The sequence below is a fragment of the Sturnira hondurensis genome, unplaced genomic scaffold (genome assembly GCF_014824575.4).
Source record: "Sturnira hondurensis isolate 20B ecotype Veracruz unplaced genomic scaffold, ASM1482457v3 Scaffold0008782, whole genome shotgun sequence".
Taxonomy (NCBI): domain Eukaryota; kingdom Metazoa; phylum Chordata; class Mammalia; order Chiroptera; family Phyllostomidae; genus Sturnira; species Sturnira hondurensis.
Window position 1 is genome coordinate 533,706 of NW_028081413.1, and position 235,443 is coordinate 769,148.

General features: G+C 44.5%; 4 protein-coding genes, 1 long non-coding RNA gene and 1 other non-coding gene across 8 annotated transcripts; 2 read left to right on the top strand and 4 right to left on the bottom strand.

Annotated features, from left to right (window-relative positions):
• The first annotated feature begins 3,106 nt into the window (after window positions 1-3,106).
• Window positions 3,107-134,791, top strand: INO80 (INO80 complex ATPase subunit). Its single transcript, XM_037056041.1, has 36 exons — window positions 3,107-3,392; window positions 28,380-28,565; window positions 29,055-29,224; window positions 29,776-29,843; window positions 33,766-33,951; window positions 38,782-38,902; window positions 39,974-40,185; window positions 45,677-45,730; window positions 46,524-46,727; window positions 48,866-49,061; window positions 49,944-50,011; window positions 51,450-51,659; window positions 52,137-52,217; window positions 53,006-53,101; window positions 58,522-58,581; window positions 59,039-59,181; window positions 60,795-60,879; window positions 62,113-62,230; window positions 63,208-63,293; window positions 70,241-70,408; window positions 70,619-70,752; window positions 71,773-71,840; window positions 72,792-72,885; window positions 73,648-73,819; window positions 88,593-88,733; window positions 93,398-93,623; window positions 98,116-98,243; window positions 110,546-110,640; window positions 116,734-116,806; window positions 126,547-126,705; window positions 127,345-127,447; window positions 128,270-128,358; window positions 129,779-129,934; window positions 130,180-130,339; window positions 131,022-131,237; window positions 133,236-134,791. Exons 2-36 carry the CDS (start codon window positions 28,423-28,425, stop codon window positions 133,451-133,453), a joined length of 4,701 nt encoding a protein of 1,566 aa, XP_036911936.1. The 5' UTR covers window positions 3,107-3,392; window positions 28,380-28,422; the 3' UTR covers window positions 133,454-134,791.
• A 26,346-nt stretch (window positions 134,792-161,137) lies between these two features.
• On the bottom strand, window positions 161,138-163,973 carry CHAC1 (ChaC glutathione specific gamma-glutamylcyclotransferase 1). Its single transcript, XM_037055999.1, has 4 exons — window positions 163,890-163,973; window positions 163,085-163,528; window positions 162,626-162,661; window positions 161,138-162,238 (listed from the first exon to the last, which is right to left on the bottom strand). The coding sequence occupies exons 1-4, from the start codon at window positions 163,971-163,973 to the stop codon at window positions 161,837-161,839; spliced, it is 966 nt and encodes a 321-aa protein (XP_036911894.1). The 3' UTR covers window positions 161,138-161,836.
• A 5,268-nt stretch (window positions 163,974-169,241) lies between these two features.
• On the bottom strand, window positions 169,242-169,344 carry LOC118993655 (U6 spliceosomal RNA). Its single transcript, XR_005067910.1, has one exon. It is a non-coding gene; the product is annotated as a U6 spliceosomal RNA (small nuclear RNA).
• Window positions 169,345-175,121: 5,777 nt separating this feature from the next.
• DLL4 (delta like canonical Notch ligand 4) lies at window positions 175,122-184,903 on the bottom strand. Its single transcript, XM_037056042.1, has 11 exons — window positions 184,436-184,903; window positions 184,069-184,338; window positions 183,500-183,557; window positions 182,443-182,709; window positions 181,689-181,749; window positions 181,476-181,606; window positions 179,583-179,752; window positions 179,195-179,414; window positions 177,350-178,052; window positions 176,705-176,813; window positions 175,122-176,172 (listed from the first exon to the last, which is right to left on the bottom strand). Exons 1-11 carry the CDS (start codon window positions 184,499-184,501, stop codon window positions 176,167-176,169), a joined length of 2,061 nt encoding a protein of 686 aa, XP_036911937.1. The 5' UTR covers window positions 184,502-184,903; the 3' UTR covers window positions 175,122-176,166.
• Window positions 184,904-207,128: 22,225 nt separating this feature from the next.
• Window positions 207,129-216,100, bottom strand: VPS18 (VPS18 core subunit of CORVET and HOPS complexes). Of its 3 annotated transcripts, XM_037056043.1 has the most exons (5): window positions 215,680-216,100; window positions 214,496-214,637; window positions 211,385-211,476; window positions 209,369-211,239; window positions 207,129-208,468 (listed from the first exon to the last, which is right to left on the bottom strand). In XM_037056043.1, the coding sequence occupies exons 1-5, from the start codon at window positions 215,768-215,770 to the stop codon at window positions 207,743-207,745; spliced, it is 2,922 nt and encodes a 973-aa protein (XP_036911938.1). In that variant the 5' UTR covers window positions 215,771-216,100; the 3' UTR covers window positions 207,129-207,742. The 3 variants fall into 3 exon arrangements, with proteins under 3 accessions (XP_036911938.1, XP_036911939.1, XP_036911940.1); XM_037056044.1 differs by lacking the exon at window positions 215,680-216,100 and having other exon boundaries at window positions 211,385-211,565; window positions 214,496-214,584; XM_037056045.1 differs by lacking the exon at window positions 215,680-216,100 and having other exon boundaries at window positions 211,385-211,502; window positions 214,496-214,579.
• Window positions 216,101-216,157: 57 nt separating this feature from the next.
• Window positions 216,158-226,541, top strand: LOC118993569 (uncharacterized). Its single transcript, XR_005067885.1, has 3 exons — window positions 216,158-216,407; window positions 216,753-216,872; window positions 226,350-226,541. It is a non-coding gene; the product is annotated as an uncharacterized LOC118993569 (long non-coding RNA).
• Window positions 226,542-235,443: the final 8,902 nt, after the last annotated feature.

The following is a 235,443-nucleotide window of genomic DNA, read 5'->3' on the forward strand; positions in this document are numbered from 1 at the left end:
CAGCCCTTCTTTGCCTGTAAGGTTTCTTTTGAGAAATCAGCTGATAATCTTATGGGAACTCCTTTAGAAGTAACTGTCTCCTTTTCTCTTACTGCTTTTTTTCTCCCCATATCTTTAATCTTGAGTAATGATTATGAGCACATTATGATGTGCCTTGGCATGTGCTTCCTTGGGTCCAACTTCTTTGGGACTCTCTGAGCTTCCTGAACTTTCTGGAAGTCTATTTCCTTTGCCAGATTGGGGAAGTTCTCCTTCATTATTTTTTCAAACAATTTTTCAATTTCTTGCTCATTCTCTTCTTTTTCTGACACTCCTATGATTTAGATGTTTGAATGTTTAAAGTTGTCCTCAAGGTTCCTAAGCATCTCCTCATTGTTTTAAATTCTTGTTTTTTTATTCTGTTCTGGTTGAATATTTATGTCTTCCTTCTGGTCCAAATTGTTTGAGTCCCAATTTCCATCCCATCACTGTTGGTTCACTGTACATTTTCCTTTATTTCACTTTGCATAACCTTCACTTCTTCCTCTCTTTTTTGACCATATTCAACCATTTCTGTGATCATCATGATTACCAGTGTTTTGAACTTTGCATCTGATAGATTGGCTATTGTGGCTTAGGTCTATTTTTGGAGCTTTGACCTATTCTTTCATTTGGGACAGATTTCTTTGTCTCTGCGTGCCTCTTACATTATAAGGGGTGGGGCCTGAGACATTCACCTGGGTGAGGCAACCCACTTTACTGCTGCATTTTGGCATTATATTTGGGGGAGATGTCCAAGAGGGAACAATGCCTCTTGCTTAGCTCTTTGCCAGCATTCAGTCACTTCCCCTGCTATCCACCAACAAATTGGGACTTTCTGCTGCTGATTCCCAGGTGGGTGCGCTTGTGTACATTCTAGGACTCTGTGGGTCTCTCCACTGAACTTTCCTGTATGGCTAGAAGCTTCTCCTACTGCTGCAATCCCTACAGGTTGTTACAGCCAGAAGTTTTTGGAGCTTTCTTTTCCCATACTGGAACCCTGGGTTGCATGGTCTACTTCCCTCCCTAGTTGTTCTTCCTGGTTTATCTGCACGCTAATGTGGGACCACCATCCACCGCCCTGCCCACTGGGTTTGTCAGCTGTTGCCTTGCTGTGCGTCCTCTCCACCTCCGCTATCCACTTCTTTCCCTCCTACCAGTCTGGATGAATGTTTCTTTAACTCCTTGGTTGTCACACTTCCATACAGTTCGATTTTCTGGCTGTTCTGGTTGTTTTGGTTTTTAAATTTGTTCTTGTCCTTCTTTTGGTTGTGTGAGGAGGCAAAGTGTGTCTACCTATGCCTGCATCTTGGCCAGAAGTACTAATCACTTGATTCAAAATGGGGAGATTATTCTGGATTATCTGGGTGGGGCTGATGTAATCACAGAATCCTTTAAAAAAAAAAACAAACAAGAATCCTTAAAAGGATAACAGTTGGTCAGACATGTGAGATAGACCTAAACTTGCTGACTTTGAAGATGGAGAAAAGCAGCTGGAAACCAAGGAATGCAAGTAGCCTCTGGAACCTAGAAAACAAACTGAATTCTATCCTAGAGCCTCGCCAACACCTGTTTAGAAGTGAGACACATGTCAATGTGTGAGATAATAAATTGTGTTTTAAGCCATTGTTTGTTAGCACTGCAATAGGAGATAAAAACAACCACCATTTGACTCTTAAAGGACTGCTCAACTTGGTTCTTGTCTAGCTTACTTTCTTTTTATCTTTTCCTTTTGGTCTGTGCTCCAGACAGACATCTCACTGTTAGTCATATTTTCCTACTTGGTTGTAGGTGTTCACTGGGCAGGGGCTGGTGGGGCTGAGGGGGTGGTACATGACACATTACTATTTCTAGTCTAATACAAAAATATTTGCCAGTCCCACATCAACCTTCTACCTTGTTCCCATTTCTTCCCCTCTTCCGCCCATTCCCATATAGGAAATCAGTCATTTTAATTTCTGGTTTATTCTTGTATTTCTTTTGCACAAATGAGCAGATATATTCGTGTTTCCTTATGCTGTCTTCTTACACAAAGGGTAGTATTTTGCCTTTAGGCAAAACTAAAAAAACTAAACTTTTTTGAAGTCCAGTGATTTAGCACAATAAATCTACTTATTGAGCGAATGTTGTTCTGCTTAAACACTAAGGGTCATGTGAAATGAATTAAAGCTTAGACCTGAGGGAACTGAAATAGCAAAGTTAGCTTTCAGGAAGTTCGAATCCTTATCTGCAGTTATGCTATACACACCGCAGATCGTATGACACATCCTGGTAATTTGAGTTCATTAACTTTAGTAAATATAAGTAGCATGGGGCTAAACTACGCAGTTGACACAGAGAGATCAATTATTCCCTTTTCAGAGGTTCATTGGGCGACAAGTTTGAGTTCCTAAGTCCCTGAATCCAAAAGCCCTCAGTTAAACATCTTGTCGAACTGTGTCACAGAATCGCCGACTTGGTCTCTGAGCCTAAAGGGGAGCCCAAAACTATCGTATGAGTGCTCTACACAGCAGGCACTTCCCCGATGATGTACAACTCTGCCCGAAAGCGGCCTGAAACAAAGCAAAGTATTGCACCCGAACATGTCCTTTTCCTCAAGATCTTCTCAGTGTTCGGTAACCCCTAACACACTAACCACAATCACACTCCTATGTCCAGCTTGCGGAAACCAACATTCCCAGGATCCTAGGCCGTTTCGATTGACGTTACTTCCGGGAAAAGTAACCTTTCTTCGGCGGTTGCTGGCCTGCAGAAGTCTCGCGACATTTACTCCCGCGAGATCTGCTTGCTCACTCCAGCAGTGACATCCTCCTCCTCCTCCCCGCCGCCTTTCGGCAATCTTCGCCAGGCCCAGCCCCGACCAATCTGCACTCTGATGGCATGGATCAGGGTTTCCCCCCCGAACCCCGGTCGACGCGGGGCGTCAGGCGGCAGCGGCGGGGTGCGAGCTGCTCGTGGCCGGCTGCAGCGGCACTGCAGGAGGCCACGGGCTGGCGAAGAGCAGTGAGCGTGGGGCGGGGCAGGGGTAGGCCAACTGAGTAGCGGCTCGATTGTTCTGGCCTGGCTATGGCGCCTCTCCTCCCCCCCGCCATGGCTCCCCGTGTCCCTGCTCCGCTCCTCTCAGTGAGTGAAAGTGGCCGCCGCCGCCGCCGGCCCAGCGCCCGCAGCCGCCTCAGCACCGCCGCCATCTTGGGGTCCCAGGAGCCGCCGAGGGAGCGGGCTAGGAGCGTCCACGCTCAACGCAGTCACCGTCCTACGGTCTCAAAGAGCGAACCGCGGCTCCACCGTCGGCGGGGCGACCCCCCCCTCCGGACCCCGCCCGCACCCCGCCCCCCCTCCGCCGCCGCCGCGGCGGCGGGGCCCGGCGGCCCGAGGTGAGGCGACTAGACGTGGGCCGGTGAACGGAGTAGGGGTCGGGTAGGCCCCGTTGAGCCCCTCTCTGCGGGCGACAACTGGGCCGCGTCTTAAAGGGGCCGTCGCCCCCGGCCCTTGGATTTGTTAGGGTTAGTGGGGAGGATGGGTGTGAACACTCTCTGCAGCATTGGGACCTCCGGGACCTGGGCCTTTTTCTTCACCTCTCACATCTCTGGATACCAAGGGTCACACGGTGACCTCAGCCAGCCAAGGAAGCCCGTGGGGCGACCACACGTGGGGAGTGTGTTAGACCAGGTGCACGTGGGACCTGGTGGGGCGGTGTCGGGCTAACACGTGTGTGGGTTTGGGGGTGGGGTGGGGCAAGGCGGGGGCTGCTTGGGCTCCACTAGGAACCCTGTGAGAGTTATACTTATCGTTTAAACCATTTGAGATCTAGGTGCTTGATAGTGTGTCAATTTATGGGGAGCAAGTTGGGATAGGGGTTTATGGTGCATGCTGCTTGTTGGTATTGGTTGGGGGCAGCTTAACACGTGCGCAGATTTAGGAGTGTGTAGGTTACATTCCTGGCCTTTTAGACTTTCGTAGGGCGTCTAGGCAAGTGTCATCCTATTTGACATTCCTTTTTGAGCTTGCTGATGAAAACTACTACTTCCGTGATCACTGAGGGTAGAAGCCCCCTACAGTTTGGGAGTGATAGAGCCTAAGAAGGCACTCACTGTTTTAGTTAACAGCCAACTGTGCGGAATTCTTTGATTTCATACACTCATACACGGTTTAGCTTCGTGTTCCTGTACTTGTTGGTCAGAGTGGAGAGGAAATAAGGGGGTTGACGTCGCTAACATCACTGGTAACTAGCTTACTTTTCCCAACCAGTGACTCTCCTGATTTCTTTTCCTAAGGAAGTTTTCATTGTCATTTACTAGGGCGGCTTTTAATTCATTTTTTAAAGTAACAGCTTTATTGATGTATAATTTGCATACCAAAATATCTCACCCTTTAAAAAAGTGTGCAATTCTGTGAGTTTTAGTATACCCGTAGAGTTGTACAGCTATGACCACTATCAAATACATCACACCAAAAAGAATCCCCTTTAGCAGTTACTCCCCACTCCTCCTCACCATAGCCACTAGCAACTAATCTATTTTCTGTCATTGTAGATTTGCTTATTTTGGATTTTTTTGTATAAATGGAATCACAGGTGTACTTTTGTGAATGGCTTCTTTCACTTAACATGTTTTTAAGGTTCATCTATGTTGTAGAATTTTGTTCCTTTTTATTGCCAAATAATATTCCATTCAGATTATGTTTTATGTTTGAAATTTACAAGCTTTTCATGTACAGTGACAATTCAAGATTATTATATATGGTAAAAGTTGGATGCCTTTTAGATTCTAAAATAAATTTATGTTTTTAAGGATTAAATTCCATTATTTTAGTTTACTGTTCATTTTTCCTACATTTCTGTTTCAAAAGAATCCAAACCAATTTTTAAAGATCTATGTGTTAGGAAATACCTGTTAACAGCACAAATGTGATTAGAAAAGTTTATGACTAATAAGAACATTTTGAGTATGTCAAGGTGGAAATGTGATTAAGCAATCATAAACTATGGTGTTACAGTTTCACTTAATGGAAGTTTGTCATTGTATAACTGAGGGAAGGTATAACAGCTTTTGACTGGTGTTACACATGTAGACATACAGTAAGGAAAGGAATACTAAACATCTCTCCTGCTGACAAGAATGGTAAAACTGGAGTAGGCGTTTAACATGTCAACATGCAAGTTCACACAAAACAAATGCTGGGGTGCTGTGAATTTTAGGGCAGAATAAAATAGAGTTCATAGAAAACTGAGTTTATGTAGGAAAGTAAGTGAAATTGATGATAAGCTTTAAAGTTGCATCTTAAGTAAAAGACTTTTGATATAATAGGCTGTATCACGCAGAGGATGAGAAGAGGATAGTCACTAATGCTTACTAATTTTGTGGGCACTAATCCCAATCAGGAGGGCTTGGTCTCACCTCCTGATACCATTACCTCGGGGGCAGGATTTCAACATGTGAATTTGTGTGTGTGGGGGGGACACACATTCACACCATGCATCTAAATTAAGTCTGAAATTCACTTAGAGAAACATTGAATTCACTTGCTAATGATGATACAGCAGGTTTACTTAGGATTGAAGTTAGTCACAAAGAAGCTTGATGTGTTTCATAACTACATAAGAGATTTCCATATATATTAGGTCAGAAGTAGGAAATCAGTAATAGTTATTATAGTTAACAACCTAAGTATAAAGAAATAACTGGGACTAAATGTTACCCATATTTTGAATGAACTAAAGGACGGTGAGTGAACTGTGTGACCTGCCTTTGTAAACTTTCGCTACCAGGGATTGACAGCCTGTGTGTTGGTCTCTAGAGCAAGCACGGTTCTTACATCTTTTTAAAAATGTGAACCGAACACCTTTGTAGGCTAAAAAAGCATGTGAACCTCTTCTCAGAATATAATTGACTTATTTATTTATTTGCTTAGAGCAAACCAAATTTATTACCTTATATTTATGGAGGACAGAAGTCTGAAATGAGTGTCTGGGCTGAAGTCAAGGTGTTGGCAGGACTGTGTTCCTTCTGAGGACTCTAGGATCTGTATCTTTGACTTTTCCAGTGGCCCACTTTCCTCATCTTCAGAGCCAGCCACATTGCATCTCTGACTTTCTTCCACATAGTCATTTTCCCCCCAGTCTCTTGTTGAGGACTTTTGTAGAAATGTTGGGCTCACCTTGGGTTGTTACAACAAAATACCATGGACCGGATGCCTTGCAGATGGCTGTTTTCTTGCTATGTCTTCACATGGTAGAGAGAATAATGACTTTTAAATGTTCATAGTCTAAATATTTAAATTTATGCTGTAAGAAATTTGCTTTTATTATTGAATTAAATAACAACTAGTGATGGTCCTGGTAATACTGCTGTGGTATGCTGCATACATTCAGAGTTGAAGGAAATGCTAATTTCAGTTATAGGTTAGTGAAAAAAATATAAATTTTTTCCATTCAAGTTCATGGATCCATAGTTTAAGGCTCACAATTTTAGAGCCTCTGACCTAAAGAGTCCTGCACACATAATGAAGTAATTTTATATGAGGCAAACCAGTGGTTTCCTTACTTAAAAAGAATAAGGCTGTTGACTCTTAAAATTTGTGTTCAGAACATGAACATGACTTTTTATAAGAAAATCAAATGAAAGTTTAAGGAGAAACCTGGTAGTATAATGGAAAGACATTGGTTTGGGAGATAAAAAGACTTGAGTTTGAATCTTGACTTACCGCTGGGTAAGTTATGGAACTTTTGTTTCAGTTTTCCTTATCTGTAAAATGGGGATAATAATTTTAACTTCTGAGATTAAATAACGTATTAACTATAGAACAGCATATTGATGAATGTTAGTTCATTTTCATCTTTGAAGAAATAAGTATCCCAAAGGCTGTGACATACATTTAGTTTTGATTTAGAAGAGGGTGAACTGTTACGTAATAGGAAGGAACATGTATGGCATGTAGGGGTTTTCTCAGGGTATTCAAAGTGGAGTTCACTTTTTGGTATTGCTACTAAAACTATTCTTATTTCTTTTAAAAGAACCAATAAAGTGCCTCTGAGTTTGCGTATGACAACTAGCTTTTCTGGGTAAGTAGCTAAGTAAGATAAACTGTGGGTAAATCTCATATCTTTCTACATGAACAGAAAAATGGCTAGTGACCATCAGTATTAGTAAAAAATAATTCTAGGCTAAGAAGTTAGTTTATCCCTGAGAATGCTGTCTTGATGTTACCAGAAAGGCCAACAAATTGTTAGTCATTCCCAAGAGAGTAATGGAAAATAAAATTTAAAAAGGGACTTCATTATCTTTGTATGAAACTATAATACATCTACTCTTAGACTATTAGATGGATTCTAATTATTGTACCTCAAAGAAGAGCAAGTTAAGCAGGAGGGAAGTTTCCAGAAAATGGCAGTATAAATGATGAAGCAATGGTGAGGCTTTTGTATGAAGGTAAAGAAATTAGATTCTACAATGGAATGATGAAGACTGAGATGAACTACGATTAAATTGTATTGAACTAGGAAAAACATGAATAATGATCCTGGAAAATTAGAAGTAGCTTGAAAGATGAATTGTAGGTTGAAAGGGCTTGAATAATGAGTGGTTTGTTTATGAAACTTACTAGCACAAAAGGTAGTTAAGGCTCAAGAACAGCCCAGGCAGAATTTAAGGATTAAAAAGCCAGAGACTTTTGTGATTTGGTCCTAGTTCATTTTATGTCAACAGACATTTAAGCATTCTTGTACCCAGTGATTTATGAAACTCCTTGTTCTGTTCATTCATTCACTAAATATTCTTTGAACACTAAATATTTTTGAATTAGTGAATGTTTTTTGATCTTCCCAATAACCATTTGTTGGACATGTGCCATACTCAGGGGATTGTTGTAGACTCTAAGGGTGTACAGTGAATTAATAAAGTTAATAGCTATATGTATGGCGAGGACAGAGGGGCTCAGCAAAGATAAACACAGAGTTATGCAGAGAATTATAAACCTAAATGTTTCTCTGAGGTGCTGATATGAATTACCAATACTTAAGGTCTTTTTTTTTTTTAACTACATAGAGACATTTTAAAAATTTATTTAAAGGCCCTAATCTGCCTTGTTAACAGAAGCATTCTTATCCAGTGGGAGTATAGATAGCTCAACCCCTTCTAGATCTTAGAGTTAGATGACCTGGGTTTGAATTTTGGCGCTCCATCTTAACTCTGTGGCCTCTGGAAAGCTATTTAAGCCTCAATTCCTTCATCTGTTAAATTATGATAATAGTGTCTACTCCTTAGAGAATAATTGTAGGAAGGCAAGGAGTATGTAGCAGTACTTGAGGAATATCTGGCACATAGTGCTCTCAACAAGTGTTAGCTATAATTATAGGAACCATTGTCTTTTGACAGTTTAATCAAGAGTTTAATCTAGAGTTTTTATTTATAGTTTAGAGATTTATAAAGTATGGAAATCAGAACCTTTTTTTATGAATAGAAAACATCTCAAAGGGCAGAGGAAAAAATCATCAATAAAGAAAATAGTTATGTATTAACTTTTGGGTTTATATAATGAATACCAGTAGATGTTAGTAGAAATATATCTTTTAAGATTTTGTTTATTTGTTTTTAGACAGAGGAGAAGGAAGGGAGGAAGCAAGGGAGAGAAACATTCAATATGTGGTTGCCTCTCGTGCACTCCCCTGCTGGGGACCTGGCCCACAACCCAGGCATCTGCCCTGACTGGGAATCGAACCAGTGACCCTTTGGTTTGCAGGCTAGTGCTCAACGCACCGAGTCACACCACTCAAAGCCAGAAATGTTTTTCTATTTAAGATTATAACTCAAAGAGGTGGTGTTTTGCAACATAGAACTTTTTAGTTAAGACTGAAATATTTCTGTCCAGGATATCATTCTAATGTTTTTAAGTTTGCCCTTTTATGAATCATTTCTTAGAATATAATAGTATGGCAGGGTTTGTGAAGGTTTTTCTGTAAAAGGTCAAATTAATAGATCTTAGACTTTGCTGGTCATGTCTCCTCTATTGCAGCTACTCAGTTCTGCGGTTGTAATGTGAAAGCAGCCATAGTTAATATGTAAATGAATGGGGTTGTGTTTCGGTAAAACTTTATTTATGGGCACTGAAATTGTAGTTTTATATGTTTCTTGTGTCATGAAGTAAGGTTTTTCCCCCAATTATTTAAAAGTGTAAAAACTGTTCTTACCTGTCAGGGTTTATAGAAATGGGCAGTGAGCTGAATTTGATGTGCAGGCTGTAGTATTCTGACTCCTATTCTAGAGTCTTGGCTCTACAACTCCCTGGCTAGGTGATTTTGTACAAGTTAATTTTAAGCCTCAATTCCATCAGAATGGGGGATGGTAATGGTATCTGTTTTATGTAGAAAGTTATTAGAAATAAATGAGATAATCTATCTGAAGTGCTTAGCACCATCCCTGACACAAAGTGTTTAGTAAATGCTATATAGTAGTATCATCTAATTGAACACCCCCCCCCCCCATTTTACCATGGGGCTGTTGGGACCCTGAGAGGATAAGATAGCTATTTCTAAAGTCTATGGCTTTTCAATAGCATTAACTCACAGCTGTTTACTTTAGCTTCTCTTTCCATCCAGCCATGCTGCTTTCATAGAGAATTTAATTTTGTTAAAATACCATACCATTTAATCCAGTTAAAATACTTGATAAAACTATTCTGTTGGATGCCGTAATGGTGGATATCTTATGCATTCATCAAAATCAACAGCGCTTTACAGCACAAAGAGTAAACTTTAAAGTATACAAATCAAGCAAAAATCACTCAGGAGGTCAGGAATCCCAGGAAGGAATGCAAACTGTATTACAGGTACATGAAACAGTCTTAACAGGGGAAGAATGTAGTGCTGACTTAAGTAACCTGGGAAATGAGTAGAATCTAAGACAAAGGAACTGCACATAAGCACTGTCTAATTGATGAAGTTGTGTTCCATAGTGGTACAAATTAATTCTGGTACTTACATATATGTATACTGGAATTGAACAATTAAGTAAATGGGTGGTGAGAGACAGGCTTCTCACTGTTAGAGGGGAATTTACAGATAAGCACGGGGAGGAGGCTAGAATGGTCCAGGTGGTTATGGATCAGAGTTGGGAGACATGAGTATGAACCCATGTTTAGCTTAGTAGAAGTATAGAATGGTACATATTGAAATATTTATAGATATTTGTACACACTAGAGTTTATATACAGATATTCCAGTGCTCTCATCAGCTGAAAAAATTAAACCAAGGAGCACAACTAGTACCCAGTTTTTAGTTTCTAATATCATTGTCCAATAAAAGGAACTGGAGCTCCTTGGAGAATTGGCTGATTCTAGGACTGGGGCAAGAAATATACAAGATGAACCTGGAGCATCTTACAGTGCCAAAAAGTAAGGAAGTGCTCCAAATACCACCGCCATCACAACCAGAACCCTGCATTAATGAGGATATGTCAGAGGAGCACAGGAGCCAACTGAAAGAGCTCCCAATGGCTGAAACTGGAACAGTTTGAGCAGCAGAATAAACAAAGAAGCACTGGATCACAACCCATAATATAAAATCAATATTTAGAGTTGATATTGACCTAAATAAGTGATTCAATAAATTAATATACTGCTTGGCACTCTCCATTAGCATGGTTTTGTACCTTAGGAGCCTCTAGTTTACTGGAGGTCCTTTAAAAATATTGGGGTGATTACAGTATTTTTTTGGAATATAAGGTGCACTTCTCTTCCCCCCAAATTTGGGAGGAATGGGGGTGTGTATTATAGTCTGTATGTAGCTTACCTGGCTTGCTGTGGTGGGGAGGTGGGTGCAGTGGGGTCACAGGAGGCAGGAGCAGGGTCTCTGCTACATTTTCCTCCCAAATTTGGGGGGGAGGGTGCGTCTTACTGTTTGGAAAATACAGGTAAGTACGTGGGACTTTAAAGCTCAACTTTCCAGATTCCAGTCCTGGCTCTGCCACTTCTGGCTCTGTGACCTTGGGTGGGTTACTTAAGCTTTCTACCTGTAAAACGGAGGAGCTACCTTGTTCACACTGACTCTGCAGACTGTATATTGAAGAGAATAATGTGTATTTGGTGTTAATGAAAATTTAATATATATTTGGTGTTAAAATAATCCCACACCTAAGTGAGTGAAATAGTCAATGATTGAAAAGCAGTATTCATTTAATGCACGATTCAACTCATGCTTATTTATAGATGGTTTGTCCCTAGGGTAAATTACCTGAACTATGATTTGGGGGGCTTCTCTTGAAGAACACAGTTCTACGTAACTTCTTTGTTACCACCAACACTAGTTAGTGCCTTCATTCTCAAAATGAAAACTGACTTTTAGTATATATAAAACTGGATTTTGGAATATTGGCTACTTATCGATGCCTCTTAACTTTTTATTCTTTTTTTTAATTTTAAGGATTTTATTTATTTTTTTGAAAGAGAGGAAGGGAGGGACAAAGACGAGAGAAACATCAGTGTTTGGTTGCCTCTTGCACACCCCCTAATGGGACCTACCCCACAACCCAGGCATGTGCCCTGACTGGGAATAGAACCAGCTACCCTTTGGTTCGCAGGCCAACACTCAGTCCACTGAGCCACACCAGCTGGAACAACTTTTTATTCTTAATAATAACCTCTCAGTATCACCCATGTAATAATGGAGTATTAACTATACATAACTGATAACTAAAATTCCCCAGCACTTTGTGTGGATCTTTATTTTTCACAGGTAACTATCAAGTAAGCTAATGCTATCTTACCTTTGCTGAGGAATGAACTGAATTGCCCAAGAATTTCTGGTCTGAGAATTTAGTCCTTTATCTCTCTCTTCTCAGGAGCGTTTTTTTCCTTAGCTATCTCATTCCCTGAAAAAGGTAAGTGTTTTCATGAAACTAGCAGTGAAAGTTGTTGAAGTCACTGGTTCTTTCATTAGAGGGATTTTTTAGTTTTGTTCTTAGATGTTTAATTTGATAAATTGTTACTAATTCAGATTGGGTGCTTTTCACCAGAAGATTTGTGAAATACATAGCGTAGGAACCTCTAACAGAGCCTAATTAAAAGAAAAAAATTAAAATATTTATTTATTTATTTATTTATTTATTTATTTATTTATCTTTAGAGGGAAAGGGAAGGAGAGAAGGAGAGAAATACCAATGTATGGTTGCCTCTAGTGAGTCCCCTCCAGGGAACTGGCCTGCAACCCAGGCATGTGCCCTGACTGGGAATCGAAAAAGAAATTTTTCTTAATTACCATGTGAAAAGTCTGCCAATGACCTCAGGAAACATTTTTTTCCTTTTGGGTATTTTGATTTAATAATATTTAGATTCCAAATGCCTAATAAATAGGAATTAAACTTGTTTGACCACATCCTCTCTGTAGTGTATGCAGAACTCTCTGGAGGCTGTTGTACTAGTAAGGCTGTTTTATTCTTATGTTTTTGTGTTCCCCATCTTAGTGAAGATATTCTTCTAGGAAGTTGGAATGATTCTTTCCTAGAAGAAAGCAAATGCATTGTAATTGATTTTTTTACCTTGATAACATATTTCTTCTGGTATAATAATTCCAATTTCATTAAGAATGAAAAGTAGGGAGGAGAAAATGCATAAGCATTTTTTTTATTCTCACAATGTACCTATGAGGTGAGCCAAAATATTTTCTCTTTGCCAATTTAGAAATTTGTGAAAGGGCCATCTTTTTAAAATCAATTCTTCATTCCATTTAAATACAAGTGTTATTTTTCCTCTGGAGCTTTATGCTTTGGGTAAACTCTAGGCTTGTTAATTTGCTAGGCTGTTTACACACTCTTGTGATCCCTTCAGTTGAATGGATTGTTTCTTGCCCCAACTTGAGGGCTCTGTCAGCCTCTGTTCCTTGAGGGCAAGGTCTTTTTCTCCCAGTGTCTAGTGTATGGTAGTCTCTCAGGAAATAGTCAGTGGTCTGAATGGGAAGTTTTGGTTTAACAAAAATATTTGAAAAGTGTGATTTACTTACCTTGTATTTGCCATATGTAGGATGACCAAAAATGTATTGTTCAAATGTGGATACTTTTGAAAGCAAAGGGAGAGTGACTGTTAGTAATTATGCTTAGGACAACAGGTATAAGCTTGAAGTGTCTTGGGCAAACCCATCTAGGAGCTATAGTCTCCCTGATTATGATGCTTCTTTATTTTTGTTATTTCGTAGGCAAGCCTGGTGGTGAAGAATTGGGACTTCACCCAATTCTTTGGGTAAAGAATATTAGTGGTAATATTCAATAGATCTGGGTTCTAAGTTTAGCTTGGGCAAATTATTGAACTGAACTAAAATGAGAATAAGATTTGAATTATTGTGAGGATTAAATGAGCTCGTATTATTAAAGCACCTACCTGGGACAGAAAAGCCCTTCACTCTAGTGTTGCTCTTATTCAGTGTCAGGCCCCTTGTCCTCTCTTCCCATCATGCCATAGCTAGAGTTTTTACTTTAAACTGAGGCTGGCTTTGACAGCTTTTATTATGGTTCAGATTAATTGAAATATTTCAGGGAGTGCAGAAATTTTTTTTAGCTCAGCTGTTGAGTTTGTTTTTTGTTGAAGTTGTGTAATTTATGGTGGGCAGAAATGAATGTCTTATCAAACCTAATTACTCTCACTCTTTCTCAAAATATTCATGAAAAACATTTTCTTCCAATTATTTTTTTCAGAATTGCTAAAAGATATTTTGATAGTTTGGATTTAGCAAAATAATGAAGTTGCTGGTAATCTTTATCTTTATTTCAACTAAAGGGAGTGATACAAATTTTATTGGTTATGAAAAAACTGATTAAAATGAGAATTTCATTAAGTTTCTTATCAGTATTTAACTATCATAATTATGTATTCTCTTTTGGTATTTGAATTATTTTTCCCTTGTATTTTTGATGTTTTGCTAATTTAATCCATTTTAATTATTTGTGATTTTCAGAGAAAGGAAACTAAAGAAAAGCAATTTTTGTTTACTTTGTGCGTTAGTACAAACATCTGCTTTGTGAACCAAAGGGGAGTATTCTGGTACTAAGACTTCCAGGTACTTCTGTTATTGCATATGATTCTTATTATATAGATAATAAGGTAATGCAGATAGACCTAAGAGTAAAGAATAATAGGAATGATACAGATCCAACTAAGAAATATGGGGATTATTTGCCCATTAGGTATACAATAAGTTGTTGGCTCCTTAAAATATTGGAGAGTTGCCCTGGCCGGGTTGCTTAATTGGTTGGAGTGTCGTCTGGTACAACACAAGGTTCCATGTTCCATCCCTGTCTGGAGACATATGAGAAACATCCAATCGATGTTTTTCATGTCACTGTTTTTCTCTCTCTGCCTTCCTCTCTAAAAAAGTAATAAACATATCCTTGGATGAGGGTAAAAGAATAAGATGGGGATCAAATTATCTGGATTCTTTTTTTAAAAATATATTTTATTGATTATGCCATTACAGTTGTCCCATTCCCCCCCTTCATTCCCCTCCACCCTGCACACCCCCTCGCCCCATTCCCCCCCTTTTAGTTCATGTCCATGTGTCACAGTTCTTTAGATTCTACATTTCCCATACTGTTCTTGCCCTCCCCCCTATCTATTTTCTACCTACTGTCTATTCTTCTTATTCTCTGTACCTTCTTCCCCCTTCTCCTCCTCCCACTCCCCTGTTGCTATCCCTCCATGTGATCTCCATTTCTGTGGTTCCGCTCCTGATCTAGCTGTCCACTTAGTTTGCTTTTGTTTTAGTTGTGGTAGTTAATAACTGTGAGTTTGCTGTCCTTTCACTGTTCATATTTTTTGATTTCATGACTTGGAATACTTCTTCCAGCCCCTTCTTGCCTGTAAGGTCTCTTTTGAGAAATCAGCTGACAGTCTGATGGGAACTCCTTTGTAGGTGACTATCCCCTTATCTCTTGCTGCTTCTAGGATTCTCTCCTTCATTTTAATCTTGGCTAATGTAATTATGATGTGCCTCAATGTGTTCCTCCTTGGGTCCAACTTCTTTGGGATTCTCTGAGCTTCCTGGACTTATTGGAAGTCTATTTCCTTTGCCAGACTGGGGAAGTTCTCCTTTATTATTTGTTCAAATAAGTTTTCCACTTGTTGCTCTTTCTCTTCTCCTTCTGGTACCCCTATAATTCAGATGTTGGAACGTTTAAAGATGTCCTGGAGGTTCCTAAGCCTCTCCTCATTTTTTTTGAATTCTTGTTTCTTCATTCTTTTTTGTTTGGTTGTTTCTTTCTTCCTTCTGGTCCACTCCATTGATTTGAGTCCCAGTTTTCTTTCTATCACCGTTGGTTTCCTGTGCATTTCCCTTCATTTCACCTAGTGTAGCCTTCATTTTTTCATCTAATTTGCAACCAAAATCAGTCAGTTCTGTGAGCATCCTGATCACTAGTATTTTGAACTGTGCATCTGATAGGTTGGCTATCTCTTGGTCTATTTAGAAGTATTGGCTCTGGGGCTTTGAGCTGTGTTCTTCTGCTTGAGCCATAATGTTTTGGTCTGTTCCTGCGTGTTATGTATGAGGGGCGGAGCCTTAGGTGTTCACCAGGGCAGGTCAACCTAGTAGCTGGGCTGTGACACTGTGTGTGTGGGTGGGGTCATAGAGGGAGCATGGTGCTTGCTCTGTGCTCTCTCAGATATTGGTCCCCTCTGCCGCCTCCCACAAGCAAATTGGGCCCTTCTGGTGCTGGGTGGGTGGGCTTGTGTACATTCTAGGACCCGGTGGGTCTCTCCAATGAACTCTCCTATGAGGCTGGGGGCCTCTCCCCACACCTCCACCCCTGAAAGTTTTTCCAGTTGGTCCTTTTAGGCTTTAATTCCTGTCGCTGGGGCCCTGGGTTGCGCAGTCTGTCTCACTGTTCGTTTTTTATGGTCAGCCAGCCTCCTTGCACCCTCACTGGGTCTGCCCATTGCTACCCCACGCCTGGGATCTGCCCGCCGCTGCCTCCTGCTCACCTGGGTCCGCCCAGCAGCCACCGCTTTTTCCTGCCTACTCCGCCCCTCTTACCGGTCTGCATGAATGGTTTGTTGTTGTTGGACTTCAGTACAGTTCAATTTTCTCTCTGTTTTGGTTGTGTTTTTGTTTCTAAATCTTTGTTGTCCTTAAATTTGGGTGTGGAGGCACAGTATTTCCACCTATGCCTTCATCTTGGCTGGACGAGATTATCTGGATTCTAATCCACATTTCCTATTATGTTTTGTGACCTTGGGGAAGTTACTTAATGTGTGAGTTTTTGCTTTCTTATTTATAAGTGGGATAATAATGGTAACCATCTCTAAACAGAAAATTATTGGGTGGGTTCTATGTGCTGGAGGTATTATAATATTGCTAGAATTTTGTGAGAACCTTTTATGAGATTTAAATTTGTAATGTTGCAAATATTTTTCTCAATTTATTATTTACTATTGTATTTGTTTTCTGTGGAGAAACACATTAACGTGTTTATTGAGATATAATTCTCAGCATATAAAATTCACCCATGTAAATTGTATATGGTTTTAGTATATTCATTGGTTTTAGCATACTGTATTCACAGAGTTGCAACAGTCATCTCAGTCTAAGTTTAGAACATTTTCATCAGCCCCAAAAGAAACCACACTACCCATTAGCAGTCGCTCATTCCTTTCCTCCCCCCAATGCAACCACTAATCTATTTTCTGTTTCTATGGAGTTGCCTTTTCTGCATGGTTCATAGAAATGGAGTTATACAATATGAAGTCTTTGCTGACTGGCTCATTTGCTTAGCATAATATTTTCATGGTTCATCCATGTTTTAACATCTATCGGTATTCCATCCCTTTCTATTACCAAATAATATTCATTATATGGGTATACCACATTTTATTTATCCATTCATCAGTTTATGGGCATTTGTGTTATTTTTACCTTTTGGCTATTGCGAATACTGCTATGAAGATTCATGTCTAAGTTTTTTTGTGGACATATGTTTTCAGTTCTCTTGGGTATACCCAGAAGTGAAATTGCTGGGTAATATGGTGACTCTGTGTTTAACCTTTTGAGAAACTGCCAAACATTTACAAAATGGTTGTACCATTTTACATTCCTATGAGAAATAGTATTAATATGAAGGTTCCATTTTTTTAAAGATTTTATTTATTTATCTTTAGAGGGGAAGGGAAGGAGAGAAGGAGAAAAGTGTCAATGTATGGTTGCCTCTCGTGAGTCCCCTGCTTGGGAACTGGCCTGAAACCCAGGCATGTGCCCTGACTGGGAATCGAACTGCAATTGTGTGGTTTGCAGGCCCACGCTCAATCCACTGAGCTACGCCAGCCAGGGCTGAAGGTTCCATTTTTGCCACATCCTTGTCAACACTTGTTAATACCAACTTTTTCACTGTAATAATCCTAATGGCTGCTAACAGTATCTTATTGTGGTTTTCATTTGTATATCCCTGATGGCTAATGATGTTTTTAAAGCATCTTTTCATTGGTATATCTTGTTTGGAGAAAAGTCTCTTCACATTCTTTGCCCATTTTAAAGTTGGCTGACTAGTCTTTATTATTGTTTTAAGAGTTTTCGAAACTGTATTCTGGTTATCAGTCCCATTTCAGATATATGATTTGCAAATAGTTTCTCCTATTTATGGGTATTCAATTTTTGATATTATTTATAGCACTAAAGTAAGTTTTGATGATGCCCAGTTCATCTGTTTTTTGTTCTTGTTGCTGTTGCTTTTGCTGTTGGTATATCTAAGAAACCATTATCTCATCCAGGGTCATGAAGATTTAACCCTGTGTTTTCTTCTAAGTGTTTTAACTCTTAAATTTAAGTCTGTAATCTCTTCTGAGTTAGTTTTTATATATAGTGTGAGGAAGAGGTTGAATTTCATTCTTTGGCGTATGACAATCTAGTTGTCACAGCATCATTTGTTTAAAAATCTGTTCTTTCCCCTCACTGAATTATGTTGACACCCTTGTTGGAAATCATTTGACTCTAAATGTGTTTATTTCTGGACTCTGAATTCTGTTTCATTCATTCATTATAATGTCTGCCCTTACATCAGTACCATACATTTTAAATGATCAGTATGAGCTCTCCAACTTTTTTTTTCCACTTTCAAGACTGTGTTGGTTATTCTAGGTCCCTTGCATTTCCATACGAATTTTAGGTCAGCTTGTCTATTTCTGCAAACAAATAAATATAAAGTTAGCTTGGACTTTGATATTGACTCATGAACCATAGGAGATTTTTTCATTTATTTAGTTACTTATTTTCTGTCAACAATGTCTCAATTTCAATATATATAAGTTTTTGATTAAATTTATACCTAAGTATTTTGTCTTTTTGATGCTATTATTAGTGGAATTGTTTTTTTAAGTATATTTTAATGATTATTCTGTTACAGTTGTCTCTTTTTTTTCTCTCCTTTATGCCCCTCCACCCAGCACCTGCCCTCCCTGTAGCATTCTCCTGTTCTTAGTTCTTGTCCATGAGTGGTACTTATAAGTTCTTTGGCTTCTCCATTTCCTATACTAGTGTTAACCTATTTTTGTGCCTCTTGTGCCTACCATTTATGCTTCTTATACCCTGTACCTTTTTCCCCCATTCTCTTCCCACTCCCTCCCCTCTGATAATCCTCCATGTGATCTCCATTTCTGTGATTCTGTTCCCGTTCTAGTTCTTTGTTTAATTTGTTTTTGTTTTTTAGGTTCATTTGTTGATAGTTGTGTGTTTGTTGCATTTTACTGTTCATAGTATTGTTCTTTTTATTTTGAAAGATTTTATTTTTAGACAGAGGGAAAGGGAGGGAGAAAGAGAAGGAGAGAAACATCAATGTGTGGTTGCCTTTCGCCTGCCCCCTACTGGGGACCTGGCCTGCAACCCAGGCATGGGCCCCAAACTGGTGACCCTTCGGTTCTCATAACTGCACTCAGTCCACTCAGGCACACCAGCCGGACTGATCTTCTTTTTCTTAGATAAGTCCCTTTAACATTTCATATAATAAGGGCTTGGTGATGATGAATAACATGACCTTATCTGGGAAGTACTTTATCTGCCCTTCCATTCTAAATGATAGCTTTGCTGGATAGAGTAATCTTGGCTGTAGGTCCTTGCCTTTCATGACTGTCAATATTTCTTTCCAACCCCTTTTTGCCTGTTAGGTTTCTTTTGAGAAGTCAGCTGATAGTCTTATTCGGATTCCTTTGTAGGTAACTCACCTTTTCTCTTGTTGCTTTTAAGATTCTCTTCTTATCTTTAATTTTGGGAAATGTAATTATGGCGTGCCTTGGAGTGCCTTGGTGTAATTATGATTTTTCTTGGATCCAACTTCTTTGGGACACTGAGCTCCCTGGACTTGCATGTCTATTCTTTCACCAGATTGGGGAAGCTCTCCTTCATTAGTTTTTCAAATAAACTTTCAATTTCTTGCTGTTCCTCTTGTGTCTCTGACACTCCTATGATTCAGATGTCGGAATATTTAAAGTTGACCTAGAGAGGTTCCTAAGCCTCTCCTCATTTTTTTGAATTCTGTTTTCTTTATTCTGTTCTGGTTGAATGTTTATTTCTTCCTTCTCTTCCACGTCTTTGATTTGAGTACTGGTTTCTTCCCCTTCACTGTCAGCTTCCTGTATATTTTGCTTTATTTCACTTTTCATAGCCTTCACTTTTTCCTCTATTTTGCGTCTGTACTCAGTCATTTCTGTGACTTCCTAATTACCAGTGTTTTCAATTCTGCATCTGATTGGCTCTCTCTTTGTCACTTAGTTCTTTGTCTGCAGTTTGTACCTGTTCTTTCATTTGAGCTCTGTTTCTTTGTCTTGGCACACTTGTTATGTTGTAAGTGGCAGAGCAACCCACTTGGCTTTATTGTGACGCTGTATGTGGTAGAGGGGTCAGAGAGGGAATAATACCTCTTGCTTGGCCCTTGCAACACTTTTAGTCACTTCCCACTAGTGGATTGTGCCCTTTCAGGTGCTTATTCCCTGGTGGGTGGGCTTGTATATGTTCTAGGATCTCCTGGGTACCTCCAGCGAACCCTCCTGTGAGACTAGGAGTTTCTTCCACTGTTGCAACCTGCACTGGTTTTTACAGCTAGAGGTTTAAGCCTCAGTTTCCCACGCTGGAACCCTGGGTTGTGTAGTCTGTGTCACTCTCCAGTAGTTCTTCTCCACCGTAGTGTGGTACTGCCTAGTCTGCCAGCCCTGGGCTTGCATGCAGTTCGATTTTCTGGCAGTTCTGGTTGTTTTTTGTTTTTAAATTAGTTGTTATTCTTTTGGTTGTGCGAGGAAGGAAAGTGTATCTATCTGCCTCAGTCTTGGCCGGAGTCTCTGGAATTGTTTTTTTTTTTTTTAATTTCATTTTCAGACTATTCATTGATAGTGTATAGAAACATAGTGTATAGAAACATATAGTATAAAAGGTGAAAGATTTATACGATCTGAAGAGAAACCAGAGTATAGAAACATAGTGTATAAAAACATAATTCATTGATAGTATACAGATCATCTTGTACTTCAAAGATTACTGAGCTTATTTCAATCATTTTAGCTCATTCCTTAGTATTATCTATAATACAAGATCACGTCACCTACACATAAAGTTTTACCTCTTTCTTCCAATCTGGAAGCGTTTTATTCCACCTCCTCCCCTCCCCCCTCTAGAACTTCGATGTAATTTTGCATAGAAGTTGTAAACATGGACCTTGATTGTTCCTGGCCGTAGGGGGGATGGCATTCTGTCTTTCACCGTGATGTTAGGCTGAGGGACTTTTCTTCTAGTCCTTGTTTATTGAGTCTTTTTATTTTGAAATGGTATTTTATCAAATCATTTTTTGTGTCTATTGAGATGATTAAGTGGGTTTTATCCTTTGTTTTATTAATGTGGTGTGGTATATCAATTGACTTGTAGATGTTATACCAGCCTTACATTTGTAGTATAAATTCTGCTTGGTATATAATCCTTTTACGTGTTGCTAGATTCAGTTGTTAATATATAGTTGAGGGTTTTTATATGCAAATTAGTCTATAGTTTTATTGTGATGTCTTTGCCTGGTTTTGGAATCAGGGTAATACCAGAGTAGTAGAATGATGTGGCAAGTGTTCTTTTCTCTTTAGCTATTTGGAAGAATTTGTGATGGATTCATATTAATTCTAATTTAAATGTTTAATAAAATTCTCCAGTGAAGCCATTTAGCCTGGGCTTTTCTTTGTGGGAAGTTGGAAGCATTAAATTTTATAGATCATAGTCATCAAACTTTTCATTTTTTGTTTTTTTGGTCATGCATACATAGAAGTCTAGCCTGAAGTTTCCTTATCAAAGCTGTAAACATTTGTAAACAATGTAGTCAGTCGGAGTTACAAATTCCTTATAAACATTTAACATTGGTAAAACATTTGTAAGTCATAATCTTTTCCTGAACTCTCATGACACTTTATATACTTCTTAAGTGATTTCTCATATACTTTTTTAAAAATTGGATTTATTGGGGGAGGGCATTGGTTTACAAAACTATACAGCTTTCAAGTGTCCAACCCAGTAAACATTATCTACGTACTTCATCGTGTACCCATCACCCCAAGCAAAACCTCTTTCTAGCCCCAAATTTCCTCCTTTTGACTACCTCCACCTACCCCCTGCCCCCTTTCCCTCTGGCTATCACCACATGTTATCTCTGCCTGTGTGTCTATGATTTTTGCTTAATCCCTTCATTCACCTCTTTCTTCCAACCCCCCTCCCCTCTGACAGCTGTCAGTCTGTTCCATGTATCCATGCCTTTTTCTCTTATGTTTGTCAGTGTATTTTGTTCATTAGCTTCTACATATAAGTGAGATCATATGGTATTTTGTCTTTCCCTGGCTGGTTTATTTCACTTAGTATAATCTCCAGGTCTGTCCATGCTGTTGCAAAAGGTAAGATTCTCCTTTTTTTAATGGCTGAGTAGTAGTTCATTGTGTAAATGTACCACAGCTTTTTTATATGCTCATCTTCTGATGGGCGCTTAGGCTGTTTCTAGATCCTGGCTATTTTAAATAATGCTGCGATGAACATAGGGGTACACTTATTCTTTTGAGTTAGTATTTGGGTTTCTTTGGACATATTCCCAGAAGTGCAATCACAGGGTCAGAAGGTACTTCCACTTTTAATTTTTTGAGGAAACTCCATACTGTTTTCCACAGTGGCTGCAACATTCTGCATTCCCACCAGCAGTGAACTAGGGTTTCTTTTTCTCTACATCATCTCAAACACTTGTTGTTTGTTGATTTATTGATGATAACCAATGTGACAGGTATGAGTTGATACCTCATTATGGTTTTAATTTGCATCTCTGATGATTAGTGACAGTGAGCATCTTTTCATGTCTGTTGGCCATCTGTATGTCCTCTTTGGAGAAGTGTCTGTTCAGGTCCTTTGCCCATTTTTTTTATTGGATTGTTTGTCTTTGTGTTGAATTCTGTAAGTTCTTCATATATTTTGGAAATTAACCTCTTATCAGAAGTATCATTGGCAAATATGTTCTCCCATGCAGTGGATTTCCTTTTCATTTTGTTGATGGTTTCTTTTGCATGCAAAAGCTTCTCAGTCTGATGTAGTCCTGTTTTTGTTGTTGTTGTTGTTGTTTTATTTGTTTCTCTTGCCCGAGGAGATACATGAGAAAAAATATTGCTACAAGAAATATCTGAAATTTTACTATGTTTTTCTTAAAGCAATTTAATGGTTTCACAAGTCACATTGAAGTTATTAATCCATTTTGAGTTTATTCCCATGTATGGTATAAATTGGTGGTCTAGTTTCATTTTTTTTGCATCTATCTGTCTAATTTTCCAACACCATTTATTGAAGATTCTGTCTAACCCCATTCATTGTATGTTCTTGCTTCTTTTGTCGAATATTAAGTGAGTGTAAAGGTGTAGGTTTATTTCTGTTCCCTGTATTCTGATCCATTGATCTGTATGTCCATTCTAGTGCCAATACCATGCTGTTTTGATTACTATGGCCTTCTAGTATAGTTTGATATCAGGAAGTGTGATATTTCTGAGACAGCGGTCTTCTGTAGTGCCATATAAATCTTTGGATTACTATATACTTGAGATATGCCATTGGTATTTTAATAAGAGTTGTGTTGAGTCTAGATTACTTTGGGTCGTATGCATATTTGAATAAATTTAACTTTTCCTAGCCATGAACACACTATATGCTTTCACTATTTGTAGCTTTCTCATTTTCTTTCTTTAGTATCTTAACATTTTCTGAGTAACAGGTATTCTACTTCCTTGGTCATATTTATTTCTAGGTACCTTAATTTCATTGCTTCTTGGTCTTTTGGCTAAGATCACGTGTAGTGCATAGGTACCTTGTTTATTTATTTATTTTGGTTGTAATAGTAAATTGGATTGTTTTCTTAATTTCTCTTTCTGACAGGTAATTATTGGTATATTAAAAATGTTATAAACTTCTGAATATTAATTTTATAATTTACTACTTTGCTGAATTCATTTATTAGGCCTAGTAGTTTTTTAGTGGTGTCTTTTAGGGTTTTTTTGTACAATATCACATCATATGTGAATAATGACAGTTTTATTTCCTCCTTTCCAACTTATATGCCTTTATATCTTCTTCTTGTCTGATTGGTGCGGCTAGTACTTCCAGTAGTAGGTTGAACAAGTGGTGAAAGCAGACATTCTCATCTTGTTACTGCTATTAAGGAAAAGGTTTTTAGTTTTTGCCCATTTAGTATTATGTTGGCTGTAGGTTTGTCATTATATGGCCTTTATTATGTGAGCTATAATCCTTGTATTCCCACTTTGCTGTGTTTTTTTTTGTCATAAATGGATGCTGAGCATTTATGGAAAGAACATTTACCAAGTGCATTTGATAAATGCTCTTCTGCATCTGTTTATATGATCATGGGAATGTTATCCTTCATTTTGTTTATGTGATGTATTGCATTTATCAATTTGTGAATTTTGTACCAATCTTGCATTCCAGGAATAAATCCCACTTGATTGTGGTATATGATCTTTTTAATGTACTGCTGAATCCACTTTGCTAATATTTTGTTGAGGATTTTAGCGTCTACCTCTATCAGGGATATTAGCCTATAGTTTTCTTCCTTTGTAGTGTCTTTATCTGGTTTTAGAATTAGAATAATGCTGGTCTTGTAAAAAGAGCTTAGAAGTCTTCCCTCCACTTGAATTTTTTAAATAGTTTGGAAAGGATATGTGTTCTTTGAATGTTTGGTAATATTCGCCTGTGAATTTTTATTTGCAGGGAGTTTCATTTTCACAAGTTGTGATTGGTCTTTTCAGGTTTTCTGATTCTTTCTGATTCAGTTTTGGAAGACTGTATATTTCTAGTAATGGATCCATTTTATCTGTGTTGTCCAATTTGTTGTCACATAGTTGTTCACGGTATTTTCTTAGAATCCTTTGTATTTCTGTGTTGTTAGTTAACTTCTCTTTCATTTCTGATTTTATTTATGTGGGTCTTCTCTCTCTCTTGATGAGTCTTATTAATGGTTCATTTATTTTGTATATCTTTTCAAAGAAACCAGCTCTTGGTTTCATTGACCTTCATAGTGTTTTGTTTTGTTTTGTTTTTATAGTCTCTATGTCATTTATTTCTGCTGTAATCTTTTATATTTCCTTCCTTCCACTTAGTCTGGGCTTTGTTGTTCTTTTTTTAGTTCTTTTAGGTATAGAGCTAAATTATTTATTTGAGGGTTTTTTGTTGTTGTTTGGTTGTTTGTTGTTGTTGTTTTCATTCTTGAGGTAGGCCTCTAATGCTATGAACTGTCTTCTCAGGATGGCTTTTGCTGTATACCATAGATTTGGGTTCTTGTGTGTTAATTTTTATTTCCAGGTATCTTTTGTTTCTTCCTTTATCTCATTGTTAACCCATTTATTGTTTAATAACATGTTATTTAGCCTCCATGTGTTTGAATGTTTTTCAGGTTTTTTTAAAATTGTAATTGATACCTAGTTTCATACCATTGTGGTCAGAGAAAGGTGCTTGATATGATTTTTTAAGACTTACGTGTCCTAACATATGGTCTCTCTTTGAAAATGTTCCATGTGCACTTTGTTTTATTTTTTCATTTTGATGTTTTATTGTTTATGCTATTATTGATATCCCATTTCCCCCTCTTCACCCCCTTCCTCCCAGACTGTTGTTCGTGTGTTCTTCATGTATGTTCTTTGACTAATCCCTTCACCTTCTTTCAGTCAGTCCGTACCTGTCCCCTCCCCTCTTATAGCTGTCAGTCTGTTTCTATGTTTACTTTAGAAGAATGTATATTCTACTGCTTTGGGATAAAATGTTCTGTAAATATCAATTAAATCCATTCAATCCAGTGTATTATTTAAGGTTGCTGTTGCCTTGTTGATTTTTTGGTCTGGAGGATCTATCCGTTGATGTCAGTGGGTCTTTAAAATCCCTACTATGACTACATTGCTGTTGATCTCTCCCTTAATGTCCACCAAGATTTTCTTTATATATTAAGGTGCTTCTGTGTTGGGCACATATATGTTTACAAGGATTATAATTTCTTGATGGATCAATCCTCTTAGTATTATGTAGTAATCTTCTTTGTCTTGTTTTATGGCCTTTGTTTTGAAGTCTTCTTTGTCTGATATAAGTATTGCTACCTTAGCTTTTTTCTCTTTCCATTTGTATGAAATATTTTTTTCATTACTTCCAGTCTGCATATATCTTTTGTTCTGAGGTGGGTCTCTTATAGAAAGTATATATATGGGTCATGTTTTCTGATCCATTCAGCTACCCTGTGTTTTTTTAATTAGAGCTTTTAATCCATTTACATTTAAGATTATTGTATTTGATAGGTTATTATAGTGTCATTTTATTTTTTATACCTATGGTCCTCTTTTTATTTCTTTTTTAACACCTTCTTCAAATAGGCCTTTTAACATTTCTTGCAATACTGGTTTGTTGGCAGTGAACACCTGTAGCTTTATTTTTTGTCTGGGAAGCTTTTTATTTTGTTTTTTAAAGATTTTATTTATTATTTTTAGAGAGAAGGGAAGGGAGAGAGAAATAGGAGGAGAGAAACACTGATGTGCTAGAGAACTATTGATCAGTTGCCTCCTATACATGACCTGACTGTAGGTTGAACCCACTGCCTTTTGGTGTGTGGGATGATGCTCTAGACAACTGAGCTACCCAATCAGAGCCAGAAATTAGTTGCCTTTTAATACACCAATAAAGAACTATTAGAGAAATTAAGCAAACAGTTCTATTTATAATTGTATCAAAAAATAAAATACATTTAATAAATTTAACCAGGGTGGTGAAAAACCAGTACTTAAAAATTATGACATTGAAGAAATAAATTGAAGAAGATACAAATACATGGAAGCATATGAGTATACTGTACTCATATATAGAAAGAATTAACATCCTTAAATGTCTATAATTACCCAAAGCAATATATAGTGTCAATGTAATACCTATCAAAATACCAATAGCATTTTTCACAGAACTGGAACACATAACCCTAAAGTTTAGGTAGGACAACAAATGACCCCCCAAAATAGTCACAGCAGTCTTGAGAAATAGCAGAGTTTGGAGGTGTCATATGACCTGATATCAAACCAAACTACAAGACTCTAGTAACTAAAACAGCATGGTACTGGCATTAAAAAAGACACACAAATGACTGTAACAAAATAGAGAGCCCAGAAATAAATCCATGCCTAAGTGATCAGTTAAAGTATGATAAAAGAGACAGTATACAGTGGAGTAAAGATAATTTCTTTAATAAATGGTGTTGGGAAAACTGAACAGATAAATGCAAAAAAAAAAAGTGAAACTAGAATACTCTCTTGTACCACATACAAGACTAAACTCAAAATGGATTAAAGACTTAAATGTAAGACCCAAAACCATAAAACTCCTAGGAAGAAACACAGGCAGTAAACTTGATCTCTTCAGTCAAGGGAAACAAAGGGTAAACAAATGGGACTACATCAAACTAAAAAGTTTTTGCATAGCAAAGTAAACTATCTACAAAACAAAACACAACCCACTGAATGGGAGCAGATGTTTGCTAATGATACATAAGAGGTTAATATCCCAAATATGTAAAGAACTCGTATAACATAACACCTCCCTCTAAAAACAATCTGATGTAAATGGGCACAGAGCCTGAATAGACATTCTTCATAGAGGACATACAGATAGCCGATAGACATGAAAAAGATGCTCAGTGTCACTAATCATCAGAGAAATGCAAATTAAAGCCACAGTGAGATGTCACCTTACACTTGTCAGAATGGTTGTCATCAATAAAGAACAAGTGATAAATGTTGGTGAGGATGTCGAGAAAAGGGAACCCTCATGCACAGTTGGTAAGATTACAAATTGGTGTAGCCATCGTGGAAAACTGTATGGAGGTTCTTCAAAAAATTAAAAATAGCAATACTGTATGACCCAGAAATCCTAATTCTGGGTATTTATCTGAAGAAATTGAAAACACTATGTCAAAAAGATATATGCATCCCTATGTCCATTGCAACATTCTTTACAGTAGCCAAGGTACGAAAGCAACCCAAGTGTCCATTGATAGGTGATTGGATATAGAAGAGGTGGTACATATATATAATGGAATATTATTTGACCATAAAAAGTTACGAAATCTTTGGTTCACAGGCCAGCACTCAGTCCACTGAGTCACACCAGCCAGGGCTAACTTCTTAAGTTTTTAAAGATAAGATAAGACAGAAAATGTTACATGAAAGATGGAAAATTGTTGTGCTGATTATTTCTCTAGTGAAGATATTCTGACTCTAACATTGTCACAACTTAAAATAATAAAGAGAATGAATGCTCAGGCTATACTTGTGTTTTTCATCCTCACTTTTATTCTTTTTGCTCCACTTTTCGGTGTTACTTCTATACTTTTGGCATGTTTTACAAGGGATTATAAAATACTCTGCCAATATATCTAATCTCTTGTAAACGGAATACCTCATACATATGTACAGATACAAAATGAAAAAATGGAGCAGCTGTTTTGAGGGTGATTCTGAGAACAGTGTGGTAAAGCTCTTCTGTGAGGTGTACAGCAAGGAGCTTGTATAAATTTGGGTTAATGTGAGTGACTGTTAATCGTAGGGCAAAAGAGAAATGGGTATAAATGTTAAGGCACTATTTCAAAGACAGGTATATGAATTTCCATTGAGACATATGACAGTTTTTCTGCATTTTGATGTTCTTATCCTTTTAACTTTTGTCTTTGCATTAGAAGGCAGTGCCTATCATGAGCTTTATTATAATCTTGCTACAAAGTAGGTCTGATTTCTTTTCACACTGATAACAAGCAGGCAAACTAAAGAGAGAATAATAGTATTTCATCTTTAACCACCTATCTCTATCCTGCAGCCGTGTAGTCGGAAACCTTTGTGCATGAAGACAGATTTGTTCTATGGCCTCAGAGTTGGGTGCCGGGGACGATGGCGGCTGCAGTGAGCTGGCAAAGCCCCTCTACCTTCAGTACCTGGAGAGGGCCCTCCGGTTGGACCATTTCTTGCGACAAACATCAGCCATCTTCAACAGGAATATTTCTAGGTATGCTAATCCACCTTCCCACTATGATGTTTAGCTGTATTTCTGATTTCCATTATCGCTGTAGATTGTAGAATTAAAATAATTTATGACTTTCAGCCTGTTTGATATTTTTTCTTTGAAATAAAACATACTGAACTTACTCAAAGGATCAGTTTCTTCTGTAAAGTGTTCAGTCTTTTTTTTTTTAACTTCACCCAAAGATATGCTTACTGATATTAGAAAGAGGGGAAGGAAGGGAGGGAGATAGGGAGAGGAGCATCAGTTTGAGAGAGAAATATTGGATGTTTGCCTCTTATACGCAGCCTGACTGGGGACTAAATCCTAGGGACTGTATGCACCTTGACTGGGAATCAAACTTATGGCCTTTCTGTTTATGGGACAGTATTCCAACCATTTGAAGCTAGGGCTAAAATGTTCAGTCTTAAGCATAAATTATAATATTTTGCTGGATCAGCTCTGATTATGGATTCACCATTCTTCAATTTATAGTGATGAAAGTGAAGATGGACTGGATGACAGTAATCCTTTATTGCCCCAGTCTGGGGATCCCTTAATACAAGTTAAGGAAGAACCTCCAAATTCTTTTCTTGGTGAATCTTCTGGAGCAAGCAATTCTGGAATGTTAAACACATACTCACTGAATGGAGTTCTGCAGTCAGGTCAGTGTGGTATTAGATCCCTCTTCAGACTATCAGTTCTATTGGGGTAGTTTTTTTCTTTCTTTTTCTTTCTTTCTTTCTTTTTTTTTTAAGGATTATTTATTTTTAATTTTTTTAAAGATTTTATTTATTTATCTTTAGGGGGGAAGGGAAGGAGAGAAGGAGAGAAATATCAATGTATGGTTGCCTCTTATGAGTCCCCTGCTGGGAACTGGCCTGCAACCCAGGCATGTGCCCTGACTGGGAATCAAACCGCAATTGTGTGGTTCGCAGGCCCGTGCTCAGTCCACTGAGCTACACCAGCCAGGGTCTTATTTTTTTTTAGAGAGAGGGGAGGAAGAAAGAAAGGGAGAAAAACATCAACATGTGAGAGATACATTGATCAGTTGCCTCTCACATACCTCCAACTGGGGACCTGGCCTACAACCCAGGCATGTGCTCTGACCAGGAATCAAACCAGCACCTATCAGTTCAACCTATGGGCCAATGCTCAGTCTACGGAGCCACACCACCAGGACTTATTCTTTCTTTTTTTTTTTTCCTTTACACAGAATCAAAATCTGACAAAGGAAATTTATATAACTTCTCTAAGTTGAAGAAAAGCAGGAAGTGGCTAAAGGTAAGAGAAGACAGAATGTTTAGAATTCGAATAACCTACTAACTACAAATAAAAGGGAAAGATATTGATGCATTCTGACACATTGGCAGGGATTTCTTTAGAGATGAGTTTTTACTCTGGGTGTGGTTTTTTGAAGAGATTATATAGAGAGGAATGTAGAAGACTCAGTGAAGTTCATTTTAGTAAACATTGTTGAGTACAAAAGCACTGTGGATAAAGGGAGTATAAGTATATATTAGATAAGATCCTTGCCCTCACTTGCTCACATTTTAATTCCGATATTTAATCTACTTTTCACTAGTCCTTGAGTAGTTTCTTCATTCACCAAATATTGATTGAGCATGTCCTATGAGCCAGATACTGTTGTACGTAGACAGGATTCATGCCCTGTGGAGTTTACATTCTAATGGAGAGAGCCAGTGAGTAAGCCTGTAATCAAATAAATAAATATGACTTTAAAGAAACATTTCATTTGATTTCTGAATGGTCAGAGAGAATTATGTGCAGGTTTCAGATGTGCGCATTTCAATCAGAATGAATAATTGGGAGGAGACTTCTGGTCAAGATCCAGGCATGGGTAAACAAGCTTCACTTCTTTGCATAACTATCGCAAAAATTACAACTAGACTGCAAAACAAATATCACCCAGAATCATCAGGAAATCGAGCTGTATGTGTGTCCGACAACCAAGGATTTAAAGAAGCCACATTCATCCAGATGAGTAGGAGGGGCAGAGACATAGAGGTGGAGAGGCATGGAGCCACAGACCCACATTCATGTGTAGTGGATAAAAATCGGGAGGGTTACTTTGGGAGTGAGGGGCCAACCCCAAACCATACAACCAGCAGCCCAGGGTTCTAGTACCAGGAAGATAAATCCCCATAACTACGGCTGTAAAAACCAGTGAGGGTTGCGGTGGCAGAACAGACTGCAGGATTATTAGGAGACTTGGAGGGCCTTCATGGATAGAGGAGCTACACAGACCCATCCCCTTTGGGATTCAGCACCAGGGTAACAGCTGGAAGGGTACAAATGGCATATAGGAAGAAAGTAAAGTGACTGGAAACAGGGCAACTACCAGGAAACGGCTTTCTCCTGGGCAAATCTCCAGAAGCCAAATAGTGGCATTGTCTCCTCTCCAAGACGTCTCCCCACAAAGAGCCATAAGGTGGTGAAACGGGTTGCCCCACCCTGACGATCACCTATGACTCCACCCCACAAAATTTACAAGTCTGCTTTTCTACAGTAGGCCATGTTACTAAGACAGGGAGTCAAAGCAACTCTACCTAATACACAAAAACACAGGCTGTCAAATTGAGGAGACAAATATGGCCGAAGTGAATGAACAGACGAAAACTCCAGTAAAAGAACTAAATGAAACAGAGATAACCAACCTATCAGATGCAGAGTTCAAAACACTAGTTATCAGGATGCTCAAATAACTCATTGAGGTTGGCATCACCATAGAAAAAGACCCAAGCAGAAGTGAAGGTTACATTTAGTGAAATGAAAGTCTACGGGGAACCAACAACAGTGGAGGAGATGAAACTGAGAAATCAACATTCTGGAACATATGGAAGAAAAAGGCATTTAATCAGAACAGCAAGAAAAAAATTAAAAATGAGGACAGAATAAAAAGCTCCTGGGACATCTCCATATGTACCAACATCCTAATCATAGGGATGCCAGAAGAAGAGGAAGAGCGAGAAATTGAAAACCTACTTGAAAAAATAATGAAAAGTAACTTACCTAATTTGGTGAAGGAAATAGACATACAAGTCTAGAAAGCACAGAGAATCCCAAACAAATTGGACCTAAAACCACACCAAGAAACATCATAATTAAAATGCCAAAGGTTACAAATATAGAGAATCTTACACGCATCCAGAGAAGAACAGAGAGTTACCTACACAGGAGTTACCATAAGACTGTCAGCTGATTTCTCAAAAGAAACTGCAGGCAAGAAGGGACTGGCAAGAAGTATTCAAAGTGATGAAAAGCAAGGACCTACAATCTATCCAGCAAGCTATCATTTAGAATGGAAGGGCAGGTAAAGTGTTTCCCAGACAAGGTAAAGCTAAAGGAGTTCATCATCACCAAGCCATTATTATATTAATGTTAGAGGGACTAAAAACAAACAAAAAAAACCTTGTAACATTAAAATGGCAACAAATTCACAACTATCAACAACTCAATCTAAAAAAACAAACTAGGCAAACAAGCAGAACAGAAACCAAATCATAGATATGGAGATCATTTGGAGGGTTGTCAGCTGAGAGGGGGAAGGTGGAGAATGGGGAAAAGGTGCAGGGATTAAGAAGCATAAATCCTTAGGTACAAAATAGGAGAATGTTAAGAATAGTATAGGAAATGTGAAGCCAGAGAACTTATATGCATGACCCATGGACATGAACTAAGGAGGGAGATTGCTAGAGGGAATGGGGGTACTAGGCAGAGGGGGGCAAGAAGGGGAAAGTTGGGACAACTGTAATAGTGTAATTAATAAAGTATATTTTAAAAATAACAAAATTAAAAAGGAATAGCTGCAAAGGTTCTGAGAAAGGAAGCAAGTCAGTATGTTTGGGGGAGAAAGAATGCTGCAATGGCTGGAAGGCAGGGAGCGAGGGGATGGCAGAAAAATCAGGTTACAGAGCCTGGTCACTGAGGGCCTTTGTGCAGTATGTCAGGGAATTTGTATTTTACTCTTTTTACAGTGGTAAGCCATTGGAGTCTTTATGAGCAAGAGTGGGACAATCGGGTTAACACTCTCACAAGCTTACTGTCATTGGCCAAACTGAGTTAAGGATAGCATTTCTTCTATTGAAAATAATTATTTCTCTATTTCGTAATTCTCTTGTGAAGAGTGGAAAGTAACTTAAAGGTATTCTTTTATTATTATATCTAGGCCCTTTAAAAAACTCATGTGTAAAGGGCCAGATTTGCTTCATATCCATGAGACTTCAAGCTTTTGGAAATGCAGAAATCTTTTTTTAGTCCACATTTTAAGAAATTACGATAAAATTCACATGCCATAAAATCTACCCTTTTAAAGTGTGTGATTTAAAGTGTGTGATTTAGTAATTTCTAGTGTATTAATCAAGTTTTGTGTATTCATCATCACTCTGTTTCCAAAACATTTTCATCACTCCAGAAGGAAACCTCTACTTATTAGCAGTCACTTCCCATTTTCTATATCCTCAGCCTCTGCCAACCACGGATCTGTTTTCTGTCTCTTTGGACTTGCCTATTCTGGACATTTCATATAAACAGAATCATGTAACATGTTGCCTTTTGTGTCTGGCTTCTTTCACTTAGCATAACATTTTCAAGGTTCCTTGATGATGTGCCACATATCAGTACTTTATTCCTTTTTACTGATGAATAATATTTCTTTATCTGTATAATACCATATTTTGTTTACATAGTCATCAGTGGATTTGGGAATTGTTTATTTGCCATCACAGTTTTGTTTTGTTTTGTTTTGTTTTGTTTTTGCTTTGGTATTCGATATTTAGTTAAACTATCTTATGTATAGTGTAAGTACTTAGTAATATCTAGTTTTGTTGATATTTATAGCATTTTCCATGTTTTAGTGCTCTTTACTTTGTTCCTCCTGGGTTTAATTGGTATCCTTTTGTTTTTCAGTTGAATTGGCAGAGACTAGTGTAAGGGAAACTGGAATGACTGTCCTTCATCTGTTTTTGTCATTGTTTCGGAATCTGGGAAAAAACACTTCTGTTGTCTTAGGGTGTTGAACACACAATACAATATATAGATGTTGCATTATAGAATTGTAAACCTGAGTCCTGTATAATTTTATTAATGAATGTCACCCCAATAAATTCCATTTTTAAAAATGCTTGCATGGTAAAAGGAATTGCTTCATAGCAGAAGTTCCATTTTCATTTCCTCCCTTTTTCAGAACATTCTGCTAAGTGATGAATCCAGTGAGGCAGATTCTCAAAGTGAAGACAATGAGGAAGAAGAGGAAGAAGAGGAGGAAGAAGAGGAAGAAGAGCTCAATCTCAGCAGAGAAGAACTTCATAATATGTTGCGGCTGCACAAATACAAGAAACTTCACCAGAATAAATACAGTAAAGACAAGGAGGTGAGAGTTTCAGGAAACATATCAGACCCTTCATGCTGGGTATTACCCTCCGGCTTGTAGTCATTGAAGATACATCATCTTGACCTTAAATTTAGATGGTGGTAGTAGTTGTTATAGTGACAGCTTTATTGAAATACATTTCACATACCAAAAAATTAAGTTTTCTAGACCTGGCTGGTGTCACTTAACGGTGTGGGCGTTGGACCACAGGCAGAAAGGTCACTGGTTTGATCTCCGGTCAGAGCGCTTGCCTGGGTTGTAGGCCAGTCCCTGGTTGTGGGTATACAATGAGCAACCCATTAGTGTTTCTCTCACACATTGAAGTTTCTTCTTCCCTACCCCTCCCTCTAAAAATAAATAAAATCTTTAATTGAAAAAAATTCAGCCTTCTAAGGTGTGCATTCACTGTATTCATAGAGTTATGTAACTATTATCACTATTTATTTATTTTTTAAAATATATTTTATTGATTATACCATTACAGTTGTTGTTCTATTCCCCCCTCATTCTCCTCCACCCTGCACACCCCCTCTCCACCATTCCCCCCCTTTAGTTTATAACCACGTGTCTCAAGTTCATTAGATTCTCTATTTCCCCTACTATTCTTGCCCTCCCCCTATCTATTTTCTACCTACTGTCTTTGCTATTTTCTGTACCTTCTCCCCCTTTCTCCTCCTCCCACTCCCCTGTTGCTAACCCTCCATGTGTTTTTCATTTCTATGGTTCCACTCCTGATCTAGCTGTCCTCTTGGTTTGCTTTTGTTTTAGGTGTGGTTGTTAATAACTGTGAGTTTGCTGTCCTTTCACTGTTCACATTTTTCACCTTCTTTTTCTTAGATAGGTCCCTTTAGCATTTCATATAATAAGGGCTTGGTGATGATGAACTCCTTGAACTTGACCTTATCTGAGAAGCACTTTATCTGTCTTTCCATTCTAAATGAAAGCTTTGCTGGATAGAGCAATCTTGGCTGTAGGCCTTTGAATTTCATGACTTGGAATACTTCCTTCCAGCTCCTTCTTGCCTGTAAGGTCTCTTTTGAGAAATCAGCTGACAGTCTGATGGGCACTCCTTTGTAGGTGACTGTCCCCTTATCTCTTGCTGCTTCTAGGATTCTCTCCTTCATTTTGATCTTGGCTAATGTAATGATGATGTGCCTTGGTGTGTTCCTTCTTGGGTCCAACTTCTTTGGGACTCTCTGAGCTTCCTGGATTTCCTGGAAGTCTATTGCCTTTGCCAGACTGGGAAAGTTCTCCTTTATTATTTGTTCAAATAAGTTTTCCACTCATGGCTGTTTCTTTCCCCCTTCTGGTACCCCTATAATTTGGATATTGGAACGTTTAAAGATGTCCTGGAGGTTCCTAAGCCTCTCCTCATTTTTTTGAATTTTTGTTTCTTCATTCTGTTCTGGTTGGATGTTTCGTTCTTCCTTCTGGTCCATTCCATTGATTTGAGGCCCAGTTTCCTTTCCATCACTATTGGTTTCCTGTGCATTTCCCTTCATTTCAATTAGTTTAGCCTTCATATGTTCCTCTAATTTGTGACTAAAATCAACCAGTTCTGTGAGCATCTTGATCACCAGTGTTTTCAACTGTGCATCTGAGAGGTTCGCTATTTCTTTTTCGCTTAGAGTTATTGGCTCTGGGACTTTGAGTTCTTCTTGCGCCGTATTTTGGACTGTTTGTGCCTGTTAGGTATGAGGAGCGGAGCCCTAGGTTTTGCCAGGGCAGGGCGACCCAGTCGCTGGGTTGTGACGCTGTAGGTGGGGGCGGGGTCAGAGGAAATCAATGGCGGTCCCCTCTGCCTCCTCCCGCCGCCGGGGCCTCGTGGTCCGTCTCACTGGTCACTCCCTTGCTGGTCTGTCTGCGCACAGGAATGTGCAACTGCACTCAGCCTGCCCCGCACCCTCACTAGGTTCGCCGCGGGGTCCTGCGGGGTCCTGCCGGGTCCGTCTCACTGCTCACACCTCTGCTGATTTATCTGTGTGCGAATGTGTGACCTCGCTCAGCCTGCCCCACACCCTCACTGGGTCTGCGATGCTACCCCGGCTGCCTGCGAGCCTGGGTCGCCTGGGTCAGGGTATCCTTCCTGCCTGACCCTGCTCTGCTGCTGGCTCTGCCCCTCTTACCTGTCCCTGTTGAATGGTTCGTTGTGGTCGGACCTCCATATAGTTCAGTTTTCTGTTCTTTGACTGTGTCTTTGTTTACTAAACCTTTGTTGTATTCAAACTTGGTTGTGGGAGAAGGCAGTGTTTCTACCTACTCCTCCATCTTGGCGGAAGTCTATTATCACTATTTAATTCAGATTATTTTGTTACTGCACAAAGAAAAACCACTCCCTTTAGTTGTTGACCCCTATTCTCTCCTTGTCTCTCAGTTCCAGACAGTCATTAGTCCATCTGTTTCTATAAATGTGTCTATTCTAGATATTTCATACAGATAGAAAAAATGTGTTCTTTGTATACATTTCTTTTCACTTAGCATGTTTTCAAGGTTCACTTATGTTAGAGCATCCAGGTGTCCGACCATGTAATATGAAAAATAGAGACATTTATTGAAGATACAAGGTACAAGAAACAGTGTACATGGGACAGTTATGCTTCAGTCCCCTTCAAAGTAGGCACCTTGGGACCTCACATAGTTCTCCCAGTCGTCATTAGCTTCCCCATTGTATTATCCTGACTCTCATAGACTGTCTGAAATTTCTTCCCTTTCAAATGTGATTTTAGTTTTAGGAAAAGCCAGAAGTCACAGGGCACCAAATCTGGGCTGTAGTGGGCTGAGTTACCTGGGTGATTTGATGTTTTGCAAAAAACTCTGCAGGAGATATTATGCGTTGAATGGGCTCATTGTCATGATGAAGTTGCCAGTCACCAGTTGCCCATAGCTGTGGCCTTCTGAATCATCTGAGTAGTTTCTGCAGAGGAATGTTCAAGCTTAACGAAAAATATGATGAATATTCATTCATTGTTTCACTCAATCATTTTCCATGCGGACAGCCACACAGTACCCATACTCACTCAAGGGTATCTACTGCCTCCACTGACTAGTACAGTGAAATCGTCATTGTTCACTCATGTGCATTGCAGTCCACTCTCCTTGGCCGCCAGGTTACATCAATATTGTGTAAATTGTTCTCATTATATTAACAGTGGCTGGACTTTTTCTGGATGGACCTCATATATCAATGCCTAGCTTCTTTTTATTTGCAAGTAACATTCCTTTGACTGGACATACTATATTTTATTTATACAGGCATGAGTTGATGAAATAATTGGATTGTTTTTACTTTTTTACTATTATGAATCATAGCTATGAATAGTGAGTTATTTTTACTTTTGGCCATTATGATTAATGCTGCCATGAAGATTTGAGTGTGGTCGTGTGTTTTTATTTCTCTTGGGTTACTGGGTCATATGGTAACTTTGTGCTTAATTACCCTTTTAAGGAACTGCCAGACTATTTTCCCAAGAGGCTACACCATTTTAAATCAGTGTGTTGTTTTTTTAAAATATATTTGTTCTTTGGAAGTATTCCTGTCTTGAAAAAACCTCCCTTTCTTCGCACTCTAACATTAGATTAATGATAGTTATTTGAGTGGTGTTACTAAAGCCGCCTGACTTTTGACAGAAGTGTAGTGCTTTGCACATGCGGGATAGCGTATTTGAAGATCTAAAAACTTTCCAGCAATTAGCTAAGCTCCAAAGTTCAAAAAGCTTTGAATAATTTGCTGAAGGATATTAGCCTTTAGAAATAATAAACAGTAAGATATCTGACTGTTTTAAGACAAAGGGTTCCTCCTTAAGGTACAGTGTTAAGGTACTTGGTGCTCAAAATGTCTTTCTTTTTAAAAATTGAAGTAAAACATAAAAAGGGGAAATTGTAAGTATTATTGACCTTAATTTGCAAGTATACAGCTTGATGAATACTTGACATTTGATAGAGGACCTTGTCATAGTTTTCTGTTTCACTCTTCTAATTTCATTCCTTTGGCAATTCATTTGGCCATAATCCAGGAAAAGAGATTTGAAACTGGACTACATGATTCTAATTTATATTCATATTTATCCATTAGTAATAAATCTGACAGGATATTGAGAGCTTTGGGGGTCAACTTAAATGAAATGTTTGAAAGGATAAGCTACTTCCCAGAAAGAAAAATTGATACTCATATGTTAGAATGCTAGCAACAGAGATACTATTCACAATATTGTCTCCCTTAGAGGGAGATGAAGAGAGAAAAGACTTGTAAGATTGAAGTATTGGGATGGCTGGTGTCTGTTCAAACCAAATATGAGATGGTAACCTAGAACAGCTGGATCAGAAACCTGGGAAAATCTGAGGACCTGTTGGTAACAGAAATATGATTTATATGTTGCTGAAGAATTCCAAGAGGAGATCTTAGTGCAAAGAACTGCATTTCTTAAATACAGCGTGGGGCAAAAGTCGGTTTACAGTCGTGAGTAGATGAAACAGTTTTATTCTTATATTGTTATTTATTAATTATTGTGTTACTTTCCATATGAACAAATGTAAACCTCCTTTTGCTCCATGCTGTGTGTAAGGACTAAGTAAATATTCTGGTGGAGATTCAGAAGCATGAAAGGTTTTCCTTTCTTAAATTATTTCCTGAACTTACCATGTACATAGCCAATGAATCCATTTTCATTTGAAGTTTAGGAAATAAATCTCTGTTGGTCTCTTTATGGGAAGAACACTGTATTTAGGAACTATGGTTTTCTCTGGCTCAGCTTTCTGTGGTAAAGATGATTTGAACTATGCTATAGGTCACAGATAGGCCTTTCTAAGGATCACTGTCTTTGCCTGCTTCAGTTGCAGCAGTATCAGTACTACAGTGCAGGCCTGCTCTCCACATATGACCCTTTCTATGAGCAACAACGTCACCTGCTTGGACCCAAAAAAAAGAAGTTTAAGGAAGAAAAGAAACTTAAAGGTGAGCACATTGATCTGCCTTCCACATTTACTCCTTACTTTCAGGATTTCATATGGCCTCCTGATGCATTTGGACCTTGAACATAATCCATGTAGTAGAAATATGCTTTATCTAAAAAAAAAAAAACCACTAGCCCCCCATCCCCATCTAATTACTTGTAAGTATTATTAACCTTATTTTGTATTTGCTTTATGATCTTTCCTAGAATTATGAAGACAGAAGAACTATGGATTCCTAGTTTATTCCAATTAGCTTATTCCTTTTTCTTCTATATACTCTCCAAATGTCTAACATGTTCTGGTTATGCACAGGGACATAAGAGGAGTAACCTGAAGAGTCTGCTATAAGTTATCATTGTTGCTGTATGTGGTGATTTAAAATAGATCACCTCCTGATGACCTTCTGTAGTATTTTTTGCATGTTTCCCAGGATATGTCATTTCTATCTTACTGAGCTCTAAGCAGCTGGAAATCAGGAAGGAAGTAGGAAGGGAAAGTTAAACTATCTGTGTCAGTTTTATTCCCCTAAAGGTATAAACTCTACTTAGAAAGACTCTTTTCAGCCATTTCCCCTTCTTTCTCCCACATCCTCATTGTTTATTTTTGTGTTTTCTCATTCTTCACATCCTCCCCTCTCAGTTAGGTTTCATGTATAGTTTTCTTTTTATAAGTCATTTATCGCATTTAATCAGTGCATTTTCTTTCTTTTTTTCTTTAGTTACCTTACATTGCCACCAAGTAGAAATGTTTCCTTAATTTTGACCATTACTTGAACCCATGATACTTCATAAACTTTTCTATTTTTGAGTTCAGAAGAAATTCCGTTTTTTTGCTTTTATTCTGTGTTTCTCTTTGGCATAAACAGAGTGAGTATCCAGTGTTCTTTTCCAAGGTAGTGAGATCTTTCTGTTGGAATATTCATGGGCCTGAGTAGATAAAGGGATAGACATTGCCAGCTTCAAGTGGAATGAGGAAAGAACCTTGAATTTTCTAAAAGTGATGAGGTTGTTTTGTTGCTGTCTCCTGTGAAAGGGAAGAAATGCAACCTCCTGAGAGTCTATTTCCTTTGCAGCCAAGTTGAAAAAAGTGAAGAAAAAAAGACGAAGGGATGAAGAACTTTCCTCTGAAGAATCCCCTCGTCGCCACCACCAGACCAAAGTCTTTGCCAAGTTCTCTCATGATGCACCTCCTCCTGGCATCAAGAAGAAGCACTTATCCATTGAGCAGCTTAATGCTCGTCGCAGGAAAGTATGGCTCAGCATTGTGAAAAAGGAACTACCAAAGGTGAGTGAGTGTCTTCAGTACAGGTGATGGCAAGAATGCTTTCTCTGCCTGCCCTTGTAAGAGGATCAGTGAAGAGTTAGATACCTTGATGCTTCAGAAAGGAAACTCATCTGTTATACTTGAGAGTGCTTCACTTAACTGGTTTTCTAGAATTTAATCAGAATTCACAACACAAATAATTATGTGATGCTCCTTGGCCAAAAAATACTGTGTTCCTTGAGGAAGGAACTCAGTTTTCTTAGCTATAGCAGTGGAGGTTGACAGCAAATATATAAGTGATAATGAAATTAAAATTGTTGAGATGTGTTTCTTACAGAATTTATAGACATTTGTATGTTACTGAATAATCATAGGCATTAGAAGAAAAGGTGAATGATTCAAGAAAACCGTCTTTAAGCATTATTTTTGCTATTTTAATAAGTAGTGCTACATAGGGGAGGAGGTGAGGGAGGGTATGAGAGGGAATGTTGGTGGAAGGACACTTGACTTGGGGTGGTGAACACATGGTACAGTGTACGGTGTTGTAGAATTGTGCACCTGAAACCTGTACAGTTTTGTTAACCAGTGTCACCCCAATAAATTCAGTGAAAAGGAAAATAAAATAAGTGGTGCTGGCACAACAGTATCTATTTGGAAAAAAATAAAATTAGATCTGTGTCTCACTCATATACTCCAAATGTATCTCAATGTAAAAAAACTAAACAGTCCAAGTACTAGAAGAAAATAATTGCATTCCTATTTATTCTTAGTGTAGGAAAAGAATTTCTAACTGTAACTCAGCATTCAGGAGCAATAAAAGCAAACATTGATAAATTTGACTACACAAAATAGATTTTTACATGACAACAAACAGCTGGCAAACTGGGAGAGATTATTTACATTTTATACTATGGTCTGAGGGCAGTTATCACTAAAAATAAATAGTTTGTAAAAATGGAGAGACAAAGGACCACAAATTCAGTAGACAGATGGGAAAATGACACAGACAATTTTAAAAAGATATTAAAATGTCCCTTAAACATAGTAAAAAGGATCAAAGTCTTATGTAATTGGAGTGATACAAATTAAAATAATGCCTAGACACCATTTGTCACCTATCACACAGGCAAAATTTTTTTTAAATATGTTGGCACATTCTGTTAAGGATGCTGTGGGGAAATAGGCACTCTTATATATTGCTGTTAGGAATGCAAATTAGAGAAAACTTTTGGAGGGAAAGTTGGCAGTACCTAACAATCTACATGTCCACTTTCTTTCAAACCAGCACTTCCACTTGTAGTAATAGACTGGAGCTAAATCTTTAAACAGATTAAAACACATGTAAGCGAGGTTATTCATTGCAGCATTATTTGTGATTGCAAAATAAAAGAAACAGCCTAAATGGCCATATATGGGACTTGAATTAAACAATGGTAGATCTACATAGTGGATTATTGTGCTGCTGTTAAAAGGAAAGAATAAGAATGACCTTTCTGGCCTGATATGAAGAATTTATGGGACATACTGTTAAGTGAAAAAAAAGCAAAACATGAACAAGTATTTAGAGTATTTACCTTTCATATAAGAAAAGGAAATACAGAAAATGCACAAATAACTGTTCATTTGTGCAAAATAAATTGAAGAAGTGAAGAAGGATAAATCAGAATTAAAGTGATAGATTCCTTATAGGGGCGAGGCAGGAAAAAGGTAAAAAAAGGGAAGGGATGGGAACAGGCTAGCAGGGATGAGAAAGGAGTCTTTGAGTATATCTTTTTGTAAAGTGCTGATTTTTAGAACCATAGTAATGTTTTATACATTCCTGACATATACCCCCAGAAATAAACTAAACGGTTAAACTAACCAGAATGTAAGTGGAGAGGATGTTGGTTGTATTTGTAAGTAAAAGGAATAAAAACAAACAAATGAACTTAATTGTATTAGAAATGAGTAACATATTAAGTTGCAGCTAGTGGAGAATAAAAAAGTCATCTAAGTAACTGAAGAGGACATATTTCGACTGAATATGTAAGGCTAAAGACCAGAAGAGCTGTACATAAATGCTATGATTGACAAAAAGTATTTCTCACAGTTAAATGAGTTAGCACTTCAAAACTACTTTATGTAATCATTTAATTGAACAAATAAATATATTGTATTTCTCGCTGTTGGAGAAAGAAGTTACAAGTAAAGAAAGGAAAGTGAAAAGCTAAAATTAAGCCTGTGAAGTTTGGTTGGAGTCAGAGGTACCAGTATATGGTTTTTCATGTACATATAGATAAATACAGAAATATAATTATGTGTATATGTATAAATTAGTATGTGTTTTTTTCCTAGCTCTGTTTCCTGAGAGCATTGGGGTATCATTGGGCCTAGGCACAATGATACCCCAATAACAATGAGTATACCTAGCGCCCAGACCTTGGTTTCTAAACACCTTTTATTCTCTGATAAAAGGAACTAGGGCTCCTAGTTCCTGGAGCAGTAGTTTAATACAGTGTGTGCTTTAAACATCTTCTGGTGCAAGAAAGTAAGGAAGTGCATGAAAAAAGATGGGGCCTTGTTGGGAGGTGGGAGGGGGTGTGGTATGCTGGGCTTGTCAAAAGAACTCGGAACCAACTGGAATAATGAATTGTTCATGGCCAAAGTTAGAATAATTTGAGAAACAATATATTATAATAATTCTGGATTTTAACCCATAGAATAAATAAATATTTATGAATTCATACTGTTATAAATAAATGAATAAACAAAAAAAGTAAGGTAGAAGGAACAGTTCTTCATTACAGTAGAACTTGAATTAGTAAGTATAGAAGGAAGAAAGGAAATAGATGAATGCAGTAATTAGAGAACAAAAGTTAGAAGAGAGCCCTGGCTGGCATAGCTCAGTGGATTGAGTGCGGGCCTGCGAACCAGAGTAATCATGGTTCGATTCCTAGTCAGGGCACATGCCTGGGTTGCAGGCCAGTTCCCAGTGGGGGACTCATGAGAGGCAACCATACATTGATATTTCTCTCCCTTTCTCCTTCCCTTCCCCTCTAAAGATAAATAAATAAAACCTTTAAAAAAAAGTTAGAAGAGAAACAATTGGCATAAACTCAAAGAATCTGCCTCACAATACATATTATAGTATAGTGCAAAGGGAAAGCTAGGACTGTAGTGGCGAAAACTGGCAGAATGCATTTCAACCAAATGATCAAAGTAAACATCACTAGTAATATGAATTTTGATATCTTGAACTCTTTGATGTGATACACTAAGAAGGACATTTCATTTCTGTGGAATTCTGCCAAAATATATGTCACTTTAATCATCAGAAAACCACAGATTTTGAGGTGTTCTAAAGAATAACTGGTACTTTTCAAAAGTGTCAAAGACATGAAAGAGAAAGAGTGAGGAAATGTTACATACAGGAAGAGACTGAGGACAAGAACAACTACATGCAACGTGGGATCCTGGAACAGTAAAGGATATTAGTGAAAAAGTTATTGACATTCAAATAAGACCTGTGATTTAGTTAATATTTTATGAGTGTTAAATTCTTATCTTAGTAGTTGTACTATGATTATATAAGATGCTAAAATTAGGGAAAGCAGAGGGGGGATGTAAGGAAACTGTTCTATTTTTTGGAAATTTTCTGTAAGTCTAAAATTAGTTTAAAACAAAAAGTTTTTAAAAATAGAAGTCTAGAAAATGCAGGGAACTGCCAGGTGTACTTTACTCATTTAGTAGTTGTCTCATTTGCTTTTTCTACATAAGTATACTTTTTCTCACTCATTTTGAAGGTTTGAGATTTTGTGCTAAACTCACTCCTAATAATTCAATAGTTCAATGATTTCCTAAGAAAAAGGACATCTTGTCACATGTAACCACAATGCAATTACAAAAATGATCTGATCCACAGATCATATTTAAATTTCATCATTGACTCAGTAATGTCCTTTACATTGCTTTTTCTCTTTACTGATTTAATCCAGGATCCAATCTAGAACTTAAAGTATTGCATTTTAGTTTTCAAGTCTCTGACCTCCTTTAATCTGAAACAATTTCCCATCCTTCATCTTTCATGGCATTGCTTTCTTTTTTAAGATTTTATTTTTTTATTTACTTTTTAGAGAGTGGGGAAGGGAGGTAGAAAGAGAGGAAGAGAAACATCAGTGTGCCAGAGATACATCAGTTGGTTGCCTCTTGACCACCCCCAACTGGGGAACCTGGACTGCAACCCAGGCATGTGCTCTGGCTGGGAATCGAACCTGTGACCTTCTGGTTCACAGGCAGGAGACACACCAGCTATGGCAATGTTATTTTTGAAGAAAATAGGTCATTTATTTTGCAGAATGTTTCTGAATTTGGATTTGTATGATGTTACCTCAGGATTAGATTTGAATTATGCATTTTCGGCAGGATTACAAGGGGAGGCATATGTCCTTTGTATATCACATCAGAGGGCACATGACACATCTGTCCTAATATTGGTGATGTTAGCTTTGATGCCTTGGTATGGTGGTTCTTCTCTATTGTACAATCCCTAGCTTTTTTCTCTAGAAATTTGTAAGTATGTCTGGGGGGAGAGTTTGTGTCTGAGAATTCTTGATGGGAAAAGTTATGAGGAAACATGCTTTGTACCTGGTGAAGAGACTTCAGGTGATGTCCTTCCTATGATAAGGAATTCAATGGAAATATTTGAGATTTTTTTCTTTAAATTGGTAATAGTTGCTTAAGAATTTGTAAGAGAATGTTTTTGTTAAAATTCCTTACAGTTTCCTTAAGCAGACAGTCTAGGTTGGGAAAATTATAGAAGTGGCTTCCATGACCTCTAACTTTGAATCCATTGTTTCTTCAGAATGAGGGGGGAAGCTGCTTAACAGTCAGAGAGCCACTCAGCTCAGCCTCTTCAGTCCCATGACAAAAGAGTTGCCGGGAAATTGGTTTTTTTAATTGAGATTTTTAGCTTAAGTAGAAGACACAATAAGCACCGGGCGGGGCGGGGGGGGGGCGGGGGTTGCTGAGTCATCTCATATTAGGTCTACCTTAGAGTTTTTGGTTGTAAAAGATGATGCTTAAGTGGTAGCAGAAATTGAGTAATGATGGCAGCAGGTTTGGCCTGGCTGGAGGTGGGGCTAGAATCACTTACCTGGGGGGCTAGTTTACCTTTCTTCTAACAATTTCTGTATGTGAGTGCCTTGCTCTCAGCATCTTTGCAGATCGGCCCAGGAAAGTCATGTATTTTAGGGTTAGAATATGATGTTATGTTTTCCTAGTCCACTTCAAACTTTAAATATAACTTAAATCCTTTCCAAAAGGTTACAGAGGACTCTGAGGCAGTGACAGCACTAGCTTCTTATTCTGAATGCTGCTTTGAGAAGTTTATGTGTAGTTTTTGAGGCAGAAATGGATCTTGAATATGTTTCACTTGATACTTTATTTTTGAACTCTCAAATTGAATAAAAGAGTTAGTTCATAATCTCTTCTCAAAAAGGAATCCTAAATGATACACTTTTTAAAAATATTTTAGGCCAACAAGCAGAAAGCTTCAGCTCGTAACCTGTTTCTCACCAATAGCCGAAAGGTAAAGTTACAGTTTTATATTTTCCATTTATGTTTTGCTGGAATATGTTCTTGTTCTTTGCAGCCATGCTTGCTGCTGTCTCTTGTGATCTATTGTTAATGAATCTAATAGTACCTAAGGTGATTTAGTTTCTAAATGTTCTCAATCTATCTTATAAATAAAATTGTTCTTCCTCTCATTTCTGGTATTTGCACCTTTTATGGTAAGATCATAGCCCATTCTCATTCTTTGAGAGGCAGACCACAGAAACTTCTGGGTTCAGGCCCTTCATCTAAGAAATGATGCCATTAATACTTTCCCTCAGAGGAGATTAACAGCTTCCTTTGAGAGTTGCGAGTTTCAGATGAGGTAATGTTCCTAGTTGTATTTCCCTGGTCTAGTCACTTATCTTCAGTTTCCTCTTCTATAAAGGGGATGATGATAATGATAATTTCATAGGGTTTTGTGAAGAATAAATTAGCTTAATACATGTTAACCTTAGAATGGTGCTTAGCATATAGTAAGCATTGATAGCTATTATTGTGTGTGATCACATTTTGTAACTTTCTAACACATCTCGGATCATTATACTTTTTTTTAATGTTCTAAGGCATTATGTCTACAGATTTCTCATCCCTGATATTACCTTGAGGTCTGAGACTGGACCATAGTGCTGTATGGGGATGTTAATCAGATTGGGAGAGAAAGAGATGTGGCCATAGGAGGACTGTGTGCACTGAACAGAATGAGGAATGCCCAGGGAATGCTGGTCCTGGTGTCAGGTCCTCCCTTGTGATAACATTGTTGTCTGCAGCTCGCCCACCAATGCATGAAGGAGGTGCGTCGAGCTGCCTTGCAGGCCCAGAAGAACTGTAAGGAGACCTTGCCTCGTGCCCGCCGCCTTACCAAGGAGATGCTTCTATACTGGAAGAAGTATGAGAAGGTAGAAAAGGAGCATCGTAAGCGTGCTGAGAAGGAAGCCTTAGAGCAACGGAAGTTGGATGAGGAAATGCGGGAGGTAGGACAATAGCATGAAATTTCGAAAACTCTAATTGCTGCAGCCATACCAAGAGATTGGTTTGAACTTCATAAATTATAAACCTAACAATGAAATTATGTAAAAATGTTTTAAGACATCACTTTGAGGATAGCGATTTTAGTCTAGTAAACCAATTTTGTCTTACTCTTTTTATAAGGTTCTCTCCCTGGCCTACACCTCTTTTCTTCTATGCTAATTTCTATTCTTTGCAGCCTATTTCTTTGTGTATTTCTAGAGGACGAAAAAAGAAAAGTGATTGAAAGTAAAACAGCTTAAAGCTTACCTTGGCTTCATTCCAGGTGCTGGCTTCAGTTTTGATTTGTTGGAAGATCAGGGCTCGTTGCCAAAATTACGGCCAGATAGGGACAGTGGACAACTAGCCCAGTTTTCTGAGACCCAACCCTGACCTATTTTGCTGTTTAAACCTGCAGCTCATACTCTAGCTAAGTCTGATGTCAGCTGATGTAAGTTGAATATATTGTTCAGGGAAGCAAGAGGAGAGAGTAAGAGGATAAAGTTATTGTATTCCCATTGGTAAACCAGTCGGGATGAGTGGAAGGAAGTTGAGTTCTAGAGAAAGAATTAATTTGAAGGATTGGATTTTTTTTTTCAGTATAGATTGTACCATTGCCAAAGCAGAGCTGTGGGGCCTCTCCTAAGCTTTGATCTTCTGTCCTTTATCATGCCTTTGAGAATAAATATGGAGTTTGTCCAGTTCTCCTAAGTCCCCTAGGTAATTCGTATTTTTGCATGCAAGATAAATGTATTATCGAGTTAGTAAACATTTGATGCTATCAGGAATATTTAGTGAGTTTAGAGACATTTAGGAGTCACAGATCTTGAAGTTTTGCAGCAGCTTGGCCTGTGGTCTGGGTTTGTGAGACATTCTCTTAATTATGTTGATAGCTAACTGGTGACAGTTTCATCTGTGGTTATGTTAACTTGTGTGTGCTTTTCTCTAAACTTTTCAGATGAAACTATTTTTGATGGGTCTTTATTGTTCCTTTAATTTACCTTGTTTTAGAAAGGTTTTCTTGAGTGTACTTTAGCTTTGGAACATGAACATTTGTGTCTGTTATGAAAAAAAACCTCAATGTTTTCTCAAACTCTCAGATTTTCTTGCAGATTTGAATCTGGCTCAAGTGCTGTAAACAGTCCCCACTCCCCCACCTCCACACCCCCCAAAAAGAATAGTTTTTTGTAACATACGCTGGGACTGGTGTCTTTTCTCGGTTTTGTTCCTTATATTATTGTTTTTCTTTTGGGGAAGTAAATCTAGCAATAAATCAAATACACTTCACTTTCATTAATTATAAAATAGTTAATGAAAGGTAGTGACTGTTTAATTTTATATTTATTGTGTGTACTATATTCCATATATTTTGGTCTTTAGGGTATTTGTGTACTCATTTTATTGTTTATTTTGATGAATGATTTTATTTATTAACACTGATTATTTTCCTTACCAGGTTACTTCAGAGGCACTTTATTTTATTTTTTTAACATTTAAATAAAGTATGTATTTGGTCTATTTTCATGTTTTGTAACTATCATGATCACAAATAAGCTGTAAATTGAGGGAGCATTTTCTTCCTTTGATTGGCTTCTTACCCTCAGATACCTTCATGCTGACTTATAATAGAATAATTTATAGCTCCTCATTACTTACTTTGAATTTTGATGCTAGATAAAGAAGAGCTTGACGTGTATACACTTTTTAAAATAATGAAGCTACACAAATGTATCTACCATCCAGGTTATGAAATAAAATATGTAGTTTAAATTTAGTTGGTGTCTCAGTACCACTATAGAAAAGTAATATAATAAAGAAATAAACATTTTGGACAGAAGCCTAATGAAGAAAATATTTCATATCATAAAAGAGAGCAAAACATAGGTTATTATTAGACTATACGTGAAAGTTATTATTTGCTTTTAGTACCACTGACTTGATTATTATAAAATGGTTTATTAGCAGTTTTTACCTTTCTGAGGGTAAAGAATTTATAAAGGAAGTATATGCAAACTATATATAGGTTTGGTGAATTCTGTTGACTACCTCTTGTATGTGATTAATGATGTGACTCTATTTTCACTTCAACTTTTTTCCTGTGTAGGCCAAGAGGCAACAACGAAAACTGAACTTCCTAATCACCCAGACAGAGTTGTATGCCCATTTTATGAGTCGCAAACGAGACATGGGTCATGATGGGATCCAGGAAGAAATCCTAAGGAAACTAGAAGACAGTTCTACCCAGAGACAGATCGACATTGGTGGAGGGGTGGTAGTTAACATCACACAGGAGGATTACGGTGAGTCATAAATTCAGGAGTTTCAGGAAGCAGGTACTGTCCATTTTTCATATCTAGTATGCATTAATTCTTGCCAACTTTTGTCTTGACGGATAGGTGATATTAATCAGTAAAGGGGAATTGTACTGGAGAAGGAAAATGTGCATGTTTCTATAAACAAGCATATACTTTTACTGAAGAATTTGAAAAGGAAAGGGTCAGGTTATATGATCTTATAAGTTTGGGAGTATTTTATATGTTTTTATTTGTTAGTAGAAATAGAGGTATTAAATCAGAAGAATTCAGAGAACATAATATGTCTCAGGAGAGAAAAATCATCTCTCCCGTAACAAGGTTGTTGGTGATACAAGTCAGGCATGAGTAGGAGACTGATCAGTTTTAGTATTTTTGTGACCACAAGAGAGGGAGGAATTGGGATAAAGTTTGAGAGAAATTTTACAGGGAGTAATGATCAAGGTCATGTTGCTAAGAATAAAAGAGTGGGGATGCTTCAAGGTATCTTGGGGTTACACATGTGTGTATTTATGTTGGAACAATTTCACCTGGGAGAAATATATCACAATTTTGAATCCTCATTGTCTTGCTTTCATGGCTTTGGCATTGCTTCATGCAAGAAACCCAGGATCAGGAAGCTGGAGCTCAGTCTCCTGGTGGTATTTGTGAGCTGGCTTTGATTATTGGAGTGCATGGCAGCCCTCTGACTCCATCGCCACTTCCAGGTCCTTACCTCTGTCAAGTAATTTGAGCCATTATGCTCTCATCCTCCATGAACCTAGGGATAAATAGAACTGGGGAGTCAGGGACACAAACATGTAGATGTGAATTGCATCTTTGAATGAGATCAATTAATGAGGTAGATAATCTGTACGTTTTCCTTTTCAGATAGTAACCATTTCAAAGCCCAAGCCCTGAAGAATGCTGAAAATGCTTACCATATTCATCAAGCTCGGGTGAGTCTTAAAAATGAAAAGATAAACTAATGTGCCTAGGAAATAATCTACAGCCTTTTACTTGAGTGGTCTTCCTTCGATTTTAATCATATTTTCAATTAGAAACATGGGTGGCCTCTGGCAGTGTCGATCAGTGGTTGGAGTGTTGTCCTATAACCAAAAGGTTGCAGGTTTAATTTCTGGTTGGAGCACATGCCTAGGTTGTGGATTCATCCTTGATCTGGGCGCAGATGCATAGACCCTTAGTCCTGGCATGGGGGGGCGGCTTACAAAGACTGGCGGGGGGGGGGGGGGCGGCTTGCAAAGGCAACCAATCGATGCTTTTCTTGCTCTCTCTCTCCTTCCCTCCCTCCCTCTTTCCACTCCCCCTCCTTAAAAGTAAATGAAAATACCCTCAGGTGAGGATTAAAAAAAAACATTGGCTACTGTGTTTGTGTGTAAGTGCCTGAGGAAAGGTGTGAAATGAGCATTCATTTCATTGGCTCATTTTCCCTGTGCTTTTTGGTTTTTTTTTTTCCTCTTGAGTAATCATGGGAAACACAGAAATGCATCTTGGTTATTTAAGGAAAAGACCACATTCTTGCTTCCTAAAGCTGTCTTGCTGTGAGAAAACTGCTAATCCTTGGCTGGGTGGCTCAGTTGGTTGGAGCATCATCCCATGCACCGAATAGTTGTGGGTTCAATCTGGGGTGTGTACAGGACTTAGCTGATCAATGTTTCTCTCTCACATTAGTGTTTCTCTCTGTTTCTTCCTCATGCTCTGAAATTAAGAAAACATGATTGGGTGATGATTTAAAAGATAAAGAAAAACAAGGAGAACTGCTAAGTCAGTACCTTCTTTCACTTCAGTAATAATGGGCGTCTTTCTGGTTGGAGAGTTGTCCATAACCAAGGGGTTGCTGGGTTCAATTCCCGGTTGGGCACATGCCTAAGTTCTGGATTCATGCTGGGTTCATTCCCAGTGTTATCATAGATACCAAAGGCAGCCAGTCGATGCTTCCCTTGCATCAATATTTCTCTCTCTCCCTTATGTCTCCAAAAAAAAGTAAATGCAAATGTCCTTGGGTGAGGATTTTTAAAAATTGCTTATTTATGATATAGTGATACATAATGAAACCAGAAAAAAATTGCAGTTAGATTGAATTAAGTAAAGACACTGCATAGGAACCAATATATAACTTTAATAGGATACAAGTCAAAGATAGACATAAACTCAACCTTATTTCCACCAATCTCAACCAGTCAAATTTTATATCAAAACTTGAATAAATTTGTTAATGAAGCAAGTAATCATATATAAGGCTTAGTGTCTGTCCATCAAAAGCATTTTTATATAATTGTTAAATAGATTGTAAAATATTATTAATATACTTTTAACATATATTATGCTTTATGTATAATAGGATATATTATTTTACATTATATTATTTTTTTCCAGACGAGGTCATTTGATGAAGATGCAAAAGAAAGTCGAGCAGCTGCCCTGCGGGCAGCAAACAAATCTGGCGGTGGATTTGGGGAGAGTTACAGCCTGGCAAATCCATCCATCCGGGCTGGTGAGGATATTCCACAGCCCACAATTTTTAACGGCAAATTAAAAGGTTATCAGCTGAAAGGCATGAATTGGTTGGCAAATCTCTATGAACAGGTAAATTTTAGAACTGTTATACACATTCTCTTTCATTTGTTACCTGTTGTCCTAAAGTCATTGGTTCAGTGTATTGTGAAATGAGCATAAGATAATGAATCATATTTCTTCCTTATTAAAAAGCTTTATCCTTTGACAAGAGTCAAAAAGATATCTCTATATTTTTAACCTGGAGATTTTATTGGGGAACATTTGTATCACATATATAGTTTGCCTTAAGTGGTCTTGGTAAGCCTGATTGTTCGCTTTTGTGCTTGGATTATATTAATAGTGAAACTGGCTTCATGATTCACAGTTGTAGCTGTAGAGTTGGCAAAAGGAATGATTATAGCAGTGGATAAAATGTTGAAGTTGGGTATCTGTAGTCTGTTTGAACAAGTTTAACATGTTTGTTAGTTCTTTTAGGCAGTGGGTTGAACCCTGTCTGGTGGAATGTGAGAGGTGTTAATTGTGTGTTTGTGGGTTTTTTTCCCCTAGGGTATTAATGGTATTCTTGCAGATGAAATGGGTCTTGGTAAAACGGTACAGAGCATTGCCCTTCTGGCCCATCTGGCTGAGGTGAGTAGATGCTGTCTTTCCACTTCTCTCTCTCTAGGTTTTAGCATAATTTTCTATTGAAAATCAGCCATTATCAATCACTGTGTTAGGCTCTATAGCATACCAAGACAGTGGGACTTGCTCCTTGCCTTTGGCACCTTTGCAGAGTGATTTAATGTAGTGAAACACTGAGTTTTCAAGACTAGGACAGTTTTGAGCATGTGTGGTTTGGAAACCTTCCCACCACCTCCTTTCCCCGGTTGAGGACTACCAGTGTGGTGACAAAGACAATGTGTGGTTAGATCAGAGGACCTGAGTTCGTTCACATGCCATTTTCACAGTTACTAGCAGTGTAAACGGGCAATTCATATAACTTCTTTGGCCTGACTTTAACTCCTGTGAGGTTGTTTCCACTTCTGCAAACTTCTGCAAAATTCCTTGTAGGGATTTTGTGAAAATTATAAATGAGAAAATATGTGTAAAAGCCTTCTGAAAAAAGCAAAAGCTCTATACCCACTAGATAACAGAGAAATTGTTATGATTATCTAGTATAGGGGAAAGCAATACATGCAAGTCAGTATGTTCTAAGTGCTTTGTGAGTGATATAAATTAAGACCTAGAAAAGGTGAAGGCCGGGTAGCAGTAATTGTTTGCTACTTTTTCCTCAAGGTGAGTATGAGCAACTTCCTTCCCACTGTTTCTCTTGTTGCAATGTACTTCCTATTCTTAAACTACTCTTGTTGATTATAATTTTGAATTTAATGCCTGCAGTTTTCCTTCAGTTGGCTAACCCAGTTTTTCTGTTTCAGAGAGAGAACATTTGGGGACCTTTCTTAATCATTTCACCTGCTTCCACACTTAATAATTGGCACCAGGAGTTTACCAGATTTGTTCCTAAATTCAAGGTAAAAATCCAACAAAAAGTTCTATTGCTCTTAAAAATAAATTTTGACTCTTGCTACCTTCCTTATTTAATTGCTCATAATAATTTTAAATTTTAGCTCACATTTTCTATAAAAGTTACAATGGGAGCAATAAGAGAGCACATTACATTTTTATGTGTCATAAGTGAGAAATCCAAAGTCCAGTTTGTGTGGTTTGCTACACTGGCCACGGGCATTGACACTCTTGGTCAAACTACCATAATAGAAAATATCTACCTTGCTGGTTTAACATAGATTTTTTGCAAATTATCATCAAGGCACATATCCTGTCATATGTAATATTGTTGTCGTTTCCCTCACCCTCAGTACATTAATAAATTATCCATTTTCTTAATCCTCCAAAGATAGATCTTTAGCCTTAATCTAGATTAGGACTAAAGTAGATAAGGTAATATCTAAGCTAGATCATGTGAAATTTGATTTTAACTAAGAGGAAAATAATTGAGATTGAGGTAAGAAGTGAACAGCAGGGAAGTGTGTGTTGCATGGTCAAGACTTAAATGGGTGTAATCATGGAGAGTTGTCAGAATATAAGAGGATGGGTAGGATTTAGTTATTTTGTTTGCAAATATAGTAGGGGAAGGGAGCTAATGTGTGTTTTGTCCTTAAGGGTTTAATGATAATGAAGTTGCATGGCGAGAAGGATTTTATGGAGATTATGTATCAAGAGATACTGACATGTCTCTGATTTTGGGTCTCTATAATAATCATAGGTTCCCTGCAATTTAAAGGGTACATAAGATAGGGTGGAGATGGGAAGCAGGTATTTTTCTTTCATATTCTTTGTAAGGAATCAGGACATATCAGGGATGTTCTACTTTGGGAAACCTTTATGGCTGTGCCCCCACCCTTGTGTTAAATTGTAAATTTAGAAACTTCACAAAACACATTAGGTGTATAGCTTTTAACTTGGCCGACTCATTTTTAACTAAGAAGATGAGATCAACTAAAGCAATTTGTTGAATATTTTTTATAGAGTTTAACATATAAAAAATATGGAGCTGTCCCCATCATTTTTTTCTGCTTCTGTTGGTGGGAGTAGTGGTGTTCAGTACGTGCTGAACAATCAGGAGGTTAGAAATTAAGTCTTGAAATTTTTATCAAACCACTTAATTCTTCAGTATTCCCTTCATTGACCTATGGATGGCAATGTAGTTCTGTTATAATGTCATTGTTACTGTTCCTTTGACTTTATACCTGTACCTGAAACTGAGCTTTCATTTGCATGTTGAACTTCTTTTTGATACTGTGGTTTACAGGTCAGTAAAATATGACTTTGGGCCAATTCCAGTTGCCACTTGTTTGTCCCAGTTTTTAAAAATTGTGATAAAATACACATATGTACCAGTTTAAAGTGTACAATGAAGTAGCATTAAGTACATTTACAATGTGGTGTAGTGATCTCTGATAATCTGGTTGCAGAATCTTTTCATCATCTGAAGCAGAAACCTCCCAGTTAAGCAGTTACTCCTTAATTCTCCTTTCCCTCCAGACCCTGGCTACCACAAATCTTCTTTCTGTCTTCATGGATTTACTTATTCTGGATATTTATAACTGGAATCATAAAATATAAGGACTTTTATGTCTGGCTTTTTCTTTTCACTTTGCATAATGTTTTCAAGGTTCATAAGTGTTACAGGATATATCAGTACTTCATTCCTTCTTATGACTGAATAATTTTTTATTATCTGGGTATACTGTATTTTGTTTATGCATATATTGATTGATAATTAAGTCGTTTTTACATTTTGGCTATTAATAGCACTGCTGTGAACATTCATGTGCAGGTTTTTGTGTGAACACCTCTTTGTTTTTCAGTTCTTTGGGATATATACTTAGGAGTGGAATTGCTGAGTCAGTCTATATTTAAGTTATTGAGGACTGTGCCACCTGTTTTTTTGCATGCTAATAATTATTTTTACACTTTTAAATTGATGATTGAAAATGCTTCACAACAAATGATGTATGACATTTAAATAATACATATTGGAAGACACTTATGTTCTTTTGTTTATGTATTATATATGACTGAATTCTCACTACAACAGCAGAGTTGAGTATTTGTGACAGAGACAGTATGGCCCACAAAGCAGAAATACTTATCTGGCTGTGTTCAGAAAAGTTCTGATGACCTCTTCTCTGTTGAGTCATTGTTTCTGTTGCTGTTACTCCTTCAGGTTGTCAGAAATGTGTTCACTTCCTACAGAACATAGGTGTAGACCCTGCTCAGGTTTATAATTAGATTACATTTGGCCCTGGCTGGTATGGCTCAGTGGATTGAGTGCTGATCTACAAACTGAAAGGAATGTTTTTTTTAGATTAACATATGTGATGATAACATCTGAAAGCTTATTTTATTTAGCAAGTATCTGAGTAACACTTGTTTTATGGTTCTAGTATGATCAGTGCTTCTTTCTCCCTTTTCCCATGAACTATGATTTATAAATTTTTAGTTAGCATACCATTTTTCTCCCTAAAATTGGCTATTGTATGTTTTCTATTTCATTTATTTATGCTCTTTTATTATTCTTGTCTACTTGTTTTGATAAACTTTCAAATTTTTTTAACATTTCGAGATGGCGCTTAGGTGGTTGATTTTCAGCTTTTCCTAATTTAAGGGTATTAATTGCTCTCTGAGTGTGACTGTAGTCAACCAAAGATTTGATGGGTCACATTTTCATCATCTTTTAATTCAAAATAATTTCTAGCTCCTACTGCAAGTTCATACAGATTAATGCATTATTTAAAAGTGTGGTTCTTAATTTTCAAACAAGGATGGTTTTCTAGGTAACTTTTTGTGGTTAATTTATAGCTTAAGTCCACTGTGATAGGGAAAAATACTTTTTATGTTTTTATTCTTTTGAAATTTGTTGAACATTGCTTTTATGGCCCAGTTTATATACATATCCTATGTGTGATTGAAAATAACATGTATTCTACTGTTGTTGAATGTGGTATTACATATATGTTGACTAAAGTCAGTTCTGTTAACTTGTCCAGCACTTCTCTATCTACTGATTTTTTCTGTCTGCCTGTCCTATTACTGACTGAAAGAGGTGTGTTAAAATTTTCCACAATTTTGGATATATCCATTTTTGCTTTATATATTTTGAGGCTTGTGATATATTTACAAATTTATAATTAGTTCATATTCCTAATGAATTGAACCTTTTATTATGAAATGTCCCTCATTAAGACTTTTTACCTTCACTGTGGCCACTGTGGCCAGTGTGGCTCAGTGGATTGAGTGCTGGCCTGTGAACCAAAGGGTTGCTGGTTTGATTCCCAGTGAGGGCACATGTCTGGGTTGCAGGCCAGGTCACCAGAAGGGGCTGCGTGAGAGGCAGCCAAACATCGATTCCCTCTCCTTCTCTCTCTCTTTCTCCTTCCCATCCCCTCTCCCTAAAAATAAATAAAGTCTTTTTATAAAAGACTTTTTACCTTAAACCTATATTCTCTGATATTAAATAGATTAACTTCCTTTGGTTAGTTTTTACATGGTATGCTTTTCTTTTACTTTTAACCATTCTCCATCTTTGCCTTTTATTTGGAGTATCTATACTTACTTTTCATGTAATTAGTGATAAATTTAATTTAAATCACCTGCCTTGCTTTTTGCACTCTAGTTGTTTTACATGTTCAACGTTCCTTTTTCTCTCCTTTTTTGGGTCTTTTTGCATTGATTAGATTTTATTACGTTTTTTTCCTTCCCCTCTTAGCTTGCTAATTATATATTCATTTTCTTCAGTAGATACCTAGGAGAATACATGTATCATTGACTTTTTAAAAAGTGACATTTTTCTATTTTAAACCCCGTACGACATTTTATTACCTATATATTTTAAATTTATTTAGATTTATTCATATTACATGTTATTGTCACACATCTTCACTACTTTCTGCATGTTTGTGCTTCCATCTGGCTGAGATTTCTGAAAACAACAAAAGATATCAAGCTAATAATCCAAGAAGCACTTGAACCCAATACAGATATGAAGAAAGCAAGGCACCCCTAGAAGCACCACAGAAGGAGTACCAAGTTTTCATTCCTTTGTTTTTCCATGCTTTAGTCTGGGTATTTTCACTTGACTTGTCATCTACTTCACTAATTTTCTCTTTAGCTATATCTTATCTGTTATAGCTAAGAATTCTTTTACAAGTCTTTTTCTGATATGTTTATATCTGAATTTCTTGTGGCTTTTTTGCTTTTCTGTTTCTCATGTTGGTTTTCAGTTAAGTGATCTGGTCTTTCCTTATGTTGCGGATTTTTTTTTTTAGTTATATGCAAGACATTGTGGGGGGGAAATTCTAGAGATGTTTTTGCATTGTAGATCATGTTTTCTTCTTCCAGAAAGAATTTCTGTGTTTTAGTCTTCGTTTTGGCTTCTTGCCACTAGTAATTTTTTTTCTGGGACACTAATAATCTAAAGTACCCATAATCTGGTCAGAAACTGAGATGATTTGAAGCTGAAATTCAGTACACTTAGTAAATGTATTTTTCTATCTGCATATCTGAGGGTTTCTCATCCAGGCATTCAGACAATCATGAATCAAAAAAATGCTTTGGGGGAAAAGTTATATTGTTGCTGATACACACTGTGTAGTTAGACCTATAGTCATGTCTGTACTGAGCATGTATAGACTTTTTTCTTTCCATTATTCCCTTAACAAAACAGTATAACAACTACTTATATAACATTTGTATTAGGTATTATAAATAATCCAGAGATGATCTCAGGTATACAGGAAGATGTATGTAGGTTATATGTGCCATTTTACATGAGGGACTTGAACTGAACATACATAGGTTTTGGTATCTTCAAGGGGTCCTAGAACCAATTTCCTACAAATAACTGAGTGATGAGTATGTCTTATTAAGGCAAGTCTGTATAGTTTACCTTTATATTACTCATGTATATCTATCCTTTGACTCTAACTTAAAGTCAGAGAGGTTGGTGTTTGTTAGAATCTGCCCTCCTTGAACTACAGTTTTTGTTCTGTGGGCTTATATCTTTTTAAAACAAACAAAAACCCTCTGCTCAGTTTCATAGTCTCTCAACTAGAATTTTTGGGAAGGGGGAACACATACGAGGTGCCAAGATTTCCTCTCTGGGCTTCTTTTCTGGATTTTGGCTCTCTAATTCTCCACTGCCTCAGAAGCTTATCTCTCTGATACCTTCAAACAGATGTTTTGTGTATGAGTTTTTAATTCAGTCAGCAGGAGGAGTGCTAGTTGAGCACCTAATCTGGCAGTGACCTTGGAGGAACTCCAATATTTATTTTGTTTTAGGTTCTTTGAAAATCATTCTAATTAATATATTTGTGATGATACTTTAAAAATTGTCAGTATGAAATAATCTCTATATTGGTCCTTTTTCCAGGTGCTACCATATTGGGGAAATCCTCATGATAGAAAAGTCATAAGGAGGTTCTGGAGTCAGGTAACTTTTGGCTTCCTGAGTACATATATACATGTGCACACACATGCATATGCAGTCATCATTTCTTCAGTTGACATGAGTGATTTCTCATGTATAAAATCTTATGTATTTCTGGGCATTAGGCAAGTACACTTTTTTTTTACAGTATTACAGTGTTTTTCCTGTTATAGACAATCATCTGGATTTGAAGTCCAGGATTAAATAAAAACTTTTTTCTTTATTAAGCTGAATACTAGTTTTTAACATGATTTGTGATTAAGGTGACTACTTTAGACAGTCATGTTTTAATTCACCATGCATCTCTCACGTGGGAAAAGCACACCTTGAGGGCTGTCATCATAAACTTCTTATAAAATATAGTCTATATAAAAAGACTTATAAAATACAGCCTATTCCTCCATATCACATTATGAATTGTTAGGTATATCTTTTCACTGTTTCCCTCTTCTATTTACAGAAGACACTTTACACTCAGGATGCCCCCTTCCATGTGGTTATCACCAGCTACCAGCTGGTGGTGCAGGATGTAAAGTATTTCCAGCGGGTCAAGTGGCAGTACATGGTATTGGACGAGGCTCAGGCACTCAAGAGTAGTTCCAGGTAACATGAGTAGTAGAAACCAAACCCTGTGGACTGAGATGTATAGTATGTAGTTGACACTTGTAGAACGTGGTGGTTAAGGCTGCTAACTACCCCCACCCCCCTGCTCTAGCTCCCTGCACTTGGAAGTCCATATATAACTTTTCCCTCTCCAAACACTTAAATACTAATAGTCTTCTGTTGACTGGAAGTCTTTCTGTTAACATAAACACTCAACACATATTTTGTATATATATTAATATTTTATAAATGTATAATATGTATATCAATACATAATCCATTGGAATATTTTGTATCTTGTAACGTATTTCTATCTGCATATCTGAGGGTTTCTCATCCAGGCATTCAGACAATCATGAATGATACATGCTGTATCCTTATAGTAAAGTAAGCTAGAGAAAAAGAAATGTTATTAAGAAAATCATAAGGAAAATACATTTACTATATTTATTGAAAAAAATCCACGTTACTGGACCCTGGAAGTTCAAACCCATGTTTTTCAACGGTTAGCTGTATCTGTGTGATATCATACATATGAAAATAAAGATCAGAGGGGTTTCAGAACATGGTATGTATTTGACTTCTAGTCAAATACATGTTCTTTCCATAAGGCATGTATCCAACCAGAAGCCAGAAATTCCCTTTTACATTTTTCATGGAACATAAATATTAGTGTTTAGAATACAAGGATTTTTCTCAGCTTCTATCTCCTTATTCAGTAATAGTAATTATGACATTTTAACAGATCTTTGTTCTTCAGGGAAAATTTCTACGGAGGAAGGGGCACCTGCCCTATCCTTGAGAGATTATTTCAGACAGGAGGTCTTAATAGGAAGTAGAATGTTACATTATGTGGATTGTAGGTTCTGTTTTATGCAAGTTGCCCTAGTCCCTGGATGGTTGTTAGAATTCCCGAAGAATCCTTTTGTTGAAAGTTACATGTTTAAAATACTCATAATACCTTTCAGGTCCCAAAATGAATAGTAAATGAGTGTTTGGAATAGTAAATGAGTGTTTGGTAGTATTAAACCTTGGGTTTGAAGCATTTGTACTAACTGTTGGTGAGTGTATAGGACTTTCTTAAAGGTCCGAGTTATCTGGCAGAATAGCATTTTCCGTGGAGCTTTCCATAATCTGAAGGGCATTACTTCATATTGCACTCTTTCAAAGTAGAATATGCCCATAACCATAGACTTTCTTTGCATTTTCTTTTCATATGCTTCTGCTTTCTTCATTGCTCCCTCCAGACTCACTGGAAATACAAATATTAATAATTTTAAAGTTCCCTATTACAGATAAGTGCTTTATCATGGAATGGTTTGTGTCAACATGAAGAGGACTTTATCAAAACCAGAAAAGATCCTACTCTTCCTGTTTGTGGGCTTTTTTTCCCCCTAAACCCTGATGCCATATTTTCAATATAGAATATTCAGGTTCTCTTGAATTTCCTGTCCTTAGCTTTGAATAATATTTTCTGGTTGTGTACATGATGGATACTTGATTCTGAGTGTTTGTTAATTTTTTTTGAAAGGATTTTTAGAACTATGGGGACTTGGTAGTATGGAGAAAGATTTACTGCTAACTTGGAATTTGTAATTCATCTTATTGGACAGTGTTCGTTGGAAGATTCTCTTGCAGTTCCAGTGTCGGAATCGGCTTTTGCTAACTGGGACCCCCATTCAGAACACCATGGCAGAGGTAAGCTCTAGTAGAGCTTTCATTTCTAGGTCTGCGTTAAATAGAGTGGTTTCAGCACAGAATGGAATTCTTTACACATGCCAACCTGGAGTGTTAATGCTCTGTAACATATTATTGTAACCCCCATGTAAAAGGCAGAATTTGAACATAGCTTATCCTAACTGGGATTTTTGGCATGGTTTCTATTTTTTCTTATTATCTGGCCAAAAGGAAATAAATTACTTTATCTCATTGTATTTATCTGATAAATTGTGACCACATTAGGAATATCACCCATCCAATGCAGAGATGTTTTTATGCTAGAATGAAAGGGCAGCACTCTTTAACACTGAGAAGCTAAAGTTTTTTTCTATAATGACTATCTACAACAGGGGTCAGAAAACTTTCTGTAAAGAGCCAGACAGTGAGTGAGTGAGTGAGTGAGTGAATGAATGAATTTTAAAAAGGGAGAGAACCAGATAGTAAATACTTGAGACTTTACAGGCCATACAGTCACTGTCACAACTATTTAATCTTGCCACTGTAATGTGAAAGCAGCCATAGGTGATACATAAATGAATGAGTTGGCTATGTTCCAGTAAAACTTTTTTTGTAAAAATAGATGGAAGCCCTTGCTGGTGTGGCTCAGTGGACTGAGTGCTGGCCTGAAAACCAAAGGGTCTCTGATTCAATTCCAGGTCCAGGGCACATGCCTGGGTTGCAGGCCAGGTCCCCGGTAGGGGGCACACAAGAGGCAACCACAAATCGATGTTTCTCTGAATTCCTCTCTTTTTCCCTCCCTTCCCCTTCGTAAAAATTAATAAATAAAATCTTTTAAAAAATAGACCATACTTGGCACCACAGATTATAATTTGCTGAGCCCCTGATCTAAGTTTATTATTAGCAAGTTATACTACCTCAGATTGTATGCAATTACGGAGCAGATTTTTTAATATATGTAAAATCTTTAAAACTATCCCACCACCAAACCTGAACTTGTACTTTCAGACTTTCAGTTTGGAATTAACTGAAAAATAACTACATTTTGCTGTAGCATCTTATATAATTCGGGTTGGTTGATGAGGCATGTGCTGATGCAGTTTCAACGTCTCTCATTAACTCACACATGCACATGCACCAAGACACAGATAAACACACAAACCTGCAACTTTCCCTCTCTCCAAACCTTCATCATAGCCTCAAAGACTGTCATTTTGTTGCCCTACAGCTCTTTCACTTTTCTTTTGTTTCCAGCTCTGGGCTCTGCTGCATTTCATTATGCCAACATTATTTGATTCACATGAGGAATTTAATGAATGGTTTTCCAAGGACATTGAGAGCCATGCCGAAAACAAATCCACCATTGATGAGAGTGAGTAATTTTATGAACTTTCTTCTATGTGTCAGTATAGGCAACCACATAATTGTATGTTTTTTTCTCTGTGAAGAATATTTCTTCTAGTATACTTAGAAGGGTTGGGATGGGGGCTGTTTTTTCCTCTTTTAAAAGAATTATGTGCTTTGTTTATATGTAAAGTAAAAAAAAAGACATTCAGGTTATGGTGCTGTATTGTTAGCTAATCAAGGCAGAACAGGCAGAGTCATAAAGTACCATATTTTGGCTTACAGAGTCCTCATAATTACACATTTTTCATATAGATCCTGAAAAATTTCTATCACATTTATTTTATTTGTGGAATGAACCCTAGCTGCTGTGGCTCAGTGGACTGAGTGCCAGCCTGCAAACCAATGGGTTGCCGGTTTGATTCCCAGTCAGGGCACATGCCTGGGTTGTGGGCAGGGTCCCCAGTTGGGGACAGGTGAAGGGCAACCACACATTGATGTTTCTCTCCCTCTCTTTAATAAAAAAAAAGAAAGAAAGAAAAGAAGTCCTTTGTTACCTCACATATTTCTCTTTAAAAAAAAAAGAAAAAACTTTGTAGGTAATTTCTTACACATACAAGTTATTATTTGCTGACACACTCTGAAAAAATGAATTTGGGGGAACACTAAGAAACACAGCTTGCATTAGACCTACCTGAGAAACCTCATATGGGTCAAAATGTTCCTTAAACACTCTAAAGGTGAATTCGAATAAAAATAAGGTGGTCCTTTGTTCTAAGTGAGAGAAAAATGCATTTGCCCTGCAGACTATAGGAAGATGATATGGAAAATTCAGACTTCTTGGTTTCCTGTTTGGGGGAAAAATATTGTTTGAGTCGTCTTTCAGAGAATCATTAAGCCAAAAGGTGTTAAAACAGCTTAATGAGAGATTTTTTTACTTTTCTTTTGTTTGTGTTAAATCAATATAATGCATTACTTATGGGGGGCGTCCTCCTGGCATTTCAGATCAACTCTCCCGCTTACACATGATTTTGAAGCCATTTATGCTGAGGAGAATCAAGAAAGATGTAGAAAATGAATTGTCTGACAAGGTAAGGAAAGAAAACCTCATGAGTGTATTTAGGTTTAACAGGCACCAAGTTAGAGTTCCAGAGTGAAGGGGTTCTTTGATAAATGTTTAGTTGAAAAATAATTAGTTTGATTGAGAGAAGACCTTTAAACCTGAGTGAATCAAAGATTTAATATGAGTCAAATAAGCATGACAAGTAATATGTTTTTGTTTTATATTCTTTATTATGGAGAATTTGAAACATTATATAAGTAGAAAGCATTGTATAATGAACCTTCTTATAACCACTATACAGTTTTAACAATGGTTTTAACTCATGGTTATCCCCACCGTTGTAGATTGTTCTGAAGCAAATCCAGATGTGTTTTATTTCACTTTAAAAGTTTTTTATATGTATCTCTAAAAGACTTGGTGTTTTTTAAAATGCATAACCCTACTGAAAATGGCAGTTATTTTATTATAGTATCACATATCCAGTCAGTTCTTAAATATTCCCAGTTGTCTTTGCCTGTCTGTCTATCTGTCTCTCTCTGTCTCAGAATTAGATTTTTGAAATCAGAATTCATGCAAGATCGACACATAGCATTTGGGTGACATGTCCATTAACTATCTTTTAATCCCTTCCTTCTGTTTTCCTTTGTGATTCTTTATTGAAGAAACTTATTTGTCCTGTAGAAATTTCCACATACTGGATTTTGCTATGAAATCATTGTGCTGTTGTCAAGCATGTTTCTCTCTCTCCTATTTTCTACAAACTGAGAGTTAGATTTAGAAATTTAATATGCTTTGGCTTATAATATTTTTTCTCGTACAAAGCTACCAATTTTGGTTTGTAGATCTTTTTTGGATCTTTACCAGACTTCTGTATTTTTCTTTTATCTCCTATGAATGCTCTCCATATTCTCCTTCTTTTTTTCTACCTGTTCCTAGTCTTTAGGAGTTTTTTCCCAAATTCCATACAGTCTACCTATTTCACACAGTTCTCTCTGCCTAAAAAGCAGCTTTCCAGGCCCCTGATAATACCAGGTAGTTCTTTGCTCTCACTGTCACAGGGATGGATCATTTCGAAATTGGTAACTCTCTTTGGAAGATTGTGGTGGGATGCACACCTTCCAAGAGAGAAGTGTGCCTTTGTTTTGTTTTGTTTTGTTTTTTAATTTTGGAGACTCTTCTGAAACTGGCTGATTTTAATTAAAGAGCACCGACATACAGATGTACCTGATAGAAGGAAAATGCTTTATTTTAAAAAATGGATCCTTGAGGCTTTTACATAACCAAGAGCTTAAAAAAATGGTAACCGTTGATGATTTCTGTTATTTGGTTAACGGTGAATAGGGAGGTGATCAGATGTAGTATGGTTCTTAACCACTATGTATAGTGCAAATTTTTTAAAACATCAGTAATGTTTCTGATCTGTGAAATAATATTAATATATTTATTTATTGAACTCTTATTGCCTGACATCCTCTGGTATGTAAACATGCAGTTTCCAGCTTCTGTTCAGATTTCCAATGCAGATAAACACACAAATAACTAAATGCTGCATGATAGAGACATAGTGATTAACTGTGTGAACTATAATGGGAACAGAGATGACATGACATAGATCTGAAATGATGAGTTGACATTTACTAGGAAAATAGAAAGGGGATGCAAGGCAAAAAGAGCCATGTAAACAAAGATAGAGCAACATTCAAATATTCAGTATGTTTGGCAACCATTATTCAGACCATAGTTGCTATTGCTAATGGTATATAAGAGAACATGGTAATGAGACTGAGACAGTTGGGTAGGTTAGATTATGAGCGGTCTTTTCTGCCTGTGGGAAAATTTTTAATATTTTACTATAGGCAATAATGTACATTGAAGGTTTTTTAGCAGTTAAATTGCCTTACAAGATTTTTATGGAAAGTTTCTTAGAATCAGGAGAGACTAGAGGCAGGAAGACACCAAAATAACAGCATCCTAGATTAATATGAGATTCTCCAGTAAGGCAGTGGGAATGGTCAGAAAAGGTAGTTCAACACAAGTACAGGACTTCTGGCCGAGATGGAGGCGTAGGTGGAAACACTGCTTCCTCCCAAAACCAAATTTAAGGACAACAAAGATTTAGAAATAAAAACACAACCAGAACACACTGAAAATTGAACAGTACGGAAGTCCAACAACAAACCATTCAAGAGGGACGGGAACCATTCAAGAGGGGCAGAGTCGGCAGCCTGTGGAGAAGGGTTCCAGCAGGAAAAGTGGTGGTTGGCAGACTCAGGTGTGGGCAGGAAACGAGCAAACCCAGTAAGGCACACAAGGTGGTTGGCTGACCTCAGTCACACATTCGTGCATGCAGATAAACTAGGCGAAAAAAGGAACAGTGAGACAGACTGCACATCCCAGGGCCCCAGTGCCAGGAAATAAGGCCTAAAAGCACCGATTGAAAAAATTTGTGGGGGTTGAGATGCTGGGAGAGGCTCCCAGCCTCATAGGAGAGTTCATTGGAGAGACCCACAGGGTCCTAGAACGTACACAAGCCCACCCACCCAGGAACCAGCACCAGAAGGGCCCAATTTTCTTGTGGGAAGTGGCAGAGGGGACGCCATTGTTCCCTGTCTAACCCTGCCCCCCCCCACATAGTGTCACAACCCAGCAACTGGGTTGCCCTGCCCTGATGAACGCCTAAGGCTCTGCCCCTCAGATATAACAGGTGTGACCAGACCGCGCCCCCCCCCCCAGAAATGGCTCAAATGGAAGAACAAATGAAAGCCCCCAGAGTCAATACATCTAAGCAACCAAGAGATAGCCAATCTATCAGATACACAATTCAAAAACCTGGTGATCGGGATGCTCTCAGAACTGGTTGATTTTGGCCACAAATTAAATGAACAAATGAAGGCTAAACTAATTGAAATGAAAGGAAATGCACAGGAAACCAATAGTGATGGAAACTGGGACTCAAATCAAGGGAGTGGACCAAAAGGAAGAAAAAAATGACCAAACAGAAAAGAATGAAGAAACAAGAATTCAAAAAAAAAAATGAGGAGAGGCTTAGGAACCTCCAGGACATCTTTAAATGCTCCAGCATCCGAATTATAGGGGTACCAGAAGGGGAAAAGAAAAACTCATGCCCTGGCTGGTGTAGCTCAGTGGTTGAGCGCGGGCCTGCGAACCACACGATCGCGGTTCATATTCCCAGTCAGGGCACATGCCTGGGTTGCAGGACAGTTCCCGGTTCCTGGCAGGGGACGCACGAGAGGCAACCATAAATTGATATTTATCTCTCTCTCTCTCCTTCCCTTCCCCTCTAAGATAAATAAATAAAATTTAAATTAAGAAAAAAAGAAAAAGTCATGAGTGGAAAACTTATTTGAACAAATAATAAAGAACTTTCCCATTCTGGCAAAGGAAATAGACTTCCAGGAAATCCAGGAAGCTCAGAGAGTCCCAAAGAAGTTGGACCCAAGAAGGAACACACCAAGGCACATCATCATTACATTAGCCAAGATCAAAATGAAGGAGAGAATCCTAGAAGCAGCAAGAGATAAGGGGACAGTCACCTACAAAGGAGTTCCCATCAGACTGTCAGCTGATTTCTCAAAAGAGACCTTACAGGCAAGAAGGCGCTGGAAAGAAGTATTCCAAGTCATGAAAGGCAAGGACCTCCATCCAAGATTGCTCTATCCAGCAAAGCTTTCATTTAGAATAGAAGGGCAGATAAAGTACTTCCCAGATAAGGTCACGTTAAAGGAGTTCATCACCAAGCCCTTATTATATGAAATGTTATAGGGACTTATCTATGAAAAAGAAGATAAAAAATATGAACAGTGGAAGGACAACAAACTCACAGTTATTAACAGTCACACGTAAAACAAAAGCAAACTAAGTGGACAGCTAGATCAGGAGCAGAACCATAGAAATGGAGATCACATGGAGGGTTAGCAACAGGGGAGGGTTAGCAAAAGAAGGCACAGAGAATAAGTAGCATAGACAGTAGGTAGAAAATAGGGGGGAGGGCAAGAATATTATGGGAAATATATAAAGAACTTGTGGCACATGGGCATAAACTAAAGGGGGGATGGTGGGGGAGGGAGTGTGCAGGGTGGAGGGGAATGAAGGGGGGGATAGGACAACTGTAATAGCATAATCAATAAAATGTATTTTTAAAAATTAAAAAAATAACAACCATACCTAAAAAAAAGCAAGCTAAGTGGACAGCTAGATCAGGAATGGAGCCACAGAAATGGAGATCACATGGAGGGTGAGCAACAGGGGAGAGGGCGGAGGAGGGGTGGGGAGAAGGTACAGAGAATAAGTAGCATAGAAGGTGGGGAGAAGATAGACGGGGAGGGGCAAGAGTAGTGTGGGAAATGTAGAAACTAAAGAACTTGTGGCACATGGACATGAACTAAAGGGAAATGCGGGGGGAGGCGAGTGAAGGGGGGAAATGGGACAACTGTAATGGCATAATCAATAAATATATTTTTTAAAAAGAAAATAAAAAAATAAGAAAAGATAGTTTGAAGTAAATTTCCGGGTTGAGTTCAGGGACTTAGGAAATGATAGCACATGGGATATGAGAGAGAAAAATCAGCTAAAGTTTCTCTTTGGGCAACTGAGTGGTAATGCTGTTAATCAATTTAGTAAATTGTGGAAAAGATCACTTTTTTCTTGATATGTCACTTAAAAACTGCTGCACATTCTCTGAGTAGTAGGTGATTGAAAGTACAGGTCTAGGGGAGTTAGGAATATACAGGGTCTGGTAGAAGTAATACCTGCTTACTTGTGTGGTTGGTAGTGTAATAATATGGGTGTAATAATTTATAGTTTTATTTTTTAAATGTATTTTATTGATTATACCATTACAGTTGTTGTTCTATTCCCCCCTCATTCTCCTCCACCCTGCACACCCCCTCCCCCACCATTCCCCCCCTTTAGTTTATGACCATGTGTCTCAAGTTCATTAGATTCTCTATTTCCCCTACTATTCTTGCCCTCGCCCCTATCTATTTTCTACCTACTGTCTATGCTATTTTCTGTACCTTCTCCCCCTTTCTCCTCCTCTCATTCCCCTGTTGCTAACCCTCCATGTGTTCTTCATTTCTGTGGTTCCACTCCTGATCTAGCTGTCCTCTTGGTTTGCTTTTGTTTTAGGTGTGGTTGTTAATAACTGTGAGTTTGTTGTCCTTCCACTGTTCATATTTTTCATCTTCTTTTTCTTAGGTAAGTCCCTATAACATTTCATATAATAAGGGCTTGGTGATGATGAACTCCTTGAATTTGATCTTATCTGAGAAGCACTTTATCTGTCCTTCCATTCTAAATGAAAACTTTGCTAGATAAAGCAATCTTGGATGTAAGTCTTTGGATTTCATGACTTGGAATACTTCTTTCCAGCCCCTTCTTGCCTGTAAGGTCTCTTTTGAGAAATCAGCTGACAGTCTGATGGGCACTCCTTTGTAGGTGACTGTCCCCTTATCTCTTGCTGCTTCTAGGATTCTCTCCTTCATTTTGATCTTGGCTAATGTAATGATGATGTGCCTTGGTGTGTTCCTTCTTGGGTCCAACTTCTTTGGGACTCTCTGAGCTTCCTGGATTTCCTGGAAGTCTATTTCCTTTGCCAGAATGGGAAAGTTCTTCTTTATTATTTGTTCAAATAAGTTTTCCACTCATGACTTTTTCTTTTCCCCTTCTGGTACCCCTATAATTCGGATGTTGGAACATTTAAAGATGTCCTGGAGGTTCCTAAGCCTCTCCTCATTTTTTTTTTGAATTCTTGTTTCTTCATTCTTTTCTGTTTGGTCATTTTTTTCTTCCTTTTGGTCCACTCCCTTGATTTGAGTCCCAGTTTCCTTTCCATCACTATTGGTTTCCTGTGCATTTCCCTTCATTTCAATTAGTTTAGCCTTCATATGTTCCTCTAATTTGTGACCATAACCAACCAGTTCTGTGAGCATCCTGATAAACAGTGTCTTGAACTGTGCATCTGAGAGGTTCGCTATTTCTTTTTCACTAAGAGTTATCGGCTCTGGGGCTTTGAGTTCTTTTTGAGCCATATTTTGGAATGTTCATGCCTGTTACGTGTGAGGAGTGGAGCCCTAGGTGTTCACCAGGGTTTGGTGACTCAGTCGCTGGGTTGTGATGCTGTAGGTGGGGGCGGGGTCAGAGGAAATCAATGGCGGTCCCCTCTGCCTCCTCTTGCCACTGGGGCCTCGCCATCTGTCTCACTGCTCACTCCTTTGCTGAGTTTATCTGTGCACGGGAATGTGCAACTGCCCTCAGCCTGCCCCGCACCCTCACTGGGTCCACGATGCTACCCTGGCTGCCTGCGCACCTGGGTTGCCTGGATCGCCTGGATCACCTGGGTTGAGGGATCCTTCCTGCCGGACCTTGCTCTGCTGCTTGCTTCCCCCCTCTTACCGGTCCCTGTTGAACGGTTCATTGTTGTCAGACTTCTCTATAGTTCAGTTTTCTGTTCTTTGGCTGCGTCTTTGTTTACTAAACCTTTGTTTTATTCAAACTTGGTTGTGGGAGAAGGCACAGTGTTTCCACCTACGCTTCCATCTTGGCGGAAGTCCAATTTATAGTTTTAATTTGAACATTTCACCTATAATGTCATAAGGTAGGCTTGAGTATGATGTTATGTTACAGAATTATAATTACATGCTTATGATTTTGTAATAAATAGGGGGCATTATTTGTACCAGACCCTGTATTTTTGTTGTAAATCACTGTGATGGGCAGTAGTTGGTGCTATTAGAAATGGAAAAGCTTGCCCAGGGGATACCATGTACATTTGTGACAAGGAAAAAGGGTAACTGTATCACAGATTTATAGAGATACTGGGTTTATATATACATACATATATATATTTTTTTCAATGACAATCTGGTTTTTGCATATGTTTTCAACTTTTAAGTTGATATACTGAGTTTCTTACAAACTGTTTTTCAAAATATAAATGTTCTCACTGATTTTTAGATTGAGATTCTAATGTATTGCCAACTTACCAGTCGACAAAAGCTGCTGTATCAGGCACTAAAGAATAAAATTTCCATTGAGGATTTATTGCAGTCTTCTATGGGCTCTACCCAGCAAGCACAGACCACCACCAGCAGCCTCATGAATCTGGTCATGCAGTTTAGGAAGGTAAGAGCTTGGGTCTGCTGCCCTGGAGTTCTCTTTATTAGTCCACTTCAAGAGAAAGGCCTCTAAACTTGATGCCAAGTAAATGTTGTTTAAAAGAGATGAAAATGGGGAAGTATTTATTCACAAAGGTGGGCATTCATAGTTTGTGATTTCCCCATCACTTTATAATGTCTGCACATAACAGTGTTGTCTCCTTTTCCTTTCTTGTAGGTGTGTAATCACCCAGAGTTATTTGAACGACAAGAAACTTGGTCTCCATTTCATATTTCCCTAAAGCCATACCAGATTTCAAAGTTTATCTACCATCATGGACAGATCAGGGTCTTCAACCATTCACGAGACAGGTGAGCACATATAATATTTGTTTACTCTGAGTGTTTTTGTAATTTGGGGGATTGTGGAGATGAATTTAGTGGAGAGTGAATTCCTCGTCAAAACATACTTAAACAAAGGGTGGACAACTATTTGTTGAGAATCTTATGGTAGGAGAGTCTGTGCGCTGTCAAGGGTTTCCCTAGATGACCTTCAAGGGTCTGGCCATTCTAGTTGCTTTTCCGAATGAAGAAGGTGCACCTGTGTGCAAATACGTACTTGTACCAAAAGAGATCAGCAAGTGTCTCTGCTCCATTATTGAAATTGCTTTGTGGTGGCTTATTTTACATATGGAATAGCACTTGTGGGAGAACTGATTGGATTTTGAAATAATCAAATTTACCCTCTAAGAATCAGCAGTGACAGATTGGGATAAAGGTGAGGTGGTTGTCAATGGTAATGTGCTAGAGACCACTTCCATTCGGAAAATAGGTGTGTAAGTCAATTCTGCATCTGTGAGTGAGGGTGGTACTGGCTTTTGGATTAATAACAAGCTCCCAAAAGGTTCTTAGGCACATCCACATTTGAGAACCATGGATTTAGAAAGCTGCTTCTGAGGAGAAACAGTATAAACAGTACTGTCCAAATAATTATTGATATGTAGCTTAATGAAACTGAAATTGAAAAATTTCATCAGTTCAATTTTAAGAATCCTATGTCTGATAGTTTCAGGCTAATACTTAACTAGATGGGCAGGAGGAAGCAGATGGGGTATAGTGCTTTTTGTTTATAGTGTGTGATGTCTTAGGGAGCTAGAATTACGAGTCTCTGAAATAAAATTAGACTGCATTAAACTAGTATTATCTTATACCTCTTAAGTACTATTACTTTCTGACTTTTTACACCATGATATTTGCCTGGTAATAACAAGCTTCTTTAAAGTATAAAGAATTTCAAACCTAAAAGACTATATTTAGTTTGGAACCTCCAGTCTAGTTAACTTCTCAGTATTTCTATTTGAGTTTGGATTTATTTTATTACTTACCTTACAGGTGGTTAAGGGTTCTTCTTTCTCCGTTTGCACCGGACTATATCCAACAGTCTCTCTTTCACAGAAAAGGTAGGTGTTTCTCTCTTTGGGAAGGAAAGTATGACAAGGATTTACCAGATTGCTTCTCTTTGTTTGCTAAGTGACTAACTTGGAATTACTAGCAGTTTGCCTGCATGCTAGGTTTTTATTTATAGAGTCTGGATAAGGTTTAAGTAACTGTGACTGGTGTGGCTCAGTGCGTTGGGTGTCATCCTGCAAAGCAAAAGGTCACTGGTTTGATTCCGAGCCAGGGCACATGCCTGGGTTGCAGCCCAGGTTCCCCAGTGTGGGGAGCACAAGAGGCAACCACACATTGATGTTTCTCTCCCCCTCTTTTTTCTCCCTTCCCCTTTGTCTAAAAATAAATAAAATCTTTTAAAAAATTAAATAAATTAAAAAATATTCTTTTATGTAAATTAGCCATCTTCATCTATAGATGCTATGGTTTGTGACTGTAATAGGAAGTAACAGAAATTTATTACATTGACCCTCCGTCTTTATTTTATACCTGATTCTTCGACTTACTGCTCTTAAAACTTGACAGAGACAGTGCAGGATTCTTATTAACATGGCTTAGTTTCTGCCCCCTTAGTCTAAGGAAAAGAAACTACTCAACTGAGAACATTGACCAAAGTATTAAGGCAAGGCTCAGAGTCACCTTTGTCTTTTTCTACCCCACCCCCGCCCCAGCATGATAAAAAGAGGAGGGAAGTTAACCGAGGATATAAAAACCCCAAATGTAACTCATGAGCCAACTTCACTCTGGCTCATCTATGCCATATCTCATAGATCTGCCTCTTCCACTTGTAACTGTAGTACAAAAATGTGGCTCTCTGACTTTCATCAAAGTAACTGTGGTTTGTGAACCTTTAAAAATGTTTTGATTATTAAGCCAGAATCCAGCAGTTCAGCAAGCTGGCTTTAGTTGAGTGTTATCTCTTAGCTTGTTACTGCCTTTGACTTTGCCCTTTGATATTCTAGGTGTTAATGAAGAAAGCTGTTTTTCTTTCCTTCGCTTTATTGACGTATCTCCAGCAGAAATGGCAAACCTCATGCTTCAGGGACTTCTGGCCAGGTGAGAAGTTTGCTCATTGTTTGATGAAAGAGCCATTAGAATTAAACAAGGTCAAAAGTTGAATATTGCGATGGTTAACTATTTAATGTTATGTTATCTTAGGGAGCCTCTCATCCTTTTTCTGTTGTTAAAAATAAACATTTTTCTTAGGGAATCATAATTTTCTCTTGATCATTTAATAATTGCATGATACCTCATAATATGCCATGAATAAAAATTATTTGGGCTCTTCTCCCAAATGCTACCAGGTCTTCAAGTCTTCTTAATTTCTAGTTAGTTTACTATATTTTATTTGCTTCTATAGGGCAAATGTTGGCTGATGATTACTTTAGTTAGAAGTGATTGCAGCATAGCCTGCCTCGAGTGTTCTGGGAAACTTAGTTCTGTGTTGTCTTTGGAATAATAGCTTTCATTTATTTTATTATCTTGTACTTATATAGAAAATAGTGGCCTCATTAGAAAAGGCTCTCTCACTAATAGGATGTTTTATGATAGAGTTTTTATGATAGAATTAAATATTTTTTAGTACTGAGATGGGCTTTATGGAGGATTTTAGTTTTCATAGTAGCAAACCAAGTCATGCCAAAGGTGGAATTTATAGAATAAAAGTATGAAATGGCTTTATCCCAAAGTAGGAAAGAACCATTTGCTCGGGGTTTACAAAAGAGACATGTTAACGAGAGACAAAGTTCCTCGCTGATGTAAACTACCTCAAACCTCCTTGGAGCACTGAATAAGCATGTGTGCTGTGATTTGTTTCAGATGGTTAGCTCTTTTCCTGTCTCTGAAAGCCTCCTACAGGCTCCATCAGCTGCGCTCCTGGGGAGAGCCAGAAGGAGAGAGCCAGCGGAGATATCTGAGAAACAAGGATTTCCTTCTGGGGGTGAATTTTCCACTCTCCTTTCCCAACCTTTGCAGCTGCCCTTTGTTAAAGGTAAGCATTTCTTTCAGTGTCAGTTATCCAAGTAGTACTCCATTCCCTTTTCTTTAAATCAGTAAGAGTAGTAACAAAGTAAATGATCTTCTGACAGAGCCAAAAAGTTCCCAGAGGAGTGGGAGCAGTGTATTGATTTATTATTTATTATATACATCTCAGTAGACATTTTGTGTGTTTGTATATGTGTGCTTGTGTGTGAATATGTATGTATGTATAGGGTATATATATTAAATGTATATTTTTGTATATAACTGTACTGTAACACATCTTATGTACAACCCTGAATTTACACATATGTAAAACACTTGTGTAACAACTACCTGCATTAAGGTATAGAACATTTTCAGTGACCAGAAGTCTTCCTCATGCTACTTCCCATTTAATACTTCTAATTCAGACAAACCAACAAATAAAGGTAATCACTCTCCTACTTCTGTTATCACAATTACTTTTGAACTTTATGTAAATAGAATTATCTAGTATGTACTCTAGTATGCATTTGGTTTCTTTTCCCTCAATATGTTTATATGCTTCATGTTGCATTATAGCATCCTTTTTTAATGCTATGAAGTGTTCCATTGTCTGAATATACCACAGTTTAGTTTATTAATCTGTTTTACTGTTGGTGGATATTTAGATTGCTTCCAGTTTGTGGCTATTATGAATAAAAGTGCTATGCACATTCTTGTACATGTCTTTTGATGAACATAAGCACTAATTACTTTGGGATTTATATTCGAAAGGAGTGGGATTGCTGTAATCAGGTTTATGTATGTTTAGATTTAGTAGCCACTGCCAAACATTTTTCAGAATGGTTTTATAGTTTACACTTCCATCAGCAATGTGAGAAATTTGCTATTGTGTTCATCATCCTTACCTATACCTGTTATTTCCGGTCTGTTTTTTTTTTAATTTGTGGTGTTATCTCATGATTTTAAATTAGATTGGCATGAAAAGTAATGATGTTGCATACTTTTCATGTAATTGTTGGTTATTGTAAAGTAGGTGAAGGAGAAAGTGACAGGAAATAAAGTGATTCATGTAGGTCCAGATCCTATGGGGCCTCAAGTTATTGCTGAGGATTTGGGTTTTATTCTGAATGAAATGGGTAGCACTGGAGAATTAAAAGATGTTTGTATGTTTATATTATGGTTTTCCAACTACATGAGAAGTTAGGGCATGTATCCTCTGGAACATTTAATGGGTCATTAGTCTCAACTGCTACCAAATGCAGGATGTTCTTTTGCTGGATCTGGTGTGTGCCCCTTGTGCACTGGAGAAACCTGTATGATTTCCTTCTCTGATGTGTTCTCATTTGATTTCTCAAACATTGCTCTGTGTACATTATTTGGACTCTGGAGTTAAGGACAATAATGCAAAAAAGAATTTGGTTCCAGCCTGTTTGGAATAATGTTAATGGTTGCAGAACGACTTCTTGCTAGTGAAATATTCATGTATCTGGTGAATGTTTAACCTTCTATAGACCAATTCCCTGACATTTGCTGGTATATATTACAATACACGATTTTATTAGTTTTATTTTTGGTACAGAAAGCACCATTTTCCCAAGGGTTTATTAAGCTCTTTTATGTAGATACCTGCATCTTATTTAACACTCAAAGATATGACTTATATTCTTATGTTTTATGAAAATTTAGTAGTGTGTGTAGGGCACCTGTTTGGTGAGGTCCTATATTAGTTAATGAATTTCCTGAGAGATTCAGATGTGGGCAATACGCTTTATGGGAAATTGGCAGTGAAATCTGAAGGTTTATCTAATTAGAGTTACATTCACTTTCATTTCCCACTTACACTTTATTTTGTGTTGTGGATAGACATTTGCTCTTATATTGGTTTAGAATATACACTGAGTTACTGAGCCAGTGGTTCATAGGTACCTGAAAGCTAATTATGTAAGAGTAGCAACACTGTTCTGCTTTTGGTCTCCAATATCCATATATTGAAAAACCAACCAGTGTATTTTGCAGTTTGTTGATGTATCTATCCTAAGGAATCTCTACTTTCAAATAAGCAGAATGATCTTTACATGGTAACTTTTAGCCTTAAAGGTTAGCCTAGGTTCTGAATAAAGGATTCTGTCGTTTGAAGCTCCCTAACAGTTAGTAAAAATACAATAAAGCCCATTGTATCTGTGGGTAGTGAAGTGTGATCATGATTCAAGTCAAGAATATTTTATATCAGCACTTGATATAAAATAAGTGTGTAGATGTACCACGTGTTACACATAAATAGAGAGAAATATCAGTGTGAAAGAGAAACATCACTCGGTTGCCTCTCCAACTAGGGACCTGGCCTGCAACCCAGGCGTGTGCCCTGACTAGGAATTGAACCAGTGGCCTTTTGGTTTGCAGGCCAGTGCCCAATCCACTGAGCTACACCAGCTAGGGCGTTTTTATTCTTTTTTAAACTGTTAGTGGGAACCTACTGAAAATGATTTCATTACCATCCCTATCATCCCTAGCACTTGATGACTATATAATACTAGAATAGCTAGAGGACTAGAAAAAGAGAGTCATCACGACCAAGATTCTGGATCATTCTTATAATAGTAGTAAAGAAAAGAAACCTATTTTGATATTTTTGACCTTATGGAAGAGTCTCACGTTCTGAATGTGAAAGATAAGACCAGAAGTTGCTCAGAGAACATTATTATATGTATTTCATTCCAGAGTTACCCTGATATATAGCTACTCATCAGGGTCCACCTCTGTCTTAGTATATTCTGGCATATATCTGTTACCTGGTATTCAAAGATAGTATAAATAAAAATAAGTAATTTTGAAAGAACCAGCTGACTCAAACTTGAACACAGTAGTTTATTATGGTAACTGTTCCCCAAGAATGACCTTGTTGGACTATGCCTATCACTATTATTATGTTTTTTTTCCACACTGGTTCCTTTGAGCTGAATTTTCTTACTCAAAAAAAACATTAATCTAGATAAAATTGGTTTTGTTTGTTTTGCGAAGAGGAGAAGGATATTTTGGACACCTGATTCTTTAGAACAGATTTCCAAAATTCATTAGTTAAGAGTATAAAAGTTGCCCTGCCTGGTGTGGCTCAGTGGATTGAGTGCAGGCCTATGAAGCAAAAGGTCTCTAGTTCTATTCCCAGTCAGGGCACATGCCTGGGTTTTGGGCCAGGTCCCCAGTTGGGGGTGCATGAGAGGCAACTACACACTAATGTTTCTCTCCCTCTTTTCTTGCCCTGTCTCTAAAAATAAACAAAGTTTTTAAAAAATACATTATAAAAGTTAAAATTTAAGATGCATATTTTAATGTGCATATACACATCAAAACCATACTATTAAATTTCATAGTCTATTCTGACCCTGCAAGATTTTAGTTTTTTTAAAAAACAAGATTGAAAAATTAGTCTTTTAAAAAATAATTCATCAAATATTGACAGTAGTGCTGAGACTTAAATGTAGTAATCTATTGTGCTGATGTTTACATTTATTGATTAGTTTGGGTTTTTTTGTTGTTTTTTTTTTTTTTAAGAATTAGTTTATTTCTTTAGAGAGAGTGAAAGGTAGGGAGAAAGAGAGGTAGAGAAACAATTATGTGAGAGAGAACTACCTACCAATAGCTTGCCTCTCGCATGCTCCCCAACCAGGGTCTAGGCCCACAGCCCAGGTGTGTCCCTTGATCAGGGATGAACTAGTGACCTTTTGTTTTGCTTTGTAGGACAATGCCAAACCCAACTGAGCCACATGGGATAGGGCATTGTCAATTGATTTTAAACAAAAGGTCTAAGGTTCTTTTTGTTTGCTGCTTTCTGTAGCATAAATTCATCATTTGTGTGCTTTGTGCCTTTCATTCCTGATGTGACTTGGTTGCTGTCATTGAGGTCTACAAAAATACTTCTGGCATTGTTAGTACAATTTACAAATCCTTTGAAAACCCCATTTGCTAAATAGGGGTCCAACAACTGTAACATTAGATAATTTTTTATTTTCACAGAGAACAGGCTTACAATTATGCTTACTACTTTCAGCAAATAGACTGAAAATATAACTTGGAAGGTATTTACTATAATTCATATGCTAAATTAGAAATTCGAAAAGATAAGAAAAGTCTTGAAAGATTAGAAAAGGACTAATGTATAAAAGTGGAATCCATCTTTAAAGCTTGAGAGGGTAGTGAGTAGTAAAGTTGGAAGTGAGAACCAGTACGCTAAGTTACTGGAGAGGTTTAAGAGTATTATTCTCCTAACAAAATTAGAAACCATTTGGATTCATGGTTCTAAGAAGCAACTAACTTGATTCTGAAAAGGTGAACATTTACTTTCCTTTAGTAAGTAACAGGTCAAGTAGGTTAGAGGGACAGGGAGAAGTAAGGTAAAATATATTAAAGTTTTTAAGCCTTTTCTCTAGTTGCATGGGCTGTCCTTCTAGAGATACTAACATGCATATGGGAAAGTTCACAAATCATAAGTGTACGTATAGCCTACTGACTTCACAAAATACTACCAGAACTCTACTTCAGAAGCCCCTTTGTGGCCCCTTCCATTCACTGTCTTCTCCAGTGTCTTCCACACAAGTTACTATGGGCAGATATTTGGGTTGTTTCCAGTTTTTGTTATTACAAAGAGTGCTGCTAACTTATCATACACACTAGCAGTGAAATTTTATATGCATTCTTGTGGAGCATATATCTCGTAGTCAAATTGCTGGGTAATAAGGTCTGCATATGGTAATATTTAATAGATAGTGCCAAACAATATTCTAAAGCAATTGCACCAATTTTTACTCTCATTAGCAGTGTATGAGAGATTCTGGTTGCTATACATCCTTGCCAGATGTGGTATTGTTGGTTCATTTTGCGGCTATTGATTATATTTCTCTTATGAGTGATGATATTCAATAACTTTTCTAATGCTTATTGGCTGTTTTGATAATCTCCTTTATGAAATGCTTAAGACCCTTGCTTACTTTCTGTAGGCTATCTGTATTTTTCTTTGTGATTTGTAGTTTTTTATGTACTGCTATATCTTCTACTCTTATAGCTTACTACTTTTTCGCTCAGTGGTGTCTTTTTTGAAGTTAGCATTTTTGTGTTCTGTTGAAGAAATCTTTGCCTATACCAAGGTCATGAAGATAATCCTTTATGTTTTTCTCCAAAATATTTTTTTAAAGATTTTATGTAATTATTTTTGAAGGGAAGGGAAAGGAGGAAGAAAGAGAAGAAGAGAAACATCAATGTGTGAGAAATATCGATCTGTTTTCTCTACCACACCCCAAACTGGGACCTGGTCTTCAACCCAGGTGTGTGCCCCAACTGGGAGTAAAACCCATTACCTTTCAGTGCACAGGCCTGCACTCAGTCCACAGAGCCACACCAGCCAGGGCCGACTTGGGCATTTTTGAATAGGTGTATTGCATTAAATGGAGAGTACTTTGAAGGTGACTGAAGTTTAAACACATGAGAATAAATATACGATTTTTTAATAAATAAATTCCATTTTTCTGGGGTCCTCTGTTGTATAAAAGAATAAATTTTTAGAAAAACCAATACAGTCTTGCTCCATATAGCCATTAAATCATCACCACTCTGTTGAATTTTAAATGTGAGAGAAAACTTGTCATCAACATTTGTGTTTTGCATCATTAAATGAAAAAAATAAAAATACTTCTGTATTCTTCCAAAAAAATGAATGTATCAGGGGACTCTGATTTGGATATGGCTGAGCAGTGATGGTGGAGGAATCACTTCCAAAACCTCGAGTTCAAGAAAATATTCAGAAGGAATGGTAAATTCTATGTCAAGTTTAAAGTGAACACTTTGGTGTGGGATTAGGATCTCTTCAATGCTAGGAGTGATTTATAGTGAGAAACATTCTGATTAGAAAGTGTTAAGCCCTGATGGGTGTGGCCCAGTTAGTTGGGCATCGTTCTCCCAAAGCAAAATGTCTCAGATTCCATTCCAGGTCAGGGTTCAAGGGTTGCGTGTTTGGTCCCTGGTGGGGTTGCTTATGAGAGGAAACCAATCAGTCTTTCTCTCCCTCTTTTTTTCTTCCTTCTCTCTCTAAAAGTAAATAAATAAAATCTTTAAAAATAGAAAATGTAGAGAGTGGGTAATGAAGTATAGCAATTAAAAGAAGAATAGGCAGGTATTTCAGGAGGGAAAGTTGAGCTTACGTCAGAGTTGAGTTTATTAAGAAAAAAGAGACTCAGATTGGAAATCTGAAAAGGAAGAAGGCAACAAAAAGGGAAATTGAACATAAAGGAGAGACGATTGATGGGGGTACAAAATTACTCAATTTACCTGGTGGAAAACTGGTGAATACTGGGAGGAGCTCTATAATTAACAGAAAGATTCTTCTCTAGCACAAAGAATGTTTATGGTGTCCAGAAAGACAAAAACTGAGCTTAATTAATGTGGAAAAAAGGCACTATTAACCAATTGTCTTTTTTTCCTTCGTTTCTCTCTCCCCCCCCCACACACACCCCCTTCACCCTGCCAAGTGAGAGTGCAAATTTAAGTGTTTGGGCATTATATACAGTCCCTCTTGTCTTTGTGGTCTGGTTAGTTTAGGCATCTTGCACTTACAAGGTTAAATTAATGTTTGCTGAATGACTTAGTAAGTGTTTGTATATTATACAATGTTATTTTTGCCTTCCATTTTGGAACTTGGCATGTATTCTCATTTCAAGGAATGTATTTCAGCCTAAAAGTAAAAGTATATTATTACTCAGTATTTAAAATAGAATCTTGTGAAGAGTTCTAACTTTTCCTTATGGGTTGGACAACATGAGTGGGATTGGTAACTTGTTTAATCATTTATTGATTTTTTTATTGGATATCAGTTATTTTCGTCCTGCATTTGAGCTGAGAACTAGAAGCATTTCTTGACACTGAGGAACACCAGCAGGAGTTAATGTATAGAAAGCCCAAGAGTAGTGGCAAAAAGGGGCAGTTGTAGATGGTAGCCCCTATAGTAGTCATCTACACCTACATAACAAATACCCTAAAACCTAGCAGTTTAAAACAATAAACATTTAATATCTCACAGTTTCTTCTGTTGGTCAGGGACTTGGGAGCAGGTCAGTTAAGTGGTTTGGCTCTTATGAAGTCAAGGTACCAGCTAGGGGTCCATAGTTACCCAGAGGATTAAGTAGAGCCATAGGATCTGCTTCCAAGGTAGCTCGCTTTCATGCCCAGCAAGTTGTTGGCTGGAAGTCTCAGTTCCTTGCTCTATGGACTTTTCCAGGAGGCTGCTTGAGTGTCCTCATGGCAGGGCAGCTGGCTTCCCTCAAAGTGAGTGATTGGAGAGAGAGCGAGCGAGCACGCAAACAAGTCCAAGAAGGGACCACAGTGCCTTATGAGCTAGTTTTGGGAGTTATTAAGTCTAGCTCACTCCCAAGGAGCAGGAAATTAGGCTCTACCTTTTGAGAGAGAGGCATGAAAATTATGGACATATCTCAGAAGGACCATAGATCTTTACTGCTGGGCTGATGCCTTGATACTAATTACTTCATTATAAAGTTTGTTTTGCTATGTCCTGAAATTTTGGCTTAGGATACAGCCAGGTTCTGGCTGTGACACCATAGAGGTTCTTAAACAGGAAAAGATGTTGGTATCTCTCCCAGCTCTCCAGGTCACCCATCTGTTTATAATTTTATTAGCCCCAGCAAATGTCAGCTGTATTTATATTAAAAACAGTGTAATACCTGGCTTTCATCTTCCACAGGATTTCATTGTTCATAAGGCCTAACTCCTTGTGAGCAAAACTTTTTCCTTGCAAACTCTGTTCCATTCTGTATCTTACATTATCATTTGATTTGCCAATTAAGTTCTGATTATGTAACTTCTGTTATTCATAAACATAATGCTGAAGAGATGCTATTTCTCCAGCTCTTTGTTTTGCTTTCTTTTGTGGTACTTAGAAAATGCAGTAGCCTTGTTTTAATATGCAAAGTAAACACAAATTACATTTCAGAGATTTGATGGAAAACCATACAAATTGAATCTAGGTTCCATGATTAAGATCAGTCTTAAAAGTAAAGTTTGGGGTTATTCTCAAGCATATGGACCTGAGAAAAGCAACAGGGGACATGCTGAAATCAGAAACAAGAGTCAAGAATCTTTCTCTTATACTATTCAAATAGTAATTTTGAGTAAAATTCCTTTGGACCTACCAGATTAGCTTTAAATTAATTTTTCTTCAGCTTTTTCTTAAGGCAGAAAATCCTTCATTCTGTTCTCTCCTATGCCTTTATTCGTTTTATAAACAGTAGTAGGTATTGTTTCAGTAGCTTGTCTCCTAAATACAGCTTCCTATCATCAGAACAAGGTAAAGGCTTTGTTCTTATACCTTTGAGGACAGATAATGAGTGTTGACTTAGGTGCATACTGTCATCTTGTTCTTGGTAAGCTGTCTCAGATCACTTATTACTTTAGATCACATTCAGCAATCTAACTCAATCCTAACGTCTCCTTGTTCTTACCCGGCAGTGAATAGTCAACTTGAGTTCTGTGCTGCAGAGTTGAGGGAAGTACCACTCTCACAATACTGGCTTTGGGATAATACATACCATAAACATCAAGGAATTAAGAACAAGGATAAAGACGCAGATCAGATAGCATTTCGGGGTGTTTTGGACAGAGTTTAGGGCCTTTTAAAAATCTCTTACTTGACATGAATGCTTGTCTGATATTATTTTTCTCTTTTGATATTGCGTTCCTCTTAATTTCATTGTGCTGTATCTACCCTGCCTAACTGGTGAGAATTTCAAGAAGGAATAGTTCAAAACTTTCATAAATTTATTCTTACACACCTCCTTCCCCACTGTGGACTTTGGCTAGGGCTCCTTTCTTGTATGGTTTTGCAGGAATGAAAGAATATAGGTCTCACACATATGAATCTTTTTTATTTTTAATCTTGTTTTTTGAAAAGTAAGGACAGAAACAAGAATTTGTAGGAAAATATACTATTTAGCAATCTTTTGGGAAGGAAGAACAGTTTTTATAATATAACCGGTTCAGTGTTATGTTAAGAATGATGATTGACAGAAATACAGTAACACCATTGATTCCATCTCCTGTGTCAGTCTCAATGAAACTATAGTTACGGTAAGGGTCTGCTTAGGCATCGTACATGTTGAAAGCTTATACACTCTACAACTGTAGTAAGCAAGTTATGTCATGAAATCGGGAGTATTTCAGATTTTGCGATTTAAAATATACAAAAGAACCTTAGGATAATTTTTTATTTTGAGAGGAGTAGTGTATGTATAAGTTTTATATATTTTTAATAATTGTATTTATATAGACTTTCCTATTTATTTATTTATTTTTAGAGAGGGGGCAAGGGAGGAAGAAAGAAAGGGAGAGAAACATCAATGTGTAAGAGATACATTCACCCAACTGGGGATCTGGCCTGTAACCCAGGCATATACCCTGACTCGAATCAAACCAGCAACCTTTCGGTTCTCAGGCTTGCACTCAATCACTGAACCACATCAGCCAGGGCTGTGTGTGCATAAGTCTTAAACACTATTCTTTGTTAAATGCTTAGAGAGTTTTGACTGACCATTGATGAACAATCCCGCCAACAGAAATTTTCAAAAAACATTTTTGCTAAATGTTAATTTGCAACTACAGTATCTATGTGTCGTCATTTCCTTAGATCACAAGAGCTGCCAATACACCTGTAGGAAGCTCTGGGAAACCACTCTGTTCAGGATTTTTTCTGTATTTAGTTTTCCCCCTTTTTATTTGGTCACTTAAAATATCTGTGAAAATAGAATCCATATAGTCTAGCAGTAGATCTATAAACAGTATGCCTTTAAGAACAAAAGCAAAAAAAAATCAGTTTCTAAGTAATGACCTAATGTTAGCATGAGTTTTGTTTTTGTTTTTGTTTTTTAATTTTAAACAAGACATGAAGAGCAAAGTGTGGACCCTTTTTAAATGGATAAGTCTGTAACTGAGGGAAACATCTGTGTGTTTTCTGTGGTACACTGTGGTAAGAAGTGTGCCGTTGTGTCTATCATTCGCCCTACTTATTTTCTTTATTTTTTTAAATTTTTTTATTGTATTTTTTTCTGCCCTACTTATTTTCACTGAAGACTTTTACATGGAGCCAAAAGACTCTACGAAAGCCTGACTTCACTGTTGTGTGCATATTATGGTGCTGGCAGCTAGATGCATATAGCTGCCAGTACCTACAATGTAACAAGACATTCAAGGGCATGAGGCAAGGACAATAGAATGGCAAAAGCTGTGACTACATTATAACCAGGTCACATCTCTTACAGTGTGACATTCTGTTTCTTTCTTTCTTTTTTTTCCCCCCTAATTTGTTTTAGGTCAAACTAAGTAACAAAATAGTGAACCTTCTTTTCTGCCCTATCCCCTCAAGCATCCTACACAGTGGTGTTGTTTAAGGTGTCCTTTGTATTCTTCTTTGTTACACATTGAATTATTCTGTGTTCAGTCATGTCTGGCAGTTCATGTCATTTATGTGAAGGAAATGTGGGTAGTGTGGTACCAAGGACTATTTGTACTGGGCTTGATGGAGCCAATGTTAAGAGGAAATTATCTAGAACAAAATAGATTGAATAAAATGTGCTAGAGTTTGTCATGGTTTCTCTAAAGAAAAATGTTCATATGTTGAATATTTTGAGCCAGTGAATTCTTTTTTTAGATCTGGAATCAGAAAGCTATAAATCACCTTGACTCAGTGACTTCCAATGAGACTGCCATCTTAACATAGATCATGTAAGATGAGTGAACATGTTCTAGTTTGGTAAAGATCATGTCTGGAAAATCAGGGCTTTTTCCACAAAGGTATCACCAGTGACATATTGTGTTAAAAGGACTTCCTACAGTGAAAGTTGTAACCCTTTCTTATTAATAACTATAATGTTGATGAGAAAATAATTGAAGGAAATATTTATTATTTTATTTTACCTTTATACGCTAGGAGTAAAGTTTTTTTTTAAAAAAGGCTTTTGCCCTGACTGGCTTGGCTCCATTGGTTGCCTGTGGTCCCACAAAATGAGGGTCCACCATTTTGATTCCCAGTCAGGGCACAGGCCTGGGTTGTGGGCCAGGTCCATGGTTGGGGACACGGGAGAGGCAGCCGATTGATGTTTCTCTCACATGTTGATGGGTGCGGCGCGTGCTGCCCCCCCCCCTTTTCTTTTTCTCTTTTTCCCTCCCTTCTCCTCTCTCTAAAAACAAATAAAGCCTTGACTGGTGTGGCTCAGTGGATTGAGTCCTGGTCTGCAAACCAAAGGGTTGCCGGTTCGATTCCCGGTCAGGACACATTGCCTGGGTTGCAGGCTGGGAGGCCAGTTGTAGGTGTGTGAGAGGCAACCGATAGATGTATTTCTCACACACTGATGTTTCTCTCCCTCTCTTTCTCCTTTCCTTTCTCTCTAAAAATAAATAAATAAAATCTTTAAAAATTAATAAAATAAAGTAAAAATAAATAAAATCTTAAGAAAGAAAGGAAGAAAGAATTTTTCTTTAAAAAAGGCTTCTGCTGGGTTTTGCCATTTGAGAATACCTAAAATGAGGGTATCTTGAAGAGACTTCTGACAGATTGTTTAGTTATTTTTCTTTAGAAGTTAGTAAAGAATGAACAGTTTTTAGGTCAGTTACTGCTGCTACCTCGGCCTGGGCACCAGTGTACGCCCCAACTCACAGCCCTGTACTACTTCTAGTACTGTCATGAGCAGTGGTTGCTGGACTTGTATCATCTCTCTTTCTACCCTCAGGAGGGTCAGGAGGAGCTGCTGCTGCTAATCAGAAATGCACTTTGGGAAAACAAAAAAAATGGCTACTTTTTTAACCTTTACTTGTGCACCATTACTAGAGTTTTTAAGGTTCCTTGCTGTTCAGTGTTAAGTATGGGAAGAGTTGGGTGACACCCTGTCTAACAGTCTGCTGCATCCTCATCCTCGCACCAGGCATCTGGATGGCAGTGCACATAAATACATAGAGAAAAGGATGGATTTCAATTTACTGGATTGGCCAAAAAGTTCATTTAGTTTCTTTCGTGCAGTGGTGCTAGTAGTGCTTACTTGTCTTTAATGTCATTCAAAACAATTGTTTTAGATTATATTGTGACAGCTGTAATATTAGCGTGCATTTTTTAAAAACTTATCAAAGTTGGTGAATTCTTGTGCAACCATTTTAATATTGAAGATGGAAGAAGATATGCAAGGTATTTGGCATATTATGCTTTATTTCAAGAAAGGTAAAAACACAACAAAAACTCAAAGATTTGTGTAGTTTATGGAGACAGTGCTGTGATTGATGGAATGTGTCAAAAGTGGTTTACAAAGTTTCCTAGTACTATTGACACTTTGGCCAAAGAATGTCTTTGCTATGGAAGATGTTTAGTTGCACCCCTGGGCTCTACCCAACTAGAAGCCAATGGCAGGAGATAGCTGACATACTCAAAATCTCCAAATCAAAGTTATTGGTGAAAATGAAAATGTGTCTTTTATTTTACAGAAAAAAACTAAACAGACTTTTTGGCCAATCCAATAGATACTAGCCAATATAAAGATGAGTACACAGATAATGTTGAAAAACTCTATCAGAAGCTTAAAGTTCTTTTGTGGGTTATAACAAGCATTTCAATATCTAGAGAAAAAGGTCAAGCACAGTAAAGCTACACGGACCCACCATTGTCATAAAGTGTCATAAAGATTTGCCTACAGTGTGTTTAGAGAACACTGAAGACAGCTCAGCTCTACTGGAAACAGTTAAAGCCTTTCATTTTGTTCATGAACATTATTTAGAAGATGCTGATTGTTTCATGCAAGCAGATTGTGATACACATGTCCTGTTAGACAGCTTGAGGTGGCTTCTCTCAAATTATGATCCTCAAGAACTCATTTCCTTTAGGAGAAGACATGTAGTGAATAAAGAAGCCTTGAGGATATTTGTTACTCTAAGTTTTGGGTACTACAATTATAATTATTATTCTCTTGAAGAGGATGCTGATTACTGTTCATCTTGCAATTTGTTTTCTTGACTTTGACTACATTGTGTATTATCCTCCTCTACATGATTATTTATCAAACTGCCTTTTTAAGAAATCAGTAAAACAGAAATAATCATGAATGAAGATCCAACAATAAAATGTCTAATGCTGAAGAAAGACCTGCACCTGTGATATTACTAGTCAGTGGGGGTGGTAGATGCCATTGAGTGAGCATGTGCACCATGTGGCCATCACATTCAAAATGACTGAGCGAGTAGAGCAATGAATCTGCATCAAATTTTGCATTAAGCATGAACATTCCTCCGAAGAACCTATTCAGATGATTCAGAAGGCCACAGCTATAGAAAACAAGTGATTGGCGGCTTAATTACCACACCACACCATCCATGCTGGGATTACGGAACACTGTAATCCCACTGGCAAATTCTTTGAATGTGAATATTCCATGCTTTAAATATTTCATATGAATGGCTGAAAACTGAAGTTTTGACATGAGCTGTGGAGTCTTTGAAAATGTATTTTTGATACAGTAATGTAAATGAAGAATTTTTTTTGAGTGGTGGTCAGGTGGAGGAACTAAAGAGATACTGTTCCCTCTTCATGACCACTTGTATTGACGTCACTGTATAAATGAAACAGCTAACCTTGCTAGAACTACACTGCACTATGTTAGTACACCGATGTGAGGCTAAACAAACTTGCCTTAAAGAATAACTTAGAAATATTGTTGGTAATTGCTTTTGACTGAAGACATGAATTTGCATCCATGAATATAACAAATAAACCAAACTTCCTCCCCACATACATACCATCAGGCTGTCTAGAAAGTATCCAGCCATGTAATATTAAAAATAGAGATATTTATTGAAGAAGATACAAGATACATTGTTCATAGGACAATGATACCTCAGACCCCTTCAAAGGAGCACCTTGGGACCTCACAGTTCTCCCAGTTGCTATCAGCTGCCCCATTGTATTTTCCTGAATCTCATCAATGGTCTGAAATCTCTTTCCTTTCAAATGTGATTTTAGTTTTGAGAAAGGCCAGAAGTCACAGGGCACCAAATCTGGGCTGCAGTGAGGGCTAGTCACCTGGGTGATTTGATGTTTCACAAAAATCTTCTGTAGGAGACATGATGCATGGATGGTGTGGTATTGTAATTAAGCTGCTAATCACTTGTTTTCTATAGCTGTGGCCTTCTGAATCATCTGAATAGGTTCTTGGGAGGAATGTTCATGCTTAATGCAAAATTTGATGCAGATTCATTGCTCTGCTCGCTCAGTCATTTTGAATGTGATGGCCACATGGTGCACATGCTCACTCAATGGCATCTACCACCCCCATTGACTAGTACAGTGAAGTCCTCATTGTTCAGGCACCCACATTCCAATCCAGTCTCCTTGGATGCCAGGTTACATCATTATCACACAGACTGTACTTGTTGTGTTAACAATGGCTGGACTTTTTTCTGGACAGACCTCATACATAGTGTTCTGTCTAATGAAGGTTTTGCTATCGCCATTTATAATTAATAGTATCACTTCCACAAAAAGGTAGGAATGATGCTTGGTTAGGGTACATTAATATAAAGCCACATTTTGAAATTAGTATGGATTTTGTCTACAGTATAAGTTGGATTCTAAATAGTGTTTATTAGAGTAATAATATTCACTAGGAAGAATGTCTTTAAATCAGATGTTTATTTAATATGTAATATTTCCCCTGTTTTGATTACATTAAACATAATTATCAATGGCACTAATCTGACTTTTTGTTTTATAGTTTCTGGTTTTCAGCAGCCACTGTAAAGCAGTGAGTGGCTACTCAGACCAGGTCATCCATCAGCGGAGATCAGCTACCTCCTCGCTTCGCTGCTGCCTGCTCACTGAGCTGCCATCTTTTTTGTGTGTGGCCAGTCCACGAGTAAGTGCCATGGGAGGGAATAAACAAAAATACATGGTATTTTAAAAATACTAATTTTCAAGAGATCCATTTCTTAACTGTTGTAAGTTACTTGGATCTTGAGAAACATACAAATCCTTAGTATTTAGAAAGAGCATGCACACACGGTTCTGGCTGACCCAGGACAGCATTCCTCACTGTGGACTGTTGGTTTGAGAATGATTGTGTGGTAGGTAGGAGTGTTTTTTTTTCTCTGACCTTGTCTTGTCTCTTCTTAGTTTCTCTCATTTGGTCAGGGGCTCTAATCTACCATGGCAGCAAGCCATCTGTCAGGTGGATTAACACCCAACAACAGGGTCACTGGACAGGGGACTCTTTGAAAAGGAGAGGGAATCATTTGTCACCTGCATTGAGGCTTTTGAGGGTTTTTCAGAGGAGGGAGCCGGATTGGCAGGGAGATTTGATCTGGACTTGTCACCTCAGTACAGTCCCCAAATAACAAAAGGAAATGTGACACTTTTTAGTCTGGTATTCTCTCACTTTCCTCAGCAGTTCTGCTTGGACTGTGGTTCACAAGTATGTTTCCCCTGAAAAGTGACTGTTGCGCATTCAGCAGTTGTAGTCTTATTTGTAGATGGCTGGGGGGAGGGGGGTGGGTGTAGTTACTATTAGAGTTTCAACTTCAGGCAGTTGTTGGGTTCTTCCTATACCCTGCTTATCAAAACAGGACACCCTGGTGATTGTTGACAGCATTACTGCAAAGGTTGCCCTTGGCATGCTGTGGTGGTTTACTTTGCTTACATCTCTTTCAAGTCCTTATTGATCAATGCCAGAAGAATCTCTGCCATCCTCAAAGAAATACATGATAGGAAGAGAGACATAGTAGAAAAGTGGGCAGACACTGTGGGTCGAGCAAAGTTCAAGTTTCTGTCTTTCCCATCTTGTTTCCTTTTTTTTGCTTTAAGGGGCAACTTTCAGGTAACTAGAAGACTCTTAAGAGGCTGATATTTCTTACCTTTCTGTATGTTTTTTTTGTTTATTTACATCATCTTGTATCCTCACTTTATTACGTTATCAAAGATCAGAATTGTGTGGCAGAGGGTCCAAAGGAAGATGATGAATGAAAATGAGATGATGGTATTGAGTCCCATTGACTCCAGCCTTCCTAGACTTCTTCCTGCTAGTCCTCTGTTACATGAATGTGATTCCCTTGCCACTGTCATCTTCATTTGATTTATATTGACTGTCCAGAATTTAGATTTCACATGTTTCCAATTCTTCCAAAGCATTCTTAGTCTTTGAAGCTGAAGCTGATGCAGAGAAATTTACTTTTTAAAGAAACATCTAAAGCCAAGTGCTTCCATGGAAAGTAGCGTTGAGGCTTCATAATTGTGTGGTTTGTTTCCTTCTCAGTCTCCTTACCGAGAGGCCTGATAAAAGGAAGTCTAGATTTTTAGAGCTAGACTTAGGTATTTTTACTTCTTATATTCCCAGTATTTATAGAGCCAGTGAAAGTGAACTACCTTGAACTGTAATGGCATTGATGAACATGACAATTTTGGTTTGTACCATCTCGAGCTCTAGAACCAACCACTCTAAAGAACAGCCCCACTCTCCAAACGTATTCGCACATGGGCACCCCAGCTGTACTTCAGAGTATTGTTTTCTGAGGAGCTAGAAGTCTAAACTGTCTTGTGCAGTGCTGCTGTTTCTGGCATAGTGGAGAAAGATGTGGTGACAGTCAGAAAGTAGGAGGAAGCTTTTATCATTTGACTGGAGTGCTGCTTTCCAGCTTCCTACTCGGCCTGTCCTCCGTTATTTACTTGTAGGGTTTCTTCACATAACGTGCCAAACCTGAAAATGGGAATAATTACACAATGGTTGTGAGGACAGGAAAAAGAGTTTTAAACATGTCAATATTTTATGTGCATGTACACAAATTCTTAAATCTTTCAGATCAGGCCTGCGGTACGAATAAGGCAACATTTCATGAAATACCTTAATTATATTGATTTCTCACTCGTCTGTCTTGATGGAAAGAAACTGATTTCCTTTGAGGCCTCAACCTTGGCCTTGAGTCGAGACAAACTAATTTTCCTGGCACATGCTGTGAAAACTTTAGGGTCAGTTCAGGAAGAACTGTGCCATTAAGGAAGAAATTATGGCAGCTCTTTTCTCATTAGCTGAGAAATAATTCAGCAGGGGTCATAAACTAAGACCCTGGAATCCATCTTAGAAAAAATGTAGCGCTTGGAGCGGTCACGCTTCCTAGAGCTAGAGCAGGAATGCACATGTCCTTAGGAAGGACGCTCTGAATGCTTGTGGAGGCAGCCTCTGAAGATACCATAGTTTAGAAAGTTAATGAAGCAAGAAACAGGTTAGCTTATGTGGCTGACGGGAGGGTGCATTTCAGTTTGTGGCGGGGGGGGGGGGGGTGGGGGGAATGGTGAGTCATGCTTCATCTCTCCCTGTTTCTGAGCAATCAGGAAGGCCACTTGGGTGGAGGCCGTCTAGGATAGAGCGGACTTGGAAAGCAGGATTTAAGTAGAAATGGACTTGTTTGCCCCCTTTAGGGCCCCATGAGTTTGCTGCTTACGTACTTACAACATGACTTTCTATGATTCTGCATATATCTTGATCCAGGGCTCCTGCCAAAGAAGCTTATCAAAACATTAAAAAATATTTCACTAAGAATTGTGCCTTGCAATCCTCCCAGTTTCAGTCCTGAACTTGGAAGGATATCAGCAAAATGCAAATTGGAAAATAGCTTAAAGTTTACAGCTGGAAAAAGTTGGTTTGTTTTTAAACTACTAAGACTTCCTAGAAATGAGTCCTAAGCAAGGGAAACATTCTCCTCTGCATCACTGTTTACCCTATTCCTTCAGGCTGTTTCTACCTTTAAATTTTTCATCTTGAGACTGTGGGACCCAAGGTATTTATTTATAATTCCAGTATAAGTTCTGCTGCTCTACAAAACAAAACAAAGGATTTATCTTTGTAAAATTGGCCAGAATTAGTCTCTCACAGATTATGCTCTATTCATCCAAGAGTGTGTGTGTTACTTGAGATATATAGAACTGGTAACACTTTGTAGTCCTGACTGCTGCTTCATTAACCATTTGTATGGAATTAGCAGTAGTCAATTGTGAGGTTCTGGGACTTACACCCTAGATCAGGGATCCCCAGCCCATGGCCTGTTAGGAACTGGACCGCAGAGCAGGAAGTAAGCGGCAGGCAAGCAAGTGAAACTTCATTTGCATTACCATCTGGGCTCCATCTCCTTTCTCCCCCCCCCACCACCACCACACCTGTCTGTGGAAAGAGTGTCTTCGCAAAACCAATCCCTGGTGCCAAAAAGGTTAGGGACCCCTGCCCCAGATGGTAGGTGTCTACTCTGATTCAGTAGCTGCTGGACCACTGCCAGAACAAACCAGAGCATATAGAGACCAAATTTTTATCCACCTGCTTTGTATTTCCGTGTTTATTTGCCTGTGCTCCACTTTCAGTGGGAAAAATTAATAACTGGGAAACAGAGGACAAACTTCTTTTGGAGGGAGTAGAGGAGATATGAGATTACCAGAACCTTCTACTAGTGCCGTCTGGTTAAACCAATTTCTGTGTGAGCCTGTCTGGATTTCTGAGCTCTAGAGGCCCAGCTTGCTGTTGCTCTCTGTAGGTTTGCCATCTGGACCGTAGATGGCACTATATCCTAGCCAATTCAGATCAGCTTCCTCTGCGATCCGAGTAGCATACACAGTCTGTGCTCTTTCTCTCGTGTTGGTATCCTCTAGTCCCCAGCAGAGGTACCTTGCAGCTCCATAGTGAGCTAGCCGACTGTTTATGTACCCCATGGCAACATTTTCAAGGCTCAGTCTAAGATGCTGGGGTGCTTGTTAAACCTAGTTCTGTTGGCTCCTCCCATCTGAGTACATGGCTGCTTATTAGAATGGGAGTAGACTAGAGATCGCTAAAGAAGGATAAAGCCTAGGTTTCTGAATGGAAAGGAGCCTGCTGTTCTACAGGGGGGCAGCATTTGAGTGTTGCTGCACCTAGTGGTGAGATAAGATGTGTGTAGCCTAACCAAGAAGTGAATCTACTGCTTCTGGCAATTGCTCCCCCACCCCTTCCATTAGCTTATGGCTTGAAAGAAAGATTCTCTTTCCCTGAAAGGTTTGTCAGTCAGCAGCCCAGTCAGAGAAAAGGAGAAAGAAGTGTTGATAAATGTGGGAACTTAGCCACAAAACCATTAAAGATAACTTCAAATGCACCAAGCCAATACTCTGTAGTTCTTAATGATGACTAAACTAGCTCCAGTTCCCTTTTTGGCCTCACCAACTTATGTATGGCAAATATAACTTTGCCAAAAGCAACATCCAGCAGTGATGGGAGGTTCAAAGCATATATATGAATGATAGAATTGTTTCTGACCTGGTGTCCTCGTTTATCTATGAACTCCAGTACTCTTTAGATTTGTTATAGGCTCATATTATAATAGGTTGGCCTTTTACCTGGGAAGGCTCTCACTAAATCAGTTATTAGGGAGAGGTTAGTTTGTTAGAACAGGGGAGGTAAAACTACTAGCCCAAGAATTATCCACATTAGTCTGATTTCAAAGTTGAGGTTCCCAAAAGGCTTAGTGGGTGTGGAAAATGTGAAAGAATCATCTCATTTGACTCTGACTGCAGGTCACCGCAGTGCCATTGGATTCCTACTGCAATGACCGAAGTGCAGAGTATGAGCGGCGAGTGCTGAAGGAAGGAGGGAGTCTGGCAGCCAAGCAGTGTTTGTTGAATGGGGCCCCTGAACTGGCAGCAGACTGGCTAAATCGACAATCCCGGTTCTTCCCGGAGCCAGCTGGAGGACTGTGGAGCATCATGCCTCAGAATGGCTGGTCTTTCATCAGGATTCCAGGTGAGTCCTATGTCCTCTTGAAATACGTTTCCAGCTTTGGCAAGGGGAGAACCGGGGAGATGCTCCACATGGTGGTTTCAGATATTTGGAATTCAAAGTTTTGGGGTTTCTGTTTCCTCTTCTGCCCTTAGTAACTTATAGATAAGTGTATTTAAGTAATTTGTGACTTGAATAGAGAGAAATGTGTTTTAAATTTGTGCTTAAATACTCTCCTTTGATACGCGTACAGATGAGAAAGGAATTCCACTGTTACAAAAAGGGAGGAGGTAGAAATAAACGAGGTAGGAAAGACTCCAGGTCGAGTGAGTAGTTGTCTTGTGACATTACCACTGGGATGAATGAGAATGTCGTCACTCACAGAAAGCCTAGCCCAAGTAGCATAAATAGTGTCCTACACAAAGCACTAGAGATCTGAATGATAACCAGAAGGAAAACAGTGTGGTTTGTGCCAAAATGTTAGCAGATTCCCAGACCTCCTGGGGTCATGGACGTGGGTTGGAAGGGAATTAGATTTTCATCTTTGCTTTAGTGAAATTACTTTTTTAAAAAGATTTTATTTATTTATTTTTAGAGAGAGAGGGGAAGAGAAGGAGAGAGGGAGAGAATCTCTCATGGATATGAGAGAGATACATCAATCAGTTGCCTCTCACACGCCCCCAACTGGGGACCTGGCCCACAACCCAGGCACACGTGCCCTGACTGGGAATTGTATCGGCAACCTTTTGGTTCACAGGCCAGCACTCAGTCCACTGAGCCACACTAGCCAAAGCAGTGAGACTACTTTTAAGGAAGTTGAGCACAGGGTTCATAGGCTCGTGTTCTTTGCTTACACATGGCAAACTGGAGCAGCAGTTTAGAGCTGCCGCTTAGAGCTGCCATGTAAGTTTTGGTTGTCCACATTCTCTAATACTTCAGTTGTATGCGTCTTATTAGCATGTATGGGAAGTAAACAAGAGCTAAGTATTGAAAAGAGAGAATCTGTGGTTTCTAAGAAGTAACTGGATTCAGGGTTTAAGGCCTATTTTTTCCATTTTAATGATAACTTTGTCAAGTGTCAGGAAACTTCGGGTCAACCTGCTGTAGTAGAGTAGCTTTGAGGATGCTTTGAACTGGAAGATACCATTTTGGGTATGTGAGAAACAATATTGTAAATGGCCTCATAGCTGACTTAGAACATGTGAAAGCAATGCGAGAAGGTATAGTGGTGGAAAATAAGTGGAAACCCAGAGTGTAAAGAATGTCTGAATACCCGTGGGAATAGAGGGATACCGTGGTATGGAAACCACAGAATCCCGGGCAGAAGATGAACACAGGTGTAGAAAGAAGCAAGACAACACCTTATTTATTGTTTCTCCCTTCTTCATTCTGGCTGCTTAGTTCCCAGTACAGGAGTAGAAGGCTTATTGCTGGCGCTGTGGGAATCTCTTGTGGCTTTTCCTGTTCTTTGAAAGAAAAATGGACCTTGTTTAAATAGCAGGAAGTGTCTGAGTTCTTTTCGCATCGATAAAAAGCACCAGCCTCACTGGCTGTTTACTGTGAGAACCAACCAGCTCCTCACTGACCCTATTGTGCTCTGTAGACTGGCTGGGGCAGGGCAGCGAGGGGGTGGGGGATCACTGGAACCTATATTTTATCTCTCTTTTTCTGTACTTTTACATTTTCTGTGTCCCTGGGAAGGTTTGGTTCCATTAAACTTATTGAGAGGTTAATGAAAATCTGGATTTCAAACATTGAATGTGTCTCCGTGTTTCACTGAGAGAAGGATCTACAGTGCCTTCTAAAGTCTAGTCTCCCCTCCTTGGTAAGAGGAGGCACTATTTAATGTTACTCTGATTATACTGCCGTAGGATGCATTCATTTAATCTCTGAGCAGGATCTTACACTGTGGTCAGTAAGAACCTGTGAGTGAAAAATACTGTAAGATCGTACCACAAATTGTAGGAAAGATTGTAAGAAAGTAGATCTGTTCATTTCAACCTTTTTTTGAGCTCCTGTTTTAAAGAAGGGGCTGGTCACAGATTTGACTTGGCAGAATCAGCCTAATTTCTAGGAAATGGTGCTCTTCTTGGCTCTGCGCCCTGCTTAGCAATAGGTTATACTCTTGTCCAGTGCAGCTTTGGTAGCTTCTAAAAAACTGGGTCATGGATGCCAGGCCCAGAAGAAACCAGTGTGTATAGAGAAAGAAACCAGTTTTTCTGCATATCTTTCTAAGAACAGATTCTGGAAGCTGACTTCCTCTGTCTAGCATGCTCACCAGAGAAACAGAAATAATTGTTCATTACTTAAGGGTTTTAAGGCCATTGCTGAAGTTTCTTTTTAGGCCTTTTCCTTCAGTGCATTCTGAAGATATCCAGTCCATCCACTTCCACCCCCCCTACCTGACAGGCTAACAACAGGGACCACTTCTGCTGCTTCTCTCAAGTGCATGAAACTTCTCTCCACTTAAGCCTGAGCACATCATCATCTCTGAGCTTTCCAAATACTAGGATCAGTTCTTTCTTATTTGTCAAAATAAAGTAGATGTGAGAAGCAGGAATGTATGAAAACCATTGAGTCATGATTTTAAGATGAATTGAAGCTTCTCAACATTCAGACACAAGACAGATTTGTGTATGCTTAAATATTTGTGTTGAGGGAGATATATGTAAATGGAGAGAGGAAATAAGCAGGCTGCAGAAATCTGATGTGGTTAGCTTAGTCTGCCCAATGACTGAAAGTATATGGGCTTTTAATTTATTTTAACCTTGCTGTTCCTTTAATGAGAAAAGAAACATATTGTTTAAAGTTGATTGGTAGCTCTGTAAGGATTATTTAGGCACTATCAAAACTGAGGGACCCTAGGGAATCCAACTAAAGGATTGTTGGATTACCCTTCCAACTGAAGGGTAATTATGACAAGAAGAAAGAAACCTTGAAGTTGCTATGAAACATTGCTGCCTCATCAGACTTGGAATTTATACAGTCCTCCTTGTGTCTGGTGCCAGAGAGAGGGCTTAGCAATCACTTCTGTCCCAGCTGCAGTCATTTGATTGTGTTGGTAAGGAGACCAACAAAAAGAAGAGCATTTCAGTAATCTAAACAGGACCAAACAAAGAAGCTGAACAAAGGTGTGTGCCACGGCCTCAGGGAGGGGTGGTGGAGGGAGAGATGTGGCCTGGCAGCGTTCCGAAGGTGGGAAAAGGCAGGCTGCAGTGCAGAGGAGTAAACATCCAGGACCCATAGCTTTGTAGCAAAACAGAGTGGTTGATGATTTGTTATGGTACTGTCAGCACATCCGTCCTTGTTCGGTGTATACAATAATAGTGCACTTGGCAAATAGTGGCAAGAACTGAGAAACGAACGTGGAGAACTCCTGGATTGCTCTGCAGTCTGAGCAAAAAACACAGGTTCAAACCAGAAACAAAAGATAAGCAGTATGTTTTTAACAGTTTTCTTTTTTACTTTTAGTGGTTAGTTGTCTGTGTAGTATCTTTAGCTTTTCCTTCTCCCTTTTTGTGTTCCATAGTCACTTCCACATACACCCTTAAATCTCCCAGCCCCTTAAACCTCCTCTCTTCCCTTCTTAATAACAACAATTGTTCAAGGCATGTTTATGGACCAGTCTGCAAACAGGAAACTCTACTTCCTGAAATGTGATGGGAGTTGAATGATACTGAATGGATAAGATGAAAATTTGTGAGTTAAGTATTCTTTAAAGATCTTTGGTTGAAATGATTTTTTTTTTTAATGGGAAGAGGAAGGCGACAGCACCAGTTAGTGAGTGAAAGCAACTTCCATTTCACAGAAATCCAAAGCCAATCTTTCTAAAAAGCTGAACAAGCCCTATAGTGTCTTTATTGAATTACAGCTTAGAATAATGACTTTTACCAGCCAACCTATTTGAAATCATCCAGGAAGAGGGAGTTTGGTTGTTTTTTGTTTGTTTGTTTGTTTGTTTGTTTGCTTGTTTGTTTTTAAGGAAGAAGAGGGTACGTTTATTTTCTCTATTTTTTTTTTTTGGTGTTTAAGTGTCTCCAGGGGCTGGCAAGAACAGGCCTTGTTTCTTTACATTGTCGTGCTTCCAGAAGGTAAACCATTCAGCCACAGAACTAGCAGAAACAAATATCTAGAGATATTATGGACAAAAAAACCAACAGGTTTCTCAGGTCACTTACAGCAGACATGACATGGACATCACTTTCAGGTGTCCATGTGTACCTGCTGTTCTTCCATAAGTAAGGATTAGAGCAGGGGAGTTTTCAGATGCCTCTGTCTGATTAGGAACTGTCAGTTGGGAAGGAACCTACACCTCCCTCTTTCAGGATATGTCTTCCCAGAGCACTATTGGATCATGATTTAATAGTGCTTTGCATTCTTCTCTAGAGTACTTTCTTGCTCTCATGATGACAAGCATCCTGGTTATAGTAATTTTGGCTGCATACAGCTTTGCAGTGAGTGATTTTGCTGCTTCAATTAAATACAGTTTCCCCCTCCCCCCTTTTCTTCTCCCTAGGCAAGGAGAGCCTCATCACTGACAGTGGAAAGCTGTATGCCCTTGATGTCCTGCTGACTCGTCTCAAGTCTCAAGGACATAGGGTCCTTATCTACTCCCAGATGACCAGGATGATAGACCTACTGGAGGTAGGAGAAGGAACCTTGGGGACCTAGAACACCTTGACATTTAACTTGTAGGAATCAGATGTCTCTGATTAATACCAGTCCTGCTTAATGAGAACTCCAAACATCTTTGTGATTTTACTGTCTGTAAAGGAGAAGTAGCTTCTGGCAGGTGTGAGTATGCAAAGGATTTCTGCATCCTTGTTTATACCAGTGACATAGAACACTCCTTACTCCCTTCACTGGGGAAGAAATTCCCTGATTTTAAGTAGATCAGAGCTTAGGAATTTCTCAAAAACTCCTCTGATATTGTATATAATAAACAAGATTTGGGGTTACTTTTCTACGTGAAAAAACAGAAAGTGACTATTCATCCTGAGTTAATCCAGTGATTCTCAACTTGACTGCACTTTTACAAATACTGGTGCCTCTCAACCTTTAACAAATACTGGTGCCTGGTTCTATCCCCAGAGATTTATTATAATGTGGGGGGAGGCCTAGGCATCGGGATATTTGTTTGTTTGTTTGGCATGAGGATATTTAAAAGCTTGTAAGGTAGTTCAGATATGTAACCAAAGTTGACAGCCACTGTATTATGGTGATAGATATAGCTGTGTCTTAACTGTATATTCTCTCTGCTTTCTTGTTGTCTGAGTAGTTGCTTTGTTACTTGAGGAAGGAAAGTCATGGACACTGAAACAAGAAAGTGAAAGTGAGGACAAATAATCACAAACCACTAAAGTAAATCTTTAGTGAAAGAATGTTGGGCCCTGACTGGTGTGGGTCAGCTGGTTGGACATCCTTCTGTGAAACGAAGGGTCGCTGGTTCAATTTCCAGTCAGGTCGCAGGCGTGGGTTGCGGGCCCTGTCTCCAGTTGGAGTGTGTGCAAGAGGCAGGTGATAAGTGTTTCTCTCCCTCTCTTTCTTCCTTCCTTCCCCTCTCTCTAAAAATAAGTAAATAAAATCTTAAAAAACAGAAAAATCTTTAAAAAGCTTTCCAACATCCTTTTTTGGGAAAGGATATTGGAAAGCTACTTGTCTAGAGTCTAAAGCACTGTCAGTAGTGTATAGATATTCTCATGTTTTTCCATGGATTTGAAATATCTAAGGCTTTCTATTCTAGCTCTGCTACTCCAGGTAGTAGTTGATAATAAGTGGAAACTGAACCACGATTATCCCTTTCTAGGAATAAAGGAGTAGAGATCATACCAGTGTACTACAAAAGGAATGAAGGGTAGTAAGAAGGAAGAATTTTTAGGTTCTTTGGAAGCCAGGGCTGGCTTGTTGAATTTTCCAGTGAATTTATTGGAATTTGGTGGCAAGCTCTTTTTTTAATTATCTGGGAAGGTTTTTTTAAAACAAGAGACAAATGAGCCCTGGCTGGCGTAGCTCAGTGGATTGAGCACGGGCCTGCAAACCACATGATCGCGGTTCGATTCCCAGTCAGGGCACATGCCTGGGTTGCAGGCCAGTTCCCGGTAGGGAACTCACAAGAGGCAACCATACATTGATACTTCTCTCCTTCTCCCCTTCCCTTTCCCTTTAAAGATAAATAAATAAAATCTTTAATTTAAAAAAAAGACAAATGATATTTGAAGTCAGTTTAATCACTACGTTTTATGTTTAATATGGTGTTTAGCTCCAGAATGCTGTTAACAGGCCACACTTTCTGGTTTGTCTTGTAAGTAGGGTACCTATTTCTAAATGATGAAGAATGCTTGTAAGTGACTGCAAGTTGCTATTAGAGAGGTGATTAAAGCCATTGCGTTTGATGTAAATCTTGACTTGTATCAGAGATCCTAACAGCAATAATTTAAAATAAAAGGACTGCCTACATCTTTAATGTTCTGGTCTAAACAGATGATGCCACTAGCCAGAACAGTGAGTTAAGTTTCCCTCAGTGAGGCTCTTTTTAGATAAAGTGTACTTGCCTTGTCCTAAAGAGTTAGGCAAGTATAGATGAAGTACTGATCTTACACTGCTAATAATTATAGAGAAAGCAATATGTTAGGATTTTGTAAGGGAGGTAAGTATCTTTCTTTTAAGGTAATTCTGGTAGGTGAAGGTGAGTGTGGGTGGTTTAAGTTTGATACAGTTCTACATCTTACTTCCTTATCTTGTATATTGCACACTTCTAGGTAATTATAAATATTACTAAAATAAGTAAATCAAAGAATGAATGCATTTTGTTCAGAATGAATGCTATAAACCTTACCCACCATGGTCGCTTCCTATCTCTAATCCACCAGGTTTTTTTGAAGGGGGAAGGGTTGAACTTTTTGTGGGATGACTTCACAAACAAGGCAACTTGAAAACCTTCTGTAAATGTAGTTGCATCTCTCTATGGGGAATTCTGAATTGGGGAAAAGCAAATTCAAAGCCTAAATTTCACAACTGCTAACATTCTTTAGCCATATGTATAGCATGCATCTAGGATGCTAGTGCCAAAAAATGTTGCAGCTGTTTGTATGTTTTACTAAAAAACTAAAATGAAACTGTTGCTTAAGTTCCTTAATACTGTCTCCTTTAACATAAAATTTCCTAATTTTTTTGTCTAGTTATTTAATGTTATTTACCCAAATCAACCACATTCTGTATTCTAAGAGGTTAGTCTGCAAATGAGATTTATTTTTTAGGCACAGAATTACAATGCCCACAATGTTTACTATATGTCTGATCATTTATTGAAATGTAAATATATTGTGGATCTTAGGACAGTCCGGGATTAGGTCTGGTCTTTTTAATCCCAAAGATGTGTTTATTGATTTTAGAGAGAGGGAAAGAGGGAAGAGAGAGAAAGAGAAACATCGATGTGAGAGGGAGAAATCGATTGGTTAAATCCTGTATGCGTCCCGACTGGGGACTGAACCTGCAGCCTTTTGGTGTATGGAATGATACTCCAGCCAACTGAGCCACATGGCCAGAGCTAGGTCTATGTTTTTTAACTTTTCAAAGAGTATTTGGGGTTTTTCAGTCACTTTCATAATAGAATCTATAAACATTCACTAGAGCCATTTGGGCTTTAAAACATGATCTGGTGCATGAACCCTGAGGATCATGTTATAGAAAGTCCCTCTGTATAGCTGCTTTCCCTTGACTCTTTCTTGTAAAAAATTACCTTGATTCTTGCCTTGCTTCTTTATTTGCAAAGTGTTGTGGGTTATTCCTATGTAGAATTTTTTCAACATTTTTTCAGGATTCTCTTTTTCCCTTGACATCCTGTTGCCCTGCATGTTAAGGAGGGAAAGAAAAGCTTTCAATAAACCCAGAGTTAGAACTCACAGAAGGTATTGAAGCTTTCTTGTGGAACTGTGGAGCATGTCAGCATCTTTCATACAACAGCCTTTTTGGGTTTTTTTATTCTGTGCTTTAGCCTTGTCTATCTGTCTGTCTATTTCTGGGACTCAGAAGACCATAAAAATCCACATACTTGTATATAGCCAGGTTTCTATTTTGTGAGAAATACTAGATGTGGGCACGTAGTATTTGCTCAGTATTTTCTAAAGTGATTGATAGCCTCTTTCTCTCGGACAAAAATCTGACTTTAATTTAAATTTCTTTGGAATATATCAGATCTTCTTCCAAATAGAATTCTGTATTCTGAAATGTTTTATCCTTTCCCATGGTATCCAAAAAAGGAGACTGCTTAATTTCCAGAGCCAAGTATTTTTAGTGTGCCACAGGCAGAAGTTAAGGACGTAAATAGGGGAAGATATGGTAGGTCACTAACTGTTACGTTGTGGGTTTATTTTATATTTACTGAGTCACCTATAGGGTGTTGGCTGGTGAGCGTTCTATGGGGACAGACACAGCCCTTGTGCAGTTGGGAGTGTGGTTGGTGTCCAACTGGATGTCAGGCAGAACTTTTCCTAACACCATCATTTTTACCCTGGTTTGGGATGTTGCAGAGAGCTTTTAACTCCCTACAGATGACTTACATTATCTCTAGGTAGTCTCTTTTGAGATTCATTCCTGTTGCATCAAGCAACTGAGTCTGTAGTTTAAGGAAATGAGCCTCAGTATTTTCTGTGCAACATAGCAAAGGTTCAGCCAACTGGTGCTTATGTGGTATGATTGTTAAGTACTGAAACAGACTAATCTTGAATTGTACCAGTATATGAAAATAGTGCAACTCAGAATTAAATCCAGATAATCCTTAAGTAATGATGACATTTGAGACGCTGGGTTGTATAACTTGTCCAGTCAGCAAGTACTTTCCTAGGAAAAGGTTCATCCTAAACAGATGTTCTATCATTTATGAGTACGCCCAAACATCTTCATTATGTTGATGAGATCAGTTCGTAAAAAGACAGGGGTGCCCGAGGTCAACCCAACATTCAGCCAGTCAGGTTTGTCGTGTAATGAATTTCAACCGTGCTGACAAGCCCCTTGGGAGCCTGGCCAGGGCCAGGGGCAGCAGCCCAGAAAAGGACCACAATAACATGGACAATGCATAACATTTCATTGTTTAAAAAAAATAATTAATTAATTATGGCGGGGCTGAAGGTCAATGGCCTTTTTAGCACAAGTGAATTTTCCCTCTTGTTGGGAGCAACAGGCTGCCCCAAACCGGAGTTGCATCACATGTGAGCTGGGGCTGGAAGTATGCCTGGGCCTCCTGGTGTTGCTTCTGGACTGGGAAGAAGCACAGGCAGCAGCAGCCAGGTTGAGATCCCGGAGGCAGCTGGGCCAGAGGACCCAGGCTCAGAGCCTTTCCTGGCCCCTTATTAGTCCTGCACTTCTCAGGGAGGAGACACTTTTCTCAACAGAAGTTCTGAGACTTTCCAGGGGGGATACATGGGTCTGGCTTTGTGTTCCTCTTCGTGCCTCAGTTCCCGTATCTGTAGAATGGAGCAGATGATTCCTGTCTTAGGGATTGGAGGTAGAAAGGAAGCTTCTGAAAGGATTTGTAAACCGTTGGTTATCATATAAGAAGTGCCACAGTAGTGGGTGGCCAGGGTGTAGGTGGCAGGACCTTTGAAATCAGGAAGGCTCAGCTCCTGTTTTCCACACTGGGGACCATCGGTCCCCGGGCTTGGTCTGGAGAGCTGAGCTGTGGCACTGCCTCCCTGTTTTTCCACATTTTTGGTGGCTTTGCTCCCAGTTCTGGTGGCAGTTGCTACTATCTGAACAATTTACCTGAAGATGGAGATTAAACAGCTCTTTCTGGTTCTGTTGAAATAATAATAATAATTAATAATAATAATAATAATAAATAATTACGTGGGGGGAGAAAATAAATAAAATAAAATATTAAGTAATAATTAATTAGAGAGTGGGAGGGAGGAAGAAAGAGGGAGATTATGAGAGAGAAAAATCAATCAGTTGCCTCTTGAATACACCCTGACTGGGGACCAGGGCCACAACCCAGATAGGTTCCCTGACTGGGGATGGAACCAGCAGCAGCCTTTTGCTTTGGGGCATGACGCCCAGCCAGCTGAGCCACACTGGTCAGGGCTGAACTTTGTAATCAGAATCTTTTTCACTATAAATCCCTGCACCTGGGCCTTCTTTGCTTTTTCTGACTCCTAGCATCAAAGAACTCCTCATCTCATGCCAAAGTGTTCACTTAAACTTGACATAGAATTTACCATTCCTTCTGGATCCTTTCTTGAACTCTAGGATTTAGATTTAGAAATGATTCCTCCACTGTCACTGCTCATCCATATCCAAATCCTTGATGCTTTCATTTTTTTCTTGAGGAATACAGAAGTACTTTTGTTTTTTCATTTAATAATGTAAAACACAAATACTGACTACATTTTCTTTCATGTTTACAGCTCAACAGATTAGAACTGATTTAATCTCTGTGTGGAGCATGCTGGATTAGTATTTTTTCAAAGATTTTATTTATTCTTATAAAGAGGGGAAAGGAAGAAGAAAGAGGGAGAGAAACATCAATGTGTGGTTGCCTCTCACTTGGCCTTCACTGGGGACCTGGCCCACAACCCAGGCATGCGTCCTGACTGGGAGTTGAACCAGAGACCCTTTGGTTCATAGCTCATGCTCAATCCACTGAGCTACACCAGCCAGGGCTGTATTAGTATTTTAAAAGTTTGTTCTTTTATATGCGGGGGGATACCCCCAAAATGGGATTTATTTATTAAAAATTGTATATTCTTACAGGTTTAAACTTCAGTCACCTTCAAACTACTCTTCATTTGACACAGTACACCTATTGAGACATTTTTTCCACTGCTCCAAACCATTTTTGAATTTGTCTAATTTGATGCCTTTTAATGCTTTTGCTGTTCCTCATTTTCACCTCTCCTACATCAGCAAAATGTTTCCCTTTGAGGACTTTTCATCTGGGGAAACAAAAAAAAAGCAGTCACTTGAAGCGAAATTGGGTAAATAGGGAGGGTAGGGCATGGGGGTCATGGCGTTTTTGCTCAAAAACTACTGAACACTCAGTGTGGTTCATAAATCACGTGGGCAGGTGTGTTCATAAACCACCAGCATGAAATGGGCAAATATGTTGAAAGAATCTCCAAAAAAATTCACTGAAACCAAGCGCAGCATCTCATAGCAATATCAACTGGTGCACTGATAGAGATGGGTTCCTGAGACACTCACCTAGTGGGAAAGCCTGTACCTCAAGGGGTCCACCCTCCAGAGGTAATTCCGGGGGTTTTTGGGGTCCCCACTTACATGAGGTGGCTTCTCTTAGAATGTCACTATCTTTGCAAGCTGTGATTTTGAACACAATGGAAAGCTGGGTATTCTAAAATTGTCCCATGGAATGAATGTAAAGCAAATTGGGGATCACTGTTGACTGGCATTTTCATTGGGTCTTAAGAATGCTAGAAGGACATGTGTCAGGTTATAATCATCCTGTATTCAGTTTAGTTCATTTCTTTTTCGTGCTAATTGTGACTAAGGCATTGTGCTAGGCAGATGTAAATATGAGTTCATTGTCGTTTTTGCCAGCAAGGAGTGTGTGTGTGTGTGTGTGTGTGTACACATATCACAAACACAAATAACTGTCAAGTGTACCCTGATACTAAGGCCACAGTTGAAGCATAACATTGCTGAACATAGCAGAAGGGATACATTTATTTCTTACTGGGCTGCTTGAGGAAGGAAGTCTTTACATAGACAGTAGCATCTGAACTGAACTTAAAACAGAACATCAGCCATCAGAGAGAAGTGCATTCCAGACTAAGGAAGCCAGGTGTGAAAAGACAGGGATGGGTCCTGGCTGAGTGGTTCAGCTGGTTGGAGCATCGTCCCACAGACCAAAAGGTTGTGGGTTCAATCCTCAGTTGGGGCTTGTATAGGAGGCAACTGATCAGTGTTTCTCTCTCTTTTCCCCCCTCCCTTCCTTTCTCTCTAAAATCAATAAACATATCCTTGGTAAGGATTTAAAAAAAAACAAAAGGCACAGAGATGGGGAGGTAGAAGACTTTTGCAGGGGACTAGTGCACTATGATTGGAGCATGCAGTATAGGAGAAAAGGAAATAACACAAGTAGTGTGAAGGCAGATTATGGTGGGCCCATGAATGCCTTGTGATTAGGTCTTGCTCCTTAGGGCTCTGTATTAGATATGGGAGCATGGCTGCTGTATTTCATTCACTTGGTACAACTTACCTGGACAACAGAGGTTCTAATAGACATTGAGAGAAGCCTTGTTTTTTGCTGATGAATAGACCTCAGTGGTGGAAAGGGGCGTGTCCAGGAAAGTAGTTATACCACACCTTCAGGTTTGTGGATCATATGGAGTCTTTCTCCCAAAAATGTTTTATGAAAGTGAAATTGTGTTGAAATGAACATCAGAGGCAACTTTGAAGTGGAAAAGAAGTCTCAGAATGGAAGTTCATGTTGTAGGTATAGTATATATGCATTTTCCTTTATTTTTCCAAGTGCCCAATTATCTTCTCTTTATGACAGTGATGGGCAGGGCTTATGGACAGATATACTAAGAACCTTATGTACTTCTCTCCCCACCCCACCCCCATTTATTTGCTAGTGGTGGTACATCTTTGTTCCATTTGAGAAGCAGTGGAGGGGTTAAGCCAAAGGCTCTAGAACCAGTCTACCTGAGTTCCAATCCTAGCTCTGTTACCTGCTGTCTATGCCACTTTAGAGACCTTACTTAGCATCTGTGAAATGGGAGTAACAATAATAGCACCTACCTTTGTGGCCTGTGGTGAGGGATAAGCAAAATCAGGTAAAATAAGTAGAATAGTGAATGTCACTTAGTAAATGCTCAAAAAATGCGCACCATTAACATTATTGCTACTACTTTAAGACGAACCTAGTCCCTTTGTATTACACCATCAGGTATGTGAGGTTTGCTTTTATTTAGTTTATTTTAAGGAGTTAGAAGCACTTGCTGATGCTATTTTGAGTTACTCTGATACCTCTGTTTGCATGCCACTGCTTTATTTTTTTTTAGTTTATTTAATTATTTTTCAAGTACAGTTTTCTGTCTATTTCTCCCATCCCATCCCACCCTCCGTGCTCCCCCCCTCCCTCCCATTTCCACCCTTCTCAGTTGTTGTCCATGTATCCTTTATATATGTTCCTCTAAATCCCTCCCCTATTTCCCCTGAAATTCCCTTCCCTCTTCCCTCATGCCACTGCTTTAAAAGTAGGATTTAGGGATGTGATCCAGAACTAACCTGTCTTCTCAACTTGTATCCTAAGACAATAGTTTTCAGGCTGGTGGAGTAGGGTAGAGGATAGGAGACCTAGGTAGAGATAAAACAGGTGGGGCACTGGGCTCCCTATCCTTCTTCATCAACCAGAATAATAATGCTTTTTACTTATTTTATATTAGAGAGGTTTCATATAAGATTTTGCTTGAAAAGAAAAGTGTTTTGATGCGTTAAAAATAGCATAAGGATATGTTATACAACAATGTTTCTCAAACTTAAATGTACTTACAAGTAATACATGTTAAAATGCAAATTCTGATTCACTCATATGAGTGGGCCCCTCTATTCTGAATTTCTAGTAAACTTCAGGTATTGCCAGTGCTGCTCATGACGGCCATACTGAAATAGTAAGATTCTACGGGACCCTGCCCTGCCTTTCCTCTGTAGTGGTTGTTCTTAACTGCAGATATAGGGTATCTATTACAATCATCTCTGGAGCTTTTTAAAAAGTAAACAGTCCAGGCCCAGCCTGTGTGGCATAGCTGGTTGGAGTGTCATCCCATACACCTGGAAGTTGCAGGTTTGGTTACTGGTCAGGGTACAACCTGGGTTGTGGTTTTGGTCCCTGACTGGGGTGCGTGCAGGAGGCAGCTAATCAGTGTGTCTCTCCCATCAATATTCCTCACTGTCTCCCTCTTTCTCCCTCCCTCCCTCCCTCTCTCTCTCTCTGGAATTAATAAATATATTATAAATAAATAAATAAAATAACCAGTTCAGGCCCTGGCCAAGACCTACTGACTCAGAATACCTGTGGTGGGTCCATGCACAGGTATTTTTTAAAATCCTAGTTGAGGATCACCACTCAAATGCTAAGAGTACATCTTGTCCATTAACCCCTTTGGCAGCTTCAGTAATTTTCAAAAATGGTATCTGTTAGAACTTTATAGATCTCAAAATTTTCTAAATGTTAAAAGCCATAGTTTTTATTTTATTAGTTCAATAGTATTAGAACTTACTTGGTTAGTAATTATTAATGCACAAAATTCCACTTGGGAGTACTGCTGTTCATATCTGTTAATTAAAGGAAGATACTAAAATACGAGACCTCTGGGAGAGGAAGGAGGCCTATGCTTCACTCCTCTTCTCTCTCTGCTGCTTTAAGTGGAGCAAAAGGAATTCTTGTGACAAGTCTCTAGGAAATTTAATCATTCTGGTGATTATTTTCTAAGCCTTTCCTAATTACCAAAAGTGAACTTGAGTGAGAGACACCTTTAATTTCTACAGGGCACCTAATGTAAGGAAGGACTGGGTAATGTTTGAGCTTCTATCTCACAAGCCCTCTTTAATGTACAGGTGAGCCAAGTGTGATGCAGTTCCTGTAAAGCACGGTAAAGTCATCCAGGAAGCAGTAACCACCCAGCAATGGTCCTCAGACATATGAGTAAACTGCAGAGGGTAGAAGGATGACTGGGGACATCGTGCCATCTTAGACAGTTTCTAATTAACCAGGTCTCCACTGCTGGCTTTAAAAAGAATATATTAAGCAAGGTTCTTAAGATAAATCTTAGAAAACTTTTTGATGTTTCCATCATTGAGATAGACTTTTAAGATTGATTTTTAAAATAAATTTTTAAAACTGCTATAAGTATTATCAAATCATTCCTTAACATTTGTATTATTTATTTTTTAGAGAGTGTGGAAGGGAGGGAGAAAGAGAGAGAGAAACATCAATTGGTTGCATTTCTCATGAACCCGTACTGGGCACCAAGCCCACAGCCCAGGCATGTGCCCTGGCCAGAAATCAAACCAGTGACCCTTCACTTTGCGAGACTAACTAAGCCACACCAGTCAGGGCTGAACCTAGGAATGGAAGTGGTTACGGTTCTTGAAGAAATTAGGCATTTCTTTCTGGTTGCAAACAGCCTAGACTTTTAGAGAGACAGCCAGAAGAATAGCTTCAGTATAGCTAGAATTTGTAAATGGCAGAAATATTAAAATTACTTTTTTAGCTCAGTCTCTATCTGTTAGCTGTTTTTCTATAGATAGCATGACAATGTAGGCTTTCCTCTACTTTGCTTTTAACTGCTCTTTCCATGTCCATTTACTTGATTTGAAGCTATTTACTGAAATAGGATCTAAACCTTCTGAAATCCCACTACTCCCCTGGGTGGGAAAGCATAGGCTTAAGTGGTAAATGGTAAAGATTCCCTTCTGTTGCCTTAGTAACAAACAGACGGTCTGTAATCAGCATTGGTTTGATTATGGTCTAGGACCAATATCTCTGGTGTTGTGTTGACCTTGACATATAAATAGTAATGTAAACAGCAAGATCTACAAGAAGATTCATTCATTAATCTCACTGAGGTTAGAAGTTCTGGTTTAAAAGGTAAAATAGATCCTTGCAAAGAAGCTCACCCTTTGGTTAGAGTCCAAATCTGAGATGTCTGTCTGTATAGTCTCCTTATTTTGTTGTTCTGGATGGCAGCATTCCCTGATTGGATTAGCTGCCAAGTTATAATGAGCCTTTAAAGACCATGTTCTGCCATCATCATATTCATCTTCTTTCCTGAATTCCACTTTATCCAAAACACCCCTACTCTTCTGCCCTAACACTCTTCCATTATAGGGCTCTACCACTAAATGTAGCTAAATATTTTCTGTGGCTAAATATTTTCTGCCCCTCTTTGATTATCAGAGTCCTTAGAGAACTACCTGGAGACAGAAAGAAATAGCTTCTACACACACACACACTTATATAAAACACAATGATGTGTCCTCAGTGAACATTGTCAACTAGCTTCACCTCACAATTACCCTAGCCAGAGAGACTTCTGCCAAGCCATTGAGGAGGTTGGAGTACTTACTCTAAGATCAGACTGCCACATAACTGCACCAGCCACACCAAACTGGGGCAACCTTGTATGCTGAACTACCCAGCCAGCCAAAAGAACTACATATGAGAATTTTGCAATACAAGTTCATGTACATAGGCAGCTATGTTGAATTCTTAGTAATAGTTTCTCTACAATGGACTTTTTGAAATGTAGTCTAGTAATCAGCAGCAAAAAAGGGGGAATCAGTGCTCATTTGGACATCATCTGTAAGAAAAATTGCAGCTTCTAAAAATGGAAATAGGTCTTGACATCTCTTATCCATTCTTAAAAGTTGTGATTCCTTTATACATGATGTCAAAAACATTCTCAGCCATGGAAAGTTACCTTGTCTTCTGTTCGCCCTGATGGTTTGGCCTCTCTTAACAGTGATGCATGCTTTGCTGGAAAGGGAAGTTTAGGGTGTAAATTCAAGGACTTTGGTTAGCAAGGGTTTGCTGGGGAGAAACACCAGTGAAACATCAGGTCAAGTGTTACTTACCTTGGGAAAACTAGGTAGTTCATAGCTGTGAGAAACATCTGGTTGGAGACTGAAAAGCCATTTTGGTTCAGAGATTTCATTTTGTTGTTTTCTGAAACCTACAGAAATAAGATTAGTTTCCAAGTTGAAATTGAGGGTGGTTGTAGTCTTCACATTACTCTCGACTTTTACACTTTTGTAGTCACCTCATTCACAAATAAATTCTTATATTTTTGAGATTGCTTTCTCCTCATTCTGTATATAATGACTTGCCCCTAGTATGAATGAGGTAGAAGGTAGGTAGATGGTTGTGTGAGTTGGAATACAGTAATTTGTATCAGACTGATTCATATCTACTTACTCTTGATTGGCAGGAATATATGGTTTACAGAAAGCATACCTATATGAGGCTTGATGGCTCATCCAAGATCTCGGAGAGGCGGGACATGGTTGCTGATTTTCAGAACAGGTAATTTTATTAGGAATTACAAAAATTATCTTTGGTTTTCCTCTAATGCTGGAGATGATGAGTTTGAAAGAAATACCAACACATGTCAGATTGTTAAGTGATTATGATAGTTCCTGCCATTTTAGCTAGCTCTGTTTATGACAGTTCAGACCTATGTGTCTGTGAGAGAAAAAAATGAATATTTGGTAATTTTTATGTTTGAAATCTGCTCTCTTACCAAATCAGTGCCTATTTCTTGAGGCAGTAAAAAAATGACTTCTGAGTATGAACAAAAACCCTCCTTATGTGGATAATATATATGTTGTAAAAAATTCACTGGGCTATATATTTCTAAATTTTAACAGTTATCCCTGGGTGTTAACTTATAGTGATTTTAGTTTGTTTTTGCCTACCTGTTTCACTGTATATGAGGGTTTTTTTTAATCTTTCCTTTTCCTGCTTTCCCTCTAGCATTTTAGTACAGCATAGTATGACAGCCTGCAATAGTGTGCAATCTATTCAACTGGCAGCTCTCAGTTACAGTCCCTGATAATGAGCCTATGAAATTTCAAATACTGCCTGCTGGGTGCTGATGGCTTTCAGAGCCATAATTATCCTAAGTGCAGGTTCTCATTGTAATAAGCAGAGTCTGGTTACTGCTCTCCAAGGAGAAAGCCAAACTCTGCTAGTGACAGGTCTGCTGAACTCCGTCCTTAATTTTCTTTCTTAAACCTGGAGAGCTAATGAGTAGAGTGGATCTCAACACTATAAATTAGAACATTCTTAATTTCTGGCCTTTAATTGTGTAGACTGTTAATAGTTAACTTTGGAGTTCTTGGGAACAAAATTAAGCACATAACCATTTGTATTTAGGTTACAGTTGTTTTCATTTCTTTTGGTTTTAATACATGGTTTACTTCAAACGTAAAATAATTTAGCATAAAACAAATCCATAGTTCAACAAAGAATGTCCTTTGACAGTTTTTGTATTGCACAGTCCTTTGCAGTAGAACACAGGTAAGGAGATATATCCTGATGTGTTGGTTTACAATGTATATTCAGCTTCTAAGTTGAAACTATAATACATCCGAATTTAGGTGGCTGTTTGACCAACAATGGAGGGGAAGATCTACTTTGGGCCTATTTCTGTTCGTTGCCTTGGAGCAACTGTGTACATGCCTAACCTAGCTTTTCACCTAGCAGAACCTATCAGCAGATTTTTTGATTGATTATCTGTCATATATAAGCATATATATAAGCATATATAAGCCTATAGGGCTAGTGCCTCCTAGCCCTACCTCATTGTTATGCCCCACCCACATACACAAAAAAAATTTACCAGCTGATCCTCATTTCTTGATTCTGAAATCAAATGAAACATATTTTCCTTTGTCCTTATCTACTCCAACCTAAGAGTTCCAACAGACAAGAATCTTACGTGCAAGATCTGTAGACTATATAGACTATATGGTTCCCCCAGGGTGCCTTTAATTTCTCCAGGCACGCCAGCACCTCTGATGTGGGTGCACTGGTATGAGGTGGCATGAGCTGTGTGTGAGAAGAAACACTGTTAAGAAATGGATATTTCACCTACTACTGTTTGTGTTTATTTTTTACTGATACGTTTGATATTATACATTTGAAGATTTCACCTCAAATGTACATTTGAGGATTTTCACCTTCAAAAAACCACCAAAGATGTTTTTTTCCCCAGTAACAATTAGTATTGTCATATATTATAATGAGATGCCTGTTGAGGAAAGTTTGAGAAATAATTAATGAAGAAAATAAAAAGCATCCACAATTCCACTACTTTTAACATTTTGGAATATTCCTCTATTCTTTAATGTACCATATTTTGCTATATATAATGCACTCTTTCTGCCCAAATTTTTTAAGGGAAAATAAGGGTGTGCATTATACATGGGTAGTGCCTGAAATACCTTGTATCTGTTCTTGTGTCTTGTAATTTTTGTTACGTGAAATTTCTTGTACCATAATACGTTAAAAAATAAATGCTAAAATTTCTTCACAATACAAAAAATAAGTATCTAACTGTGGATGGATGAATTAATTAATTAATTAATTAATTGAAAGGAAAGATTTTTTTCCCCCTGAAAGTTTGGGCCAAAAACATGGGAGCACATTATACACGGGAGTGCATTATACACTGTAAAATGTGGTTATGTTTACACATTAATGTCATGTAAAGATTGTGTGTCCTGGTTTCTTCTATATCATAAACATTATCATATATACTTTAAAAAGTCTTTATAATCACTATTTTTAATGATCAGTATTCCATTATACTGGGGGTGTTGTAGTTGTTGAAAATGATGAGTGAATATCTTCGTTTATAAAGCTTTGTCACCATTTTAGATTATTAATATAGATTCAAACAAGGTAAATCACTGAGTGAAGGAATGTATTTAAGACTTTGCATATCGTCAGATTGCTTTACAGAAATTTCTGCTGATTTAGATTCCAACCAGAGCCGTGGTGTGCTGACTGCTTCTGCTTTGGGTTCTGAGCTGTCATGCTGCGGCTCTTCTGCCCTCCCAGTTCCCAGACAACAGGGCTGTGAGACCCGGAGCTCAGTCTATCTTAGTGACCTTTCAGTGGGGAAAGAATCAATAGATACAACTAATTAATAGCTCCTAAAATCTTTTATTTAACTTGTGAAGCAATTATTTGGGCAATCCCAATAGCACACACAAGTTTTGCAGAGTTTAGCTCTAAAAGAAGGATGTTTTCACCATTAAATTATACTGTTATTTACTTACTAAATATCTTACTTTGCACAGCTTTTCTGGGAATCCTTACTTGAGCTTCCAAACCTACAGCTGAGAGTTACTTAGGGAGTAGTGAGGGGGTTTTTTGATCAACATTTAAATAACCACAATTCTAACACCCTCCATCCAATATTAGGCAAACTGTGAAACAACAGACTAACATCTTCCCTGCATACATTATGAACTAGGTGATTAGAGTTGGGATTATGGCTAAAAAATAATCCCCTATATCTTAGGTATAGAAATGAACTGTGCCTATGCTGGCCAGAAACTTACCAGGCAGACCCCTCTAAATGGGGAGAAAAGTTCTCAACTTACAAATCTGAGTGGCTGCAGTAGGTCTGGAGGGAGAAGTAGACAGGTGTTTTTGAAAACAGAAAGGCATGGCTTGCCGGCTGTTTATTATTATTAATGAAAAGACATCAAAAGAAAAAAATTATAGTTTTAACTGGAAAGCCCTGAGGCTCAAAGGTCAGCCAGAGTAAACAAGAACTCCTATAAAAAGCCATTTACATTCCCTTCATACAAGATTTATTTATGAGGGATCCTTCCAGGAAAGAGTCTGACTGAGACTAAAGACTGTTTGACCAGGATGTCCTGACTGGGCAACATTCAGAACATGTGACCAAGTGCATGATCCTAGAAGCCATTCACAAGGTCTTTGCTCTGGAGTGCCTTGGCCTTGGCTTCACTCCTTACCCCGTGACATTTATTAAATGGACACCCCCAAAGTATCTGACCACTCAGGCTGTGCCTTTGGGAAACCGTAGAAAAAGTGAGTGTACTGTGGGTTTTTCTCTCTCGGTAAGAGTGTTGTAGAGCTCCAGTGTCGTCTTTTATTCTGGCTCAGCGTGCCTATTTACTGCAGTCAGCTACATGCCCAGCACTATTCGGGTACTGCAGTGCAGAGTGGCATCAGGGGGGTCCTTAACCAGAGAAGAGTGAGAATATGACCTAGGCATGCATGTCTTTGCCATGTGATTTCATAGACAACTTGGAAGCCTGGTCTCCAAGGCCTGTTACATCACAGACCCTGAGTTGAGATTCCTTTTCAGACCCCTAGAGGGCACCCAAATCATCATGTTGCCTTAAATTTCACTAATTTATTTTTACCTAGATTCCTTTCACGAGGGTCTTTTCCCATGTATAGTCCCTGTTTATAAGTGATTTCTACATCTAGGGTCTGATCTCTCCGGCTGTCCAGACTGTGAAAATGACTCATTTTTCTGCCTCTACCATTTCTTTTATTGTAGTTACCAACTGTCTTCTGCCTCCCTCCCTGTCTCACCCCTGTTCCCCAACCCCCACCCGAGCCCAGGCTCTTTACTTCTATCAGAATTACCAAAAAAGTTCTTGCCATTGGGTGACTCCCATCAGCTCTCACACAAGTATCAGAGAGAAGCCTCTGAACCCATCTCTGTATCCACCAAAGCAGGAGAAAGAGATGTGTGAGGAAGAGAAACCTTATCAAAGGCAAGAGATTAATGCAGCCTAGAAAGCTCAATTTTTATTTGAAGACTTATGGTTAAGTATTCTCCTGTGGTCTGTGAGGTATCAAGTTTCCATTTACATCACCCCACATCTATGGAAAATGTTTATTAACTAACATCTTTTAACTTTATGGTTTGCCCTGTATGGTTTAATCATAAGATATGACATGTTATAAATTATATAAATAAAATTATGAAACATTAAACTTCATGATAAAATTCAAAGATAAACTAGTAGAACTTTCATAACAGTACACTGGTTTTGGAATCATGTCCTACAAGAGACCTTAAACATGCTCAATTATCTATGCATGCCTCTAGGAAAGTTGTATTTAATTGAATGCAAATAAAGGACAGATTCCACTAGGACCTATCCAGCTTGGTGATTAACCAGGAAGCTTATTTCAAAATAGCTCCTTCTCTGATACTCATGTTGGCTGTTGATATGTCATCAGTTAGTCACTTCAGCTGTATTCAGAGCATCTCTATTTCATATCCCATAAATACACCGTCAGCAGTCAGGTGACTTTTTCAAGAAAGAACAGCATCAGGGGATGAAAGCAACCTGGTGTCAGTGTGTTTCCATATTTTTTACTCGAAGTCAAAGAATAAAATTCATTTTACATTAGGATTTGGTACCATACCTGAAATTTCACAAAACAGTAGTTTCCCTATGGCCTGTGATGATATGATATATTTTCTAATCTGTTCTATTTCTTTCTTTAAATTATTTCTTTAATTAGTCCAGATCCACTAAATCGATTTCATGCCCAGTGATAGGTGTGACCTGCAATTTAAATAATACCAATCTAAATGAATTTCCGGTTGTATTTCTCATTATAGTCATAATGGAAAGGGATTAGCAGCTTGATTTAAAGGATGGTAAAGTTTGCTCACCAATATGACGCATTCCCTTAGAAATGTTCTAGAAGAGAGCATTGGTGGCAGGAATGTGAAAATCCAAGATAATCTTAAAATATGTTTATGTCATCTGCAAGAACTAGGTTCAGACTAAGCCCGTGAATGTATGTGTGTACAAAGATCTATCTTACAGCGAAAGCCCTCTTTTTGTGATCTGGCACATCCTTGTTCCTAAAAGATACTTAATATTTGTTACCCGAATGAGTGACAGTGGCACCTACTGGTTTATTTGTAATTCTAGGTTTCTGTAAAAGTACATGGAAACAGAAAACTTTATCTAATCGTTTCTATGTAAGGGCTGTATTGGCACTGATCAAAAAGAACTTTAATTGTAGTCTGTCTTCATGGATTGATCCTGAGTTCAACTTGAAATGTACACAAAAGTCATGGCTTGGGTCTTAATCCCAGGACCTTGAGTTGTTTCTCCGGGACTTTTCATCTGAAAATGAGTGCTTTGAAGTAATAGTTAATACTCAAATTATTGGAAATTTTAATTCCTGGGGGAAACACCAGGAAAATACTGATTTATCTGTCTCCTCTGCATGAACTGTGGATGGTATGACTAGTTAAAAATATGACTGTTAAGTTTAAAGAAAGTTAGTCTACCTCCATGATAACATAGTTTTCTGTTATATTTGCTACATGTTTATAATTATATCGCCTGTCAGTCAATATTAGTGGGCAAAGTATATCTTCAATGTGGAAGATGATAACCATGGTTTGATCTTGGCAACAGAGCACCTTTGTGCAGTTGACACCTTTCTCTTGTCAAAGAAACAGGCCTGGGCAATCACCAAAACTCTTTCTAGCCCCAAATGTTATTCTTTATTCAGGGATTCCTCTTTTATGCCACGTGCCATTTTTCTTTTTCAGTTTTTCCTCTAACCCTACACCTACCTCCTCTTCTGCAGGAATGACATCTTCGTGTTCCTGCTGAGCACACGTGCTGGCGGACTGGGGATCAATCTCACTGCCGCAGATACAGTAAGTCATGAGAGCACAGTACGCTGGATGCGCAAGTTCTCTGCTCTAAGTATATTGTTCGGTTGGTGTTGCCCTTTCTTTGTATCACAGACTTCTTTCATCTTTGCCTTCAGTTATGTTAGTCACACTTTGTCTGGAACAGAACGTTTTAGCTTTCCTTTGGACTTTTCTGTCCATTCTGTTGGAATAAATTTCTTACACATCCATTCAGCAGATATTTGGTGAATGCCTACTGTGTGTCTAAACACCTGCAGTATGTCACTGAGTAAACACTTGGAATATGTCACTGAATAAAGAGACCAAAAAAAAAATCAGTCAATCCAACCAGGAGCTGTAACTGACCAGATCAGGAAGGATTGTTTTATTACTCTTATGTATTATTTCACCATAGGAAAAATTCATATTTTTATATCACAAACTTGAAAAGGTGGTTGGAAAGCAAAGAAATTGTAATATATATATATATGACATTTCATCAAATGGTCTATCCTTTCATATCCAATCTCCTCAAGGAATACTTTAGCATCTGAAAGGGAGACGATAACATTTTTTTTTAATCTCAGAACTATTCAAAATGAATATCAGAACTATGATAACATTTTTTTTTAATCTCAGAACTATCCCAGGATTTGAATGTTTGTTTGTTGTTGTTTTGTTTGTTTTTAGAGAGGAGGGAGAAAGAGAGAAATAGAAACATCAGTTAGTTGCCTCTAGAATGCCCACAACCCAGGCATGTGCCCTGACCAAGAATTGAACCTGCAGCTTTTCAGTTTGCACAGTGATGCCTGACCTACTGAGCCACACCAGTCAGGACAAGATTCAAATATATTTAATAACAATTTCAGTAATCTTGAGACATAAAAATGCATAAATGGGAAATTGTTTTGCAGAACACATGCCTCTGAAAAATGTCATTCTGTGTGGTTGTTCTGGTGCTTCTCTGTGAAATACAGAGCATCAAAATTCTCACAAGTATGAGGAGGATGCAAACTGGAGGGTCATAGAGAAATGAAATACGAGGGCAGAGAGGCTCAAATGGTCTCACGGCAGAGCTGGAACTAGATCCCGTATTTTCTTGTCTCCACTCCTAGGCTTGTGTCCACTCCTTCTCCTTATTGACAGTACCATAGAACTGTCTCTTTTCAAGAATGAAACATTTTCTGATAGCAACCATAGGACTCATCCATACCTTCCTTGGCATTTAAACCTCTTCAGCCAGTTAACCTGGTTGGGACAGGGCTCCAGAGCCTGAGGATCACAAGGGTATAGCTAGGTAGATCCTATATCTTAACGTGCATGCACATCATCAACCTCAGTCATCTTAAGGGACATCTGTCAGTCTTTGATGGCTGTTTTTACAAGTTTTCTGATACAGTAGCTTGGAGCCATATCAGATAGCAGAAACTTGGCTTTCTCTTTGCCCCTTGCTTCTCTGTAAGCATTTTGTACAATTCCAACTTAGTCCCTACTCTCAGTGTGAGTACAAGATTCATTACTTTCACCTAGCCAATCTTTTGGACTCCAGTCTCGGTCCTCAGCCCCATACCTACTAATTATACCCTTCTTTATTAACTGTGCCACTCCCTTGCTTACAACCAGGGAATCTCCATCATCTATGAGGTAAAGTATAAGCTTCTTTGCATGGCATACAAGGTCCTTCATTTTGTGGCTTTTATCCCTTTTTCCAGTCTAATTGCCAGACTATTTCCCCTTCTAAAATTTATGTTAACAGCCCTGGCTGGCTGGTGTAGCTCCGTGGATTAAGCACTGGCCTACAAACCAAAAGCCAATTGGAACCCTGGTCAGGGCACAGGCCTGGGTTGCAGTCCAGGTCCCCAGCTGGGGATGTGCAAGAGGAGGCCAATCAGTGTTTCTCTGGCATATTAGTGTTTCTCTCCTTCTCTTTCTAAAAGTAAATAAAATTTTTTAAAAATTGTTTCAGAAATTATTGACTTGCAGTTTTCCTGAACACCCCATCCAGTGTCTCACTGTTGCATAAACTGTTTCCTTAGAATAGATTGTTCTTCTTCCACCTGGTAAATTTCAAAACCCCATATTTGATCAGGGTATATTGTGTTATGTGGGCTGGTAAAGCTTCTCTGATAAGATGACATTTGAGCCAAGATCTGAAAAAGTGAGGAAGTGAGCCAAGCATTTATCTGACAGAAAGAAGAGCGTTCCAGACAGAGGAGATAAATGCAAAGCACTGAGGTGAGAACGTGGTTGGCATAATCAAGCAACAGCAAGCAGCCCTGTGTAGGTGGAACAGAATGAATTGAGGGGCAGAGTGATGTGAGTTGAGTGTTGCAGAGGCAGATCATGGAGGGCTTAGTAGGCCATGGTAAGGATTTTGAGATGGGAGACTACTGGAAGATTTAGAACAGAAGAATAACATAATTTGGCTTGAATGTGGGACATAGGGGAGGTATGAAGGAAAAGTCTAATCTATTTGACCTGAGCAACTGGAATGATAGAGATACCAGTAACTGATTAAGGGAAATTTTGGTCGGGGGGTGGGAAGCAGGTTTTATTGGGAGACTCAAAAATTTGGTTTGGGGTGGGTTAAGTTCAAGATTCTTAGCAGACACTAAGTGGCAGTGTCACCCAGGCAACAGGGTCTAGAGTTTAGTTAGGAAAGACATTGGGGCTGAAGATGTATTTTGGAATCATCAGGTCAGAGATGACCATTTAAAGCCATGGCGCTGGATAAGTTCATTTGTTCAAAATGCCTGTCTCGGGTTTGGTTTATGGTTTCTCAAGGAACAGTTCTTGTAGTCATTCAATTGAGTGATTGAAAAATATGCAGATTTGAGAGGGGCTGAGATCTGCATCCTGTTTCCAGTTGTTCATGTGGTTTGCCTTGTGGGGGTAAAAGCTCCTGCCAGCCACAAAGAACCAAAATAGCCCCCTAAAACATAGCTAGAAGAGTAGAAATAGGAATTCCCTTTTCATGCTGGGGACTAAAGAGAGGTTCTGAATATTCTGAGTTCCCAATTCCAAAATAATTTACATTTAATTTTGAAAGGAGGGCTTGGGGATTCACTTGTAAATTAAAACCTTCTGGAATACTCAGAAAAATGAGACCACAGATCGAAATGAATTCCTAGGTTATGCTTTGTGTGAAGTCAGGCTATACTCTGTATTATTAGAAAAACAATAGGCCTTACTGCTTGCCTGGCATTTTTCCTTTGTCCCAAGATTTATTTAGCTTTGGAAGATCCCCAGAACCATTTATGGACAAAGAAGAGGTTAGTCAGCCTAAAATGTCAGTAAAAACTCAATCTCTCATGATTGAGAATGCATATATAAACCTGTGTTTATAAACAGTGGGACTCTGGCCCACTGTTAGTAAAAACATGGTTTTAGCATGTGATTAATGGCAGCTGCCTTTGACTAGCTATGTTGTTCTTTGTGTATTCTTGCTGAAGTAGGCATCTCTGCATTTGACTTTGTTCAGTGAGGGGCTCTTGTGACCTGCACTGTTTTGTTGGTGTCAGACCTGTTTTAAATGCTTATGTGTAGAGAGGGATTGAGGAGCTTTTGTTCATTGGTAGCAATGTGAGAAGTCCTATTTTCCTTGAGACAACATGGGACAGGTGCCAGCCCTCCCAGGGGCCTGAACTTCCATCCCTTTTCTTGGGAGAGAAAGAGTTCCTTCCACCCTCCAAGTATTGGTCCTTTTTGAGGGGAAGGGTGGGGGTTCCTTTTGAAATCTTCCTGTTTTCCATTTCAGTTCCTCATCCCCTGTAACTCTTCTCATTGACCTGTGTATAGCTAGGTGCTCCACCTCACCTGATCTCACCTTCCTGCTGTCGTTCCTGTCCAGTGTGGAATTTACAACTTCAAGAAGGTGCTAAATAGTAACATATTTGCCCTTAGTCATTGCTGGGCTACGCTTTGTGGATTGACTTGCTTTAATCTTTCCTAATTAAGACAGTTATTCTAATCCTTTCATTGTTACTTGTTTTTCTATAGAATGCCTCACTGAGTTCCATAAGCCTGATTACAAAAGTCGGTGTCTTCTCAGTCCCACTGTGATTGTCTCCTCAATTCCCCAGCCCCACCCTGAATTTAAGTAATGGTTGATTCAATGTTAATTTTATTATCAAATGAGATAACCATACATCTAGTTTGGTTTTTAGTTCTCATTCTTCTTTCAGCTTATTAACTTACACATATTTCATATTCTTTTTCCTTGGTTAAGAAGTTTTCCAAATAGAATCTTACTTTATTCTTTCTCCCTCCTAAAATTCCTCACATCTTTTAATTCATTCAAATGATAAATAACCACTAAATTTGGTGGGGGGCGGGGCATAAAGTTCAATTGCAAACTTATCTCCTTAGGCTTTATTTAATCTTATTTATGAGCTCAAAAGACCCAAGTTGAATCAGGTTTGGTTGCTGCTGAGACTTCCAGGAAAAATGTAAGTGTTAAGGAAGCACCTATGAAATGATTTATAATATAGGACTCCCCATTATGAGTTGGTGCTGAACCATTGCCACAGGCTTGGACAACTAAAAGTTCTATGTTTTAGCCCTGGCTGGTGTAGCTCAGTGGATTGTGCGTGGGCCTATGAACCACACGATCCCCATTCGATTCCCAATCAGGGCATATGCCTGGGTTGCAGGCCAGTTCCCATCAGGGGACTCACAAGAAGCAGCCATACATTGATATTTCTCTCCCTCTCTCCTTCCCTTTCCCTCTAAAGATAAATACATGAAAAATAAAATAAAAGTTCTATGTTTTAGGTTATGACGTTAGCTCTCCTTTTCCACATTTTGGTACGTTAAGCAGGTCATGTTTCCCCCCTAGTCCAATTAGCGGTTTTTCTTTTTTTTAAAGATTTTGTTCATTTATTTTTAGAGAAAGGGGAGGGAGAAAGACAGAGAAACATCAACTGGTTGCCTCTTGCATGCCCCCCCCCAACTGGGGACCCAGTCCGCAACCAAGGCCTGTGCCCTGACTGGGAATCGAGCCAACACTTTTGGTTTGTAAGCCAGTGCTCAATCCACTGAGCCACACCAGCCAGGGCACACTGTTTCCTTTAATTAACTACCTTCTCTTATTGGAAGTTTAAACTGGATTTTCTAGAATTTTGCATATCTTACTGAAGCTCCAAAATTTCCTGTGGTTGGCTTTGCTATGCTCTTCTACAAGTGAAAGCATTGTGCATGTGAAAATCCTAGGTCTGTGGACATTATGGATTAACAGTAAGCTTTCATTATGATGTATTTCTTCAGCAGGCAGTTTGTCATTTTCTCCCCAAGAATTCTATACTAAAACTTGAGGGATTTTACCTCATATAGAAGCAAGACAAAGGGAACACCAGTGGGGGTTCTTAATTAGTAGAGACAAAAGCATTGAAAATGCTGATGCTGCCCTGGCCAGGTTGCTCAGTTGGGTGTGCATCATCCCAAACACCACAGCATCATCCCAAACACCACAAAGTTGTGAGATCAGTTCCTGGTCAGGGCACATACCTAGGTTGCATGGATTCAGTCCCTGATCGGGGCATGTTTTGGGAGGCTACTGAATGATGTATCACATTGATGTTTCACTCTCTCCCTCTTCCTCTTTCTAAAATCAATAAACATATCCTCAGGTGAGGATTAACAAAAAGGAAATGCTGATGCCTTTTGTTCATCTTCACCAGCAGTCTGAATTCTTCAGAGAATAGAAGAATTGCCTCCATTTTTTAATGAAAGAACAAATAAATTATTTAGGAATAGTGTTAAGCAATGGGAAGAGCATCATAGAGAAATAGTTTCAAGAGAGACAAATCACTATTCAGTCTATATTTTTAGACTGATTTTGTTTATTTGTTTTTTAAGATTTTATTTATTTTTAGAGATAGGGGAAGGGAGAAGGAGGGAGAGAAACATCTATCAGTTGCTTCTTGCACACCCCCAACTGGAGACCTGGCCCCAAAGCAAACCAGTGACCTTTCAGTTTGCATGCTGATGCTCAACCCACTGAGCCATATGAGCCAGTATCAGTTGACTAGTATCTATGGGATTCTAGGTTTCACTGATGGATCTTGTTTGTCCTATTTAAAATATCTAGATGGGCAGATATTTTATTTAATTTAAAAAATTTTTTAAATATATTTTATTGATTACAGTTGTTCTATTACCATTACAACCATTACAGTTGTTCTATTCCCCCCTTCATTCCCCTCCACCCTGCACACCCCCTCCCCCACCATTCCCCCCTTTAGTTTATGATCACGTTTCTCAAGTTCATTAGATTCTCTATTTCCCCTACTATTCTTGCCCTCCCCTCTATGATAATTTTCTTCCTACTGTCTATGCTATTTTCTGTACCTTCTCCCCCCTTCTCCTCCCACTCCCCTGTTGCTAACCCTCCATGTGATCTTCATTTCTGTGGTTCTGCTCCTGATCTAGCTGTCCTCTTAGTTTGCTTTTGTTTTAGGTGTGGTTGTTAATAACTGTGAGTTTGCTGTCCTTTCACTGTTTATATTTTCTTTTTATCTTCTTTTTCTTAGGTAAGTCCCTTTAACATTTCATATAATAAGGGCTTGGTGATGATGAACTCCTTGAATTTGACCTTATCTGAAAAGCACTTTATCTTCCCTTCCATTCTAAATGAAAGCTTTGCTGGATAGAGCAATCTTGGATGTAGGTCTTTGAATTTCATGACTTGGAATACTTCTTTCCAGCCCCTTCTTACCTGTAAGGTCTCTGGAGAAATCCACTGACAGTCTGATGGGAACTCCTTTGTAGGTGACTGTCCCCTTATCTCTTGCTGCTTCTAGGATTCTCTCCTTCATTTTAATCTTGGCTAATGTAATTATGATGTGCCTTGGTGTGTTCCTTCTTGGGTCCAACTTCTTTGGGACTCTCTGAGCTTCCTGGATTTCCTGGAAGTCTATTTCCTTTGCCAGACTGGGGAAGTTCTCCTTTATTATTTGTTCAAATAAGTTTTCCTCTCATGGCTGTTTCTTTTCCCCTTCTGGTACCCCTATAATTTGGATGTTGGAACGTTTAAAGATGTCCTGGAGGTTCCTAAGCCTCTCCTCAGGTTTTGTTTTGTTGTTTTTTGGTTTTTGTTTTTTTTTGAATTCTTGTTTCTTCCTTCTTTTCTGGTTGGATGTTTCGTTCTTCCTTCTGGTCCACTCCATTAATTTGAGGCCCAGTTTCCTTTTCCTCACTATTGGTTTCCTGTGCATTTCCCTTCATTTCAATTAGTTTAGCCTTCATATGTTCCTCTAATTTGTGACTATAACCAACCAGTTCTGTGAGCATCCTGATAAACAGTGTTTTGAACTGTGTGTCTGAGAGGTTCGCTATTTCTTTTTCACCTAGAGTTATCGGCTCTGGGGCTTTGAGTGCTTCTTGAGCCATAGTTTGGACTGTTCATGCCTGTTAGGTATGAGGAGCGGAGCCCTAGGTGTTCTTCGGGGTGGGGCGACCCAGTGACTGGATTGTGACGCTGTGTGTGGGGGCGGGGTCAAAGGAAAGCAATGGCAGCCCCCTCTGTCACCTCCCACTGCTGGGGCTGCGTGGTCCGGCGTGAATGTGCTACCGTGGTCAGCCCGCCACCTTGTGCACTCACTGGGTTCACCCGCCGGGGCCTGGGCAGTCCATCTCACTCGACTCTGCTGGTTTATCTGCGTGCAAATGTGTGACCGTGGTCAGCCTGCCCTGCACCCTCACTGGGTTTGCAATGGGCACTTTCCTGCCCGACCCGCTCTGCTGCTGGCTCCGCCCCCTTATCGGTCCGGTTGAACGGTTTGCTATTGTTGGACTTCCGTATAGTTCAGTTTTCTATTCTTTGCGTCTTTGTTTACTAAACCTTTGTTGTATTCAAATTTGGTTATGGGAGAAGGCACAGTGTTTCCACCTACGCCTCCATCTTGGTGGAAGTTCCCGGGTATTTTAAATAGTGCCCATGAAATAATCAGACAATTATAGAAGATAGTCTGTGATTAAATGGAAACTTGGACCAGGGTAGGAAATGCAAGGTATTGTTAATAGAGCATGTTGTGGGGGAGAGACTTTTAGCACTATTAGCTGAGGCCATTCTCTTTCTAATTTATAAGGTGAAGGAAATGCATAGGGTTTTTGTGAAAGTTTAATGAGATATGTGTACACACTAGTGCCAGACACATTTTAACTGCTCAACAGGTTTTAGCTATTATTATTTCTAATAGAAATTAATGAATAATAGGAAAAGAAGACATTGTTATAGGCAGGAGAAATCAGGGAGGCCTTCCTGAACATGGTAAAGCTTGAACAGAATCTAAAGGACCAACAGAGAAGAGATGAAGAATTCTAGGTCAAAAAACAGCTTGAGCAACAAGTGGTACAAACAAGTGAAATACAAGTGAGCAACACTGAGGGGACCCATCCGACGAAAGGGAAAGGGTGTCTTTGTGTTAGGAAAGAATAGAAATGAAGTTGGCTCAGTGTAGTAGGGCCTGATTATTAAGGGGAGTTTGGACTTGATGTATTATGGCATAGCTGGCGGAGAGGAGAGTAGTCTGGAGTGGTACCCAAAGTGGGCTAAAACATAGGAAGCCCTAGGGAGCTGGTCTGAGAGCATTAGTGAACCAGACATAGGTGGTGAACACCTAGTCCAGAATAGGGACAGGGAGACTATAAAAGGATGGGTTCATTTCTCAAGAAACACTGGCTGGACATGGTGGCTTGATTAAATATAGAGGAGGATACATGAGGGATGAGGGCCATTTTGAACTGGATTCCTTGCCAGGGATCTACTGTAGTGGATGGTGGCCTCACGGCTGAGGACCCTGGAGCCTGTTGATTTTAGGATCACTTATGGGGTGGGGAGGGGGCAGTGTGTTTTGTTGTTGTTGGTATTGTTTAGCAAACTCGAGTAGCTTCCAAGGAACCTTTGGACATGTCTTCCTTAGTATTCAAGGGACAAGAAATTACCCTGTTGGTGGGAGCCTGCAAATTCCTGAAAGCCATATGTGTCTCATATCACAGTGGTCCTAGTGTGAAAGAGGAGGCTCTCCCATTCCTCACATCCCAAGCCTGCCGCTTACTTAGGCTGTGTAATCTTGGGTGAATTCTCTAATTCCTCTGTGCTTCAGTTTCCTTTTCTCTAAAATAGGGTCTTGTGCCCTGGCTGGTGTGGCTCAGTGGATTAAGCACCAGCCTGTAAACCAAAGGGTCATTGGTTCAATTCCCAGGCAGGGCACATGTCTGGGTTGTGGGCCAGGTCCCCAGTAAGGGGTGCCTGAGAGGTTACCACAGATCGATGTTTCTCTCCCTTTCTGTCTCCCTCCCTTCCCTTCTCTCTAAAAATAAATAAATAATTTTTAATTGAAAAAATAAAATGGAGTCTTAATAGTACCTAAATCATAGTGATTATGTGATTTAAGTGTGTAAATACACTAAAAGCACCCAGAACAATGACTGGCAAATAGTAAGCAATAAGTGTTAACTTTTTTTTTTTTAAGTCAATCCACTGAAACACACCAGCCAGGGCTAAGAGTTAACTATTAATATTACTGCTGCTCCATCTTTTTAAATGAAAATTTGGGGGGGAAAGTTCAGAGTATGTCTCTTGCCCAGGGCAAGTGAAGGATTGGTTTGGTTTTGTAATGCACACCTGCTCATCTTTATATTGTAGAAAAAAATACCTGGCATTAAACATTGCAAAGAGATGAGAGGCCGTGTTGCTCTCAGAATTCCTGGTTTTATGCTGAGAGTGCCTCAGCCTTTGCTGTATTCTTGTCCTACCTGTGCAGGTGATTTTTTATGATAGCGACTGGAACCCCACTGTGGACCAACAGGCCATGGACAGAGCCCACCGCCTGGGGCAGACAAAGCAGGTTACTGTGTACCGGCTCATCTGTAAAGGCACCATTGAAGAGCGCATCCTACAGAGAGCCAAGGAGAAGAGTGAGGTAAGCACCAGGCAAAGGAAGTACTACACTGGTGAATGAAATAGTCCAGTCACATTGACTAGACTAAGATTCTTGCCTGTTGTTGTTCTGAAAGGGCTACTTTTTTTTTTTTTTTTTGGATAGAAAATAAAATCAGGAGGTAAAAAGAGGAAGAAAAAGAAACAAAAGATCTGGTCCTACATAGGAGTGATCTCTACTGCCCTGGTTGTTCCTTACTCCTTTTCCACTGCAGTGGTGTTAATGTCTTAGGTGTGGCTATTGCTCTTATGTGGAGAGGACAGTAGTCATGGCCGTGTTCAACATTCTCACACATTCAGGGAAGAAGGGGTAACATCTGAGCTCTCACCCTAGTTCTCTCAGTCTCTAAATTGTATGCCAAATTTGTTAATTTCCAAAGAAATTATTGTTTGGATTTTTTCCCCCATCTTGATTATTATTGGATCTTCAAGCTATCAGTTACCCAAGCGAAGTTCTTAATGTCCTTTCTGCTAGAAATGAATAAGCCAGTAGGATGAATAAAAAAGAAATAAGGGATTGGGGGGCCTCACCAGGAGAGCGAGAAGGATGTTTCTTTCTTTTGGAGATTTGCCAAGATGGAATGGATGCCTAGTTGTGACATTTTAATCTGCTTTTATATAGATTCAGCGGATGGTGATTTCTGGTGGGAACTTCAAACCAGATACTTTGAAACCCAAAGAGGTGGTTAGTCTTCTTCTAGATGATGAAGAATTGGAGAAGAAATGTACGTACCCTAAACCTCTTACGAATGCTCTCTCCTCCCTACAAAAGATGTTTTCCTGGCCCCACACTTCTAAAAAAGGAAGAGGCTCTTGGCTGTGTGCCGGGTGTAGGCAAAGCCAAAGACTGTGTTTGGGGAGAAACATTTTTATGTTAATATCTTATATTAAAACCAAAATAAAGACATGTTATGGATTAGAAGGTAAAATTCACATATATTTTTAACGTAATAGGACTTCAAATAAATTTGCACCAGGAAGGCTATATCCCTAGACTCCTCAGCAGTAATGTATTTACTTTGCTCTGCCTGGAGAAATCTTTTAATGGAGAAGATGGAGAAGCACGCTGCTGTATCATACAAACCATTCTCCCATTTATTTCTGGCTCTTGAGAACAGTGGGTTTCACACTCACTTGGGAGCCTCTGAGGACTTCTGCAGCATCACATCGGAAACTGCAATGGCGCTCCTGTCTTGTGTGCTCACATTTGCCACCACTTTCTAAAAACATTTTGGGATTCAAAAGCACACTTGACCTGTGCAGTGCAGAGCTGTTGAAAGGCTGAAAAAAGGAAAAAGAGTAAAGGCAAGGAAGTGCTTATAATAATTAAACTAAATCATGGTTTGGACCAAAAGCAGCCTGTTAAGAATCCAAGAGCTCGGTTCCTTCTCCAAGTTAGAAAACTACGAGTTGTCTGTCTTGGACAGATAGAAGTGTTGCTTTGGAATATAAATATCAAAGGTTATGGCCACTTCATTTTCAAAGAATGAGGATTATGATTGCCCCAGGTATTTCATCAGAGCTTTTTCTTTTTATTTTCCTGATAGTAAGATTGCGGCAAGAAGAGAAACGGCAGCAGGAAGAAACCAACCGAGTCAAAGAGCGCAAGCGCAAGCGGGAAAAATATGCAGAGAAGGTACCTCAGACTTGGGGTGGCTGACAAGGACTAGAGGGGGGAGCCGGGTGGTACTTACAAAGAGGTTTCAAAGTACATGTCTCATCATCTCGGTTACTGGTTGGTTATCCAGCTCAGCTGCATGTGATACCTAGCAGTTCTGTGCTTCTTGACATTTGGTGAGAAATGCAGCCGTGGTAGACCTGTACTCCCAGCACAAACCCTCCTGTCTGTAGTCACATGTAATTATGGAAACCATTTGTCAGCATGTTACAAAATCATAAGGCTGGTTTGGGTAAGATGGGTGTACATTATTAGATTCCATAGAATCTTAGAAAGAACTTCAGGGGTCATTAGATCCAGCCCTTCCACCATGATTCTGCTAGTGTATCACGGTGTCCTCTACTGTTGGAAAAATAGATCTCTGGCCAGTCTAGTTTTGTATATCTCTTTTTCTCCAATTTATGCCAAGGATTTGAACTGTTTTTGTCTTTCTTTTGACATTTCTGCTTGAGCCCACCAGGCTAACTGCAAAGTAGTTTCCCTACATTTCTCCCTATCTTGCTGTTTCTACTAAAGCACTATGTTAGTAATCCTTATCCCCAGTCCTCATTGACATGTAAATCTGAAGGGAGGCCCTCCAGGCTTGTTCTTACTTCAGGAGTTAGCCCTTTAGTTCTAACTAGGTTCCCAGACTTATTATGCATCCAAGGATTGGTGGTTTAGAACCATTTTACTGCATTCTAGAAGGTATTTTTCCTGGTGGGTTTGCCCTGCCATTGTGTTCACTACTGCCTTTCTCATCTTCCCAGCCCTGGTACAGCCCCCCTTGAATAGGTTAGCCCCCTGAGCTTCAGGCATTTCTGTAGCTCTGGGCCCTCAAGTCTGACAGTTGCATGTGCCCTGTTTCCTTCGACTGTTTGATTTATGTGAAGCATATTGCTTATCTAGCCACATGTTAAAGTTTGTTGTTTTAAGTGGAGGTCAGCTTCTTCCCCTTACCCACACTCGTTTTGAACCTGATGTCCAGCCATATGGCTTTAATGGTCAGCAGCCTAGAAGCCTGTGTATATTATATGCTCATCTTCCAGTAGATACAGTGATTCTGTTTTAAAGTCCACACCCTCGATTGTACCTTCTGCTAAGCAGAACTATTACCAGCCTGAAGAATGACCCTGGTCCATACTATAGTTACAAACCTGAGAAATCCCAGGAATGAGGGATCATGTTCCTCCTAGCCTGAGCTGCCATCTCTACCCAGTTCCTCGGATTCTCTTTTATGACTCCATCTTCACATCTCTAACCCATTACTTAATACTGTTTAGTATTGAAATAGCTTTAACACTCAGAAACTTTTATCATTAATTTTGTCTCTGACTCCTATTTTTTTTGGTGCCTAGCTCCATGATTTGTCCATATTTCTTGTTTTGTGTGTTTCCAGAAGAAAAAGGAAGATGAATTGGATGGAAAGCGGAGAAAAGAGGGTGTGAACTTGGTGATCCCATTTGTTCCCTCAGCTGACAACTCCAACCTTTCAGCTGATGGGGACGACTCCTTCATTAGTGTGGACTCAGCCATGCCCAGCCCTTTCAGTGAGGTGAGGCTCCTGTTAGATGCCTTCATCACCGCAGGTGGACTGTTCTGACCTTATAGGCTTTGCTTCTCCTGGAGTCCTCCTGACTTTTAGAAGGGGGTTGCACGTGGAATCCATAAGGAAAAAAGCAAATGAGGACAGGCTGGCTTCTCTGCAGTCAAAGCAGAGTATCACACCCTCATGTAGGTCAAAGGGCCATGGGCTGTGGGCACAACGACTAGTGGTGGTCTCGGTCCTTCCTCCTCTAGATCTCCATCAGCAGCGAGCTGCACACGGGCTCCATTCCCCCAGACGAGAGCAGCAGTGACATGCTGGTCATCGTGGATGACCCAGCCTCTTCAGCCCCTCAGTCTCGAGCTACCAACTCTCCTGCCTCCATAACAGGCTCTGTCTCGGACACCGTGAACGGTAAGTAGTGCTGCTGTTCTGTGTGACTTGGGCCTGGTCCGCTGCCTCAAGAAAAGCATTGGTTTAGACTGAGATAAGGTCCTGATTCCTTCTAGGATATTTAAAAGAAGCATGGCATGGAGCAAAAAGAATTTGTTGGCTCATTCTTTCATTAGCCTTGTCCAAGTGAAAAGGAGAAAAAAGGTTTAAGGAAAGCAAAATGACAACTTTATAAAGCTGCAAACTTCTTTGTTTTCTTTCATACTTCACCCTTATTTTTGCTAGTTTAGTTAGCTTCTCTGGGCCCTTTCTCACTTTGTTCTGTGGGGCCCAGTGTTGCTACTGTTTGAGGAGCTCTAGGTTTAAAACTTGGTGGTCAAAGATGACTCTCTGAGGCATGTGCACATTGTAGAGTGTGGGTGGGCATCGGGCAGCCAGTCCCTGGGGTTCCTTTAGTGATGATCTCATTTGGAGAAGAGATTCAGTAGTAATGGAACCACTCTTGAGGAGTCAGCCTGTTTTAGCTGTCTAGAAGTCCTACTGACTCTTCGTGACTTGGTGGTCCAGCCATTAAATGAGGACACAGATTTCCCTTAAGGTCCTAAAACAGACACCCTTAGAGCCAGCCTTCCCTGTCAGGGAAAGATTCTGTAAACATATGAAGAAATTGACTTTCTTCCTTTTGGCCCATTTGTTTCTGTAGGAATTTCGATTCAGGAAATGCCAGCTGCAGGACGTGGTCACTCAGCCCGAAGCCGAGGCCGCCCTAAAGGTTCAGGAAGCACAGCCAAAGGAACAGGGAAGGGCCGAAGCAGAAAGTCCACCGCAGGCAGTGCTGCCGCAATGGCAGGAGCCAAAGCGGGGGCTGCGGCAGCCTCTGCGGCTGCCTATGCAGCATACGGGTACAACGTGTCTAAAGGTATGGAGGCCCAGGGGGCCATGCTGGCTCCATGCTGGTCAGGCACAATCTGGAGGGTCTGTTGAACACTCTGCCGGGTAGAGCAGGTACGACACCTCCAGGCCAGGGAAGCTCTTTTCAGACCCCGTGTCTGGCTCTGCTTCTATGTTGAACACTCCTGACTCTCCCCTTGTCCTGCGAGGTGGAAGTATCTGTGAAAAGGCAGAGCTGAATGTGTGGACTATACTCCTTTAAAACAGTCAGAATTTTTCCTGCTTTGAGAATTAATGTTTTTTCCGAGACCCGTATTTCAGTAATTATATTTCAGTATTCCAGCAGGCTAGCATATTTGACATTTACCCGGCAGTGTGATCCATCACCTTAGGCACTCAGTGCTGTGTGCCTAGCAGCATAACACAGAGACCCTGCTCTTGAGTGTATGAGAGCAGTGAGAAGGAGAAGCTGTACGTGGGATGTGTTTGACAACAGTACAGGGCAATGTATGCGTACGGAGTGAAAAAAGGGAGAGAGGCCAAATCGTGGTTGTAGATCAGGAGGAACCACGGATCTGAAGACAAAGTAGCCAGACTGTAATTCATAAAGGAGAAGAATGACAGGGGTTTGGACTGGTGACAGAGTGTTGGCGATGCTGAGGCATGTTGGGGGCCACCAAGGAGGTCAGGCTGCATTGAAGAGAAGTAACGGGTGTCCTGGTTAGCGAGACTCGATCTGGTGGGCAGGAGTTTATCAGGGGTGTGACACGGGGCTCTGGAAGGTTTGAGAAGGGAAGTGGCTGTGGTGGCCATGACAGGTGGAGGATAGTTACGGCAATGGAATGTAGGGCATCTGAGCTGGTAGAAAGGGGGCTCCCGTTTACAGACCTGTGGACCCATTTAAAACGTGGGCTTAGTGTTTAGTTCATAGGGCTTTTGTAGCAAGGAAGGGCATATAGAAGAGAGAATGCTCAGTAGGTGTTAGTCACCCCCCTTTCCTGCTTCAGGAGTGTTGGCTTTCACTTATTTGTTCATTCAACAAATGCAAAGATAAGAGCTTAGGCCACTGTTCCTTAACCCTGATCACATCTGTGGAAAACAGCAATCTTGCCAGGATCTCACCCACGGATGGGCAGAAAATGATACTCTTCAGGCTTTCTCCTGGAGACCTGACCTGAGAAGGGGGCTGGAGGGCAAGGGGACAACAAGGAGTAGTTTCAAAAGAACAATCAAAAGTGCTCAATGACTGGAAATGAAATCAAGGGAAGGAACTGCTTCAGGGATTACTTGCAGTTCTGCTGTGAATGAGAAAGGACACATCGGCCCAGCGAGCACTTAGAGGTCTTTTTAGCAAAGTAAAACCAGTACACAAGAAACCATCAAAATACCATTTTAGTGTGCTATCAGATGTAAGTGGATTTGCCTTATACAAGGAAAAAAGAGTTCACTGTTGCCCCGGAAGCCATCACTGAAGACGAGACATTGGAACTGGGTCCTTGAGGTGGCAGGGCCTGGAGAACAGCACCAGGAGAACCGTATGAGTGTGAACACAGGACAGAGTGGGTGGCCTCATGCCCTCTGACCTACCTGGGGACTGGAGATCATCCACTTAAATTACTAAGCAGCTAAAGCACAAGTGGTGTCCCAGGTTGAAAGAAGGAATGTCAGAAAGTACGCAAGTGCCTAGTAAGTTAGAGCTCACCCTCACCCTCGGCTGCCCCACACTGGGTAATGTGTGCTCCAGCCTTGAGCACTAGGGTGCTGTCTTCCTGTCATTACCCTGTTGATGGTGCTGTCATTACCCTGTTGGTGCAGAGACGCCTGAGTAGGTGTATTTCTCTTAAAAATACATCCCTCCTACTGAAAAAAAAAGTTGACAAGAGCAAGCAAATATGCTAAGAAGAGTAGGGAGGGTTCCCCACGTCCTCTCCTCCAGCCCAGACGTCAGTAACCAACCAAGGTCAGGCCCTGAGGCAGCTCAGAAAGGATGGTGTTCACACTCTTGTTTCTTGCTCCATCCCCACAGGAATCTCTGCCAGCAGTCCTCTGCAGACATCTATGGTTCGGCCTGCTGGCCTTGCTGACTTTGGACCTTCAAGCGCCTCTTCTCCCTTGAGTTCCCCTTTGAGCAAAGGAAATAATGTTCCTGGGACTCCCAAGAGCCTCCACTTGACCAGCAGCCTTGCCCCAGACTCCCTGGTCCGGAAACAGGGCAAAGGCACCAACCCCTCTGGAGGACGGTAACCGCCTGGGCCCTCCAGCTTCCTTCAGCCAAACCACGTGCTAGAGTTCTGACCTGCAGATTGTCTTTGGATGACTTGCCCAGTGTGCATCTCACAGGCCAGAAGGCAGAGATGACCAGTTGCAGCAAGTAAAGGACAGGCAGGTGGTCAGTGTGAGCACTTTTATCACCTGTGTCTCAAGAGGAGTGCTCGGAGGTTGCCTGTTGGAAGAAGGCCCAAGGACAGGGATCAGCCCTGTAGCATCTCAGATGAACTTTAGAGCCACGTCTTAAACCTCATACTGAGGAAGGACCATCCACAGACCGCCCCTGTGGATGCTCAGGCACGCTCTCTCCATCCCCATTCTGCTCTTCAGCTCTGGTCATGTCCCTTGCAAAGGCTCCGCAAGTGCTATGAAGAGCCTTCCACAGTGGAAACTTCTTTCAGGGCTGGGATTTCCTATAGGGCTAGGAAGGGAGGAAATCATGTATCTGGCATCCCCAGTCTTTGGGCAGCTCCCCAAGTCTCCAAACCCCATTCGTCAGATGGTCACAGCTAAAGAGAGCAATGAGTGCAAACAAAGGTAGTGACTTGTGAGAGCAACTGACAGCTAGAGGAAGCATGCCTGGAGGCGGTTGTTTTCCTTGCATTTCCTTCCCTGTCCTGCATGGTTCACACCAGAGAACCTCCAGGTTCCACCAGCAACAGTAGCAGCAGCTCCCACCTTGGGACTCCCAGAAGCCAGTAAAGAGACCAGGAGCCACCTCAATCAGCAGGACATCCTCACTGCCCTTCTTATGGACTCCCTTTGCCCTTTCCTGAATGCACAGTCTCCCCACCCTTGCCCTTCAGCCCCCCGCTTGGCTGTATGCACTGTCTGTATTGCACTGAGAAAGGAAGGGACAGCAGGAGTGAGGAGGAGAGGATGGAGAGAGGGCAAGCTCAGCACCGACCCTCCCAGCCCAGCGCCACCTGAGCCTGCTTCCCTCCGAGAGAGGCAAAGGGGTGGCGTGGCATTGGGAGGCGTTCCTGCCTGCCCCCCAGCCTGATGTTCCTGGTGGAGCAGGTGCTTCCGGGCGAGCCAGCCTCTAATTTGCACACCTGAAAATCGCGGAATTGAGTTTAGATAGATTGATTTTTAAACCTTTTTTTGGAGTAGGGGTGGTAGGGGAATCATTTAATTTAAATCATTAAGATTCCTCTGTCCAAACCCAGACTCCTGTGTACAGAAGCTATTTAGAGGGAATCAGAAAAATGCCAAGCCTTTTTTCTCTTTGAATGTGCTGTCTATTTTTATAACTGAACTTGTACATATGTATAAAGAGAGACACATCTTTCTTTTACTAACTGGAGAAAAAAATCTTAAATAAAATGGAGTGAGATAATTTTATGTAAATTGGGGTGTCTGTGGTCTTTACATCGGCCTCTTCATGGAGGCATTGGGGCTCTTGATAGGAGTGGGTGGCAGGATGAGGGGGAGACAGCCCCCTGTCATTTCTGTGGTCAAGCAGGACAGGGGTCTGTGGGTCAAGGATGTTCCTGCAGCGTTTCCTCAGTGGCACCCTTCATGGTGTTTAGGGATGTGCCCAGCATGCCGAAGCCAAGGCCCTTGGGGTGTGGGCTCGTTATGACTCAGGATCTAGACTCCAGAACTTAGGTATGAGCAGCTTGGCCCGTCTACCGCGAGGCAGTTACATGGTGGTGATACTGACAGGCTCTTTCTCCTGACTGCAGGTGGTGGGTTATCCTGGCAGTCTGCAGCGCAGGGTGGGGCAGAAGTAGGTTTACAGTTTTTCGTATGGAAAACAATACAATAGTTAATAAACAGTAATACAAGAATAAACTGTTTCACATACTCAATTGTAAACCTACTTTTGCTCACCCTATATATAAAATCTCCAACTAATAGGAACTTCATGGTCCCAATTACTAAAGCTGTGATGTGTGTGCAAATACATGTGTACAACTCAGGAACCAGCCCATTTGAAGTCCCAGCAGACACTGTGTGTAGGTCATGTAAGCCAGTAGAAATGCAGTAAGTCTTCTGGTGTTGATAGATTCTTAAAAGCTGAAACTTTAAGAAAAGTGAGTGTAAGAAAACCAATTTTACCATAAGTTAATTGATACAAAGGGTCACCAGGTTGATTCTCAGGGCACATGCCTGGGTTGCAGGTAACCACACATTGATGTTTCTCTCCTCACTTCCTTCCCCTCTCTCTAAAAATAAATAAATAAATAAAATCTTGGGAAAAAAATTTCTATAGCAAAAACATCGAATTTATAAAGACCCAAAATATTTTTATATTAAACATTGGAATAAATGTGAGCTGTACATACATTTAATAAAAAGTAAGATACTGGTGGCTGGAAGGTGTCCCAGTACCTCAGGGCACAAGGGAGAGTCAACCCTGAACAGGACACCCTTCTATCAAAGGGCCCACTCACCTCCACACTCACTCAGACTGGGACAGCCTAGGCCACAGGTGGCAAACACAAGGCCTGTGGGCCAAATGCGGTCCTTCATCTTGTTCTATCCAGGCTAGCACCTGTTTCTGCCTGGCAGCAGCACCAAGCTCTTGCTTAACTGTTAAGGAGTAGTTACATTTATAGTCCTAAAATTCCATTCTGCCCTTTGAAGGCAACTGCGAGGCAGATGTGACCCCCGGTGAAAATGAGTTGGACACTCCTGCCCTAGATAGACCCCCCAGTTCGCTNTTGATGTTTCTCTCCTTCTCACTTCCTTCCCCTCTCTCTAAAAATAAATAAATAATAAAATCTTGGGAAAAAAATTTCTATAGCAAAAACATCGAATTTATAAAGACCCAAAATATTTTTATATTAAACATTGGAATAAATGTGAGCTGTACATATATTTAATAAAAAGTAAGATACTGGTGGCTGGAAGGTGTCCCAGTACCTCAGGGCACAAGGGAGAGTCAGCCCTGAACAGGACACCCTTCTATCAAAGGGCCCACTCACCTCCACACTCACTCAGACGGGGACAGCCTAGGCCACAGGTGGCAAACACAAGGCCTGTGGGCCAAATGCGGCCCTTCATCTTGTTCTATCCAGGCTAGCACCTGTTTCTGCCTGGCAGCAGCACCAAGCTCTTGCTTAACTGTTAAGGAGTAGTTACATTTATAGTCCTAAAATTCCATTCTGCCCTTTGAAGGCAACTGCGAGGCAGATGTGACCCCCGGTGAAAATGAGTTGGACACTCCTGCCCTAGATAGACCCCCCAGTTCGCTTCGCCTAATGTGCACTTCTTCGGGATGTGGTGGGAAAACTGTACCCAGAGAAAACCACACAGATGTGGGAGAAGGTGGAAATCACACAGAAACAGTGGCCCCAGCCAGGGATTTTTTTCCTTCCTCAACCTTTTAACAATGACGTTGGAGGACCTGCTGTACTGATGTACTGTGAGAGGAGCTCACAATTCTCAGAGGTAGCCGTACTTGCGAAAATCCGAACGAAAACAGTGAAATACAATAGGTTACTAGGCATTCCAAAGATACCCAGGCTTTGAAAGCAGCTCTCTGATCAGTTGGAAAAAGAGGGAGCTCCCAACCTGGACTGGCAGTTAATGTTTCTCTAAAACACTGACAGCTCTTGCATCACCTTTGAGCAGAGCTCATGCCGTTCCCAAGCTTGCTGGCAGCACGGCCTCCTGAGCCTTGGCTCACCCTGCTCTCCCTGGATCAGGCGAGCTGCTGCTCATCTAGTCACAAGGTTCAGCCTTTGCTTTTTGTTGATCTCAGGCAGCACTGTCAGTTACACCGAGTCTGGTTTGTCTTGCTGGTAAACTTGACCAATGCCGCACACAGAACAGACCAGTGTCAGTTTCCCAATTAACCTTGCCCTATACTCGTCACCGCTGTGGCTTCGTCAACAAGCCCACTAGTATGGGTCCTCTCCACTCATTACTCAACAAGACCCGCAGTGACATTACTGGGCCCTGCCAAGGTCAAGTCTGCCTCTGGGGATCTGACAGCTCTGAGATCCCTGCACAGCTTTGCCCAGAGGCTAGTTCTCTCTCCTGGAAGCACGGAATTTTCCGTGGATCAGAACCTTTCATTCTTCTCTGTCCCCAGACATACTGTACTCCACTCTCACCCATTATCAATCCAATCCCTGAAGAAACAGCTAAACAACCTTAATGTCCTTCCTCACCTGTTACTCCCTTACCTGAGGGTAGAAGGATGGGATTTGAATCTTAAAAGTGAAGGCTTTAAACCCATTGACAACTTGAGTCCTCTTGAAGTTACGACTCATGCCCCGTCTCTCCACCTTTTGAAGACTTGCACATCTCCCACCTGACTAGCTCTCATCTTATGAACCCAGGAAGCCTGTCCCTTAACTTACAAAAAAACGAGGGAGGGTTCCCTCAGGAAGCCTCAGAGCTCAGTCCTAGAGTGCAGGTGTGGGCTGTGTTACAGTGAGGGCCAACCCTTCAGCCAGTGTCACCTTGCCACATGAGCCAGCTCCAGAGTCCTAGATCAGTGGGTTTTAAATCGTGGATCCGTAGGAGCAGCCCTGGAAATGCAGGATCTGGCCTGGGTTCACTGTCCATTTCTGTGCCTGGATGTTTGTTGCAGCACCCAGGACTCTGGGGACCCACTCCTGAGTTTGCTTGGGTCTGTGTGGTCCCGAGGGTTAAGCTGGGCATGGAGGCTGGTAGCCTACACAGAGCATGGAGCTGGGTTTTTCTGTGTAGCCTTGTCCTGGTGTCTGCCAGCATGTTCCATCCAGAAAGCCCCATCACCCGTGTTCTTCACAGCAGATCACCCACGTTAGAAACATTTCCTTAGCTCCTTTATATAACACACTGAGAAGCTTGGGTGCTTGCTGGTCTCTGGAGGTTGAGAGATCCTCGGGTGTGCCACAGAGCTGTTGGGAGTGATGAGCTAAAGGGCCAGGAGCCTCCTGAATGAAATGGAGCCACTCTGCTGTCTCGTACTATCAGATTAGGATTTTGTGTGGAGTTAAACTAAGGGGAAAAAATTGAAACCTCTAATCATCCCTTAAGGCAATGCTTTCCAAATTTTAATATGCATATGAATTACCTTGGAATCTTCTTAGACTGCAGATTCAGTTTCAGACCTTGGGTGAGACCTGAGACTGAATTTCTACTGTATCCCAGGTGATGGCCTTGCTTCTAGTCCTTGGACCACACCTGGAATAACAAGGCCGTAGGGCACGCTCCAGGCCTGTCAGTCGGAATGAGCCCCACTCTGGGTCTGAGTCCACGCCCCCACGCCAGCCAGGCAGCCCTGTGCAGGAAGCACAACTGTATTTTTTTCTGTTACTCAACCGAATCCACCTGATGACAGAAAATGAAATCCTAGCATCTCCAAAAAAATTGGGTCCCATATACATTTTCTCAATTTTCTTTCTTTCTTCTTCTTTTTTTTTCATTTTAAAACTGTCAATTCATGGAGCATTTGGGATCTTGCTCCCCAGTGTATATCATCAGTTTGGCTCAAATAAACACATAAATATAAAAATTTTAAAACCTCAATTCATGATTTTCACCATCGGTCTTCTCCCCTGGGTAGCACCCCTGTTTGATACGTTAGGTGTGAGAAAAGCTCTCTGATCTGAGGCTGTCCCTCTGTCCACTGTGCCCTCCACGAAATGCAGCCTCTTCAATCACTGACATTCGCTGCAGGGTGTGTGATCCCTGAGTCACTGCTTTCTGCTGCATGTGTCTTCTTGTCATGACCAGCAGACTCCTTGGGGTCAGTCTTTTCTCAGCAAATTCCTAAGGCCTCGGCCTCGGGAACACAAGAAACTTGGCTGCCCTCCCAGGCTTCTCCGAGACTGCTGGAATGTGACGAAGCCATGCAATTTGGGAGGCAGCTGTGGTCAGTGCCAGTGGTCCAGTTCAGCCATCTTCAGGATGCACACTCAAACCACTTAGGTGTGGAAGTGTTACAGAACAGACCGGGGTGTGGGGGAGCGGGCGAACAGTAGATTATTACCAAAAAGACCCCTCTTTTTTTCTCTGGGGGTTCCCCCCCCATACTAGGTTCACTTTGCCTGCCGCCAGAGGAAAGATGTCTCTCAATGCCAGAGATTGGTGAAAAGGAAAGGAATTATTTGTTTAAAAGTTATACAGACTTAAAGTAATGACTTAATGTCTTCATTAAAAATACTGAAGTCCTTTAAAGACCCACGGACACACAGTCCTTCCGTCTCCCTCTGCCCAGTCCAGGGGACCTTATCTCAGGAAAAGAAGTAGAAGTCCGTGATTCGGGCTCCTGGCACCATCAACTGTGTTGCCGCCATGATCTCCAGTTAATCCAAAGCCATGTGGCACCTTCTCATGGCCCACCAGCAAGAGTCTTTTCACCCCTTTTCTTCCAGGCAAAGTCTTTCCTGCTGCCGAAGCTGTGGTGATTTCCCATCACAGCTGCCACACCTGGGTTTAAATCCCCATGCCAATCTTCCTCTATACCCCCATTTCCAGCTCCTCCCACAATCAGTTTACCTGCCAGCATTCCTATATCCTTCCAGCTTTACTGGGCTACCATGGTAAGTCTGGGCAGGCGTGGCCCCATGGCGTAGAGCCAGTCATCTCCAAGCTCTAGTGCAGATGCTGTAACCAGGGGAAGCTGCTTCCCAGTTACATCCTGGGTGGAAGTCACTCCCATCCCACTGGCTCAAAGCATGGCCACAGCTACGTAACATGTCCATGAAACCAGTTAAAGGTTATAGATATGTTAAATGACCATGCCAGAGGTTAGCTGCAAAGCTATTGCTATACAGAACAGTTCTCTTTAGATGGGAAGGGAAGGAGAGAGGGAGAGAAACATCAATGTGTGGTTGCCTCTCATGCGTCCCCTGCTGGGAAATGGCCTGCAACCCAGCATGTGCCCTGACTGGGAATCGAACCGCAATCCTCTGGGTCACAGGCCTGTGGTCAATCCACTGAGCTATACCAGCCGGGGCCAGAACAGTTCTCAATGGCCCTGCTCCATGTGTCCCATCCCCCAGCTCAGACTGGTGGAGGTGAGGACATCCTGTATTTATTTTTCTAATATTTCCTGAACACCCTGAGTTCTGGACCCCATTACAAATCTCTGTTTGGGGGCCCCCCTTGGCTGTACCCTGATACAGAAGGTTTAGAGAGGGCAGGGTCTGTTCTAGAGAAGGCAGAACCTCTGGCAGGGTTGGAAGCCATGTGCCTGAGTAGTAAATGGGTGTCCTGGGTAGTAAGTGGTGCTAAGAAAGGCATCATCTGCCTGGGGGAGGCCCTTATACAGAGGCTCCTGAGGACGCTGGGGGGGCAGCAGCCTGGGCTACTTCAGCTCTCAAGGGGGACAACCTACCCATTTGCCACCCAGGAAATGTCCAGGGTGAACAGTGGGAGGACTGGGCTGCAGGGATGCTAATCCCAGACAGCAGCCCCCAGGGCTGGGTATGAAAGGAGATGGGAGGAAAGGTGAGGAAGAGGAGAGACACACCCGAGGCCCACTTCCTGGGCATGAAGGGCCCCTGAGGAAGCTGGGTGCCTCTCTTACCTCGAGGCCCCTGGCCTCTTCTTGAACTCCTATTTTGGCCTCCTGGTTCTCCTAGCTATTTCCAAAAATGACCATTTTACTTTTCTATTAAAGGTTTTCTTGCTCATCAAAACAAGGATACTAGGTAACAGCAGAACTAGACATAGGAAGCTACAAAGCTCAAGATACTTCACAATCTTCACACAGTCCCTGGTCTGCAGTTCCTGGAACCTTGGGTGAGAAAAACAAGGGTCCCTGAGCAGCTCCCCAACGCTTACCTCCCTGCTCTTAGAGAGGTAAAGAGTTTCTTCCCAAAATGCAGGAAATGTGCTCCTGTGAGCACCCCTGCAGGGCCTGCACCTCTTCCCTCCTGCCCTTGGGATTTTGTTGTCCTGGAACCCAAAGCTCAAGAAGAAACACCTGGCCCCAAGGGCAGGGTCGGCCTCTCTGGGTTTTACCCAGGGGGGGATTAGGCTGCAGCAGCCACCAAAGGGGGAAAGGAAGCAGGGCCCAGAGTGTGGAGGGAGCCAATGGGGAGTTTTCTAAGCAACCCCAGCCAGCTAATGGCCCTAAGAGCAGCTCTCTGGGAGTGTTGCATCCCCTCCACTACCACCAGCACCCTGGATCAGACCCACTTGAAGCTATTCCTGCTGCTGAAAAAGGGAAGGGGTCCTGGAAGACCCCAGACAGCTCCATGCTTTGCACCTGTGAACCTTGAGAAGGAATATATCTACCAAGAACTCCTCTTGGTTAACTGAGCTCAAATTTATTATTTATTTGTTTGTTTATTTATTTTTATCCTTCCCTATGGACATGATTATTGATTTTAGAGAGAGGGGAACAGGAGGGAGACAGATGGAGAGAAACATTAATTGGTTGTCCCTCCTGTGTGCCCCATCAGGGGACCAAAGACGCAACGCAGGCATGTATGTACCCTGATGCAGAATCAAACCCGGCGACCTTTTGTTTATGGGAAAAAGCTCCAACCAACTGAACCACACGGGCCAGGGCTGTGCTCAAATTTATAACCAGTGTCCAGCAGCAGTTGCTGCAGAGGCCTCTTAAGTGCATTCTGCATGTCAGGGAAATGCCATAGTCTGAACCTTGCCTGAGTCAACCCTCATCAGGGAATTCCCAGTTTTGTCTTTCTACCGAGACCCGCCCACCCAATCAGAACTGCGCATATCCTATTTGCATCTCTACCAGCTAATCAGAACTGCTCCATTTGTAGAACTTGGACCAATCAGAACTGTACAGATTTAGATGCCTCATTTATGTGGAAGTGGACCACTTGGTCTGGAGGGGAAATTCCTCTATGAAAGGAAACCTGCCCTTTGTCTGGGTGGAGCACACTTTCAGTCTCCATCTGAGGCTCTGCCTCCTGGGTTTGCAAACTGTTCAGCTGAATAAAGTCTCTCAGTTGAATAAAATCTCTCCTCAGGTTGGTAATTTTTGTTGACACACCCTTGAAAAGTCATGATGTCCCTTGCCTGGGAATGCTTGAAGAGGGCAGTTTGCAGGCGAGGGCAGGGGTCTGGGGGAAGTGCAGTGCCGTGTCTCAGTTTGTCCTCAGCGCCCGGCATTTGGAAAGCATACACTGTTACCCAGAATATTTCTGAATAGCAAAGCCTTTCAGAGAGCTGACATTTAATCCTTTGAAGAACCAGGATTTGTCTTGGCTAGAACTCTCTTTAAGAGGTTTTTTTTTAATGTCACTCCTTAAACAAACTGTACTGGACATAGTCTTTCCTGGTGACCTGGGTCATGTAAGCGTCTCGCTCACCCAAATGCGGCTGCCGTGAGCCCGGCCCTGGAGGATGCTGACAGCTCCGCCGGTGTGATAAGTCTCCTTTGAATAGGGTCCGTGGGACTTCGGTGTTCGTGTGTTGATATGAGGCAGCTCTGCCTCTTCTAACTTACCTTTTCCAAATTCCTGGGGGCTCGGAAACCAGTTTTCCTAGTTCACAACTTCTGGACCGATGAAGGGGACTCTGAAGGAGGAACCGTGGGATCTTCTAGGAGTAAAGTAGTTGAGCTCAGTGCCTCCCCTTGTCTGGCTGCCTTCTGGTCCTCTGCTGGGCTCTAGTGCCTCAGTGATCTAGACAAGCCAAGTGTTCTAGGTAGGGATGTTCTGGTTTGAACCAGTCCACTAAATCTCAATCAATCGATCTCTCTCTCAAATACCTTGGAACAAGTCTGCTAAAAGTGTTACAGGGCAAAATGGCATTCAGCTACCTGCCACGGTACACAAGCATAATGCAATATTTTGTGGGGAAGGAGAAAGGTCTTTATTAACAGGGTGCCCAGTTTGGGGATTGGAAGCTCTTCTGCTCCACGCCATCTTCTTCTGCAAAACACAGAAATCGCTTTGCTCTCCAAAAGACAAACCCAAATCCAAGCCCAGAGAATCCTCACCCATTCTTATCTGTAGCCCAAGGCTGCTACACATATGGGTCTCCATCCCTCTAGCTCCAGGCCCCCTCTCTCTAGAGCACACTTGTGAGGCCAGCATCTCCATCACCCCGCCTCAGCTCCCTCCCTCCCCTGGGCCCAGGCTCCCTGAAAAATCACTGCATTGGCCATGTGAGAGGTGCAGTCCACTGGGCCCCAGCAGCTTGCACCCTAGCGGGGGCGGCAAAATGTTCTTGGCCCACACGTCTGTGCGCCACTCTCAGGGCAAGAGACTAGGAGCAGTCCGGGACCCATGCCTTGCAGCACAGGGCTGCAGCGGCCCACAGTCCTGCCACCTGTGGGGCACGCATCCTGCAGGAGCCTGCTCCAGACCAAGTGAGCAGGGCCATGTAAGAGCCATGAGTGGGTCCTGCAAACACCCAGGCTTCCTCCCAACCAGACTGGCAAAGGGAAGGAAAGAGAGCAAGATTCTCCATGCCATCTGGTTTTGAAGTCCCCGTCCAAAATCCCACGCAAGGCAGAAGTGTCCAAATTCCCAGCCAGTTCGAGCCAACACTCACCCTGTGCCTCAGCCTGCACTGTGTCCCTGCCCCTCCTCCCACCACCAGGATCCAGAAGCGGCAGGAGGGTTTTCTAGCCCTGCAGGGGCACCAGGTTTCTGCCCAGGGCAAGGTGTCAGCTTGTTTCTTATGTACTGTGACCATTTCAACCCTGCACAGACTCTGTGTGAGCTGTCTGGCTGTGTCACGTCACACCGCTCAGTTGCTGGCTGTCTGGCTGTGTCACGTCACACCGCTCAGTTGCTGGGGCACTGCACACGGGTGCGCTGGCACTAGCTTGTTTACTGTTGTCTGGGTGTGTGGAGCCACGCCCCACTCTGGCTTCAATCCCAAGCTGCCTTTAGCACTTTCCAACCCCTCTAGGGGGTCCCTCCCTTCCCTGGGGGAATGCAGCCTCTGGGGCAGATGGGGGTCCCCAGCTCCTCAGTGATCTGGCCAGACCCCTTTCTTACAACAGGTCTAGGCAACAGATTGTGCGTGTTCACTACTAGCCAGCAATCTGAAGGCAGTGTAAGCAGATGCAGCCTGTCATTCAAGTTCAGTGAGAGCAAGGACAGTGAAATGGGCGCTCTCCAAGGCCATGCCCAGGCCCGAGTCCCCATGCTCCCTCTCACTGATTGGGTCATAAATTCTCCGACCAAACATCATTGTTTACAATGGTTAGAGTAGCAAATATTGCTATGACAGAGACCCTAAAATGCAATGGCCGAAATAAAATAGAAATCCATCTGTCTCCCACAGGAGAGTTGGAATTTGTATCTGTTCTACACAATCATTTAAAGTCCCAGGTTCCTCTCATCTTGTTTCTCTGCCATCTCCCCTGCTTTGTCCTCATCCTCACAGTCAGTGCTGGTTTGCAGGGACGTCTTACAGGAAGGGGAGGGATGGGAGGAGGCTCACCTGCTGTCTTAAGAGAGGCTCTCACACAGTTCCCAGTGCTTTGGCTCACATTCTCTCATGGACAGCTTTCGACCCAAGGGCCCACTTAACTGCAAAGCAGCCTGCTGTACAATTATGGAAGAAAAGAACAGATTTATGTGCACAACGGTTAGACACAACCTCCTGAAGGAAAACTGGCAAATGTGTTTATTCACTAAGCACCTCCTATGCGCTAGGCCCTGTAAATGAATGGAGAACGCACACACAAACACACAAATAGGTAATAATCTATGGAGAAATGTTCAACTTTATTAATGATCAAAGAAATGCAAAAAACAACAACAATGAGATTCTAAGTGTTCCCTATCAGGTTGGCTGAGATTTGATTTTTAAACAACCATAGCCAGAGTTGGGAGAAGACACAAGGAAATGGGCTTTATCACAACTTCTGGTGGAATCAGAGGCTGAAGTGCTGAGAGACACTGGGCTGTAAGCTTCGGGACACTTCCCCTTGTATGGGCCCTGTTTGCGCAGATGGCGTGGAATACTGCTTCAGCCTAGAGGACCCCCTTTATGCCTTGAAAGAGGTGGTCCTGGAGCTAGTCCTTGACCCCCAGTGACAATCTTCCCTTTGTGGCCCTCATCCAGACCCCATTGTCAACCCCACAGAGAATGATCTGAGCAAGACGCTGTTCCACTTCGACCCAGGCTTTATGGCTAAGAAGCCCCCCCAAGAACTGGCATGGTCGGAGGCACCGGAGCAGCGAAGGAAACTGCCTACCTGAGGTCAGCGAGCAAGGCCTAGCCCGCACAGGCATCTCTGCCAAAGTTACCGAGGTGGCACTAGACACTCTCCAAAACTCTCAGTAATAATAAATGAATGTGAAACATGCTACCAAAGTGCATGTTCTTCCTATTCTTTTTACGGAAAGTGAAATTTCACTATCATTCTTGCTTGAAAGAGCAATCAAAGCCCCTGTGCCCTTCACACCGCCAGGACCCCTATGATGAGAAAGACCAGTCGTTGGGGAGGGTGCAGTGAATTGGGGTCATTCATTGCTTGTGGTAATGTAAAATGCTGCAGGTACTCTAGAAAATAGTTTGGCAGTCCCTGAAAGAAATTATGAGTAAACAAAAGTTACTGTGATGATTAATTTCATGTATCCAGTTGCCTGGGCCACAGGGTACCCAGACATTTGGCCAAACATTATTCTGGGTATTTCTGTGAGGTTCTTTTGAATGAATTAACACTCAAGTCAGTAGACTGAATAAAACAGAGCGCCCTCCCTAATGCAGGTGGGCCTCATCTAATAGATTGCAGGCTTTGAGAGAATGAGGCTGACCCTCCCTCCAGTGACAGCCTTTGAACTTAATGCTGGCTTTCTCCTGCCCTCAGGCTGGAACTGGGACATCGACCCTTTCTGATAGCTGTCAGACCGACCCATTCCGTTGGCTCTCCTGGGTCCCTGGCTTGCTGACTGACTCGTCCTGTAGATCTTGGAACCTGTTAGCCTCCACAATAACAAGGGCCAATCATGTGCCATATGTCTGTCTCTCCGGTGAGAGACAGACCAGCACTCTATGTTCTGTATCTCTAAAGAACCCTAACGTTCCTAGGCATGCACACAAGATAAATGAGGAGAAACTCAAGGTCCATCAACTGATGAATAGATACACAAAATGTAGTATATCCATGCAAAGCAATATTATTCAGCAGTAAAATAGAAGGGCGTGCTGATACACACTACAAGGTGGATGAAACTTCAAAACGTCATATTACCTGAAATAACCCAAGCACAAAAGATCATGTATTATACGGTTATTAAATGCCCAGAATAGTCAAATCAATAGTGACAGAAAACAGAAGAGCAGTTGCCCAAGGCTGGGGGTTTGGAGGGTAACAGGTAAGGAGTGTTGTTACTAAACAAGAGTGGGGTTCATCTGCCTGCCACCCACAGGCAAACTCCCAAAACAAAGATTGGTGGGCACAAGAGAGGTCTTTATTAAAATGTTGCACAATTCAGCAGGGCAGGGTACCCCCTGAATCCAGGCCAGTCTCTTCCACAAAACACAGACCAAGCCCAGCCGTCCCCAGAAACAGAAATAGTGCCCAGAGTCCCCACACCATCCTTGTCTGTCCTTTATAGGCCAAGGCTGCTAAGCAATGGTTTTCCAGCCTTAGGTTCAACTCTCGGGGCCCACATGTAGGGCCTGCACCACCATCACCAAGCTTCAGCTTCCCGTGCCAGTGGTCCAGGGATGCAGCCAGCCACTGTGGCCAGTAGTGCAGGGGCTCCATCTGTGCCAACCATGGGGCTGGGCACCTGGCACCCAGCCACACTGTTTCCAGGGCCTTTGGGTTCTGCAAGCACTCCCACCTGCATGTCCATTCCAAGGGTCCCAGAGGAAGAAGAGCAAGCCTGCCTCCCCTCTGTCTAAATCTCCCAGCCCAAACTTCAGGCACTCCAAAAGGGTTCAGCTCCCCAAGCCAATCTTGTCCTTTCTCCATTCCAGGCAAGACTGGCAGGTCAGCACCCACCCCCTGCTGCCATGTTGATCTTTACCTTACACCTTCAATCAGGGACTGGAAAGGGGGTAGGAAGTTTTTTCCCTTTGTCACTCACTCCCTCCAGCCTTGAGCACACTCTGTGCAAGGCCTCCTGCGTGTCTCTGCCTGAGGGTGGGGAGATCTGTGCCTGTGCCCCCTAGGCTGGCACCAGGACAATACAGTTGCTGCCTGGCTGTCTTGGGCAGCCTCCTCTGACCCTCCCCTCACTCTGGGGCCTGGCCAGGCCGTCTGGCCAGGTCTACCTGCATCAATAATAAAAATATTATAAAACTGGCTGTGGTGATAGTTGCATACCTCTGACAGTAAAAGTCACTGAATTGGACTTCACAAGGTCATTGTGCCCCAAGGTAGTCATAAGCCTTGTTACCCTCCTACCTGTCTATTTTTTTGTAAAGTGCCCAATCAGAGACAGAGGTCCTGAGTCCTTTCTCCATCCCACAAATGAACATAAAAATTCGTTGCCCAGGGTGCTGAGAAGCCACACAGAGAAGATAAAACAAGAGCTGTAAGAAAATGGAGCAGGAGCCGTGACTGAGCCTTACATGAAGCCTCCTTTCTCTTAAATTTTGAGTTTCGCCAACTCCTATCTGGCTTAAGCCCTTCTGAACTGAATTTTCTGGTATGTGCAACTAACAAAAAGTTCATAGCAGCATAATCAAACTAAGCAAAAAACTGGAAACAACCCAAATGCCAATGCAAATGGAATAATATAGGATGAGTTAAGTATTGTATGTCAATATGATGGAATATTAGGGGGCAATTAAAAAACATATTTTCAAGAATATTTGAGGACTTCGGCCAAGATGGAGGAGTAGGTAGATACACTGCCTCCTCAAATAACCAAAAAAAAAAAAAAAGACAACAAATTTAAAAATGAAAAACAACCAGAACTGCCAGAAAATCAAACTGTATGGAAGTCTGGCAACCAAGGAGTTAAAGAAGAAACATTCATCCAGACCGGTAGGAGGGGTGGAGCAGGCAGCTGGAGCAGAGAGGACCCTCAGCAAGGCAGCAGCTGGCGCCCCTGGTGGGCAGGTGGTGGCCAGCAGAGCGAGCAGTCCCACAGTTGTGTGTGGATAAACCAGGAGGAACAATTGGGGAGCAAAACAGACTATGCAACCCAGGGCTCCAGCATGGGGAAATAAAACCTCAAAAACTCTGACTGAAAACACCTGTGGGGTTTGAGGTGGCAGCAGAAGAAACTGCCAGCCTCACAGGAGAGTTTGTTCCCACAGGGTCCTAGAATGTACACAAACCCACCCACATGGGAATCAGCACCAGAAGGGCCCAATTTGCTAGTGGGTAGCAGGGAAAGTGACTGAAAGTAGGGCAAGTGCCGAATAAGCAACACTGTTCCCTCTCAGTGAACCCTCCCCCACATACAGCATCACAACAAAGTGATGTGGGTTGCTCCGCCCTGGTGAACACCTAAGGCTCCACCCCTCACTACATAGCAGGTGCACCAAGACAAAAAATATAGCCCAAATGGAAGAACAGATCAAAGCCCCAGAAAAAGATACAACTAAGCTACAAAGAGATAGTCAACCTATCAGATGCACCATTCAAAACACTGGTAATCAGGATGCTTACAGAATTGGCTGAGTATGGTCGCAAAATAGAGGAAAAAGTGAAAGCTATGAAAAGTGAAATAAAAGAAAATGTATAGGGAACCAACAGTGATGGGAAGGAAACCAGGACTGAAGTCAACAGTTTGAACCAGAAGAAAGAAATAAACACCCAACCAGAATAGAATGAAGAAACAAGAATTCAAAAAATGAGGAGAGGCTTGGGAACCTCCAGGACAACCTTAAATGTTCAACATTCGAATTATAGGGGTGACAGAAGAAGAGGAAGAGCAAGAAATTGAAAACTTATTTGAAAAAATAATGAAGAAGAACTTCCCCAATCTGACAAAGGAAATAGACTTCCAAGAAGCTCAGAGAGTCCCAAAGAAGTTGAACACAAGGAAGCACACACCAAGGCACATCATAATTACATTACCCAAGATGAAAGATAAGGAGAGAATCTTAAAAGCAATGAGAGAAAAGGAGACAGTTACCTACAAAGGAGTTCCCATAAGACTGTCTGCTGATTTCTCAAAAGAGATCTTACAGGCAAGAAGGGGCTGGAAAGAAGTATTCCAAGTCATGAAAGGCAAGGACCTACATCCAAGATTGCTCTATCCAGCAAAGCTTTCATTTAGAATGGAAGAGCAAATAAAGTGCTTCTCAGATAAGGTCAAGTTAAAGGAGTTTATCACCACAAAGCCCTTATTATATGAAATGTTAAAGGGACTTATCAAAGAAAAGGAAGATGATCAAAAATATGAACTGTAAAATGACAACAAACTCACAACTATCAACAACCAAACCTTAAAAAAACAAAAACAAACTAAGCAAACAACTAGAACAGGAACAGAATCACAGAAATGGAGATCATGTGGAGGGTTGTCAGAGGGGAAGGGAAGAAGGGAATGGAGGAAAAGATACAGGGGATAAGTAACATAAATGATAGGTAGAAAATAGGAGAAAGTTAAGAATAGTATAGGAAATGAAGAAGCCAAAGAACTTATATATACAGCCCATGGACATGGACTAGGGCTGAGGGGGAATGCTGGTGACAGGGTGTGTGAAGGGCAGAGAGGAATAAAGAGAGGAAAATGGGACAACTGTAACAGCATAATTAATAATATATATATTTAAAAGCCCTGGCTGGTGTGGCTCAGTGGACTGGGCACTGTTTTGCAAACCAGGGGGTCACTGGTTCAATTCTGGGGCCAGGTCCCAAGTGGAGGGTGTGCAAGAGGCAACCACACACTGATGTTTCTCTCCCTCTCTTTCTCCTTCCCTTCCCCTCTCTCTAAAAATAAATAAATGAAATTTTAAAAAAGAATATTTGATGACATAGGAAAATTCTCACAGTTTAATCTTAAGTGAAAAAGTAGGAGACAAAGTGATTAAGTGTGATCTATTCTGTTTTCACTTACATACATATGTGTGTAGGTTTTTTAATGGAGTTGTAAAAGGGAGAATGAAAAGGAAGTAAGCTTTCCTGTGTGGTAAAATCATAAAGTAATTTTTAGTTCTTTATATCATTCTGTATTTTCCAAGACTTCCACTGTGATCATGTGTTATTTTATATATAATAAAATAAACACTATTTTTTTTTTTTTAATTTTTTTTTATATATTTTATTGATTATACCATTACAGTTGTTCTATTCCCCCCTTCAAACCCTTCCACCCACACCCTCCCTCCCCCACCATTCTGCCCCCCTTAGTTTATAACCACGTGTCTCAAGTTCTTTGGATTCTATATTTCCCCCACTATTCTCACCCTCCCCACTACCTANGGTTAGTTAGAGTGTTGTCCTGTACACCAAAATGTTGCAGGATCGATTCCCGGTCAGGGCACATTCCTAGGTTGAAGTTTGGTCCCTGGCGGGGTGCATGCAGAAGCAACGGATCGATGTTTCTCTCTCTCTTTCTCTCTCCACCCTCCCCTTCCTGTCTATCTAAAATCAATACACATATCCTTAGGTGAGGATTTAAAAAGAAAAAATTTTTAAGAACTATAGTACTGACTGGCATGGCTGAATGGGTTGGGTGTCATCCTGCACAGGGAAAGGTTGTGGGTTCGATTCGCAGTTGGGGCATGTGCCTGGGTGAGGGCACGTGAGAGACAACCGACCAATATTTCTCTGGCACATGAATGTTTCTCTCCCCTCTTCCTCCCTTCCCCTCTCTTTAAATATAAATTTTAAAAATCTTTTTAAAAAATAAAAAGTAGTATATGTTTTTAAGGGGAATTCAGAAAAACTCAAAAGCAAAGAAGAAAATAAGATACTTCCCACTCTGGGCTCTCTTACAGTGTCTCCCTCTTTCAATTCAGTTCACGTGATAAGATGATAACGTGGTAACACCCCCTCACCTTCCTGTTTTCACGGAGACTTCAGAGAAGCTGTACTTCAGGAGAAGACATGGGCTGGAATCCCAGACACCACGGGGGATGTCTTTTTTAATGCCTCAAATTAGCTCTGGGGCATCGCTGGGGCATCGCTGGGGCATCGCTGGGGCATCGCTGGGGCCCTGCTCTGGTTTTCGAGGCTGGCGTTCCAGTTCACCTCGGCACAAGGCCCGCTTCCCCTCTGGGTGGAAAGGTGAGCCCTGCACGGCCGCCACCCAAATAAGTGACTTTTACCCCTGAGGGTCACCTCTTGCTCCTCTTTGTGCGCAGACCTTTTTTTCCCCTCAGATCTGCATTTTACTTTCTATATTTGACTTATTTACTCATGAATAAGTAGTAAATTGGGCAGCTCAAAATAAAAAACATACAAAAGGGCGTAAGAAGAAAAAGCCTCCCATCCCATCCCCTGGACCCGCCGATTGCCCTCCTGGGAGGCAAACTGTGCTGACAGTTGCTGGTGATTTCTTCCAGACATACTTCTATGCTTTTTAAAAGACATGATTTAATTCATACTACGGTCTAACTGTGTATAGCTTTTTTTTCCCACATAACATCATGCAGAAGAAGGGAGCCCTGTAAAGAAGGTGAAACGTCCCCCTAACGTTAGTAAACACTCCTCCTAACTGTTCGTGATGACAGGAGGTGGCAGCAGAAGACCTGCCCTCAAAGGGGGACGAGCCATCTGGTTGTCCTAATGCAGGACGATTAGGGTTTGGTCCCTTTAAGTCCTCTGATTCTGTCCAAAGGAAACTGCCTGAGTTCAGCCAGGGACTGCATTTGGCTCCCCGGGGACACAGGCCCCAGGGTCAGGAGGAGGCCCAGGGCACAGCCCAGAGGGATGAGAGGGGGGTCCCTGGCCTCAGGGGCTGGCTGTGTGGTCCAGACCAACAGAGGGGATATGTTTAGCTGGGTCAGATGCTGCTGACTGTCCCGACCCAGGAGGACTGTGATGGTGGTAAATGAACAGAGTGGCCAGGCTCCAGCAGGCGCTCCTTCCTCCCCACCCTCCCCCACTTGCTGGCAGGACAGAGGCTGCGAGAGGCAGAAAAGGGTTCCAAAGCAGCCTCCTCGCACTGCCCCAAGTTTGCTTTTTGTCATTTCCCCTGTTTTGTTTTGCCCACCCTCCCCAACAGGGCAGACCCTACCGAGGCAGCCTGAGAACTCTCCCTTCTTCCTCTGCCTCCTCCCTCTTTTCCCACTCTCCCTCCACCCCAGTCAGCGGAGTGTGTGCTCAGTGCTCTGCTGAGTGAGTGGAGTTCATTCCTGTAGTCACTCATCCAGGTCAATTCATTTATCCCAAGATCTGAGAGGCAGTTACGATGGATGATCAGTTCCACTCTAAAGATGAAGAAGTTGCAGATTAGAGGCATTAAATAACCTGACCCAGGACTCATAGGGTACATGGAGGCCTGGTTCTCAAACCCAGTCCCTCTGATTCCAAGCCCACGTCCTTAAACAGCACGGAACCCCTGGAACTGGAGTGGAGGGGGTGAGAACTGGTTTTCAGTTCAGCTCTGCAGTTCACATTTGAGAGATGGAGGCCAGAGGCGGGGGAAGTGCCAAGAGCCTAAAACAGAGACGGGAGCCCTGGCTGGATGGTTCAGTTGTTGGAGTGTTGTCCCTTCACCAGAAGGTTGCAGGTTCGATCCCCAGTCGGGACAACCAACTGATGTTTCTCTCTCTCTCTCTCTCTCTCTCCCTCCCTCCTCTCTCTCTACAAATCAATTTTTAAAAATATATCCTCAGACGAGGAATGAAAGAAAAAGAAGAAGCCACGTCAAGACTGATAGAAGGGGCAGAGGCAGGGAGCAGACTGGTCTCACACCCACATGTGGGGAATGAGGACCAGGGGGGCTATCCCGGCTGCTGAGGTCCCCACTGAGGAGCAAGGGGTCCTAGTCCCACAGCAGGCTCTTCAGTCCAGGGTTCCAGTGCTGGGAAGACAAGTCCCCACAACTTCTAACTGTAAAAACTGGCAGGGATTGAGCCTGAGGGAGATGGAGTGACAGGAGACTCAAGATTTGGAAAATTGCAGTTTAAGCGTGAGCTAATAAGCTCAGTGATCTACACATGTAAAAGCCACTGTTCCGGGAACCGAAGGTATGACCCACGCCACCTCCAGGAGACCGTGAGCAGTCCCACCTCTGTGCCTCAGGAGGACTGCAAGCAATCCAGGTGGTGTCTGAGCCTCGTACTCCAGAGCGACATGTCCACTGCCCAGGACACAGATGTAGGAAAGCTGTGGCTTTTATCTGGTTAATTTTCCCCTGAAGCCCTTACCTCCACTTTTCTTCTCCTTATAACAAGGGTCATTTCAAAATGGAATTTAAGCCAGTCTGTTAGGGTACAAACCCGCTGTCTTCTCAGATCGCCGGCCATCTGTATACATCACCCACGAAGGTTCAATCCCTGTCTCTGCTCATTGGGGTTGATAGGTGCCAGGCAGCACGAAGGCTGGCTCTTCTGGTTTCTGGAGGGCTTCTGGAGGCCCAGGCAGTTTCTCTTAAAGGGGCCGTGCGTGGATTTAGTGGGACTCACTTGCTCTGAGCTCCAACACTACGGTGGCAGCTGAAAAGACACTAGGAACATACAGGAACTGTCCAGCATCGGGGCTGCAGGGTGCAGCTCTCTCCCAGACAGAGTGCAGGAAGAGGCCCGTTCCTTCCATGAGCCCTCCCCCTGACAGAGCCTGTAGGGGTCACCATATCTGAGCCTCCATCAACCTGGCTCACTCTGTTTGCTGCCCCTACCCCCCATGATTCCCTGAGGCCCTGCCCCACCCAACTTTTGGACCCACCCAAGCTATTACCAGTGGTTTTTCCATAAGAATGGCTCATCCTTCAGATTTCTCTGAGTGGCCCTACTGGCAGCCACTCTTGATCTGCAGCTGGGCCCAGTGCGGTTTCTTTGCAGTTAAACAGTGGCTCAATGCCCTGACTGGTTCCGAGGCCCCGGCAGATTTAGGGTGGGGGGTGGTCATGGTAAGTCTGGTTCCTCCCCTCCCCTGCACCCCAACCCAGCCCACCCCCCCTCTGCTGCACAGTCCCTCGTGTGAGGAGACAGCCCCCATCCTTCTCTCATGCCTTCTTCTTGCTGAGTGAGTGGGCTTTCATTCCACAAATGGTACCAACACAGCGCTATCAAAGCTGCAAAGCACAGGAATCAGAGATGTGTGGCAGGACCCCAAAGTTGGGCCTTGGTAGTCAGGTAGAGAAAACTCAGGGAGGCATCCTGGAGGAGGTGACATCTCAATGGAGCCCTGAAATCTACGTGACAAATCAGTCAGCCTGGAGCTGGCAGGGAAGGGACCTTCAGGATGAAAAGATTTTCAGGGAGTGAAGGGTTCGAGATGAGGAAGAAGGCACCCTGTGCACCTGGGGTGGGCGTGAGGCCGGCTTCTGTCTGGTCAGCTCCCACCCAGGCCTCTCAAGGCTGCAAGTGGCCCCCAAGCAGGAACTGGGTCTCCCTTCCTGTGGAAACCCCTACGGGCGAGGCGCTATTCCTCCTATGGGCAAGTGACTCAGGCCCTTTGACTGAGCAGCTCGTCATCAGCTTTTGTCCCCAGGACTCACCTTCTCTCCTCACCAGAACCACCTGCCCGTCCAACACTGTCTTTCTCCCACCGCCCTCCTGGCCTGGTGCAGGCAAGACAGGGCCCACGGGGGGCTGTGCCTGGCTGGAGGCTTTGACTGTTGAGCGGGGAGCCACAGGAGGATACAGGGCCGCTCCCTTCCTCCCCTACTCTCAAACACCCTCAGGCTGTGCCTGGGAAGACCAAGCTTCCCCTCCTGTGGGGACAGGGAGCCCTGCCCCTGAGAGAAGCCCAAACAGCCTTCCAGCTTAGTGCCAGAGTGTGGGCCCTGTCCTGATATGCCCGCCATAGGGCAGCCCCTCCCTCAGCGTGGGTTTAGGGCTTCACCTCTCTCAGACCCACAGGGAGAGAGAGGGGCCAGCCCAGGACGGCAGCCACTGGCGAGGGTCGGCACTGCCCCCATGGCTCCCAGTCCTACATTCCTGGGCTGTGAACATACACATTTGGGTTGAACACTATCCTGGGTGGGCAGCTCGGTGTTCTCCCTGAGCTATGAGTGACATTTTCAAGAGGGTCTTACTCTCCAAGGGGGTGTGTGGCATTGCCTTCAGGAAGGTGTCTCATTAAAACCCGTTTCCCATGGGTCCCCTGAGCTCCAGTGGGCCCCGGGCTGTGCTGCGTGCTGGGGTACACACAGTTCCTGCCCTGGGAGGGGAGAGGGGAAGGTTGTTTTAGGGGGACAGAGTTGCAAGCAGATTGTGCCAGTACGACATGTTGGGTATAAAATAGAGGGGGTAGGCCAGAGGAGGAGCCCCGCCATCAAGTGGGGAGAGGCGGGCAACAGCAGCTTCTGGGGGTAGAACACCAGCGCTGAGCCCTGAAAGGTGTAAGAGGGTTGGGCCAGGGTGTCGGCTGGGTCAGGAAAGCGGTGGGAGCAAAGGCTTGGTGGTGAGAAACAGCATGAGGTGGAGGAGGAGGAGACAGCAGGGAAGGTGGACATGGGGTTGGGTGTTAGGGGATGGAAGGGCCACAGGTGGAGGGCTCGGAGGGGTCGGTCGGGGTGGAAGGGCCCTGGAGTGGGCGGGGCGCCAGGGATGGAGAGGAGAGCGAGGCAGTTCATCCCAAGGGCCCTGAGTCGCTGTCCGTTTGTCAGTGTGGAGGGTTGTGGCCAGAGCTGCATTTTACATTCTGTGGAGAACGAACACCCGAGGAGGCCAGGAAACTGGGGGAGGTGGGTCTGTTTGGAGGTCACCATAATCATCCTGGGGAACAGGGCGTGTTAGAGCAGTGTGCGGGGTTGCGGGGCGCACAGGAAGCAGCCTGCGTGGAGGAGGGAGGAAGGAAGTGTGAGAAAGAAGGCTGGGTCCCACCACTAGGCTTGGGTGAGAGGCAGGCTCAGCCTGGGCTCCACCTTACTGCTGGGTCTGTGGTCCAGGGAGGGACCAGGGCAAGGAGCAGGGTCCAGGACAGAGCCAAGGAAGGGACTGAAGCGCCAGGTGCTGGGGAGTGTGCAGTGGGGGCCCCGGACCGAAAAGGAAGGACAGACACAGAGGGAGAGGCGCAGGTGCAGGTGGCACTGCCCCCCTTCTGGGGGGTGGCCCTGCCAGAGACCGGCTCTGTGCCTGCGGCCTCAGGGTGAGTCCAGCTTTCCTTCATGCCCAAGAAAATGCCCAGGGTAGGGGTGAAAGCAGGGGGCAGGCCTGAGTTGGGAAGGGTGGGCCTGGTGGGGACTCTTCCAGGGTAGCTGGGGAAGGGTGGAGGACAATGACCTCCCTGGGCAGCTGGCTGGGGGTGAGGGTCCAGAAACAGAGCAAGGAGAACAGAGGACAAGACTGTCAGGGGCTTTGATCAAGTCCTTCTGATAGCCACCTTATAAAGCAGCCTTGCTCAGTCCACTGTCCACAGCCTCCAGGCAATCGACTGTCCAAAACTGCATGCTTCTGAGAATGAAAGTAAGAATCACTCCAGGGGTAAATGAGGCCTGTCCTGGGCACACTGGGATATATGGTCACTCTAGCCATGGGCTGGGAGGCTGACCCTGTGCTCTGCCCATGGCCCTCAGGGACACTCTCCTGTGGCTGGCCTACCCTAACCTGTCTGCACGGGTGTTGGCCTTACAGCCTGGAGCACCCAACCCTCCTCAGGGCCAGGTCTGAAGAAAGGGCAGGTCTCCTTCATTTGAGGCCCATCTCCCCGACCCTTCCACTTCCCTAATGACTGATGAGGCTGCCACCACTGTCTTCAGGGTGGTGACAGTCTCCAGAGGGATGCGGTCCTTCCTGGAGACCATGGGGGGCAACCTGGATAACCCTTAGGAGCCCACCAGCCCTAGAAGGGTGCATGGAGACCAGGGTGCGCTCCCACACCCCCTGCATTGCCCATGCCTCCTCTCAGCAAAACCTGGGGATTCCAGTCTTCTCCCTGCTGCTTGTCCCCTGTGGCCCATGGGCAGCCAGGAGATGTGCCCACACTCCATCCCGATTCAGTTCAGCCCCCTCCAGCCCTGCCTGGAATGTTACCCCGGGCGCCCACCCACCAGGTCTCACGGCCTCCAGCCGCCTTTCCTCTGCCCAAGCGCGAGCCTCCTTAAACCCAGGCCCGAACAGGACGTCTGCTTAACCAGCAGACAAAACAAAAGAACAAAAACAAACCAAGACCTCCGTGGGAGGAAAAACACATGGAAAACAGAAAACATCCCCACAGAGCTCAACTTCCCCACAAGATACAGTCTACAACTTCCTCCAAAAGTGGCCTCCAAAGCAGCTCTCAGCCTGCCCCCGGCCCGGGCTCCTTTACACAGCTCCTTGCCAGGCTCTGTGTAGCTCCCTCCCTTTCTGGGGCCGCCCCCACACCCCGGGGATGCCTGCTCTACCTGGGGAGTCCTGAGGCTTCCTCACAGCCCTACCACAGCTGACTGCTGGGGCCCCATCCCCTGCTCCGGAGTGGCCCTTACCCCGGGTGAGGTGTGAGGAGACTCTGGGGGGGGGCAGTCGCCCATCGCTGCAGGTCCGGGCCGTGGCCTCTGTAAACTCGATAACCGGGGACTGAGTTGGCTGATTTTTCCTGCTCACACTCCATCTTCTCCAAAAGGATGCCGTCTAGGGAGGGACAGAATGATTTCCGAGGTCTCTGCTAAGTCAGAAACTTCTTAAGCTGCAGCCTGGGGTTGGGCATCCAACTATCACCCTGCTTGAATTCCTCCAAGTAAGAAAACAAAGACGCTGAAAAGAATGTTTTTTAATGATCCTACAGCAGCAGTCCTCAAAAATGGCCCTCCCAGGGGCCTGTGAGGTCCAGACTACTTTTGTAATAACACCAGGGGTTCTCTGCCTTTTCACTGTCATGTTCCCGGCATGGACAGGGGCGTTTTCCAGGGCTGCACGCATGGACCCGCGAAAGATTCAATGCAGAAGAGATAGGACTCCAGCGGCTTCCCTGTCGGACCTTAAAAACTATGTAACAGTGCCAGTGTTTTCACTAAATCTGCTTGTTTTGGAAAATAGAATCTTTTAAAAAAATATGTTAATGTGTAATGGATTTCTTTTTTAAAAGATGTTATTTATTTACTTTTACAGAGAGAGGAAGGAAGGGAGAGGGAGAGAAACATCAATGTGAGAGAGAAACATTATTCAGTTGCCTCTCACATGTGCCCTGACCAGGAAGTGAACTCAAAACCCAGGCATGTGCCCTGACTGGGAATTGAACCGGGGACCCTTTGCTTTGCGATACGATGCCCAGCCAACTGAGCCACGCTGGTCAGGGCAGGGATTTATTACTTTTATTTTTAATTTAATAAATACATTTTAAACTTCTCAATTTCTGATATACTGTATGTTGTCAATAGCTAAATCCCACATAAACAAAAGCTCTGGGGTCCTTAATAAATGTTAACTTGTGAAGTGGTCCTGAGACCCCCACACCCTTCCCACACCCTCCATGACCCCTCAGCTCCCAGTAGCATCCAAATTTCCTGAGAGCCGTCCATGCCCTCTCCCACCAGCTCCTCAGCCCTGTATTTGGCTTCTTACCACTCTTCCTGAAATTGCCTTCACTGAAGCTACGGAGGACCCCAGCATTTCATCCAAGGGACACTCTGGCCTTTATTGTCCTTGGGCCTCCCAGTTCTCCTCCCTCATTCCATCTGCTTGCTCTCAACTGTCCGTGTTCCACCCAGGTCACCAGGGCTGGGAGCCCCAGGGCCGGGCCAGGCCCTGTCCTCTTTTCTCTCCATTCCCTAGGCTACAAACTCGCTCTCAATGTGTGTGGCCCAGAATCTCTAACCCCAGTCATGACTCCTCTCCTGAGCTCTAGACGCACATATTCAGCTGCCTCGTAGGCACCCACGGGGATGGAGCTGCCCCACACCGGCTCCACCCACTGAACCACTCCAACACTGGCAAATCCCAGCTTGCCCTTCCAACTCTGAACCCCAGCCCTCTCTCCTCTCCCTCACTTTCCTCTCCACCAACCTCCCCGAATCTTGCCGGTCTCACCCTATGACCACTCTCCGATCCACCCCGCTGCCCATGCCCACTGCCACACCTCAGCTTAGCCCACCCGTGCCCCTCCCTGGCCTGCCCTTGGCCTTCCTCCTCCAACTGGATACAGCAGCCAGTGTTCCTCTTAGGCAGAGTCCTCCCTTCACAGAATGCACAGATGGCCCACCGACCCAGGAGGAATGCCACCTCCACAACCCCGCTCACCAGGCTAGCCAGCAGGACGCAGGATGCAGTCCTGGCACCTGTCCACCCTCACATTCCCTCCGCCTGCCACTCTGTCCCAGCGGGTCTGACCTTGCTCCTCTCTCTAGCACGAGCTGTTCCCTGCCTGTGTTCGCTGAAGTCCCATTCTCAGGCTCAGGGCTCGGACCTATCACCCCCTCCCCAAGAAAGTCTTCCCTGACCACCCTACCCCAAGGCCAGGAGCCCTTTCTAAGCTGAGCACCCCACCCCCTCCCATCACAGCAGATCTCGTGCTGAAGAGTCACTGTCCAGGTTTCTGGCTCTGAGTTCCTTGAGGCTGAGGATTTCTTCCCCTCCGTATCCCCCGTGCCTAGATCAGTGCCTGCTCTGTAGCAGCCCAGTAAACAGTCGCTAAACAAATGGGTTGGAGAATTTGAACCCATGTACACTGGCAAGCAGCTGTCTCCACACCCGTTTGGTACAGAGCCGGGTTCTGCTCTGAGCTCACAGGAGAGCCAGCAGGTGGCCACTCAGGGCTCCCTGTCCCCTCCTGTTGTGTTGCCCTGATTGAACTCCCGTCAGCGGCCAAGACATGAGGCTGCCAACACATGGGCACACTCCCCAGGCACAACACAGCCCAACGTGGTTGAAACTGACCCTCCTAGGGACACGCACACCAATCCAGGACACCAGCCACAAGAGCAGCAGCAGCGCATACCACACAGAATCCCCCTCAGAGGGCCAAATACATTCCTGGAGTCACTAGGTCAGTAAGGGAAGGGCCTGGGTTGGAGACGGTCTCTTCGGCTGTTAGGGCCTCTCACCTGCGCCCCACACCATTACTGCAGGTCCAGGGGCACAGGCTAAGTCCGCTGAGCAGCTATTCGTAGTTGTGGAGCCCAGGGTCAGGCTGAGGTCCTGGGACCAAGGGTTTGTGGCTGGGGTCAGGGTGGGGAGGAGCGGCCAGGGGCAGGCACGGTGAACGAGCAGCTCACTCCATCATGGGAGTGTCCTGGCAGGTCAGGGTAGGATAGAAAGGATGGCCCACATCCCAGAGGAGGCAACAGTACGCACCTGGACTTCAGAAGTCAAAGGAAACACTAGGTCCTCTAGGCTACAGGTCTTCACCACCAGCATTATGCCAAAAGTCTTCAGGTCCCTACCCTAAGCTACACGCTCCTCTAGCAGGAAGCCAGAAGTTGAGCCTCACTATCAGGAAGAGGCAGCAGCCAGCCCGGGGGAAAGACTTGGTCTGAGCTCCAAGCCTGCCAGCCTCCTCGGGGTGGGGACATGGACACCAGTTCAGTGGCAAGAACACCGCTTGCAGAGCTGCCAGATAGAGCCACACAGGCTGAATCCTGCATGACTCCGTGGTGTTCTCTCTGTGCACTAAGACGTGAGCAGCACCCCTGGGAGTGATGTAACCCAGCAGTCTGCCTACTGAGCTGCCTGCTTCCTGGGAGAGAGACAGAGGCAAAGAGGGAGTCCTTTCCTCTCTTATGAGGCTTCCAGGTCTTCACCACCTCTCTCACCCTGACCACCATCCCCCCCCGCCCCCGCCCTGCCACCTGAAGAAAGAATCACATTCCAACAGGGCACAGATAATAAGAAATCAGTTTATGGGTAATAATATGGGATAAACTGGGATGGTGCCAGGGCCTACAGTGATACATTTCACAGGAATAAACAGACAGACAGATAGGACTGACACAGACATAAGGACAGGAAAACAAAACCAAACGAGTGAGAGTTCCAGGCCCAGCCTCAGCAGCTGTGCCTGGGCTCCAGATCCAGTTTTGCCCTAGGGAACGACACGGGGTGACAGGGGCCTCAGATCCCATGGGACCCCCTTTCCTCACACCCTCCTGTCCCTCACCAGCAGGCTGAGACCTTCCAAAGGTTGTATTTCTGGGGCTACGGAGTTAGAGGGTCAAGGCTCATGGAGACACCCTGGGGAGGCGGAGGCCTGGGTGGAGTTGGGGTAGCAGCAGCACTGAGGGGAATCTGGTCAGGCACCGGGCAGCAGTGATGGGTGCTGCTCAGCAGGGCCCGTGAGTCCAGGGCAGGCCCCCCACCCTGCCCACCACACCAACATGGTGCAATAAATACTTTCAAGTAGTAGGTCAATGTCAAGCAGGAGAGAGCTGGAGACTGATGGACAGGCAGGGGCTTAGGGAGAGGTGTCCCCACTGCCGGCTGAGTCCTCTTAGTGGGCTCCAGCTGTACTAAGTCTGTCTGTATGCACAGGAGTGGGGATCTAGCCCCCACGTCCACTCAGGCACTCCCTGCAGGGGCTCAGCCCCCTCAGACCAGTGCCAAAGCCTGCTCGGTGGGGCAGAAGCAGGGCAGCATGGTGCCCACAGCGTCCACAATGGCTGCCAAGTGCTCATCCTGTGCCTGGGGCCCACAGAGCTGCATGAAGTCTGCCAGGCGCAGCAAGTACTCAAGGTTGTGGCCGGAGAAGCCACGGCAGGATAGGATCTGTGTAGCAATGGCCTCCTCAGGTGCAGGCCCCAAGTAACCAGGGTTCTGTGGGGTGGCCACATAGGCCAAGGCCTTTAGTGGTTCATCAGGAGTGTCTTGTGGGTAGAAGGTGACCTCCTTGGTATCATAGCCACCAAGCACTGCTTCCCGCACGTTCAGGTACTTCAGAGCCTCGTTCACCTGTTCATCCTGCACCTGGTATGCCACACCCCAAGTGCAGCCCTAGGAGAAAACATGGGCACAGGGGTCAGTCACAACAGCTCCTTGCTGGTCATACCCACCCCGGGACTCTGCTCCAGAAGGAAAGTGGAAGGAAAGCTGAGAACTAGTAGTGAAGCCTCCACCTTCCTTTCTAAACAAGGCGGTCTGGCCCCATGGTGAACAGGATCACTACTCAGAGTGTGGTCTAAGAACCAGTAGGATCCCACACAAGCTTGTCAGGAATGTGTTTCAGGCTTTAACAAGACCCTCAGGGAACTCTAGTGAGAAGCACTGAGCTGGACCACCCTTTCCTCTGCCCAGAGGGACATCTAATTTAATCTGCAGCCAAGGACCTGGCACCCCTCCATGCTCAGCCCCTAGGGTCCCTCTCTTCACTCAGGCACTTACCTCATGATCTTCAAGAAGGGTCACCACACGGCCAGGCTAGGGGAAAAAAGAAAGATTTTGAAAAAGACAAGTTAGAAATCAGCTCTGCCATTACTGCCAGAGAGGATTTATCAACCCTGCCAGCAGAAGCCTCAGAGAGCTCCATTTATCCAGGGGAGAGCGAGGAAGTAATGCACGGATGGGATGCAGGAGAAACAGACACGTGGCAGTAGCCGGATTGATAATCAGAAATATTCATCACAGGACCAGAGTTGCCCACAGGATCACAGACCGCAGCCGTCACATAGTTATTCACTGGGCACGCAAATTTAAGCCACAGGGTTAAATAGGTCAAACCCTGGGCACTGGTTTACCTATTTCCCCCATCAGCAAGGAGTCACAGTCTGCTCAGAGAGCCCTGGACACTCCAGTGCCCACTGTCCTGCCCCTACCCATCCTTATTCCCCAGGTCATGCTCACCATCTTGTCGCTGCCCCTATGGAAGGTGTCTCCTTGCCAGAACCGGCGGCTATAGCCACGCACGAAGCCCACACGGCTGTCGCTATAGGCGAAATCGGGCCTCCATACCAGGGAGCCATACCCAAAAATCCACAGCGCTTGGGGGTGGCCGTTGTCCCAGGGGCGCTGCGCAGGCTGCGAGGCAGGTGGCGAGGCGGGTGGCGAGGCGGGTGGGGAGGCGGGTGGTGAGATAGGCGAGGTGTTCTGAGCTACGAACTCCTGCTTCATGGTGCCGGGCACAGGGACGGGCCCGGGCGGTCTCCCGAACAGGTCTCCGGCGTGGGCACGGAAAGACCGACGGACTCGCACACCTGGCCTGGCACCGCTTAGACGCTCCAGCTGCGCTGCCCTTTCCAAGGCCCTTTTTAAACCCTCCGGCCGGCAGGCACCGCCCGCCGCCGCCAGCTGTCACAGTGATTGGGGCGGGGCAAATCCCTTCTGGCCAATTACCTTTGGGCTTTGCTGTTTAGTTAACCGCTTCACCCTGTGAGTGGGTAACTGAGAGACCCTTCTCGCCCGATGATTGGTTCGGCTCCACCTCTGTAGCAAATACGTCCTGAGTGATGCAACCGCGGGGGAGGTTTCCCCAGCTTGACATGCAGCAAGGGCGCCTAGGATTGCGTCAGACGACCGGCAATGGGCACGGACGTAGGTACGGACGTGGGCACCGGTCATCTCCCCGTCTGCCTGTCCATGACCTGGGTCCTTCGAGAATCTCGGCGGGCGGGTGCCAGGTGGTATGTCCCCAGCAGTCCTGCCGGTGTACCCGGGTGAGCATTGCCACTCCAGGCAGCACAGACTCACCAGGGTCAGCATAGGGCATGGCCATAAGGAGCTCTCTGGGCGGCATAAACGCCTGTTTCTGGGGCTCCGCCTGGGAGCACGCACTCTGGAGAAGCCGTTGGAGGCACCTTCCGCATTCCACACAAGTGTTTCACGCCGTATGCCCACGTGAGCAAATCGAGAAACTGAGTCACGGGGCTAACAAGGGGTTCTGCAGAGACTGAATCTGGCCGCGCGCCAGAAAGCTGCGGAGGCTCACGTGAGTGCTATGCCACAAACCAGAGTGAGGCCCCCTGAGCCCAGGTAGGCTGAAGAAGAGTCAGTCAGAGTTCTGAAACTGCCATAGTCACTTTGGCATTGTGACCACGGAGAGAGGGACGTGAGACTTTTGCAACAATGGCTGGGTTAATCCTGGATTGATCCAGGCAATCAGATTCCTGGAGCCAGGACAAGGAGGGCCCAAATTGAGGCCCCCAGAGGGCTGTGAGCAGCTACTGGCCTTCTCCCTTGGTTACATGCCTCCCAACTGACCGGAAGGGTCCTCAGGCCTCTTGGGGTTGACTCTCTAAGTATTGGCCAGGGTCTATCCCCTACGGACACCTCCTGCTGGAAAAGGGAGGAAGAAACAGCAGAAGGCCTAGCCCTCACAGCGGGCGCTGACAGTCTGAGGGGAACCCTCTGGCAGGGGAAATGGACAGTGTTGCTCCTCATTCTATTTTAATTAGACATTCAAACTAAAAATTATCTGCACATTTAAAGTAATGATTCCAAAGGTGTCTAAGATATATATTCTCCAGTAGGAATGTTGCAGTATGGTGTATATAATATGAAGCTAATTCTTTTTTCTTTTCTTTCCCTTTTTAAAAAAATTGATTTGAAAGAGTGGCAGAGATATCAGCTTGTTGTCCCACTTATTAACGCTTTTCTGTAGTTGATTCTTGTCTGTGCCCTGACCAGGGAACAAACCTGCAACTTTGGTGTATCGGGTTCACACTCTGACCAACTAAGCTACCCGCTAGCACAAAGCTAGTTCTTTTAAAATGAAACAAGTTATACATTAATTATTGTAAACAATCATCAGCAGCAGCAAGAATATACCTAAACTGTTAGTAGAGCTTGTCATCAGAGGAAGACTTTCAATATTAGATGCTGTGGTCCCCAACCTTTTTGGCACCAGGGACTGGTTTTGTGGAAGACAGTATTTCCACAGACCAGGGGTGGAGTGGGGGCGGGTTTAAGGATGATTCAAGCACATTACATTCGAGCTTGCCTCCTGCTGTGCAGCTGGTTCCTCACAGTCTGTGCACCAGCGCTGGCTCCCGGCCTGGGGGTTGGGGACCCCTGTTAAATATAAACATTTATGGAAAAGTTGGGTTTTTTACAAGGAGCATGAGTTACTTTTCCAACTGGAAAAAATTACAGGCAACATTTTTTTCTGGCCATTCTCTTTCCCTCCACTCCCCATGTTCTCTCTCCTCTTCTCTGCCCTCTGTCCTGTCCCCATTAGTCCATATGACACCTCCCTTGCCACTAGCTTCTCGTGGAGAATATCCCACCCCCACCCACTAACTGTGGGGAGTGGGGTGGGAGGCTGGAGACGGGTACCAGCACATTGCTGGAAGTACCTGAATTGGCACAAACAACCCTTTGAAAAGGCAGCTTGGTGATATCAATCAAGAATCATAAAGTGGCCCTGGCTGGTGTGGCTCAATGAATTGAGCGCGGACCTGCGAACCAGAGGATCACAGTTCGATTCCCAGTCAGGGCACACGTCTGGGTTGCAGGCCAGTTCCCAGCAGGGGACACACCAGAGGCAACCATACATTGATGTTTCTCTCCCTCTCTCCTTCCCTTCCTCTCTGAAGATAAATAAATTTAAAAATTTTTAATTATTTTGTAAAAAAAAGAATCATAAAGTGTCCCTGCCCTTTGAGCTAATACTTCCACTCCAGGAAACTATTCAAAGTATGAGGCAAGCCATATACCTGAAGATTTTTCAATGCATTCTTGTTTATTCTAGCAGAAAGAAAAGAAAAACTACTTCAATATCCAAAAATAGCTAAATCTTCAAGTAAATTATGGTCAATCCACATGATAGACAAATATACAAACATAGACATATAAACAAGAAAACAGATATGCAATAACAGATGCTTAATTACATAAATCTGATATAAACATAAAATTAAATTGTGCAGTCATTAGAAACAATTATCTATGAGGTATAACTAAGTGAAAAAACAGGTTACAAAATAACCTAATATAACACTCTAAATTTTAAAAGTCTGCATTTCTTTGCTTAGAAAAAAAATCTGGAAGGACACATAAACACGGACATAATTAGGCATAATCACTGACCATAGTCACATGGTCAGATTATGTTTAAGTGGTAGCGCTGTACGGAATTAGATTTGCACTTTCTTTTTTACACCAGTTCAGAATGTCTGGGTTTTTTTTTTTAAGAGAATAAAAATCACTTCTATTCTGAAAAAAAAAAAGTTAAACATCCAAATAAAAATCCATTATGAAAACAACATACTATTGTTGCCTGTGATTGCCTAGTCAGGCAAAAGTGCAAAATATGGCTATCACATGCATTATGATTAAAACTATTAAAACAACAATAAGACACATGAGGAAAACTGGGGGTTCACTACATCACCAACGGTATATGTGTTGGGGTATTGGGTTTATGGGGGGGTTCTTTCCTCTATTTCCCAAGGCTTACTTTTTAATAATAAAAAGTTCCTTCTACAGAAGAGTAATTAGTGGTTTGCTGGTGGCTAAGGGGCAGACACACAGCAGAACCCCCCGGGGAACATGTTCAGTGCCCACTCTGAGCTCTGCTCCCACAGGCACCGAAGCCCCGGGTTTTCAGAACCCCTTCGGTGAGCGCCCCCTCCAGGCAGAGAGGCACTCCTTCCTCTGTCCCTCCACAGCCCCTCCCCTCCTGTTTTTGTTTTTCACCCCCCACCTCATGCTTATTAACAGAAACCATATCGATCTTAAGCTGGCCATGAGCTAGGCAGTTTGCTAAATGCTTTCACATCTATTCTAATCACAAACTTCAGTGCTTCGTGAGACAAATGTAATTTCACAGATGGGCAGACTGGAGCACTGACAATTCAGGTAATGCACTCGCAGTGACACGGCAAGGGGTGGGGCCTGGGCCTGAAGGCAGGTGGTCTGACCCCAGAGCCTCCTTGCTGTTAAGCATTTGACATTCTGCCTTCTACAGACCTGAGGGGTCCTTGAGAGTCACTTCACCTTTGCAGGCCCAAGGGGAACCAACTCAGTGCTGGCTCAGGGCAGGTTCTCCACAAAAGTAGGTAGAAGTAAAGCTCTTCCTTGGTACGGGCCAGGGTACCCTGGAGTTCAAAAGAGGAGGAATCCTGACAGACACAGATCCAGCCTTGACCCTCTCCGAATAGGAACCCCCACAAAAGTTGGCCCAGGGGTCTTGGCCACCTTCCCGGGCACATGTCTTGTTCCCATTCCGTGCTTCTCTTTACTGCTCCATCGGTCCCTTTTCCTCCCAGTGTGACGCTCCCAGGCAGTAAAATACCCACTCAGCTGGTTCCTCTCTAACCTCTGCAGCAACCGTCCTATCTTTTCTCCTAAAATCCCCTTGAGAAGGACTGCAGGTGCTGCGCCCAGAGAAGCACCAGCTCGGGAAAGGTGATGAGAGCATCACCGCCACCTAGAAGAATCGCACGTGATTTGCACATGATGTGCACGTGGTGACTTCCTTTTATGGACCGTTCCCAAATTAACCTCTCCTTATCGTTCCCCTTCAGGCAGTCACTTCTCATTTCCTGATGATCTGTTCCTTCTCAGTTCTCATTCCAGTCAGGGGCTCATGCTCATTTATTACGATAAATGATGGCGTTGCTCTACAAAGCTGCTGATTCCAGAAGGTGAGAAACCTTCCCAGACACGGGCTGTAAGCCCAGCTTGCTCAGATTTGAGCCTGACTCCACCACTCACCACCAGGATGGCCCAGGCACACTCTCCCTGCACCTCGGTTTTCCCAACTGTGAAATGGGGAATAATACTACCTACCTTGTAGGTTCTAATGAGGGCTGAGAGAAACAACAGCCAGCACCTGCTGGGAGGGGGCTCAATACATGTTGGCTCCTTATGATTTTTACCTTCGACTTTTTACTTGCCATTTTATTTAGCGTAGTCTACTATGATATTGTGCTTTATAAGAAGAAACACCTATTTGGTCTCTGTCCTCTCATTGGCACAGAGCTCCTAAGCCCCTTGGGCTTTCCTCAGCAACAGTAGTGATAACAGTCTTTCACTACTCATAACAAACCTCCATCAGCCACACCTTAGTTTATCATAAGGAGCAAACTTTCAAGAAGGCCCTCAGGATGAAGGATGGTTTCCAGGGGAACCAACTACATGGTGGGAGGGTTGGAACTTTCAGTCCCACCTGTAAAACTCCAACCTCCTGGGAGGAGAGAAGGGCCAGAGATTAGGTTCAGTCACCAGTGGCCAATGATTTAATCAGCCAATCATGCCAAGGTAATGAAACCTCTCTAAAAACCCTAAAGGACAGGGTTCAGAGAGCTTCCAGGGTGGAGGACATGTTAAGATGCTGGGAGGGTGGCATGCCTGGGGGAGACATGAAAACTCAGCATCCCCTCCTGCATACCTTGTCCCAGGCACCTCATCCATCTGGCTGTTCCTGAGTTATGTTCTTTTATAATAAAATAGGAATCTAACAAGTAAAGTGTTTTCCTGAGTTCCGGGATCCACTCAAGCAGATTCATTGAACCCAAGCTACGGGTGTGGGGAGCCTCCAGTCTATAGCCAGTCAGTAAAAGCCCAGGTGACAGCCTGGACTTGCAACTGGGGTCTGAAGAGGGGGCGGTCTTGCGAGACTGAGCCCTCGATCTGCGGGCCGCGGTGCCAACTCCAGGCGGAGAGTGTCGGGACTGAGTTAAACGTGGGACGCCAAGCTGGTGTTGCAGGTGTGTGTGGTGTGTGGAAAACCCGCACATCTGGTATCGGAAGTGAAGCAGCGCTCTGTCAGTCCTCACTTAACATTACTGATAAGTTCTTGGAAACTGCAACTTTAGGCAAAATGACATATAGCAAAACCAACTTTACCATAGACTAACTGACACAAACAAGAGATAAATGCCCATGGCATGTTTCTGGTTACAAACACATCACTATATAAAGACTCCACACACTTCTAATATTAAACATGAAATAAATGTGAGCTGTATATGCATTTAAAAATATCTTTATCCTCCTGAGGACATTTTTTCACTGCTTTTATTTTTTTCATTAAAAATGTTTTTAATTTAATTTTTTTTTCAGAAATAGGCAACACTTCCTGAATCTGCATGTTGTCCTTGCACAAGGCCGTGCTAATCTCTGTATCGGTCCAGTTTCAGGGTATGTGCTGCCGAAGCGAGCACTTCATTGCTTTGAGAGAGAGAGGAAGGGGGACGGAGAGAGAGAAACATCGATTCCTTGCCTTCCCCTCAAACCCTGACCAGGGATCGAACCTGCAACGTAGGTACGTGCCCTGACTGGAAATTGAACCCAGAACCTTTCAGTGTACGAGACAATGCTCCAACCACCTGAGACACACCAGCCAAGGAGAGCTATATGTACATGTAAGAAATATTAATAAAAGCGAGTAAGATTATTTTCCAACCCACTTATTCCAGTTCAGGGCCACGGGCAGCCAGACCCTATCCTGGCAGCTCAGGGTGCAAGGCGGACCCAACCCTGGGTGGACAAGCCACCCCTTCATCACACCCCACACCACACACACACACAAGCACACACTCAGACTGGGGCGATTTAGAGCCCCCAGTTCACCTCGCATGCTCATCCTTGGGATGTGGGGGGAAACCAGGGTACCCGGAAATAACCCATGCAGACACGAGAGAACATGCAAACCACACAGATGATGGCCCCCGCCAGGAACTGACTTTTCCCCCCTTATCAATGTTGTAACAAAACAGCACTGAACCGAACGACAACTCGAGGACCTGCAGCAGGAGAGTACGGAAAGTAAGTGAGGGGCAGAGGAAGAGTAAGTTTCCCTTTACATCTCTGTCTGAAGAACTGTGTAGTCATGAAAGGGATCGGAGTGAGCATTTTTGATTCAGTGAAGGAAATCCCCAGTTATTTCACCCTTCCTTCTTGCCATACAATTCACAGATTGTTCCAGCAAATAGGATGCGAAAGGAGTGTGTGTAAAAGGCAGAATGGGTGATAGTCTGCCCCAAGAACCCTGTAAAAGGAATAGTAGCTTGAGCAGAGATTTTCTGTGCATGCTTGGTGAGAAGGGCACTAAAATAAAATAATTAATTAATTAAGAAAATAAATAATCCATAATTTATGAGGGGCCACACTTTGCACAGACCCCTGAGAGTTAAGTGTGTCCTTAGGTCCTTGGCCCATGCGCAAGAAGGAGATAGGTTCCATGAACACTCTGGCAAAAGACGGGAAGAAGGAGTAGCTGAAGCCCTGAAAACAGTCCACCTCAGACAAGGGAGGAGGAGAGAAGACAGATTCTCTGCTGGTTATGTCAGCTGAATCCTGGGTCAAGGGGAAAAGGCTACTTGGTTCAGCCATCCACAAAAGCAGGGACCGAAAGGATTCACCCACGTCCTGGAAGAAGGGTTCATGGGATGGTGGGAAAACCTGGCTCCTTGCCCACTCCTTGCTTCCAAGGAGGGAGGAAGATGCAGCTGCCCAGGCACCCCGGGGTGGTTACGGGTTCCAGTTATATTCAGAACTCCTGCCTAGTCTACCTAGAAGGGGAGGGGCCAGGGCTCTGACAGAGGGTTGGGATGGTGAGGCCTTGCTCCCAAGTCCAAGGAGAGAGGAAGGTGTAGTTTGTGGGGGCAGGAAGTAGCTGGTTGCTGGGCTGAGGAGACCTGCAGCAGGAAGCATTTCAGTGGAGGAACAGGGCTGGTGTGGAGAGGAGACCCAGAGGGACAGAGTCAAACATCAGACTCCATGGAAATGCTCCAATATGGTAGGGCCTGGCTGTAAAAGAGAATCCTAGGAGAACAGCCCATGTGGAGAATTATGACTGCTCAGAAAGGGCCTGACTGCGGGGGCAGACACAGAGGCCCACAGAGGGCCAAGAACATGAAGCCCCTTAAATGAGAGCAGCTGGGACACCATCCCCCACAGGCCAACTGAGATGGGAAGGAGATCCTGGAACGTTGTAGGTCTTTTAACTAGAGAGAGAGAAGAGAAAGCACTAAGTGAAGGGGGTCACTGATGGAGGTGAAACTGAACAGACCAGGCCTAGTATGATGAGCCTGGCTCAGATGCCTGCCATGGTGGAAAAGGGACATCAACCCTTGGACAAGCCAAGTGGCACATACCTTTCTGCTACCTCCCAGGGCCTGCTTGCTCTGCCTCCAACCTGAGCCAGGAAAAAGGGTCATCAGAGACAGACAGGCTGGCCCTGCCTGGCAGGGCTTTGGCTCTGCCATGACCCAGCATAGCTTGGGCCAACAGCCAACCTGATGCTAAATCCAGACTCCTGAAATGTCAGTTACCCTGTGTCTGGCCGTAGCCTCAGCTGGCTTTTCAGGCCCTGTGCCATAGCCTCGGAGCGTCTTCAGGGATGAAGGGAACAGGCTGAGCCCACTCTTGGCCAGGGCGTTAAAGGGAACAGGGCCCCAGAGTCCAGGGAAAAGGTGGCAAAAGCCACTTGTGGCAGACCTCTGGGGGAGGGGCCTCTTGAGGACTTGGGTTCCTGCTGTCCCTTCCCACAGCCAGGGTCTCTCTTCCACTACTGCCCACATCAGAGGAGGTTGATCTAGACTAGTGGTGTTTCTCAAAGACAGGAGCACAAAGGAAAGCAATGGTGGAGGCAACCCGCAACCTCAGCTGCCTTCTTGGTGTTAGGGCTACTGCTGGGTCCATCCATCCAGAGGTTTTTTCTAGTCCACCCCCATCCTGTGGCTTGCTACCATAGCTTGAGAAGATTTAACCAATCAGTGGGGGAACACGTTGCCCACGAATATTTTCATACCCTAACTCGTTTGACCTCATAGTAATGTGCAAGTGATATTATCATATTCTGAGAGATTAAAGATAATTAACAGATGGTTGGCGTCCTTGGGCAGTAACCATGTTTTATCACCAATGCCTGGCATATAAAAGGGACTCAAACAGTGTGGAAGGAATGAAGAAATAGATGGACTCGCCCCAGGTCAGCTGGCAATAAGAGGTGGTGCTCTTTCCAGCCCATCCTCATTCCCTTCCATTCAGAATGCCGGCCGAGGGAGATTGCCGGAGGACCTCGGACTACGAGGTGGAGCGGGGCTGGCTGCTGAGTCGGTTCAGAGTATGCAAAAGGGCCCTACTTCTCTGGACACCCTGAGTCATATTTAGGGGAAGGTGTCGCGCTGAGCTCCCTCCAGTTTACTCCCTCCGCTAGGGGTTCGGTGCTGGAAGGAGCTCTGCAAGAAAAGAGCGAAAACTGAATTCGCTTCCAGCTGCCGCTCTTCCTGGCACGTTCCCTGGGCCCAGGACTGGGAAGAGCGGACCTCAAGCCCTGAGGGGCCGGCAGGTTCATGCTCCGCCCCGACAGCCGCACAGCGCCCTCTGGTGCCGGGCAACTGGGACGAGCGGGCCCTCAGGCCGGGGGCGGGATTCGGGGGTGTGAGGGCGGAGCCTAGCGGGCGTGGGAGTCCGCGAGAAACGCGCGGCCTTCGGCGGTTTCCCGGCCGGGGAAGTAACCCAGGTCGGGCGGCCGCAAACAGGAAGTCGGTCTGTAACAAAGCATGGGGGGCGGGGAGCCCAGGACCTCCGGGACTCCGGGCGGCCACAGCAGGTAGAGGGCTGACCCGGCCAGCACTCTCCACCACCTCCTTCCGCCGCTCCAGCCTAGGAGTCGAAAGGGACACGCTGTGAGCTCTGGGCTGGACGGAGGGTGCGGCCGCCCTGGGAGGGCCTCCGGGACCTCCCAGGCGCATCCTCTCCCCGGGAAGGGACAGTCATAGTACCCTAAGTGAATCACTTCCATCCCCTTCCGGGAATGCAGCAGACCACGTCGGGCGGAGGGCTGGGTCCGCAGATCCTGGGGACCCACGCAGAGACTGGGAGAGCTGCAGGCAGGGGAGTCTGCAGGCAGACTTGGGGTAGTGGAGCATCCATTCTACCTGAATCTAGTCTAGTGGTTTTATTTAGCCTGGGATGTGGGGGGGGCGGGAGGGAGATAGGGCCTCTGTCTTTTTGTAACCCCTGACCAGTCTGAACGTGGCCCTGAAACAGCAGAGGGCACCCTGGCTGAGAAAGCAGGATAAAGGCATTCCTTCCTTCCTTCTTCACAGCTCTCCCTGACTCATCTCCCCACAGTGATATCCAGGTGGTTCCTAGCCCCCCCCCCCCCCCCGTCCCTGAAATAGTAGTTGTCCTCGGAGCTAGAGGTCACTGTGGGGTCAAACTTATCCCGTAGGCAGGGCACTACCTCCAGCTGTTAAGGAACCGCTAAACTGAATTCTCTCCTGAATACACACGTGCGAAGTAAACACGGGCATTTGTTAAGCCAAGGAGAGTGTTAGTGAGTCTAGAGCTATCATGTGGCCCTGTTTCTGCCAAATATGGGACCTCTCCTGTGGACCTGGACACTTCATCAGAAAAGTCTTGGGTAACTTCACTGGGAGAAGGGGCTGGGCCCTTAGGTCTGGAAATCCTGGGGAGAGGAGGGCTTCCACTGTGGCCTTTTCACACCCCAACTGCCTGGCCGCTAGAGATGAAGCCCAGCATGAGCTACAGGTTGGAGATGCCCAAATCAAGTCCACACATGGATCCCCTCTTTCCCCAGAAAACTGGCATGGTGGGATCTCCCAGCTCCCCATCTAAGGTATCTAAGCCAGTGAATGGGCTTAGCCAGCCAGCTCCTCTCCAGGGCTCCTCTTGGAGGGGCCGGCAGCCAGTGCAGTCCAGCACGGCCTAATGGTGTGGACGTGCAGGCCTGCGAGTGTCCTACCTGTCTCCCACATGGGAGCCTCGTCATCTGGCCTGTGTGTCCCAGCCCAGTTTCCCCCGCCCCCCAGGGTCCTGGAGTCGCTTTCCTGTTTCATTTTGGGCAGGAAGAGTGAGGTGGTGTTGTTCTTCCCGCTGCTGCCGGCTCAGGCTGTGGGAACAGTTCCCTGAATGCTTTCCTGTTTGATACCCTGTGTGTGCAAGGAGAACACAGGGACCAAGGAGCAAGGCATGGAGTGTGATGAGCGCAGGTCTCTGGCAGAGGCACCTGGACCAGGGGCAGAATGCTGTGTGTGTGTGTGTGTGTGTGTGTGTGTGTGTGTGCTGGGGAGAAAGAGGAAAAGGGAGACAAGCAGCGATACATATACTTCGACTCCACTGGGAGCATCTGGTGGGTCTATTTTGTCTTACTGTGGACAGGCTGAGACTGAGAGCAGTTGCTCAGCTTTTTGTCAGTGGCTCACTTTTTGATCATTTGCTTTCCATGAGGCATGTTTGTGAGGACTGGGGCAGCCTAGGACCATTCTACACCTTAGGGGAAGTTAGGCATGAAGCAGAGGCTGGAAACTCCCTCACTAGTGCATCAGCCAGAAGAACCTGGTCTCAGGGACAACCAGCTTCTCTTCTTCCTCCCCTTCCTGCAGACCAGGTGCCCAGACTCAGCTCTCTCACTCAGCTGCAAGGACAGACCCAAGGCAAAGCCCCCCACCTCCCCGAAGACCAGTGCCCTTCGGGGGCTGAAAAAAGGAGTAGGGTGCCAGCCCATCAAAAACCCTGCATGGGCAGGAGGAAGGACCTCATTCTCCAGCAAGAGAATCCTTTTGAAAAGAGAATTGTCCTCTTCCCCCAAATTCCTGTATCCCCCAGGCTGACTGTGGAGTCCACGAACTCTTTCAGACTTGAAGAGAGAAAAGGGGGTAGGTTCCGGTCAAGGGACATATCCCCCGAGAAATGGTGGAGCATAAAGAAGATGGGGAGCCACAGCCAGCCTCCAACCATCAGACAGGGAAGGCTGGCCTAGCCTGGGAACCGGATGGGCAAGACCAAGCTCCCGGAGGACTGGAAGGGGACGAGAGCCTGGAGCACAGCAGGCCAAGCACAAGGGCATGCACAGGCCCCAGAGGTTCTTGGGAAGCAGCTGGCAGCAATATGAGAAGGGGAGTCAGAGAGAATTGGGAGAGGGTTCCCACTCGGCCATCACAAAGACAGGACCCGAGAAGTAATAAACTCCTATACACATCTGTTCCATATTATAAATACACATTATATACAAAATAATGTTATAAAATGTAGAAAGGTCAGTGCTTCTGATTCTTAAATTATCGAAATACTAGACTCCAAAATAAACTACAAAAAACAAACAAAATAAAAACTCATATTATTGATTTCTGAAGATCGACTAGGGGCAGTAGTGGGCATGGGCAGAGCTCGGACTCAAAGCCCCAGGAACGGGCTTGAGGCGGGAGGAAAGGGCCTAGGTGATGACAACACCCAATTTCTCCCTCGCAGGAATTTCCAACATCACTGCCTTGAGCTCCCTAGTTAGGCCTGGCCCCCCTGACTGGCCCTCCACCTGTCTGCTCATAGGAGCCCAGAGGCACCCAAGGCCGGAGGCTGTGGAAGCCAGGTAGGGCTTACCAATGTTCTCGCCCAGAGGGCCTGGGCCAGGGACAGGCTGGGTGGTGTTATGACAGGCCCACAAGTGGTAGGTGGAGGCACATGGGAAGAAAGTGCTCCTCCCACTTCAGGTGCGCACCTCACCTGCAGGGCAACTCCTGCCAATAGCCACACCGGATGGTTTCCTGGCCCACAGTTGGCCCTGCCCTTGCTGGCCTCCTCTCTTCTCTCTGGTTTGGACCCAGCTGTTGCCATGGAGCTGGGGCCAAAGGCACTTTTGGACACAGATGTTAGTGAAGCCACAGCAGCTCCAGGTCCTACAAGGCCCTGCTGCTCCCTCGGGAGAACAGGTCAGACCTCCCAAGGAGGCCTCTGAAGGCCACCATCAGTAGGGCAGGTCCAGAGTGGCACCTCGCTTCTCCTCTGTTTCTCTGACTGATACGGCTGCCAGTCTGATGCCAGACAGACACCCAAAGGTGTGGAAGGTACTGCATCTCTTGGCAAGTTCACAGTCTGTCCAGTTCATGCCATTCCCTCTTCCTCCTGAGAGCAGCACGTTGCATATTAAAAATGTCCCATCCAGGATGCAATGTAAACAATGCAGAAGGAAGGTCCAGCTGCTGGGCAAAGCTGGGATGTCCTGGGAAGCTTCCGCCTTATACCTGGGGAGCATGTGAGGAGTGGGTTACCCTGGAGCACAAAGCCCTCCCTCCAAGGCTTCCCTGGGCTTCCCTGGGAAACCAATGGGGCAAGTGGGGTGAAGGAAAGGTAGGGCAGCCCTTCCCAGTCTTGGGTCCCAGTACACGCACATGCCTGGCAGCCTATGCTCATAAGGCGGGCCAATAGAGGAAGCCAGGAAGAAGGGGCAGGAGGGCCACCAGGCAACCACCCTCACCCACCGGCAGCTGGGAAGCTGGGAAGCAGTGCCTGGGAGCTGGCCAGGTGCCATGGCTGCCCAGCCCAGCACTAACACAGCAGGAAGAGACCAGGCCAGGCTCATGAGCATGGCTCCTATTTCATACCCTCTGTGGCAACGAGGCGAGCAGGGGCCCAAGAACCACTGAACCTGGCTTGCCAAGAAAGGGTCCTGGACCTCCCCAGAGTGGCCCCTGGCATCAAGAGTAACCAGGCCACTTTCCCATCCCCAAAGGCCAGCGGCGACCTACCAGAAGGGCAGGCGAGCCTAGCACTCACCTCCGTGGCAATGACACACTCGTTCCTCTCCTCTGATATCAAACACACAGACTGGTACATGGAGTCCCTGGGGGCGCATATCGCTGATATCCGACACTCGGGCTTCTCACTGAGGGAACACAAGACCGGCTGCTGAAGGAGGCATGGGGAGAGGGCTGGGGAGGGCTGGGGGAGGGCGGGGCCCTAACCAGGACCCTGGATGGCTGAAGGGCATTGGCCGAAGTGGCTCTGGGATAAGACACAGGGATTGGGGGTGCCAACTGCTAACCCGGGGTCAGGCAGGAACAGGCCCCTGCAAGAGCCACAGGACCACCAAGCTTGTCCTGGAGAGGGTCTCAGGCCTGGCAAAAGCCAGCACCGCCATTAGAGGCAAGGCATTCCATAGGAAAAAGGGAAGTCATGAGACACACAATATGGACACGTGACATGTGTGAGTGAATGAATGCATGAATGAATATGAGGAAGGGAGGGAGGGATGGAGGGACAGAAGGCTCCTGCAGAACTCTTGTTGGAGGGTCAGCAGCAAAACCCCGTTTGCTTAAAAGCAGTCAAGGGCCTGGTGCCAGCCTCCCATCTGTCCTGGGGGAACCGACGGTTCCACTTAGGGGTTCGTGGCCAGGCCCTGGGCCTCCCAGTGCTGCTCACCTGTGTAACCGCAGTGGCGCCTTCTCCCCTAAACTCTTGTCACTGTGGGAATACTTCCCCAGCATAATCCCCCGGCCCAGGGGTACTGGGGCCAGATTATAGTCCAAAGTGTGGTTCTGCTGTTTGCCACAGTTGGACTTGTCCAGACCACAGTCTACTTCCAGCTCCTTCTTCTGGTTTGTGTTCTTGAGCTGAGCAGCGGGGATCAGGTTGTCCTTCTGGAAGTCTGACAGGTTGTTCATGGCCTCCCTGCTGCCGTCGTCCGGCCGCCGAAGCCGCAGCTGCCTCACGGCCACTGCCACCATGCCCAGCAACACCAGCACCACCACCAGCCCTACGCCCAGAGAGACAGCAACCCAGGGGAAGCTGGGAGGCATGCTCACAGGAAACTCGCAGTGGCTGCCCACGAAGCCATAGGGGCAGTTGCAGACGAAACTGTCAGGGGAGCGGCCAGTGTAGCAGGTGGCCCCATTCAAGCAGGGTCCTGAGGCACAGGCATCGCTGGCTGTCCGCACCTCACAGAGCCTGCCAGAGAAGCCAGCAGGGCAGGTGCACACGAGCCCGTTCTCCAGGTCATGGCAGGTGCCACCGTGGGCGCAAGGGCTGCGGGCACAGTCGCTGATCTGGAGTTCACAGTGGGGGCCCGTGAATCCAGGGCGGCAGCGGCAAATGCGGTTCGGGCCTCGGTTCAGGCACTGGCCCCCTGTAGGCACACACAGGGCACAAGTCAGCAATCGCCTGGGAAGCCCTCTGGTGCAGAAGGTGAGCACTCCCTCCCAGGGAGGCGCAGGTCCCTCTGCCTCTGAGAGCACAGCCAGCATTTAACAGGTCCCACTACGAAGAGCGCTGCACAGAGTCAGGAAACCTGGAGTGAGGTGACCCTGGTCGCCACGCCTCCCCGGCCTCATGTATCAGGATTACTAGCTTCTCACGGAGCTGTCTGGTAGAATCAGGCAGATAGGCTTGGGGATGAACAGCAGCTGCCTCTAGCTGTGGATCTGGCACCTGTCGCTTTACCTTATTTCTAAGCCTCAGTCTCATTTGTTAAATTGGGGTCTAACCCTATCTCCTCCATAGAAGGTCTCTGAGGGTTGGGTGGGGCGATGTGGGATGATGCATAAGCGCAGGAGCACATGCCTGGTATATAGTAAATGCTCAAATAAGTGGAATTATCATTGTTTCATCCTATCTCCATAACCACATGAGAGAAGACAGGTGTTGTATTTCCCATTTGGCAATGAAGAAACTGTGGCTCCAGGGAATTAACTAAGTGATACGCCAGAAAGCAGCCTCCACTGCAGCCCTTCCAAGCCCCTTCAGCTCCCGAGGCTTCTCTGCTGCAGGGCTATCTGCTTGCCTCAGGGCAAGTCACCAGGAGGCCAAGGAGACAAAGATAATCAGCATGCTTTGTGTCCCAAAAGATGCTGAACATTCTAGACCCCTTGGGCAAGGTGAGGTATTCAGGAGCGGGATCCCGACTGCACTAGCCTCCCTCAACGGGGACATGGGGCCTCCAATGTCTCTTTCTCTAGCCTAAGTCTTCCTGGGGAGGGTGAGAGGCCACCCCGGCAGGGACAGGGCTCTGACATGGGAATAGGAAAAGAAGCCACTTAGAATACACACACCACCGCTCCTCCCAAGGCCTATGCCCACGGCCAACCCGCTCCTCTGCTGAAGCTACTCAGCTGGTCAACCAAGCTCTTCCCCACCCAGAGCAGATGGCAACCCATCTCAGCCTGCCCAGAGTGACAGACAAGGCCTCTCTCTTCTCCTGACCCTCCCTGACCAGAAGGCTTTCTCATTCCCAGGTCTGGTACACCAGATTAGCAAGGCAAGAAGACACACCATTGGCACACGGATTGCTGGTGCACCTGTCCACTTTCTTCTCGCAGTTGGAGCCAGTGAAGTTGGGAGGGCATTCACAGGCATAGCTGGTCCCCTGGTTGCGCTCCCGGCAGGAGCCCCCATTGAAGCAAGGGGAGTTGGCACAGCTTAAAGTGCTGTGTTCACAGTGCAGGCCGTAGTAGCCTGGCAGACACAGGCAGTGGTAGCCATCCTCCTGGTCCTGGAGAGAGACCAGAAAGGGGCCAAAGTCAGAGGCTAGGATGCAGGGATGTACAGCTCGAGTTTAGGCCCCACATGTCCACGATGCCTGTCTGTGGCCACCTGGGGTGGAGTTGCCTGGGTACCACCTGGCCAAACCTCTGCTTTCCTACGCTGGCCTGGGCCTCACCTTACAGCTGCCTCCATTGCGACAGGGGTTGCCGTCACACTCGCTGAGCTTCAGCTCACAGTCCACACCAGTGTAGCCTGGACGACAGGTGCAGGTGTAGCTCCGCTGCCCACTGTTGGAGCACGTTGCCCCATTCTTGCATGGGGAGTGATGGGTGCAATAGTTGAGATCTGCAAAGACAGGGGCCCACCAGCTGAGCAGAGCCAGAAAATTGTCCCCACCTCCAGGCTCCTTGTAGTGCAAGTTCACCACCCATGTCGGCCAAGAGGCTTCAACTCAGTCTTCCAGGTCCAAATACCCTCCCTCCTCCACAGTGAAATCACAACTATTGAAGCACCTTGACTCACACCTGACCAATGCAATCGAAAGTTGAAAAACAGCTGGACAACTGCATGCTAGCTAAGCTCACAAACACCAGCAGGTAGGGTAGAATGAAGGTGAGGAAGAGAAGTGGATGCAAGGCCAGGAGCTGAGGAGGAAGCCAGAAAAGGCTTCATGGAGGAGGGGCAGCTGAGACAAGCCTAGAAGGAGGGATCCAATTTTAACAGGTGGCAATGGCAGAGGGGAGATGAGAGCCACTGCATGCATTTTTGAAGGGGAATACATTACATGATTATTTTAAAATATAAGTGCCCACACTGGCTGGTGTGGCTCAGCGGATCACGTGCAGGCCTGCGACCTGAAAGGTGGCAGGTTCGATTCCAAGTCAGGGCACAGGTCTGGGTTGTGGGCCAGGTCCCCAGCTGGGGACGTGTGAGAGGCAACCGGTAATTGTATCTCTAGCACATCCAGGTTTTTTTCCCTTTCTCCCTCCCTTCCCCTCTCTCTAAAAAAATAAATACATATGTGTGTGTATGTGTATTTGTTTTATTATTTGGAAAGTACAGGGAGGAGGAACCAGACAGAGCAAATATGGGGACTGTAAGGGCTGCGTCTGCATGTCATCAGTATATGGCTGTGTCACCTGGGAGCAAATGGGGGCAGAGGAAAGAGAATGGGCAGGAACCAGGTGTGTGTGTGTGTGTGTGTGTGTGCGCTTGCTCACTTGTGGATGAGGGAAGAAAGCAACATACACACACACAAAAGAATACAGGGGCTGAATTCTAAGTTCCTTGTTGTCAGAGAGTCAGGGCCCAGGCAAGTTCTTTCTATCCTGGCAAGCCCTCTGCCCACCCTACCCAGGCTTGTGCTGCTGTTTCCATGGCAGCACCATCCCATTTGACCCTGAAAATGGGAGGCACATGCTGCAGCTGGCTCCCAGGATGAAAGAGATAAAAGATCCCTCCTCCACAGTTGGGGCTGGCAGAACCCTGTATAGCCAGAGGAGTGACCAGCCCTGCCAAACACCAGGAAGACAGTGTGGGCTCAGGCAGCTGCCTGGCAAGTGCAACTGGGGATGAACAAGGCAGACTGTTTCTAACCACACCAAAAAGTCAGTTAGATGTCACTCCACCCAAAGGCCCAGCTCACACAGCCTCCAGGCAGCTGGTGGGCACACCCCACCAGACAGCTGTTTCGAGGAGAGCTGCTCAAACAGACCCGGCAGGTAAGCAAACACTTAGGGGGTTAATAGGTAACTATGAGGTAGAAAGAGGAACTGAGCCCAGCATCTCTCTCTCCCTCTGGCCTTACTGGAATTTTTGAGTGCAGCTTCCAGGCTACCAATTTGTCACTCTCCCGGCTTCTCCAGCCACCCCAGCACCAGAGGAAGAAGTACACACCATCTTATTCTAGGCCAGTTGTAAAGATCCTTGAAAGTCCCAAGCTTCTCGAAAGATAAGGGGAAAGCCAGCTCAGCAGCGACCAAGCAAGAAGGGTCCAGGTGATAACTCTAGTTCCCACCCTTGCCCATCTCTCCTACCTCCTCTACATCCCCTCTTTGCCCTCACTCACCTTGGTCACAAAAGAGGCCTCCCCAGCCCTCGTTACAGATACATTGCCAGGGGATGCTGCAGGTGCCATGGCGACAGCCATTGTGGGGGATGCATTCGTTGCACAGGCGGCCCTGCCAGCCTGGACGGCAGCTGTGAAACAAAAGGGAGGCTGAGAATGAGCTGAGTGCCAGGCCAGGGGATGCCCCTTTCCCACTTCCTGTCCCCTACTCACATGCACTCGGCCGGCTTGCTGCAGTAGCCATTCTGTTCGTGACAGCCAGAAAGACAGACAGCTGCGGGAAGAGAACAGAGCTGGATGAGGTTGGGATGATAACAATGCTGAAGACCACTCTTCCTTTCCTGGCCTTGGGGACACCCCCAGCTCTCCTGGGCTCACTGCCCACCCCTGGCCTCCGAGAGAAGGCATGGGTGTCTTGAAGGGGACCGGTGGCACAGAGAAAGAGAACTAAGACTGGATGGAATGCAGTAACAGGGTCCTTGTGTAGGCTTTGGCACAACGGAGAAAGGCGCTCAAATGAAAGAGTTCCAGGTTCAGCTCTGACTGCTGTGACTCAGTGGATTGAGCACCAGCCTGCGAACCAAAGTGTCGCTGGTTCAATCCCAGTCAGGGCACATGCCTGGGTTGCAGGCCAGCTCCTTGTTGGAGGGCATGCAAGAGGCAACCGATTGATGTTTGTCTTGCACATCGATGTTTCTCTCCCTCTCTTTCTCCCTCCTTTCCCTCTCTCTAAAATAGATAAATAAAATTTTTATATATATTTTAAAGAATTCTGAGTTCAAACCTGTCCTAAGCATGCCCAGCTGTTCCAGAGGGCCAGCTAGTGGGCAGCCCAGACCTGCTCTGTGAGGGGCCAAGGGATGCAGGCTGTGAGGAGAAGTCACTGATTCTGTGTTTAATGTTTTTGTTTTTGCTCAGGAAACCCCCGCCCCACCCCAGGCAGGCAGGAGAGAGCTTGGCTGCTTACGCTCTTCGCAGTAGTCCCCGGTCCAGCCCGGCAGACAGGACAGGCTGCCGTCTGGCTGGCACACATAGTGGCCGAAGTGGTCATTGCGCTTCTTGCACAGGCGTGAGCAGCTGTCCCCATAGTAGTTGTCACTGCAGATGACCCGGTAAGAGTAGCGAAGTTTTGTTGGGAGAGGGTCGGTCTGTTCATCCAGTAACCAGTTCTGGCCCACAGCTAGGGAGCCCTGGATGGTGATCTTGCTGATGAGCGCGTTTGGTGGCATGGCCTCTGAAGGGGCAGAGGGCCAGGTCAAGGAAGGGCATCCTGTCCCCGAGAGTGCCAGCAACTGCTGGATCAAACCAGATGTTCAGATGACCCCCACTTGCCAGCAAGCACAGGCCAGAGGAACCCAAGGGTCCCACTTCTTAGCTGCCCTGTGTGTGTGTGCATGTGCAGGGGGACTGATACTATTCAAAAGGGGGACAATAGAAGGATGTTAAGATTTCCCAGTGTTCTGGAAGCAGATAGGCAAAGGAAAGAGGAAAAGAGGTCAAAATGGAGAGAGAGAGAGAGAGAGATGAGAAATGAGAAAAAGAAAAGCTCTCCATGCACGAAGGACTCTGGGAGCAAGGATTCCTCAGGTGCCCTCTCAGGGGTTCTGCCCTCAGAGATGGGTAATGGTTTTCTTTTTTTCCTTTTCAAAGTGAGAACTGTTGTGCTGCTGAAATATCCTTTTCCTCTGTGTCAGAACAACATCCCAAAGCCATTATTCCCTTTCCAAAGGAGCGGAATTCGCAAAAGGTGTAAAATACAGGAAGGGGCCCGTCAGCGGCGCTGGCAGCTTCGGCCTTTCTCACCACCATGCTCCCCGCGTTCCCACGCCAAAAATAACCCGCAGGAAACGCAATTGTGCTCAGAGTCCAGGCAGCGAGCGGAATCCGAGCGTCCAGCGCGGGGCGCAGCTCCCGGCCGAGCTAAGCGTCCGGCCCCCTACCCCCCACCCCGCCTATTAATGCAGGTTAACTCTTTCCGTGCTGCGCCGAGTCGCCCCCCTGTGGCGGTGGAGCGAGCTACTCACCTGGCCGCAGGTCTTCTCCCGGCGCGTGCCAAGCTTCGATGGTTAGTGAGAAGGTGCCCTGGGAAGCGGAAGGAGGGGGCGGGAAAGAAGGCTTGATGAGCAGGGAGGGTGGGGGTGCCTTACGGCAGCCGGTTTAATTAATCTAATTGCAGGATACCGTTACTGCGCCCGGGTCAACCTAACGGGTCTGCGCTCAGCATCGCGCGCGAGCGTGAAAGGCGAGAGAACCTTGGATAGGAGGAGGGTTGAGGGACGGGGTGGGGGGGGGAATGTACGCGAGAACCACTCGGAGGTGGGGGACGCGCCGGGGTGATGAATATCGTATCCCGAGAACTGGGAGAAAAGAGAGCGTACAACTGGGAAGAAGAGACTGGTGCGAGCTTTCCAGAGGATGAGGTCCCAAGAGAGAGTCTAAAGAGGATCGATCAGAAGAGAACGCCCCTCGTTTTGTTTGTTTTGTATTGTATTGTATTGTAGGGGAGCGAGGTATCTGGGGAGAGGGCTTTGGTCTCAGGGAGACCCCTTCTGTTGGCTTTCGTCACCTCCCAGTGCTCCCAGGCTGTGCTCACCGGCCAGGTGAAATTGAAAGGCAATTGGAGAGGGTTGCGTCCCCCGCCGCTACTGTCGTCCGCAATGGCAAAAGAGTTGGTGCCCAACACAGGTGTGGAGACGCTGCCGAAGGTGCAGGGCCCAGGCGAGAAGACCGTCTGGAAGTGCTTCAGGCAGACGTGGAAGAAGGTCCGGCAGCCGGGTTCGCACCGCAGCCCGCTGGCCAGTACGCCGCGGTCGTTGACAAACTCCTGAAGCTGCAGCTGGAAGACTCCGGAGCCGGCCGCGCGCTATTGCACAGGGTGGGAAGGAAGGAGGGGAGCCGTCAGCCCGTAGGACGCCCGGGCTCGGGCCCAGGGCGCGGTGGGAGGGGGCGCGGGACGTTACCTGCTGACAAAGTGCCACCAGCAACAGTAGCGCCCAACCCGAGGCGCTACGGGACGCGGCTGCCATTCCCTGGGGCGTCGCTCTCTCCACCCGCCCGCCCTGAAGCTGGCTCGGTTCTGGACGCTGTTCGCCCGTGCGTCCACCCGCGGGAGGAGTCTCTGAAAAGCCAGGCTCGGCTCGGAGCTTTCCTCCTGCCTCTCCTGCTGGCTAGTTCCGTTCAGACTGCCGCAGTAGGTAATCCAGGTGAGGGCGGCTGGGCGGCGGCCACGCAGAGGACGTGTCCTCGAGCTAATCCCGGGGCTGCTAGCCTGCTAGTGCCGGAGTACACTGACTGCACCGAGGCGGCCGGTGCTGCGGCTCTTTGCCTCGCGTTCCCAGCCTGCGCTCAGCGCTGCTACTGAAACCTGCGCGCTCGGGAGCCTTCCTTATATATATTGGCTCCTCTCCTCTCAGCCTGTCACTCTCCCCTCCCCTCAGGGCCTCTAACTGCTGTAGCCTCAGCGCCGCCGGGAGGGGGCCTCCGCCCCCGCCAACCCCCCTCCCAGCCAGCCAGTCAGGCCCAGGTCCCCGCCCATCCGTGCGGCTCTCAGCCCTTGGGTCTCCCAGCTCTGCGCGTGCCGAGGTGACCAGTTCCTCGCAATCTCCGGATTACGCGCGGAGTCCGGGGCAGTGGGAGAATAGGGGGAGGGCCGGAGGAGCAATGAGACTGGAGCTGAGCAAGTGGTTCCCGGAAGGTTGTGGGGGCGGAGACACTGGGGAGTCCCTGGGAGCTTCGAGTCCGCAGCCAGCGGTAGTTACCTGCAGCAGGTAAAGAGAATTAATGCCCGAAAAGTGAAACCAGCGCTAAAGAGCTCCGATTTCCTGCTCCTTCACGGAGCCTCTGAAGCCCTTTCCTGCTCCTGCATCAACCTGTGACCACCCACCCACCATGCCTCCCGAGCGCTGCAGGGAAGCGTTAGTGGGCGCCTTAACCCTCTCTGCGGTCGCTCGCAGCAAGTAAAGGAGTCAAGCGTTTCTAAGGCTCCGAGAGCCCTCCCTCCACCTGGTGGGCGTCTCCTTCATTTGTTGCGGCGGGGGGGGGCGGTGTCCAGCGCGTGCTTTCCCCATTCTGCCCGGCCCCCAGCCCCCATCAGCGCGCCCCGGCTGGGGCTCGGCGCGTGCCAGCTCTACGTCGCTTGGTTCCAGGGAGGGGGCGTGGTCCCAGAGGTAGAAGGGAGGGCATCAGCTGTATGGTAATGAGGGTCTGGCCCCACCTCCAGCGCCTCCCCTCACCTGGGTTCAGCTTCAGCTCCAGCGCTCACCATCTCCCCCGCCCCACCCCAGCAGTCCCAGTCCCCCCCGCGTCCTGTCGCTCCGTTGGGGCAGAGAGGTACTCTTCTGGCTCCAGATTACTGGAGAGTCAAGGTGAAGGTCTGAGGCTGGGCAGACCCTTTGCTCCAGGACGAGATGTAGAGTGGAACTGGAAACGTTCGGACTCCTTTTAGTTTCAGGAGGCTACAGCATCTCTCCTTCGCGGCTACCTCGGTGGCCCCACTTCTCCTAGTGGCGACAGTGCAGCTGCTTTTCCCGGAACCCAGCGTTGTCCCCGGTGACCTTAGATCGCGGAGGGCCAGCTTCTCCCAGTCGGGGGGTGGGGGAGAGAGCGCCCTCTCTCTTCGACGCTGAGGGCCTTGGGGAGGGGGGGGGGGCTGTGGCTTCAGCTGCCAGCCTGCCCGCACCGCGATGGCTGTCGTCGGGCGATAAGATCGGTACGGGGGGAGCAGGGACGCGCGGGCCCGAGGGAGGCTGGGGGCGCGGAACGGAGCCCAACAGCTGCCTGTGCTAAGCATGGTCTGATTTTTTGACCTGGGGTGGTGGTGAAGTGTGGGGGGAGGATGAGAAACAAGAGGTTGGGAGCGTGGGTTGGGGGAGGTGCGAGGTGAAGAGACGGGCTCCGGGGTCCCCCACGCACGGCCACCCCTCCCAGTCACCATCTGGCACGAGCGGGTTGGCGTGGGGAACCGAGGTGGGGCGGGGGCCGGCAGATGGGCGCAGGCTGCGCTCCAGAGTTAATGTAGGTTATGGGCAGGCAGAGTCCCCGGGCTCGAGGGAGGGGGACACCAGGGCATGCCTCCCAGCGAACCTGGTAAGTGAGTTTCCCATCCTCTCTCTGCCATACTCTACGGATCCCTAGACCTGCCTAGGGTGCCAAAGAGTGCACTCCTCAGAGGTGACAGCCAGCCCTGCCTAGTTCTTGTCTGCTTCCCCCCAAGCCCTGGCCTGGGGATTCATAAAAACTTGGTTCTTTTGTGGTGCTGGCATTTGCCTGTCAAGGGAGACATACAACCCACAGGAGGCACTCGCCTAACACTGGTAGATCTGGAACACTCTCTACCCCTTATACGCTCTGGACTAATATGTCCAAAAACACTTTGCACAGTCACAGACCAAACAAAAGTAAGTATCATCATTTTCCTTGGAGAATGAAATGCAAGGGATCCCAGAAACCTACAAACCCTCTGACCTGAGGAGGAAGGATATCACCACCATTCAAGTCATTTATGAAGCACCCATCTGAGGCTCGTTACCCCACTAGGACTCTGCCCGCGGCCCTGCGCTCCCACTTGAGCTCCAGTCGTCTGCGCCCAGCTTCGCCCACTTTTGCTAAACAGGAGACGGTCCGGAGAGACGGGCGGAGAGTCAGCACTGGAAGCCTCCACAGCTGGGCTCCTCCCTTTTCTTTCCCACTGTCGACTGGCAGACAGAAGGACTCAACACGTGTCCTGGGGGGCTTCCAGGAACAGGAGGCTCTGAAGCCATCCGAGGCCATAAATCACAGTGGTGTCGGACCCACGTGGACACCTGGGGACCCGGCCCGACCTAGCCTCTCCCTTCACCACCCTGGGCTCCCCCACCCGCAACTGCGCTGATGGTTTACGGTTCCTCACCCCACCGGCCCCGCCACACTACCCAGAGTCCCGGGCAGGAACAGGGTCGAGGCCCAGCTTCACTCGAGCCCCCACAGCCTCCTCCCCAGGGGCCTTCTGTTGCTGCTGTCCTCTCCGATTACCAGCTGCACAAAGCCCCGGGACAGGCAGAACCTGCACCTTGGCCAGGAAAGGCCAAGGTTGCCTTTCAGCCATGCCCTCAAACTGACCCCGGGCTATTGGGGCACGACAGGGGCCCTGAAGAACCTCGGGATACACCTCGGGACTGGGTAGCCTACTCGCTCCCCACCCCACACACACACACCCGGGACAGCGTTCTCCCCGGGGCAAATTGCACGCAGGTAGGAGTGCCTGGGGGCCGGGCTGGCCAGGGGCGGAGGGGCAGGCCTGGTTTGGGTGGGGCGCTTAAGCCCTGAGGGGCCACGTGCGGGCAGCCGCGGCGGGGAGCGGCACAGAAGGCGGGGAGATTTGCAAACTGTTGCTGCCACATGGCTGCTCCGCTCGATCCATTCACATTGAAATGAGGCCGGCGCGTGCCTCATCTGCCGCAGGGCGCTGCCACGCGTCCGCATGGCCCGCCGCGTGCCAACTGGGGCAGTGGGGCTGGCAGGGCCTGCCAGCCGCGGGGGTGCAGCCTGGGCCTTGGGGCCAGGAGGGGTAAGGGAACGGAGCCGAGCTACCCTAGCCACTTAGGCGCCGCAGTTCCGTGGACCTTGGCCCTGCAAGTGGGAGCAAGCCGACGAGAAAAGACCAGAACCAACGGGTTTCGGAGGGGGGTCAGGATCGATGCCGCCGCTCCCCGCAGATGCGCCCCGGCAGCGCTACTCTCCATCTGCCGCCGCTCGCACCTGCCGGTCAATAAATCGATTTTACAATTTAATGCAGCAGCTTCCCGCCAGCCTGGGACAGATGCCGCCGCAGAACCACCGCCCGCCCTCACCCCTCCCCTCGAGGGGCGCCAGCGGTTAGAGCCGGGATTCCCGCTCCGCAAGCTGCGCCCCGCGGGGCCTCGTTCGCTTCTCTCTGGAGTCACTACAAGGAACTGCCTGCTCTGGGTCTTTCCCGAGGGACAGAATGGTTCCCCGTAACACAGGCCTGAGGCTGGTGGAGGAGAGAGGAAATGACTTGGTGATGGCCTCCAGGACTCCTTGGGGGCTTCACGTAGTCTCCTGTGGTGGGGGGAGAATGCAGAGGCTGATAACAACATCTGAGAGCCCCTGTGAGAAGGGAGAAGGCAGGGCCTGGTCTCTAGGCTCTGAGAGACACTGAGTCCTGAAGGGTCTTCAAGATGGAGATGGGGCCTCTCCCCACCCCTCTGGCCAAGTGTGCTGTGCAAGCAGGAGGTGGACCTGGCTCTCGGCCTTTCCTAATCCTGTGGCCTTAGGCTTGTATTTTAACTATAACTCAATACCTCAGTTTTCTCATCTGGAGAATGGGAATCATAATGATAGTGACCTGGGAGGGTGACTGAGGGACTATATCTGATTATGGATTTGCAGGGCCCCCAGAATATTAATTTCCTTTGTCACAGGTGACATCCTGACAGCCAGGGACAGACTTGGAGTAGAGGGGAGGTGTCGGACAGCATATGAGTTCCAGGGGGGAGAGAAGGAAAAAAGATAGCTGAAGATAGTCACAGGGATAAGCCAAGAGGAGCAAAAGGTGAGAGAGAGAGAAAATCCAGGTGGATCGTGGGAAGGAGATGGATCCTGTGGAAAACCTCAAATATGAGGGCCTTTCGTGGGGAGAGAACCTTCCCTGGAGTTTGGAGAAGGCAAAGGAATCACAGCGTGGAGCTAGCCTAGGCCCTCAGGCTCCCGGGAACGTTGACAGATTCTCGACTGGAGGGAGAACAATGGAGCTCTAAGAACTGGGTTTAGAGAAGCAACTGAGCACAGGCTGCAAACCAGAGGGTCACCAGTTCGATTCCCAGTCAGGGCACATGCCTGGCTTGCAAACCAAGTCCTCAGTGGGGGCCACGTGAGAGGTAACCACACATTGATGTTTCTCTCCCTCTCTTTCTCCCTCCCTCCCTGTCTCTCTAAAAATAAATAAATAAAACCTTTAAAAAACGGTTTAAAAAGATCAATTGCCCATGGACTTGGCCTTCCAAAGATAACTCTTTGACCAGGGCCAAGTGTAGGTCTCAAACTGACATCTCTCCTCCTTCATGGTGCTGTTTCAGAGCAGAGGTGTGTGTGTAGGGGGGAAGAAGACAACTTCTGAATTGTTCTGGTCCTTGAGGCTTCTGGCAGCTCAGGGGTCTCAGTCCTCCCCAGGTCACCAAGAGATCACACAGTCTGGACTGGACTGTCCACTGGCTGATGGCTCATGACTGGTGGCCCAAATGTCCCCAGGAAAGGATGTCCGAGTGGGTGGGAATATTGTGCAGGAGTCAGCGTGCCTCCTCTGGCTCCTTTTGAGACCCAGAAGGTCTCCTACCTTCTCTCCCCCAGGTTCCCAGGAGTCTGAAGGCCTAGGCCGGCTCCATCCTCTGATTACTTTGCCTTCTCCAAACCCCAGGGCAGGTGGTAACTGGTGTGGGCTGGGCCCTGCCTTCTTAGAACAGCTTTGGCCTGCAGAGACAGTGGGCCCGAGAGAAGAGAGTCTGAGGACCTCTAACCCAAGAAGCCCCTTTAACTGTGTAGGAAGGAATCTCTCCCCAGGCCTCCTGTGTGCTGATCAGGAGGAAAGAAGAGAGAGGAGGGGCAGGGTGGAGACCTGCTGGCTGGAGGCAAGGACCCTCACTGGTGGTGACCTGGTAACTGTCCCAGCTTCATTTACCAAACCAAGGGGATGCCTGGAAAGCTAGGGCCAGGAGCCATGCAGAGGGTATTTCCAGCCACAGAGGAGTCCAGGGTTTAGGGCAGCCTCCACAGCAACTTTCCCAGAGCCCCTGGCTTCCCCTTCCCTAGCTCTTTCCTGTCCCACCCTAGCCAGTGAGCAGGGAGGCTCAGGGGAAGGGAGGGAGTGTTCAGGGTGGCCTCCGCATGGAGACCCTCAGGTTCAGGCCTTGCCCCAGCCGGCCCTTGCCTCCAGCCCAGATGCCTCAGGGCACAAAGAACTCTGATTCAGGCTTGTGGGGCCAGAGGATAGTGCGCACAAGGGGAGGCACTGCTGAGAGAGAATTTCTGCCAATTTGTGCTGAAGGACAGGGCGTAGGTGAGTGTGGGAGCAGAGCCTGAGTTGAAAGCAAAGGTTCATGCACCCCCTCAGCCCCAGATCTTGGATTGGCTTCCCTACCCAAAGGTTTTTCTCCCCTAGAGAGGCCTCTTCACGCATTCAACCTCTACGCTGGCCTCCCTGCTCCTCCCTCTTGCGCCCTCCCCACTGTAAGCTCACCTGCCCCTTGAACCCCGCAGGGAGCTCTTTCCAGCCCCACCGTCCCCCTCAGCCCTCACTTCCCCTCTTCTGGAAGCATCCAGGCCAAGCATTGTCCCCCATCCCGTGGGGTCCCTGGGTCCTTGTGTAGCCTCCTCTTTCTGCACCTGAACTACTCATCTCCTGGAAGAAACTCTGACCTCTCCTCGCTTCTTCGCAGAACCTCTGATCTCTGATCCCTGGTGCCACCCAGGACTTGAAGCGAGAAGAGATAGGGGATGGGGTCACACCTCTCCCTCTTTGCAGGTCTGGGAGCCTGGGGGTGGGGGTTGTTACTAGACAGGCCGGGGCTCCCTGCATCCTCCCTGGAAGGAAGGGTCAGGCCTGGACCAGGAAGTGCTGTGTTTCAAACACTCTCCTACACACACAGAGGAACCAGGGACAGGTGCCAAATCTGTGAACAGCTGCCTGAACAAGCAGGTCACTGTTCCCTGGAGGAGGCTGAGGAGGAATCTGACTGCCTTGGTCAAGTAGGTAATGGGTCTTAAGCAGAGGACAGTGACCAGCCATCTCCTTCTCCCACCACAGTCAGAATGAGAGGAAACAGCCTTTGACTGCGGCAGGAAGGATTTAGGTTAGATGTACGGGAGAACTTCCTGTGACCGTATGTCTACACTCTGTATCCCAGTCGTTAATCCAGGTTGAACTCTCCCCTGGAGTAGATGAGAATCTCATGTTGATGCTCGCTAATGAGTAACTCGCCTTGCCTGCAGATTATCAAAGAACTTCCAGCCCAGAGAATTTTCCTTGTGTCTAGACTGTCCCCGGGGAAGAAGTGCAGGCAGACCTGGGAGGAATGAGGACCTAGACGGCCCTTCAGCCCTGAGGAGGTTTTTGGGCAGTGCTAGGCCTCTGTGAGCTAATGCTACTTTCCCACCCTGGCCCTCAGCAGTCTGGCTGCCACTCTCCTAAAAACCAGCCCCGTGGAGCTGTCCAGCCCAGAATAAATTTCAGAGCAGCGGTGAACACTCAGGGTCTCAACATCAGGACTTACAGTAACAGCCTCAGCTAACTCGACACACTTAGAAACAGACAGGCTTCAACCCTCTCGTATGCCCTCTCGTGTGCCCACTCGTGCCGGTGTCCCAAGTCCTGCCTGGGCCTCGTGAGCACCCTGCTGTCAGAGATGCCATGTGCTGCCCTGTGGCCACCGCCCCTCTCTCCCACTTCCCCTTCCCTCCTATGCAGCCTAACCCCGCACCTCCATTACCGAGGCACCTCCGAGGAAGAAGAAAGCTGGGGAGAGCTGGGAGAAATCCATTAGACTGCCATCCAAAGGAGAGAATGCAGGCAAAAGACGTGTTTCCTCTGGGGCATGGTCAGTTTTCCTGGGGGCCGTACATGCCCACACGCATAGATGGAGTCTGGGTCCATCAGTTTGCCGGTGGTGGGTGAGGTCTGCCACATGCCCGGTACTGGGCTAAGGCCAATGAGACCACAGGGAACATTGGACACAACTCCTGACGCCCACGGGACTGGGCCCCCAGGGGTCAAATGAGGCTCTGTGGGGAGGGGGGTTGAACTGGACCTGAAAAATAGAGCAGAACTTAGATAAGGAGAAAAGAAGGGATTCCTGGCAGCAGAAATGGGGAGCAGAAAATGATCGGGGTAGAAATGAGGAAGGCACAGCAGGAGCAGCCCTCATATGTGGAGGGGGCGGGCAGGAGGTCAGACAGTTCAAGTGCACAGATCTACCCGATGCCGGAGTCCAGACCTGACCGAGTGGCCTGAGGGAATCTTTGGGGTTTTGAGCAGAGCAGGGCACTCAACCACCATCTGGCAATGGTGTGCAGGGCACTCCAGCACAGGGAAGCACAGAGGGAAAAAGACAAGGGCAGCTAGGAGCATCTGTGGCTGGTGGCCAGGTGCGTGCCGGGGCCTGGGTGTCTCTGAGATGGCTGGACACCTGAGAGTGCCAGAGCCCTGATGATGGCCTTCCAGGACTGGCACTGCACTTTGCTTCTTCCCTCTCATTCCTCGCTTTCAGAGAAAGCCCTGCACAAATGACCGGCATCAGGGCTGCCCTGGCCCCTACACTGGGAGTGGGGGCTGCCTTGGCCACGTCACTGTCCCATCCAACCTTCCCCTCTTTTCTCTCAGAGGCCTGTGGCCCTGCCTGGCAGCCCAGACTTGCCTGGAAGAGGATGAAGGGTTGAATTGGGCCTGGTTAATGTAACCTCAGTTGTGGAACCCACAAAGGGAGTCCAGAGGTGTCTGCAGAGAATGAGCTAGGGCCCTACATCTAGAAGCTGAGGATGAGATGAGCTCTTGAGGGCACTTACATTAGACCAATCCCATATTCTATGGTCAAGGGCTTGAATACCACCAGGGACAGGACCCTCACCCCCTCCAAAGGCTGATCCCTGCTATTGAGATGATTCTAGTTGTAGAAAGTGCACCCTCTTGTTGATCTGAAAGTCCTGCTCTGGCCAGAGTGGACTGATGGTATGGGAGAACTCTGTCTGGGCTGGGCCTCACTGAGGCACTTCTGGAATGCCCCTGCCAGAGGGGTGGTCCACCAGCATCCAAAGTCTGGGTCCTGTGGGCCTCCCCTGCTGTGCCTGCTTGGCGCCCTGGGCTGGGGCAGTTTAAGCGTGAGAAGCACCAGTCCATTTCCAGCTCAGAGCTGGTGGGTGGAGAAGCCAGGGCGAGGCCACCAGGGTGAGGCCAGCCCTGGGCAGCCCTTCTCAGCTTCATTGGGGAGTCCAGACTCCGGTCAGCCTGTCAAAAGGGCCAACCCTCCCCAAGCTGAGATCATCGCCCTCCAGCCTCCATGGCAGCCCCCACCCCCAGCTGAGCTCACTGCCCTGGTCCTCTGGGGGACATTGTTGTCTCCCAGCCCCTCCCCCGGGCTCAATGAGCTGTTTGTTGGCATGTCCGGCTAGGGCAAGGGGAGGGCGGGCACACTACGTCCTCACACAATGGGGATTCCGTCCATTCTGAGGTGGCTGCGGGAACCAAGCTGGCTTTGTCCCTGAGACCCTCATTCCCACCATTTAGCGGAGCCGGAACTCCAGGCGGAAGGCCCCGTATAAGAACAACAATGTCGTCACCCCGTCTGTGAGGGAGGGCGCTGCAGGCCAGGCCTCCTGGGGCCCAGGGGACGCACAGTCTGGGGCAGTCTGAGGGGCACTTGGGACAGGTCCTAGGGCTGAGGCTTTGCCTCAAATCTGAGGGAGACTCAGGAAGCAGATGGGCGCCCCCCCACCCCACACCACCTGGCCTGCCAGTCCATCTGCAGCCTGCATCAAGCGTTGGAAGGGGGCTCCCTGGCATCCCCAGCTCTGCTCAGCAACTCCAATTGCAAAGATGAGCCCTAAGTTGCAGAAGGAATGGGTGCATCCGGTAAGCCCTGTTGGACGGGGTGCCATAGAGGGACTGAGTTAGAGGCAGCTTGACTTGCATGCCTTTCCCCATCCAACTTGGGCAAAGGCCTTTGCTCAGAGCTGGGCTCAGGTCTGTTTCTGGGCCTCTGGCCCAGCCAGCTTGCCCCTTCGGAAGTAGCACTGGCCTCTCAGACAACAAGTGTTTATTTTCCAGGGTGGAGGGCGGGGTGGGGGGGGGCGGGGTAAGCAAGACGTCACGGCGTTTCCCTCCTGCCTGGTATTGCAGTGGTTCTCACAGTCTGGGCACTGGTGACATCACCAGCCTTTCCTCTTCAGCCTCGGCCTCCTTACCTCCTCCTCCCCTTCACCCCATGCACTGACCAGGCCACACAGTTCTGAAGCTCCTGCTTCCGGTGCAGGCACCTCTGAGCGGGCTCTCCTGAGGGCGATGAGAGCAGCCAGGAAGTACTGGACCAGCCAGCCCCTCATCACTGGTCACTGCCCTTGGCATTCAGGCTGAGCCTGGAGATAGCCCCTCTGTGCTCACTGTCACCAGAGTCGTCGGTACCCCCCCTGGCTCACTCCTAGTGCAATGCGGGCCCTTTAAGGGTCTTGGGAAGCCAGAACAACAGGAAATCCAAACGGCCTCATTAGGCAGCTCGGAGCTCAGCACAGTAATTAGTGCCCTGAAAACAAAACAAGGAAAAGCAGGTGGTGGTGCCCCCCCTCCATCTTGGCTGCCCCCGGCATGGCCTGTTAGTACCCAGAGCTAGGCAGCTGGGATCGGAGCCCCTCCCTTCTAAGCCCCATCGCCCCAAGCTCCTGAGGCCTGCTGCCCACTGCCCAGGCCAAGGGTCAGAGTCTAAGCTTCTGGGGAGCAGGCAGTAGCTTCTCAGCCAAGTGTTTTCCTCTTGGGAGATTGAAGCCCCAGGGACATGCGCCGGGGCTTCCCCTCTCCTGCAGCCAGGTGGCCACTTGTCCATAGCATGTTCCACCTGTTTGAGAAATGCCGTGCTGGGGGCTGGGAGCTGAGTCGGGCTCCTCCGGAGGGAAGGGGGAGACCCCTGGGAGTCCCAGGCCAAGAAGTCTGCCTTAGGAGAGGGGAAAAGCCTGCTTTTGGTCCTGCCTCTCAGGATCGCTGATGATTCTCCAGGTGGACAAGACCGCTTGGGCAAAGGAGGTGGTAACCCACAGGCCCTCAGGTCAGACCCTGGGGACTTGCAAGCCCCTCATTTAGTAAAAGCCTGGCTGGGAGCAAAAAAGGAACCCTAGTGAGTTCTCGTCTGCCAGGCTGCAGGCCTGACCCCTGAGATAGCTATCTTTATTTGTTCTGTTAGAGAGGGACATACTATGCTCTACTTAAGAAATAAACATTCAGTCAATAAACGCTTATGCAGTGGTTGTAATTATCCCTACACTGTGCTGATGGGAACTTCTGGGAATGTTTCTAGGAATACAAATGGTCCTATACCTTGTCACCGTGTGATAGCTTCTGACAGCTCCTCCCTCTGTCTTGAGAAGGTCTTTGAGAGGAGAGACTGTGGCTCTTTCCATGCGCATATCCCCCCAAAGACCTAGCACTTAGGTGACTGGTACATGCATATAAACAATAAAAAATGGCCCTGGCTGGTGTGGCTCCATAAATTGAATACCAGCCTGTGAACCAGAAGGTCTCTGGTTCAAGTCCCAGTCGGAGCACATGCCTGGCTTGCTGGCCAGGTCCCTAGTAGGGGCACAAGAGGCAACCTCACGTTGATGTGCCTTTCCCTCTCTTTCTCCCTCCCTTCCCCTCTGTCTAAAAATAAATAAAATTTAAAAAATAAACAATCAACATTTTGAACCAGGAACGGTCCCTGACTTCAAAGTGGTTACCATGGAAGCCCAGTGTTCAGTAAAGCACAGCAGCGGCACCGTGGTAAGGCCCTCTGACCCTTGGAGAAAATCACAAGCTCCGTGCTCAGAGCCCAGACCACCCCGAGGGCCCTAGGTTTTGTGCAGGGCAAGGGCTGAGGGCAGTGTTGGGGGAGGGACCTTGGCCCCCTGAGAATAAAGCTGAATAAAGCTGGCCTGGCAAGGCCACTGGGATGTGGGGAGGAGCTGCGCTGGGCTTGCCTGGGATGGGGGTGGTGGTGCGGAGCAGGACAGCTGGACTGGCTGGGTGTGGATGGTGGCCAGCTTATGGCCAGTGAATGGGACTATAATTAAGCTGTGGGTAGGTTTCTGGTCACACTCCTGTTGGCTGAGAACAAAGGCCCCAGGCATCATTGCCCAGGGAAGGAGCAGAGGGAAGGGGCGGGGTAACCCAGAACCTGCTATTGGGTTGGGCAGCTGGCCTCCAGCTGGGCAGAGAACTCTGCAGGCACCTCTGGCAGACACCGGCTAGGTGACGATTTCTGAGGGGTTCCAATCTGGAATTGAGGGGTTAGGACTGAGGGTAGAGGTGAAGGGGACCAGCCAGCAAATGACCAAAGGGTCACAGGGTCACACAGCAGGGGTTGTCAGCCCTTACTACACACAAAAATCACTTGAGCAGCTCCCTAGAGATTCTGATATAACTGGTCTGGGGTGAGGCCTGGGAGACCCTGAGAGCTCCCTAAGTGACCCAGTGTGTAACCGCTAAGCACCCTGCTGCTGGCAGGGAGCTCAGGACCCTACTTTAAACGCCTGCCCCTCCCGGGAGCCCGCAGTGCTCAGAGGCCACACCCACCGGATCAAATAGCACAAGTGCTCTGGGCAGAGAGGGAAATGGGCATCAGAGACTCCTAGGCCTGGAGGTGGGGACTTTGGAGAAGCCCGCTTGACCCCCGCCCCCTAGTGGAAAGTTACCCAGGGAAGCAGCTGTGGGCAGACAAGGCCAGAAGTCTGGAGGAGGGGTGCCCGTGGGGAACAGCACCCGGGAGAGCAGGCTGGGGACCAAGAGGGTGGAGTGGTGGGCTCAGAACACCTGAGCTAAGGGGGCCTGCTCCCGCTCAGGGACGTGTGCAGGTCCTGAATCATTTCCCGGATATAGCTTAACAGCCCAGACTTCAAGGTTTTGGGGGGGGGGGAATCTTTTTTTCAAGTTCCTCGATCTGTCATCCCCCTCCCCCGCTGGCCGGATAGGCCTGGACCAGTGTCCTCTCTCTGCTCCCCCTCAGCCTCCCGGCTCGGGCTTCTCCACTGAGCTCGCTGGACATTGTTTCCCGCCTCAGGAAGTCTCTGATGCCCTGCGCTGGATTTTGTTTTCCTTGTTATCGGGACAACTAATATTTTTTCCTGTGCGGAAAAAAAAGAGATTTTCCCAAGCAGATTACAGCTGTCAGTGAGGGGGGAGGGGCTGGAGGTTGAGCCCTCTCTTCACCCTCCCCTTCTGCCACTCAGGGGGCTGAGCTTTCAGATGAGGGAGGAAGTCCTGGCCTCTCAGCCCTCCCGGGGCGGTAGGAGCAGGGAGCAACTCTGGCCTTGCCCGGAAAGACCCCCGTCCCCTGCCTGTGGGGTCCCTGCTCCCTGTTAACAGGGTTGGCCCACTGGCTGGGCCACCTTCCCAAGGACAGGGAGAGGGTCCTGGCCTCGCCTCCCCCCCAGTGGGGCAGAAAAGGCAGGCTACCCCACAGCTGCAGGGTGGCAGAACGTGAGGAGAGACACGCTGGGAAGAGTGGGAACAAACAAGAGCCTCTGCTGCGCCAGACTGTGCGACTTCAGGCGAGTCCCGCACCTCCCGTGCCCTGGACTCCTCACCTTCAGGTGGGGAATGTCTGGATGCCGGCCTCACCTACCGGAATGGTTGTGTGGTAAAGACACAGATGAGATCAAGTATTTGATTCAACGTCAAGAGTTCTTATGACGCAGGTCACAAAGGTTAATCACAGGTGTCTTAGTCCCTGCATGACCTGCCTGAGGCCCCCACAACCAGCAGACCAGAAAACAGAGGCTGTCACTAAGCTGATTCTGTCTGAGTGGCACACCCAGGCACACATGCACTCGTGTAATGCATGAAACACACACACACAGAGGCCTATGCGTTCACCTCGACAGACAAGCGTCCGATTTCTGCACTGGGGCTGCGGCTCCAGGGGCCGGCTGCCGGGCCTTCAGGGGGAGCGCTGCAGCCTGACCACACTGCGGCAGTGGGGTCCCTCCTAAAATGATCAGGTTTCTTGTCAGGTTGACGACAACAGCAGATAGAAGGGTTCAGGTGTGGGTTACTCAGCTGTTTGTGGTTTACAGTGTATTAAGAAACCCAGGCCCTGCCTGGGGAGCTCAGTTGGTTAGTGTCATCCCAAATACACCAAGGGTGCAGGTTTGAACCCTGGTCAGGGCACAGACGAGAATCAAACAGTGAATGCATCAATAAGTGGAACAACAAGTACACGTTTCTCTCCTCCTCCTTTTCTCTCTTTCTCTCTAAAATAAATAAAAGGTAAACTAGCCCCACCCCCATGCCCTACACCCTGCCGTGAGGCAGGTGGTCTGCTCTGAGAGGGGCTCTCTGTCCTGCCTATCGGGGTGGTAGGCTTGTAGAGGGCTGTGTGTGGGAGTGAGCATGGTCATCTGTGGGGGAGGAGGGGAAGATTTCTATTCAGACTTATTTTTTAGATAAAAAATAAACTTTAATATTTAATGTTTTGACTATAGTGCATAATCTATACATAAATATTCATAATGAAAAATGTTTGGAGACCACCACCCTAGGAGGTTAGTGAGGGCTTTATATCCTATTAGGAGCCAGTTGAGATAGGGTGCTGGGTGAGGGAGGGGAGTGTTGGAGTCTGGGTGCAGAACCATTTGGGCCCAGACTACGAAATATCACCAACAGTGTGGACTGTCTTGACCACCACTGACCTCAGACTGCCTCCCACCCCACGCCCTCCCTTCCCCCTGCCCACCCTTGGACCTGCTCACACCCCAAGTGGGTTCTAGGATCTTTGGCTGCCATGCTTCCTGCAAGCGGGAGAGTGGTCCCACGTGACACTCCCTTCACCCTCAGGCTGGCTGAATTGTGGCCAGGGTCCCAGTAGCTGCCATGCATGCTGTGTCACCCCCAGGAGAAAAGTCCCTGGCGGGAGGCGGCCCTCTGCCGGGAGGCTGTTTCCTCAACTGGCCAAGGTAAGAAGTGGGGGATTTCCAGCCCTGTCCACTGTGCTAACTTCAGTCCTGGGGCTCCTCTCCTTTCTAATGTGGCGCAGGACCCGGTGGGGACAGAAACTCCAGAGTAAAACCCGAGACTTGGCAAGGGGACGTGTGGGCATCAGAGTCCACTAAGCCCACAAGCCTCCAGCTGTTACTCTGTGTTCTGCAGAGAGCTGAGCCCTGGGCAGAACCGCATGGCTGTACCTGGAACCGACAGGGACCCAGCCCTGGAAGACCCCAGCAGGCATCCTGGTGAGGAACAGGGTTGGAAATCCAGAGCCGTACTTACTCATGGGTCTGTGGGGAATGACTCAAATCGATGAATGCCCCTGCCTAATCCTGGGCCGTTCTGGTCCTGGTGAGTGGCAGGTCTAAACCTCAGTCTTTGAGGCCCTCCTAACCGGCTAGCACTTGCAAGGACACTGGAAAATCAAAGGAGCCAATGTGGGCCCTTGGGGGTGAGGAGCCAAAGAGCCTCACAACCCTGACATCTTGTCCTGAATGCTTGACCCAGGAAAGGAGAGCCATACCCTGAGAGCATTCTTTGTATTTCCACACTGTGGTCAGCTGGGCAGGGAGGGCAGATGCAGTCCCGGAGGCTGAGTGGAGGGAAAGGTCGACAGTTGTGGTGACCTGGGGATGGCAGTACACACAAATGTCCCAGCTCCAATGTCGGCGCACTCAGGCCCAGGCACGGGCTTAGGAAACAGCTAGTGTGTTCGCTGTGTACACAGGTGCTTTTACATATGTATACATGTTCCTAGGCTGGTACGATGGAGGCATGCCAGGTAGAGGGATTCACGCAAGGTCCCAGAACAGGAGAGAACCTGAGGGGTGAAATGATACATCCGGCCACCATCAGTGCAGGCTAGCAACACGCATGATGCCTCACTCCTGCGTTATCACCAATCTATACAGCAACAAACCAGTCCCGTGAGGGCAGCGTTATCTCTGTTTCACAAAGCGATAAGCTGAGTGAAGTGTAGAAAAGTTAAATTCTCAGCCTGAGGTCACACAGTGACCTAGTAAATCTAGGCCATGATTTGAACCCAGGTCAATCTAAGGCCAAGCTATAGATCCCTTTAGCAGGCTCTCCGTCAGCATGGTCCTCAGTTACGATCCATCTGCTCCTCGTCTCTGAAAGCCTCGCTGCCCTGGTCTGAGGTGACAGGCTTCTCTGCTCCTTTACTCCCTTCCCTGTCAGTCCAGGTGGCAAAACAGAGCCTGTTCAAGGCCACACGCAGCCTATGACGCCGTGCCCAGACCTTCTCACATGGAGCCAGTCCCCACTCCAGAGAGGGTCTGGCTGGCCCTGGGCAGGATCAGCTAAGGCTGAGCTGGGGCAGCTGTTTACAGTAAACAGAAAGCTCCTGAGGAAGGAAGGAGGGGGGGGGGGGACTGGGGTCGTCATGGAGACGGGGAAGAGCACAGGGCCTCAGCCATGATCCACAGCTGGTACAACGTCCCAAGGAAGGTCTGGACCACGGAGGCAGGGGCGGACAGGCAGGGCCTCAGAGTGATGCCCACTGAGGACACCGCCCCCCATCATGAATCACTACTTACTACTAACTATAACAACTACTGTTTATTAAGCTTCCACTGCACACAGGGCCCTAGGCCCTGAGAATATGTTTTCTTATTTAACCCTAACAACAACCAGTCTCTAGTTTATAGATGAGAAAACTGAGATTCAGGAAGATTAGGCCATTTGTCAAGGCCACATAGCTTGTAAGTGACAGAGTAAAAATTCTGAATCAAAAAAGTCTTTTTACCAAGGCAGGTAGGACATAAACCAGCTGGTGAAGCTGTGTCCCTCGGCTAATGGGGAAACTGAGTCCCTTGGGCACCAAGGGGAGTTTCCTAGGCTTCTGGCCTTAGTCAAAGAGATTGCTGGGGACAGAACCCATGTGTTCCAGTCCTAACCACTAGACCACACGGCTTCTCCATGGCTTTGGCTGGGAAGGTCCAAAGAGAAACTCCCCTTCCAGCCCCAGCCCAGAGTGTGGACTCTTCCCCAGCCGGTAGGCCGGGCCTGTGGGGGCCAGGCTGGGCCAGGCTGCTGTGGGGGATGCCGGGGGGGTTTCTGCCCACACATATGGTTTCCAGATTCCAAGGGATGGAAAGGAGGCCCTTAGGGCGGAAATGGGGGATGTGCGATGACAAATTTAGACTGATTACTTAAAAAAAAAAAAGGCCAAGAAACCGTAAAAAATAAAAGCAAAAATTCCGCTAGAAAACCAAAGGGAATTATCTGATTGTGAAACCGATTGTCGTGAGGTGTGGCATGGCTTAGTGCGGAACACTATTGAGAGTTCTTCAGACTTGGACTGCTCAGAGTCTGTCAGGAGAGAAGGAGGCTCTGTCTGCTGTCCCCGGTTTACCGGCTGGGCTTTGGGACAAGGACAGAGTCTGGCGGGGCACCTGGGAGAATGTCTGGGTGTTCAGGAACACTCGTTTTGGGCAGCGGGGCCGGGCCTTCCTGTAAGACTTGGGTCCTTCAGACAATTAGACTCCAAGGGTCCTGCTGGCTTGTGGCCAAGGGTCCCCACGGGCTCATGTAGGGAGCTGCCCCAGGCGAGGCTTCGGCTGGTTTGTCCCCAAGAGCACGTGAAGGGGGTTTGGGGTGTCTCCAAGTCTCAGCCTTAAAGGGGAATGGCCAGGAACAGAAGGTAAAAGAGAGGACAGCTGCCTGGAATTCTGGCCTGTAGTAGGCCTAAGGGGTCAAAAGTCAAGGGGGGAACAAGGGGGACTTCCTGAGGCTCCCAGGGGAGTGCCAACTAGCCCGTCAGCCAGACTGTTGTGCAAACTCTGGGCTGGACAGTGAGGGCAGGCTGGCAGAGGAGCCGTGCTCAGCCTCCTCAGCCTATCCCCTGCGGCCCCTGCAGCCCCTGCAGCCGGAGCAGCGCCCTCCCCCCCAGGAAACAGCACCCCATTTCTCAAGGGAGCAGCACTCCAGTCCCACCTCAATGTCCATGTTCTATCTGCCCAAGGGCTTCACCTGTCATACTCATCCTGAGTCTCTTTTCCCCCGAATCACCACCTTTGAAGAAACCAGAAAACCCTTTTCAAGCCAGCCTCTTTCTTCCAATTTCAATCTGATTCCCAAAGGGATCGGAGGGGTTTCTGAGAGAAGAGCCACAAGAGGACTCACAGGGTGCCAGCCCTAGAGGAATGAGGCACAGAGTCCAAGAGAGGAGAAAGCACGCCAACGGCAATGGCTCAGGTGCCAGGCCCTGGGCTAAGGCCCGTGCCAGGCCCGTGCTGCACTGCTCTGCTCTGAGCTTTACCCACGCCTCTCAGGAACATTTACTCACATTTTACAGGTGGGGAAACTGAGGCTCTGAGGGTATGATTAAACTGACAGCTGGTAAATGACAGAGCAGAGACTTGCCCTTGCTCTTTCCACATCTCCTCCCCGTCCCTCAGCACAACCCCACTTCGGCTGCAGATGAAGAATGAGCACAACGGCCCTTGGCCCCATGGCTCAGTTGGTTAGAGCATCACCCCTGTACACCAGAATAGGTTGTGGGTTCGATACCCAGTCAGGACACACACCTAGGTCACCGTTTCAGTCCCCGTCTGGGGCGTGCGCATGAGACACCCAATCAGTGTTTCTCCCATGGACGTTTCTCTCTCTCCTTCCCTTCCTCTCTCTCTAAAATCAATAAACCTGTCTGTCTGTCTGTCTCTCTCTCTCTCTCCCTCAAATGATAATTTAAAAAAATCCTTGGGTGAAAAAAAAAAGAATAGCACAACAAAGGGCCTGGAACAGCGTTTGGCTCCCAGTGGGTTATAGGATTGCTGATGACTGATGGTCAGTCTCAAGGAGAAGGGGCAGGACCCTAGACGGACCTAATGCCCACCACCAATTTCTCCTGAGATTCGGCATCTGTGAAATCAGAGGGTGGAGTTGGCAGCTTGGTGATTTTCAACCTGGGCTCCTGGCATCCCCTAGAGATTGGGACGTGGGAGGAAAGGACAGTGAATAGGGGTGTGCCCCAAGCCCGACTTCTCCCAGGAAGCTTAGCATATGAATTTCAGGTATTGGATGTCCATGAAAGTTTTTATCTGAACTAGGCTCCCACATCACCCCATGGCCTCTGAACTCTCTGCAGCTCTGACCTCGGGCAGCCGCGATCTAGGCAGTTCGCATCCAGGGCTGGTGAGAGGAGCCAGAGGATCTGGGGAGGGAAGTGGGCTAGACCGTGTTTGGGTTCCTAGCCCTGGGGGAGGAAGCAGGTTGAGGTCAGAGGCGTGGGTTGAAGCTATGGCAGAGAAGTCAAGCCGCAGAGATGCACGGCACCTGCCTCTATACCTGGGAAACACAGACCTTTGGCCATAGCAGGCAGCCTGGGGACCAGGAGCAGCACCCCGCTTCCTGGGGCCATACCAGTGCCCTTTTCTCTTTTACTGCAAGGTCTGCCCTGGCTTGTTCTCCATGAACATCAGTTGCTGGTCACCAGCCTAGGGCCCCTAACCTCCCATGACCTCATGTTTTCTAACTGCTAAATTTAAGGGCTACTTCAAGGCAAAAGCCGAAAAAAGGCAAAGCTGCTCAGGGAGAGGAAAGCACAAATCAGGGGGCATGCTCGAGCAGGCGTTAATCATCCCCTTGAAAAAAGAACCCTCCTTTATGCCCCCTTTTTCGCCCATCCTAGACCAAAGTTTGCCCTTCTGCATCTGTTTTCCCTTTTGGAATCTGGGCATAAGAATGGTTTCCCTGCCTTGGTGGCTTCAGCACCCCTGGAATATAATCATCTCTGTGTTCCAGGTGGAGGAGAAATCTGAGGGCTGCAGCTGCCTAAGAGCTAGATCTACCATCCTGCTTCTACCCTGCTGCCCACCCCGGGCCTGCCTCTGACCACCATTCACCCTCAACCTGCTGCAGCCGCACTCCACATAAGCAAAGCTGCCAGCAGGGTCCTTTGTGGTGCTGCTCCCTTGTGGCACAGCCTAGGGGCCCCACCATGGGGCAACAGATGGACCTATGGTCTCTACAGAACAATGGTGGAGGAGGGGCCCTGGCATAGCCCGCCCCAAACAGGAAGCGCTGCATGAGCTTCAAAGAGCTGTCAGGGCCAAGGGGCTGAGTGGTTGGAGCCAGTGCCAGGACTGGCGGCTGCCTGAGGAGATGCCTGCCAGCCTCGGGATGACCAGCCTGCAGTGGGGGTGGGGCTGCAGCTAGGTTTAGGGCAGAGGATGCCTTGCAGGTCCCAGAGCCAGTGCAGCCACCTCTGACCAGGGAACAGGCTGAGGGAAGGGGACTCAGACCGTAGGCTGTTGTTTCCCAGAGCCCTGCCACTCACCAGTGGGGCTGCAGGTTCTTTCCCAGGCCACCGTGGGTCTGACCCTCCAGCAAGTAACCACGAGGGGCAGGGCTGGCACCAAGCCTGCCGCCCACTCCCTGCCTCCTGCTCCCAGCTGCTCTGCTCAGAGCCTTTTCCTCTCCACTTCCTGTTCACACAGGGGGGGGCGGGAAGTGGAGGGAGGAAGTTGGGGGAGGCGTGTAGGGGGGGACCCATTGAATAAAAGGAATTAACCGTTTCCCTCCTCTGACCTCTGGGAATTTCCGCCTGTGAAAGTGTCTCGAAGAATCTGCAGGGCTGGGGGAGTTGTGAGGTGTGCCCCTCTTGCTCCCCCCACCCAGTGGGGCCAGATAACTCCCTCTGGGCTCCCTAACCTTTTGTTTCCCTGGCGCCAGGGGGGCAGCGCCCAGAGCAGCCTGGAGCCTGGTGGCCTTGTAGCCCCCTCCCAACCAATGGGGTTGGTGCCAGCAGGCCTGCGTGCGACCCAAGCCCTGGGGGCACAGGCAGGAACTGCAGGAATTGCTGGTGCAGGGGGCATGAGCTCACACCCAGGCTGCACAGGCTCTGAGCCCCAAGTCCTCCCTGCCAGGGCTGGTGCCCTTGGCCAGTGTGCCTTAGGGTCAGAAGGGAGGGTGGCCAGGTGGCCAAGCAGGGCTTCAGACGCTGGCCCACCACACCCTCTGTTGGCCACTCCCCCAGGAACTGTGGAAAGGAGCTGCTGGATTTGGGAAACCAGTAGACAGCGTCCCCTAGTGTTCACTGCGGACTTGACCGGGCAGCCCCCCAGGGCCTTCTCAAGGGCGGGCCTCAGGAAGCACCTGCTCTCAGGACCAGTGGCCGCCCTGTGTCTCCCCCAGGTGGCTTCCTTGTTTACAGGCCTCCTGCCCTGATCCCAGCGTCACTGACTGTGGCCACTCCTTCTATTTCCAGTGACCGCTCCAGGAGCAGCTCATTCATCTTGGCCCCTGCTCTCGCAGCTGCTCTCCTACCCCACCCCCTTCTGGCCCTCCCCCAGGCTTAGTGCCAAGGCCCTTAAGCGCCTTCTCTGTCCCCTTCATTCCAGGCCTTGCTTGGTTTCCAGGGATCTAAGAGCTGCGGCTTCCCGTTGCCTTGACTCAACGGAACCCCATTCTGTCAGTGCCAGGGAAGCCTGGGGCCTTTTTCCAGGAAAGAGGAAGCAGCCTAGACCAGATGGGCAGGCTTAGGAGAGGACAGAAGGGGCAGGGGCGTCCCAGGCTGTCTTAGCCAAGTCCCCTGAGAGGAGGGAGCAATAAGGCAGCGTTTGTTTAACTAACATATATTAGGCACCCATTATGTGCAAAGACAGAAGCCCCAAGCTGTTCTAAGTAAGCAAGGGACCACGCCAGTGGCAGGCCAAGGTTTATAGTGAACACTCACTGACTAGGGTGGGGGGATGAGGGGGTGGGGAACAGCTCCCCTGAGCCCTCTACTGGATGGGAGCTTTAGGCCACAGAAGGAGAGGGAGCAGGAGCCCTCCAAATCTTCCTGGAACAGTGGAGAGAGAATAGGTTTATGATGTCCTGTACTTATCCCATGAGCCTCCAGCCCCTGACACACACACGTTTACTCCCACTCTTGGTTCTGGGAGAAGATAGGAAGCTGAGGCTCATCAAAGATGAGCAGCTTTCAGCCCTGGGAGGTGGCAGAGGCCCTGAAGAAATGCTGTTGCTCTAGCGGTTGGGGAACTCAGCAAGACAAGATTCCACCGGGACTGCAGGAGGTAAGTCTTAGAAGAGGATTTGGCTGCAGCAAAGAGAGAAAAGCCTGTGGACACCAGCCAAGTGCCCTGACCCCAGCAGATTCCTGGTTATTTCATTTCAGTCTGGCGGCTGACAGACCACACCCACAGAGCTGGGGAGTGGACTGTGGACACCGGTGTTTGGAGCAAAGGGTGCTCAGCTGACATCACAGGAAGGCCTTGCTCTAAGAATCTTTCATTGTGGCTTAGCCACCAGCCACAACTAAAGAAGTGTATTCTACGGGGAGGGACGAGCTATGGGAGCTAGACAGAAAAAAATCTATCTGCCAAATGCCATGAATGGTGGCAGTGGCAGTCCCACCTCCACATCGGGCCTTGACATTATGGCTGAATGCCAGACAGTGGTAGGGAAGTACCAAAGCCGGGCAGAATCTGGGAATGTGGGGATCCAGGCCGTCAAAGGGAGGGGCAAGTAAAGTCTAGCATGTGGAAAGGCTGGTGGAGAGAGGAGCAATGGTGGGCTTAGGCTCATGGTCAGGTGGTGGAGATACCTAGAAGATTCTTGGAACAACTAGGGAAGGAGCAGGCTGAAAGCACTAGCGGAGAGAGCGACTGGAGGAGTCAGCACCTCCAGCTGCCTGAGGCAAAGGAGTCCGGGGGAGCAACACCACCTGCTGGCAAAAGGGAAGAACAGTCCCTGCTCACGGACAAGATGGTAGGCGTAACTTCCAGCTGAAGCCTGGGGTCAGAGAGGATAGAGTGGGGGGACAAGGAAGGGAACAGAAAATGGCAAAATCACCCTGTCACACCTCCAGGTGAAGAAGCAAAGGCCAAGGCTTGAAAGCATACAGGGCCCTGGCACCCCAGTCCCTCCTGGGGACTGCGCACACAGCACTCAGCCCAGCATCAACACGAAGCCATCAATCAAATGCAGACAGTTTAATCCTCTCCAACCCACTATCAGCTCCCACTGTTTCCATGGGGCCCTCTGCCCAGGACACACCTCACCGTGGAGCCCCAAACAGTGTGCACAAGAGCACACCCACCATCAGCACCACCTTTCCCAGTCCCCATGCCCAGGACTTGGAGGGGCTCTTTTCACTTCTGGGACCTGGGAGCAGAGAGACGAGAGGGGTTCCTCTGAGGAAGAAGAGGCACGGGATGAAAAGGAAGAATCGGCGCTCTCACTCTAGGTGAACAAGATGTGTTCAGAGAGCAAAAAGGAAAAAATGAACTGCTAGATGCTGAGGCGATGGAAAAGTGATCCGAACTGTGACCTCTCCAGCCTGCACCCTCTGCTGGGAGGCAGGCTGATGGCCTGGAGTGACAGCAGGGCTCTAAGGCATCTCTGAAGAAGGGTATGAGCAGTGGGCAGGCGCACTCAGAGCTGAGCCCCTTGGGCGAGGGCTGGCCCTCCACCCCACCCCCCCACAGCCACAGTCCAGCGGTCTCCAGATGACTAAGCACACACTGCCATGCAGCCTTCCTAAGACTGGGCTAGCAGCTGCCCTTGACTGCCTGCTCCCCGTCAGCCCCTCCTACAGCCAACTGAGATGCTCTTCCTCGTAGTGCTGGGGGTCGATGAAGGGCCGGTCGATAGAACGAATCATCAGCTCCCCGCAGTACACACATTCAGCTGCCACCAGCTCATCTAGGTCAGCCTTGAGCTGTTCCCGGCTGGGGCCCCCAGCGGCAGCCCCACCCTCGGCCTCCTTTGCCCGGGCAGAGCCCTTGGTTGACGGTGGAGCAGACCCCAGCTTGCGCTGCAGCTCCTCCAGCCGGGCCTGCTTGTAGGCCGGCAGGCCAGGCCGTACAGCCTGCAGCAAGCAGTCAGCATGGAACATGTGGCCACACAGGAAGAGGTAAAAAGGACGGTTGAGAAGGGGGAAGTCGCAGGTGGCACATTTGTCCTGGGGCTCCACAGTGCCATAGCGACCCCGCAGCTCCTGCAGGTCTCGCCGGATTCGCTGGGCACTGGCGGTGGCCTCTTCCATCTCCCGCTGGAGCTCCTGGATGTGGTGGTTGTAGGCTTTGAGTGAGCTGCAGATCGCCTCCTTAAAGTGGTCGATGGTGACAAAGTCAGGAAAGAAGGGCAGCACGTCCTCGATCTTGAGCAGGGGGCAGCTGGCCAGGCAGGCCATAGCTGTCTGCACGTCTTCCTCCTCCTGCACCACGTGCCGAGCAATCTTCAGCCACAGCTTCTTTCGAAGTTCCTCATCTTCCTCAGGCAAATCAGCACACTGCTTGGCCAGGTCCACATCCACCTGTGGGGAAACCACGGGTGTTAGGGTCAACCCTCCTCCCCACCCAGGACAGAGACCATGGGAGACACAGATGCCCAGGGAGACCCCCAAGGCAGGATTTCCAGCGCTCCCGGCAGCAAATGAAAAAGGGCTTTTCGGGCCAGGATAGGAACCCATCTCAGTGACAGGCCTGTCCCCGTCACAGCTACATAAGAGCTACTTATGACGGTGGGGCTTCAATTTCAGTGAATTTAAAATTCATCTGGGGAACATGGTCAAAATTCATATTTGGGGGCCTACCTTCACATATTCTGACTCAGTAAGTTCTTTAGGTAATAATTCATGATCTGAGAAATGTCACTCAGCATCTTCTGCTTCTGCACCTGGGACCGTAACACAATAGCTAGCAGGTATGCACACCTTACCTAAGCAAGAGGCACCATTCTGAGTGCTTTTCATATACAGTACTTTTTAAAAAAAATTATTGATTGATATTAGAGATAAAGAAACATCAGTTTGTTGTTCCACTCACTTATGCATTCATTGGTTGATTCTTGCATGTGACCTTGGCAGATTGGGATGACGCTTTAACCAACTGAGCTACACGGCCAGGGCCACATACAGTACTTTAATCAACCTTATGAGGAAGGTACTATAATATCACCCCCATTTTGTGGATGAATAACCTGAGACACAGACAGGTTCAGGGCTAGTCTGAGGTCAAAGAGCTTAGAAAGGAGCAGAATCAGAATTCGAAGCCTGACCTGCGTCCCTGTACTTAACGTCTGTACTTCTATACTACAGCACCTTTGCAAGGGAGGCCAGCACACCCCGGCCACCACCACTGCTCCAGCCTGTCAGCATTGAAGCTCTTGGTCTCCAGGCCCCTCTCTTAGAGGCCGTGAAGACTCATTGGCTCACCTGCAGGGCCAGGTCCACAGCCTCCTCATACAGCTCCAGGACCTTGTAGACATGGACACAAGCACGGTGGTGGCCATGCTCAGCACAGAGTCGCAATGCATACTTGAGATCGTAGTGCACACGGTGTGGGCTGGTCCCCGCCTGCTCAAGATAGGCCAGCAGAGAGGCTGGCTGGCCTCGGGCATACAGTGACAGCAGGTAGTTGTGAATGGCCTGCTCAGTCTCACCCAGCACATTCACGCAGAACTCCATGTAGCGGATGGCCTGGCTCACCTGCTGGGCCTCGCCGCCCTGGCTATAGCTCACCAGGGCAGGGATGAGCTTCCGGGCATCGAGCCGGCTGCCCATTTCAATCCAGGCATCTACCAGCTGGCGAGGAATGTGACGGATGAGGATGGGCGAGAACTTATAGAAGAGCTGGGGGTCCCGGTGGCGGGCAAGCACGGCCAGGGCCTCCTCATAGGCCTCATGCTGGCAGTGGTACGCCACCACCCGCTCGTAGTCCTGCATGATCACAGCAAAGTACACCATGTGTTCCGTGTCCCCATGGCTGGCAAGCAGCTCGTGGATGGAGGACCTACTGGCAAAGAGCCACTCCTTGTGGCGGGGGCTGCTGAGGAAGGCACGGAAGTGCTCCCGTGTTTCCCAGTAGAGGTTTAGGGACTCTGGGTCACCCTGCAGAGCCCCGAGCCTGCTCAGGTAGAGCTCTGTGAGCCAGGTGGTCAGCAGGGTGGCCTGGGTACGCTCAGCTGGCTTCAAACTGGCCAGTTTTCTTTGTAAGAACTCAACAAGAGCCTCTTCCTGTCGGGCCTCCAAGAACTTGAGGGCAATTTCCTCAAAGTAGCTCTGGGTCAGAGCATAGCAGCGGGCGCTCTCCAGGTAACGACGCTGACGAAAGCAGAAATCGGCCTCCCGAGCCAGGACAGTGTCCAGGCAGTCGGGCCGCTCTCGACAATACTCTTTGGCCAGATCAAAGCGGTTCATGTCCAGGTAGGTGCGCCAGACATCGCGGGCCTCCCGCTGCACATGGTAGCGGAAGACAGCCCGCTCGGTGTAGGCCCACAGGTGGCCTGTAGAGGCATCCTTCACCATGTGCTTCAGCGGCCCGAACTTCTCCAGGAAGTGATCCCGAAGCACCACCAGCCCCGTCAGCGTGCACACTGCCTCCACCCGGTCCGCCAGCAGCAGCAGGAAGTGGAACTGGGTCAGGACAATGGCCAGGGGTGGGCTGGCCCCAGGTCCTACCCCCTCTGGGTAGTCCCAGACTCGTTCCTCACTCAGCAGGGAGTCAGGACGCCCGTTGTCCAGTGCTCCATACAACACGCCATCCCCCATCATCCAGGCGAAGGCCCTCGGCGCAGAACGCAATTTGGGGGTATAAAAGGCCAACTCACTGTAGCCCAGACTGCTGGGGAACTCACGGAATGGGGGTGGGTGGTCAGTGTAGGCAGCAAAGAGGCCCAAGAAGCCCTGTGCCTCAGCTCCCTCTGCTGTTCGGCCTATGAACTGGAAAAGGCGCTGCCGAGTGGTGGCAATAACAAAGATTCGCCCATCAGGGCCCCGCTCTGCTTCAAGAGAACACACAGGTGCTGGACCCCCTTCTTCATTTAGAACATACAACGGGCGGAAATAGAGATCTGGGGCAGGGCCGAAAAGCCCACCCTCGCTGGCTGAGAGCTCTGCTTCAAAGATCTGGCCTTGGGCAGTGCCCACGAGGATAGGGCCTGTGCTGCTCTCGGAGCCCAGTGCTTTGTTCCAGCCCACGCTCTCCACCAGCTGCCCCTTCCAGCGTGCCAGAGGCCGTGCCTTCTGTCCATTACGGTTCACATAGAGGACCTCAGTGCTACTCAGAGCAATTAGCAGGTGAGAGCCTGGAGGGGGGGAGAACATGGATCCTAAAGGGTGCTGCCATTCCCACACTCAGCCTCCTCCTTGCCCCAACCACCCTCAGATCCCACCCACCCAGGCAATGACTTAACCCTAGCCCCACCCCCTCAGACCTCCATCCCCACTCACCTGTATGGTCCAGGAACATCTTGTGAACTTTGGCATCATCCTTGCGCCCCAGCTCCATGTGATTGGGTTCATTTGCCTTGCCCAAGTCAATGCTGTCAGGACAAGAGAAGGGCAGATCCTTTTCTCCAATCACAGACGTCTTTATAATTTAAGGAAAGCCACAGCCTTTCTTCCCTGAAATCTATATACACACATAAAACTCTGAAACATACACAGGGTCCTACTTAATCCTCAGTTGAAAATTCCTGTGCCTTATTTTGAGAAGTCCACTGAGCAGAAGTCTTTTCCTCCACTCAGCAGGTGTTTGGTGCATCAGAGAAGATGGGCAGGGATACCCCAGACTTCTGGGGTAAAAAATGAACAAATAGTAGCTAATGGTTATTGAGCACCTTCTATATATCAAGCACCATGCCAAGCGCTTAATCTAGTATGTTCTCAATTAATCTTCACAATAAACTTGAGGAATGCTCCTGTTTGAATTTTATCTCCTTTATGAAGTTCTTTTCAAAGTATACACTCATTCTAACTAAAGAAATCAATGCAAATATGTATAAAGTTAATGATTTTCTTCTCAAACTTGTCATTCCCAACACAGAAAACTGATGTTAATATCTTTCTCCATGAACATAAATAGGATTGTTTTGTCATTTTTTAAAAAAGATTTTATTTATTTATTTTTAGAGAGGGGAAGGGAAGGAGAAACAGAGGGAAGGAACCTCAATGTGCTAGAGATAGCCCAACTTTCTTTCCTCACTTAGATATTTGATATATATTCCACTGAGTCAAGATACAGCTCTAAGTCATTGTTTTAATTTATGCATAATATTCTCTTTTGTGACTGAACCGTAATTTATTCATCATTTTCCTGTTGATGAGCATTCGGCTCAAGTCCAGTTCTTCCTGCCACCAATAATGCTGTCATCAATGTCCTTGAATCTATACCCTTGCAAATCTATACCCTTGGTACTTCTCCTTCTATTGCTGTATATTCCCCAAAAGGGGTTGTTGGGTCAGTTACATATATTTTAAATTTTAATAGACTTCGCCAATTATTTTTCAAAACGATGGAGGCAATTTATACTCTCACCAGCACTGTATGAGAGTCAATTTCTGTGTATCTTAAACACCACAGATTACTGTTGTTTTTTTAAAAATTTTATTTATCTTTAGAGATGAAAGGAAGGAGAGAAGGATAGAAATATCAGTGTATGGTTGCCTCTCATGAGTTCCCTGCCGAGAACTGGCCCGCAACCCAGGCACGTGCCCTGACTGGGAATCGAACCGTGATTGTGTGGTTCGCAGGCCCACACTCAATCCACTGAGCTACACCAGCCAGGGCCACAAATTACTGTTTTTAATTTTTGCCAATCTGATAGGTTTTTGAAAAACGGCATCTGCTACTTTAAATTACATCCCCAGAGGTTAAAATATTTTCATATGTTTAATGGAAATTTGGAGTTCCTCTTCTGTGAAATGCTTGTTTATATTTTTTGCCCTCCCTTTTCTACTGAATCACCTGATTATTGATTTGTATGGGCTTTTTAAGAAACAAGGAGGTAAATTGTTAGTCATGTGGAAAAACATTATTTTCCTACCATCTTTTGTCTTGACTTGACTCATAGGCTTTTTTGCCTTTGTTTTGTCACAACAGCAATTGCTATGCAATCAATTGTCTCTTCTTCCTCTGACATCTGGACTTTAAAAAAAAGATTTTGTTTATTTACTTTTAGAGAGAAGGGGAGGGAGGGAGAGAAACATCCATGTTGGAGAAATACATGGATTGGTTGTCTCTTGCTCGTCTCCCACTGGGGACCTGGCCCACATCCCAGGCATGTGCCTTGACTGAAAATCGAACTAGCAACCTTTCAGTTCACAGACCAGAGCTCAGTCTGGCTGAGCCACACCAGCCAGAGCAAGAATTTTCCAGCTGAAGTAAAAGGTCTTTCTTCAGCTCAAGAACACAGACATTTATGAATAATTCTTTTAATATTCACACTGCTTTTAAAAAATTTTTTATTCATTTATTTTTAGAGAGAGAGGAAGGGAGGGAGAAAGAGAGGGAGAGAAACATCATTTTGTGGTTGCCTTATGCACCCCATACTGGGGATATGGCCTGCAACCCAGGCATGTGCCCTGACTGGGACTTGAACCAGAGACCCTCTGGTTCACAGGCTGGCACTCAATCCACTGAGCCACACAAGCCAGGGCTTATTTTTTATATTTAAATAACTATTCCACTTAGATTCATTTTTGTGATATAGAGGCTTTGCTCTGTTTTATCCCAGATAGATAAACCATTTTCCTAATACCTTTGAAATATATTATTTTCATTTGTTTATATATTTATTTCCAGCTTTATTAAGACACAGTATTTCTATTTATAGTGGATTTATTTCAGGACTCTAGACAGTTCCACTGATCCAAGTGGCTAACTTATGTGTTGGTACTTAACTTCTATTAAAGATGAAGGGACACATTCAGAGTGGCTGCATGACTTGCATGAGATTTCATAGCTCCTAAGTGACAAAGCTGGAATCTGCAGAAACCTGGGATCTGAATGCAGGTCTACTTGAGTCCTTTTTTTTTTATAGGTTTCTTTTATTCTCATTTGAAAGAGAGGGGAAGTCGGGGAGGGGAGGAGGGAGGGAAGGAGGGAGGCGGGGAGAGGGGGGAGAGAGGGAGAGGGGAGACAGACAGACAGACAGACGTCAATGCTAGAGAGAGACACTGATCTGCTGCCTCCTGCATACGACCCAACCGGGGATTAAGCCCACAACTCAGGAAAGCGCCATGACCTGGAACTGAACTGGTGACCCTTAGGTTACAGGCACACACCTCAACCAATTGAGCCATGCCTGCTCTGGTCTACCTGATTCTGAACTACTACACTACATTTATTCTCTTAGGGAAGGATAGTTCCTGAAAATTCCCAATCCTCTATGTTCACTTGCGTTCACGTACGCAGGCGCAGGAATAGTGCCGGGCCGGCCACTGGGAGGTGTCGCGTGTAGTGAATGGACCCGGTCAGGGCAGAATGGCCTGAGTCAGTTAACAGTACCGAAATATCACCATTCCACTCTCTACTCCTGTAAGTTTTGGACCCTCACTTACCGGAGCAGTGTATCCTTGCCCAGGCTCATGCAGAGCTGATTGCAGGAGACAACAAGGCTGGTGATGCGCTCAGAGGGGGTAAAGTCAATGCGCTGCTTCGTGAAGATGGGCGCTTCCTTTTCTAGCTGGGCATTCACATACCCTACAGGCAAGGAGCAAAGAAAAGTTTGGCTATGAAAGAGATGGAGGAAGGGCAAGGAGAAGCAACAAGGACAAAAAGCAGCTTCTCTCCACTTCCCCAATATACTCCTACCCCTGGGCCTTGGTTAACAAATAGTTTAATATCAATATGTGAAGTAGTTTGCTAATCACCCCTACATTAGGGGTCCTGGGCTCTTCCCACACTTCTGACAGCAGTGAGGGGTTGATTCTTAGAACCCTTGGGACGCTGTTTCACCAAGATGTAACTGCTCCCAATGGTAATGGGGGGGAATGCTTTTTTACATTTTCCTTTATCAACCTTTGGCCCAGCAAGCCCCACTTAAGTAACGTCCTCTAGTCCCCCTGTTTCCCCTCCTGTCTGCCCATGCAGCGATGCCCTCAGTGAGTATGCGGAGGAGTACAGTAGAGGGAATCCTGGAAAACTGTTCCAGTTGGTTGGTTAACAAACTGAAGCTGCTTTCTCTTTAGGTTTTACTCTCAATCCTTTACCTCAATCTCAATCCTTTATTGCTCAAAATACCCTAATACTTCACACCCCCCAGCCAATTCTATACTACTTTCTACAAAAGTTTTCCCCTCAATGTCAGGCCGAAAACACTTCATTTCCCTTCGTTCCATAACACAGTTCATTCCTTCCCCTACAACATCCCCCTCTCACTAGTTTCATCTCCCACTATCTTCCTCCCACCAGAAGGGCCCTGCTGAGAAAATCACAGAATCAGGTAAATCCTGAAGCCTATTTTCATTTCTCAAGTGCAGCCCTGTAGGCAAGTCACTTCCTTATCTGGGTCCCACTTCCCTCTTAGGGGGGACCCTACTGGCAGGGCCTAGATCACACGGCTGTTCTTTCAACCTTCGGCCACCCACCAGCTGGGGGCCAAAAGGGCCTGAGGAGAATCAGGGGCCTAGACCCAAACTACACGTCCAGGAGGTGAACCAGAACTCTGGAGCCACCCTCCCGACTCCTACCCCAAAGGCGTCAGGGGAGCTGAGAGGGGTGGTGGCGCCCTCCCTTCCCTTACCCGAATGGGGGATGCCCACGCTGGGGCAGCCGGGCTGCAAGACGGCCGAGCGAGACAAGGAGTCCTCATATTCATCCAGGATGGACGCCATGGTGCCTGGTTTATGGACTCTTCGTCCCAAGCCCAGAGATTACAACAGGGCTTCCCCCAAGGATCCCTGTCGTCCCCACTGGAACCTGCGAGTCCCCAGCCTAGACAGAGATCTGACAGGTCCCGGCAATCCGCCGCTGACTCCTCCTCTTATAATCCTGAGGAGGATCTCGCTCCTGCCTCACAGAGCGAGGACACCAAGGAGCCCTCCCCAGTGAATCTGGTGCAGTCTTGCACCCACTCCCGCCCCCAAGAGCTCATGGACTCCGTACAGCACAGCCCAGGTGTTCCCAACCTCGCCGAGGCTGCTCAGCTGACTCCCGCCCCCGAGACGCGCGCCTATAACGCAACTTCCGGGTTCTCAGACGCTCATGTACGCAGGCGCAGGAACTGTGCTGGGCCGGCCACTGGGAGGTGTCACGAGTAGTGAATGGACCCGGTCAGGGCAGTGGGCGGGGTAGGGCCCGACCCAGTCTTCGCTGGAGGGAGGGAGCCGGGAGTGTGACTGCGGTTCTCTGCTTGGGGCGGAGACCTGGATGAGTTCTTGATGAAGACCAGCGGGGTGGTGGACTGGCCCCGCCAAACACCAGCCTCTCCTTTCAGCACCGTGCTGCAGTTCCGGGCTTTGGCACTAGGAGGTAATCCCAGCTTTCTCAGCCGCTTTCTCCGACCCGCCCGGCGCCATCCAGCTCCGGCCTCGCCGGTCCCCAGCACATTTCATGCCCAGGCTTCCTTCGCTCAGACACCCTATCCAGCTCCACTCCCACCTTTCTAAACACATCGCTGCCTTAGGCCCTATAAGAACCTCTTTCTGTTCCTCAATCTAATCTTTGTCTTGTTCCTACCTTAGCAAAGCACAAGTAAGCAGTCCTGATCTCTCTTCTCCCACATCCACGGTCTAACCGGTGGCTGAGCGCCCCAGCCAGTGGGAGGGGCACTGTACTACCGTGTACTACCTAACTTGCCTCTAATCTGCTCCGTAGTGGCTCCTCGGTGTGCGGGGAAATAGGAAGGGGCGGCAGAGAAGAAAAGGCACAGCTAAGGGGTGTCAGACTGTCTCCATTCACTCTTTCAACAACAACTTACTCTGTGCCTGGCCTCTGGTGTGTGCTAGTCATATAGATAAGTAAAAGTACAGTACTGCTCTTGAATGTCATAATACAACGGGAATGATGAGCCAATAAATAGATAATTAATGCTAGAAAAGAGGCTGATGGATTCGTTCACCCAGTACACAAATGAGCGCACTCTCTGTGCCAGGCACTGTTCCAGACTCTAGGGCACAGCAGGGGCAAACCTACAGATGTGGCCACAGCGCGGTATGAAGGAGCGGGGAACAAATAACTTCAAAACCTGGCAGGAACTAGGGATGATCCGCCCTAGGAGGCAAGTGTGGTGTCCTAAATGACAGATCTGCGAGAGTTCGAGTGGGACTGCAATTGGATTTCCCTCTTTCACCCTCATTGGCGACTCGAAGTTCGTTCCTTAATGGGGCCCATGGATTCTACTTTGCTAAAGTGGGAGGCTTTTGGCCAGAGTCACCGCCATCCTGCTTTAACGGGTAGCCCCGCGCATAATGAGTAAAACCTCCTCCTTTGCTCCCCAAAGCGTCCAGGTTGCACCGTAGACTGTGTGGCCAGGATACTCTTGCCTAAATTCCCTGCCAGGTGCAAAGAACTGGACCCTCACTAGCCCCTACCCAGGGCTCTCTGGGCCTGGAGTGCCCCAGAATAGGGTGACCCGTCGCTCCAGGGTCTCGATTCTCCTGCCCGTAACCTGCAACCGGGAGCCGCTCTCGCCGCCAGGGGCGCTGCCCCATAGGCTAGGAAGCAGTCCCCAACCTTTGTGGCACCAAGTACCATTTAGTGGAGGACCATTTTCCATTTTTCCATGCACCGGGAATCGGGGCGGCGGGGTGGGGGGAGCGGCTGGAGGCGGGTTTCGGGATGATTCAACCGCGTTTCATTCAAGCTCATCTCCTGTTCTGCAGCTGGTTCCTATCAGGATAGGTCGCGCTTGGAAGGTGCGGGAGTTGGGCGTTAGGCAGGAGGTTGCCTCCCTGGGAAAAGTGATCCCAGCCTGGGAGCTGCCTGCTCCCTGAGGCTCCACCCCAGATCACCTGTTATCTGCACTAGGGAAGCACAAACAGGTCCAGCCAAAGGTCAAATAACCATAAAAGATACATTTACTGAGTACTGATAATGTTCCAAGCACAAAACTACAGTAAATTCCTAATAATCATTGTTATTTCATTTTGTGCGCACACTATTGCTATGAAGTAGGCATTGTTCTTTTCCCCATATTACAAAAGTAAAAACTGAAGTTTGATTGTGGAGCAACTTGTCCAAGGTCCTGTGGCCAGGAAGTGGGAAGACAAGGAGGCAATACTCAAATCCAAGCACATTGCCCATGCCCCCAGTGCAAGCTGAGAGAAGGGGGGGGGCACCTGATTCTCAGATCTGGACTGTGCAGAGAGAGTGTGCTCCCTGCATGGAGCCCGTTAGCATGGTGGTTTGTGTCTCCCAGACACAGAGTCCTTCCAGCCATCTCCTCACTGTTTCCAAAGCCTCCCTATCAGGCTCCACTGCTCTCTGGGATGTGGGGTGGAGCCTGAGTGGGTTTTGCTTGCTACAGACACAGTACATACTCCCTGTTGAGGTGATTACAGCAGTATTCTTCCACATACTCATTACTAAATCCTTAGGCTAGACTTTGGAATAAGAACCACAGACCAGTGCTCTTATCCCTGCCCAGCCCAGTCACTCTAGCTGTGACATTGCACATTTGATGCTCTTAGCTTCAGTTTCCTCATCTATAGAAATAGATACAATAATTACCTAGGAGGTCTGTTTGGAAGAGTAAATGAGTTTGTCTAGTAGAAAGCTCGCTGCTATAGCACGATGTCTAACAGAGCACGTGCTCCATAAACTCTAAATGTGGCTTTAATCTGATAGCCACTCTCCAGTCCACCTCTCCCTGGACCTGTGCAGCTCCCCCTCAAAACTGCTATGGCTTTTCTTGTCCTTGCCACTTACTGGCACCTAATTATGAAGTGTAGGCATTATGCTTTTATATAACAGAAGCTGACTGTGGGAAATAACTTGAACTTTGCTGAGCAAAGGGATACAGAGGTGCCTTAGGGAACTCACAGCTGCAGGCAGATCCACTAGTTCCTACCCCTCATCACAAACCAGGTGGTAGCGGTGTGGGACAGATAAAGGCTGACTGCTGGGCCAGGGAGAGAGGTTTGGCATTCAAAAGCAGGCGAATTTGACCTAGGACTTGAAGTTCAAGGGCAAAAAGGGAAAGGCTTTAGGCAGGCCCTGAGAAAACCAAGAGCAAAGGCCTTCATACAGCGATGTTGGAGGGAATAGGAAATGGGACTGGTTGTGGCCAGCTTGAGAAAAGCATTGGTGGGGGATGAGATCATCTAATGTGGGTTCTAGAAAGGCAGGTGATGGCTTGGGTGGAGTCCACGTTAGAAAGTATGAGACAGGAGGCAGACTCAGAGGACAAGTGGTGAGGGCCCAGCCTGAAGAAAGAGAGTAGATTAGGAAGACCGTGGGGAGGCGTTTCTGAGAAGGGCCCACTGGACTTAGTGTCAAGTTACATGTGGCGGGAGAAGGGAAGGAGAGTGCAGGGCTTCTCTTGGGAGACTCGGAAGATGGTGCAGTGATACCATAGGAGGAAGAGCTGCTTGGGGGAAAAGAGGCAGAGGTCGTGTGATTGAGCTCAATCTGAACATTGACACCTGAGGCCCCTGCAGGGAATTAATTGAAGGAGACCCCCACACCTGTGGGGCAGTCACTAACTCACTAATAAATATTTATTAAACAGTTGCATGATTGAGCTTTGTCATGCTTCTGTTTTTACATTTGTAAAATGAGAAAAAGTTGCCTTACACTATTTTGAGTATTATAAGGTATGCTACCACTCAGCATTGTGCCCATACCTATAAAATGCCTAGTATGAGTTGACTATTACTAGTACTTGTTAACTGAATGAAGACCCAGGCCAAAAGGAATGATTTAATTGACATAAGTAATTTATTTTTTAAAAATAGGTGTTTTTAAATGGTTTTAGGTTTCCAGCAAAAGTGAGAAGGTAGTAGTTTCCATATACCTCACATCCAATTTCTCTTAGTATGAACGTCTTACATTAGTATGGTACACTTGTTAGAATTAGTGAACCAATATGGACACATGGCTATTAACTAGATTCTATGCTTTAGTTAAGAATACAGACTTCCTTAGTTTTTACTTAACATCCTCCCTCTGTGCCAGGACATCATAAGGGATTCAGTTGTCATGTTTCCTTAGGCCCATCCCTCTTGACCATGGCAATTTTTCAGACTTTCCTTGTTTTTGATGACCTTGACAATTCTGAGGAGTGTTGTAGGATGCTCTCTATTGGAATTTGTCTCATATCTTTTTTTCATGGTTAGCAAGTGTCATAGGTTTGGGGAAGGTAGAGTACTATTATCATACATCCTATCAAAGGTACCATCAACATGACTTATCACTGTTGATGTTGACCTTGATCACCCAACTGAGGTAGTATTTGTCAGCTTTCTCAACCTTGAAGTTTCTCTTTCCGCCTTTCATACTGTCCTCTGTGGAAGGAAGTCACTACACACAGCCCATGCTTAAGGAGTGAGGGTTTATGTTTCCTGGAAGGTGAAGTATAAATCAATTAAAATTCTTCTTCATGGGAAATTTAAGAATTTTTTTAGAAATTTATTTTATTTTATTTTTTCAGTATATTTTATTAATTATGCTATTACAGTTGTCCCAATGTTTTCCCTTTTGCTCCCCTCCACCTGGTACCCTCCTTCCCTCCGGCAGTTCCCATACCCCTTAGTTCATGTCCATGGGTCATGAGTATAAGTTCTTTGGCTTCTACATTTCCTATACTATTCTTAACATCCCTGTGTTCTTAATTATGCTTCTTAATCCCTGCACTTTTTCTCAGCCCATTATGCCCCTTTTCTGCCCCTGCCCCCTCCCAGCTGATAACCCTCCAAATCATCTTCATATCTATGATTCTGTTCCTGATCTGCTTGTTTCCTTAGTTTGTTTTTGTTTTTAAAATCTTTTTTAAAAAGATTTTATTCATTTATTTTTAGAGGGGAAGGGAAGGAGAGAGGGAGAGAAATATCAATGTATGGTTGCCTCTCATGCATCCCCTCCTGGGAACTGGCCTGCAACCCAGGCATGTGCCCTGACTGGGAATCGAACCATGATCTTTTTTTGGTTCACAGGCCTGTGTTCATTCCACTGAGCTACACCAGCTGGGGCTCTTTCATTATTTTTTCAAATAAGTTTTTCCATTTCTTGCTCTTCCTCTTCTCCTTCTGGCATCCCTGTGGTTCTGATGTTGGTACATTTAAAGTTGTCCCATTGGTTCCTAAGCCTCTCTTCATTTTTAAAAAAATATTTTTATTTAATTATTGTTCAAGTACAGTTTTCTGTCTTTTACTCCCACCCCAGCCCACCTCCCACAGTGCTCCCTACCTCCCTCCCATTTTCACCCCTGTTAGTTTTTGTCCATGTGTCCTTTATACTTGTTCCTGTGAATCCTTCCCCTTTGTTCCGTCCCGCGGAACAGTCAACGGGGGTCCCGAGTCTACCTGAAACGGATGTATAGGGATGGGAACAAGAGGCGCGGAGAAAGGCAGCAAGACAAAGGATTCTGATCAAGCTGCAAATTTTATTTTGGGCGGGGCTGTTATATATATAGGGGGCAGGGGAAAAGGGGAGGTGGTCCTGATAGGTTGTCCTGTGCATGCTCACTGCATGCTCTTGGCGACAGTTGGTGGGTGGGCGCGTGATCAGCATCTTAATTGGTAGGTAGTACTCGTGATCAAGAGATGCCTACAAGGGTGGAGGCTACCTGGCTCGGCTGCAGCATCCTGTTTGGGGCTGCCTCAGCCAAGCCCTCCTGGTGCGATTTTCTTGATGGATTGCATTCACCGTCTTTAGGCCCCGACACCCCTTTTCCCTTGAAATTCCCTTCCCTCTCCCCTCTGGTCCCTATCTGCCTGTTCTGTATTTCAGTGTCTTTGGTTATATTTTGCTTGCTTGCTTGTTTTGTTGTTTAGGTTCATGTTAAAGGTAAGATCATATGGTATTTGTTTTTCACCACCTGGCTTATTTCACTCAGCATAATGCTTTCCAGTTCCATCCATGCTGTTGCAAAGGGTAGGAGCTCCTTCTTTCTTTCTGCTGCATAGAATTCCATTGTGTAAATGTACCACAGTTTTTGGATCCATTCATTTACTGATGGGCACCTAGGTTGCTTCCAACTCTTGGCTATTGTAAGTTGTGCTGCTATGAACATTGGGGTGCATAGGTTCTTTTGAATTGGTGTTTCAGGGTTCTTAGGATACAATCCTAGCAGTGGAATTGCTGGGTCAAAAGGCATATTCATTTTTAGAAATGAATATGAATATTCATTTTCAGTTTTCTTAGAAAATTCCACACTGTTTTCCATAGTGGTTATACCAGTCTGCAATCCCACCAACAGTGAACTAGGGTCCCCTTTTCCCTACAACCTCTCCAACATTTGCTGTTTGTTGCTTTGTTTGTGGTAGCCATTCTGACCAGTGTGGTATCTCATTGTGGTTTTAATTTGCCTCTCTGATAGATAGCAATATTGAGCATCTTTTCATGTGTCTCTGGATCCTCTGTATGTCGTCCTTGGAGAAGTGTCTGTTCAAGTCCTTTGCCCATTTTTTAATTGGGTTGCTAGTCTTCTTAGAGTGGAGTCATGTAAGTTCTTTGTATATTTTGGAGATTAAACCTTTGTCTGAGGTATCATTGGCAAATATGTTTTTCCATATAGTTGGTTCTCTTTTCATTTTAATACTGTTTTCTTTAGCCATGCAGAAGTTTTTTATTTTGATGAGATCCCATTTGTTTATTCTTTCCTTTATATCCCTTGCTCTAGGGGACATACCAGTAAAAATGTTGCTGTGTGAAATATCTGAGATTTTCCTGCCAATGTTCTCCTTTAGGACTTTAATGGTGTCACAGCTTATATTTAAGTCTTTTATCCACCTTGAATTTATTTTGGTGTATGGTGTAAGTTGGTGCTCAAGTTTCATTTTTTTGCATGTAGCTGTCCAGTTCTCCCAACACCATTTGTTGAAAAGGCTATTTTTACTCCATTTTATGTTACTGCCCCCTTTGTTGAATACTAATTGCCCGTAGAGACTTGGGTTTATTTCTGGGCTCTCTGTTATGTTCCATTGGTCTATGTGCCTGTTTTTATGCCAGTACCAGGCTGTTTTGATTACAGTGTCCTTGTAATACAGTTTGGTATCAGGTATTGTGATCCCTCCTACTTTGTTCTTCTTTCTCAAAATTGCATCTTCTATTCAGGTTCCATATAAATTTTTGAAGTGTTTGTTCTATGTCTGTGAAATATGCCATTGGTACTTTAATAGGTATTGCACTGAATCTGTAAATTGCTTTGGGTAGTATGGACATTTTGATGATGTTAATTCTTCCAGTCCATGAACACAGTATATGTTTCCATTTGTTTGTGTCTTCCTTGATTTCTTTCTTCAGTGTCATGTAGTTTTCTGCGTACAGGTTTTTAACATCCTTGGTTAGGTTTATTCCCAGATATTTTATTTTTCTATTTGCTACATTGAATGGGATTTTTTTCTTGATTTATGCTTCTGCTATTTCATTGTTAGTATATAAAAATGCCTTTGATTTCTGAATATTGACTTTGTATCCCGCTGTTTTGCCAAATTCATTTATTAGGTTGAGCAGTTTTTTGGTAGAGTCTATAGGATTTTCCATGTATCTCCTCATTGTTTTGAATTCTTGTTTCTTCTTTCTCTTCTGGTTGAATGTTTATTTATTCTTTTTGTCCAAATTGTTGGTTTGAATCCCAGCTTCCTTCCATTCACTGTTGGTTCCCTGTATATTTTTCTTTATTTCACTTAGGGTATCCTTCATGTCTTCCTTTATGTTGTTGCCGTACTCAGTGCGTTCTTTGAGCATCCTGATCACCAGTGTTTTGACTCTACATCTGATAGGTTGACTATCTCCAATTTAGTTCTTTTTCTGGAGTTTTGTTCTTTTCTTTCATCTGGGCTTTATTTCTTTGCCTCCTCAATTTGGCAGCCTCCCTGTGTTTGTTTCTATGTATTAGGTAGAGCCACTTTTACTCCCTGTCTTAGTAGCATGGCCTGTGTAGAAAAGGCACCTGCAAATTGTGTGGGTGGGGCCTTAGGTGATTGCCAGGGCAGGGCAACCCGCTTCACTGCTTTGTGGCTCTGTGGGTGTGTGGTGGGGGGCAGCTCAGAGAGGGGTCAATGCTGCTGCCTGGCTTCTGGAGGCCTAATGGGCACTTTCCCTGCTTCCACCCACCTCCCGTCTGTGATTGGTGCCCTTCCAGCCACCCCTGGGGTTTGCATATGTTCTAAGTCCATGCGGGCCCTTTCAGTGGTGAAAATAGAGCAGTTTCTTCTACTGCCCCAAGAGTCACTGGTTTTTATAGCCAGAGGTGATGGGGGTTCATCTTCCTGGTGCTAGAACTCTGGGCTATGTGATCTGGCCTAGGGCTGGGGTTGCTGGCTCCCAAGGTATCTCTTGTGATTGTCATCCACCACACATGAACTGTTTGGTCCTCCACTGCCACCGCTTCTCCACACCCCACTGTGTCCTCTATACCCCTGCTCCACACTCTGCCCCTCCTACCCTTCTGAATGACTATGGCTTCTTTAAATCCTTGGTTGTCAGACTTTCATACAGTTTGATTTTCTGACAGTTCTGGTTGTTATTTGTCTTTGAGATCTAGTTGTAATTCTTTCTATGGTTGTGTAAGGAGGCAAAGCATGACTACCTACACCTCCATCTTAACCGGAAGTCCCTGAAATTTAATTTTTAATCATCACAACATATGTATATACATTTTATTTTTTCTTTTTTGTTCTTTTCTTTTGTATATATATTTAACCATAGAACCACAAAACTTATTAAGGAAACCAAGCAGTTCTTTGCCTCATCAGTCCCAACAGATGCCATTGGGTCTGTTCTTATCTCTCAGTGCTGATCTAAGGATATTCCCAGAATGCACCTGCTCCGCCAGAGGCTTGAGAATTTACTCCTGGGGCTTTGTCCCCTCTGGACTGGCTTTCCTGATATTCTTCCTCCAGCCAGGATCAGGGCCCCTCCTAGGTTCTTCCTGAGCCCCCTGTGCTGATTACCCTATATAATGACCACCCTGCATTACAATTGCCTGATACCTCTCTCTCTCTCCCTTCCTCTCTCTCTCTCTTTCCTCTTCCCCTCTTCCTCTTCTTTCTCCTCCCACTTCCTCTCTTCCCCCACCCTCCTTTTCCTCCCTGGGTTGACTGTTCACTGAGGGCAGGAACAGGTGTCTTGTACACCCCGTCCTAGGACAGGGCCTGGCCCATTGTTGGCTCCTATTAAAATAGGCTGAAGGAAGGAAGTCTCTTGGCTCACTCAGCTTCTTCACAACTCTTTACAAGAGGTCGTAAATCTGTACTTTTACCTATTTGGTTTCAAACCTACCCAAATCTCCTCAATTCTCAAAAAGCCTACTCCCTTCCTATTACTATGATCTCTTCTACCACTGAGTAAATGGCAAAGCCCCATGCAAGGCAGTTGGGGACCTAGCCTGTTCACTTTCTTCCCCACCACCTTCTAGGGTTGTAGGCCCAGTGGCCCCAAAGAAGCCAGTGGGCAGCAGGGAAGAGGACACTTGTCTAGGTAAGAAATAGAAGCATCCTCAGATCTGCAGTCCTCAAAACTAGGATTCACACATCCCAAGGGAAATAATAAACCAATAGTTGTAAGGGAATTGGTGTCCAGAGCCTCAGCTTCCCTTGACTCTTTTCTAAAAGTAACCAGCAAGAGAAGGTAGCAGGGGTACCTACCCCGTGGAAGGGGTAGGTTCCCTTCCACGTCCCCCTGCTTCTCTTCAAAGAAAATAAAGCAGACCACTCAGCAACTCGGATGGTGAGACACCCCTTATACCACAGTGCATTGCTCCAGGGCGTAAAAATCTGCAGCGATTCCCACAAAGACAACAAAGACTAGATAACAAGTCCTTTGAACATCAAATGGTGTCTAGTTATTTAACTTGAATACAATTTGAGAACCTAAGCAGGTTTTAGCTAACTGAAAAAAAGTCACTAACATTTTTGGCATGTAACTTTGAAGGGAGGGGGTCAAATATCCCAACACTATGCTATACCAAACCTCCTGTCATTCCTATCTAGTGATTTATGTGAACAAAGTTTCTCCACATTTATATCAACACAAAACAAAAAATATGTAAGAAGAGAAATGATGCTGAACTTTCTTTCAGTCAAGCGTTCTATCCACAAATGCATGAACTAATTAAAAATAAAACAAAAAACCCTATGCATGTCATCAAGAGATGTATTTCTAATATAATTTTACTTTTTATGTATATTTTTATGCAAATGTGTAATATATTTATGTTTTGATCATTTGGATAATATTATAATAACTTAATTCAAAATAAAACAGTGTCAAGACCTAGACAATTTTGCCTCCATTCTTCCCTTCCCCCAGCCTGGTGTAGGTAATGCCGCCAGTGACGGCCCTGACTCTGAGGGCATGGTCACCTAGGACAGTTAAGTGACACTGATTCTCTACACCCTGCCTGACACCTGAGAAAAAGACATGTCCCTCAACACGTGAGGCAATGAATTTGGATCCACCTGGGGCCAGGTGGTGAGTGAAATAAAAACTTAGAGCCTTACAACAAAAAGAAATGTAACATTATTTAAAAACATTATTTAAATATATAAACATATATATTTAAAAATATATATGTGCTAGTTACAAATAATTAGGATAAGGTGTCAATAAAAACCCTCAAGCATAACATACATTACAGTAAGACTGGAAACACTGAAAGAGAAAGTAAATAATGTAAAATTTCCAACTGTTAGAGAAGAACTAGTCCACATGTTTTTTTAATGGATGATGGAGAACATCAGATTGTTTTAGTATTTGGGTTCCAGTGTATATGTTTAAAAGAGCAAAGTAGTAGTTTTATTTAAACATCAATATTAACAGTATGCTAGAAGTGGTATCCTTTGCAACTATTTGGTCTTAAAATGCAAAGTTTTAGTATTTGGTGTAGTTTTATAAACTTCTTTTAGGGAGCATGGGTGCCTTGGTGGGGTCCGTGCTTTGCACCTGCACCACCTCTGCAGGAGCCCCTCCCGGGCCGGCCTTGGCTGGCCCCTCCACCCGCTCCACACAGTCTCTCCAGGCCCCCTTTTCAGATACAGAATCACACTTAACCAGATGCTGCTGTTGGACAAGTCACCTAGCCGCCCAGCTCCTCTCCTCCTCCATTGTCAACCTCAACTTTCCTCAACTGCGACCATCTCCAACATTCTGGGATTCTCTGAAAGCCAGTCCACTTAGAGACATTTGGGGACAGTGCCCAGGAAATAATGGTATTCAGAACACTGCCTCATAGGCAGTTGCTATGCTTCATACTGGTTCCTTAGTCTAGGATAGACCTGGGCTCCAAGATCCTGGCTCTCTCTTAACCTGTGAGGCCTCAGGCAAAAGATGCCTAAGCCAGAGAACTTCCTCTGATTAATGTGAAACCCCATAAAATCTAACAACCAGCCCTCATCCTGTCTCCAAACGTTTAGATCCTAAGACCTGACACGCTGCAGGGACTTGGGGAGTGTCTGTTGAATGAATGCATGACTTGACATGTTAATATGCGTTTACATGGTTATACTGTGTCACACTGCATCTGTATGAATTAAACTTGCCTATATACTCACCCAAAATGGTCTCTTGCAGAAACTGTTTTACAGCTTTAAAAATGATAAGATTTTTGTATTTAAAAGCAATAGCAACAACAACAGTAAAATCCAAAATTTTTAAAAAGAGCACCAATACCAAGTGCTGTGAGGTTATGGAGCATTTGGAACTTCTTATTGGTGGGAATATAAAATAGTATAACCATCAACATGCACTTACTTTATGACCCAGCAATACCATACCTGGATATTTACCCAAGAGAAAGAAAACATATGTCCACAGAAAGATTTGTACATGAATGTTTTAAAAAATATATTGTATTCATTTATTTTTAGAGAAGGGAAGGGAGGGAGACAGAGAGGGAGAGAAACATCAATGTGTGGTTGCCTCTTGTATTCCCCCTACAGGGGACCTGGCTGGCAAACCCAGGCATGGGCCCTGACTGGGAATCAAACCAGCAACCCTTTGGTTTGAAGGTCAACACTGAATCCACTGAACCACAGCAGCCAGGGAATGTTGTTCCACTTACTTATGCATTAGTTGGTTGATTCTTGTATGTGCCCTGACCAGGGGTCCACCCGTAACCTTGGCAGATGGGGACGACGTTCTAATCGGCTGAGCTACCCAGACAGGGCCGGGACTGTTTCAGGGGAGATGGAAATGTTTTGTATGTCGATTGTGGTGGTGTGATGACATAGGTGGACATGTGTCGAAACTCACTGAACTATGCAGTTAAAATGGGTGCATCATGAACATAAATAATCTCTCAATAAAATGGATTACAACACAAAATTTTAAAAAGATCTCTGACCAAATATCAGAATAGTCATTAGTGTATGTAAGGCAAAAGATAATAAAACAACAGGTAACCTGCTTTGTAGCTACAATTCTGAAGGGGAAGATGGAAAGGGGGTGTTTTGGGAGCAACAACAGACCTGGGCTCTGAGATCCTGCCTCTTACCCGTGAGGCTTCAGGCAAGTACTCAGTGAAGCTGGGTTTTTTCCTCGTCTATAAAATAAACACAGCAACAATACCAGTGTATTAGAATGAGAACTTGAATAAATGCTAGTTTCTTTTTGTTTCCCTATCTGAATTACAAAAGACAAAATTGTGGACCTTACATGACCTGGTGAATTTACATCATTCACTCTCAGGCAGGGCCTTGACTTCATCTGAGAAAACTTGCCCTGACCCAAGGGGAAGATAATTATAGTAATAGTTCACCCTTGCGGAGCACTCCATGTGCGAGCACTAGAGAACATTCTATGAGGTAAGTACTATTTTAAGTTCTTTTTACAGACAAGGTAACTGAGGCCCAGAGAAGACAATAGCTGGTAAGTGACACAGCTGGACACTAATCCAGGTGCTTGGTCCCAGAGCCCATGCTCTGGACTGTCAAGCTAAATGTTCTCTCTTTCTCTTTAAATCTTTACCCAAGGATATATTTACTGATTTGAAGGAGAGAGAAACATTAATCAGTTGCCTCCCATCCACATCCTCCTGAATGGAATTGAACCTGCAACCTTTTGGTATACGCCCTCACAGGAATTGAACCTGCAACCTTTTGGTGTACAGGATGATGCTCCAACCACTGAGCAACCTGGCCAGGGAAAACTAACTTGTATCTTGCTGACAAAATTTTAATTTGAGACAAAGGAAGGGAAAGGAGTTGGATTTAGAAATACTAGCTTTATATAAACTTAAATATGAACAAAAACTAGAACCTTTCAGATAAGTACTTTCACAAAAAATTAGTGAAAGCTGATTTCCTGCTGGCTTGGAAAACCCTGCTGTTTCTAGTTTTGAGCGCCATGGTCTTTCTGAAGAGCAGGCTGGGATTATCCACAGGAGCAAAAAGAAGTGTATGAGTACTTAGGGTAAGCAGCCCTCCTGGTTTTAGCACTTTAAGTTCTGTTTCCTGGGACACCATTAGTCCTGCTCACCCTAGTCTGAGCTAGCTGGCCCCCAGTGACATAAACCCGGAGGAAAAGAGAAGCTGTAACCTGGAACTGGCTCCTGTCTCCCTTTCCAGCTCATTCAATCCACTCCCTCCCTTCCTCAGATTGAGCTTTTAGTTCCAAAATGGACCACACTCTCTCTTTCCCCTCTGGGCCTGATTCCTGCTGTCTCTTCAGGTTGTTCCCAAGCCTTCTGTGCTGGATTCACACTCACTCCAGATCCAGCCAGACCGGTGAAGTTCAGCAAGTTCATGCCTGTATGGCCACACCAGTTGTTGAAATACCCACTTCTCTGAGTGTGTCCCTGTAGTTCCTCCGTAGAATACAGCCACTAGGGTAACCAACCTTTGGCATCTCTGGGCCACACTGGAAGAAGAAGAGTTGTCTCGGGCCACACATTAAATACATTGTGACACAATCACAAAAACAATCTCATCATGTTTTAAGTAAATGTACGATTTTTGTGTTGTGCTGCATTCTCAGTCCACCGGCCATGGGTTGGACACCCTTGCATGGGTTAATGTCAAGCACACCAGAGGTCTAATAAAAGCTGCTCTAGCACAGGACTAGTATCTTTCTAAGGCCATACCAGTTGCTAAATAATCGAGATATCTCTGATTACACCTATGCAGAGTGTGAATTTATATAACCAATGCCAAAAAGAATTTGGAGTGATACAAGTATTAATTGGATATTTGTTTATTCGGTGCTCTTTTTGTAAAACTGCTGATGTTTGTCATGGTCATGACTATCATCGGTGCTCTAGGGTTAACCCTGGGGACTTGAACAGACCTCAGTGGCATCAGGCCCCAGCTTCTGTTCAAGAGGAGGCTTTGGGCCACTGGAACCAGTCTTTGGGGAAAAGCATTTAAGGGTTTGATTGGGCCCAGATCTTGGCCATTTGGACAAGTACATATGGCATCAGGGAAGGTGGGGCTACCCACCAGCCTTTCTGTCCTTTGGCAGACCATGCCTCGCCGTTCATTCATTCATGCACTCATTCCACAAGTAGTGAATGAGCCCCTGGCATGAGATGCCACTAGACTGGGGTGGTAAGAGCTTGCAGTTTTACAAGACCTTCCCTGTCTTCTAGCTACTTACAGTCTAATTACAGTATGAGGTGTGCACACAGCAAACACGGAATGTTCTCAGAACTTGTCAAACAGGGAGCTTAGAGAAAGGGGGTTGATGTTGGGCAGAGCAAAGTGGGGGAACAGATGAGCCCTGTTTTGTTCACTGGGTGCTCAGCACTTGCCACAGTGAAAAACCTCACAAAACAAATGAATGAGAACAAACCATTCATAATCCTGCCAGAGGTAACCACTGTTGACATGTTAGTGCATTTTCTTTTTTCCCCTAAATATACAATAAACATATTTTTTAAACTCCAGGAATATTTTTTTCAAAAGTAACATGTTCATTGCAGAAAAAAATGCTAATAAGCAACATAGTACTAATAGCCAACATTTTGAATGCTCATTCTTTGTCAGGCAAAACAAGCTTCTCGCTTAGTGGTACTGACTCACAGTTTGTGTCCTTACAGGACTCTCTTGTAGTCTAAGTGGACACTTTTTAAAAAATATTTTATTTTATTTATTTTTTAGAGGGGAAGGGAAGGAGAAAGGGAGAGAAATATCAATGTATGGTTGCCTCTGCCGAGGACACACAATGTATCGTGTGTCCCCTGCCGGGAACTGGCCTGCAACCCAGGCATGTGCCCTGACTGGGAATTGAACCTCGATCCTCTGGTTCGCAGGCCCATGCTCAATCCACTGAGCTACACCAGCCAAGGCATAAGTGCACACTTTTTAAAATACTTGGGCTCAAATTGTTTATATTATTCTGCATTACTTAACATTATCTTTTAATATTTTCTCATGTCATTGGAAATTCTCTTAAGGATCATTTTCAGTGACTTCTTGCCCTATGCTGGGGGCACTCTAACTAGGGGATGTGGGTGTGGGCAGCAGCTTTACCTTCTGTCTGTGGCTGACAGGGGTTCACTGTAGGTTTTTGAGTGGGAGAGGGGCAGGATAAATTTATTGCCTCAGGGAGCTTGGGTGCACTAGAAATGAAGGAAACAAAGTCAGAGAGGCAGATATGAGGTGATTATCGTGGCAAAGGGAACCTAAAGGAAGAGGGAAGCCGGGTACTACTTCAAAGAAAGGATGGAGAAGAAAGGAGAGGAAGGGGTCCAAGTGCATTGTGAGGTTTGGGAACTATTCAGGCTCCACTCTTTCCAGTTCACAGGCTCCGGAGAATTATGCTACCATTGTCAGAAATGAGGAAGTAGAAGGGGGAGTCCTTTTAGATGAATGTTTGCAGTGGCAACTCCTACAGGTGTTTCAAAAATACCAGCCAGGGCTTGAATGCAAGGTCTGGTCAGGGAAAAGCCATTAGTAGTTGGGATCAGCAGGATGGAGAGAAAGGCAGGGAGAAGCTGAGGCTGAGGCTGAGTGTGGGTGACGGGTCAGGGCAGATCAGAAGCCGGGGAGACAACCTGAGCCTTGGGAGGGGAGGTTGAGGTGGCAGGGGTGGGGACCTGGGGCTGGAGTCCTGGCTAGCGAGCTCCTGTTCCAGAGGCACAAACCCAGCCCAAGCCACTGAATTTGCCACCAACTCCCCTGCAGGACACAGGCACATGGACCAGAGAAAATCTCTGGAAACCCATTTAATGGAACCTCCCAAAGTGTGCAGTCTGATTATTGTAGTATTATTGTCATTAGTGTGTTAGTAAATAAGTGGCTTTTTCCCCAGCTTTATCGACGTATGATTGACAAAGAAATTAGGTATTAAGTATGAAAATTTTTTTTGCATCCTGTTTTTATTTCACGGCTTTCTAACCTGCTCACCTGCATCTCTGGGCTGTTCTGAGCAGCAGGCCTAGTGGTTTGGGGGCCTTGGAGTGGGGTGTGCAGATGGAAAAAGACTGCTTGAGGTGCATTTCACTCACAAAGAGCCCCTGGGTGGAACTCTGTGTAAACACTGCCTCACTACTGATATGGTTTTGTTAACCCCTTTTTCAGCAGTAAGCAAATTATGGCGGTGGTGGGGGCAGATTTCTTTTGCTTTATTCTTACTGAGTTGAGTTTTGGCTGTGGGTATCCCAAGGTAAGCAGTAATTTTGAATAAGATAAGGAATTAACAGAAATGCCTAAGAATGTGACCATGCCTGAGGGTGGGCTTGTGGATTGCTGATTCTGGGACTGCCACTTAGTAGCTTCTTTGATCTTAGGGCAAGTCCCCTAACTCCTCAGGGCGCCAGTACACTCACTCCTCTCTTCCCAGCAATCTCACTTGGGTTCTTATGAGATGGGGCAAATAAAACCTTTTCATAAGGCTAGAGCCCACTCCAACTGTGTTGGGTATTTTTTTAAATTTTGTTTACTTACTTATTTATTTATTTTTAGAGAGAGGCGAAGTGAGGGAGAAAAAGGAGAGAAACATCGATGTATGAGAAATACATCAATTAGTTGCCTCTTGCACAACCCCAAATGGGGACCTGGCCTGCGACCCAGGCACGTGCCATGACCTGGAATTGAACCAGTAACCTTTTGGTTCTTGGGCCTGCACTCAATCCACACAGTCACACCAGCCAGGGCTGTGCTGGATGTTTCTGAAAAAAAAAAAAGTTATTACTGCCATGATTCAATGTCAGGGTCACATGTTAGGGTTTTTTGTTTTCTTTTGTTGTTGTTTAATAAGCTATATTTGAACAGTTTAGATTCACTGAAAAATTGAAAATGAGAGAGTCCCATATACCTCACACCCAGGTTCCCCCATTAGGATCATCTTACATTAATATGGGACATTTGTCACAATTAATGAACCAGCATTGATCCACTATTATTCACTAAAGTTCAGATTTTATTCAGAGTTCCGTGTTCCTCTCTGTGTTCCAGGACCCACCCGGCACACAGCACATGTAGTCGTCATGTCCCTTAGGCTTCTCTCGACTATGACAGTTGTGCAGACTTTCCGTGTTTTTGATGGCCTTAACAATTTGGAAGAGTGCTGGACAGGCATTTTGTCGAATGTCTCTCAATGAAAACTTTTCTGATGTTTTTCTTATTAGACTGGGGATCCTTCTTCCTGTGAGGAAGACCATAGATAAAAATGCCATCACAACGTATCATATCAAGGATACCTACTATTTACGGGACTTAGTGATGTTGATCTTAATTTTGATCACCTGGCTGAGTGTTCAGGGCTCTCCACTGTAAAGTTACTCACTTTTCCCCCATCACTTCATACCGTCCCCTTTGGATGGAAGTCACGATGCACAGCCCATACTTAAGGAGTGGGGGTTTAAGCTTCTGGAGGGTAGAGTGTCTACATACATTATTTGGAATTCTCCATGGGAAATGTGGCTATTATCCCCCTTTTAATGTGTTCAATCATTTATATCAGAATAGACCTGTGGATATTTATTTTATACTTTGGGCTGTAACCCAATAATCCTTTATTTAGTTGCTCACATTGTTTCAGATTTGGCCTTTGGAAGCTCCTTCAGTTGGCTCCCGTGTCCATCTGTCGAGCTCCATCTTCCTGTTGTTTTGTTTGCTTAGCACTTCCTTCCTTTTGATTCTACAAAATATGCCAGGCTCATCTTGTTATTTTCTGCCCCAGTCCTATGATCAACCATTTCTCCCAGGAGAATGTCAGGGGCAAGTTTCAATCTTAACAAATGTGTTTTCTGGCTGGAAGGTGGGACAGGTGATCTGACAGGTGGACAGAAATAAGACTCAACCCACCCTTAGCAGGTGATTTTCCCAGCAGTAGCAGCCAGAAGTGCAAGTCCTTAGCTGAGAAATAGGTGACTCACCAGCTCCCCCAGGTTGTCTCCTCCCTCCCTCTCTTTCGGACAAGACTGTCCCTAAACCAGTTCAGACAGAGGGACCTAGGTCAGAAAGTGTCCCCACCCATGGGACGAGAGATGAATGGCCTGTCTCGGGCCAAGTGAAGGCTTTTACCCATGCCCAGCAGACACCACCCCCCATCTGTGTATTATTTATACTCCTCCTCCTTGCAGAAAGGATTAAAACAGGATTACCCTTAAATTTACAGCTACAATTAAACTATTATTAAAACCTGGGTAAAAGGACAAGAGCACTGTGAAGAAGAGCCTGTGTGTGTGTGTGTAGTAATTTTGTCCAGACACCTGGACTGGGGTGACTTGCTTAGGTTCCCTGAATTACAGATTGCTAGCACCAGAAGGGCTTTCAGAAATAAAGACACTTCGCCTGTCATTTTATAGCACGGAGATGGATCAAGTGATATCTCAGGAGTCACATAGCAAATGAGCTGAAGAACTAGGAATACAGTGACCAGTCTCATTGATGTTCAAATCCCCATTCTTGCCTCCCTTTCCAGGAGACTAAAAAGAATAGTTTTTGAGATCTTCTGTGGAATACAATGGTAAGGCAATACTTTGGGGCCTCTTTCACTTGCTAGATGAATAAATGTATGTGGATGTGGCTGAGAAGTCTCCGAGACTATAAATAAGAATTATTAGCATCCCCAGACATTTGGACACAGGAGATATAGGTGTAGGCATAGTGAGATAGAACTGGAGAGTGGGGGTTCTACCATTTCCCCACAGCCAAGATTTAATGGTTAAATCAGCAACGTTCTAGCTATTATTCTTGACTTTTGATTTTAAAAAGGAGGAGGAGAAGAAAAGGAAGGAAGGGAGGGAGGCAGGGAATTTCATGGGTAAAATCCCAGAAACCTGGGATTCTGAGACTTTTTCCAAGAGATTCAGAGATTTGGATTTGTGGACTTTTATACTACAAGCTATCTGAGAAATAGGACTATCTCTGTCTTTTTAAAAAAATATTCATTGCCTTCTTCCCTTCCCAACATTCTCCCTGCAGAATCTCATGAATGACGTGTTTTGAATGATTTTTGTATA

Bases quoted from the DNA above. Each gene is read 5' to 3' on its own strand.
- INO80 (XM_037056041.1), top strand. From the start codon at position 28,423: ATGGCCTCAGAGTTGGGTGCCGGGGACGATGGCGGCTGCAGTGAGCTG. The intron at 62,231-63,207 runs GTGAGTAATTTT...CTGGCATTTCAG, and splicing joins CAAATCCACCATTGATGAGA to ATCAACTCTCCCGCTTACAC. The intron at 71,841-72,791 runs GTAGGTGTTTCT...TTGATATTCTAG, and splicing joins GTCTCTCTTTCACAGAAAAG to GTGTTAATGAAGAAAGCTGT.
- CHAC1 (XM_037055999.1), bottom strand. From the start codon at position 163,973: ATGCCGCCCAGAGAGCTCCTTATGGCCATGCCCTATGCTGACCCTGGT. The intron at 163,529-163,889 runs GTACACCGGCAG...TCACTGTGACAG, and splicing joins GAGTGGCAATGCTCACCCGG to CTGGCGGCGGCGGGCGGTGC. The intron at 162,662-163,084 runs GTGAGCATGACC...TTTTTCCCCTAG, and splicing joins ATAGGGGCAGCGACAAGATG to CCTGGCCGTGTGGTGACCCT.
- DLL4 (XM_037056042.1), bottom strand. From the start codon at position 184,501: ATGGCAGCCGCGTCCCGTAGCGCCTCGGGTTGGGCGCTACTGTTGCTG. The intron at 183,558-184,068 runs GTGAGCACAGCC...TCCGCTTCCCAG, and splicing joins CTTTCAATTTCACCTGGCCG to GGCACCTTCTCACTAACCAT. The intron at 178,053-179,194 runs GTGTGTCTTCTT...GTGTGCCTACAG, and splicing joins CAGCAATCCGTGTGCCAATG to GGGGCCAGTGCCTGAACCGA.
- VPS18 (XM_037056043.1), bottom strand. From the start codon at position 215,770: ATGGCGTCCATCCTGGATGAATATGAGGACTCCTTGTCTCGCTCGGCC. The intron at 211,477-214,495 runs GTAAGTGAGGGT...TTGTCCTGACAG, and splicing joins GGCAAGGATACACTGCTCCG to CATTGACTTGGGCAAGGCAA. The intron at 208,469-209,368 runs GTGAGCCAATGA...GTTTCCCCACAG, and splicing joins CTGTGGACCTGGCCCTGCAG to GTGGATGTGGACCTGGCCAA.